At 43.7% G+C, this 288,358-nt stretch overlaps 3 protein-coding genes and 1 long non-coding RNA gene across 16 annotated transcripts in view; 1 reads left to right on the forward strand and 3 right to left on the reverse strand.

The window, feature by feature from the left end:
- Positions 1-11,087: 11,087 nt before the first annotated feature.
- TUB (TUB bipartite transcription factor) lies at positions 11,088-183,129 on the forward strand. Of its 6 annotated transcripts, XM_075427259.1 has the most exons (14): positions 11,088-11,544; positions 124,003-124,054; positions 125,475-125,637; positions 138,193-138,327; positions 150,855-151,022; positions 154,622-154,693; positions 155,613-155,734; positions 156,607-156,798; positions 157,366-157,478; positions 158,595-158,709; positions 164,949-165,047; positions 165,441-165,612; positions 166,994-167,119; positions 169,003-183,129. In XM_075427259.1, exons 1-14 carry the CDS (start codon positions 11,489-11,491, stop codon positions 169,113-169,115), a joined length of 1,698 nt encoding a protein of 565 aa, XP_075283374.1. In that variant the 5' UTR covers positions 11,088-11,488; the 3' UTR covers positions 169,116-183,129. The 6 variants fall into 6 exon arrangements, with proteins under 6 accessions (XP_075283374.1, XP_075283370.1, XP_075283372.1 ...); XM_075427255.1 differs by having other exon boundaries at positions 11,091-11,544; positions 166,994-183,127; XM_075427256.1 differs by lacking the exon at positions 11,088-11,544 and adding an exon at positions 93,079-93,526 and having other exon boundaries at positions 166,994-183,127.
- Positions 85,686-92,881, reverse strand: LOC142361953 (uncharacterized). Its single transcript, XR_012764547.1, has 3 exons — positions 91,624-92,881; positions 89,184-89,309; positions 85,686-87,114 (listed from the first exon to the last, which is right to left on the reverse strand). It is a non-coding gene; the product is annotated as an uncharacterized LOC142361953 (long non-coding RNA).
- A 5,292-nt stretch (positions 183,130-188,421) lies between the features above and the next one.
- Positions 188,422-213,566, reverse strand: RIC3 (RIC3 acetylcholine receptor chaperone). Of its 2 annotated transcripts, none has more exons than XM_075426577.1 (6): positions 213,383-213,566; positions 205,580-205,803; positions 204,216-204,294; positions 200,393-200,486; positions 194,332-194,477; positions 188,422-193,238 (listed from the first exon to the last, which is right to left on the reverse strand). In XM_075426577.1, exons 1-6 carry the CDS (start codon positions 213,528-213,530, stop codon positions 192,748-192,750), a joined length of 1,182 nt encoding a protein of 393 aa, XP_075282692.1. In that variant the 5' UTR covers positions 213,531-213,566; the 3' UTR covers positions 188,422-192,747. The 2 variants fall into 2 exon arrangements, with proteins under 2 accessions (XP_075282692.1, XP_075282691.1); XM_075426576.1 differs by having other exon boundaries at positions 188,423-193,238; positions 194,332-194,480.
- Positions 213,567-258,076: 44,510 nt separating this feature from the next.
- Positions 258,077-288,358, reverse strand: part of LMO1 (LIM domain only 1) — a 71,501-nt gene continuing 41,219 nt past the window's right edge. For 5 of the 7 annotated variants that reach the window (XM_075425829.1, XM_075425828.1, XM_075425830.1 and 2 more), the window contains 3 exons: positions 274,571-274,784; positions 263,246-263,371; positions 258,077-258,518 (listed from right to left, as the gene is read on the reverse strand). In XM_075425829.1, the coding sequence (XP_075281944.1) occupies positions 258,413-258,518; positions 263,246-263,371; positions 274,571-274,784 (446 nt within the window). In that variant the 3' untranslated portion in view covers positions 258,077-258,412. Of the gene's footprint in view, positions 258,519-263,245; positions 263,372-274,570; positions 274,785-278,269; positions 278,375-278,443; positions 278,553-288,358 lie in introns of those variants that run through there. The other 2 variants (XM_075425827.1, XM_075425831.1) reach the window with 2 other exon arrangements.

Raw genomic sequence — 288,358 nt, forward strand, 5'->3', positions numbered from 1 at the left:
GGGCTCAGGGGGTGATGGGCTGGAGCCCAGGTACAGTACAGTACAGTGACAAGAAGGTGCTACAAGGGTTTAGCCTGGCACCTGTCATGTTAAACGTTTTGCCAGTAACCTGAAGGAGACAACGAAGTGCACTCTTACTATGGTTGGAGGTGACACCAAGTTGGGGGGAACCAGTTGGTAAGCTTGGTGGAGCTGCCATCCAGAGGGACAGTGGCAGGCTGGAGGAATAGTCAACAGGAGACTTACGGAATTTAACAAGGAAAAATGCAAAGCCCTGCGCCTGTGAAGGAAGACCCCTCTGCAAAGGTACAGGCTGGGGACCGCCTGGGCCAACAGGACCTGAGTTCCTGGTGGACAGCGAGCTGGAGACGAGCCAGCAGTGTGCTCTGGCAGCACAGGCAGCCAACAGCACCCTGGGCTGTGCTGACAGGAGCGTGGCCATGAGGTCAAGGGAAGCGGTTAACAAACATCCTTGCTCTGCGCTTGTGAGACCTCATATAGAAAACTGCCTCCAGTTATGAGTGCCCGGTACAGTTCCAAAGAACAATGTTGATCAACTGGAGCAAGCCTAAAGGAGGGTCACTAAGGAGGTCTGGGAACCGGAGCGTTTGTCCTGTGAGGTGAGGTTGAGGGAGCTGGTCTTGTTCAGCCTGGAAAGGGGAAAACTTGCAGGGGGGAGAGGGAAACGGCAGCCTTCCTGTACGTGCAAGGAAGTCTGTGAGAAGACAGAGCCAGGACCTTCAGTGGTGCATGGTGAGAGACAAAGGACATGAGTCGAAAGGAGAGGTTCATACTGAATATAAAGAAGAACTGTTTCACCATGGAGACAGGCTGCCTGGAGAGGCTGTGCAGTCTCCATGCTTGGAGGTTTTTACCACCTTACTGGATAAAGCTCTGAGCAACCTCAGCTGACCTCATAGCTGACCCCAGTTTGAACAGAAGGTTGTATAACAGACCACCAGACACGATTTTCAACTTCACTTGTTCTATGATTTTTACAGAAGTCTAGCATTTGAAAAAGGTAGGTACTATGGATCAAGAACTCACTTCGAAACGGGGAAAAAAGTTCTCCCATCTAATCTGATGATAGAAGAGTGATAACGTCTAACGTGCACTCAATTCTGTTATTGCTGGTGGTTCTCATTTTGATACTTCTGGGAGAGGAGGAAAGAATATCACTGTAGCTGATGTCCTGGAGATGTGCCTGTGGGATGAAGGATGCTGGCTGTAATGAATAATGCAGCTGCTCTGAACTCAAACTGGAGTAACCCTAGATGCATAGCAGCGTCTAACCTATTAAACCATTTCTACCTGGGCTGTGACAGGCACCCATCACCTGTTACCTTTGGTTCTGTACGTGTGATCACACACCCAACCCGTTGTAACTGAACCTGACCTGCCGCCTGAGCTCTGAGGTGCACGCTTCCTTCAACCAACTGGAGGCATGGGCTGGAGTGCTCTCAGGACCTCAGTGGGACGTCTGCCTGCTCTCTAAAGAATGTTCTTGAGAGAACGTTTAAAACCAGAGTCTGCAGTTAAAGCATCTTACGACTTCAGCTGAGCGGGGCGCCTGCGCCAGATCCTGCTGTCGGCTTTGCACCCGTGTGCATTGGGAAGGATCTTGTTGCACCAGACTGTGGTGGCTGCCCAGGGCACGCCAGGCTTCCATGGCAGGTTCGAACTCATCAGAGTAACTAGGGCTGATGGCTTGTGCAACCACCGTGTTTCAGGGGGATAATTGGGTACCTTCATTATATTTTTGAGTCTGTTAAATGTTACTTTCCCCTACAGAAAAGTCAGTTGTTTACTGGCAAGAAGCAGCTTGTGGAGCGGGATGACAAGGAGATGAACAGTGGTGGTTTGCAGCTCAGGTTCAGATTTTGCAGGTGAACAAGGAAATGGGCGTTGTAACTTGTGTGTGGAAGGAGAAGGTGCTTTGGTCTTTAATTGTGAGCTGCTGCTTATGAATGGGAAATGAATACGTTATGAGGCTTTCAGTTTAGTTTCCAAGTGATCACCCACCAAAAGTTTCTCCTACTTTAATACCCAGATATGGGTCCTCTGAAATCGACTCCCTGTGCAAGAGCAAAGCTCTGCTGTGGTTTTATGGCCTGATGAAGGATTTTGCAAAGCAAAGCTCTTTGCAGCCGGAGCAGTGGCTTTTTTCCATATCTGGAAATCATATTATCCTTGTCAGAATGACATTAAAAAGCTGGAAAGTATAACTGAGGTGTGTGTGTTCTCCAGCGCGACGTCTGTCATGGTTTTATACACCCCCCCCCACCCCCCCCCGAGATGGAGCAGGGCTGACAGCTGCGTGAGGCGTTACTGGTATATTTGTCAGCTCTCCTGAAGACCGGCATTTGTTTGAGGTGTGGGGACCACCTCATCTCTGGCTTGTGTGGCTGCGCTGGGGTGACAAAGCTCCCACTCGCCGGCAGAGGGGGCAGCCTGAAGCGTGTGGGCGTGTGTCTGTACTGCACTGTAAAATCTGAAATTACCTTTTTGCTATGTTTAGGTACTTCATGTTCTCTTGTCCTAAAGTAATCCTGATTTCTCATGACATTTAAATAACATTAACTTATTTTGTAAGCTTTAAAATTAATTTTTAAAAGGGTAAATTCACTGATTTGCTTTTTATCCCCCACCCCCCACCCCCCACCCCCCCCGATGCTGATCTGAAAAACCTGAGGAGCCCTGTTTTAATGCACCTGGTACTGAGCTGCTTCTCTAGCAAGACGTACAGGTGCTTAAAAATCCCCGTGCTAGAAGCCAGACAGTGATGGTCCTTATTACTGCGCTGCTTTGGGGATGGGGCTGCCAGGAGAGCTCGTTTATCCCCTGTCTCTAGTACAGAATCACAGAACCACAGAATGTTCGGGTTTGGAAGGGACCTCTGTGGGTCATCTAGTCCAACCCTCCTGCCCAAGAAGGGTCACCTACAGTAGGCTGCAGAGGACCTTGTCCAGGTGGGTCTTGAATATCTCCAGAGAAGGAGACTCCACCACCTCCCTGGGCAGCCTGTTCCAGTGCTCCGTCACCCTCAGAGGGAAGAAGTTCTTCCTCATGTTCAGACAGAACTTCCTCTGCTTCAGTTTGTGCCCATTGCCCCTTGTCCTGTCATTGGGCACCAGTGAAAAGAGCTTGGCCCCATCCTCCTGACACCCACCCTTCAGGTATTTGTAAGCATTTATAAGGTCCCCCTTCGCAGCCTTCTCTTCTTCAGGCTGAACAAGCCCAGCTCCCTCAGCCTCTCCTCATAGGAGAGATGTTCCAGTCCCCTCATCATCCTCGTAGCCCCTGTAGTAGTTACAGCAGTCTGTAGGGGCATTGGCAGTTGCATTCGTGGACACAACCAAAGGAAACATTAACAGTTTGCTGCTGAATCCTGAAGCCGACAGGATGCTGTTGCGACAGGGCATCCTAGATGCTAGTTTGCCTCCCCACCTGGAGCTTGGTCCTAGCAGCGAGGACATCATGATCTGGTTTAATGACTCTGGAGGACGGTGTGCACAAGGCAAGCGCTGGCTGCGAGCTTGCTGGGGAGCGCTGGGCACCCGCGGGGGCTCTGGGGGTTGGGGAACAGAGCAGGGGACAGCACGGGCGCTGCGCTTGGCAGGGCCAGCTGGGAGCGACTCCTCTCCGTGCCTACGCTGCGTTACAGGTAGGTTCAGCTGCTGGGTGCACGCGTGTTGGGCTGTGTGCCGCAGCCTAGGCACGGTGAAGTCATTAAGCTTTTCTGATGCGTGGATTTTTACTTCTGTTCCTTGCAGATGACGTGGGTTACTGTAGGCACAGTCACTGTTTTATCCAGGCTTCTTAAAAATATAGATATTTTAAAAAGCTGCACTGGTTTTGTTGAACATGAACGTCTCCAGGTAAAGCTAGGAACTTCTTTCACAGATACAAGGATGCCAGTCGAGAGGGATGAATGTAATATAAAAATCCCCCAGCAGATGGGGACTGGAATCAAAGTAATCTTTCTTCTTTTTTTCTTTGTGTTGTGTTTTTTTTTCTTCCTCTTTCTGTTTTTTTTTTTTTTTAAATGAAGAATGAAGATAACTTCAACCCTCTCTATCTTCTAAAACTCAAGAATGATTTTTCACCATCTGTCTCCGGAGCTGAAGCACCTGAGATGGCTGGTGGACTGGAGTGCTGTTTTGGGGTCATGTATTACCGACCGGCTTCTTTCTGTGTAGCTCCCTACAGCAGTTATGCACCTTTCCTCTCTGCTTCTCCCAAGCCCTATCTTACGCCACTTTTTGCTCTCTCCTCCCTGCCTTTTTCCACTTTTTATCTAGTTTTTCTCTGTTGTTAGCTGGTCCATGAGAAATGTAAGATCTACCCGAGCAGACTGCTGCCTTCTCGGATCGCACACCCAGGAGAGCCTCTTCGCTAACAGACATAAAACTTTCTGAAACGCAAGGCCTGGATGCAGCGAGCACCAGACTGGATGGATGCGCTGTGTCGAATTTTCTGTGCTTTTTCCCAAAGAGTAGAGCTGCAAGCTGGCTCCTGGGGGACCTCAGGGCTGATGCAAGCTGCTGGGGCCCAAGGTAAACATCGAGGGGGATGCAGTTGGCTGTAGCTTCAGCATCCAGAGCGGCTTTGCACATTCTTTAAGCCAAGGGAAATTCTGAATGGTCAAAACAACGTTAATATTTCATTTTTTACTCCGATTAACAGAACAATGCTTCACTAAAGGCCACTATAACCATCCATAAGCACAATCTTGAGTTTGAAGTAAAATAATTTCTGTACGTGTAGGAAATTAGCAAATAATACAGAGATGAGCAGAGGATGAAAAGAGCTAACGAGCACTAAGAGATTGCCTTAGCAATTAGAACTGTACAAATGGATGAAAGCAGCATGCAGTCCTTTCAGTAACACGCTCCGTGAGGAAGGCAGAGTCTGCTGAAAAATGCAGATCAGCACCCATGCTACTGTGGACTTTCTCTGGTTTAGTAATTATCTTATTTTCTATAGACTAAATACAGCATACATGTAGTATATCTAGTAAATATGGTATTTTTCTAATCATTCAAAAGGAAGAAGAAAGTCGAGCTCTCATGAGGCAGCACCAGCTCCTTGTATTTGTACAGAGAGGGACTTTGAAACAAGCATGGATCGCACGGCTGCCAGGAAGGACGACAGGTTTCTAAACACTTCCAGGCAAGAGATTATCAGAGGGTCGGTGTCGTCCCATGCGTGTAGGACCTGGGGGCACAGCAGCGCGCGGGGTGCTGGAGTGGGACTCAGGTGACTACGAGCAGTATGGGCGTCTGCCCTGCTTTCTTGGTTTTCTTTTGGGAAAGCTGTGCTGCTTCAGTTTCCTTTCTGTAAGATGTAAATAGGGATGCTGACTTCTTTGCAAAGTGCTTGGACACTGATGGATGAAATTGTTTATTATATCAGGAGCAGAGTAAAATTATAACAACTCTTGGATGGAATTTTTAGAAGCTGCGTTACCCTTTGAAAGGAAGATAAAATACAGAAATATGCCAGATGCTCTTAAGGATGTAAATATCCTCTTTTCAGACAAAATTGTTAAGCCTAACTTTCATGAGCTTTATTTTGGCAGGGTAATATGAGGGTGTGGGGAAAAAAACCAGCATCGTTCCTCTTTCTCTAGTTCCCCAGTACAAAACATTACATTATTCAAGGCACTGGCTTAGTCCCTGGCACAGATGTTAGGTGGCCTGGAGTCTCCACTGCTCATCCCGTTGGTTTGGATTCCTCCTCACTATGGCTAGCCGCCCTCGAGCCGTACAGATGCTTTTACACTGTTTTCTTCAGCTGCAGTAGGACACAATGTACCTTGCAGCCTGCCTTTGCTTTGCTTTCTTCATTTTTTAAAAATTATGTAGTGTTTTTTCACAGGAATCTCGTGCTTCTCTTAAGGCAGCAAAGCCCTGCGTGAGGAGGCAGGCTCTGTGGGGCCGTTCCTGCAGCCGTCCCCGTGGACACGCGTAGCGTCTTGCATTGCTACTGGCCAAGTACCTTTAGCTGCAGGAACAGCAAGCGGTGCCAAGAAATGACTGAGGCTCTTAATTCATAAATCTGTCTGGAGAGGGTGTGAGTAGCTTTGAGACTCTGCTGACTTGCTTCATGGACCTCGCTGAGGGGTGTGCTTAAACCCCCAGGGGTCGTTGTGGATGGGCTTAGGTACAAACCCAAGTCTCTCACTAAGTGAGGCCCAGATATTTATTCTGCAGGAAGATGCAAGGATGTCTGCCCAGGTGTCACAGGGTTTATAACTGATTTTTCTTGAGGTTTTTCCTGCTGCTGTCCTGAAAGCTGTCTGATTGTTGAATGAGAATGTGTTTAGTTCAAGTCAGCCTGACTCCTCTGGAGCTGCCACGCACCCTGGGCTGCCGCAGCGCACTGCTGCTGTCTCATCACTGTCACCCTGGCGCTCTCCCCCAGCAGCGTGCTGGAGGCAGCAGGTGTCTTGAAAGCACGCCACGGTGGTTTTCTGAAAAAGCCTCTGCTTATGAAGGTGCATGAGAGACCAGGACTCCTCTGCCTGTGGTCTGGAGCCCTCTGCCCTCACTCTCCCCTCTCCTCATCTCCTCAGCACCTGGCAAGTGGCTGACCGCAGCATTGAACAGGGGCAGCTCCTCAGGAGAAGGAGGAGAGGAACTTTTTCGTCGAAATAGCAGGGATGGGGCAGTTGGTACCCTGCTGCTCCTGGCACAGGTCCTCGTTGCAGGGCACTGCTGGCAGACTGAGGAGCATCGTCCCTTCCAGGCAGCAGTCCCGAGGGCTTGGAGAAATCCTTGCTTGTGTAAGCACTAATTAGCAGTACTGAACGAGTCATAATCTCATTGAGGAACTTGTGGCCATGGGTAGAGAACAACCTGAGCAGTGCTGATAGGTGCAGCTTTGAACCCTGTCTGATACACAGGGAGATCCCAGCGACTCACTGCGTGTGCCCGTGCTAGCAGTGGGTTTCTCTGTCTGTCCCTCTCCAGAGCTCACCTCTGGACTTGGGCCAGGCTGTAATGACAGGGTGGCTTCTGTGGCTGCAGGCACCTGATGATGGGACAGACTGGTCACAAATATGATGTTTTTCTGCAAAATCTGCTACCTGGGGATGCCCAGAATGTATGCTTAAATCTCATATTTTTTCAAGAGTACTTGATCTGGAGGTGTTCTATGTTGGGTTTTTTGACTTTCCACTGTTAAAAATGTTAGGCACCATCCAGTGACGCAGCAGGTGCCTTGTCACTTGTTTGCAGCAAGGTATGTGCTGGCATGAAAATGTGGGCACAGCCTGTTTGCTTCGGCACTGCTGTCAGTTTAGTTTCTGTGGTATTTCAACAGCTCAAGCCAATATTCCAGATAATGTTTATTTGGGTAGTAAGGTCACTTGCCATATACTAAACATCTGGGAAAAGGAAGGTTTTGTGCTTTCTTGGTGCTCGGTTCCAACCTTTCCCCCAGCTGGTGCTGGAATGGTTGCTCTGTGGTGCTGCTCTCCAACGCTTGTAATGAAGAACTGAAATTTTATTACTGCTCTAGCAGTAAAAAGTTGTAGTCCAGAAGCCTAGCCCCGTGCTCCCCCTGGATGGAACCCGCCCGCTCTGAGATGCCCCCGTGTCTGCAGTGGTCCGAGGAATCTCTCGGAACAGGGAGCAGAGGTGACTCATTTCGGATGTGCGCAGAAGTGCCCAAGCACAAACCCATGGCGACACACACCCTGCGGCACTGGTAGCAGAGCAGAGCAAATGGCAAGAAAAACATTGCTCTTTCTGACTGAATTCCAGCGTGGATATGGTTTGTGTCTCTTCGCCTTGCACAAGTTCACGAGTGCCCTGGCTTCCCCATCAAAGCTTTTTTGAAAATGTCAAGTTTGAAGTAATATGGTTAGCAATGCAAGCTGTGGGGTCAGATGGCAGAAGCAGAGCTGGGAGGCTTGCAGAAGAAACCTGCAGCCCAGCAGGAGCTGTACATACAATTAATCCCAGGCAAAGGCTTCACTGTCAAAGTCGTGAGCGTTTGTTTGGAATTAGTGACACAAGAGCTGAGAAACTCCCGAGAGGAAGAGCTGGGAGATTTCTGCGTTAGGGAGCTTGCCATCCAGGTGCAGGAAGCAGGGACACACTTGTGTCCTAGGAGGCTAAATCTGCCACCCACAGTATTTTTCTGAGGAGTCTAACACCGTTGTTACCTGCAGCAGAGCAGGGGAGGAGCTGCACTTGTCTTCACTCTCGAGCACCTCAACTCTGAGGATGAGTGTGGAGGGGTCTTCCGAAGCAGGCACAGGCAAGTTCTCAAAGCACTGGTTTGCCGAAACCACGCTCTGTTTGTATATGGAGCTTGGATGTGGGGGATTTTTTTGGTGCATTACCCATGCGAGGAGGCTGTATTTGCTGTGAGGTTCAGCAGGGACAACCTGAAATCTTCGCAACCCGCCTGGCTCAGCGTACCAGGACAGTTTTCACTTCCAACAACAGTGTAAGGAAACGAGGCTGCAGGGACAAGGCCACTCTGGCCATACAGCTGCGTTTCCCCATGTCTCAGCATGAGCTGCTGCGCTTGACATTCTGCGGCTTAACGTTCTGGCCCAGGGTGAGTGAGAAGAAGCACAAGGTGCCAGCAAGCTACGTTTTGGGTGAGGCATGTGGAGAAGGGAGCCCGTGCTCCAGCAGCCAACCTGTGCTCCTTGCTCTTATTGATGTGCCTTGAAGCGTTGCAGGGACATGTCAGGGTGATTTCCAGCTGCTCCGATGTGGAAGATTGTTGGCTTGAGTAATCCAACAGCCAAGTAGATGGTCCAGTTTCAGTTTGCCCATTGACAATTTTCTTAGCAGGAGCACAACAGTGAGCAGATGCAGACAGGTGAAGGAGACAGGCTGTCACTAACTCTCTGCTTTCCGGATGGTTCGTTTCGTCCAGGTCGCGCAATATGGGTTATAAATGAGATAAATGGGAAGGCGCTGCCTATACGTAACATCAACAACAGCATCTGCAACAGGAGTCAGGGTGATAAACTCACGGGCTATACACAGTTACAAGGAATGAGCCTCGGGGCTGGCCTTGTTAATTGCCATTTTGAGGAAACCTGGATGATCTTTTCCCTGTCTGAAAGAGGTGTAGCTAAATATCACCCAAATTCGGAGAAGGTTTGATTTGGATTAAAACTAGGACATGTAAAAAGCTCTTCGGCTGGTTCTGCCTATCCTGATGTGAAGGGATTAAGGGTTTGGCCCATTCAGCCTCACAAAATAAAGACTTAGAAATGAAATGATAGATGGTAGGTATTCAACAGAAAGAGGATTTAGCTTGAACTAAAGGTACTGAACAGTAAAAGACCAAATGGATCTCAGGTATCCATGAATACCTTTGAGCTAGAAGGAGGAAGGTCTCTGTCTGTCTGTAGGGCGGAGCTCCAGGAGCTTCACCTGCCTTCTGGAGATCTAGGAGCTTCTAGGAGCTCTTCGCTACCAGCCCCTGGAGCTTCAGCCTGAGACTCCTCATCAGATACAATTGTGTATGAGATGAGGGACTAGGCCTGATTAACCCAAGTCCCTTCAAGTCCCTATTTATGTATGTTAGGGATTTTAAATTATTTTTACTGGGAGCTGTTGCCCTTAGGAGCTGGGAGTGGGTTGTACAGCTTAAGAGTGAGGCTGGGCACCTGGGTGGCCTTGCAGCAAAGGAAGGGGCCAGGAGATGCTAACAGGGGCCAAAGAGCCAAGGCTGTCCGGGAATGGCTTGAAAGCAGTCCCCTCATCCTCTATGCATGCACATAGAGATCCCGGGTCATGCCAGGGACTGACTGTGCTGACACCACTTCTGGTAGCACCTCTTTTGGTCAAGGTAGAGTCAGGTCTTCTCAGCAGCCCCCTGCGCCCATGGTGTTACAGGCTATCAGGAAGCTGTTAGCTCCTTAAATGAGAAGTGAAGTGTAGGGCAGACTGTGGTGCTTGGGGCTGTGATGCCTTGAGCACAGCTGTGCAGGGTGAGGTCTAAGCAGCTTTGAACTGGCTTCTGGAGAGACAAACCTGATGTGCTTCTTGTCCTCAGAGCATCTACGAAGCATCACCAGTAAGGCCTGCTTTTGAGATCTGCTGTGCCAGCCAAACTCTTTGGTGGGAGCTAGGAAGGGTGCCCCATCCAGAGGGTCACAATCCAGCTGTCTCTGTGTGCCTGTCATTGCACCTCAGCAATAAAACTTCACAAATGCGTGACACTGGGAAGCTGATGGCAAGCAAATATTTTAAGAGATGCAAGAAACCACTGCACAATGTGAAGATGGATGTGTAATAAAGCATCTTGAAAATGCAGAGATGCTGTGCAAGTTCTGCCGAACTTTATTATTTCTGCAAGGAAAACCGCAAGTGAATGTGAAGGAAGATTTTCTTGATTGTTTTTTTTTAAATTATTTTTGTGTAAAGTAGTTCAGTTTGAACTATTATCGCACAGTCCCTCTCGTATTGAGGTTGTCAGAACCGATTCTGATTCCCGCCAGCGGGCAGGCGCGGGCACCTGGGAGCAGAGGAGACCCTGTGCTGCCTGCAGCTGGCGGAGGTGAGAAATGCCTCTGCAAGCGACCCGCAGGTCCTTGGCACAGGCCTTGACACTGAATATTGCTGGTACCCACTGGGGAGAAGCAGGTGGGAGCCACAAAGCGTGGCTTGGGTCTCGGTCCTGTGCCTGAGACCCGTGCTTGGAAAGAGTCACGTCCAGCCTGGGTGGATGTCAGACTGACACCCCGGCTCTGGGGCAAACTGGGGCTGTGCGCTGTGCAAAACCAGTGATTGAAGTGGGGAATGCAAAGCATTTTTGCTGTGCTCCGAGTGACCCCTGGAGAAGCCTGTCCACCGACCTGTCAGAGGCGGGTGGTGTGATGGATGAGCGGCGGGGCCGTGTCCGCGGCGAGGAGGTGATCCTGCGGAGCTGCCCGACTGCGGCCGGCTCCCAGCGCTGCCCTTGCACGCAGGGGATGTGATCGTGGTCTGCCTGCCTGAAAGATCGCGTTGGTGAGACCCAGGGACCCGTGGCAGGGTGGGAGACGGCTGATGTCACAGCGACGGACCCGTATCTGTGGCAACAAGAATAAATAAATAAATAAAGCGTGCCTGCTGGAGCAGGAGGCGTGCAAGCCGCCGCTCCCGAGCAGGCTTCGCTGAATATCTCTTAAGCAGCTTAGCACCCTTGCTTCAGTTTATTACCTGAGCGCCTTTGTGCCTGCCAGGCGGCTGAGAGCATCCTGCCGCCGGTCCCTGGGCAGGCACCCTGGGAGCCTCCCCCTGCCCTCATCCCTCCCTCCGCCGTGCGGGCAGTGGTTTGCTCCGTGCATCCAGCGCTCGATGCGAAGCTGCCGCTCGGCGGTGAATTTTGGCCGCACCGTAGAAGGCCAGAGGTGTCCAGCAGCATCCCCGCAGTGGGCCCGTCTCCTGGCAGGTGGCTGATTTCCAAGGCCGGCAGCCGGTGCCTGCGGGAGGCGAGCGATGCTGGAAGTGCCGTAGCCGAGCCAGAGATGGATGGTGTCGGCAGCAACAGGACCATGTCTTACAGTAGATGGAGTTACAACAGGTATTGTCTATCTTGTTTTGGTTTGTTGGGGGTTTTTTCTTTTTTCCTCCCTGATATTGTAAAACTAGCAAGCTGCTTATATAAATTGAGACATTTATATAAAACTCTTTCCTCTGAGCAGGGCAACTGGGATGCAGTGATTGCCTGAACAGTTGCATAGACATCTGAAAGGTGATCTTTGGCAACTGCTGTTGAAAGCCGGCACCTAGACATTTTCTACAAATATAAACTAAAGCCTGGGAAAAGAAGGGGCCGGGGAGCCGGCATGTGGCTAAGGAGCGATATTTTCAAGCAAAGGCTGGGAGGAATGCTGTGTGCAGCTCAGGTACCACACAGCTGAGGGGGCTGAATTAGGTGTGTCACAGAGACAGCTGAAACATTCACACCGTGTTTCATAGCAAGATGCAACTGTGTATGCGTGTTTTTCCTCTTCTGGGGAATGCAAAATTATCGTAGCCTTAGTTTTGCTTTTATGTGATTCATGGTTGTGATTGACAGGTTCTTTGAGCCAGGATAAAAAAAGGTACAAACTTCACACTGTTTTTGTTTTTGGGTTTTTGTTTTTTTTTGGTTTTGTTGTTTTTTTGTTTTTTTTTTTACTTTTTATCTGTGTAAATGTTACACCTGAAATGGGGCCAGATGCTAAGCATTATTAGCATCTCACTGGCTCACTACTGCAAGCCACCACAATATTCTGAAGAAAGAGCCTTTGGAAGTGGTTTTCAGTGCTTAAGCACGTATTCAGTGTCGCCCACGCTCACTGGGTGTGTGGGTTTGTATGGTTTATACGTGCATGTAGAGAGTTTCACTCATTTTCAGTACATTCATACTGCCTCAGCAGAAAATACATACAGGTGCATACAGCAGTGGCAATGGCAACAGTGTCTTCTTAAAAAAAAGTGTATGTGTTTGTGTACATGCAAAGCTGAGTTACACAACAAGCTGTGTTTTTATGCGTATGTTCTCCCACACAGAGGATGCTGTCTATCTGATGCCATGTCCTCAGAAACAGCAGCATTGAGACCCTGTAGTGCTCCGGTCTGTCCCATGCACTCCAAGTTGGCAGCAGTTTTGATATGCTAACCCTAGAGTAAACAATCCAGACATTTCACAAAAACTCCTCTTGGATGATTTCTTCCAGTGTTACTGCCTTTTGATTTAACCTTATGTATGGCTTGCAACCTACTTCTCCTTTTGAGTCTTCCTTACCATGACAGAGAAGTCTCTGATTACTGTTCATTAGCCTTGGGCCCCAGAGGTGTGCTGCACTTGTGTGTTTACTCTGCTTGGCTTTTGTACTGCATCTGGTGTGCGACATGCGGTATTTCAGTGCCCAGGCTTGGCTTCTGGTGGCCAGTTTCCAGATTTTGAGATTTTTCCTGACAAATCCAAGCTCCATGAGCCGATGTCTGCATACTATATATATTTTTCAGTGCTGGGAGGCTGAGGAGTGAATCGCTGCTTTTACTCACAGTCTTTCCTTTCTGAAAAATGTTGCAGCGTTGTTCTCGCACACTGAGCCTGTCCTCCCACACCCCTCTTGTGCCCAGGCTCATGACAGGAGGAGGAGCTAACTCTTTTGTACCCAGAACCCCGGTGGCTGCCATTTGCAGTTGGAGCATCTTCACTGCCCTTTGGTCTTTGGTCTCACTGAGCAATGACAGAAAACAGATTTGGGAGAACTTTCTGCCAGGGAGGGAAGGAAGCAGGACATGCTCATTTTGAGCATCTTTGAGCATCTGCAGTGCATGCCAAAGCCTGGGGACATCGGATCTCGCCCCTGGGCTCTGCTCCGGCGGGGCGCAGGGGGCCTTTCTGACTGCAGGCTCATGCGAAGCCCCCACGGGCTGAGATTGTCCCGTGACTACTTATGTGACTGCTGGGACTTGGAAGAGAGCATGAATTCATTGCAAGATTTCATGACAGTTGCGCTCCAGTGTAGTGGGTTGTAGGAGCTTTGCCAGGCAACTTATCTGACATAATTTGCTCCTCCCTCAAGGAGCAGTTGTAACCTTGGGCCAGAAATGCTGCTGCTTGTAAAGCAGGGTTAATGACGCTTACCTCATTTACAAGAGTCTTGTGAGACCGAGTGGTAACGCTTGGGTGGTTCCTGTTCACCACTGGCCACAAAACATCACAGCTGCTCTTGGGGTAGCTGCTCTGTGGCAGAGTGTTTCGGGTTAGGGTTCCTCCAACATTGGCTGGCAGCAAGGAGAGCATAAGTGATATTTTTTTGCCGAGTAAAAGCAGAATATTTAAAACTCCTAGCTCTGTTACTCATTACTGTGTGACCTGCAGAAGTCACTGTGCTTTTTTGCTTTCCTTCCCCTCTATTTCCCTGGATTAAGAGGGGTTTAGGCACATAGCTGTCTGCACGGACACGTGGGGCAGCGCTGTGGACAGTCAAGCACTGTGCAAAAGCCGACGACTGCTCCTCCAGATGTACACCCAGGTTTCTGCTCTTGGTGTTGGCCTCCATGAATCAGCACTGCAGTTCTAGAGGGACAGGGCTGATGGAGCAGGTGCCGACTCCCATAAACGTAATTGAGTCTATAATTTGAAAAAATGCTTGTCATCAATTAAATCAGATGAAGGGAATTAAACAGAGGTTTTGGCCTCTGAACTCCACAAGATGCATGCTGGTAGAAACTCATGGAAAAGAGGGGAGTTGCTATGTCCCTTCTAAATGGCCAAGCGTGTGCCTTGCAGATGAAGGCACTTGTGTGCAGCACACACATGTTTTTCTGGTGGGTTTTGTCCAGCATTTGATGTGTGTCTCAGCATTTGGCTCTGTGATAGTGGTCTTTCCTTAGACTTGCTGCACAGGATTTCTCGTTAGGAAAACCACTGCTCACTCCGGCAGGTAGTTTGAGCAATGAAGAGCAAGCTCAAACACTGGCTCTGAAACTTGAGGTGACGGAGCCCCGTGCAATGAGAAGATACTGTTCATCAGAGGTCACCTCAGTTGCTGTCCTAACCAAAGGAAAACTCACCCCCCCTCCCCCAACCTGGACCCGTGTGTATGCGAGAAAGAAACTGGTACATTGTGAAAAGGCTCTTAATGCTTGCATGTGGCATTTCCACACCTGAATCGGCCTTCCTAAAAGGCCAGCCTTGTCTCGGGCTTGTCTTTGCTTTCCTTCTGTTTGGGTGCTGTGATAATTTCCTTGTCACTCTGAATGTTGCCAGTGAAAAGCAGAGGATAGGCAGCAATTTAAAGAAAAACTGGGGATATTTTGAAGGTCCTAGAAACAGCTGGGACTTCTGAAGTCAGGTGGCTAATTCCTAGAAGAAGATAATTGCCACTCTTTCACCCTCTGCCCTCGGTGGTAGCGCTGTTTTCTTGACAGTTACGACTCATTTCTATTTGGTTTCTTTTCCTCCTGGGCAATGCACTACCTGCTCACCATGCCTATGGCCCCCACAAGTGCAGAAATGTGTCTGCTGGAGCTAAGCCATACCAGTGTGTGAACAAAGATGTACGTGTTGCTTTTTTAAAAAATAAAAAACCAACCAAACAACAACAAAATGCCAGCTGTGGAGGCAGTAAAAGCCGCAGTTGTTTCTCTGCTTCCTCATTATTCTTCCCAAGACCAATATTTTCAGAGTCTCCCTGCCCCACCCTCTTTGCTTCATTTCCATACTTATTCTCTACTTTTTTTCATGCAGGGCTTTAGGGCAGCCATACCGGGCTCGCGAACTACCACGTTGTGATTAATGTAGGTTTTATCCACTGCCATTTGGAAGCATAATTTGGGGAACTTACTCCCAGGATGTTTCAACTGTTGAAGGCAGCTGAAAACTTTTTTCTATTGATCCGTCTCTTTGGTCTATTCTGGATATCAGAGTTGTTTGTGGCTTCCTTTTGAAGCTGCTATTTCTGTTCTGCCTTTTTTATCCTGTGTTGAAAAGCTATGACTGTGTATTTGGGTCACGGTGTTGGAGGGTTTCGATCTTGGATCTCATTTTTGGAGGTTTTTAAACTCATCTACCTTGATCTTTTTTGGGCCATGCTGTCGTCAATGAGTAAATAGGGGTTGTCCTCCAAAATTCATCCAAAAGGGATTTCTTAGGCGAACTGTAATTTCCTCTTCCCTCTTTTCTTGGAAGCAGCAGCTGTGAAATCCCAAAGCATGTACACTTCTTACCTTCCTAGGCTTGTTGCAGCAAGCGCCCTTTGACTATACCAAAGAGCAGGTTCTCCCTCCGTTCTCAGCAGAGCTGTCTCAACCCCTGTGTGTGGATCTGCCAGCAGGAGATGGATGGCATGTGATGCCCTGAACCCCTCCTGACAGTGATTATGAAGTCTGCTCTTAAGGGGAGGTAACACGCTGAGGAAGCAGGTTGAGGAGGGAGTCCCTTAGCCGCCACCACCCTTCTCTCCTCTGCTGTCTTGTGTCCTTAGGCATTTCCTCCTGGAGTAGATGCCTTTACAGCTGTAGTCACTGGGCAAAGAAACTGGTGGGACAAGAAGCAGAAACTGTTCTGTGGGGCAAAAGGAGTGGCTAGAATCAGCCAATCTTCAGGCGAAGCCAGAAGAAACATTCATGTAAAGATAAACTTATGAGGATTTATGTATCAACACTGCACATTTAGTTTGCTGGAAATCTGTTCTTTACTTTGTTTCTCTTTCACAATAAAATATCATAATATTGATTACCTAGGAGAACCTAGAGTTTGGGAATCATGTGTACCCTCCTGTGCTCAGGATGAATGTTTAGTGTTGGCTGGCGGCACATCCTCGAGGTGTGTGAATTCTCCAGAGGCTGTGTGGTGGCTTGTGACAGCATGGCAAAGAGGTGCGAGAGAGGAAATGTTAGCTCCCACTTCGCTGAAGAAGAAATGTTAAAGCTTCTTAGACAGAAGTAGCCTGACAAAATATTTTAAACCTACTTGCCGCACGTACAGCATTACAATCTCAACAAACTTAAGAATGGTGTATGGAACAGTAAATATCACCACCAGCATCTCAGTGATGGGAGCAAAGGGCAAGTTTTTTGGTGAAACCAATATTACAGCTGATCTCCAGTTATGTGTAGTACGTAACATATTGGTTAAGAATTTACAGTAAGAAAGAGACAATCACTTAAGAGACTTCACTCAGTTTGGAAGATGCCACTTGTGTGCTGTCAGTCATTTCATTCTCTACTTTTTATGTATAACTGTACAAGCCAGGCCATAGTAACTCCTGGCCCTCACTGGTATGTAAAACTTGATAGCCCATCTGAAGTTTTCAGAGGGCCCGCTCACGGGAATGGTAGTATGAGACTCTGCGATCTCTACTGAGAATCGGCCTGTGATCCCCGAAATCCACATCAACAAACCTCAGACAGAGAATTCCCCTGTTTAGTGGCTGCCTCCCCATCAACCTTAGATTTCCTCCATGTCTCCCTGCAATTTAGCTCTGGGTGTTTCTGGTTTTACCTCAGTACCAATGATATTACTTCTCTCAAATACCAGTGAAAGGAAGCAGAGAACTTTGGTGTTTAAAGGCATTATCACACAATACAGACCTGCTTCTGTGCATCACACCTGCTCTGGGGTAGATGGCTATTCAAGTCAACTGTGGAACAAATGCTGTTGCCATCTACTTTTACCCCCTACATGTTTAGCTATATTTCTAGTATCAAGACAGGTGTGTGTTTTTGCATTTTTTGGGTGGGGAGCAGCCTAGCAGGAGCTGTGAGGTTTAAACTAGTTTTAAAAGTCATGCTATTAAAATTGTAAATTTTTCTTTGTGAGCAGTACTGTCTCTAAATATGAAGAGTGAAGGGCAATATAGCAAATTATCTCATCATTGTGTGGATGGTCATCTTTCTTCATGGTCGGAGAGCTCATTAACAAATTCCCTTTAACAAATTCTGTGACAAGACTTCTTTTACAAGATGATGGAGAGAAAAATATAAACAAAATACACATATCTTTTTGTCAGTACATTTGTAGGCCTCTATAAAATTTCCAAGGCCTCTGTAAAGCTTTATACTTAAAACCTTCATTCAGGGTTTCTCTTGAACCATGAAGACAACTCAAACATTTCTTCTGGGTGGAGGGGGCAATAGGAAATCAGCATAAATGGCCATAAAGAGAACGGTGTTTGAGATGCCATAAGAAATGCTGCTCTGGTATCTCTTACTAGCACTTTTCTGTTTCCTTGTTCTTTGGTCTTTTCGCATGCTCTGTGTGAGTGCCTTTTGTTAGCACGTCCAAAATACAAACTGAGTGCCTCATCTTCGGTGCTGGAGCACAAAATTGACAGTCTCTTCTGTGCCTGAATATGTGCACCATACAAGGAAGAGCAAATATCACAGCTCTGAGCTATCACACTCTTTGTGCTCTCACTGCAGCTTTCAGACTTAGACTGTATCTTAAAGAAAAATCAACCATGTCTCTCATGATCTGCATTATCATAAACAGAAAGACTTTTCTCTCTCCAATACATAATTTGTATAAATGTCACTGCTAACAGAAGTCTGAGAAATAATGTTCGTGGGCTGAAAACCAACAGAGAGGGTTTTCCCCCCTTCAGAAATGAATCAGGACAGAAGAGCAATCCTGGCTGTCAACATGGCAGCGCACATGGCTGTAGCAGGTTGATGGCGTCTAGGGAAGCTTGTTCCTTGCTGATTTTAGGGGATGCTTCTGCAAGCAGAGAAAAAAATGATGTTCAGTTCATTCTGGTCTTTGCAAACACCAAAGCTGATCTTTATTTCGCTGTATCCAAGTAGACAGGGTCTGTTAGTCCACTTCAAATGTCATACTACTGGGCTAAAACCATAGCCTCACACGGTCACATTCATCAAGTTAACAAGCACTTCTCCATTTCAGTATACCCATAACCATCACTTCCTACAGAAGGGTGAAACAGAGGTAGCAGCTGGTTTATCTTTACAGCATCCTGAAAGCCTGTTGCTTTTGGCTTTGTGCTCCTGGCTAGTGGTAAGTGCAGCGATTCTAGCAGGCACTGCCCATCTTGGAGACATGCCAGCAAGCAAAGCCCATGGTCCACAGGAAGGAGAACTTGCTGCTCACACAGGAAAGCATTCCGGTGCCCTGGCTAACCCAGGTGCCCCAGGCCAGCAAGTAATGTCAATTTATACCTGCTGGGTTTTGTTTATTCTTTGTGTCTCTGAAAAACGAGTATATCATGAGCCTTTGAGATGACCAGACTGAGGTCTGCCAGCAGTCACCTGAATTTGTAAGAGAGAGGGATGACAGTCAACAGTTGGATATATCTGAAAGGCTTGAACATGGAGGTCAAGAACGGGGGAAGACTTCAGCAGCTGGTATGAAAACAAAGATGCTCCCAGAGGAGTGCAGGTCTTTCTTTGAAGTGTAAAATGGCAACCAATTAGCTCAAAATATATTTCAAAATTATTTTTCAAATTGTGTTTTGTCTCTATGAGTCTACTACATGGACGATCAGCCAGGTAAGTTACCATGCTTAAAAAAAAATGAATTCCTGGTTTTCATAAACTTGCTGTGATATGTGTTTGATTCTTTTTATCCTAGTGGTGCTATGTCATGTTATGGTCATGTTAGTCTGACAAACTGCCATGCTGTGTCAAACATCCAATTAATTGCTGCTCAGGTATATGCGACAGTTCAAATTCCTGCACCAATCTGTGGCTCCTTAGAGAGAAAAGAAGTTTGGTAATAGTCTTCTAGTCATACTTAGAAGTTGTTACTCCAGAGATAGCTCTCTTCTGTTTAGGAAAGTCACGTTTATTTTGAAATCTCACTGTTTCATGCACCACCACCAGCAGCATCCTTCCTGCTGTGCATTTCTGCTGTCTGTGAACACGAACAGCTATGTTTTCCAAGATGGAATAATTCCTTATAGGCCTTGCGGCACTGATGACATCGATATCAATGTTAAACTATTGATCTGTTCTTGGTTAATTGTGCAAGCTTACCTAGATTCACTCCTGTCTTTGCAGCTTGCTGGCAATCCTTCAGAACGTGTTTCTTGAAGTTAAAATTTTCCAACTTTCAAATCATATTCAAAAATCCTGTTCAAACATATTCTGCTGGGACCCGTGAAGTATCAAAGCCAATTCCTTAATGCTTAATGTCGGTTTTCTATGTATGTTTCTGAAGGTGATTTCGCAGAGCTGTAACCTAAAATCCTACCAAAACACAAGGAATTTGCCTGGCGAGTTGCAGGTGCTCCCGGAGAGCTGGGGGAGCTCTGCTTCTCTGTGAGTCTTTGGGCTGTGGAAGGAAGCTGTCCAGAGGGACTGGCAGGGGATGTTAATCAGACAGTCATTTCAGGAGAGACCGACTCCACACAAACCATTTTGCCTGTCTGCAGGATGCTCCATTTCCTAAAAACAGAACTGCATTTGTACTTTATTCCTCTATTGATTCCCCCCCTGCCTCCCTCCATAGTACTAATGAAGTGAACCTTATGGACTTTGTCAAGCTGAAGTTGCCTGTTAAAGTTAATTACTCACCCCATCATATTTTTTAACATGTTTGGTGGAACAAAGCAAGTGTTCTGCTTTTTAATATATCTTGGCTAGCTTTAGGAAGAAGTAATGAAACTTGGGCTTCATAGCAGGATCTAATAGTTTTGAACCAGTTTTCAGAATGAAGTTGTTGTCTCTATCGTGAAACAGTGCATTCAGACCTGAACAGACTTCTTGGTTTGAAAGTGCAGATAAATTCGATGGAGGAAATAAGGAGAAGGGCCAGTAGAGAAATTGGTAGCTGCTCGTTATTAAACAGCTGCTGTGTCTCACCATAGAGCAGGTGAGTTGATTTTTGTGTTCATGTGAATCGTTGTTGTCTAGCAAGAATGACGTGTGTGATCAGTGGATTTAGTGGGTTTTAATTAGATGCAACTAAATGAGTCTCAGAAGAGATAACTTGCACAACGCAGCTTTCTGAAGATGAAACCTTCTAAATAATGAATAGTTTATAGTCTCCTCTTACTAGTGACGAGTGAGTAATAGGTAAATACTGAGAGGGAACTGGGAAGCAATGGGACTGGAGCTGGGCTCCAACATACTGTGTGAACAGAAGTTTTTAAGGTATTTGCAGTAACTCCTCTTGCATGACAGACTGTGCTTGAAACAAGCCTAACATCTAGATGCTGACAGATAAGTGTCACCTTCTCTAGGAGGCTTTGATTTTCCCCTGGATGCCAATGGCGGCAGTGGTTTGCTTCCCAGGTGGGTTCTTTGGTATGCACAGACACACTGCCACATTTTTCCAGTAAGTGCATCACCCACACCACCTTCAGCACCTAAACTTTCACACCTTTCACCCCGAGTACACACCATATAAACTTCTTTTTCTCTCTGGCATGCTTTATTTGTCTCCTCTCCTTCCTAGCAATTCCTTGAATGTATTTAATTAGTGGGGATTTTGAGATTCATTTTGGGCTACTCACACAAGAAGCATAGGAGCCAGTCTGGGTGATGAACCCAGGTTGAGGCCAAAGCCCATTTAAGTCCCTCCTTACAATCCTTCTGTTCTTCTGCTAAGCACAGTAAGAGGATTAGCTTGAGGAGCACGGGATGTTGAATACTACAGTCAAAGATGTTCATATCAGACTCTGGGCTATTTTCATTTATCCTTTTGCAAATGTGAAATGATTCCTGAAGCAATGGGTGAACGGAGATCCAAGGCAATTTACTCTGGCTTGGAATATATGTGTATTTACAGCAAGAAAAGTAACTTTGGACTGAAAAATAACAACTTGCCTTAAATTAAAGCTGAAATTTAATGTTCCAGACTTCTTAAAAGCCAGAGCTTTTGCTCCCACTAGTCACTTGTGTTTGGGAAGAGTTGTATCACACAGAAGTTATTTGCTTTCTCTTATGAAAATAATAAGCAACCATATAATATTACAATGCTTTTGTTGTTGTCTGAGTTGTACCTTCTGTGAAGGTGTGCTCCTCCCACCAGCTCCTGGTGCAGGTGGGCTGCTCTTTGCAAGGAGCTGAGGCTAAGCCACAGCTACTTCTGTTCATGATTTTTTGGAGCTCCTACAGTTGAGCTTCAGTCTGACTGTGGAGATTATTAAATATATCATCTTAAAAACGGTATCATTAAATGCAAATTACATTGCCTTTTGCTTGGGAGGCTGGGAGGGAAGGCAGTGCTATTTTCCTGATGCTTATTGTGCCCCCTGGGCATCAGCTCTTGGCTGCCATTAAGGCAAAGGGAAACACTAGGCTTGCTGCGTGCAGCCACTCTTGTGCTCCTGAGCAAGCGAAACCAAAATTTGTCCAAGAGGCCTCCTTCTAGGCAGGCTGGGACTGCAGGCATCCCAAACGAACATATCTGTGTGGACAACTGAAGCTCAAATGTGGTGACCAAACTCTGTTTTGTTCACTGTAGTGTCCTTACCATACGTTATGTACGTTTGATTCATTCAATGGAAAATCTACACGGACTAATAGGTTGTTTAAAATGTAATTGAGGTAAAATGTCTGCAAAAGCAGAAGCATTTGTTTTTCTTATCCATTGCAGGGAGGCTTTTCTATTGTTTTGATTGTGCTATAGATTTGCTAACGTAATCCAGTGAGGTGCTGAACCAAGAGTCAAACGTAAGGATGCTGTATGTGTGGGAGACAAGTTGTGTCTGTTCCAGTCTCAGTAGACAAAAATTCAGTTGCTTAGGTAAGGTCTCAGCTTTGATTAACAAGAATGGGTGCTCTGCCAATGTGTTCTCTGCCAATCCTGTGTGAAGCGTTCCTACTGACCCTGAAGGAGCTGTGCTGTGGGAAAAACGCCGCATCGTGGGTGCAGAGTGATGCTGAGTGCTATTCCTGCTGTGATAATCCTGCTTTTTAGAGGAAGCTGTACATTTATCTCTGACTCAGCTTGATTATTTTTTTTTTTTGGCATTGACAATTATCTTTCTGCTAAAAATCTCTCTTCACTTTCACTTTGCCACCATTAAACTGGGATTGACTGCATGATTTGAAATATGTGTTTAAGTCCCTTTTCCGTGGATCTTATGAATCTTCCTGAGAACAACATTGCAAAGAATATTAATTTGCATCTTATCTGTTATGTTCCTGGCTGGTTGTTTGGTCCAGACTCTGCCACAAACTTCAGCTGCTAGTATTTTTGTGCATTTATTATTCCTATGTAGTGAGCAGCGTAAAAGTGCTTGTGCCTCCAGTAGTGGTATGATGCTCCATACTGGCATGAGGCTCTCAGTGCATTTGCAGGTCTCTGGCTGCTTTATTATAGGATTGCTCTTTTACTACAGCTTTAACAGCTGAGTTTACCTTTCTGATGTTGTCTCAGTCATTGTGCAGTTGAACACAAATTCTGAATTCTGTTACAGTAAATGAAATAACGTATGTCAGTGTTGAAAATACAGTGAATTGATTTTTTTATAAAGTTTCTCTTCACCACTCTTGTGTAGGTAGTTGGAAAGTCAGGGTAGCTGACTTTGATAAGAATAGGCGAGGAGAGAGAGAGGGAGTGATAAAACAGATTATTTAGCAGAGAACAATTACTAGAGCCCTTTAATGAGCCTTTTCTGAAGTATCTAAGATTCAGGCTTTTAATATGGTGCAGAAATTTGGCAAAACATTTTCTAACTTTAGTTGGATTCTGTCCATGTGTACTGTCAAATTTTTCCATGCATAAGTTACAGGAGGTCTATAAGTTATAACTTACGTACTGTTATAATTTATGCACCGTCAAATTTTTCTGTGCAGAATTTACAGCAGGTCTGAGTCATAACTTATTTTTTGTTTGGGACAACTGAAAAACCCATCCCTACGCAATGTACTATTCAAATATGTACTCAGATCCCACTAACTGTGATAAGGCGAGACTGTTCTTAACTGCTTGTTAGACTAACCTGACATTCACCTTCTCCTGAATGTTATGCACAAGGGTGGCCTCGCTGCCTGGCTCTGCCAGAAAAAGTGAGAAGAGCAAAGGTACTGGGGGAACAACTCTCTGTGGCAGTACTGATTTGTTTAAATCTGAGTTCAGCTTTGTTTTAGTTACAGCCTTGTGGGCTGACATTTAACTGCAGCTTTGTGCTCTCCATCCTGGCCCCTGATGGGCTTATGACTGCTTTGATCTATGTGTTTAAAAAGAAAAATAATCTCATAATATAAGACACAGAACATTACTGAGGAAGCAAGAAGTGTCATCCAGTATGTTTTAGGGAATTTGGTTGCTGAAGACAACCGGCTGTTCTCCCTCTTTTGCTCTCCCAGGCACAGGAGGGATGCTTCTTACCAGATATTGGAAGACTCGAAGTCTCTAGAATTAGATGTTTATGGCGAAGTTCACTCTGTGATGCTCTCTGAAAGCTGCCACTGTGCTCTGTGTTATTTCTGCATCCAGCCTGTCCTGTAACTGTGAACTTTACCTTTCCTTCAATGCTTTTTGGACATCCTCTGGGTATTGCAGCAGACTTCTAGGGACACTAGATGAGGCTTTCTTTAGCCAGAATCATATTTTCATCCCCCAGTCTAGAAAGGTGTTGGTACAGGAAATGCCCCTTTAAAAACTCATGAAGATTAGGAAGGTGGTTTGTTTTCTCCCATCTCTTTCAAGTCCTCTCCTTTGTATTTCTTTTTTTCTGCTACTTTACTGTCTTGTCTTTTCTTTCCAGTTTTACTGCAGTTACATCCCTAGTGATGGACCACCAGAAAAAAAATCAGGTATTATTTTGGTTGCACCTTAGCAGCGGACAAAGCTAGAGCAAGCGAGGGTGGATCTTCACAGCTGTTCACTGGTTTAGCTCTTGCCTGAGCTGTCACGTGGATGATTCAATTGCCTTCTGAATTACATGTGTGCTGCCTTACTAGCCTGTTCTCTGACAGCTGGCCAGAGCAATATGAGCTGTTATGCTGAGATACTAATCATGTTCTGAAACAGTATTACCTTGTGGTGGTTGTGCAGCGAGCACAGCTTTGCAGTGCTGAACGAAACCTCGCATGTGCAATGGTAGGGTTGCAGCCAGGCATCTCTGCAGCAGGGAAGATTTACATCATGACTGACCTTTTTTTGTGGGGTTTTTAAAATTAGAAATACTTCTTGATTACTCAGTAAGAAAAAGTAATTATTTCATTCTTTTAATTAAAAATATTTTAAAATATATGGTAAGCTTCTTTTCTTTAAAAGGGCAAATTAAATTAGTTTCATTTCAGAAATAAGCCCTAGATCACAAGGATAGAGATGCCGTTGTATTGCAGTTTGTAAAGCCATGCTCTCTCACTTGCCTTGGCCTGCGTAAGATGAGGAGGAAGAGCGTTCCCTGTGCCAGCAGCTCAACTCTGTAGGTGGTAGTAACTGGAAACGCTCAGTGGGGGCTCAGGGAGTGCCAGCAGCTGCTCCAGGTGAGCACCACGAAGCACCTACCCAGCACAAGACACTGTATGCCAGAGTGCATGGGCAGGAGGATCCCTCAATGTCTCCCCAAAATACCCAGGACTGGGCACTGCTGGAAATGGCAACCTGGCATGCCTTATTTTTTAAGTTTAATCTGAAATAATATGATTTCGTAGTGATGAGTAACTGACAGCATGCTGCTAATAACATGTGATGGTGTTGATGGGTTGCACAGACTCTCCCAGGACGGCCTTCTTTTGGTGGAAATGCCTCTTAGGTCTTGGGACCATGCTGGCCTCAAGTCTTTGCTGCCTATCACAGTGCATGTACTGTTGCTGCAGGGGAAGTTTGTTTTTAAATGGACTTTTTTTCAGAAAAGGGAGGACACTATGTATATTGGGACTCTTTCTTTGCAGTACTACTCTTTAAACAGTTCCTCCATTCCTGGGGCACACGGTTTCTGTCAATACAGAAGGGTTTAGGCTCAGACAAAAGAAATATGAGCTGTAAGGTGGGCAGGAGGTGAGTTTGTCACTTTGTTGTTGTTGTTGTTTTGTTTTGTTTCTTTTAACCAGGCTATCTAAAATAGAGCATGAGCAGGAAAAGGCTCTATCAAACAGTGACTGCCATGTGAAGGCAAGTAGCAGTGTAGATGTTGCCAGCAAAGCCGTCTCCTGAGGACCTGGCTTCAGAAGCTGGAACAGGCTCAGTTTGTTCCAAATTTCCTCCTGTGCTTCTGTGCAGAGGTGCATACTGGTCTCTGGTCTCAGGCACTGTCCTTTGCTGTGAAATCTGTCTGCATGGGAGTGCTGACTGCATCCTGAGCGCTGCTTTCAAAGGAAAGACAAAGGAAAGACCAGAACCTTATTTAGGAATTCAGTTGGGGAGAGGTGTTGATGGCATTTTCCCACCTTTCCTCTCCCCGACTCTCAAAATACCTGTTACCAAAGGGCAGAGGGAATGGAGGACTCTCCTCCCAATCATGCAACGAAATCCTACTTGTGTATTCAGCTGTTGTAAGCTTAGGTAGTTCCCTTGCCTCAAACCCCACATGTTCATTCTCTTCTTTCCCCACTACCTGCCAATATAGATCGCATTCAGCTGCCTTGCCAGGTGTTGCAAGGCATAATTCCTTCACATTTTTTGATTAAATCAATTTCAAAGTTCTATTTAATTGAATCAATACACCTTATTTCTATTTCCTGACTTAAGGCGCTCATCAGAAAACTTTACTTTCATCTGGAAATTAGATCTCATCCCCTGGAGGTTGCATCGTGAAGAATATGGTCCATATCTTCAGTAGCCCCACAGACTAGAAGACAGGCAGCCCAACTCTTCAGTGCATGTCATGGCTGTTGCTGAAACTGCTCACCACTCTTTGTAGCAAAGTTGCCTGGAAAGTTAGGAAATAAGTTTACAGAAAATGGACTATCCTTTGCTCTCCAGCTATTGTGAAGCTTTGGGAAGCCAGTCCTGGGCAGTTTTCCTGCACATATGCCCCCATTTTGGGCCTGTTTTAAGAGCAAGCCCCCAAGTGGCCGTTTGGTTGCCAAGTGTTACCAAGAAGTGTTACTCCAGAGCAGTCAGTCACACAGCACAGAGTGCCTGTAGCAAAAAATAGCTTTATGTAGATTGCATGAGTTACTGAGAGAAGCTGAATTCCCTGAGGCTCTTGTAGGAGGGAGGAAAAAATGGCTTTTTTGTCCAACTATGTTGTACTCATGCAGTCGTGCCAAAGCACAATGGTGTGCTGCTCCTGCTTTTCTGAACCCTCTAGATTAATTATTTTTCTTCTGAGAACAAGATATCTGAAAGATATGGTGATTGATGACATATAGCAAGCTTTCCCCCCCTCCCTACAGGTCAAGCCTTCATGAGCAAGAACAAGGATGCTGCTAGCATGGGGCTGGGATTTCTTCTGAGACCTGCCAGATCCAGAAGCTTTTTTTTTTTTTTTTCGCACTCTGTGCTTTTTTTCCCTTAGTAGAAACTGTCATCTGTAATTGAGACTATCACATTGCAATGTGAGGATAGTGCAAAAGTGTCTGTAATTTAATGCTGAGCCTGCTCATCCCCCTTGCTAAAACAGACAATACTTTTAGCAGCCCTATCCAGTGCTCTCTAGCCAGCAACATTTTGCTATAAAAACAAGGCAAGCCTCCATCACTTCCTGTGACTGCATATCCCTTGGCTGGTGACAAAGGGCATCCGAAACACTTTGTGAAAACTAGAGCCTCATTGCTCTAGATCCTGGTCCAAGACCTTTGCTGGGTTAGTCTATCCAGAGAAAATATATAGAAGTAGAGACTGCTTTCTACGAGTGCTGGGTGAAAGTAAATGTGGCTGGGGAACATGAGTAAATAGTTTGCATGAGGTTGCACATGCACAGGACCAGGAGTTGAAACTGCCTTCCAATTTCTGAACACCCACTGAGCGGGGTTTCCAGCTGGGTGAATTAAACCACAAGGTAGAGGAAGGATGGTGGAGACTGGGTTACCTCCTTCAGCTTGAACGGTGTCTGTTGTCCTCAGTGGTGTTGTCCTGACGTGGCACACTGCCCCCAGCACAAACTTTGTGATTTTTACAATGTTGTTGTATAGGGTGGGGTTTGCATCCTGTGAACTGGACATGTAGGATTTGGATAAGCAGTTTAATATACCTGTTGCTGTAGGTAATTGGATCTGATTTGGCTGACTGATGTTGGTAAAACAGCAGGCGTTTCCTACACCATTACAAAACAACAAGACAGATGAAGTAGCTGAACCAACGATTTTTTGTGGACTTACTACCACTCTGGTATTTATGACCCAGCAGTTTTTTCTTTATGAGCCTGCAGGGTGCAGATTTCCCAAAGGACTATTCCCATGGTCAAGGTTTCACTATACTTTAGATTTCAAAGAAGCTGTATTCTAACTCTAGGTCTGCACTGGCTGCATAAATATTGTTTGTTACTAAGTCATCAGCAAGAGGTTGAAGTTAACTCACATATATTAACCTTGAAATACTGTGTAATTTTTTGAATGCAAAAGGCAGAAGTCTTGGGGCAGGTAGAAGGAGCATGGCATTGTCTTCAAGACTTGATGACATTAAAGATTGCTCGTTTTAGCTGTCATAAAATAATTGAGATGCTTTTGAAATATTTTTTCACCTTTTACTTTCTCATATGTTGAATGTGAAATAGCTCTTGTTATTAGCAGTTATCTTTTGTCATAGATATATCTCTCAACTCACCGAGACCTGTTTGCCAGCTATACACGATAATCCCTTGTTTGCAGTTTAAAGAGCCAACTGATGAGCTGCTAGTTACTTTACTGTCACTAATTAAGTAATTACTTCATCTGGGAGATATGTTGTTTATTTTCTCTGACTTGATTTTTTAAATGAGTTAAGTTTAAACCAAAGACACTTGAATTTACTTTTTTAAACCATGGTTGAGTCAACAACTTTGCAATTATTGGCTGTTTTTTACATAATAAATTTCCGGTGTTGTTCAGGTTAAGCTGTGATTTAAGCAGAGCATCAGTCTGCTAAACAAATCCAGGCATGTTTTTCAAATGGTAACTCTGGCATATTGTAAGTGGGCTTAGCTGATCAGTCTTCAGAATACTTGATAAAAGAGGACCATTTAGAGAGAAAATAAAACAAAAAGGACAAGTGGAATAGGAAATCTAGCATTTCAGAAGTGTAAGGAATTGGTATCATTTTGGCTGAATGCTGAAAAAGTCCCAATGTGTTTAGAGAAGCGCTGAAATTCCTTGGCCTCCTTGAAATACTGCATGCAGCTTTTCATTCCTGTGTCATTCCAGATCCTCTAAGCAAGAAAACCTAGGCCTGATATTTGCACACACAAGTGGGGAAGGAGAAATACAAAAATAGCCATGGGTCCTCATGGAGAATTAAAAGCATAACGGTTCCTCTGACCTATGGCATGCAGGAGAGGTGTGGCTGATGCTGTGCTTGGTTGCCTGTGGCTCCTCAGGCTGGTTGGTAGGACATCATGCTATAGCTGATTCTTGCACTCCACTGGGCAACAAAACATTGACTAGAAAATGATCATATTAAGTAGGCATATGTTTTCCTGAGACACTCAGGCTGCTTGACATTGGGCAGAAACCTTTCTTTTGAGCAAGAATCACTGCTTCCGAAGCAGAGTGTCCCAATCCCCCAGGTTGTTCCCAAGAGCTGGGGTGCACAGGAAGGACAGAAGCAAAGCTGCAGCCACACTGAGCTGGCCTGAGGCTCAGAGATTCAAAGGGGCTTCAGCAGGTATGTTTTTATTATGAAACATTTATTTGTGTTATGCAGTCATTTTCCAGCATTGACAAAGGCTGGCAGAGAACAGGAAAGACTGAGTGTCCAACAGAGTGTGATTAGCAGTTTCAGAGCTGGGCTTGCAGATGCCTGGGTTTCAAGCAGGGGGCAATCAGAAACCATAGAGTAACAGTCATATGTACCCTTTGATCAGATGGCCCCGTTGGAGGCCGACTTGCAAGCATCACCCTGTGTTGAAGAGTGAATGGTTGAGCCCTGACACAGCCCTGCTGGTCTTCCTGTAATGGACTTTAGAGCAATTGCAAGTGACTTAAAATGGACCCTGACACCCAAATAATGATAAGCAATAAGAAAAATTGTGGCAAGTGAAGCTAGTTTAGAATGTGACAATATTCCCTAACTCTGTAGCAAAATTTTTCACAAAGCAGCCTCTCTCTCACGTTAAAAATACAGACTTTAATACCAAAAATTTCAATGAGTTTGTGCAGTCCCTGATAAAGTGACTCCAAATTCTCCATTATAGCAGAATAGGATCTATATGAAAGAACAAAATATCTCTCTATAGATGTTTCTTTAGGCGACTTGGAAGCAGGGGCTGACTAGGAGGGGGTTTTTCTGATGTACATTAGTTTGTGGAGATAAAATCAAACTCATAGCTATAATTTTCTTCTTTCTTAATCAACTTCTCAGAGAGATGAGATATGAGAATGGGCAGCATGCAGAGTGCAGGTGAGGGACCCAAAGAGCCCTGCCAGTATTCTGATTTGTTGTATGTGATTTCTTCATTGGTTGAGAGACTTGGTCAAATAGAGTAAGTGGGTATTTTATTCAATTATGATTGTACTGTTTGAAATACATTGGGAAAATGAATAAATGATATCTCATAAGACTGGCTGAATTTGGAGAAAAAAAGAATTCAAATATTTTCATGACCCTATACAGTAGTTTACATAATAGATTACTACATGTTACTGTGATTTCCCCCCCACCTCCAAAATACATTTGGGATATGTATTAATTTTTTTAAAATGCAAATATTCTAAAAGAAAACATGGTGGAAGAAATATTTAAATTTGGAAACCAGCGCAGGTGCCTTGCTGTAGGCCAATGAGAAATGGAGAACAAACGCTCCATGAAACAACACAGTGAACTTCCTCCCACGTTACATCAGTGACATCCCCCCAAAAGACAGTGATAGTGTAAACAAAGGATGCTGCATACAAACCATTAAAGGGCTGTACTTAGTCGTGTTATGTGGATACATAGTATGGTGAGCTAGGAATATTTACTTCTCCAAAACATTTTTCTTTTCTCTTGAGCAGTAGCTGTACTCAGTTTTTTGATGTGAACAAGCGCAAAGTATCTGGCTTAACAGATACCCCAGTGGAAGCTTTCACCTTTTTAACTTGCAATGGTTTTGGGGTGGCCTTCCCTGTCTGACAGCTGTTTCTGCCATGCAACTGTGCTGTTCAGTGCATCCCAGGTATGGCCAGAGACGGTTGCCCTGATGATTCACTGCTGATGAATCAGACTTGTTGTCTAGGCAACTGCCTTCAGCTCTAACTGGAAAACTGTGAGTGAAGACCATAGTCTTAAAACCGCGAGGCCTCCAAGGGTGGTCTCATCACGCTTAAGGCTCTTCTAAACCTTCATCTTTACAGACATGTGCTGTAAAGACGCAGCCTGAGGACGTAAGGGGGAATATGGCATCAACAAGAAATGGCAGACAATTTGCTGCAGTGGAGAGCTGCTCCCTCCTCCACAGTGCAGGGATGGGAGGTGGAGGGCGGGTCTGATGCCTGGGCATGGACTCCAAATCCTCATGAGAGGATGCAAAAGGTGGAATGGGAATGCCGAGTGCCCTCTCATGCCCTGCAGATGTCTGGCATTTCACTAAATGATGCAAAATGTCAAACTCTCTCCCTGCTGCAAGAATTTCTGTGCTGGGCGGAGCAACCTTTTCTAAGGTTCAGCACAGAGAGTGCTTGGTAACTTCATGGAGAGGAAACTCTTTAGGAACAGCTGTGCCTAACTGATGGTGGTGCTGTCACCTACTCTTGAGAATTGCCAGCATGTTTCTCAAAATGAAAGCAAAAATAAATGCTGTTTCTGGCTTTTCAATATAGATGAATGCAGCGCCCTACTTATGTACGGTGCTTTATGGCAGGTTTGAGTCTCAGTCTTGGGGCCATCCTGGTGTAAAGGAAGATGATAGAGAGCACAAATAGATTTCTTTTTTCTTCTTGGATACACATAACTTCAAAACAGTTTCAAATGCGTTAGCTGCTTCTAACACAGTGGTGGCAAGTTTGCTCATTCAGAATTACAGGAAATCAGCTCTGACAAGAGAACCTCATTGAGCACATTAGAGCGCGCGTGCGGGCGCGTGTATGTGTGTGTATGTCGACCTTTGATAACTCTGGTTGGCTTTAAGCTATAGACCAGTGTGCTGAACTAGCAAAGTAATCATTTCAGGAATTTGCAAAAGTGATGGGAAATTTTACTTCTCTTTCCTGAAACTGTGGCTGTGGTGAGGGTGTCTTTTCTAGACCTGTGCTTTACCTGTGAGGATGCAACTGTGGGGTCTGCAGGTGGTTTATACGAGGGAATTTAGGGATGATGGTGTCAGAGGTACTGGGGCAGAGAAGCTGAATGAAGTCAGCAGGCTAAGCAATGAAATACAGGAAGGCTGGTAAGTGAGAGCAAAAAAAAACCCATACCCAGCATCATCTGGTAAAGGTTTAAAACCAGCTTCCTCCCTGGGGTTGCTCTGTGCATAGCTCATCTCCAGGGACTCAGCTATTCACTTCTGCCCATTGGAATTGTAGCTAGAAATAAAGGAAGTGCTATGTTTTAAGAAGCTAATCTGGCTATTGAGTGGAATTTATAAGTTTTCATTATGTTCTGTCCCAGTAAGTATGAAGTATCTGTCTATATTTAAGACAGCTGCCAAATGTCTGTCTTCCACATTTGTGTTGAAAATGTGTGTGGCCAGAGAGACACTGTAGTACAAGCCTGAAAAAAAGAGTAATAAAAATTTGGAAAAGGATAGTCTTTGGCCATAGAATATAATAAAAATATTTTGGTTTTATTTTCTAGTAGAGCGAAGACCATTGCTTCTGTCTAGTTTTCCTTGGAAGTCTGTGAAGTCTACATATATGAGGGTTGCAGAAGTTAACGTAACTACTGAAATTATACAAAGCTTCTTCCCTTAAAATGTTGAATTTTACAGTTTGGTATATAGAGTATAAAATCTATCCCCTGCTAACCACAGTAAGCACTTAGGTGCATCAATACAGACAGATGAAGTACATCTTGTGTAAATACATAGAAATGGTCACCTGAGACCTCTGAGGCAGAATAGCTTTCTGTTGCAGTGCTTCTACCAGAGCCATCAACAATTTAGACAGCTCTAGTTTTATGCTGAAATTGAAACTTTTTGTGGGAACAGATTAATTACTGCAAATAATCTTGACACAATGCTGACAAAACACCTTGTTTTGATTTATATGGAATATAGAACACAAGTCAAAATGAATCACTGGTACTTGAACCAACATACTTTGGAGTCTTAAATTAATGTTCTCCATTCTACAATAAATTAGTTCTTAGCAAAAACCCTGTAATTTCTGACATGGAAAATTGTTCCCAACTGAGTCTAGCTTATAATTTTCTTTCCTCTTTAACTTATATTTTGAACAAATATATCCAAGGTATATAAAAGAAAGGTTATTCTTAAAATGGTGATGACTGATCTTTGTGAAATATATGAATGTCTAATTGGCTCTGGATTTAAAGCCTTAAAATTTATTGTGTATTTTAATCGATGCTGAGGATCAATATAATATGTTTATCGGATTTAAGGGAAAAAAAACTTCATGCTTTTCTTCACCACATCTACTGAACTTTTGGAGGCCCTACCAAAGAATGTGCTGTGCCTACCTAAGATGATGCTGAGAAAGACTTTCATTCTGCCAACCAAATCAAAGAAATTCTAACCCCATCATTTTTTCTGTAGCAAAAGATGCTATGGCAGACCTTCTTAAATGTGTTGCTGACTACTTTATCAGGCAAATATAGCCTGTTATGGCACAGGATTGCAGCACAGCTGTAGCTCCCTGCTGTATTGCAAGAGGTTCATGGGATCTGAAAGCAAAACAAACGAGGTCCCCGTTTTTGTACAGTGCCATGTTTATTTCATAATGAAATAGGTGCAGAGGGGTGGTGCAGCTAATGGAAGAGGAGAGGAAGAACAGCAAAGTCTAACAGTGGATGGGAATGTGTGTGTAACGTTCTGCGAAACAGCTCAAGAGCTGCGTCCGCAGTCACACTGTGTCTAGGTCTTTCCAGGCAAATACTGGCAGTGAGATGCACAGGTGTCTGGGCAGCACTGGCCTGCAAATCCAGCTTTTAAAAGCTTGGTTGAAGTGAAATGCTGACGAATGCTGGTTCAGGCTCCCTTTGCTGTTTTAGAAATATCCTCTCCTGCTGGACTCATGCGTGATAACTATTCCCCTGGCTTGAGTAGCCCCGCTCAGTGCTAAATTTCAGTAAAAACCTAGAAGTGTGACAAAGGGGTCTGTCTGTTGGAATCTCCTGTGTTTAAAAGATATTTCACATTTTGAAACAGTGCATGTGCTACACAGACATGAACAAATACTGGATTCTTAAAAAAGAGAAGGTGAAAAACAAATGCTTTGGCTCATTGAATTGAGTCAAAGTCAATAGAAGAGTATTGTTTGTTTCACTGGGCTGAAGGATGAGGCATTTTGTGATGATTTGCTTTAGGCTTCTGAACAAAAACTGTAGAAACACCTGGCTGTTACTTTTTTTTTTAATCTCCCTGAGAAATAAGAATTATTTATGGCAGCATTTAACTGTAACTATAAACAAGATTTATTCAGCACCTTTACAGACATTTGCCTTTTTTAAACTTGCTTTATATGGTATATTTGCATCTGTAAATATCCCAGTCTGTTTCTGTGAATCTCACATAGCACTTCAAGAATTCGCACAAGGGCAGCTGAAGAAGCCAAGCTAGTAGCTGTGCAAATATATTTAAAATATCACTGTGGCTCATACAGGAAATTGGCAAGCATGACAGAGCAGGTACTTTATCAACACATTGCCTGATATTTAGCATGTAGGCAAATGCATCCAAACTTGCTTCCCTGTTTGGCATTAAATGGCTGAGGGTGCTATTTTGGACCAGTTTTACAAATGCTCTGAAACTCTACATGCTGTACTAAGGCTTAGTAGAGCTAGTTGTTGTAATCATAGAAGCTATTATTATTCACATTGATTTTCCCAGTTTTATTTCATTGCTTTACAGTTTTATTAGTCTCTACTTTTCTGTGTTGTTTTCTATAGATGTAATGAGCATTGTGGTTTTCTTGGTTAGTGTCAGTTTAAATTATTCTAGCAGAAAACTTCGTGTGTAAAGAAAAGTTAGATGTAGAAGCAGAATTTGTTGGATGTAGTAACCTATCAACTAACTCAAATTACAAGATGTGATGTAAGGAATTTGCCATATCTAAAATTGAAGGAGGAAATATTCTAAAATCCAGTCTACACTTCAAGACTACCATCGTTTGTGTTTTCTGCACATAAGCATCGCAAGACAGTGTTTTAGTGACTAACGTAACAATTAAGATGTTAACGTGTCTATTAACGGAGGAGAAAATGTGGTGCCAATTTTCTGTTTGAGGACTAGAGATGCCATATTGAGATATATAAAATAATCAATATCCATATTTTGAAACTTCTGATGTCTCCAAGTCCTCCCATAGCACTCCAACTTAAAGCAGGAAAACTCATGAATTTTTCTAAATGAAATAAACAGCACTTGCCAGTATAGACAGAAAGTGGCGCCAGAAAGTTTTTAGCTGGAGCATTTGCCACTCTTTCCAGCAACCTTTGGTTTCATGATGCAATCTAGAGGTAGCTGAAAGTGCCAGCAAGTAAACAATCGGGCAGCTTAGTGCTTACAATTTCATGGCAGACCTATCTGTAAAGCCCATTGAACTGAAACCCATACTTCTGGTAGGGAGGGACAAGCGGAGGGAGGAAGGAAGGAAGGAAAAAAAAAAGCTGCTGTGGGGTCAAGAAGTGGCATTCTTCTTGTCAGCTGCAGTGAATCCCTGTACTGGCATTTGGAAGCAGTTGTAAGAGGCTACTTGTTTTATTTGGGATTCTGGGCAATTATTCTGAATATAAAAAAAACCCTATCTGTGTGTGGGGCTGCTAAAAGCAACTTTTTGTGCAAACTTCAGCCTGAGTAATTGAAGGGGGATTTTCCCCCCTCATTCTTTTCCCTTGGTATTTTAAGAAAGCATAATGTTCGTATATATACACTTGCTCTCAAAGGATTTGAGGGGTTTGCCAAGGTCTATTTTCCTGTCTTGTTTGGTTAAAAAAAAGAGAGAACCCTACATATGATGAGCTTTTCTCTTTCCTACTGTTTTCAGTGTGTCCTTAAGCCAAAAAATTATTTTCTAGTACAAGAACTAGGAGTCAACAAATGAAGCTAGTGGGAGACACGATCAAAACAAGGAAAAGGAAGTAGTTTTCTTCCACAGCAGGTGACAGACATGTAGCTGCTTGCCAAAGCAAGATGTGGATGCAAAAGTTTTTTATATGGATTCAAAGAGATTTGACTTAGGAAATTCCTTGAACTGAAAATACTTGAAGGCTGGGAGAGGAAGTATCCTTTTTTCTAAGGCATGTACTTGCTGTATTCATTCTTTTCTCTGGGTGTCCACGTATCACTTTGCTGCAGACAGGACACTGAGCTAGGCAACCCCTTGGCCTGCGCCTGCACAGCTCTGCTGTTCTCACTGTATTTCACACTTCACACTGTTGGTGTTTCCATGGCTTTTATGGAAACAGAATAACACCCTAGAGGTAGCTGCATGGCAGTATTTGCTGATGATTACATCCCTTTGAGATGAAAGGAGCTCTATAAGTAAATATAAAGTCATGTTCTAACCTAGCACTTATGATGAGACAGTGAAATGATTTAGAAACCAATAAGTGTGAGAAACTCTCAGTTAGCAGTTTTCTTGTAGCTATCCACACTTCAAGCAAAGAAGTGTTGTTCTCTATAGCTCATAAAATTGCTACTGAAAGAATAATTGAAACTGATAAGACTCTTACCTGGAACCTCTATGTAAACAATAAAAGATGCCTATTCTCCAGACACAAATAAAGAGCCACTGAACCTGTCAGAGCTGGGGAAGAAACCTGAAAGGCACAGAGAAGGATTCTGCAGTGCTGGGAAATGTGTCACCTTTCCAGCTCCTTGGGGTGTTTTTTTAAACCCCTCCATGTGTTCCTTCACTCCCAGCTGATTATTCCAGTGTCAGCAAGTAATGGGCACAAGGTGGAGGCAGAACTTGCTATCTCAGAGAAGGAAAGACACCTTTCCTTCTCTGCCCCTTTGACTTGCAGCCTGGCTTTAGACCAGGAAGGCACTCACTTTGTTGTTCAGGGCAATTCCCAAGGAATTTGATAGCCCTGGGTGTGGAGGGAAGGGAATTACAGCACTGCTCATAGTCCAGCATGACCAAGTCTCCAAGACTATGCTCCCATCTGTGGTTATTTCCCACTCACCCAAACAGGTGTCAAAGAAGTATTTTTGTCTTAAATTTCTTTGATTCACTGCAGATGCCATATATAGAGAAAATGAGTTAATAATACATGTAGCCTGGCCTCGCTTTCCTTTCTGTTGCATAAATAGAGGTGAATGCAAGCACACAAAAATAGGAGTTGTTCCATGAAAGAACTAGCAAACTTTCTGCATAAACTACTTTCCCATTAAACAGCATATATATTATCTTGCCCCTGTCAGTGGAAGCTACATAGAGCATAATAGAAAAAAACCCAGGGGAATAAATCATGGTGTGGGTGTCTAGGCAGGCTGGGGGGAGGGTTGTTTGTTTAGGGCTTTTTCAGATTCATCTCCTGAAGCACTGGACATGGAGGGAGGACCAAATCCTGCTCTTCAAAGGAGCAGGTGGGATTGATGGCCTGTCACTGTTGCTTCCCTATCATGGAAGGATGCAACCTGAGGAGATACTGGGATCTCCAATGTCAATGACTAGCTGAAAGGCTGAATACTGTGCATTAAAATACAAAGCAAAATAGAGATATGTTTAAAAAAGTGTACAGCAAGAATATGAGTGCTGGAAAAGAGGAAGCTTGGAAAGGAAATAATACTTGGCAGATCTTCTGGAGACTGACGTGTGGGCATTGTGTCACTTAATCCATCACAGGAGAGCTCTAATAACAGGGGGAGAGGTGGGAACCAAGCCCTAACCCAGCAAAAAGTTGAATTGTCTCGCTCTGTGTTTAAACACCAAGAGGGAATCAGTATAATGTTTCCCCATCTGTTGCTCTGGGATTGGAGTTCTTCAAAATGCTTCTCTTGCTTAGTGGGTAGGAAAATGCCAGGAAACATCTACTATTAACAAGTCTGCTATAGCAAACTCTTCCTAGCTTAGACTTAGATATGTTAGTTTTAACAGTGCTCTTATCTATGCTTGTGTTATTTAACACTTTAACTCTTGTAGGGGCAAGAAATCTCAGCTGTTGGATTGGTTTCTGTTGCCCTCCACACTGTAAGAACAGCCCCACAAAAAGATTTCTGTAACGGATCCATGCTCTGGAGAGAGGGACAGAAAATACGAAGTGCGAAGTCATATGAGCACAGACTGTGTATTGGCACGTTCTGATGACTTTATGGGAATACGAGAAAAATACCTGCACTTACTTCTTTTGTCAGGGTCATGGCACAGCCCTTTTATCAGATACCAGCAAATTAATGAACCGCTGAATCTTGTCCTGTACGTCTTTAATTTCTTGTCTCTGACACAAGCAGGCAGAAAGCTTGATCCAGCAGTGTGAATATGCTCTTTGGTGCTTGCTACAGCTGTGGTAGCAGAGGTTACTTCCTACAGGGGGGCAGTGGTGGGTCCTTGTGTTGCTGCAGAATCTCAGCCAGCTATTAGCTCATGTGCTTCTGAGGAAACAAAAAGCTGTGGGGCCAGTAGGACTGTGGGTCAAGAAATCCTTCCTCCTTTAGTACGTGAGGGCATTTTCCTACTTGCTGTTATACTGACTAAATGCAAAAGGCTTGTTTTTGGAAGGCCATCCCATCATTTAGAGTTGCCTGATTTTGCTTTTATGTTTCAAAACTAATTTTTATTTCGTAAGGGTTCATTTGCTGTTTTCAGGCAATACCTATACTCCAAATGCATCACTGATTTGAGTAACTTACTTGAAAAATACCATAACATTTATCAAATTAATGATACATTAGTGTTGCAATTTGGTGCATTCATTTATGGCTGGAAAGAAATTGAATACCTCCTACGTTATTAGTTGTAATAGCCTAGTCCCTTGTCCTGAAAAGAAATCTAATTTCTAAGTTGTCTTTATATGCTTCGTCAGCCAGTCCTCCTCTAATGCTGTTATTGATCTTGTTTCTAGAGACTAGATTGTATTTTCCTTAAGACTGGGGGAGGGGAATTTGTTATCCAAAAATGCTTTTGAAATTAAAATGTTGGACAAACCTCACTACATCAGCAGAGACAGTTAAGAGTTATTTTAAAGGATACACCAAAAATTATGCTCTTTTTATCTAGTAATGTAGATATGATGTATGTTCTCACAGAAGTAATCTTCCACTGCCTTGATGCCATATGATGAATCTTGATGTAAAATTTAGGCTCGGTTCTCAGCCAGCTTAGAGCAAAACTCTGATTCTCATGTGTTTTCAGTCCTGCCTAGGCCATACAGCAACTTGCGTGTGCCATTTATTTTGTATTAAGCGTTGTAGACAACCATTGAAATGACCTTTTTTAATTGAAAAGGAACCATTTGCTAGTCAAGTTCAGTAAACCTAAGATGGCAAAAACATCTGCTCTGATTTGATAGTAATGAGAATTTTACAAATTCAACAGTAAAGTTACCCCATTGCTTTTTTCCCTTCGTTATAAAACACATGCATTTAGGCATTTGCTAGTAGAAGGAAGTATGAGGAGCTGAAGTGTATCTGTTCATGCTCAAATTAGGGCATCAAAACACAGACAACAATTTCTCAAATACAGCTGGTGTCACCAGGCAAGTGATTGAAATAAGCTTCAATGTCATAGCAAGTAAAGCTGTAGGACTTGGTAGACCTTGAAGCACGTGGTTTAAGGTGTTCCTAAATTAGGATCAAAAGAGATAAAATGCCCAAGTGTTAGTGATCTTGATTCAGAAAACAACAATTAGATTTCCAGTATGTTGCAGCTCTGATTTCAATGTTTTCTAGACAAATGGCAATGTATAACAGCTGAGTGTCTGTCTCTTCACATGGTTCCGCAGTGACATGGATGTTTATTACAGGGCTATTCTGCAATCCAGTGCTCATAGAGTTAACCATGCTTTATGATGCTCCTTACATCAATCACAGCTGAACTGGTCAAGGCCAATACTGTTTCTTGGGAAGTAGCCAAGTGATTTAGTCTTTTGTGCAGATGAAGAGGAGGAAGAAAATACAAATCTGCTCTGCAAGTAAGCAATTATTTGAGCTTGACCTTCTCTGGGATATAACTCATCTGTCTGGGTTACAGCTTGAACTCAGTCACTTTGTATCACTGATCAGATAGGCCTGGGTACTTAACAAGTAAAATTTCTGTAGTTGAGAAATGTGCATGCGAAATTATGGAAAGGAAACTTTTACAAGAAAACAGAACTAGGTAACCCTTTTATCTTGTGTCCTGTGGGGGTACCATGAGAGGAGGATTTGCTGTATGGGTGAATGGCTTGTATGTGAAAGCTCGGACTTTCAGACTGGCTGGACTGTTCAGCTGTATCCTACTTCAGAAATTGTGTGCAGTCTCTTGGGCATACAGACTCAAGAAATACTGTCCTATACCATTCTTTGGAAAAATACTTTAGCAGCAAAAACTGTTGGAGAAAACAGATGATTTTGCCAGAGAAGGTATTTCTGTACTGAGATGTTCTAGGTTTTCATGGACTTGCTGCTTATGCCTTTTAGGAATATATTTCTCTAAAGAAGCTCTCCCCCCTCTACCTTGACTTAATTACATGATATCAACTCAGTGAAGAAAAGCTATCTGTTTTCCCATCAAGCAAACTTACTCAGTTCAGCTTTGTATTTTTATTAAAGACTGGAATTGGTAAACAAATGCAGGCAGCTTCCAAGCATTTTCTATTTCTGGTCATCTAATGTGTATTAATTAACTGAGGTAGAAAAACACTGCTGAGAGGGAGCTACTTCAAGCCATGAAGGTATGTCCTTATAACACATGGTATTGGCACAGATGTAAAAGAGTGTTTGGGGCTTATATTGAAGATTTGGTCATTTCTGCTGCATGTGTTTTGGTACTTTCTGTTTGTTGAAGCTGCACAAAGTATAGAAAAATACTCCAGCTGTTTGTTATTACAATGTTGATGCTTATGAATCAGCAGTACATATTTGTGCTGTGAGCTCACATGGCAAAAAGACTGACTGTATTGAGCTCCGCAAGAGCTGATTTTCTAATTAATGGCTCTTGCAAATTGATCAGGAATGTGGATGAAATTACAAAAGCATGGTAATGCTGCACACAGATGCTTCCATGTGGAGATCTGGTGTTAGAAGCCAGCATAAGAAACAGTATTTTCTTTTTCAATATTGGCTGGAAGCACTGGAAAAGGAGCCCTTACCAGGAGGGTGGAAGGATATGAACACATCCTATAGTCTGGTGCTTTGCATCCCTGAGGCAGGAGAGAATTTTCAGGAAAAGCTGGCATGTCTTGATTTTTTTAAAGATGTACTTTCTTAATTTTTTTGACTTGGAAAACTGCTATTATGAATATATGCAACACTTCAATGTGGTTTTATAATTGCTCGTCAGAGAAACATCTGTCTTTTAAGACATTCTCATTTTCTAGCTGTGGACGTTATTAAGTGGCACTTAGTGTGACTGTGGGAGGATCAAGAAGGTTCTGTCCCTTCTGCACCTGGTGGGGCAGAAGGAAAGACTGGAGGTGGCTGCTACCCTGTGCAGGTTGCTAGTTGAATAGAAAGAATAGATGCAGGACAACAAGATGCAGGAGAATGTATAGCCAGCTGATGAGAAAAGGAGAATGGGTACTTTGAGCTTTTTCTGGCATTAGAATTCCAGTGGGCTACACAGAAGGACAGGACAGGAGTGGGAGTAATGAGAATGGGAAGAAGAGGATGGTAAATAGCTGAAGACAAGCAAGAAGGCTGAGCTGAGGGAGACTGAAACAAATTTGGAGAGGCTAGAGCAAACAGGGAGAGGTTCAGTCAAAACTGCATTCTTACAGGTATTCTCTGATATCTTTCTGGTTAAATTTTTTTCTGTAGAAGCTGAGCTGGCTTTGCTCCCTGTCTGGTCTGTGGTGTCTCATGCTCCCATGTATCCCCAGGTACAGACCCTGTCCTGCCTCTTCTCCAGTGTAACAGCACTTGTTTAACTGCCTGTTGTAGTGACACCACTGGTTACACTTCCTGGCTACAAAATTGTAACTGGGAATTAGGGTCCCGTTTAAAAAAAAAAAAAGAAAAAAGTATATGGGAGTCTGTCATTTTAATACATTTGAATACATTTAAATGTTACTTATAAGTCTCATAACAAACTAATCCATTTCAAGAGATGTTCAAACTGGCCTTCAGCTCTGTATTTCTTCTGTAGGATGATTTATTATTTTTTAATAGTCAGTCTACAGTGAAAATACCTGCCCAATCCAGATAGCCATTCTTTGCTATCATCTTAGAGACAGACTCTTATAAACAGGATATTTTTGCTGAAGTTTTCTAATTTCTTCTCTTAAAAATCCAAATTCACTAATTATTTCCTCTGCTATCAGAGCCAAATTTCAGCATTAGAGATTGACTCTGTTGGAGCTTAGCCCAATATTACTAGCTCAAGAAAGAAGTTATTATTTTTATCTTTGTCATTTCATTTGGGATATAAATGTAACATAGGTTGTCAGGTTTTTTTCAGATTGTAAAATCTTTGGCTCCGACGACTCAAAAATACACCTTTATAATATTGTACCTACCTCCAAGGATTTGAAATTATATATTGTGGTCAGATTTCAGTACTGAGCAAGACTTCCATTTTATATTCTCAAAACATCAGTGGTGTTTCTCTTTGAGTAGAGCTGTAACTTAAACGTACTTACAGTAATTTTCCTTCTAGTCATTTTATGCCAAATAGGGTAATGGAAATTCTTCCTTCCTTCTTTAGTCTGAAAATGTTTTCATTTAAACAAGTGTCTGCTCTGGTGAGATTTGTTATCACAAACGTGTTCAGAGGTACTGATTTGATCAGGATAAGCATCACCAATTACAATCTTAATCTCACAATCTAGTGTCCTTCATAAATATAAGTGGTGTTATCTGTATTGCTCTTTAGGAGATTTATTTCCTCCCTGTGACAGGAGAATTTTTTTTCAAATTCGGATGTAATTGGAGTGAGAATGTGAGCATGGAGCTATGTGGGGCACTACAAGTACATACGTAGTATCCTTGTCCCTGACTCATGCCTTTTTCTTTTTGGTATAGTTGCCTTATACTTTGTGTCAATCTAAATCTAAATGCTATTTAGATTCTGATCTGTTACTCAGGGACTTCACAATGATCTAAGTCATTGAAGAAGGTACGAAACCATACAAATAACATCTTACGGTTCACAATCATTTTCTGCATAAAGTTTCTGTGTGAACTACTCGGTCAACAGGAAGGAGGATGCTCTACCAAACAGACAGGGAAGCCGTTTAATCCAAAGTACACGAGCACATGCACAAAGAAAGCCAAGCATACATGGGGGAGGAAAACAAACTTTATGCCTGGTGGAAACACCAGATGAAATGTTTTTGTAGGCAAAGGGGACTTAGGGTGGCTATGTACTTTTTAACTACCTCTGAGGGACCTTGGGAGCTTTAATGTCTGGAAAGAAACTGAAGGTGTAATATGTTAATGATAAAAGGGGAGCAGGTGTTTTTCCTTTCTTGATAATTAATGTTTTCAAGGCTGGAGGAGGTAGTTTTTTTTGTTTGTTGTCTTCTCTCTGTATAACTCAGGGAATTTTAGAACACGGTAAACAACGGTTTTCCATTCCAGTGAACAAGCTGTGCTGGGCTCTCAAGCTGTAGCTTTTAGCTCATTAGACTGAATCCTGCTGGAGTGATGGATGCTGCAGCCACCATTCAGTGTTGGTAGTCTGGTGTGTCTCCATGCTTAATTAGTCAGTGAAATCAGCTTGAAAGGCAGCAGTCGCCTTGACAGAAGCACTGAGAGTTGTTAGTTGTCATGTGTTGGGTTTTTATGCAATAAATGTTTGGCTCCCAGGGGACGACAGTTGGCTGGAGCCTGAAGCAAAGGAGGTGGAAGAAAGAGTGAGCATTTAGTCAAGAGGTGTGGGAAATGCCTCGCAGTAAAGAGCAAACAGGATTTGGTTCTGCTGGCACAAGCCTACTAACCATAGGGAGATATTTCAACAGCATATAGGAGCTGGGTGAACTGAACTCTGGCCCTGCTTTCTGAGCAGCTGAGTGCCTGCCTTCCCTCAGCATGCGAAGTAGCTAGGAGATAGCACTGCAATTACATAAGATGATGATGATTTTAAGCATTCTCAGTACAGCTCCAGGGCCAGACACCAGCTGGTGTTGGAGGCTGGGCTACATGGGGAATGGATTAAAATCATACATCATTTAGAGTAGGCTGTATCCTATGCCCACCTACTCCTTGGCTGTTTTTCAGGAAACATTGGTCTGTCCCAGTCTCTGGAAGCCGACTATCAGCTCTGATGACAAGAAGCAATGATAACAGTTTGCTCTTGTTGCAGATGAGACAAATTGTGTTCTGGGCTGCATTAAAAGGAATGTACCGAAGCAGACCAGGCAAGGTGTTTATTCCCACCTACTCAGCACTGGTGAGACAGCACCCAGAGTGCTGGATCCTGTTCTAAAGGCAGTGATTCCTCATTTAGCTGCCTCTCGCTGTGACTGCAGGCTCTCTGCTTTTACACGCTTTGCAGTGGGCACTGTTTCTTGCTGGGCTGGTGAAGCATGAGATTGTTTTCCAGGTTATGTAAACAGCTCTGTTGCCCAGCTAGCTGTTGTTTTCTGATCTTCATTCCTCATCTGTCTCTATTTCGAGTGTTCCATAGGAACTTTCAGCTAGCCCCCCAGGGCTCAAACTCAGATGGTGCAAACTGTTGCACCTTTGTAAACCTCCCTGGGTCCAGTCCCTGTGTGGAGTCCTTGCTGTTAGCTGCTACATGGCAAAAAGCACACTTGCAGTATAAGCATGGCAATAGATATAACAAACACACTAATTAAGGCAACTCTTCCAGTGATTTCTCTCCAAATGGCACTCTTGGATAAGTGACTTTTTTTTCTTATTATACTTTCTCCATAGCATTTCCTTAAATAGAGGACTTCTGTTTATGTTTTTCAAGAATGGCTCTTTTGTGGATTGGCAGACATTAAATTAGAAACAGGTTTTGTCTGTGTTCTAATAGAAAGCTACCTGTTACTAATAAGGTCTGCTAATGTGCCTGGAATTTCTAAGGCCACCAGGCAGGGAGAAACATTTGGGAAACAGCAAAGCAGAAGGAAGGCAGTTAGTTTCCTAAGTTAAAGGATTTAAGAGATGCCCGCAAGAAGAGTGGGAGAAGCGCTGGGTGATGCAAGGAGACCAGCAGTGTGCCCTGGCTGCCAAGAAGGTCAATGGCATTCTGGGGTGCATTAGGAGGAGTGTGGCCAGCAGGTCGAGGGAGGTTCTCCTTCCCCTCTACACTGCCCTAGTGAGGCCTCATCTGGAGTACTCTGTCCAGTTCTGGGCTCCCCAGTTCAAGAAAGATGAGGAGCTACTGGAGAAAATCCAGTGGAGGGCTACAAGGATGGTGAGGGGACTGGAACATCTCTCCTACGAGGAGAGGTTGAGGGAGCTGGGTTTGTTCAGCCTGGAGAAGGCTGCGAGGAGACCTTACAAACGCTTACAAATACCTGAAGGGTGGGTGTCAGGAGGATGGGGCCAAGCTCTTTTCAGTAGTGCCCAGCGACAGGACAAGGGGCAACAGGCACAAACTGAAGCAGAGGAAGTTCTGTCTGAACATGAGGAAGAACTTCTTCCCTCTGAGGGTGACGGAGCACTGGAACAGGCTGCCTAGGGAGGTTGTGGAGTCTCCTTCTCTGGAGATATTCAAGACTCGCCTGGACAAGGTCCTCTACAGCCTACTGTAGGTGACCCTGCTTCGGCAGGAGGGTTTGACTAGATGACCCACAGAGGTCCCTTCCAACCCCTACCATTCTGTGATTCTGCGAGACAAGTGTTACTAACCAGACGCCCTCTACCCAGGAGAAATGCCTGCTATCCACGTCCGAACAACATCGCTCCTTTTCTGTCATTCTCCATTGTCCTAGATATGCATTTTGTTCTGTTGAATATGAAAACACTGTATCCAATGGTTTTTTGTTGCTGTATTTTGTTTTTTGCTGTCTTGGTTTGGGTTTGTTTAACTTAATGCCATCTGAAGACGTTTAAACTGGGTTTCTCTTCACATGAGTCTGAATTGGTAGCAGTAACAATCTAATCAGGAGTATAAAGCTAAGGAACCAGAAAACTCAGGAGTTATTTTGGTAAAGTTCAGGTGCAATTGTAGTGATTCAGGTGATCTAATTACCTCCAGTACTGTGATCTGTTCCATAGTTGAACATCTAAGAAGTAGTACTGAGTACCTGTAGACTAAATGACTGCTCAGCTTTGGAATGTTTTCCTTCTCGTAAAGACTTTTGTCTCTTATTTTCAATGGGCTTATGCTGGTGAGGTGAGGAGCATCCTCAGTCTTCATTGAACTCACCGGGAGTTTGGGATGCTTAGCAGCTGTTGGACTAGTCTCAGCTGTGATACAGTATCTTCATACACCAGAGTATGACTACTTTGTACAATAATTTTGGAGCAGTCAGTAACTTACACTACAGTAGGCTTGAGAACCTTTGGAGAGTGAGGAATACATAAGCTCAATCCCAGGTCTGTCCTCATCCAAGTGAGAAAAGTAGTTGCTTTCAGCTTCGTGTGTAGTTATGAGAGATGTATAGCTCAAGTGCCAGTTCAGGCCACCTGAGAACTATCCCCCAACTCAGATCCCTTGAGCTGCTTAAACATAGGTAGGATGAATCCAGGTTGTTGTTAATAATTCTGAAGCAGCCTTTGATCCTTACCTTGCTTAATTTTCTGAATCAGCCTGTTGTGTTTATTGACCTGTCTTTTGTATCTACCTACTTCTATTCTAAAAATATCAACAGAGAGGATTACTGTTCTTCCTGTTTGCCCATGGCCTAACACAATGGCAACATCACCTGAGCAAAACTCACTGGTGTGCTGTTGTGAGTGGCTCTGAAAAGACACGTGCATTATGATTGAACTAAAGAAGCTTCTGTCTTTTGACTTCTTTGTCTTGATCCTGCCAAGTATTTTATCAGGTCCTTAAACAAGCTAAGTGTTCCTGACATGGGGCTAGGCACAAGTGTCCTTTTCCAACAGGGCTCTGATACATTGCAAGCATAGTTCAGCTGCTTGCTTTCTTCAAACAGTTCACAGTCATGTTATTGAGAGCAAGATGCTGAAACCTTAAGCAAAAACCTCTTTAGCTAAGGCAAGCTCCTAAATCTCTTCAGGACTTGAAGGCAATTTTACTAATTTGTAGTAGAAACACTCAAGTGAACATGGAGAACATAACACCTGATACCAGAAAGCATGTGAATTACTCCACATACATGAAAGCACCTGAACGTCAGTATAGTATAGCTCACTGGTTTAAAATGAGAAAAATGGCTTGTGGCGATGCTACACTTGAGCAAAGAAAAGCTGCGAAACTGTTGCAGACAACAAAAGATGATCAAGCAATAGAATTCCTTGAATGCATGACTCATAAGAGCAACTGGAAATGACAGCTATAAAGCCATACTGTTCTGTGGCAGGCTTGAGTAAATTTTGTTTTGCTTCTAATGCAAAAGATGGCCTTCTCATGGTTATAAAGGTTAACGCAGGGAGTTCACACTGAATCAACAAGACAACTGCTAACAGAAACAGCAAAAATATCCAGAAGAGCAGCGGGAGATGACAATTCATTTAGAGGATGTTTGATAGGGTAAGCCCTTGTACAGGGAACAGGGACAACCTTCAGACAGACACCAGGTTTGCAAACAGACCTTGGAAACTCCAAAAAAGTAAGTTTCCAGCACCTGAGTTCTAGCTGAATCAGCTCCTGGAGAAAACTAGTCTGCATCTCATATGCCTGAAACTAGCTGTGTAACGTTCATTGCTCACAGCAGGAGCTGTCTGAAGGTAAGGCTTTGAATTAAAACTAGCTCTTTCATATCTGTCTTGCACAAATTTGACTCATCTTATGGCTTGTACATGGATGTTACAGACCACAGCTTGTCAATGCTGTCACTCTTTGTCAGCGCAAAGCTTTTAAACCCAAATAAAAACCCTCAGTGTAAAGAACTTTTCTTCCCTACAAAACTTTTCAGGCCTGGTTTGCCTGTGGCTTGGAGGGGTTCACAGGAACAGTTGTCTTCTCCCTCAGATCTAATAATAATCTTTTTTGCCTCAATATCCAAAGATTTTTTCAACCCTGTGTGTTACAGTGGTTTGGGGTTTTTTTAGTTTTGTTCTGTGAATCATTTTCAGTATGATAAACAAATGCTATGGATAAAATTACAAAAAAAAAAAAAAGGATTGGCTTTTGGACTTCAGATTATGAAGAGAAAACAAACACTTCAGAAAGCTCTCAATAATTGGAAATAGTACGACCTTCTAGTTGAAGTTCACTTTTCGTTTACTGTAAGGTGGAAGGCTTGATAAAGGCAGTTAAGAACATTAAGAATGTTTAACAGAGCGGAATGCAGAAATTTCTGAGGGGCAGCTACACCTTAATGTGCTCAAAGATAAAGAAATACCTCGCTGTCGCCTTCAGAACCACGGCCGATGCTCCAGCACTACCAGCTGTCAGCCCAGCCTCTAAAAAGGGAGAAATATCGCCATCGTGAGGTTGCTATTCTGTATGGTGACCGAGATAAAGTAACGCGGGAAGCATTCAGCTACAGCTAACTAAGAATAACACATCTTAAATTCTGCTTGAAAGGCTCTGATAGGACACAAAAATAAAGTTACTGCAATAGCGAAAACTTGATTTTTCGTTAGCTGTAGCCTTTTCTTCTAAAGAAAAAATCCTTGGTGAATAGCATTTGTCAGGCTGTTGGAATCCTATTAAAGTAGTAAATGTTCTCTTGTTAAATATAAGGAAAAAAATCCAAGTGATATTTTAAACGTATTTCCTAAAATTAAGGCAGCCTAACTATTACTTGCACTTTCATATAAAAAATCTTAATTCATTTTTACGGGTATAACACCACAGTAGATTCAGGTTCTTAGTAATTGTTAACGTGTCATTTTGTGTGTTTTGACTGCACAAGTTGATTCTCTTTTGAGAATTCTGTGTGTAAATTCCACTATGGCAAGAGACACAAACAAAAAACCTTGTTATGATTCTACTTTTTATCACCCTGACACTGATCTATTATTTATGTAGGGATTGTTTTCTGAAGGTCTAAATTGGGGGGATTGAGGAACATAATCTGAAACATATGCCTATTCCTAGTTCTTAAGGTTATATAATTAAACGATCTGAGATCTAGGTGGACAAACTGAATCAGTATCAGTCACACACGGAGTATAAACAAATGTTGACTTTTAGCCCTTAAAATGCCTGTAATTTCAGCTCAATGTATGTGGGGTGGAAGTCCATCAGAATTTCACAATACTTCAAAGGCAAGTTTTTAGTGCTTGCTTCCAGACGAAACTAACAGACTATCTGTGAGCAATTTTATAACTCTTTCTTATGTTCTTGACCTGGTCACTGGCTTTCTGATTAACTTTGAACCTGTTACCGAGTGCCTGTGTTCTAGCATTTTTGCCCATAAAAGAGATGGTTAGCTACCTGAAATGCATGAATGAGATCCATGATTAATGCTGAATACTGTCAGAAAATGGCTTTGCTTCGTAGATGCCAATAACAGTAATTGGCAGGATGTTCAGAACAGTTGGGGAGGGCAGGGGGTATTAGCATTGCTTTGTGCTGGTTCTTTAAGAGCCTTCACTGCAGGTCTCTGAATGCTGAGTGTTGACTGCACTCATCTCAAAACCACCTCTGCTGTGCTAGTGAGCGCTGCTTATGTTACTTACATACTGATATCTTATCTGTAGATGAATTCTGTATTTCTGCAGTTATGGTCGTGTGCATGCTTTGTACTATGCTTACAGTTTTCTTTTTTGTGGGCTAAACTACAGAAACAGTACCTTGGCTTTGAGTCTATGGGAAAGAATTTGTGGAAATACAGAAACTGTAGTGGATTTTACAATGGAACAGCTTTTCTCCTTCCCTCTGTTCTGCATCCCTCACTTGTACACATTAACTACAGTGATTTTATTTATTTTTTTAATGGGGAATGGATTTCTTCAATATCCTATTGAGTATCTCAATTTCTTTTTTTTTTTTTTTAATATAGGGCAAAGATAGTGCTCAAACCAGAAGCTTTAGGAGTCCTGATTTCTGAGGGTTTAGGGTTGTTTCAGGTCAGGGTAGAGATCTGACTAGGCCACTAATTTTTCTGACAGCAGCCAGTAGGAGATGCAAAGGGAACAGTGTGAGAAGCAGAGAAGAATATTTCAGCATCCAGTCTTCCACTCAGATTATCAAGTCTAATAATAAAAAAAGCAACGTGGACATACTCATGTATTTATCAATACTCACATACAGAAGACTTTGTTGTTGGGTTAAAGGAATAACTGGGTCATGCCAAGCATCAACCTCCCGGCACGTAATTCAAAGAAAAACATTTTTTACTGGATGGAGGCATTAGCACAAAAAGCACATATCAGATGTGCTAGTGAAGGGTAGAAAATACTCATCCTTATTACTGGAATAGTACAAGCCAAGGAGAGGAGGTAATAACCCTTTAAAATGGGATCAAGCCTAACACGAGAAAAAGGCAAACCATTTCTCTGACGCCTTTCCTCTGCCATTGTTTGTCATGTGCTAGCCCAGGCCCCTGGAACGTACTGAATGGCGGGTGACCGTAAATGTGAATATCCATCTTCCAAAACAGCAGTGCTGGCTGGGCTGCGGCACTTGGTGTTTCTGGGGTGCACTGGAAATTGCCCATGGTCCGTGGTGGAGCTGTCGTGATTTCAAAGCGTGTGATGTGAGTGCCTGGAATCAGAACAGAGCCACTTCTGAGGGAGAGCTGTCTTTCGAGCTTGTCGCCCCAGACATGACAAAGACTCTGTGACTATCGTCTTAGGAGATACACCGCTAAGATTAGAGCCACGCTTGTGCAGATGGGACTCAGTTTTCCCTTCTAGTCCCCCCTTTTGCTCCTAGAAATCAGAGTGAAGCAGAACTGGCTCATGGGAATGAAATAATCGAAATCTCTTGTCATTTGTAAGAAAATAAACTAAATGGATCCAGCCCTTTGGTTACTCCCATGTTCTCTCTTTCCTGTCAGGGGAAATTGTGAGCCTGTAACTGTTCTTGGCTGTGTCCTCTAGGTGGCAAATATTGTGATTTAGTGCTAAACTGCAGTATTGGTGAATTTGAGAATTTATACATGAACAGTAAGGATTTTTTAAAAAAATGAGTTGAAAAATTAGTTTAGATACTTTATTCTATTCCAAGACTTTTGAACATTTCAGAGGTCATGGTTTTCAAGCTTTCCTCTATGAACTTGGCAGCAGAATGTCTTTATAGGAAAGCGGATCTTCTCAACCAGAAGCCCTTCTTTAAGAGAAAAGGTTAAGTATGCTGAGAATCTGGATAAACATGTTGTCCATGCTTGTGACTCTCATGAGCTTCCCCTTTATCATTTAAAGGAAACAACACATACTCCTTATGTACCAGACATACTCTGCTCTAGTTAAAATTGACTCTGCTCTTAGACGTGTTTCCATGTTCTTAGTTCTCCTGCTCAGCATGAAGACTGCGGGATCTTACGGGACTGCATGGAGGATCAGAGGTCTGGCTTAAGTCCGAGTGCTGTTTCAGACTTCCCTGCTGCCTTGCCCAAGTCCTTCAAATGCTTTGTCTGGGGTCAGAGGAGAACAACAATGATTCACTGACCATGCCCTGAGCAAACTTAATGGGTAATGAGGGCTTTTATGTTAGGGTGACAGAAGATATTCTGGTAATACAGCTGCTTGCGTCTTTGTCTGAGACTGCTGTCCCTTATGTCTGGTAACCCAGGCAGTTCTAAGCTCTGCTTTTGTATCTGAAAAGGTTTCTAGTGTAGAGGTGTTTTCCTCCTGACAGAAAACAGGTGGAAATACAGCCGGCTTACAAAGGCTGGAAACAGGCCTCGTGAGAGCATCGGCTGTGCAACAAAGGTAGGGGGGGAGGAGGAGAGCCAAGTGTGCAGTGCTGTTGATACTCATTCCAAGCCACTCGTTTTGCATTTTTTCTTTTGCTTGCCAAATTATAGATCAAAGCACAGGCCTGAATATGCATGTTAGGAAAAGTACTCAGATAACTTCTACTCAATTATGTTACAGCCCGTTATTGCATTAAGACATAATTGTTGATTTCATTAGAGTTAATTGTTGCAATTTTAATGTCAGTATCAAAGTGAAGTATCCTAGCTGTAAGAAGCAGCACATCATCTTCTATTGTGTAATGGCCCACGTGTTACTACACGCCGGAGATCAAGACTTGGCTGTCTTTCTGAAAGACAGATTTGATTTTAACAACAAATGATTGGGTTTGGCGCAGCAGTTACGGGGTGATACTCGAAGGCTCTTTATGCAGGAGATCAGAAAAGCTCTCCAGGGCTAACATGTCTAATCATGGTAAAGCTTAGATACCTGTGTTTCTTTTTTTACTGTGTTTTTTAAGGGAAGCCGCTTAGCTGCACTGATGTGGTATTAAGCAGTTAGGCAAGCAACTCCCAAATCTTTTCATGGATATTGAATTGCCTTGATTTTGTGTTCCCAGAGGATATGCTGGGGCCACTTTGCTTTTGTACCTCATGTGAGCAGGAGAAAGACTCTCTGAATTAGTGTCTTACACCAAAAGCTGTCTCTGGCTCATCGTGTGGAATACACAGTGGTTTGCTTCTTTGGATCAGCATGGGTTTTTGAATTGTTAAAAACATCAACATAGTAGAAATGAATGCATGTGTAATTTAGGCAGGTCAGTTTATTATATTATATAATTAAATCATTATTTTTCGCGTTGCTGACTCTCCACAAAAGATAGAGTAACCTAGATGCTATCTTTGTTAGATTCTAATGTACTACTACTTCAGCTTCTTTACTGGGAAGGGAAAAGATGCTAAATATGATTTAGGAGGTACTTAAAATTATATAGCAGAGCTGCTGTTAGGGAAGGCTGTGATAAGGCAGTCACTTAAGGCTAAAATTAACTGGTTTACCTCAATAAAGTCCAGGATTTTCTCTTCCAATGGCTTTTAGTGTCCATTTCCTTCTTAACGAGGCAGAGACGCAACAGAGAGCAACTGGAAAATACTTTTCTGAACTGAAAGAATTAGCAGATGTTACTGGGAAGACGTAACTTATTTTGTGACTGATATATATATATATATATATATTTTTTTTTTTCCCTTGTTGACTTCTTTGGGCACTTACTGCCAAGGTGTCCGCGCTTCAGTGAGGTCCCCGTCAGGATGGCAGCGGGCAGAGCCTGTGAGAGCGAGCAGGCACACTGCGCGCTGGCACCCCGTAACGCTCCTAGGCTTTAGCGGGCACCAAGCCAGCCGGGTCTCCCGCAGCGCGCTTTGTTTCACCAGGAATGTCGGTTTTCGCTTACGGGCTTTAGCAGAGTGTCTCTTTAAAGGGCCCGTGGGTGGCCCTGAACGGTGCTCGCTGCTTGGGGAACGTTTGCGCCGACGCTTCGGTGAAGCGGCGGCCACTGCGGGCGGGCCCGGGGCTGGCCCGGCTGGAAGGCACCGCCGCGGGGCTCGGCTCCAGCGCCAGCCGCGGCCCGTTCCCCGCAGCCCCGGCAGGGTTACGGCGGGTACCCGCCCGCTCCGGCCACCGGCGGCAGCGCCTCGCCCGCCCGCCCCTCGCCGCCCGGCGCCCGTTAGCCGGGGAGCGGCCGTCAGCCGGGAACGGCCGCCCGCGCGCCGCGTTGCCGCCATGGGAGCGGGAGCTGCGGCGCCCCCGGGCGGCGCGGCCCGGCCTCGTCGCGCGGGCCCGGGGTGCCCCCGCGGGCCGGCGGCGGCCGGGGCTCGGCGGGAATGCGATCGGGGTGGGGCGTGGCCGGGCGGCCCGGGGGGGCCCTGCCGGCTCCCCGCGGGGCCGTGGCAGGCGCGGCCGCTCTCCTCCTGCCCCGCGGGTCGCCGTGCGGCACCGGCTGGCTCCTTCACCGAGGGGGAGGAGCAGCCGGTAAAACATGAAGTGAGCTCTGGGGCTTTGCTTCCTCCGCTCAGCCGCGCCGGGAGGAGGAAGAAAGCGCGGTGTAGCGAGGCGGCTTCGAAGGCAGGTGGGCACCGGCTGTGCCATGGTGCGGCCGCCCCGCAACGCTCGAGACGGGCCGTGGGCGCCAGGGGTTCGAGTCCCAGTCCAGGCTGAGCCGCCGCCGCCAGTGCCTCACACGGGTTCGAGTCCCTCCTCAGGCTGAGCCGCCGCCGCCAGTTAGTGATGGCTCCGTTCTCCTACTGCTTACAGCAGTGGGTAACCGGGAGCAAAACCTTGTTATACTGGGCACAGTCTTTCCTTGAAACACCTAGTCTAAAGACAAGAGGGAGAGAAATACCACGCTGCTGGCAAAAGGCAGCACCAGCCTGTGGGCCAGGACCCCACCAGCTAACTGGCGAGCCTCGCAGGTCCTGCTGCAGGCCTGGGTGCTTGCTGCATTGCTCGCTTCAGATGAAACTAAGCACCAGCCTGAGGTGTTTTTTTGTGCCATTCCGTTGTCAGCAGGGTGAATGAAGACCGCAGGGTCTGGCAGAGGCAGGGAGGGGGCCTTTCAGGTGGAGTCCTGCAGCCAGCCGAGCTCCGGGTGCCTGTGCAGGACCCTGGGCCTCAGCCTGGCGCAGCGGGGAGGCTGCTCCGGGAGCCCTGGCGGGGTGTCCCAGCAGGTCGGCGCTGGTCGCAGGCAGGCGAAGCTGGCTCCTCTGGGGACGTTGGGGGGTCTGTCAGTGCCCGCCAGCCCGGGAAGCGGGGCAACAAATCACTTCTGCAGTCGGTAGCAATTGACATCATCCCTGTCAGCCCTGACCTAAGCAGCCGTACGTTTTGCAGCATCTATTCGCATTTTGCGATTTCCTTCAGTCGAGGTGTCGTTCACTACTGAGACCGTTCTGCCAGCAGCGTGACGCCCGGGGATGCCAGCATGTGAAGGAAAATGCCATTTTGAGAAGGACGTAATTTCTTTTTCAACACTGCAAAACATCCACCCATCTGTCACAAGCGCATGTCTTCTTTCCCGGCACTCCAGCATCTCCGTATCAGTCACGCACGGAGTACAGCTCAGCACAGGGGAATTGATCAAGTTCATATTATCAATCGTATGCCAGTTCTCATTACTTACAAGTGCCAGAACCACCTTCTCTTCAGTGCTTACCATCAGGTCTGGGCTTTTATTTTAAGCTTATCCCAGAGAAAAGAACTGGAGAAGACACAAGTGGGGAGACAGCACTGAAGCGTCTCTGGAAGACCAAGCTGGCTTGCAGACACTATTCTGAAGGAAAGATGCTGTCAAATTGCAGAATCAGAGGTGGCACACTTAAAGCCACACATAGCTGATTGTTCCCCAGATGCTCCCGTCGCTCCTTTCTGTTTGAAACTCAGCTCCATGCCTTTTGTCTGTCTTAGAAGATGCTGGTCCCTTACAGGAGAAGAGGCCACGTGACTTGCCTCATGAGCTGTCATGCTAATAGCAAACCAAATAATCTTCATGCTGTTGATTCTGGAAATCATATTCAGCCTAGTAAAACACTATTTGCAGTGTTACTTAACATCCTGGGATCTGATCTATGTTTTTCAGTGTCACTCTGTGCCATTTAGAAACGGTACTTTGAAAAGCATTCAGTTAACTGTTGGTGAAATATGCTCTGTGGCTGTAATGAAGTGTCAGGTGCATGGCAATTAATAACATGCTGCGAAGTTCTTGCTGTGTGAAAATACAGTATTAGGTATGTCAATATTACTAGAAATACTTTCAGTCCAGATTGACTTGAAATTTTGGTTCATCAAGCTGTCAGTAACTCTCAACAACTGTAATAAGGAGAAAACATTGATTAGTAGCCTCAGAAATTGCAGGCATGTTTACAAGAAGCTCTGATTTGCTCTCTGAACAGGAGCTGGCTGTAAGTTTCAGGTTTGTTTTTAAATGTTTTTTTTCTCATTACTGCCATATTGATCTTTTATAAAACTCAGAGAAATCCAAGTCATACTTGCATCAAGCTACCTCAGAAAAGGAACATTAGAGCATCATTAAATACACAGGAGTCTGAAACAGAGCAAAGTCCAGAGAAAAGCCAACCTAATTTAATGTGGAATGTTACATATTTTGTATATAAATTAATATTTGTGAAATTACAGGAGCAATTCCATTCTTACGCTCTTTAACTTTATTTAAAAACGTATAAAGAGTAGATGGTGTACATACTCTTACTGTAAACAAGATCAGACAATTTGCTGTTTTGTCTGTGGATTATTTAATTTGCTCAGATGTTTCTACCGATGTCTTCCGTCCAACCGCTTATTTCTGAAGGTGGCAATATCTCATTCGTTGAGTCAAGAATTCTATTTCCTTTATCGGGCGTTATATATGTGTCTTGGGTATCTGTGTGTCACGGCTGAGGTAGAAATCAGCCATAACAATACTGGAGAAAATTAATTCTCCTTGTGTCTCACTCAGTCACCTTGAATGCTGACTTCTAGAAGTGAGATAGCATTTGTCGTTTTGAAAGTGCTGCTGTTTTGTGGCGAGATAAGATGAAAACTGGGATTAGTAAAGCGTGCACATGGCTTATCAGGCAGTTTGGTGGATGCATTTTAGGTTTGGAGGACTATGAAAGATGGGACCAAATCAGGAACTTTTATGCTTAAGCCTTTGCAAACTTGAAATTTTTTGAAGCATCTGTATTTATCTGTAAAAAAGGTACCTGGACTTTATCTGTCTTCTCCCTGAGAAGAGACAAAACTGAAACACTACCCCTTAATGGAGAAGTGACTGGCACAGGCAGCACTTTCCAAGTCACTGGTGGCAAAAATGCTTGAAATTTAATAATTAAGCTATGTATTTATTTGACTACAGAAGATGGAGGCCCCTGCTGTAGGCTGCTGGCCGGAAGGTGTGCTCATAGGAAGGAATGCAGAACATAAAAGTTATAGTAGCAAATACTGAATGGAGAAGTAAACCTGCATGTATTGCTCCATGCACTGATGACTGTGTCAAGGGTGATGTGTGCTTACTAAGCAGGCCTGTATGGTGTAAGGTGGCTCCAAAGGCCCTAGGGAATTACTGTTTCCACCCAATCAGTTTTTTGTGACCTTCTCACACGGAGGGACCCAGTTCCTGCTACTACAGCCCCTGAGGCTGAAGGCTCCCTTCCACAGGGCAAGGAAGAGGCAATGCTACCCCAAGGGTATGTCCGTATTATACAGGGCTGAGACTCTCACTGAGCACCAAAAGAACTAAGCTATGAGCGTACAAGCTAGTAGTATTCATGGCTTTGCTGCCTGGATTCGTTTGTCCTGATGAGCAACAGAGTGTGTAAGTCTGCAGGACCCTGTGGTACAGGACTGATACTGCTTTGGCAGCTCACATGCCTAAGTATCCTGGAATTGTACTGGGCTTGCCTATGATTTGTGACTAAGGAAGTCTTGCAGATGAGTAAAGAAAAAATAGAGATGGGTCTAAATTTGTTTTGTTCCTAGTTTGTCGATGTGAAAATTTTGAAAAGGGGAAGCTTTCTTGCCTTTCTCTGTAATCAATGTTACAACTGCCAAGGAATTCTGCAACTCTTGCTCCTTTCCATGAGGCACCACCACCACCTCTTCTGTGACTCTTAGGATACAACAGGCTTACCCCTGTCTTCCTTTTTGCAGCCTGCTAGTTCAGTGACCCATGTGTATGACTACGTCTGATTGCTTCTAATGATCAGGCTTCTCTAGCTATCACACAGCTGAAAGCTTTGCTTCTCCTTCAGGGCTCTGCCTTTCTTCTTGTCACCCATTAGGCCTCCACATTGGAAGAGAGGGCAAAAAAGAGATTCAGCCCTGTTCTTCGAAGAAGAGGGGATTTTCCCCATGCCTCAAAGACATAAGGAAGATACATAAACAGAAGACAGATTTTTCTTGCTTCTGTAGAATAAATTCTGCCGGCTGAAAAAAATAATTGCTTTTATCTTTGAAAACCTCTTTCAGCCTAAACAGCAGGGGACACGGAGACTGGCCAGAAAATTCAGACTGGATTGCCTAGAGGTTTATTGTTGGGAAAATAGTCCAGCTGGACTGAAGAGACAGGCAGGCTGGGTTGGGGCTAAGCAATATGTGGGATCAGTGGGAGTGCTCTGTGGTTCATGTAGTGCTACCTCCAGATGTGTGGTCAGCTAAGGTGTGATGAATGTTGAACTATTTCAACCCATAAGCCCAGTTTCTTCTTAGTCATAACTGCAGATTTAAAACTAAGTGAATTATCTGACCATGCTGTAGCCAGAGAACAATTATCAGCTGTTGGTAGTTCAAAGCCTGTCTCTGCCTTAAATTGTCATCTTAGAGAAAAACAACAAAAGTAAACAAAAAGCCCCCACCTCAAAACCCCCTGATAATTTTATCTCCAATATTGTAATCAGCATAGCTTGAGTTATGGCCAGAATGTGAAAACAGCATACTCAGAATCTGCTGCTACTTCTGTAGTAATAGGTCTGTTACCAACCTGTCAATCAAATACTATTGGTTTCAAAGAAAAGTGTGATGACAGCTTTTCTGCAATGGAAACTCCATCACCTGAACGTGCCACCTAAATAAACAATGCAACATCCTTAAAATGTCCTGAATCCTTTTATATGTCTTGTCTGGTTTTAGCTGCTTTGAAAATATTTTACTTTTATGTAAATCATTACAAAAATTTTCTAGTCATCTCTGCTGGAAAAACATACTTAGTTTTAACTTGGAGAATGGGATGTAGCACTCATACTGCCTGATAATATCTTTAAAGATACAGCAAATGCTTTATGTCAGGTTATTGAGTGCACCTTTTAAAGAACTGTCTGAGTGAGAAACAGAAAGATTGATTGTGGGGGTTGCTGTTAGGTAAGAAAGTACCTGTCAGGTGGAAAGCTGATTGTCTGGGGGGAGTGATTACTTGTCTGGAACGGTTGCAGGGGTCTAGAGTGAAAATATGTAAAAAATGCTGGTTGTTACAAAAACCAGCAGCAAAGGCAGGAGGAGGCTGGCACAGGGAAAGGACGTAGTGAAAGGAGGTAACGCTGTGTGAGTTCACATGCCCTTGTCTCTGAGCCTGCACTCCAGGCAGGAGCAGGCGCGTAGCAGGGCATTGGGGACACTGGACCATCTGGCCTTTCTCAGCCATTAAGCCACTTTATTTTTGGTACTGGAGTGGTGGTAGTGGCTCTCCTACCTTCTCTTAGGCTAGATGGACTATCATGGCTGCCTCAGTGGCAAGGTTCAGGAATATGGTTTTGAACCTTTTTCTAGCATCGTCAGAAAGGAGCTGGTGCTGTGGTGCGTGCTGCGAGAGGGCACGTGCTAGCAGGCAGGATCCCTGCAACGGGGTGTGCCAGGACCATCCACAAATGTTACACTAGCAAACTTTTAGATCTCAAGCCAGGGCCAAAGGACAGTCCACAGAAGAACATACTGGGTTAGACAGTTGTGGGTCTTGACTTCTTGGGAAGGCAAGTGCAGAAGTCAGTCTCTCATCTCCTTGTCCTGCAGTGTTCAAATGGATCAAGTCATTTTGGTATTCTGAAACCATGACAGAGAAGGAAATGGTCCTCTGTTCATGACCCAGACACAATTAATGCCTAGCTATGGATGAACAGTTGTTACAAATCTGAATCCTGATGTCTGGTCCCATTTGATAAAAATAAGCTTGGAGTTTTAGGATTTAAATAACTCTGAAGGCTGGTCACACAGACTTCCTCCGACTTCCCCTTCTAGTTAGTCTGGAAGTAAAATGCAAATCACCTTTCAAACAAGCTGTGTGTTTTAGTTCCCTCATGTTTATGCAAAAGCACTTAAAGAATGTTTTTTAATAGAAATAAGTTTTTAATTTGGATTTTGGAGGAAGGACAGACTTGCTTTGAGAACTTTCATTTACTCCTGCTTAAGCAACTTGCTGCTACTCCAAATGCGAAATGTACAACTTAATTCAATAATGACACCTCTCAGATAAGTCCTGAAGGAATGTTTTCAAAGTCCCAATCTGCTTTTCTAGTTCAACAATGAACAATCGACGATTAAGGGTTAAAAGAAATTAATCTGAAGCTTCAAATGAGACAAGCCAGTGAGAGTATGTGAGACGGGAAAGCTGTCACAGACAGAAGGATCCTCATGGGTAAAAGAGGAGTGTGTGAAAAGAGATTCAGCCAGGCTAGAAAGGGGGAAGGTGTGTCATGGGAATAAAAAGCTTTACATGTCAGTTCCAAAAGCACTATGTGAGAAGGAAGGCAGAACCTCTCTACAGACAGTCCGGAACTGGAAGATCTGTGCCAGAGAGATAAGCAAGTCGCAGGGATCAAGTTGAGTGCAGTTATTAAGAAGTATCAGTAAAGAAGTTGATTTGGCTAATGTCAGTTCCAATGTGGTGATTAAAGTTAATGGGAAGGATAATACGACCAGGAAAGAGAAAGGAGGTGAATGATGGGAAATTTATAGAGCCCTATTTCTGTTCAGGTTCAAACTGTGTTATTGAATCTCTTACCCATTTTGCATACACTGGAAAACAGTGGAAATTAATGATTCTCTCAGTTATTTAGTTTTGTTACCAGTGACTTGAAAACACTTTAGAAGTCCGAAAAGACATATAAAACTAATTTATTCAATCTTGTCTGGATTCAAAAGATCTATTCCCCTTCAGTTTCTGTACATATCTCCCAAGTTGTCTCTATTTTTTCAAGCAGATAAAAATTGTTTTCTATAAATACTTTTCATTGGTTCTGGTGACAGCTATTAGCATTTTCTCAAGCATGACCTTAACTAAGTGTTCCCAAAGCAATATTAAATATAAATACACCAGGTGGGAATATTTTTATTAAACACGGTAAATGCAGTAGCCTCCCATGAAATACCATGCTTCAGGTTCTTCTTTTGAATCTTCTACTGGAAATGTCTCATTTAAATTTCTGCTCCTGCTGCCTGTATTTTTATTTAACCTAGTTATTTGATATTAACCACAGCAAGCAGTTGTGCTGGTGCCAAGAAGGCGGAACTGAGTGGGCCAGGGGTGTGAATATGCGACTGCTTGTGCTGAGCCTCGGCACCTGGCCTCCAGCTCCGCTCTGCTCCCGCCGTGCTCCGCCAGCCAGCCCAGCTCCCAGCCCAGCTCCCAGCCCAGCGCAGCCAGCGTGTACGGTGCTAAGGGACGCTCTGAGGCTTAGCTGCGTCCCGGGTGTTTTGTGCCATATCCTTTGCCCTTGCCCATCAGGGTCAGTGGCCCGAGGTGGTGGGGCAGGCAAGGCTGTCCTCTGATGGAGTCAGGCTGTCTCCACAGCGTCTGAGGTTTCTGAGTAGAAACCAGCTGTAAGTACTGGTCTAGGCGCAGATGCTGCAGTGATGGATAACGTGATGGATAGATGGTGAAAATCTAAATGTGATAATTTAGGTTTAAACACTGTAGTCTATTTGAGTAGAGCTGTGTTAAGAGTTCCTTTAGTCTGTTCTAACAATGCAGAAAATTTGGAGGGACTTGATTGCACTGATTTAGAAATGCAAAGTGGTTAAAAGCAGTTAGTGAAATAGCTGAATTTTTGTATGCTAGTTTGCAAACTGTGTAGGCTACCTGCACTGAAATGTTGGAAAGGAAATTCCTTATCTGGGTCATTCTAATACAGTGTACTTGAAAAAATCAGCTGTGTAGTTTCTATAATTTTCTGTGTCTAAGAACGTGGCATAAAATGGTGCTGCACTGCAGATCAGAAAAAAAGGTAATTTTTTTACTTAATTTATAACTTCAAGCAACATCTGATAATGTAGCATCTAGATGTTTGGGTCATAGGACAACAATAGGAATTTAGAGCAGAAGTTATTCTTTCTGATTTGATTTTTTTTCCCCCCTGTTGATTACAGAAAGAGATGTGCAATACGTATTAATTGGTTATTCTTTGCTTTTATTTTTGAGTTTCATTCTTCATGTAATTGTTCGAACAGACAAACTATAATCCTCCTGCTGAAAACTGTAACTGTGCAGAGAATTACAGCACTTAGTTTATCTTAAAGAATATCCAGAATTACAGACCAGTGTCAACTGAATTGAAACCAAAGGATGTAGACACTTATTTTCACTGTTGTAAATTGGGAAAATTAGCATCCTGAAAAAATTTTTAATTACTTAATCTGTGGAGAAATGTTTAAAAGAAAGTACATGAGGAAAATCCCAGAAGGTTTCTGATGAGACACAAATCAGAAATAGTCGTTATTATAAACCAGTAATAGCTAGTAGCACTATGTAGGAATGAAAGCAAAAATCACTTACAAAAGCCTGTGTCTGGTTTTTCAAGATACCTCACGTTGTTTATTTTCTGTTAGTATGCTATTTCCAAAATCATCTAAGCTTTTGGAGTTAAAAGCCATACTTTGGTTGATATCGAGGCTTTTCAAAAGATTATGTTTATGAAAACATTCAGTATTATCTGTGGCCAGTAACACTTACTGTAATATTGTCTAGATTCTCTTGCTACTTTAAACTGAAAGAGCAAGAGAACAGCTTGGCAAAGTGATTCCTGATTTATGTATGCATATCAGCATTTCACAAGTACTAAAATATAGCATTTGCTTATTTGCATGATGATGCCCAAGCTGAAAGATATCAATTTAACTGCCACTGGTTTATTGGCTCTTGGATCGTGCTTCCTCATATATTTTATAAATGTGAAATAGTTTTATCAGTCTGATGCTTTTTTTTATTCACAGACACCAGTATATGGAAATTAATGTGAATGTTTTCTTCAGCATAGTATATTATTGTGTGCATGAACATTGCCTGAAATATCATACACTTTAATTTTGCAGTTGTCCTCGGCAAATGGAAAACAACATGGCTCATCCTTGTGTCTAAATCTGTGCCCTTAACTACCAGCCCTGCTGTTCACAGCCAGGACTGCAGAGGCCATTAGGGCCAGCTGTGTCGATACCTTGTCACAGGCGACGAAGAAATGTGGGGTGAGGTTTTGTTGCTTGTTTGCTTGTTACAAAACCTCTGAATATTTCTGATAAGGAGGTGCTCTGGCTAAAGAAAGCAGAGCCCTCTGCAGCAGCTGTGTAGCACGGACGTTGGGCACGTCACGCAAGGGTGTTCCTGTTTGCTGCTTTTCCAGAATAAGCCTCAAGATTGGAAGGACTGTGTTGATTTCATTCGGGCACCAAAAAAGCTTTCGTCTATTTGGCATTTGGCCTGTTTCTTTTTTCTGCTGTGCCACCTGATGGTGCTTCATCAGGCGGAGGGCTGAGCTGAAAGGATGTGAAGGATAAGCAATTAAAACATGACACAGAAGTATTTATTAATTGGACTTAAACCAAGATAGAGATTTAAAAAGAAACATCATCCAGGAGCTGGAGTTTTGCAAGAGCTGGTACGCCTTTCCATCTGAGCGAAAGGGCAGTAGCGTGGTCACCAAAACAGTCTGAATTTCCAACTCCAGAGTTCAGCTGAGAGAATCACATGTTCAAAGGCTTTAAAAATTGTATGATAGAACAAACTCTTCTGAGTGTTCCTTGTTTAGAGCTAATTAGGCTACCTTGACCTGCAAGGAAATTAGACCAAGTGTTGCTGGGAACAGAGAAAGTATTTTTATTTCAGTTTTTGTCTGGAGGGACAGTTTTTGCATGGCACCTTTCTATAACATTGATCTTGTCACATATATTATTTTTATCATGCGTGTATCATTTTGATTTACTAATTAGATTACTCTAGCTCTAGAAGGTAATCAGGCCACTTGATTATTCCCTTTTTCTAACTGCAGTAGAGTTTGGGAGGAGGAAACAAAACCCACAAGCAATCCTTAAATCTGCTGTGCAATACACTTTTTCGCTCCCGTTCCTCTTTGCAGTCTGGCAGTGATAAATAGGGAGCACAGAAATTAATGAAATGGACGTTTTCGAAAGCTTGTTAGTCTCTAAACCACCCATCTGGATTGCTTAGTGTAGCAAAACCAGAAAATACAGAGCTTAAACTAGACAGGTTTGAAAACGGAAATCTTTGTACAGGCCAATGAAAAACATTACAGTGCATGCAAAGGAGAAATGTTTGCTGATACATTTGCGAAAAACGATTCTAACATTAATGCACTACCAACAATGTTGATGATTTTGTAAACATACATTTGTAGTGATTAATTCCCATAATTAATTGACCCATTTTTAAAATATGAAATCAATAACCTTTTTTTTTCTTGGGGTAACAAGTGAAAGTATTTGGGGTTTTGTTTTGGGTGGTGTTTGGTTTTTTCCATTTGTTTTTCACAAGTGACAGTGATGTAGGAGAAATTCTCCACTTTGCTTTGCTATGTCTTATTCTGAGAAGTTAAGGGGATGAATTTGCCCTTAAATACATGTATTTTTCAGAGCTGCCTTTCACCATTTTCAAGGGCAAGTGAAGTCTTCATTACAAATATTGAAGTCTTTTTTCTTAGTTTTTTTAGAGATCAGAAACAAACTCTAGCATTTTTCAACTCAAACGTTTTTCTTTTGTTGTGAGGGGGAAAACATAATTTGATGTGGCTCTTTGGAGGGTAGGTGAGCATCTTGGCGTGAAAGGCCAAAACAATCTCTTCTTACCGCACGGTGAACATGCTGGTTGCTGAGTGTGTACCTGCCTGCTGCTCTCAGGGCGTGTCCAAGGCGGGAGACTGTATGTGTGTGCACATGGGAATGAAATACTGACTTTGGAAAGTCAGTGCGAGTTTGACTCGTGGTCAATAATGTGCTTTTGAGGTCCTTCAGGAATTACAAAATACACTTCTTCGCCTGAATCACTAGTGGGAAATGGTCACAAGGAGGCTGTGCAGGGTCTGCCCGGGGATGCACCAAGTCCCCTGCTCTGTCACCAGCAGCGCCTGCAGCCGATGCATAGGAAAGGTGCAAGCTGTGCTGCTCATGTACACTGTACCGACCACGTATGCTGTACTGCCAGTGATTTGCCCCTTAGGCACTTCTGAAGCAGAGGCAGCAGCATAGTGGATTTTCCTGCCGTTTCTCTAACCAGTTTTTGAACATGTGCAAGCTTTAGCAGTGCTGGTACCCCATGACAAGAAATGCCACCAGTTAGCTGCTTCTAATGCCAGGGACAGAAAATGCATCCTTCCCCATGCATCTTCTTCACAGCAATGACAGTTAGTAAACCTTGTTCCTGTTCCCGCCTCAGTGTGCCTTTTTCCATGCTATAGAAGCCAGGGCGTATGGATTTTTTCCTTAGGAAATGTTGTATACTTTTCAGAGAATCATAGAATAGTTTGGGTTGGAAGGGACCTTTAAAGGTCATCTAGTCCAACCCCCCTGCAATAAGCAGGGACATCTTCATCTAGAGCAGGTTGCTCAGAGCCCCATCCAACATGACCTGGAATGTTTCCAGGGATGGGGCATCTACAACCTCTCTGAGCAATATGTTCCAGTGTTTCACCATCCTCATCATAAAACATTTCTTCCTTATATCTACTCTGAATCTACCCTCTTTCAGTTTAAAATCACTACCCCTTGTCCTATCACTACAGGCCCTGCTAAAAAGAATGTCCCCATCTTTCTTATAAGCCCCCTTTAAGTACTGGAAGACTGCTATAAGGTCTCCCTGGAGCCTTCTCTTCTCCAGGCTGAACAGCCGCAACTCTTTCAGCCTGTCCTCGTAGCAGAGGTGTTCCAGCCCTCTGATCATTTTTGTGGCCTCCTCTGGACTCACTCCAACAGGTCCATGTCTTTCCTGTGCTGAGGGCTCCAGAGCTGGACACAGGACTCCTGGTGCGCTCTCGCCAGAGCAGAGCAGAGGGGCAGAATCACCTCCCTCCTTCTGCTGGCCACACTGCTTTTGATGCTGCCCAGGATACGGCTGGCTTTCTGGGCTGCGAGTGCACACTGCTGGCTCATGCCCAGCTTTTCACCCAGCAGTACCCCAGAGTCCTTCCCTGCAGGGCTATTCTCAATCCCTTCATCCCCCAGCCTTTATTGATACCAGGGGTTGCCCTCACCCATGTGCAGAGCCCTGCATTTGGCTTTGTTGAACCTCTTGAGGTTCACATGGGCCCACTTCTTAAGCTTGTCCAGGTCCATCTGGATGGCATCCCGTCCCTCAGGCGTGTCAACTACACCACTCAACTTGCAACCTTGCTGAGGATGCACTCAATCCCACTGTCTATGTTGTTCATGAAGATCTGAAACAGCACTGGTCCCAATATGGACCGCTGAGGGACACCACTTGTCACTGATTTCCATCCAGACATTGAGCCATTGACCACTATTCTCTGGATGTGACCATCGAGCCAATTCCTCATCCACCTAACAGTCCACTCATCAAATCTATACCTCTCCAATTTAGAGAGAGAGATGTTGTGGGGGACTGCGACAAAGGCCTTGCAGATGCCCAGACAGATGACATCCATAGCTCTTCCCTTGTCCACTGATGTAGTCACTCCACCACAGCAGGTCACTAGGTTGGTCAGGCAGGACTTGCCCTTGGTGAAGCCATACTGGCTGTCTCGAATGACCTCTGTGTCCTCCATGTGCTTTAGCATAGCTTCTAGGAGGATCTGTTCCATGATCTTCCCAGGAATAGGCTGATGGGTATCTTCCTTTAGATCAGGTTGCTCAAAGCTCCAGCCAGCCTGACCTTGAACACTTCCAGGGATGGAGCATCCACACCTTCTCTGGCCAACCTGCCCCAGTGTCTCAGCACCCTCGTGACCAGAGGCAGTTCCCTCACCCTGCCCTTCTGTGCTCTGTGCCCCGGCCCCTCACCATCTCGACGGCCCTGGGCTGGGCCCACACATCAATGTCCTTCCTGGCCTGGGGAGACCTGGAAGGGACAGAGGAGTCCAGATGCAGCTGCCAAAGTGCCAAACAAGAGAGGAGGAAAGCATTTTTACTGTTACTTTTTTGGTTTATCTGTGTGGGGTTGTTTTCAAATGGGGAGGGGCATGGGGCATGAGAAAGAAGGGCTCACACCACCCGTGTCAATCAACACAATAATTGTTGATGCTGGGAGATGGAGCGGGTGAGCCCGCAGGACAGCCAGGCGTGGAGACCGGGCCTTCCAGCTAATGGCAGGTGCGGCAGCCGGGCCAGGCACTTCTGCAACGTCGCTGCCGTGGTGTCATGGAAGAGAGCCCTGGCACAGCGTAGTGGTGCCAAAGCAGCCATGCTGGAGGCAGATCCACTTCGATCACTTCTTCTCGATCTGTGCGCAGACCCACTGCCATGGGCTCCACACTGTGAGCCACATGGTACATGGGACGTGTGGCTCATGGTGCCCTCATCTGACACCACCTCCTCCTACTCTGTGGTTCCTGTAGCCATGCGTCTTCTTTTCCCCCATGCAAAGACAGGCAACCACACGCTTTGCTCTTGGAGTTCTTGCTTCCAGGCATCCTTGGAATCTGCGGGCCCTGAAAACCAATGAAGCTCTCCCTGCAAGTGTTGCAGCCCCCCGGTGCCCACAGCTTCTGAGAGGGGGCGAAGCATCCAGACATCCCACCGGTGCGAAAGGGAGGCGCAGCCCGCCTGCTCGAGGTCTCCATCACTCCATAAAAGAATTGCTGACTCGTTTTGTTTCCCTTTCAGTATGTTTTCTGGTTTGCTGTGTCCTTCTGGGAATGGGAGGACTGGGACTATGCACAGTATTTGAAATATGGGTGCAATATGTATTGAATTGTTGAGGTAAAATTGTTTGTATTTTGTGTTCTATTTCTCTCCTTTTAAATTCAAACCATCTTTTGGCTCCCTCCTCCACAAAGTTTCTCTGAAACTTCACTAACTTATACTCATAAAAATCTAATTGTTAGTTGTAAGTAATGGAGTTATTTCTCAAAAATGAATTTCCACTAGGGCTCAGATTTGTGGCCTGAACAGGCTTTTCTGACACTGAAGAGGCTGCTAGATCTTATTTTGTGTTGACGTAGATTTTTATTCTATGTCAAATTGATTTAAAAGCATGGCTATGAACTTTTTTATTTCTGAAAATGTTTAGTCCATAAAATTTGTGTTCCTGTGCTTGATTTACATGAAGTGACTGGTTTTAAGCAAAAACAATTTTTTTCTAATGCTAATGCAGGCAGCAGAAACTCATAATGACTTTTTCACAGGAAATCAACAGGCCAGGAATGAAATTCTTGGCTCTGTGAAATAAGCAGTAATACTTCCATGGGTTTCAGGGGGGTACTCCCTGTGAGCTGCTGAGTCATTTCAAAACACTGAATAGGTTTCAGAACATTGTGGCTGGCAATGTTCAAGGCCAGGCTGGATGGGGCTTTGAGCAACTCGGTCTAGTGGAAGGTGTCCCTGTCCATGGCAGGGGGGTTGGAACTAGGTGATCTTTAAGGTCCCTCTCAACCCAAACCATTCTAGGATTCTATCTTCGACTGCAACTTTTGAACAAAGAAATGTCTAATAGTTTGACTAAATACGCAGATTTATCTTTCTTCTCCAGAGGCCTACAGTGAGCAGACTGACAAAACCAAGCAGAGGCCTGGTGAGTACGACAGGTAACTGTCTAAGCACAATCGACAGCTTGTCACACTGCTGCCTTCCTCTCTGTGAGCTCCGTACCCAGAAGCCTAACAGCTCAGCTTTGTCAGACTGAGTCAAATTCACTGCCGATGACAGGGTGATATTTATTTAGGGTAACTCTTCGCATACTGTTAATTTACATGTTCTACTACTAAAGGATTTGCTCTTCAGTGGAAAGCATTAGAACACTAAGGGAAGATTTTGTATTCTTTCTTGAAACATGTTGCACATTTTGAATAAAAGAGTAATTATAGTTGTTATAGTCAGCAGAACAATGTAAAGTAGTTTTACTTAGAATGATATGCAAGCACTTGTCAGCTTGCAATTCACAGGAACCTTTTAAAATTCCACAGTACTTACTTTCTAAATGCGTAAATATTAAGTCACTGGAACACAATTAAAACAATGATGTTCAGGCAAAGATTCTTGCATTTGGATTTTGATCACACAATCTATGGCAGAAAGTCTATGTGTTTCTATAAAAGTACTGAAATAATATTCCATGCAAGTTAGATGTCTTGCTTAAATGAAACTGATATTAAAAAAGGTATCACACACCGATCACCCCCTCCAGTCTTGGTATAATATTTACTGTCCATAGTATTTAACAATAATGCATTTTAAAACATCAGTAAAGGAGAAAAGAAAATTCTTATGGTAATACATCAGTTACAGCCATTACCACAATGTGTAGGAAAAGCTGTGTTTTGGTCTAGTGATTTAGGGGTTCTCTGTTTGCAGGAGCTTACTACCTTGCAAAGGATCTCTGCACCATACTGAGTCTGCACTGGTAAGCACCAGGACACTGAGTCATTTTGAATGCAATGTGCTGAATAGTTACCCTGCTTCTAAAATACTTAAATACCAAAATCACGTACCTGGCCTTGCTGAACCACATTTTAACAAGTTAGGTATTTGTATATGACACTATCCACCTGGTCGTTGCCGAAAATTTATACTATGGGAGGCCAAATTTTTAATCCCTGTTATCTCTGTGTAAATCTCACAAAAGTTTATTGATTTCAGTAGGACTCCTGGTGAGATTTTTTTTCTTGTATAACAGGGTAGAATTTGGGTTATGTTCTTGTTGCCAAGACCAGTGCTCCTGTGGACTTCTGTGCGCAGATCGGATAACTGCATCCTGAAAGCAGAAGTGCTCCTTGACATTTGAGCTCCATCTCATAGGGTTTTTACTGCCTTTCTTCTTTCCAGCTTCTGCAGGCTGGCTACAAACATCCATTAGGCTGCTGTATTATAAAAATAGACTGGTTACTAAGACATCAATAGGTCACTTAATTTAGAAACAATACATGGGGCTTTTCAATGGCATTTTTGAGGGACTGCATGATGAAGACCCTGGGGCTGATTTGGTAGACAATTAGCTGGGCTTTCAGCTCAGTCCCTTATGAAACTGGGCATGTAAGAAAAGCTGCTATGCTCCTTTTTCTGTGAAACGTGTTCAGGGTCTTCGACTCTTAGAAGATCTTTGCCAAAATTCACCACCTTTGGATGTAACCTTGCCAAAACCACCCTGTTCTTAAACACCTACCTGACATCATACATATTCTTCACCCCAGTGAAAAAGGAAAATATGTAGTCCAGACATCCAGACACCTTTGAGCAGACTGTAAAGGCATTGCTGTCAGCAAAGGTTAAAACACTTCTGTGTCCAGAAGGAGTATACCCTGAAAATAGCTTGCAACTGATTTTCCTTCAGTGGCTGGCACTATTATTGTAGGTAGTATGATATTTTTGTATCTTGAATGGCAGTGCAAACTTGATGGTATATATTTGTGTACAGATGTGAGAGCACTTTCTGAGGGACAGTATAGTCCATGGATCACTGTGTGTAGCTTGGATAGGATTGCCTGCAGGGGTTAAAAATAATTTCTTAAATCATATAAAAGCTAATAAATGGTGACTGCAGGAATAAGGAGGTTCTTTGTGAAAACATATTGGAAAACTGAAGAGGGTCTTCACACTAGAGAGCCAACAGCAAATTACCTGACACTTAGGCTGTTACTTAAGAGTCCGAAGCAAGGCACTGTTTTTAAAAATGTTAGTCATGGTATTAGGGACTGTTGTGGTTTAACACCAGCTGGGAACTAGGACCAGGCAGCTGCTCGCTGACTTTTCCCCCCACTCAGTGGGATGGGGAGAAGAATCGGGAAAAAAAAGAAACTCATGGGTTGAGATAAAGACAGTTTAATAGAACAACAATGGAAGAGGATAATAATAATAGAATTTATAAAATGAGTGATGCACAATGCAATTGCTTACCACCTGGTAATCGATGCCCAGCCTAGCCCCAAGCAGCGATCGCTGCCCCCCTGGCCAACTCCCCTCAGCTTATCTACTGAGCGTGATGTCATGGTATGGAATATCCCTTTGGCCAGGCTGGGCCAGCTGTCCTGGCTATGCCCCCTCCCAGCTTCCTGTGTACCTCCCCACTGGCAAAGCATGGGAAGCTGAAAAGTTCTTGACTATAAGCATTATTTAGCAACAACTGAAAACATCAGTGTGTTATCAACATTATTCTCATGCTAAATCCAAAATGCAGCAGTATACCAGGTACTAGGAGGACAATTAACTTCATCCCAGCTGAAACCAGAACAAGGACCTCATCTTTTACACAAAAAGCCAAGGAGCTTTGCTATTGACTGAATAGGTGAATGACAAACCATGCTGTTTGAAGTCTATGCTCACGGTTTTTCTCTGATTAGAAAGCCACTTCACACTTTCTGATAATTTTCATAAAATTGCCTGAAATCCAGCCTTTAATGATTTAAATGAACATTGCTTAGTTTTAGTTTGTGCCTTTTTCGTTTGTGCGGAAATGGTGGGACTGATGGGAAAGGGTAGGAGAGCTCATTCACTGAAAGAAATGGAAAAATTGGCTGTGCAAGCAAGAAAATAGTATATTGAAGAACAAAGCAAGGTCAGCTTCTCACAAGGTCAGAAAGGTTCTCTTTGGGGTATTTGTTTGACAATGACGTAAAGAACAAACACTTGTAAAGAATACTGAAAAATAAGTGTAGACGGCATGTACAACACAGCAATTTCTTACATCCAGACCGAAACTTGTGTTGTTTTTATCTTGGATGAGGGTTTCTTGGTTCACTGAATTTTTTTTGTTTGTTTCACTGGGACGGTATCTTTCGACATGGGAAAATCTGATTGCGTTACACAAAGCAGCAGATGTGGCAGGGCATTGGGAGTAATTAACTGTAGAAAAGGAAGGAAGATCTATACTTCTAAACTGCATTTTTACATTGTAAGGGACAGCTATATGGAGGCCAAAGTGTAGCAAATGTTTCTGGCTCTGAAAAGTATGTGAGAGAACTCTGCACCCCACCATTTCTATTTTTTTTTAAGTGGAGAATGAAATGGACAAGGGATTAGAAATGTATCCTCCCACTTCGTATTCACTCAGAGGTAGACTTATGCAGTGACATCCTCCAGATCATAGTAATTGCTTTGAAAAATATGTTGTATTTAATGCATTGCTTTCTTTGTCTCAGGGGCCAGAATATAATAAAACTCAAGATTTAAAAAGAATATGCCTTAGTATTTAGACCACAGGTAACCCCTTAAGCCTCTGCTGAAGCTAGACCTCTCGGCAGCTGGAACCTCAGTCAGGGCAGGAATGAATGCAGAGCAGAACATAAGGAAATGGGGACTATCTGAAATATTCAGGGTGTAGTCGAGAAAACAGTATCAATGCTGAAGTCTGTGGCATTGGTATCTCCTCTGTGCCCCCCCTGCTTTTTGCTACTATGCTTCCAGTTTGGGACACGGCATTCTTAAAAAAAATTTAAAAACTCAACCAAGTGTATTAAAGCTTCTTTTGAATTACTCCTTTTAACAAAATGTTGCACTTGAATTTCTTTGTTATTATTAAGCATGGTAATTCTTTCTTCTCTAGCCTGTGAAAAGTTGTGCTACTCCTGTAAACCTGTCTGAAAGTGGTGTTAGCTCTTTAGGACAATGACAAGTAAATTCGTAAGGTCCTGAATAAAGCAGAAATAGTCTGGTTTTGAGCGTGACCTTTCACACTGTATCTTTGCCACCAAGCTCCTTTTCCACTTGTTCTAAAGTGATAATACTGTAATTTGGCCAGAATGCAGCTGGTGAATTGATTACCTGTCCTAGCTGTGGATGTGAGGCACAGCATCGCAGGGGGCTCTCGAGCTGCTGAATTGCAGCAGCAGCAGCTTGTGAAGGAGGTACAAATTCTTGCCCCTGGGCTTGTATGGGCATTCCTCTCTGTTTGTAATGTGTGTAGTATTGTTCTTCCTGCATATTTACAGGTTGTCTTAATGTGTTACATAAAGGCTGGGTTACATAAAGCGCTGGGCACCGCATTAATAGCAGCAGAGACCAGCCTGGTCCTGAATGGAGAAAATGGACAAAATCTGGGCTAGAAACTTGTTGAAGGTCAGTGTCAGCCAGTAGCTGAGCCAAGAGGAGAATCCAGGTGTCCTGATGCATGGTATGGTGGCTTTCCACTAGGCTGTGACATTGCTGTTGTGCAGATAATGCAGTAAAAAAAAATGAAAGTGAAAAAAATGATGACACATCATCTGGACTGTGAGTCACCTCCTTTTCAGCATTAAATGAATAGCAAAATCCTATAACAGTGCAGTGAGACGGTGTCCCATGATGTAGGTGTTTGTGTTATGGCTGATACTTCTAAAATACACCATAGAAAAGGCCATGCAGAATAATTTTGAAGCTTATGTTAATTTTTAATGTCAAGTGCATTTTTTGATCTGTTACAATTCAATGTCTATTTATTGATCTTGTTTGTCGTACTTTCTCAAATATGCAAGACTTATCAGAATAGCTGCTGTTGCTCTACAGCTTTTACCGCAATTTTGCAATGAGCTCACAATACCACAACATTTCTGAATGATATTCTAGAATCTAAGAACATAGTTTTCCTTCCACGTCTTTAAAGAACACCAAAATAAACAAAAGAGACTTTATAGCAGTGGTGACATTTAGCCTTCACTTTCTAGGGTTATATTCCTATCAATCAGGCACTCATCAATTTGAGCAGAAATATGACTTCTGCTTTGCTTTACATTGAGACTATTTGTTTGGTATTAAGCAAGTCAGACAAAGGTGTCTATAAATGATACTGCGGCAGCTGAGTCATCTGAGGATGCCTCTCTCTTTGATCATGTGTTTGCCACAAAGAGACATGTGAGGCCACATTGTAGGTGTCCCTTCTAGTTGTGAGGTTCAAAAACATGTGTCCTGAAATTGTCTATGACTCACCTGTATCTGCAATGCTTGCCCTTGTAACCACAGGATTTTTTTATTTTAATGTCCTTCTAACACAGCTGCCAGCAATTCTTCTTCAGAGCTTCTCATTTGTTCAAAATGCAGCTGTCTGCTTCCTCGTTGAAGTCAGCAACTGTGCCTGTTTTGCTATTACACTGACAGATTGCCTGTAAGTTGTCCCTATGTTTTTTGCAGACTTTAATGGATATGCTACTTGTCTATGGTACTTTGAGATTTGCACTACAGCAATGTCAGAACAGTGAAGATCTTAAAGCTGTATTTTAGCATGGAAAAAACTCTATTTCGTCTTCTGTTGCTTCTAGGAAATTAATTTCATTCCAACACTGATCCTGGTGTAATCTCTACTCTCTGCCTTACACTCTCTTTTCCATCTTTTGACATTGAGGATTGCTGCATAATGTTCTGCTGAATGCACATAAAGTTTAAATGTAAAACTTGTGTTTTTGTTCACACCCTAAGCATTTGTCAGAAAGGACTTTTAAAAATGCAGTCATTACATTTCATAATGTCAGTGTAAGCTGGAACAGTCCTTCAGGACAAGAGCCAGGGGTAACCAGTACTGTTGGTTTAGAAGATGGGCCGTGAGAGTCAGCCTTGACTCAAATTTCCAAGAAGCGAAGTCCAAACGTGATAACAGATGCAGCATTAACCTGGGAACTCGGTGAATTCTGGAAGTGTTTTGTTGTCAGAAAGATTTGAGATAATTTCAGAACATGTACCTCTTCAGGAGGAACAAAGTACGTCTGTAGTATTTTGACTGATTTGTTGGGCAACAGTCTGAGGCCTGGTTTAAAGAGGAATCCAAAATTTCTTATCTTATATAGTGCAGGAAAGAATTCTGATTCAATGACTGTTATACTTGAATGTTCAGTAGACGAACAGATGACAGGCACAGTCACTGCGGCCTTTTAAGTTTTCACACCATGTAAAGTGAATACCGAAAGTGCCCACTGCCTTTCATGCTTCCTTTGTTTCCTGCATTCAGTTCAGTTCCTGCAGGCTTTTACTGAAGCTTGGAAGTGTCTCAGGCTCCTTAGTACCTAGAGTGTGTTAGCATGAAAAGCATAAGAATGCAGTAAAGCATTTGAATAGGCTTGAATTCCAAGTTTAAAACAGGAAAGCTGAATGGCAAATTTGGCAACCTTTGGGAATTTGGAGGTAAAGCCCTGAACTGAAATGCCTTTGGGGAGGCTGGCATCACCATATGGGTTTGGACTAAAACTCATCTGTCTAATGGCTGCTAGATGCCGATGTCCTGCAGAGCAGGAGCCTCGTTCACTCCTAATTAAAATTCTGGCTTTAATCTGAGTGAAGATGGGCCAGAACAATTTTTTTAGGTCCTTTCTGCTCTTTCTTAGTGTCTGTGCTACATTTCTGTTTCACTTATTCTCATTGGGTCTGTTCAGAAATGGAGCAGGTGGGTGGCAATCTTGGGAATCCAGACATGCATTTTGTTTGTAAACATTTCCAAGTGAGCAGACTTATTTCTTGCTTCATAGTTCTACTGCAGGAGTCCCTACTACCCAATTTTCTCTTTAGGAAGAGGAGAAAGACACTGCTTGATGCATAACTAAAAGATACTTTCTTTGGTGGTGAAACCATGCTCATTGAGAGGACCAGAGTAGATTGAGAGAGTGACCATACTTGGAACACATTACCTATTTCTTAAAGCTGTGAGTAACCTCCTGAGAGGTGGCATATTTACAAAAGTAGCTCTCCGTCTTTTTGCCACAAGCACAGACTTGCTGAAAATAGAATCCTCAGAGAGGAAAAGTGAGAGACAGTGATTGTGACTGCTCAGAGCCACCTCGTGCTGCACATGAAAAGTATAAATCCGAAACGTATGCTCAGCTGCTGGTACCAGCTGTTACATTCATTATAGTAATTGCTACCATTAGTGTGCTATTAATATTTCTCTTACAAACTTGTAAGAGAAATCAAATGAAAATGCAAAGTCTGCTCCATCTGCAACCATCTGGGTTCTTTGCGGGTCAAGTCAGACAAGCAACAATTTCTAGCAATGCCATTGTCCTCTATGGAAACAGTTCCTAGGAAAAGCTTAGTTTCTCGGAGTTACTTGTGAAATTTCCATTTTGTGCTGGAGGAGAAAGACAGCACATCAATTTGGGAGGGCATAGGTATAGTTGCTATAGGATCTGCCTGGCTATTGCAGCATAAGTCTAACACCTTGCAACGAGCAGCAGGCAGCTTTCCGGGCCTGTTCAGCCTTTGGTGCAGCTTTATACAACCTGGAGACCCTGGAGTTCACAGCGAATTAACCCTTTTACCAAACGGGCCACACATGAATATGTCTGGATAGGTGAATTAGCCAACAGATTGGAGGCAGGATGTGAAACCACCCTCAGATGCTGGCATTGGTGTGAATCTGAGGTAATATCACTCTGACAATTGCGAGGTGCTCCTATATCAGCTCTTCATCACCGACATTTTCCTAGAACAGCTTTATTGTGGGCCAGGATTTAGCCCTATGATGTGTTCTTTTTCTTCCTCATCCCTTATTTTTCTTTATTTCTTTGGGAAAATTCTCATCTATGAAAGTGCTGTTGAGTCAGCATCTTTCAGCTCAAGAGTGCCAACACTGTTCACAACAAGTAACTTGAAAAAAAATGTGTTAATTTCAATTTTCTTTTTCACATAAACTATTAGAGTGGAGAATGTTGATCTAAATGACACTTATTCATCTGAATAATGAAAACTGTAGCTGAGAAAAGACTAGTTAATCTATCTAGTTCATCTCACAAGAAAATGTGAAGTACTGGAAAAAATGCTATATTGATGGCTTGTGGGCTGATCCACTTTCAACTGTTATGGGAAAAATGATTAACCAAAAGTATATTGGTAGTAAAAGTTAATGATTTAGTGATTAGTAAATGACTGAAGACCATATTAGGACTGTTGTCTGCAATAGAATTAATATGCGAATGCTGCATGCACATGGCTACAATGTCTACTATTTCATGGTGACCCGTGCACACAGTCACTGCTGCGTACTGAACACATTCACTGTATTCACTGAAATCAGCCGGACTTCTTCTATGCGGGCTCCACATTACTCCTTCCTTTTGCAGCTCTTTGAGACTCTAATGACATGAAAGCCGAAAGTCTCAGCACTTGTGATTTCTTAAGCCTCTCCCTTTACATAGAAATACTTCCAGCGCTCCCTGTTGTAAAGAAAATAAGAAAACCAGAATCCTAAGGCTGAAATCCAAGAGGCAGCTCAAATTAGCCTCAAGTTATTTGGGAACAGTATGATTTTTTTAAAGCCAGTTCTGCTGCACTGGAGTAGTGTGGCAGCGTGGCGTGATTTCTGGATGCACGAGATCCTCGGTGCAGGTGCCATTTTCACAGGGCCTTCCAACCTCCTCTGAGAAAGGTAACCACTTCTGCATGATAACCCATTTAGCCATCTGCAGGCCCAAAGTCTTGAAAAGGCTGTGGCTAAGCACAGCAGCGAGATGGGATGGGCTTCTGCCCCAAGAGGCTGGCAGGCAGGCTAAATATTCTCTTGCTTCCCCCCACGTGCCTTTATGTAAATGCACGGAAAGTTGCAGGTCTGCCCCAAAGGACAGTTTCACCACAAGTCCTCCAAATGCCCTGTCTGACTTCATGGAGAGCGGTAGAAGGAGACACATTCGCCATGTCTGAGGCGATGTGCTGCAGTTCTACTTCAAAGCATTAAGAAGCAGTTAGTGTATTTTTTTTTTTACTTCCTAAGATGGTTGCCCCTACTTAAAGAGTGGCTCCTTGCAAAAGCAGGTGCTGTGTTTCTTCCTGCACTGATGGGTGTCCATCCTTTATTCAGCAGTACTGTGGGCAGAGCTACTGTCTTGCAGAAGCATGTGAAAGCACCATTCTCACATGCTCTGCATACCCTTCTCCTTGCTGCCTGGAGGGCCAAGGACAGAAAAGCTGGTTCTGGGAGTTACCTTCTTCATTATTCTGGGTTTCCCCTTCATCCTCATCTAGTATCAGCTTGTTCACCCTCTGGGCACAGTGCGAGGGAACTACTTTGCCCATCAGATTACTTGACTCTCACACAAATCTCACACACCTTCAGAAGCAAAGGAAGGCTGTCCTCTCAAAATGAACTTTAGCCTAGGACCAGAAAAGACTGACTATAATGTTTGTCCCAGCCAAAAGTCCATCACTTCAAGGAGAGGTAAAATATAAAATTTGATGGATTTGAAATGAAAGAGCACTTTATTCCAGACGTGTCATATATAGCACTGACTGAAGCAGCAAGGTTTGAGGGAGACCCTGGTTAAGTTTTAGCAGCTCATCATTAATACTGCATCTGTCATGTTTTATGATGATTTACGTAGTATTACAGAAATAATGGACCAGCCTCTCAGCTGACATAAATCTTCATTGCTCACTCCAACTCAGCAAAGATCTGCTAGTTCCTTTGGAAATCTGGGGGTTTGATTTGCAGTTCTTATAGTTACATAGAATATTTTCTCTGCTTCCACAGGATTTGCAGTATATATTTCAAGTAACATAGACAATGTTAATAAATCCATCTGAATGCAGGGTTTTCTCTGCAGTTTAATAACATGAAGTTGATCTCACAAAAGGACAAGTACCTGACCTCACATTGCTAATGCAATTAAAACCCCTGAAGAGGTAGTGCTATGGTATTTGCTTTTAGCATTGCAGCTCTTCCAGCAAACATGTAATTTGATGTTTATACTGCCACAGCAAATTCAATTCTATCAAGTCCCAAGTTGCATCCCTTGCATGTGTGAATATCCATCAGTTTGTCTTCATGAGTTCTGTTTCCTCCTAATATCTGTGCACAGTGTCTTTTGATCTGAGAGACGTTGAACCAGTCTGTTCATTTGCAAAATGCTATTTGATGTGACCTCTGTTTCACTTCTGTCATTATCTTTTCATCCAACTTCTTCCTACAGTTCACTGACCTGAGCCAGGAATGTGGAACTTGATTTTCAGAGCTCTCTGCTTCTGCAATGTGTGGGGACAGAAACACAGCCAGAGAGCCACCGCTCGGTCTCCACGCGGGGCAGGAGCCTGCCTTGGCAGAGGGCCAGGGCAGCAAACCACCTTCCTGGAGGGATCTGCAGAAAAAATGGCTATGGGCTGCTGTGCTGGCCGGGCTATGGAAACTGAAGTTTAGCATATCATTTTGACTGGGAGTAAAAGGGGGAAAAATTCAGTACCTTTCACAAATTTGGCCTAAAGGAGAGACCTGAACATGTAACGGTGTGACCTGGCAGCCATTCTATCAAACAGATCACCCAGGTCTTAAATCCAAGCCTGTGTGCCGGCAATCTTAGACAAAGAAATTTAAAAGCTTTGGGCTTGAAATCTGATTTAAATTTAAATCATAATTGATTTTTTTTTCCCATTTTGATTTTTTATGAACAAATGGACTATACTTAGCCATTGCCCTTAAGGAGTCTTTAAAAATGTAGTTCTGTGAACTGTTTCCCTGAAGATTGATACAGCTGCTATTTCTTCGGCTATCTCTGAATCATCCTCAATTACTATATGTCTTTATAAAATAATTATAGGTTTTATCCAGGAACTGAGCCCGGCTCTGTATTTTTCATAAAACAGTTATGCAGGGTTGGTTAGCAAAAAAGATGATTTTACCCAACCAAGTTTTCAATTATTTAGCTTCGAATTTTTATTGTCTCATTCAATGTTTTGCTACCATGCAGCAGCTATATTCCCTTGGAACTGAAATGGACAAGATTTTGGCTGCTCTATCCATCTCTTTACACTTACTAATTTGTCTGTCAGAGTAAATCACACGCAGAATGAACTGAGGAGAGTTATTAGTTCAGATAAAGCTATTCAGACTTAAACCAATAAATAAATTATGATCTTGCCCTGGAACATCTCTGCTTGTGCAAAAGTCAGTCCGCTCTTTCTCTTTCCCTGTGCACGTGTAATGGGGAACTACTTTGTAGAAAAAAATCAATTTAAAATGCAAGATGCAAATGGACTGAATGAAAGTATGTGACATTAACTCTGCGTGACATGGTGATGGAGGTTGGGTGGTAGCTACATGGAATTATCATCCGATGATGCAAAAAAAATTTACAAGAGTTCAAGTTTATTCCTTGCCCCTCTGTACCTCCAGATACATCTTTGACAATGTCTTGGCCAATGACAGATGTGTTGTAATAAGGAGGGCAGTTGTGAAACCACTGAGACAGCCAACTGTCCAGGCAAGACAGCTCCTCACATATTAAGGCTGGCAGGTCTCTTCCTTCAGGTACCCAAAGACATTTGGGGTAGTAAACAATTTGTAAAGGAAAGGTTTTCTTCTCTCTGCACCTTCCATTTTTGCCACCATTAAGGACACCTTTTACTCATGGCAGAGATCAGGCTAAAGTATGAATCTTTTTCTGGAGAAACATGAGGAATCGAGGAGCCATATAGCTTCCATGTGCCTTTATATAAAGGCACAGGAGGGGATTGTTCTTCTTTCAAGATGAGTTAGCAAAGTTATAGATTATCAGAAGTGTGGTCAGTAAAATAGATTTTCAGCTCTGTAGAAGTTATATCTCCATTTTTGTTTTCTGTATTATTTTGATGCACATAACCTGCAATTTATATGCACTGCTGTGGAGGATTGCATGCATTAATCTTTTGACTGGAGGGATTTTCAGCATGTATGTCACTGAAATGAAGTATGGAAGGAATCTAAACCCTAGCTTGTCTCTAATTGAAGTTGTCACTTCCAACTGGATGTGTTCTGGAATAATCTCTGAACTCTAGTATTACCAGTGCTGGTAAACTACATAACAGTCAGCAGCCTGGCTGTTCTTTGGGTATATGAGTAAAACCACTGCATTCCCTTTGGTTTAATGAAATAAGCTTCATTCTTCCACTTCAGAGTGCACAGTGTATTGTAAATTAATGTAACTGACCCTCATTTAGGGCATAAAACGTTGGATTAGACCTCTGTGCTCTGTTTTCTTCTACTTCTCTGCTGAAGATTCTTATTATGAGGCAGTGAGAGAAATTCCTCATGCCCATGACGACTGACTGGTTAAGTGAGATACGTCCCTGTTTAGTACCTCAAGAATGAACACTCAGTAGGCACTTCAGTGACCTGTCCTTCTTAAAAACCGTACAGATTTTAAATTACTTAAACTATGATGGCTTACAAGTTCATCTTTGTGTAAACTGATTTAGATTTTTTTTCTGTGTTTGCTTTTTGTTTTTTTCAGCAGAGCTCCTCATCCAGATAATGACACTGCTAGGGCAGACAAATACATCTAGGGGCTGTCCTGCATCACACTTTGACTGCCTTGCGTGTTTACACTGTAAACATTGCACAAGGAAAGAGAGACCTAAGGGCAAAGTGACTTGTTCAAAATCAGGTTATCAGGCCCTGGACTGAGAATCTCCTTCAACTGAAATTCAATATCATGTGCTTTTGTTAAATTGCAGCTTCCCAGTTTGCTGCCTCTTTTGATGCTTTGCTTTGATGCCCAGAGTTCTCTTGTTCTTCAGGGGCTACAGGTGTTCATAACACTACCTTTGTTCGTGAATATTTTCTTTTAAATAAAGGGGTGATAGATTGCTTCAGGGATGCAGCTGATCATGAGATAGGAAGCTCGAGCATCTCTGGAAATAAATTTGTGATGCTGAAAACCTGACATTTTTCAAGATAAATATAGTTAATAAATTCTGCTACTTGAGACTGCAACTGGGACAGAGGCGCATCTCCCTTTGTAGCTACTTAGAATTCATTTCATGTCAGTGGGGAATGAAAATAGTTTATGTGCAGTGACACAAATCATTGATTGGTAGGTGTTAAAAGAGCCCAGAGTCTCCATTTAATGTTTTGTCGATGTGTCCCTGTGTCATGTAAGCAGGCAGGACTACTCACGTTACTTGATATTTTTTACAACTGCTGTACTGAAGGAGAAAAGTAGACTTATCTCAGGGTAGGAGCAATATGCACAGAGGCAGCCTCTGGTTTACTGCCACCCTAAAGTCTCTCCGGTGGACAGCAAAGTTTTGTTAAGCAGGATGCCAATATGAAAACCTAAAAATTTTCAAGTATTCTTTTCTGATTTACAGTTAAGCCAAAGGTTTCATTTTAAAGGAAATTATTGTCACTGATTCTTCCAAATATTTGAATCAATGAACAATTTTCTCTAAATATTCAGAGCTAGACTTAATTGCAAATAATTACAAATTGTACCAAGGAAAGCTGGCTCTTATTGACATTAGGAGAGCATGGTATAATACATCTTGAGGCTGGCTAGTATAATTTTATTTTCCTCCTCTCAGAATCCCTACCTTGATCATATTAGGCTGACCATAGAATAAATGTGCATAAATACTTCCACCAATTCCAGTGGACTTCTGGAAATGTCTATTTATTGCCAATTATTTCCTTCCAGAACACAATTTGCATCTGAGCCACAGACTGAGCTACAATATCTTATCTCAAGGTAATAATACATTTAGGTCTGTTGAAGTGTCTGTGTACAAAGTCAGCAGCAAAAGGAAAAACAAGAACTCTTCAACTAGTATTTGACAGCTAGGGCAAACAGCAGGGAAACACATAATCTCCAAGAACAGCATTCCGTGGGGCTGGGTACTTTCAGTAGAAGTTTGCAACACAATACATTTCTCCAGCGACCAATTTGTTTTTAAAAGACAATTTGAAGTCAAATCTGTTATTCAGAAAAATATGCAGTATGTTTCCTTTCAAGGGTTGCTCATTTACTGTGTGGCTGGCATGTTTTGTGCAACAAAATTCATTGCCATCAAGCAGTAAGATGTTGGCAAATGGAAAAAAAGTATCAATACCTGCCATCTGCTTCTGTACCACTTCAGGTGCTGCATACCTTTGCGTATTTCATCTGTGACTCATTTCTAATTGACTGACTTACTTGAATATCCTCTTACAATATGTGGCATTTTTGAGGCTTTTCATCATTGTAGGGTTGTTTGTTTCCCAGCCTGCTGATATATGGACCTTTTGTGTGCAGTTTCTCTGGCTGTATTTAGTCTATTAACCCCAATTCTGTCTTCTAGACCTGAGTCTTCTACACCTCAGTCTCCTGTTGTCGGGGTTTATTTTTTCACATATTTTTTCCTCTCTGTCTTGCTCTCTCCTTTTCCACATGAATTTGCCTCTTACCCCTTAGTGAACTTTTTCAATGTTTTCTGGATTGGCTGTGCTTCTTCTGTTTCTCCTTGACTTAATTTCCTTCACTGAGTCTTGGTCTTGCTTTGACGTTTCTATACAAAGGAAGGGTCTTATTGTTAACTGGGTCTGCTTGAGATTTAAATTGGAAAACATGCCGAAAGGCACAGAAAGGAATTTCTCCTGGTCTCTGAGTCAGTGTGTCTCAACACATCTCTTTGATACTACAGTACAATGCAGCACTGGTTGTAAATGGGCTGTTGCATTACCACCTTCCCAACGTAAGGGAAGGCAGTGCAGACAGGGATCAATAAATTGCACATGTCAGAGTGAGGAAACTGCTCAGTAGTTCCTGAGGAAAAGGCAGTGCTTTTTGCAGAGTGAATTCGCAAAGGCATTGTTACGATTAAGGCTCCATGAGAGGAAGCAGAGTCGCACAGCAGGTATAGCAGCAAAAAGTCTGTGCCAAATATCCAGCATGAACAATATGGCTACCAGAGGTACAACATGTGTGTATATTATACGTATATAGAACATATCTAAACATACCAGTATTCTCTGGGAAAAGGGCCATCAGTGGTTTTGGAACAGACTTTTACTAAATGCAGAAAATGTGGCTAGTTTTTTTTTTTAATCTCTACTCTCATTTTGTAATACTCTCTCACCCCCCAGCTCTTTACTACTTCTTCCTTGTCTCAGGTTTCCTTCTTGTTTATCTTCCAGTCAAAGTGTGCTGACCCTCAGAGATTAACTGTGCTGTCCAGTGGGGCAATACTGCAGAGACGGCAAAACTGGCAGGTGGGGCAATACTGCAGAGACAGTAAAAATCCCTTCCCGAAGACCTGGACCTTGATCTTTCCTGAAGAATCTTAATAGAGTCTTTAAATTCAGGAAAAGAGACAGCTGTGAAAGGAAGAAAGGTAAACTGAGACACTGCCACATCATTCATGCAGGAATGGGCACGCTGGGTAGTACCTTCACTGAAGGAATGCTGTGTTGATCTCACAGTTATCTTCTGATTTAGTCATAAATAATACACTTTGTGTGAATCTGGAATTATCCTTTCTCCGGTCAGTCTGGCTTTATAGCTTGCTGATCCTGAAAGGGGGGGTTGAAGGACATGGTTAAAATTGTATTACCTATGTTATTTATGATCCAGACCTGAATAACTGCATTTGGCACGCGAATGAATTAGGCACATAAAGCCAGCTGACCATGCAGCTGGAAGGACAGAGGGGAAAATGTGCTATCAGTGCAAGGAAGGTGCAGCAGGATTTGGCTTCGAAGAAGAGTATGGAACTGTCATTGATAAGGTGGTGTGAAGAAATCCCAAGGAGTCAAAGTAGCAACTCCCGAGTTGGGTATTCGAGAGAACATCCAGATATACTCACCTACAGTAATTTAGCAGAAAGTAGATGTTGGCTGAAAAGGGTCTGAGATGCCAAAAAAGAAGATTGGTTTATGCAAAGCAAAGTGAAGGAAAAGAAGATAGATTTCATACAGTCATCTCCCTGTATGAAAATCTGCACAGCCTCAGAGAATTTTGTATCCATGTAATTTTTATACAATATTTACCACAGAGATGTAAACTACTTTATTTTCCTTTGTTTTTAATTCTTATCCCCAAATTACATAAGAAATGTTGCTTTAACTTCTCTTCTGCCATGCAAGAAAAGTGTCTTTGCAGAATTTAATTTTTTAAAGTGGTAGTCTTATTTTAATGCATCCTTTGTGTTTTCTTTATACTGCTCTTTAAAGGTAGGAGTATATTTTTTGCTTAGAAATTAATTAGTGCTTAAATAGTTGTCATTTTATATCTAGAAGGGAAATTTTAAAAGTTTCTCTTCCTGCCTGGCTTCCAGGAAATCTATTTTGCAAACTATAGTTCCTACAACTTTTTTTACAGAAAAATAACAAACAAAACTGCTTTGATTTGTAGTTGCTGGCAAGGTGACTCTGCTCAAACCACTGACGAAGTTAATGAGAATGTGCTCACGGTCTGCCAGATGCAGCTGATACAGTTCTCACAGAAGAACTGTTAATAATTCAGCGTTGAGTTCTCCCCCTATGAACGAAAAGTGTTGTGCTGAGGGCTGCAGCATCTGCCCTGATGCAGGTGCCCTCCCCTCCGAGGCGGTGGGACCTCGCCTGTCTCCTGCCAGACCCTTCAGCTGCTGCCTTTCAGAGGGGCTGGCAAACTGCAGGCAGACAGGACCATCTGGAGTGCCTGCGGGGCTCTGCAGGTGAGCGCAGGAGGGCCCTGCCAAGGGCCAGCGTGAAGAGCTGCTGGGAAGGTGTGCTGGAGGTGGGTGCTGGGCTGCACGATGAGCCCACAGGGACCCCCCGGCTGCAGGCAGGGAGTGCCCGGGTGCCCACATGAGGAGCTACCTCTTCACCAGTCAAAAAGAAACTGCCCTGGCATTCTCCAGTGGAAGCTGGGAGCTGCCCAGCAAGTACCTGTCAAACTGACAGCCAAATCACTGAGAACCTGGTAAACACTGAACCAAAACATTTCATAAGAATAGGCTAAAACACAACAAAAAAGGTCTCCCTAGGCTGGACCAGGTTGTTGAACACAGTGCCTTACATTTAGCTTCTGTTGAACTATCTGGCCACAGGTTCAGTCATCTGTTGAGGTACAGTGAAAAAATGGTGAGGTGAAATCAGTAACATCAGCAGCTCTTGCAAACAGAAATTCTCAGCCACCTGTTTAAGTTAATTTAGTGTATCTGTATATTCAAAATTATTACTGGTCACACTAGATTGTAATTCGGGGAAACACTGAGTAAGCAATGCACTCCCAGCCTGTCCTTGTACTGGCAAATACGGACGACTCGGGTAGTGCTTGGCACACGATACCCAGAATATAATTTGTATGCAGTGCGGATGGATGTTTCAGTGAAGATCCAACTGATCAATTCCTAGCTTATTCAGAGACTTTCTATATAGCTGTAGGCAAACTAAATAATCCAGCTTTTGCCTCAGTTTATCATCTCTAATGTGAATGCAGCATTTTATTGCATTACAAAGAAGATGTAAAGCAGTCATATTACAAATAGTGTCATATATTAGCCAGAAGCGCAGATGATTGCTGTAAGTCAAGCTAATAAGTTGCATAAATTCTGAACGAAATTCAAGTGTTTCCATTGCAAGCTCAAATATATTTAACCCATTCTATTGGAAAGAGAGCAGAAAAACAATAATTTAAATAACTATTCCTGCCCCTTCTGAAAAGTTTTACTAGCTCGACCATTTTAAAGCAAGTGAAAATAATAACTTGGTACTACTTAATCTTAAATATTATCTGAAGACTTTGAAGACTGTAGAATGTTTTCTAGTTATAAAAATGCTCAGCTATTCTAAAGCTAGTTTGCTACTTTTCTAGCTGCTTTGACTCTAGACAAAACCATTCAAATCTTACTTTTCTTGCACATTGAACTCAGTCTCATTTTAATTTGATTGCAACTCTGTGCTAAACTGTAATGGAATGTTAATTCTTTCAAAACCTGTGGCTTTTTTTTTAATAAACTGACTTCTTTGAGTAATCATGATTGATGGAAGAAGAAATCTAGAGGGTATAAAATGAGAAGATCATTATCATTATGTTCTCCAAATGAACATCTATGGCAAAGGAATTCTGGTTCTGCTTACAAGTTCTGCTGGGAACATTTCAATTTTATTGCTCGCTGTCAGGTGAAGTTAACAGCTTTTAAGGGCAGGTAAGTCACGTCTGAGTTTGAAACATCCATAAATTGGAAACACCTCTGAGATTAGACAGGGTTTTGTTTGTTTTTTTATTTAGCTCTCCAATAGCTAAGCACGAACATTTAAAAATATATCCTCAGCTGGGGCAGACAGCTTTAGATCTGTAATTTCAATGGCACTGTTTTATTTACATTAACTGGAAGCAATGTCTATGCATGCTTTTACAGTACAGTTATGAAGGAGGTGCTTAGCTTCAGATTAATCCTGAAGTTTTACAGTATTAAGTACAGTTGCCTACTCACCATGCTGCAAAGGAAAGACTACTTAATACCAAGAAACAGTATGGGGCTTATCCTTTCAGCAGTCTAAGGCATGCTACTGTTTGCTAACAGATTATGCGAATTTCAGCGTGGCTCCCCTAGTCTGACCTGGAAAAGCCTGCTTTTGTCCTGAAGGGACACCTCAGGGTCCTCTGGACTTGCCATGAGGACAAAGGGAGATATAATAAGTTCCCCTCTTGCTGGCTGAGTGCAAAGTGATGCCTCTTAGCTCAGAGGAACAAAATGAGTAACGGGTACAAATTGAAATCAAGGAAATTCCATTTAGACATAAGACAACACCTTCTGACTGTCAGGCTGCTCAAACAGCAGCAAGGGCTGCCCAGAGAAGTTGCAGAGTCTCCATTCTTGTAGATAATCATAACTTGCCTGAACACAGCTCTGAGAAACCTGCTGTAGTTGGTGTGGCTCTGGGCAGAGAGGCTGGACAAGATGATCTCCAGAGATGCTTTCCATTGCCATCCATCCTGTGATTCCATGAAAAAAAAGAACAGGAGTCAGAACTGAAAACTACCCTCGATTTTTAGAAGATAAAAACAAACAAAGTGTCACAGTTTTCACAGGCAGTAAACTGGCATTTGGCTTGCTATGAATTTAGACCTGTCTTACAGGAGAGAGACATGTACTTTGGTAGGGGGACTCTTTTTGAAAGTATGTATTTTTTGATTTGGTATTCTAACTGCCTTGAGTGACATGTAAATAGTGTGAATGGTTCAGAAAAGTTCAAAAAGCATCAGTGCAAGATATGAGAGCAAAATTACTGTGCAAAATCTGGTTTAATAATAACCTTCAAAGGGAAAGGAAACCTTTAAAAGCAAAACCTATGTGAAATAGTATGCTGAAATGGGAGAAGAGTATCCAATTTTGTATTTAAACACTATTATAGGAAAATTCATCCTTCCTGAACAATCATTTTAGGTACCAGGATGTAGGAATAATGTTAGAGGACAGTTAAAAGGGGAGTCTGAAGGGAATGTATAGCAGAATCCACTTCTACAAGTCCCACCGGATTTAGATGAGTGTTCAATGGGACAGCAATTCCAAAGATGACAGGAGCTCTAATTATGATTATACTAGTTTCTTACTCAAGTTTCAGTGGCTTCAGGTACAGCAGTCACATAGGTTAGTCTGTCTCTGTGCAAGAGACTTTGTTTTCACCTGAGTAACAGGATTTATTACTCACAGCGGAGAGTCAGAGCATTGGATAAATCCAGTGAAAGATTTTGGGAGAGATGCTCAGTGTTGTTACAGGATCTGCTATCAGACTGAACGAAAAACTTCTTTAGCAGGTGTTGAAAGCTGGCCACCAGTGGCAAACACCAGGACAGTGGTATACTAGGTTTGATTTCTAGTGCTGGCAAACTGAGCTTAACAACTTTAACTCCTCAAAAGTGAACGTTTTCTCACACTTCTTTTATAGGAGTATGTAGATGTAGGCATCAGCTTGATATTAACCGTAAAAACCTGGTATTAGACAGGATCTCAGCGGAGGTAGGCAAGTTCAAACTGAAGTGACTAAAGTGAAAAATCACTCTGGGTGGCGAGGGAACTCTATTCTGTTATTGCAGAATAGATTTTATTTCAGCATGTTAGCGACTGGTATTTATGCTTCACAGCCTCACAATAAAGAAACAGAAATGTACTTATCGGAATGAGAATAGACAAAATACAGAAAGGAAAAGTGAGCTTTCCTGGAGAGATGGAGAAGATCAACCATGTAAAGGCTGCAATAAATCTTTTATATACCAATTTGTCTCCTTTCCAGAGTTTCATCTTCAAATTGTTCACATTTACCACAAAATTTTATTGTTATACTTGAAATTGAGACATCAAAAATAAGGCCTTTTTTTCTTACTAGAGAAACAAGATTTAACCAGGGTTTCTTTCTGTTCAAGGCACATGGACAGTGAACTTGGCATAAGCCTGATCCAAAGTCCACAACAATGAGCAGAATTATCTCTGTTGTGTTTTTGGTATAACTGAAGTGTTTGTGGCTAAAATTACGATTCCGGGCTTCAATTTTATTTGCTTTCTGTGAGCATTTTCATCTTTTTTTGATTTGTGAAAGTTTTAATGCCCTTGCTATCATCCCTGGAGTTTATTCTGCATTTGTTTCAACACATGCCAGAACTCACTGTTTGGGAAGAAATACACTGAATTTGCTGAATTTCAGCTCATTACACAAAGCCTCCGCTTTTGCATCTGGTCCTGCAGATCCTGGTTAGTTGCACAGTTTGATTTTCAAACAAACAAACAAACAAAATATCCTAGATACACTCACAACTGATGTGAGCTTTATACAGAAAAGTTCACGAACTTTGTTAGGAACTCTAGCTTTGTAATGAATGCAGATAAGATTTATGTGGCGTGGTTTTACTTCAAATATGATAGCTTGATTTTAGATACATTGGAATGGAAAAATCTAAACACAACCACTTCTGTAGTTATGCCAGCACAAACACATCCCTGTTCCTTGTCATTTGCAGCTTAAAATTAGAAATGTTCAAGCCAATAAAGGAAAACCCAGAATTCTTACACGTTTATGCCGTCTGTCCTGTTTGTGTTATTATAAAATTTAAAATGCCAGATAGAAGTGTTTTCTGCACTATGCTTGAGCTGATGCCAAGGCAACAAACGGTCAGCTTTTGTCCTTTAAAAAGACCTGAAAAATAAAGATCGAATTAGTCTCTCAGATGTCTTATGAATGAGTTAGGAACTGTGAATTACACCACAGCATAAAACGAGGATGGGCCCACAAATAAGACAATCTATGGTTCATTAATTTACCTTTCCTTTTTCTAAAACCAACGTTCTTTCAGGTCAGCTAGAAAGGCCAGTGAGACAGCAATTTAATTCAATACATATCCCAAGCCTACTATAGCTCCTATGAGGTATAGGAAATGTTCTAGGCCACAAAACATGCAGACCTTTCTGTCTGTAGCACACGAGCTCTGAAGAGTGCTGTGCTCACTAGTGCAGAAGAAACAGTGGCTCTAGAAAGAGGAACAACAGGAATGTAGATAGATAAATACCTCCCTATAAAAGATACCATGTGCACTCTTTCAAACCGGTATATACAATTACTATTTGATTTCTTTTTACATGGGCTAAATTATAAGAACTTAATTCCCCCATCATGGCAAAATCAGATTTTTAAAAGTTATTATTCTGGACATTTAGGAAAGAGCTTACAGCAGTTTCTTATTTTACTGCTTGCTTAGGTTCTCCTGACTCCCTTTCAACAGAGTCCTCCTGCTTTGATGTCTTGCTCTCTATCGAGATTGCCAGAAGGCTTTCAGTTGCAAATGCAAATGTTTTCAACTGTTAGATACACTTGTGCTGTATTATTCATCATCTCCATCAAAAAAAATGTATTAGTAGGACACTCATTTTACATAGAGGACAAAATGGGAATAATTGGAAAGGCGGCACACTGTACACAGAGGAAGATGGTACTCAGTGAGACACGTTTGGTGGTGGAGGAGCTAGGTTTGCGTCTACGTTGCTGCTTTCCATCCATTTCATACATCCATTGTTAAACCTTTAAAGCACTATCTTTGTAACAGACTATCTTGCCCATCAGGCTGGTATCTGAAACTAATTAGGCATGGCTTTTGAGAATTACAATTCTCTTCATAGATAGCACCTAGAAATCATAATTGCATGTAAGGGTTATTTGCTAAATGCTGGTATTTTTTCCCATTTTTTGTTGTAGTAGTACTTGGGGAAACTGGCACCTGCAAAAGCCAGGTCTTCCCTGAGCTGCTGAAAATCATTAGAAATGTCAGTGAGTGGATCTGTACCTGAAGGGCAATCTTGAGGCTTGTTACACAGCAAAATGAACACCTTAGTCATCCTTGCGGCAAGGATTTCTCTTTAACTCCTGCCCTGTCATTCAGAATTAGCCCTGTGCACCATGTAGACAAAGCAGAGTGACACCCGTAGGAGACTGGTGAGTCGGGACCTGGCTGAGTTACAGATGCGTAGTAACCCTGCTCTTAGTGCTGCCCGCTGCAGAGGGCTGGTGTTCACCTTTCTGCTCAGCTCACCTGCTTCAGGAACGGGGCCAGAGCATAGCCAGCGAGGAAGAATCGGAGCTGGAGAGTAAGGCAGTACAAAAGCAAGTGACCCAAGATGGGAAAGGGATGAGGGAGAATTGGGATGGGGGAGAATCGGGGTGGGGAAGGATGAGGAAGAGGGTTGGGGGCATAAGTAAAGGTACAGAAGCAAAGTATCAGAGAATTGTTTTTCTCTTCTCCCCATACAATTTTCCCGATCTTTCTCCTCCTCTGTCAGCTGTCCCTAGATGGGCATTGCGCTCTGTACACACCCATCTTCCAGGACATCCTGCTGGTCTCCCATTTTGAACATCTAGTAACCCTGTATGCTTTGTATTTGTTAACACAAACATGGTCTTGGGCTGTTTAAATGACAGTAAAGCACTTCCACATTTCGTACCGCTAAAAGGTTCAGAGGGATCTTTTTGATGTGTGTGCATTAGCTCATCTACCAGACTTCACGCTTACAGCTTTTTGAAAATAGACATTCTAATCATCAGTCTTGAGAGCTTTTGACTCTGCAGACATGAAACTCTTCTAGTTTTCGTCTTTCCTTTCTTCTTTTCTACAGCAGCCTCAGTAAATGGGCATGTTTAAAAAGCATGCAGCTTCTTACTGGGAGACAGGCTCTCCTGCAGCCGCCCGCTCAGCTAATAACGCTGCCAGGTGGTGGTGAAGCCCGTAGTTCCACAGCTCCAGATGGTGCCCCTCTGGAACTGAGGTCTGTGAAGTCCAGTGCTGGATGCTGGTCAAAAGAGCAGCAAACTGTCTTACCCACATGGATGTGAGATAATTCTTCCTTAAAGGCAGATCTCATTTTGACTTCTGGAAAACGTTTAAATGTTGGTTTCTGGCTTTAAAACAAAATGGTCTTTCACAAGTTTATGACAGTGAAGGATACGTTAACATTTCTGTTACCTGTTAAGTGTGACATCTTCTGTTGACTCTTGCTGGCTTCCTGGCCCCATCCACGTTCTTTGGTAATGAACTCTACCGTACAGTTACGTTGCGTGAAAAAGTATCTCACTCAATCTGTTTTTAATTTGCTAGATTATATTATTGTCTCCTTGTTTATGCTAAAAACCAGGAGAACAAAAGTTATTTTCCTACTGTTCTGCTCTACTATTTCCAGACACTTACTTACAAACTCCCTGTCTCTGTTTTCTTAGGTGAACGCTATTTTTTCAGTCTCTGCTCAGATCTGCACCTTTCCAAAGCCTTTATCACTCATCCTTCCTTCAATTCTGCACTGCCTTGCAACGGGATAACCTATACCGTACCCCTCTTCCACAGGAGTTCACACCATCAAGCAGGAGGCCAACACTGCAGTCTGGGGATGGCTCAGCAGGTCAGAGTGTCACGTCTTTGTCACTCAGGTGCCACTCTCCTTCGCAGCCTCTCCAAGGTGCAGTGGGTGCCACACTTCACTCTGATGGTTTCTTCCACAGTGCCTGTTCTGTGCGAAAAGGTGACTTCAGCTAACTTTTAACAGTCTTTTCTTTAAAACTCCTCTTCATACACAGCACAACTGTTACCTACAAAGTTCCTGAGATACTAGGGGCCAGACTGCCATTGTTCAAAGCGAACAGACGGAGACTGTAGTTTTCATTAATCTCTTCCACTGATTTCTTCTTTCTTCAGATCACGTTTTTTTCCACGAAGCCAGGAACTGTTTCTGACCAAGAGGGGGAGGGATTTACACGGTCAGTAGTGTGAACAGGCTTCACTCTGCTGTGGCTGCGACCTGCTCTTGCCAGGATGAGCGGTCGGTGCCCTGTAGCACGCTTGGGTAGCAAAAGCCGGGCTCCTCAGGGAGCCGTGGCCGCGCGCTGCTCCCAGCCAGCCTCAGCCTCCCGCCATGGTTTCCCTGGGAGAGCTGCTGGTGCTCCCGGCCGGACCAGGGCCAGCCGAGGTGGGCTGCAGCCACCATGTCCCAGCGGCCCGCACCACCGCCAGCCGCCAGTCCTTTCACTATCCGACCCCAGGCCGCGGCTCCTCAGCCATTTTGGGTCGAGCTGCTGAGATCTGTCGATGTGGCCGGCAGGGCCGGACCGAGATGAGCCTCAGCTCAGGCTGCGCTCCCCTCGCACCTCTCCCCCGCCCCAGCCGGCTGCGAGCGCAGCCCGGCCGCAACTCGCCTCAGGGCTCGGCCGCCGCCGGCCGCGGGGGCGATGCGATCCGAGCCGAGCCGGGCCGAGCCGAGCCGAGCTCAGCCGAGCCGGGCCGAGGCTGCCCGGGCCGAGCCCCTGCCGGCCGCGGCGCCCCGCACATGCCCAGTGGTGGGGCGGGCGCCGGTCGTGAGTCAGTGGCGGCGCGGCTGACGGGGCAGGGGCGGGCCCGGCGCGGAGGGCGGCTCGGCCCGGTCCGGCTCGCCCGGGCGATGGCTCAGCGCGGCGGCAGCAGCGGGGGGACGGGCGGGTAGCGGCAGCGGAGACGCGGCGCCGCTGCCCTGCCATTCCCTGCCCGCCGCTGGCCCTTCCTCCGCCCCCTCCCGCGGCCCCCTCCCCCGCGCTCCGGTGCCCGGCTCAGCCGCTGCTCCGGGCAGGGAGGAAGGGCCGGGAGCCACCTCCCGCTGCCCCCCGGCCGCCCCCCTCCCCATGCAGCCCGGCCCGCCGCCGGGAGCCCTCCCCGGGGGGATGTTTCTGCGGCCGCTGCCGGGATAACCGGCGCGCCGCCCGCCCCCGCCCCGGACGGAGGATGCTGCCCGCGCCGTGGCGGGCTCCGACTCGGGCAGCAGCGGCCGCGTCCCCGTCCTCGGCTCCCGGCAGCGCCGCCGGGGAGAGATGACTTCGAGGCACCAGGCGGACTGGATCCCTTACAGGTAGGGGGGACCCCCGCCGGCGGGGCGGCCGGAGGGACCGGGACTGCCCCGCGGCGGAGTCGCGGCCGGAACCCGTGCCTCGGCGGCGGGCCGGGGCGGCCGGACTCTGCCCGGGGTGGCGGCGGGTCCCTCCGGGGAGAACGGGTGACGGCCGGCCCCGTGCCCGCCCCGGCCGCTCTCGGAGCGGGGCCCCGGTGCCGCCTCCCAACTTGGGGCCGGCCCGGCTCCGCGAAGTTCGGGCGCTGGTCTCTGGGGAGAGCCGCGCTCGCCCCGCAGCACCAGAGCCTCCCTCCCTGCCTCCCCCCCCGGCGGCGGCGGGCCGGGCGGCGGCAGGCGGAGCGCTGCGCCCTCGGTGGCGGCCGTCGCCCCGCGGCCGCCGGGACCCCGGCCCCCGGCCCCGCGGGCGCTGCCGGCCGCCCGTCGCCCCTTCCGCTGGGCGCCGGCGGGAGCGGGGCGGGCGCGGGCACGGCCGGAGGTGCCGCCATGGCGGGGAGCGGGATCGCCATGGCAGCGCCCGGCGGGCGGCAGCCATTGGCTCCGCCGTTGCCAGCAGCTACGGGAGCCGCGGCGCGGCGGCTGCTGCCCGGGAGCCGCCGGCGGCCCCGGTCCCGGTGGGGTCGGCCCGGCCCCCGCCTGCCCCGAGCGTTCGGTGTCGGAGCGGGGACGCGGGGGTGGTTTGCGGCTGCCTGGGCGGTGCGAGGAGGGAGGGAGGGGGCGAGCCGGGCGGGACGGGCTGCCGGGCCGGACGGCGGTGAAGCCGCTCCCCGGTGGCGGAGGCGTTACGGGCTGTTCAGCTCTCGTTAAAGCGTCTTTTTCAGACCGAGTTACTGCGGAGGGAGGCCGCGGGCGTGCGGAGAGGTGTCCTGGGTTAGGCGGCAGCGCGTGTTTCTTTCGCTTGTTTGGCTGTGAATCAAACAAGGTAGATACAGTAACGTGCACCTTTTTTTAGACGATCGTGAAACTCAAAATGTTTGCAGAGCGCATTTTACAACAGAGATAGCTGTTGGAGCAGGTCAGTTGTGGTTTGCCCCCTTCTGAATGACAATATTTGCAGCGACCGTATGCCGCAAGGAGTGCAACAGGAACACAAATAAATCGCTCCCTGATACAGAGGAAAAACCCCAACCGATAGCTGCAGAAGTGGAAGTCTGCGGTTTTAATCTGTGCGTGTTAGTTCGAATCAACAGAAGGATCAGAAAGAAAGAGATCTGATTGCAGTGAACCCGAGAATATCGGCACTTTCTCTCCAGTAGCCCTTTCAGACCGTGTGTTTTGAAAAGATGTAAGGAATTGGCAGTAAGGCTTCAGAAATGACTGGCAGATGCATTCTGATGCAATTTGGAGCCTTGTCATGAAGGCAGAAATACCAGCAGAACAGCTGTGCATGGCTCTTCCCAGCAGCAGAGGAACTGTTTCTCCGTTGTCTCTGTGCACGCAAGGCTCTGCCGGGGCCAGTGCCACAAGTTTGCTGAGGGATTTTGTAGCAGTGGCCTTGAAGTGGGAAATAAAACATCTCTTCTGTTTCTGCACAGTGCGGTTCAGAGAAACAAAGGGAGACAAAGCCGTAGATCTTCAGAGAAACGCAGATCTGATGATGCTCGTGTCTTTTCTAATGTAGTACTATTCTTGAACATTAATCGTGTGGTTATGGCCAGAAACTGCTGAGGACTGCCCCAAACCAAAAGGCAAACAAACCAGGCTTCTGCTCTGAAGTGTCTTCGTTTAGGCTGCTAACGTTGAACTCCCTCAAGAAGTTGACTTATTTTTCAGTCTTCAGAGCAAATTCCTGACTTGGAAGGATGCCATTGCAAATCGCGTTGAACTTGCTCGTTTAAAGCACCCTCCAGGATCCCCTAAACATACTCACTCAGGAAACAGTAGTTTCTGAATGCGTGTGTGACTGAGATTACACATAAAAACACTGTATTAGTAAATTAGGTTAAAGTGCCAGTTTGTAGGGGTGAAATACACAGGGAGAGGAAGAGGCCTGATGTGCACCCCTTGGAATAGTTCATCTTCACTCTGAGAGCAAAACGCCCCACGCGTATCTGCTCCGTTGCTTCACATTCCTGTTTGCCGTAGCGAGCTCAGTGGCTGCTGACTCTCAAAGCTCAGAGGCCTGTTCCCCACCTTCTTTATGGCCTGGGTGCCATCTGACAGCCAGCAGTGTCACCGGTGCTGGCGTGGGGGACGCAGCACAGGCCATTGGGCATGCTGAAGTCTGTAAAGACGTACGTGACACAGCCTGAGCCTTGCTGATGCACGCTGTGCTGGAAAATGCTGTGAGTGCTTCTCTGAGCTCGGCAAACTTTCACCTTTGGCACGGACTTTAAAATGGTAGCATGGCTCCTAAATCTGCATTGTTCCTCCTAGCAATCGAACGTACATGCAGCTATACACCTGAAGTAATCCAAGCAGAGAGGTGCTTTTTTCTTTCGTAAAAGGTCATATTTTTGCTTGCAAGTGAGACAGAGGTAATCAGTTCTTCAGTGTGTCATGTACAACTCGTTAAGCAATCCACTGGCATGTCCAAAACTCACAAAAACAGATTATACTTCCACTTTTAAGATGCTGAGAACATTTTGGATGAGTTAATGAAAAATAGTAGGCAATTCTTTCAGTGTCAGTACTAGCTTTTTCATGCTGAGGTGGATAAAAGATTCATATTGTTTTGTTTGTGAGTTTGCAATTTCAGCATTTTGCCCTTAATGTCTTTTCTTCTTTTCTTATGTGTTCTGCTTTTGAAACACTAATAGTCGCAGGATGAGAGGGTTTGAATTCACTAATGTTATGAAATATAATTGAGAAATTACTTTTTAAAAGTAAATATACTGCATTTATTGTCATGAAACTGTTTCATAGATAGAAATTCAAGTATACGATTAAGCACTGATATGAAGCTACATACCAGGTACAATGAGCTAGGAATTGTCCTTTAAATTGACCCATTTTTAGCAATGTTTCCATCTTTTATTATAAAGGATCAAAATAGTTCAGACTCAAGTGAAAAATCAGTTGCAGTTCATATAGCTGCCCCCAGCCGCAAAGGTGGTTTGTGATGGCAGTTAAGGGTAAGATATAGCTGCTTGAGGAATTGTGTTCTCAAATCACAGTGGTGTTTTCCTTTGGTATCCTTCAGCAGTTTCCAGTAGAAAATACAAGGCAGAAGGATCTGGGAATCGCTACAGATTCACAGGAGTTCTTTTTTTATTGTTCAGAAATATGTTTTGGTTTCATGTCTTTTTCCTGAACTCATTTTTAATTTACAGAATTTCTGAAATTAACATACTCACTTTTATTTTATGCTGGTGTGTCTTGAATAAGCACACACGTTCCTCATACCATATAACTACAGTTAAGTGAAACTGTTGCTAGCTCAGATATGAGTATCGATACACTCAGTCACAGTAGGTCCCAGTCCCTATTAGTAGTATTATTATCTGTTCTTATATTTTCACTTGCTTCTTTAACAATAAATCTTAATAGTGCAACTTAAAAAGCTGCATTCATGAGAAATATATAAACACTGTCAGCTGAAAAGCGCAGTCCACATAGGAATAAATTCGCTGCAAGTCCCCAGAGCTCTCTATAAAGCATCTGTGTCGTTCTCCTGAGACTTGGTTTGCGCGGATGAACCTGCCGTCGCCCAAGGGGAACCCCTGAACTGTGCCGCAGGGGGTCTGGCACTTTGCGCGGAGGGTGCTGTCTGAAGCAGACTGCACAGCGCGCGCTTGCAGTGGCATAATACGTGTTGTAATCATATGCGTTATTTTATTTGTGACATTTTTTATTGTGCTCAGTTTTTTGTAGATTTTGGGAATTTGCTCTGAAGTTTTAAGGCTGTGCTTAGATATTGCAGCTATAAACAGTCACTGGTTATTTATTTGCAAAGTGAAGGATTACAGTTGGATGAAAATTGTGGAGCAGAGCTGTGTTGTAAGTTCATGAATCACAGCAATTAGAGCAGATAAGGAGATATCTGAAAGTGTGATGTGTAAACAAGTCCTGGAACAGGAACGGGCTTGAAGACCACGAGTGTCCCACGCTCATTTCTATGCGTTTATTTGAGGTGTTGGGATATTACCTGCCCTTAAGGCTTTGACATTCTTAAGACAGCAGTGCAGGTAGAGTGCTCGCCCCGCTGCAAGGTGCAGTTTGACCGAGTGCATCGCAATGCAGGCAAGCTCGCTCTTGGCTGCCTGCTGTGGGGAATGGCATTGATAATTGATGAGAGCACTGCTTTTGCTAAAGAAAAGGGTACAAAGAGCCTGTCTCCTTTGCTCTAACTTAGTCTGTCTTGTCTCAGGTTATTGTGAAGTATAACATTAGCCTAGTCGTGTGCTTTTAAAACGTTTAAGTTGGAGCTCTCCCTTAATGGGAGTCTGTGCTCTTACATAGGGTGTTCCTGCTGTAGTGCATAGAGATTCCATCTGAGATCAAAGTCCTGTTCTGCCCAGCATCAGTGCTGGGGAGCTGTACAAGCACATCGTCAGAGGCAGTTGCTACCCTGAAGCTGATAGCCTAAATCAACCAGGCAGAAAAGAGAGGCAAGGAAAATGAAGTATCACTTCAGTTTTACCAGTGAGGGAAATAGAGAGACCTGTGGAAGCTGCGGGGAATTGGCTTAAATGGAAGTGGGACAAGGCTCAAGGGAGATGAGCAGCAGAGCTGGGAGTGGAACCCAGTCCTGTGCTTTGCAGTGTGCTGAAGGTGAATGTAAGTAAGGGGCTCAAGGGGCTTTGCCACCTCTTGCAGGGTGTGCTTCAGGCTGAATGACAGAGAAGCAGCTGCCGTGTCCTGTAGGACTGCGACCTCCAACCACCTTTGCAGTATCCACACCCAGATCGAGACTAAAACTCATTTCATAATAGGCCATCGGGTTTCTGGTAGCGACAGTCATTTGCAGGTTTCTGGCAGTGACAGTCACTTACAAGCCATCTGTGCCAGATACGGATCGCAGCTGGAAAGTGGAAATGAAGTGTTAGGTCTCCTCTTGCACTTCCCCGAGTCGGACAGTTTTGACTCTTATGCCTGAGGGGTTTTGGACTTTCCTTAAAGCGGCATCCATTTAGACATGCAAACAGCGCCTTTTCTGGAAGGTGGTACTTTTTATTACTAACTAAAAATTGCCATTCTAGAGAGCAGGATTATTTTCACACTTTCTCCTCGTTCCTCTTCCCTCTCATACTAATAACTTATTTTCTAATTCATGCTTTTCTGTTCTTACTCTTGAAGAACAGATTTCTTTTTGCCATTTTTCCCTACATCTTGCTCTCCTTGCCTTTTTTTTTTTTTGCTTTCTTCTCTCTTTCCCACTTTGATATTATTCATGAAAACAGGATTCTGTCTTGCCAGCTATATGGTATCCTTCTGTGTAAATGTTTTCTCTTTAATTTGTATTTTGTTGCTTGTAACTAAATCCATCCTAACTTCTCACTGTATTAAGTAGTTAGTACGGTTTGCAGTTTTTTTAAAAGCTGAAATTATATATTTTTTTTGCAGATTATTGAGAATTAGGTTTAGTATTTGCAGCAGATTATTCAAAGATTATTGCTTTAAGCATGAATGTTAAAATCAGTGTTTATTTTGTATCTCACTTACTGCTGAAGCTTTTGTTACTGCAGTATTTGAAGGCCAGTAACTGGGATTAGCAGATGCCCTTCTCTGTGATCATGCGAAAGGGTGCTGGTGGGGAACTGTTCTCTCGCAGTTTTGCAGTCTCTTGTATCATGACGTAGTGGCAGGACAATACCAGCAAGTTCTGAGGACACTTGGCCGAGATGATGACGCCTCTCTGGGCTCTGTTATCATTTGTATAATGCTAATAGTATGCAGGTATACAGCAAGACCAGTCTGAAGAATTTTCAGTTTAGAAGATAGGTACAAAAGGGCACAAAATAAAAGCAAGAAGATGAGGGTGATTGTTGGCGTACTTCTTGTTGCTTTCATTTTTGTTACAGGCATGTGATTGGCAACTTCTTTTGAATGTCCTGTTCTTAAGGAAATAGGAAGGGAAGGGATAGTGACTGGACCAGATCAGGAAATGTACTCCCAGAGAAGGGCGTGTAGGGCGTGCAAAGGTAACTATGGGAGAAGGTGGAAAGATCGGAATAATGATTTTGGAACAGGATGAGTACATATGATAAAAGATGAAACCTTTTTTCTTTTTTTTTTTTTTTTGCTTAGTTGTTTGACACTAGCTTATTTTATCTAATACTTGGTGGTAACGTAGCTTTTTTTGCTTTATACACATTCAGTAACCATGGATGTATTGCAGGTCATCTACTGAATGATTTTAGTTTGTGTCTACATTGTGCAGATTTGTGATATTTAGGAAGGTCTTCAAATGCTCAGTTTGCTCTGTATTTAAATTATTTACTAGAGGTGTTTGTATTTTCTTCTTTTACATTAATAAGAAGCTAAAATATATCTTTACTTTCCCTTTCAGTGATGACAGCAGAAGTAGCTTTCATACTTTTGGATTGCTAAGAAGTCAGAGATTACAGATTTATTTATTATTTATCCTTAAAGGGAAACAGTGACTCAATTTAAAACACTTCCTTTGGGGAAATACAGGAGGGCTTTATACAGCAGAGGATAGTAACTGCTTCTGCCAGTACAAGAACTTTGCACATCTTGGATCCTGATCCTGTGCAATCAGGCTACTGTTCTTACACCGTGAGGTAGGGATGCTGGAGAGTCTACCACCACTCTCTGCCTTACATGTAGTTGTGTGGTTGCTTGCAGGAAGCAGTCACAAAGAGGTGCCACAAGAGTCTTTCTATTGACTTACAAGGGAATTGGATTGATGTTTTAGCTAGGGAAATAATGGCAAGCAGTCTATAATACATGAATATGAATGTACGAGCACACTTTGTTTGCGAGTGACATGTTTATCTTGCTCTGTGAAAACACAAGTGCCCGAGTCATTCTTTCATGAACTGAAGTTTTAGCTTGACTACTTGGATGTTTACCAAAATTAAGTTTGAATTGTAGATTTTGGTGGAAACCTCATGGTTCCTGTTGAGATGCATGTTAACACAAGTCTGTGAATATCATAATTTGTAATTAATATAAGTCATTTGACACAGGTAGTGAAACCACAGCATGAAGTTTTTAATGTTAATTTTAATTGTAATCACAGTTCTAACTACCTGCAGGTGAGACATTACAAGATGAAGAAATTCCTTGATTAACTTCAAATTATGAGTAAGTTGGAAATTGTATCTGCAAGTGAAATACAGATATGTCAGTATTTGACCATGTTTAGGGAAGGGATCAAGACAGGTCTGTCTTTCAAATTTGGTTCAGTTTGAAAGCAAAATGAGTGAAGTTAAAGGCTACAACTTTCCATTAACGGTACCCATGTCACAGCAAGAAGCGTAAGGAAAATTGGTCTCTGTTTTTTTCCAGAGCAGGTTGTTGCTAATCGATACTACTACAGCAGCTTTTTCAGTTGTCTGCAGTAAAAAAAAAACCAACCCCCCCCCCCCCAAAAAAAAAACAAACCCATTGCATCATGTTGCAATTCTTACTGCTGAAAATTTGAGGAAATTATTTGATGTATTGTAGAAATTAAAGAATAGATAATTTGTCTGGACAATAACTCAGACTGACTGCTCAGATCAGGTTGAGTGGCAACTGAAAGACTAAGACACTTACTGTACCTTGGAATGCATCCCACTATTTTTGGCAAGTACAAATCCCAAGACTCAAGCCAGAAGTGTAAATTTCCATTAAACAATCTTTTGCACACCTAGAGATTGCATGAGCTCATATATGGCTTCCTAAAGCTTCAGGTTAGTTATATGGGTAAATAATGTATCTTTTGGGACAATGCATCTGTAGAGCTACGTTAAATAATGTTAAAGATGTCTTGCACACCAATGAGTCAGACCTTGATAACTGATCCTTCCAGTTTACTGAATTTTAAATCATGTCACTGACTGTTGCTGCAGATTTAAAAAGTGTGGTCCAAGGTTTTAGAGAAAGTTTTTGTGCTTGCGCTAGAATAACACTAGCGTTGTTGTATTGCCTGTCCTTAAGGCAGAGCTCAGGTGCCTCTGCATATTGCACTGCGTTAAATCTGTGCAGTGATGGAGACACAGAGAACTTTGTAGCTTTGCTTGTGTCAGATTGGTTAAGTTCCTTCCTTCTGTATTTGATCTCCGTGGTATGTCCACACTGCATACTGCAGTGCAGTAGAGAGACACTTGAGCGAGCTGCGTATGAGCTACAGAGATGTGGAAAGCTGTACAACAACATCAAAAAAATCGAAGTAATTTGCTCCTTAGAGGAGCAATGCAGTTCAGTCTGTGAGGAGCTAGGGACTGCCGATAGTTACATTCTTTCCAGTATATGCTTCAGTGGTTTACAGCTAGCTGGGTATCTATCATAGCATAGTTCACAACGTGAATGTAACTTTTAGTTTAAAATTCGTTATTTTGTCTAAACTAAGGATGTTAATTTTGGGCTCTTAAGGGCACTTGCCACCTATGAGTGACCTAATCTGGGCTTTGGCTTTTCAGAATACTCAGATAATTCTTCTTGGATATATGAAAGATATTAATTATAGAATACTGTATTAATACCCAGGGAAACTGGGCCATCGTATGAGTGCAAAAAGATCATGACATTGCTAGAAGTTTGAGGCATCCTGGAAGACGCCTTTTAAATGTTAACTACTTCAAATAATGATACAGTGTAGTTTTCTGGCATTATTGATGCAGCTTCAATTACTTCCTTGGGGCTTGAACATCACTCACGGATTTTAAAGATCAAGAAAAACCAGCACAGGATAAATTTAAATGAAATGAAAGATTCCCGCTTCCACCTTCCCCCTTCCCTTCTTCTGTTCCTTCCCTTTTTCCTGCCTGTTTTGATACTTGGGCATCTTCTGTTATTTATTCATTTCATGCTATATGCTTGAGGCTTTGCCAGGTAGTGGTTGTTCTGAGTAGTATTGAAAGGAAAAAAAATTTCCAATCCCGTGCACCGTGTCAGAATGATTTCCAGATTATCTGATTGGAAAAAATGTGAAATTATGATTGCATGGCATGGAAAGTGGGATATGCAAGCTCAAGTGTTGAAGTCTGCCCTGTGTGTTGTATTCCTTAGGAAGGTATTTCCAGTAACTCAGATGAGTGCCTGGACTTTCAGATTATTTGTTTGTGTGAGCTGGGCCTGTGCTCCTCCCCGAAATTTTATCCTGAAACTCTTGATGTCACTGAGTTTACAAGATCTGGATCTGATAAATTGGTATTCTTTTACAAAGACTTCTGGCAAAAGAATCCAGTGAACTCTGTACTTGGTAAGAAAGATTTTAGGGCTCAGGAAATGAATTTTTCTTACAACAAGTTATAATTTCTGAGAGCCATCATTTCATTGAATTGGTACCAAATAATGTAAGCCATAACAAAAAGTGAAGGCAATTGGGAGCTCGTTGGAAATGACTGTTGAATTGCTGGACTTGCAGTTTATTGATTGTTGCATTCCATTAAAGTATAAAGATTTTGAAACAGAAGATTTAACAACACATGCAGAATAGCTGCATTTTAGCGTTAGGCTGGTATAGGCCTTTCAAAGAATGGAATGTAATGCTACACAGCCTGGAAGAGCCTATGGCTTGATTTTTCAGGAGTGCTTAGGGTCACTCAGATTCTCTGCTCGCATTATTTCCTAACCGTGAGCCTCTCTGAAAATCTGGCGCTTCTGTTGAAAATACTGAATGTGGTGGAGAGAGAAGGGAGGAGAATGACTATTGTGCTGCGCGGTCAAAATGACAAACAGCATATACCACGTTGCGGTTTTTATGTATTCTTTGGCAAGAACAACTCATTCTCATCTGAAAAAGCTTATTCTGGAGAATAACGTAAGATACAGAAGAGGCACAGAAGTTGTCACTGCATTGCATGATGAATTGTAAATACGCCCGATTGACAGTGCAAGGAGTCCTCAAAGTAACTCTCTGCGTTGGGATGAAAATTCAGCCCAAGGGGTTTTACTTTACAGCCAGCTCTGCAATATTGCATTTACTATGGACTTGGATTAATAATGCCAAAGATGACTGCTGATTGCAATAAATGGCAAATAGAAAGATGGTGTCTGCATGATTTTGCTTTTCACTTTGCACGTGATGACTTCTGTCTTGTTGGTAGTTTTTCATCAAAATGGCTACAACAGTGTTTCTGTATTTTTTATTTTCACTCCATTAGAATAGGTCTGTAACTGACAATGATTGATTCACTATTAATAATTTCCAAAGTTATTTACTTTGTGAAATGAAAGATATTTGTTTTCTTTTTACATCACAACATGCCTTCCTCTGTATTCTAATGATACTCAACACTTAAGGGAACCTACTCAGCTTGTTTCTGTGTTTCTTTCTGTTTTCATGTGAGTCCTGCATATCTGGAAGTTTGATCTGTAGTGCTCTGTCCAGTGCACTGTCAAATGGCTGATGCTGGTTTTGGGGAGAATAGTGCATCGGCTGCTGGGAGAGTGCCTGGACATAATACAAGTTGAGTTAAATTTGTCAGTAAGTCAATGGCAATATTTCTTTATAATCTTCCAGCTCTTCTTAAATCTTTTAATAATCTTAAAGCAGATAAATATTTGATCAGGATTTCAGGTCTGCGCTACCATCCAGGAACTATCATCAGAAGTCTTTCTAAAGTAGACTTGAGGTTCAAGCCGAGGTCCTGCTGTCAGCACTTGGGAGCAGATGTGTTCCCTGGGGAGCAGGATGCTTTGCAAGCATGCACAGCTTCAGTGATGTGGGCGAGAAGTCTCTGATCGCCGCTGTGGGCACTGTTGTGAGGCCGGCAGTCCAGAGGAGCACGCTGCATGCTCCCAGTTTGCTGCAGGTGAAGATAAGGACACGTGAACTGGTAGCCGTACAAAGCTACCCCAGAATGGTAAATACTTTTGAATGGTCGCATAGAGGAGGCTGTTGCTGTCTTATGCATTTCTAGCTTGCTTGTGCCAGATGGCTTTCTTTCCATGATTCCTGGTCTGAACTCTTTCCAGTCCTGTTCCACTTTTGGCTAGGTCCTGGCAGAGCAAGGGAATGGAGCCCTCTGAATCTGACAGAAGGAAGCTCAGTGACGTTGCAGGGATGATCCCGCAGACTGAAACGGCTCATCTTGTAACCTTGTGTCCTACAATAAACACAAACTCACAGGTTATGTGTTGAAACACTAGAGCTATGAAAAATGTGCAAATAACAGTGATCACATGCTACATCAATTAGACATTTAGCGCAGTGGGCAATTAGTGTTCAGTAAAGAAACCAAAAGATACACAGTCATATACATTTATCTGAGAGGAGTACAAAAACATCTGCTGGTGTGTGAGTGTTGATTAGACCCAGAGGGGGATCTTATTTTCACTCTTTTGTTTTAATGGTCGAATAGCTAAAATGATACTTTCTACTCTACTCAGATGCATTTGGAAATGTGTTCCCACAGTGCTTGAAGTGGTTTAATTACGTCTGATATGGTTAAAAGGGGTCTCCAGCTTTGTCTGATACAGCTTCCTCTGTCTGAGGGTGCGAGTGCTTGCTTATTATTCCCACTGTTGTCTCCTTTTCCTGGCATGCACCTGGTGGTGTGTGGTGTGGCCGTGGCTCGAGAGCTCGGCGTGACAGGTCCCTCGGTGGTCTGGATGCACCTTGGCGTGGTGCTGCAGTGCACGGCCTGTCTTGCTTCTCACCCTCCCATTTTGTGCTTCAAGGGGAGCTCTGGGAGCCGTTGCAAAGGCAGAGGCATATTACCCCTGCATTACAGATGGGGACACTGCATGTGCAGCCGAAGTGCGGCTTTTCCAGGATAAAAACTCGGTAGTGAGGTCAGGGAAGGAGTTATATTTGCTTTATCTTCCACTTCCATCCTTATTGCCTCTAAAACAGATTCTCTTTTTTTTTATTTCTTTTGTATTTCTGTTTTTTTATAAGAAATCTAAATTAAGGTAGTAAGAACTATGCATATTGATAACTGTAAATGTAACAAATGTATCATGTAGGGGATGTTATCACTTCAGGTGGTCAGAATCATTGCACAACCAAAACAAGTCTTGGTTCTTTGTGAATAATTGGGACAGGATGGTTGCAAGATAAGGGACTCCTGAATAATCCCTTTAGGCACCTGGGCCTTGGGAGAACAGGTATGCAAACTACAGAGATAAGGAGGCTGCAGGATAATCTGAAAACCCCACCGATGATAAGCATTTATTTGGAATGTAATTAATATGTATGTTAACATAGCATAAATAACTAGTAACTGTGTCTCTTCGGTGCACACGTTTGGAGGAGAAATCACTCATGTGCCCGGCGCCACAATAAAGAATACCTGCTTAATAGTCTGCCGACTATGGAGTCTTCAATTCTGGCTTTTCACGGCATCAATATGTAGACAAGAAAAAGTGAACCCAGTAAACTTTCTTCACGGTGTATTGGGGTTGGAAGGGATCTTCTGCAAGAAGTGATCCTAGAAACAGTACAGCTTTTGAAGCCAGAATTCCTATGGCGGCTGTTCATAATGTTTCCCTGTGTGAAACCTTATTATTAATAATAATAATAATAATAATTTAAATAATAATTTACAATGAGGGTGGTGAAACACTGGAACGGGTTGCCCAGAGAGGTAGTGGAGGCCCCATCACTGGAAACATTCAAGACCAGGTTGGACAGGGCTCTGAGCCACCTGATCTAGTTAGCGGTGTCCCTGCTCGCTGCGGGGGGGTTGGACTAGATGACCTCTAGGGGTCCCTTCCGACCCAAAACTTTCTATGGTTCTATGATTCTATAATAATGTTAGTGAGCTGAGCCCAAAACCTTCCTCTCCACAGAGAGGCTTTTTAAGGTCTTTGTCTCTACCCAGCCACCACCTTCAGCATGAAATCTGTTTGACTTAGGAAGATGTACCACTCTTTAATTTTACTTGAAATTAATCACTGAAGGAAAAAAAATTATAGATGTTATGAATGCGTAAGTCTTTCTTCCTTAAGAAACCTGGCAAAACACCCTCATTATATGGATACTGAATTGTCAGTGAAGGAATTTGAAGTTTGAGTGCTCTGGGCAATTTTTGTTACAGAACCCATGTGAATGAGAATTCTTCTTGAAATTTCCAGAGATACACCTGTTCACTGCTTTCTGTCTACCATTCTTACGCAGAAATGTAGCATTAACATACATGTTTCGTATGAGAAAGAGAATAAAACTTAAATACTTCTCTGACAAAGACCTAAATATTTTGAATTTAATTTTACCTGCATGGTATGATTTGCTTCCTGTTCTAGAAAATCAGCAACCAGTCTGATGATCACGTATTTCTATTCACATTTTCCACACATTTTAATGGAAAATGTTTCATAGGAGGGAACTAGCAGGCTTAGAAGTGTGTCTACTGACAAGGCTGTATGTGGCGCTTCAGTCCCCAGTGGAGGTTGCTTTTGCTGCAATTGTTGCTCACAGGCATTCTAGAAGATGAAGTGGAAGAATTAAAATGGCAACTTCAGCCACGTATTTAAAAAATATGAAAAAGATGGTGAAAAGCCCTTTCCTGTAATGATTTGCTACTGTCAGTGAGCTACTTTGCTAATGTCACAGCACTTGAACAGCTCTTCGTTCAATAAAAACCCTTTACATCTTATTCTTCCAGCTTTCGCTTTGCAACAAGTTAAACACAAGCTTAAAGCAGCCTTCTGGCAAATAGGTTTATGTGTTTTACTGTGCTTTCTGTATCCACAAAAAGTGCTGATAAACTTTTCTGTACTGTTTGCCAACACAATCTTTCTTTAGCAGTTGATCTGATCTACTTCAGCTGTGATCTGTTTAGTTACACAAAACCAGAGATGGTTTATCTCTAGACTTTTGAAAAAGACACACTGGAGCAAATGAAATTATACTTGTTTTCTTTGTTGAAAAATGGAAAGCACAAAATCCAAGACCTATAGTATCTTGAATTACCTCAGGACCTGTTCCTGTTATGCTTAAACAGATCTGCTATGAAGAGAGTGGCTCTCATCAGTGTTACCTCTCTAAAGCTTGGCTGGTTTTGAAATTAGAAATGGAGATGGTTTGATACAGACTTCTAAAATTTTATTAGTAAAACATTTGGGATCGGAAACAATTTGCACTTTTTCTGAATACAGAAGTGACATTTGCAAAAATCTAGATTCTGGTTATTCTTTCTATCTTGAAGCTATTTTTGGCAAGTTCTAAACGGGTAGGAAACACTACTTCTCACAATATAATTGAGTGTTGAAGGTTCCCTTAAGCTCCATAGGTTGAATCCACCAATTGAAATTCAGTGTAAGACTATCACTCGTCTTTCCTGTAGAAAACAAAAAAAGGAATAAGAAATTAAAAACCCAAATGCACTGTTACCCAATCTTCTGTATATCTGAATTATGTTTTTAAAAAGAGAGTTTGCCTATTCTATGCAGTAAGTAAAGAGTCAGTAGATTTTTCATATGCTGCTTCTGGCCAGTGAACTTGTCTTTGTCTTTCTGTGGCTTCACAATGTGCCTGAATCTTAAGAGAAAAGAGAAGAAAAAGACAAGGGAAACAATTTTTGTCTTAATTGGTAAATGAACTACAGTTGTTCTCAGTTTCTGTATTTAGCATGAAAACAGCCATTAGAATTGCAGATTTTGCTATCCATTTTGTTTTGAGGAACTGACAAACATACAATTTACAATCCTATATAATTGTAATCTGATTCTAGAGAACAGTAATTTCTACCAATATTAAGAAATATATCATTTGAGTGTAAATTTTCAGTACACTTTGTGCAGGGATTGATGGCACAACCTTAATGAGAATTACACTGCTGAATTCCTTGGATATCACAGTGGTATTGTATTGTCAATCTATTTTGAGAAGTCAAATTATACTGAAAATCTGTAGTAGTATAGGGCTGGCAAAGAATGCTTGTGGGTTTGTATTGTAACTCTTCTTTGGTTTATAAAACGTGGTACCCTATTCACTTAGCAATTGTCACATGGTGAAAGAGAAAAATAATTCTTAACTCGGGTAAGAAGAGTTTAAAAACAGTAGATTGGATAAATACTAAAATCTTCCTTTTTGATCAAATGCGTTTGGATATTTTGTTACAGTTAGGGATGACAGCTGCCTGTCAATTTAAGAAAAAAAAAAACCTAGTCAATACACCTTTTGAAATCTAATTATCTTATGCCTGCTTTATTTTAAAGAAAAGTGTATTTTTTTGCATGTAAAATGTTTGTGCAAATCAACGGTTTACAAAACAATCAGAAAAATCATCTTAGTCTTTTTTTTTTCCCCTTCTTCTTGATTACTGTTTGATGGAACTGGGGAATATTTGACAAGCAGTTTAGAAAACAAAGATAAAAATTAATGATTTGTTATCAGCCCTTTCTTTCGGTGTTCACCGTTTCACACGCTATAAGCTTTTATTTCGCAAATACTTTGCAATTTGAGTGATCCGCTGGCTGAAATGGCAATATTTATCTCCAGCAATAACAAATTTTATTAGTCTTTTCAGGATCAGAACCCTAAAAATTCGGTGGTGTGTGTGTATCAGACCCTATTTTCAGTCTTCTTCAAACGTAGTGGAAATGGTGTTCGAGAGTCTGAAATGTCTTGTATGGGGGACTGATGGAGGCTCTTACACAGTACCACGTGGGCTGCTTACGTGAAGAAGATGTTTTCAAGCCTAGAACAGTAATTTGGAAAAGGTAGGTGCAGTTAGAAATATGAATTAGTTGGGTCATGATAATTAGCTCTTAATTTTCCAGTGATTTGATGGCTGTGTCAACTATAAGCTGTATACTGCAGAGGAGATTTTCAGCGAGAAATCCAAAGCTTTTTGGGGACCTCAGTTCCCAGTTCTCTGAAACCACGAGTCTGGATGCTGACTCCTCTGCCACAGCCTTTCCCACAATTCTCATTTCTTGCGGGCAGCACACATGCTTGCATGTCTCGTACGTGTTTTAGAGCAAAATTTTATGTCTTGAAATGAAGGACAGCTATATCAATATACTGCCCAGTGCTGAAAGTATCCAACATTTGAGTCATATCAGTTAATGACAATAGTTTTCCCAACCGTATTTAAAAAAGTAGTATTTTTCCAGATTTTATCTCCCAGTTGTTTTTTTTTATATACATATCTCTGTTAAATATGAGGAAATAATGTTGTGTCCAGTTATCTGTTGAGAGGTCAAGCTAGGCAGAGCAGATAATGTATTACTTTTACCAAGTCATCACACTTCTTAGTAATGAAATGGTTTTTTGTATTTTTCCACTGATATATCACTACAGCAAGGCATTTCATGTAGCTCTTTGTATCTCCACACAATATATTCTAAAGTGTTGAGAGAACAATTCAGAGTAATTATTAGACTAAATGATAACTTCATTGGGGGCAGTTTGAGAGAACCAGGTGAAGACAACCTGATAATCAGTTAGAGGTCACATTGCCGGGGTATTTTGGGTTTCTTATTTGCTGAAATATTAATGGCATATACTGTATCTGGAACAACACTGGGGAACATCCTGAGGTGTAACCCCCTCTCTGTGTTGTATATGCTCTGCCTTCTGTAGTTTCCCGTCATTTTCCATTTGTGCTGTACATGTGCTTTCCAGTACTGCCCTTGTGAACTAAGCATTTTTGAAGTGTGCTGCATTGCCATGAGATTCTGATTGAAGATTTGATTAAAGACTTCCTGGCTGAACATATTAGCGTGATAGTTGATCTGAGCTTAAAACTTTACGGATCAGGTGGATTTGTGCATTTTCACTATTCGTGTCAGGACAGATCACTCTGGTGGCTGGAATCTTCCTCAGATCAAGAAATACTGCCGCAACCCTGGTAACAAAAGCTTTGTGTGAGGAAGTACCAGAAATGGAGACAAAAGATCACAGGGCAGACTTCCATTAACTGCTGGAATTTTCTGAGGGGACAGGTATTGTTTTGGATTGTGTTTTTGTGATGGAATTTTGATAATAGAAGTAGGGGACTTTAATAACTGAAATCTTCCTGTTGTGTGGCACAAGAAGAGCCCAGGCTTGTTTGTACTTCCTAACATCATTTCCTTCATTACACTTACTTAGGTAAAAGGAGCCTCATGATTGTCAGATGTAACAAAAATGGTCACGGAGTAGTCCGGGAGTAGTATAGTTGTGACTCTTATGATTCATAATGAAGATAGAAATAAAAATACTTAAATAACAAATATTTGATCTGTTTTAAATTTGACAAATTTATATGAAATACTTAAAGCTGATATGCTAAACTAGGTATGTAAATTCAATCTGGTGAGTGCAGTTAATATTTATGAAAACTGAAGATGAGTAAAATTTGTGCAATGTACATGTATTACTGTGCAGTAAAAAGAGGTATGTTGCATAGCAATGTTGAGACTGCTGCTTGATGTGACACTTCCAAGTACTTATAAATGTAACGAATGCATCTTACTGTTAAGAAGACTGGGTTTTGCCAATCTGAAATATGAAAATGCATGCCAGCATATCTGGGGTTAAATAAAGTATGGCACAAGTTAGGGTTTTCCTAACGTGTCAAAAAGTAGTATTTGTTCCTTGCTTGTTATGCTTTTCCCTTCTCCTTTTTATTTTCTTTCTACAATTACTATTACTAGAGAAGGTTGGAAGCTGACACAGGCTGAAATTTGCATGTGGCAGTTCAGTTTCCTTGGCTGGGAATTCCGAACAGATGTGGAGAAAATCACTTAACGTAACAAAAAGAAAAAAAAGCTGATATGCCTTATAATAATTCATACTTTTCTCCTCCACCTGTAGAGGACAATTGATAACGGAGATAATTTTACCAGCTGTGTGCTAGAGTTGTTGCACTTTGCCCGACTTCTGTTGTCTCCTTTCCAACACTGCCTTCTTCCAGCACAGTGCCTGGACTTCATAATATCTTTCAAAGGGTGTTACTTGCCATGGAGAAAGGTGAAAAGTATATCGTAGAATCATAGAATAGTTTGGATTGGAAGAGACCTTTAAATTTCACCTAGTCCAATCCCCCTGCAATGAGCAGGGACATCTTCAACTAGATCAGGTTGCTTGGAGCCACGTCCAACCTGACTTTGAATGTTTCCAGGGATGGGGCATCTACCACCTCTCTGGGCAACCTGCTCCAGTGTTTCACCACCCTCATTGTAAAAAAATTCTTCCTTACATCCAGTCAAAATCTACCCTCTTTTAGTTTAAAACCATTACCCCTTGTCCTATCGCTACAGGCCCTGCTAAAAAGTTTGTCCCCATCTTGCTTATAAGACTCCTTCAGGTACCAAAAGACCACAATGAGGTCTTCCTGCAGCCTTCTCTTCTCCAGGCTGAACAACCCCAACTCTCTCAGCCTTTCCTCACAGGAGAGGTGTTCCATCCCTCTCATCATTTTTGTGGCCTCCTCTGGACCCGCTCCAAAAGCTCCATGTCTTTCCTATGCTGAGGACTCCAGAGCTGGATGCAGGACCCCACGTGGGCTCTCACCAGAGCGGAGCAGAGGGGCAGAATGACCTCCCTCGACCTTCTGGCCACACTGCTTTTGGTGCAGCCCAGGATACGGTTGGCTGCCTGGGCTGATGGCTGAAGTCGTGGAACACGATTTCTTGATCTTAAACACCCAGCAAATCTAATGAGCGACAGAAACTTTGTTGGCTGTACTGTAGTTTCAACAGTTTTCAACACTTTCCTATAATAATATGTAATAATACAATATTAATATAAAAATAATGTTATAGTGTCAACTGATTATTTTGTGTTGTAATATGTGCTGTGAAGGGGAGAGCTTTCATCAGAATTTGCTGATTTTTTTTCCCTAAAATGATTCCTCAAGAAAGCCTGATCCTGGATAAGTTTTACTGGGCAAAATTTTTTTTGGAATTTCTGTGGTTGCTTGCCCTCCTACCCCCTCAGCAGCCTCTGTGATACATGACCCATCTCTTGTGCTTCTCACTCAGTACTCTGTAGCTTCTGCAGCCTTCGTGTCGCTTGTTTTGGGAGTCAGGCAGGTGGACAGGCGTAGAATTAGGGATCCCAGGGCTGCCAAGGACTCAGTTCTGTGGCTGTTTAGTCTGTGGAAATTTTGAATGCTTTTGGTTTTCTTTCTGATTTAGAGCAGATGTGAATTTCAGGATGTCAGATTTCAAAAATCTGGAGCTGATCAATGTGGTGGAATGATTTTTCTCTGACCAGCCCTGCCATTGGCAGGAGCCTGTTGTGGTGGTCCACCATAGCCTTGTAGGGTAGAGGCCCCTCCAGTTCTCCAAGGAGCAGAATTCTTGACTGGAGACCAAGAACATGGGAACATAGTCTCACTGATGTCTGCTGCACTGGGAAGCCTTTGTATATGACTGTCAGTCCTTAAGTGGTTTCTTACATACCGGATAATGTACCCTAAAGGAATCATTTGCTGTATGACACCATCCAGGTGGCCACCATGTCTGCCTTTGCTGTAAACTCCCAGAAGAATGACTGACTTAGATAATTGGAGGGACCAGCTTTCACAGGACGGTGATTAATACTCTCGTTGTGAGTAAAACTCCCATGCTGGTGATCTGCCACTCTTCTCCATAGTTGTGTGCTTCACGGCTGTAGAAAACGCCCTGACCATGTTAAAAGTTTTCCTGCCACTTCCCAAGTCTTGAGAGTGGATTCCACTTACGGACCTGTGGTTGCACACAGAAGCAAAGGAGAGAGATTGGGTTAGTTGCTGAAATGGAGAATAATGCTCTTCAGGTGGTTTACTCACGAGATCATCTTTTTTTTTTTTTTTGTGTAGGTTTTTTTGAAATTATCTGTGAATACTGTAGACATTACTATGTTTTAGAAAGGAATGAATACCTCTGTCTCAATTTAAGAAAAAAAAAAAGGGAAAAAAGTCACAATCCCAACCTTATTACTGCTATGCTTTTCTAAGATTGTCTTAGTACCTGGAGGACTCCATCAGAAAAAGAGTCTCTTTTGTGCAGGCACTGCGTATGCACATTGCGAAAACAATTCTCGGTCTCCAGGAGGTTAGCATTAAAAATCCCAACCTGAAAGGGTTTATACACGTGCATCTTTTTATGCCGTGTGAAATTAGTGGGAACATTTTCATGAGATTGAATTAACATTGTTTGGGATCACGGCCCAAATATGCAGATCAGGCGTTATGAAATACCTCATCTGCATAGAGTGCTGTTAGAAATAATGACATAGTATTCGTTATTGGGTACAAAATGTAGGCCAAATGATGTTTGTTACTTTTGCTACCCATCAACATTTTACCAGTCTTGAAATCTGTGTCAAATACTCAGGCACCAGGATCTGCCAAACTAATTTTTCCACTGAAAATGTTGTCCAGGACTGTCAGAATTTGCTACTTGGATAGAAGGCGACTACAGAGAATGAACTCAAACCAAAATGAAAAATCTGCTTTCTTCAGTTCCAGCAGAAGAGTACTAGAGTGGATTATAAAGATAGTCTGTGCGTGGGGGGAAAGTGACAAAATATTGTGTTCCAGGGATAGTATTTATCGTGAAATGACACGTCTTCCCTTAAACGGTATTCCATACAAACTGTAAAACCACCTGTAAGAAGGAAAAAAAGGAGCTTGGCTGTTTCACTTCACTGACATCTCCTATCAGAGTTGTAATTCTTGCTGTATTTTTCTTCAGTGTTGGTTGTTAAAGCAGCTAAGGGAGACCAGGTAGTCTCTTTTGCCTTTACATTTTCAATGAATTGATAGCTTAATTTTACTATTCCTTTAAAAATCCAGTAAATACAACTGTATTTTCTTCCTGTCCTAAACACATAGGTAGGCAGTAGGATTTGTTGGCAAGTCGGTGCATTAGTGGATTACCTCAGCTATCATCTCTTGCAGCAGCAGCGTACTTGATCCACATATATGTGCCTGTATTTACATGCCTGCTGCAGGCAGAAGCCTCGCTGAACACCTGCAGCATTGACCCCATCCTTGGGATCAGTGTTTTGTTTGTTGAACACATTATGATTGTACTATTATTTTAAAGGCCAGGGTTGTCTTTAGGTTACTGTTCCTGTAGTGCTTCATTCTCGCATCACGAAGACGTTTCCAAGAGGAGTTAAGACATGTTTGTTATTCTCATTTTACAGGTGTCTTGGAAGGTTATACTGTTTGATCTAAAGTAGGACCAGTATGTTGCCAACTGGACAAAACTGTGTTTCATAGAACAGGTAGAAGAGAGGGAGGGAAAGGAGCCAGCAGTCATCTAACGCCGGTTTTCTCTTGATTGCAGTGGTTCTCGCTCTTTTCCGTGTCAGAATCACACAGGTCTGCTCTAGGTGACTTCTTTTGCTGGTGAGGCAGCAGTGGAATGGGAGAGTTGTCATGGTCCTCTGAGGTCCAGGTGGAGAACTCTTGTTCTGCAGCGTGTGCGTAAGTGCAGTCTGCCTATCCGGACAATACTTTTCCCCAGTTTCTGCTCATTCAATTTACTGTTTGTTGTGGTTGGATGCATTGTACATTAATGGGTTGGTTTTTTTTGTGCATGTATTTTCCTGTTTTAATGATTGAGATTGGTTGAAGTTTAGTACTAAAAGAGAAATCAGGCAGACTGTAAAGGCTGGATCTTTCCTGTGGCTGGCAGCAATGTGTTTTCAAGAAAGTCATGTCATCTGTCATCTGGATCCATCTGCACTGCAGGTAGTGTATCTCCAGGTCAGAGGTTTTTTTTTTTTCCTTCCCAATTCACTCCTATTTAGGCACTTCTTACTGATCGACTTTTAATATAATTTTAGTGTAGCTCACATGATACCCGAAGGCTATTGTGTGTTTGTACTCCATCATTCATGTTTATTAAATTCACCTCTTTGAGACATAGATTTTCTTTCTAACATCACGTTCAGAGTTTGTGTGTGTTGTGGGAGGGCAAGAAACAGCCCAGCCATCCACTCTTCCCTTCGGTGTTATTTTCATTACATGCAATTTGCTGCTGTGTGCTATCTTACTCACTTCTGTGTAATTGCAGAGAATGAATCTGTACAAATATTAGTTCAACTGATCTTTCCAGGGCAATAGTGGCAGTCTTGTAGTTTGGGTTATTTAAAACTTACGATGTGGTTTAGGGAATGGTTTTGCTTTTCCTGTCATTAAATCATTTGCTGGCTTCTTACCATCCTCACTGAAAGCTGTTAGCCTGGACATTTCAGATCATAAATTGTAGTTTCTTTTTCCCAGTGACTTCAGTTTTGTTCTTGGAAGGTGAATAGCAGCAGTTTTCAGATTGAACTCAAAAGCTGGATCTCATAAATACAAAGCATATCTGCAGGATCTGTGGAGCTCCTTGTAGTCCCCCTCAGCACTGAGAGTCTGTTGGGCTGTTTGCCCTTGGCCAGTGCTTGGTTATATATATCCTGTAATACACCCATCTTCCAATATATTTTTACCTGACTCTGATGATTTATTTTTTAAAAAACGTATTCTGAGTAAAACATTTAGAAGACTTGATTTCTACAGTTTTTGTTGGTTTCAAATACCCCTGAAGTCATAGTAATTGGAGATCCCTTTTGATGAACTGTGCTAATTAAACCAGAACAAAAATACAATTGTGTGGTCATGCTGAGGATTTGGCTGGAGTTTAGTTTAACAATTATCTATGTGGAATTAAGCAAAAAACTATGAATGTGTGTTCCTGTTATTACATTTTCTTTCAGTTAGTCTGCTTGTAGAATCTGCCATGTAGCTCAGTTAGGAAACTGATGTTTTAGTTTTGTGTGACATCAAAAAGGAGGACACTATTCGCAGAATCTGGAAGGGACTTCTGGAGGCTGGAAGGGACCTCTGCCGTTCTCCAGTCCAATGTCTGCTCACAGCATGGTCAGCTGTGAGGTCAGACCAGGTTGCCTAGGGCTTTAGTCATTTGGGTCTTGAAAATGCCAAGGATGGACGCTGCACAACCTTTCCAGACTGCCTGGTAATAGAAAGCTGTGATTAGGTCTCTCCAAAGCTGTCCCTTTTCCAGGCTGCGCAAGACTGTTCCCTTAACCTCTCCTCACAGGACAAGTGTTCCAGCTCCCAGACCTCCTTAATTACCCTCCTCTGGGCTTGCTCACCATGATCAACATCTTGCTTGTACCAGGGGGCTTAAAACTGGATGCAGTTTACTGTGTGAGGTCTCACAAGTGCAGAGAAAGGAAGGATGTTTGCTAATCACCTCCCTTGACCTCATGGCCACGCTCCTGTCAGCACAGTCCAGGGTGCTGCTGTCTGCCTGTGCTGCCAGGGCGCTTCTGGCTCGTCTCCAACTCGCTGTCCACCAGGAACTCAGGTCCCCTGTTTAGCCAGACGGTCCTCAGCCTGTACCTTTGCAGAGGAGTCTTTCTTCCCAGGCGCAGGGCTTTGTCCTTGTCAAATTCCACAAGGATGCTATGTCCAGTGATCCTGTTGACGATTCCTCCATATATTCAGGTTCTCTCTGGATGGCAGCTCCACCCCCAAGTATATTGACTGGTGCCCCCAACTTGTTGTCATCCCTGCAAATGTGACAAGGGTGCACTCGGTTGTCTCCTCCAGGTCGCTGATAAAGATGTTCTCTCTTGCCCAGGTGCAAATACTTGTTATATGACTGAGGAGGGATGGAGGAGAAAAATATTAAGAAATGTGTGTTCTGCATTGACTTACCGGAAAAAATACACAGTGCTAAAATTTTTTTGTTGTTCTTTGTAAATCCATGAAACAGAACTGTTGGATGGACATAATGAGTGTCATAGATCTTAATGTACAATAGACATTTAGATAAAACTTCACTGAAGCAAATAGAACCAACAATTCAGGAAGGTGTCATTCATTTACTGATTTTTTTTAAGCTAGTTTTCCAACCAGGATTTGAAAAGAAAATAAAGCACTTGGTTCTGTAATTATTTGTGCAACTACAAATTCAGTCTCTGCTTTCAGCCATCTGCCCTGCAGGCATTACGTTTTGTACCATTTGGACCATTGGCACAGTGTATGATCCTCTGCATCTTGTGTTTTGTGGCTGACTTGGTGCTGATAATTCTGATACAAATATCTGTGTTTATATTCCTGCCTTTTTTTCCCCCCTATCCTTTTGCTTTATCTCTTTTAGTCTTTTTAAGGGTTGCCCGAACAGCTGCATGGGCAGGGGAAGCAATGGTGTATTCCTGGACAGGCATACTTCTGTTTGCTGTGTGAGATTCACAGTGAAACAGTTTTACTCCTCCGAAGCTTCCCATGAAGAAATGCAATCTTCATTTCTGCAGCAGTTGCAGTGTCTGTACTTTACTGGTCAGATCAGTGGTAACTGGTAGGTGTACCAGTAACGGTAGACTTGTGCCCTCCCTGCCATGTGAGTATGGCATGGGAGAAATCCAAGAGCTTCTGCTGTTGGCAGTAGAACGGCAAATTAAGATTGGATGTCCTTGGGCTGCTCCTCAGTGAGGAAGATGGCCAGACTTTTGCTTGCTTAGATGGCCCAGGAAAGAAGTTACTCATTTTACCATAAAGATAGTGACTGCAGGTTTTACTCTAAATCGCTGAGCAGCTGCTTTGGGGTCAGAAAACCTTGATGATCCCTAGCATGAAGGGAGCCCTCACAGCCTTTCAGAGTTCTTTGTTTCATTTAAAAGTCTTTGATTAGAGTGTGTGTCTGGTATAATAATGTTCCACCAAGAGGTTTCTGGTGAACTCAGCACGTGGCATACATGGGGGAGCCGACCTTATTTATGTGGGGACTTGCAGGTGTTTATCGAGATTTCTGGCTTTGCTGGTTAGGAATTCATTGAATTTCACTTGTTTGGAGAAGCTAACTGTGCACCATTCCCTCTGGAGCGTGACTTCAGCCTGCAGGTCCCTGACCCTGTTATTGGGCTTTTACTGTACCAGTTCATCAGTGCTGCTGGGAAGCTTGTTCCTAAAGGCTTGACAGTAGCATTATCCAGAGCACTTTGGTTTTGTGGGACTACAGAGATTTTATGGAGGTATAGAGATTATAGAGAAGTGTAATTGGGTGAATATGACATGTGGTATCCAATAAGCAAAGTGCTATCTCTTTGTAGGAATTTTATTTCATGTATTTTTAGAGACTTTGTCATGTTCATATGGCACGTTACACTCATTCTTGCCCTTTCGAGTCAGCATTGTTCGAAAAGATCCTGTAAACCACTTCTCTTGAAACAGCAACATACTGGCTTTCTTCACAGCAAGAGAGCATGGAAAAGTTCTGAGTGATTTTACAGATTAGTCTGGTATGGTGTATTTTTTTTTTTCCTGTCTGGCTTGATCATCCATTGTTTCTGAATTGCAGCTGGCAAAATGGCAGAAGAAACTCGAGGTGAAAATATCTCCCTGAATTTTCCATTGCTTCTGGTTTAGTGTTTTAAATGGAAGTAATGTTTTCTTATCTAATTCCTCATCTTTTCATAATGTGAACTATTTGTTTCAGGAATTTTCCCTAAGTATGTACATTCATTTTATTTGTGCAAAGGTTCCTGATTTCACGTAGGGTTTTTGGGTGCAGCTGTAAGTAATGGATTATCATGAAGCAGCAGAAAGGAAAATGCGAGGGTGACACTTTAAACAGTGTATGGAAGTTTAGTGGCAGTGTATGTCTTTGCTTGTTTGAGCAGGAATACTTCTCACTGCACTCAGTGCTGGGGTGCAGAGATGTGATAGATGTGATTTTGGACCTTTATCCTGGTAAAAAATTGCTGTCATGGAAAACGTTCCTTTATGAAGCAGTGTCAGGAAGGAACACAAACATTGCCTCATTTATCAGGCAGAGACAGTAGAGCTGCCTTACTATGTCAGAGTTTTTCTTTTGAAAAAGTAAATAAAATCAGTGGCTACCTGCATCTTGCACATTTTAATTGAAAACGTTTCTTCTTAATTCTTTTTTCTTGCAGTGGCTTACTGAAATATGAGCAGTTTGCATGTTCAAAGCATAAAGGTGAAGTACTTGCTGTGAAATGTGTTATTTGAATTAAGGCTTTTCCGATTTTACTTAAATTGAAATTGGTCCATGTGGAATTACAGAGAAATGTAGCATGGTGTTGATTTACAGAAGCTTTGGCCTTCATCTCTGGGGTGAATTGTGGAACTTCACATAATCACGAGGCTTCATCTTTAAAACCTGTTTGGCCTTGGGTTTCTCTCTAAATGATTTTTGAGGAATACAGATTATGAAGAGCTTAGAATACTAAAATCGTTGCTTATGGTTTTGTCTTCATTATGACATGCAGCACTGTAGAAAGCGTGGCTGTTTTTGTGTAAATTGAATTTAGTGTTGAAACTGTCTCTGTAAAATAGATTTGTGTCTTAAAAAGGTGGTATGAAAAGTAATGCTTTGACAAAAAGGTGATTGTTCATTTAATGTATTTCCCTTTAGAAAATAGGAGGTGGGGATATTGAATCAAATGCCATGTATAAAATGTGAAAATAATGCCATCTAAATTTAATACTTAAGTCTCAATGGGCCTTGGTCCCGGCTGCTAATATGAATCTTTAAGATATATAGCTATAGACGTGACTTCTTACGCCCAACATCCAGTAAGCTCTAATGGGTGGGTTGCTCGAGTTATGCATAGAAGGATGAGTCTTCCCTGGATAATTATCTGCAAGGAAATACATACAAGCTCTGATTTGGTAACTGAATTTGGACTAGACTATTACTGCAGACCTGAAGTGTTGTTTACGTTATTATATATGGTGTAAAATTGCTTTTTGTTTTAAATGGGGTCAAAGCCATAGCCAAGATGCCAGGTGAATACATGATACTTGATCAAATAGGAGTAAAATGAACCTTGCTGGATCTTCAGGATGCATCAGCAGACTGCTAATATGTATGCATTCTCTTCACTAATACAATGAATTATAAAGTTATATTTCTCTATTAAGACTGACTGAGTTTTATGTTGCTGCTGGGATTTTCTAGCATCACATCAAACATGTAGGCAGAATTGTTCGAACAGCCTTACTCTCTCTGAGATTATTTCCTGTAGTGGTCCTGCCATGTTACAGTCACAGCTTTTCCACTGTACTGTGCCTTCAGTCCCAGTTATTGGGACCACCGAGCAACAAAACCATGGCCACTTCTGAAACTGGGCAGGACAGGCTGGGTCGTCTCCACGTGCGCAACTCTTCCAGAGGAAAGAGCAGTTGGTTTCCCTTTTCAAAGACCAGGAATTGCAAAGGCTGTGCTTCTGCTCCTAGGCTTCTGTGTGTTCCAAAGAAAGAAAAGGGGCGATTCCCTGTATTTCAGCTCTTGGACCCTGGAGCGTCTGCCAGAGTGCATGGACTGCCAGATGCTGTGGCAAGATCGTCTGCTAAAGCCTTCTGTAAGGCTTCACTTGTGTTTGTGAGGAAGGGTCAGAAGGGTCAGTGGTAGTAACACAGTTAGAATTTGCTGTAGATGTTTTTTAAGGCAGCAAGAGTGAAGGCCTGATGGAATTGCTATGGGAACAAAGCTTATTATTTTTATTTATTTATCAATAACCTGATGGCAGATCTTGGGAGGCACCCAGTGTCAGGAGACTTCTTCAGTTGAAAACCAGGGAATGTTGGCTGCTAATGAGTGACTCCAAGGTCCACTAGTCCTGTAGAAAATATTAACAAGGTACAGTCTTGAATTAAAGTGCTCTGCTATTCTAACAGAAGAATATATAGACTAAACCAGATCTTTTTTTTATTTGGACTTGCATAGCAGTTATTTGGGCATCAAGAAAGGACAGAACTGCAGCTTTTCACTCATAAAGGCATTAAGTAACTGTTAAAATAGACAGAGTTGGTGGTCATGAGATTACTTTTAAGGCCTTTTTACACTGTGAAGGATTTGGAAGAGTGGTGTGTCTGTCTGGTGGGAGTAAGGCATTCTAGTACAAGTCCAGTAACCTGGAGAGGGTGAGAATTGTTGAAATAACTGTGTTCTACTGAACCTTGGTATCGGTGAAGAAAGCTGGAGTTCAGTTGTAGTTGTTGAATGTTATGGCTTAAATAATGCAAGGTTTGTGATTCATGTATATTTACAAAAGGATTATGGAAAACAACCCAGAACTTTATGAAATATGAAGGACTTGGAAGTTCCAGACGAGCTTGTCAGATGGTTTTCAAGACATGCTGCTTTTGACATCAGCTTTGATTGCAGATATTCAGAGGCTTTAAAAACAACGTCTTGCAGTAGAAGGGCAATATGGAGAGGTGTTTTAGCATTACAGCATCCACAGCTTTTGGATGGAGGTTCATTTTTTTTTTTTGGCAGTCCTTTGGTGTGTCTGATAGTTGCTTTGCATTCGTGGGATGCTGAATCAGTGCAAATGACACCCTTTCTCTGACTGGTGTTTGCTATGGTGTTACTTAAACGGCCGTGTTTACTGTGGTAAGGTTGGGCATAAAGAGACCTGAGGGAGCTGTGCTTGTTTACCTGAACCTGAATTTAGCTTGTTGTGGCTTCCCAGGGAGTCCCAGGTAAGGTTTAGAACCCGACTGAAGACATTTGCCTGCTCCCTGGTGCTGTGCACTGTGTTACACCAGGATACAGTGTGATGGGAAAGCAGAGGAAGCTAGAGTCATCCAGAGCTCTTAGACACCTCATCTGAGGGACACAATTTAGAATTCTAGCCAATGCAGCATAATACTGAAAACCATCATATTCACATAAAGATAATTACTGAACTGGTGGTTTATGGGAATGTCTGAGAAGTGCTTATATAGCTCAAGTAACATATCTGAAGGAGTCAGCATAGTCTGATTTATAAAGCAGAAGATGAGAGAAGAGACCAGAGTTTTCTCCTCAGCTCTGCAAGTGACTAGTGGAGTGGAGCAATGTTGGCTCTTGACCTCTCTGGGTATTACGGCTGTATGTGCATTGCTGCTTCTGCAGTTCTTATGGTCTGTATTAGCATCAGTACATGGTTTTGTTTTTTTTCAAGCATTGTCTTAAATAAGGAGGATTTGTTGAGGCCACTAAGCCTGAATCTTTATACTTAGGCCTCTCTCACTGAATTGTTTGGCCAAAGGTATCCATACAGGTAGTTTTACTTGCTAGCAGTGCAGCTAATATGCATTGCAGTTGCAGTGAAGCTTTCTTGAAAAAACCCCAATATTGTATTTCATGGAGGAATGTGTGTCGTCTTATGACTTGTGTCTGTAGTTTATCAAATGCAGAATGCTTGGTATAAAGCACAGCATTTTTGTGAGTGTGAAAGGTTTTTTTCTTTAATATTTTGGTGGACTGAGTAATGCATTACCTCTGCAAGAGACTGTAATTTCATACCTGAGGTACGTGTACAGCATAGCTTCGTTCTGTGGAACATCAGCCTTTCGTAACACGTAACCTGAGAATGAATTGTAAAAGGCTGATGCTACCAGTAATGCCTAATTAGGTCTTTAATAATGCTGGCATTGGAAAGGTGGCATTCTGCATGCCTTTAATAGCTGTCCTGTGTAACTCTACTATAATGTTACTGTCTCCTGAAGAGTATATGTTAGTACATGGGAAGTCACAAGTTTTATGATGTTTCCATTGCAATACAGTTTGGTTGTGTGTAGGTTAGAATTCAGGTTCGTTTATCTTGGATTTTTTCTTTTTTTTCTTTTTAATTGTTAAGGGTGATTATAAAAAAGGGGCTAATCTTTTATAAAAATATGTTGTAAGAGAAAATGAATTCTACTTGCAAGAGATTATTTTTTTTTGTTCTATAACACTATTTTCCTTGTAGATGATATATTACAGTTTAACAGATTTAATTACCTATGTTCAGCATTTAACCGTACTATTCTTATGAGACCTTTGGTCTCCAGAAAAATGTAGTGCAGTCAGTAGTTTCATAAAATACTTCACAAAAATAATGTTCTGAATTCAGTGCCATTAGTTTTTAACGTCTAATTAATGAAAATGATTGAATGTGCAGGAGCTAATCTCCCAGCTAGCAACAATTAGCAGAAAAACATATAGCCGTCTGCAATACTGTTTGTCTTGCCAGTCTCTAAAAGCTGAAGTGCATGGTAATCGGTGTGACTTTTCAGATATTCAGGAATAAATTATGGTTTTCAGTGTGCAAAACATTAGACAGTTAATTTTCCTAAGGTAATTTTAAATACTGTCTAGTTGCTAAGCAGCTCTCTCACACTCCTCCCTTTTTCTATGCTTTATATGCAAATTTTCAAACGAACCCCATAGCTGTATACATCAGTGTTTTGCATTAGAAGACAGTGGAGAAGGAACAAGCTGTAGACTGAGGATTTTGCATTTCTTCATGAACTGGCTGAATATATATTATTTTGAGATTATGTGAAACAGAGTTTTTCATTTTTTTATGGACTGCATTTAAATTCTCTTGAGCCAACTTTTGCAGTTTAGGCCAGGCAAACTTCCGTGGAACATAGTGGGAGTTTTATATGAATAACTCCTGCAAGACTTTGCTCCAGTGATTGCTCTTAGGTGTTGTTTTCAGTGATAAATTTGTTCCAATTGCATACTCTTTGTCTTTGCAGTGTTCTGGATGATGAGGGGAGCAGCTTGCGTCAGCAGAAGCTTGACAGGCAGGTAAGATTTTGGAGGGGGACCTTCTTGCTCTCTGAAGTCTAGATCTCGGAGTAATGAAGTCACTGACATATATCTGGTAATTGATAGAAAATTACATCCTCTGATGCGGGAATGCAAAAGAGAGATCTGTGGAGGTTAAAGCTTACTTAGAAGTCTAGTTTCCACTGAAATTTTTCTTATGACTGTGGTTTGAGTGATTCTCATTTCCATTGCCTTGGACTTGTTTTAAGCTGACTTTTGTAATGTATTTGTTACACCTCTGTTGGACCAGAAAGGACAAGAGATTCTGGCAGACCTGCCAGCCAACAGAGGTTTACCACAAAGTTTTTACATCTTTTAATTCCATGGATTTAACCCTTGTGGCTGTAAACTAGTGGCACTATGTGCTATGTTGCCTATTTTGCTACTGTATTCCTACATGACTTGTACAAGAAAATGATTCAGAATCTCTTCCATGACATCTCAGGGAATTTTGCCATCACGTTTGAATGGGGTTTGAGGTTTCCACTTTTCCTTTGATTTTTCTCTGGTCCCATTTTCACTTGTCATAACCTGGTCATAACTTTTATAGTTAAACCTTGTGAGTCTGTGTTGTTCTATACATTTTTCTCGCATTGTTTTACCAGCTTGCATATCTACCAGTATGTCATTTTCAAATTCAAATACTTTTGATTTATGCCATAATCCTGTACTAAATTGTGATCGTTTTGAAGTCATATTGAGGTGTTCCACACAACTTATGGAGCTGAAAGAGTCCACTCTCCATTCTTGTTCTTCAGTTTTAGTGCATCTCCTTTCTAAAGCAAAGTAATCACCATATAGGAGCAGGAAATGGTAAGGTAATGGATAAGTAAAATGAACACTTCATTTCTCTGAGGTTGTGGAAGAGGGCTAGAAGAGAGGGGTGCCTATGGTGTCATCAGATGCTGAAGGTTTTGGTTTTCAGCAGGTCTAGGTGAGAAATTCAAGTGTTTAATTAAAGTTCATCTTGTGTAGTTGTTACATTAGGCTCATGTCCAGCATTATCACTTGACTGTAGTTTGCAGATTACCTGTTTTTAATTTACAGCAACTTAAATTGGTATCTCTGCCTCATGCCCTTGCTTACCCTCCCATTGCTTCATGGCCACTACTGTCACAATGTTGTTTTCCTGAGGGTTATTTCCAAGCAAGCTCTGACAGCTGGTAGACTGCTCAGAAAGATCTATTTTAATTATTTCCTGTTTTCAGCAGAAGGTATTTTAGCAGTGGGTTGGTTGGAGGTTTTTTGGAATGATTTCCTATAACCGTATATCCCAATATCCCACTTGCCAGGTGCTGCCACTGGAAAACTGAAGGTGTAAAGATATCCATTGTTTTTCATCAGAGATTGCTACTGTTTGGACTCCGGTAACAGATGCTTTTCTTTGTATTTTCCTCAGCGAGCATTGCTAGAACAGAAGCAGAAGAAAAAGCGCCAGGAGCCGTTAATGGTTCAGTCCAATGTGGACAGTCGCACAAGGACACGCAGGACGAAACATTCAGAAGAACAGGCGCCATTGGTTGAATCGTATCTTAACAGCAACAGCAGCACCATATATCATGGTATATGAATATGATCTATTGCATCTATAGTTACTGCAAGTCACAGTATGATGCTCTCCATGTTAAATTTATGCTAATGAGAACAAAGGTTGTTGGGTTTGGTGTGGGTTTTTTTTTGGTAAATAATTGATATCCTTCACTTGTGTTTGGGGGACAAAAACATCTGAACTTGCAATGCTAGCCTAGCAGGAGGGAGCGAGGTGACTAGCGGCCATTTCAGTGCTGTGGGGAAGAGAGAGTGGCTTGTCCCTTCTACCATGAATATTTAAGTGTCTTCAGCCTTGGTTCCTACTGAAGTAAAGCTTATGTTGTTCCACTCTACATATTCTTCTGTGCATAATTTTGCTTAAGCCTGACAGTGTTAATGATACCTTTGAAACCTGTTAACTAATTTCAGCTAAGTTTGAATATAGTAGTTTCAAAGATACTGTGTTTCTGTAACGTTCAATAAAATAGGTGAGTAGGTAGAGAAGAACATTTCAAGCTTGTACAATGTGGTCTACACTTTCTTATTAAAGATTTCAGAATCCAGAAGGGACAGAGACGTTTCAGGTATCACAGCCATAGGGGAAAAATTGTAATGCCATTTATGTATTGTTAGACTTAAAATAATTTAATAATCAGAAATAAAACCTAAGGAAACCCGTTGTTGTTTAGTTCTGTGCTCATATGGCCCATGCTTGTTGACCCCCTAATGAGAGCAGGTGCATACTTTTCCTCAGGATTTCCTAGAGGGAAGCTTGGGTAACCCTTGTTCAATACTGTGTCTCTTGTAGATCTCATTCCAGGTTGCTAACACCTCCAAGAGTTATAGAGAACACTAATTTTCAAACTTTCTTGTTTTGAAGATCATTAAGTCAAATTGGATTCATAAGGCTCAAAATCAAATGGCTTCCTTCCCTGAGTATTGATGGGTGTGTGCTACACAGAATTAGTACAAGGGAAGAAAGAGTAGAGGACGTGAGCTGAAACCTGCAGGTACTGGCAATGCAGCTGACTGTTTTCAGGTTGACAATACTACTAGATGGCAGAGTACTTAAGGTTTAATGCCTAAAACCCAAAAGCTAAGATGCTTCTGTGAATCATCCTCTGGAAAAAAACCCAAACCAACCAGTATCCTAATCTTAAACAAACAAAACTTAATCCATCGTTCAGTTTAGATCCCTATCAAGGATACTGCATTTGCTATACTTTTCGTCTGCCCTGTCATTTCATTTTCAGTTGGTGGTCACATCTGTCAGCAAGGTGTTGGCAGGTATTTACTGGACTAACGAATCATGCTGTAAGAGGTGCAGGTTTCAGAGTCTCTACACCCAGTTTGCAATTGATGGAATTTTTTTGTGTGGTTACAGCTACAGAATTTATTGTTAGAAATTGGAAATTGCATTGATTAAATGTTAAGGCTTCAGTAATAATGGACCTTTTTTATCTTGCCTCTACAAGCAGATAGGCTACCATAAGTGATTTCACATGGAGAATTATTTTTTCTCTTAATATTATTTGAATTATGTTTTTCTAATAACTACTAAAAGCACTAGTAATATTTATTTCTCTTTACTGCCTTTTTCTGAGGATCTGGGAAGAAAAAATTTAAGATGAAAATAAATTTCTTTCCAGTCTAACCTGAGAATTTGATTTAGCGTAGAATTTTAATCTGGGAATTTTTTTTATTCTTTAATCAGAGAAACTAGAATTTTTCTTTTTCCTCTTTCACTCAATAGCTTATCAAAGGTACAGAACTGTTCTAAGAAACAGTATCTTAGAGTGCAGCGGTGCCGTTGTATACTAAACCTCCTGTACTATCAGTTGAAGGTTTTAATTTTCACAGATCATAAAAACAGCCATTATCATCCCATAAATGGTAGCAAATTTCATATCTGCACTAACTGAGCTAAATTTTGCAACAGTGTGCACTGGAGTGGACTTTCTGGCTTAAGTGAGATTAACTGTGCTCTGAAGATAAAAGCAACTCTCCCTGTAATGTTATACCACACCATTTACTGGAATACTTACTAATTTATACTCCTTAAATCAGTTTGTTCCGGATTTGTCTCTCAAATCCTTTCAATATTTCACAAGGTTTCAGAGAAGCAAAAAAATACAGTAACGTTTCTCATATTCAACGCAGAGTTTGTTAATCCCTGGGGACAGCTGTCCTTGTAATAAACCGGGCAGTTAGCAAAAGCCAATTTAGGATAATTTAATTATCTAGTAAAGTGTTTTATTGCCTTGTAAAATCCTTTGTCAGGAACATTGCTTTTGAAAATACTGTAAGAACTCCAGAAGTGTCCTTTTTTGGTTTGGTCTTCTCTGGGGATGTGCTTAGTGTCTTGGGTTACACTCTTTGCATGGTGTACGTAGCTAGGTTTTGATGGCCATTTTAAATTATGATATTCAGCTTCAGGGCTGGCACTTTTTTCCCCTTCAATGAAAACATTTGTATGTTGGAGTGTCGGATGCATGAGGCAGCTGGGCTGTTTCTAAAGAACTGTTCTGCTCTTTTCCGTTCATTTGTTTCTGTTATGGGCATGCTGATTTGAAGTTAAGAATGACTCTTTGATGGGAGTTGGCGGTCTGCTGAATGAACTACATTGCTTGGATGAGCGTGTTTGTGAAATCAATTCCTGTACTGCAAATGCTACAAAAAGAACACTTCTTTCCACCTATCATCCTCCTCTACTCTTCTTTTTTTCCCCTTGTACTAATTCTGTGTAGCACAAAAGTACTTGTTGATTTCAACAAATAATTGAATGCCTATGTGGAGATATCTCTATGGTACTTTGCGCAAAGTAGGTCAGAGATAACATCTCAGGAATTCTGAGATATTAGGCTTTCTGCGCTGGGAAATTTTCTTTCATACACTGCCATACCTTATTCTGATGCAGTTATCTTTGCTGCAGCGGTTCCCTGATGGGCTGCTCTACTCTGCAATAAAAAGTTGTTTCATTCCAGATAATTATCAGAATGTGGATTAAAAAGTCAAAGTCACTTTTGTTCTGGAACAGAACACCAGCCTGGTGAGCTCTTTGTAGGTAGATAGAGTGGAACAGCGTATTTTGCTAGTTAGGCTGATCATAAGTTTTTCCATATAAAGGACCCCTTGGCTGCTTTTGAACCTCTGCAGGAAGCTGCAGGGTGATTGATGCTAGTCCTCTGGCTGCACTTGTATTTTGCCTCATCTAGCTTGGGGCTGAAGGGAAGTGCAAATAAATTGAAGATGCAATAGGATGGAGGGGTATTAAGGGCTGTGACTGAGCTCAAGCTGGGGCAGCTCACCAAGGGGATAATACAGATGTGCCTTTCCTACACATGTGTTGCTCAGGATTGAAGATGCTGGGACCAGTTTAATTCAGCATGAAACTGAGCAGGTACAGGACTCTCCTGAGCTGCTTTTCTGTTAGCTTAGTAAATAACAAAATGTCTCTGCTGAGAGCCTGTCTCCACAGGGTAAGGAAGAGTATTGCTAGGATCCCCATACTTTTTGCTAGGTCCCTTCAAAGCAGCGAGGTGACATGTTGGTAGGATGAAACGGTGTCTCTGTTCCCTGCCAAGTGTTACTAGCAATTCCTCTGGGTGCCGAGAGACTTTTAAGGAGATGGGTGCCCTTCCAGCGAGGAGGTGGCTCTGCAGAATTCATCACGCATGAGCCTCCAGACAGATCATTTCTTAGTTCCTGACCATGTTTCACCTTGTCATGGTTTAACCTGGCAGCTGGCAACTAGGGCCATGCAGCCGCTCACCCGCAGCTAGGATCACGCAGCTGCTCGCTCACTTCTCCCACCGAGTGGGGAGGAGAGTGGGAAAAAGTAAAATTTGCGGGTTGAGATACAGACAGGTTAATAAGACAACAAAGGAAAAGAACTCGCTGAACTCGAGGAACAGATCGAACTCACAGAAAAAGAGTTCCTGCCCCACCCCGGCCCACCCCCATTGATAAACTTAGCTGGACATCCATGGTGTGGAACATTTCCGTTGGGCAGCTTGGGCTGTCTGGCTGGCTGTGCTCTCTCCCAGCTCCTGCACACCTGCTCATTAGCTGAACATGGGAGACTGGAAAAAAGTCCTTGATTTCTTAGCAATAACGGAAAACATCAGTGTATTGTCAACATTCTTCTCATACTAAATCTAAAACACAGCAGCCACTGGGAAGAAAATTAACCCTATCCCAGCCGAAACCAGGACATACCTACAGGTAAAAGTTTTCAGATCCTGTAGTTTGTAAAGGACTTGCGCATAATATAGGTTTTAAAAATGTTTTGGCTGTTAGCATAATGCGTAATTAACTAATAAAAACAAAAGTCTGTGGGAACTGACGTGAATTAGGTTGAACAGGCCAACCTGAGGTAAAACGAATCCTTTGCACTCTGGTCCACGAGTGGTTGATTTGAGCTGGAGTTTTAGCCAGCGGTAACTCAGTGCTTGCCTGTCAGCGTTGGTAGATCAGGTAGGACCAAGCATGCAGGAATTGCTTTTGTTACTTGAAAATGATTGTAAAGATATATTTCGTGGAATCAGAACCTCTTGTTCTATAAGCTGTGCATCTAGGAACACAAGCACAGTAGTAGAAGTAGTTTCATGGCAGCATTTCTAGATAAGTCTGGGACAAAGCTGAGTGTATGGAGGTAACAGAAAGTGTTCATGTAAAATGATGAATGCAGTGTCCTTCCCTGTCCTTGCCCCCCCCACCGAAGTGGAGGTATAAATATAGTTTTGGGACCACACTTGTAGGTTAGACCCTAAATCTTCTGCCTGCCACTTCAAGCAATAGGTATCCTTCCATTAACTTCCATAATGTTTGGCTCCAGTTGTTACTATTACAAGTAATGCCTCTCTCTTGCAGTACGAAATACAACTTCATTGCTATTTCATTATTATAAATAGCAAAATAAGAACCAATAACAGTATTTTGTATTGCTATTAAGTTTACATTGTATACAAAAGACAACAAAGTCATTTATTCACTGGAATAAATTTAATCCTTCTGTGTAGGAGAGATCACTTACAGATTGCTTTGTCTTCTCTTTCTTGTGTTCTTGTTTATTTTCGATTTGGTGTCCTTCATAAGGACATACTGCTACCTGTTTGTTTAAAATTTATTAAATTTTGCTTGCCATTCTGTAATGACACACAGTCACATCTGATGGTTTGTTTTCATGTATCTCTGCACCACTTATGTTTGTGAAGTTTGCTGAAAACCTGAGCAAACGTTTTAGCCTGATATGACATTGCAAAATTCTGCTGTGAGTAGAGTTCTTTTCAGTCTGGGTTGTAAATACATACTGAGCATTCCTGGAGCCAAGTAGCATGCAGAGATACCCTAGTTACTGCAACAATTTAATTACATTATTTAATTACATTTAATGCAAATGATGAAAGCCCATTTTTACAGAGAAGAGTAATTTTACTTCTGTGGACATGGTGAATTTCCATCGGGGAGCGATTTTTCTTTGCACAGCACTGAGGAAGGCAGTGATTTGAATGAGTGCCAGATACGCTTTCATTAGTATTACCATACTTTGTCGCAGCTGTGCCTTGCCTTTTTTTTTTATTATTATTTTCTTGAAATTAAAAATGTTTTCAATTAGATACTCCCAGAGTAATTTTCATGGCAACTTCCAATTTAGAGATTTAGATTAACCATGTGTAAAAAGCCAAAATTACTTTCTTACTTTTCCTTCTTTGACATTTGGAAGTACATCTAGATGTAATGGTTGTGTGGGGTGTTGAAGCGATGTCTGATGAGAAGTCATAGCTCTGGATTGTTAAATTTGAGGTGTCGTTCTGCTCCTTTACCGTGAATGATGAGAGAGAGTTTTCTGATGAGTATCAAGCTGTCAACTATGTAAGATGACATCAGTTAACCGTTTATTTAAAAAACTGTATTTTTGTGTTCGTCAAAACAGTGTCTCACCATCCCTGTTTTCCACTGACCTTGAAATGATAAGCTATTAGGTTATTTTTTGAAGATAGCAAGGAATGTTCTGTGCACAAGACTATTAATACTGAGAGATCAGGCAGCACTCCAAGTATCAAGTGGGCAAAATACTTAACTCTCAATAAGCATATACTCTGAAATCTCCCTTTCAGCCGCAGTCTCCTCACCTTCATCCTTTAAAGCATCTTTTTGATTTATCAGCAGTCCTCGCTGCGCTAGTACATTTCCAAAATAAACTAACTCGGCAGCAATGATCAGAGAGCAGCGGGTAGCAAGTGGTTTAGAGGTCTTTTTGTGGTTCTTGGTACTGAAAAATTTGAGAAGGAAGGTTAGAGGCAACTGCTCACAATTGCTTGAAAAGCTCCCGTCTCTTTGCTCTAAAGTTCCACTTGCTGTTACCACTTCCCAACCTAGCCGTTATGGTCTGTCCTCTGACAGTCCCGGTGCTGGGGAGTAGCAGGGGCCAGGAGGTGATGGTGACCCCAGCACGGGCAGTGCCCCCCTGACAGGGCACCATCCCGCAGGCTCCCAAGGCGGCGGGCAGAGCCGGCCGCTGCTGAGGGGATCCTCAGCAGTCCCAGACACGGCAAGGGGTGAACGGGGGCCGGGGCGCCCATCGGGGCGGAAGGGAGTTGAGGCTGCAACGTCCATACGAGGGGTCTGTCGAGCTACCCACAGCGCAGTGCCGGGGTCCTCCCCGGAGCCACAGCTGGGAAGCAGCACAGCCCCGGCTGCGCTGGAATGGGACCCGTGGCCCGTGGTCAGCCGGTGGGTGGAAGTCCCCAGGGAGGCTTGTCAGGACAGTTAAAGCCTGCTCGTGCCCTCAGAGCCTCGATACACAGAAGAATTGTGTCATTTCTTACTGTCCTTAATCTTCCTGGCATAGGTCTTTCACAGATATTTTTAGCTTCCTCTATTAGTTGTCTGCTTTCCCAAAGAGTCTAATTGATTGCTATTAACTCTCCATTTCCCATGCTCCCTTTTCTTCCCCCCTCCCCAGAGGCAGAGAGCAGATATCTGGGCGTTAAGAAGAATATTTTGTTTAATTCCTTCCTTTGCTCTTTCTGAGGAAATCCCCTTATAGCAATGAGCTTTTGGTAGCGTCCTTAGGCAGCACCAGGTGCTCATGTATGCTGCTTCTTTTTTCTCAGCCCGTCCACATTCAGTTTCACTTATGAGTATTTCCACCTTGTAAGATCGGTCTGATCGACAGACCAGTGCTAGAGATGTAAACTGCAGGGAGCCATAGGGAATTTATGGGCAATATAATTTTTTGAGAATCTGGAATCCGACTGCAAGTTACTAGTTGCAGGAGTAGTGCCTTTGATTGTAAATATTTTGAAGCAGAAATCAAATCTGTCTATGTGATTAAAGAGTACCTAACATACCAGAGTCCTTGCCCTAATTCAGGCCCTTGTATTTGACTAATTTTATTGACTATATAAAACTACTAAAAATATTTCATTGCATTGCAAAATAGACCAGGTTTGCCCATCTTCAGAATGTTTCTGATAGAATCCAGTGTCTTTTAGATGATTGTAGAAATGCTAGACCAGTTCAGAATCTAAGCTGATTAATTCATTAAAGTAATAATGAATGACAGCCCAAATAAGCAGCAGGATGCACTAAGCTAAAACTACAAAGTAAAATAGCCAGCCGTTCTTATAGCGAAACACGAGAGCATCTTGGGCAACAGTAAGAAAAGGACAACCAATCTGCATTGATTAGTTAAGGTACACCCTGACTGAACTGTAGTTCAGCTTTCTTTGCGTGATACTCATTTTGTGTTTCACTTTTACTGTTGAGAGGATGTTGGTAAATGGAATTAATACTTGCCTGATACAGCTGAGCTAATGATTTGCATCACATACCTCATTGTCTGGTTCAGCCTCTTTCTACTTAAGATGTTTTCCAGACAGGCTGCACAATTTTTTAATGCATCCATTTAAAAAAAAAAAAAAAACCACGGGTTTTTTAGTGATTTTTCGCTCACTTCATTCTTAGCATAATGTACTGATCAAAACACCTTTTTTTTTTTTTTTAGCACATGGCATTTTTGTGTGATAGGGATTGCTAAGTTATGATTCATAGATTTTTTTGTTGTTGTTTCTTTAAGATCATAAGAGTGTGCAAGCACTCGTATAGGGAAAAATGGTCATGCAAATGGAAAAAAAATATCTGCATTTTCACTGCGTGCTTCTTGGAAACTAATTTCCTGTGTCAACGTCTCATCACAAAGGCCAGGTGGAAAAACATACTTTTCATTTTCATTCACTGAAATATGCGTGGATAACTATCTTTCAATATTTTTTTCAATACTGTGTTGTCCGCATCGGAGATTATTCACTCACTTACAAATTGCATCCCCTTGTTTGATTGTGCCATCTAGCTTTATCCCTGTAACATGCAATGTTGTCCGACGCAGAACTGGTTCATGGGAGAGGCTGCTTTTTCCCCACTTCCAGTGGTGAGACCATTGGTGATGCGAGGCAAAGCCAGGAGACTGCACTTCTCTGCTTTGATGCTAGTCCTTCTACACTCACCTTGTACTATGTTAGTAGACTGTTTGTTTGTTGCTCCTCTTTTCAGCTCAGATCCTGAATTAATATCGTAATTTGTGCTCTTTTCTGTCTCCCCAAAAGTATTTTTTTATAATACTGTATTGAGGTTAGTAGTCAGTACTAGATTTAATGAACATGGATGAATAACACTAAAATTAAAATCATATCATTGTTTTATTTGAAAGCTTCCAGTTTATCTGAAAACTATTTCTTACAATTTATGAATCCAAATGAGGATGAAACACCAGATCTCAGAGTCCAGCGTTATCTGCTGTTTGGATTTCTGTCTTGCCACAACCCATGCTCCTCCATTTTTGTCTTGTCTAAATGCAAATTCTAGTACAAACAAACAATTTTAATTAAAAAGGAAAATTTATTGTTTTTTTTTAAGTGAATATTTTAATGATTTGGCGTGGGGCACATGCAGTATTGGGCTAGATTTTCAAATGTAGCCTCCTGTTGGTTAAGATAACTGTCAACAGGGATTTTTAAAATTGCCTAGATTCCTTTTTTGTGTTGAAGTGAATGCATTTTTGAGTGACAGACTTTGGAACTCCATCCCTGTGTACCTGCATTTAAGGTTCTCGATTTGTTTGTCCTATGGTACTGCTATCGTTTTTAACTTTTTAACATCCAGCTAAAGTCGTAATCATACTGTCGTAGCAGTGAATATTACCTAGGGAGGCCAGTTTACAGGCTTTCTTGCAGGGAGCCGTGAATTGTTTTATGAGGCTGTCTACAGTCTGTGGAAAAAACAGGTTAGAGTTTGCCTCAAGGTTCCTATCCTGCTGAGAAGGGAAATTCTTGTCAGAAAGTTACTGACTGATCCGGAGATGTAGTAGAGGGGAGAGCAGAGGGGAGGACACTTGATCCCCTGACAACGTGCTTGAGGTTAACCATTGCCTTTACGAATTGCAAAGTTATCCCCTCATCTCCACAAAGACAGACTAGGAGGAGTGCTGGTTCAGTAAGTTCAAAAGCTGCACATGCTAATGACCAGCTGCAGAGCGAGTACGGAGCGTGTTAGAAATGGTTGTTCTTACAACTCTTCAGGGCAGGAGAAAGCACTGGAAAGAGAACACATTTTTTATTTGCTTTCTTCCACGTGTAAATCTGTTGGACCCACTGAGCAAGGTAGGTCCACCGACATCTCCCTGTAGGTCGGCAGGCTTCAGAGGACAGCCCGTTGCCCACTCCTCTGCCAGGCTCCACGACTTGCCCTGCCCCGTCGGCAGGAACGGCTGTGCTGCGTCAGCTGCAATCCCTGCCACACTGCAGTGGGCAGCGCCCACACGTCAGTTGTTCGGGGAGGTGGGCGCTTACTGGCAGGGGAAGACCCCTGCTTACGCGGTGTGTAACTACACGTACGTAGCCAAGTCCCCTGGAACTCAGTGCTGTCCCGAACTCAGTTTGTACGGTCAGTAGAAAAAGTAATTTCTTTGATGGCTGCAGTCACAAGAGAAAACATTAGTGAGCAGATGAGCTGTAGCCGAGGACTGCTATTGCCTGATAGTTAATAGCTTAGTTAATAGTTGGGATTTTGTGGTAGAGATGGTATTTTGGGATGTGATTTGGATTTATTTTAGAGGTAGTGCTTTGCATGTAACGTTAAAGCACAGAAAAGCATCCTTTAGAAACAGGAAATTTTGTGCCAATTCCTTTCATGAATCCAGCTGCAATATCTGCAGATTTATGGTTTAAATCTCATTTTGCAACCTCCATTGCTTATGTCTGAAAGTCCTGTTTACCGCAGACAGCAGCGATGGCAGATGCCCAGAATGGCTGCTAGACTGAAATCTTGTTCTCTGCCTTACAGAGTAAAGCAATGGCAGTTATTTCTTTCTGTGTCCTTCGGAGCTCCATCACTGTACGTATAATCAGATATCTCTTGCTGAAAGTTATGAGACAGAAGTAATTCAAAAAGCTTCAGGCTTTTACTTGTTAGATCAAAGGGTGGCTGACAAGATAGCGAAGATAAGTCTTTAACTTTTCAATTAATGATGTCAGAATGCTTCATCCTTTGCTGATTAATCATTGCTTTGGACCAAGTAAATGATGCTTCATCTGAGTGAATGAATATGGCCGTATTGAAAGGGATTTGGAGAACTGTCAGATCATTTAATATAGGTCATTTGTAAAGTACTGAATTTAATTATAACATGGATTATCATCTTTAAAACAATGAAAAGAACACACCCTAGTTTTTAAAGAGAGACTGAACTACAAATATAGGACAGATTGCTGGCTTGGCAAATCACAGGTATTTAAAGACTGTGGAGCAGGGATTCTCTGGTTCCCTGCTTCATCCGAGGCTGCTATGCCTGTGGAAACAGGACCCAGTGTACTGCCTTTTGTGTGCCATTTTCCCTGGTGTCCTGTCCGCTCACTCCTTTGGTTATGCCTTATTTATTTCCAGCACTCCCTTTACACTCAGCAAAAGGACTGCAGTCCTGCGGTTAGTGTCTGATAAAGACGGGAATGAGGAGCTGGACAGTGACGAGCAGTTTCTTAGGGCTTTTAGTCACTCCTCTGCTAATATAATGTATATTCCTTATAAAACTTGAACTCTTCCTCTGCGTAAGGAGAAAAGAAGTGTGTGTTTATGGAGTGCCTCAGATGCTCATTGTGTTGTGAATGTAATGCTATTTATAACAGATTGCTGTGCTGGGGAGGGTAGCTGTGCGCTTGTAAGCTACAATCTACACAGACATGGCTAAATCCATTTCATCTTACTCCTCTGAGAATCTCCTTGGTGTTTCTGCTGCTGTTTATGCACGTGAAGGATTTGGTGAAAAGGAAAGCTGCCTCACAGACCAGAAGCCTAGGGAGAATTTCCCTCTTCAGAGAGAGCTTGCTGGCAGTCCACACGTCGTTGAGCATCATTGGGTCTTTGGAGGGTTTATGGAGTTTGTCGGGCTACTTTTAAAAGTCATTTTATGGGCAACCAGTTCTTTCCAGGAAGGTTCCTTGATGGACTTTTTTTATCCTTTTAAAGAAGGCACTTTAGTTTTGGGAAAAAGAAAGGGACAGTGGGAGGCTCCAAGGGCCCCAGGGTGTTACTGCTCTGAGGTAATCCACACTCACCAGGTGAAGCCAGTGGGGCTTAGCAATGACCAGTGACCAGCAGCTGCCACCAAAATCTCTCAGTGCCCGTCTATGGGCTGTTTTGTTTTCGGGTGTGAAGTTTGATGATTCCTTTATGTATTTCACAAAGGTAATTGCTTTTAGGCCTTTGTAAACTCAGTATTATTTCACTTCAAGACTTGGCCTGGCCAGAAGAAAGAGTTACTGTGTGTGGTGTTTTCACAGATTCAAATATTGACCTCAAAATGCGTTATGCTTTTAGGAAATTATAAAGCCTCTTTTTACTTTGAAAACAGCTAGCATTGCATGAATTATGCTGACATTCACGGTTTGTGCCATACGCATTATGGTGAGACTTCTAAGGAATTAATTGATTTGTGTATGTTACAAAGTAGGACGAGTTTTTAATTTCAGCTTGGGTATAGTTTCATCATAAAATGCATGACCATTCTACTCATCATACTGTGATATATACAGTTGTGCAAGATGTGTTTTGAGAATAACTTTCTGAAGATTCCTTGTTTATGGGGTTGAGATACAGCTTTAAGCATAGGCACTGCAAAGTCTAAATAAATTTTTTCTGCCTTCATGCTGCCACTGTTGATGATCAGTCTGACAGAGCTTTATTATGAGGAAAAGTGGTTCCTGCAATATCTCAGCAGTGCATTAATATTCTGATGTCACTTTTGGCCTGAAAGTGAGGAGCTGATATATTACTGGAAGGAGGAAAAAAAGCTAGGAAATACACCCCAGCTAACCTAACACTTTTAGGTTTTTACTGTAGCTTTGCAAATTCTGGTTTATTTGGCTCTCCTCTCTGCATGAATTGTCTGAAATATCAAACTCTGCTGTGCCTGCTTATTCTTTTATGCCTTCACAGAGTTCTCAATTCGTTCTCTCTTGTCTCTCTCTCTGTTTCTTTCCTCTCTCTCTGTGTTTTTCTTTTTGCTGGGGTACCCCGAATCTCCCAAGCAGTGCAGGAGGCCGAACAGGAAGATGTAAAGGTGGTAGTGGATGCCCAAGCTCCGAAACCAACTAAAAAAACCAAGGCAGCAGCTGCGAGCTGTCAGACTGGCAGCACCAGAAAGGAGAAAAAAGGGAAACACAAAGGTTAGCTGCATGCGGCTCCATGTCAGAATTTGAAGTGACTGCAAAATACTTCTGTTTTTTATTTCTTTGCATTTCTGAAAATTGCCTAAAAGTAATTTGTTGGCATTTATATGAGATTGGAAAATGTGAGTGACTTCGTCTTGTCTCAGCATGTACAACCTGGGAGTGAAGGAGGGCTGAAATTTGTAAACACAGTCTTTTCCAAAGGAGACTGTGTGTTCAAATTGCAGAGGAGGAAGAAAGTATTGATGGAAAGATGCTGGTGTTTTCCTGCAGTGTTAAAGAAAATGAGAACCATCTTACACCAATGTGTTTTTTTTAGACTGTTTGCATATCATGTAATTTGAAGAAACAGCCTGAAACTGCAGTCATTTCTGTCCAGACTCTTACCGAGGTTTAAACTATACAAATTAGAGGTTAAACAGGCATTTTGAAAACGAACAGAACTGAGATAACATCCTCGAAGGGGTTCTTGAAGTTGTTAGTTACTTCAGTGTTACTCTGTCCCACCTGGTCGACATACAGGAGGTGTTTGTATGAAAAATTTTCTGCAGTGGCTTTGGGTAACATTAGGTAAACAAAAAAAATACACTATTGCTAATGACAAAAGGGTAGGTAGAAATTACATTGCAATTATTAGATTTAGTATCTGAGCTATGTAGACTAGATGGAAGAAGTAACATGAGCTGTTTTAGAGGTATTCAAATTCTATAGATATATGCACACTCAGAAAAAGAGAGGTTTTTGTACCACATACAGTTGCTTTTTATTTGACAGTGAATGACTAATGAAATTAATAAAAACCTTTCCAATAATTTACAGTTCTTGGGTAGGGCCACTGTAACACTGTCCCACCTGGACTGTACTCTATTCCTATCTTGTGTATGTCCGACATTATTGCTTAAGTAAGAAAAAAGTGTATATCCTTGATGACTCTGTTTAAAGATAGCAATGACTAATAAAGGTAGTTATTGGGATCAGAATGTTGGGGCTTATCTATAGGGATTTTGCAGGACTTGAGCCTACCTCATCAAAATGCCTTACACATCCTTTACATATTGCAGCTTAATTCTTGAGATTGGAATCTACGGCATCTCTGGGTGCAAAGGAAGCCCCAGGTTAGATAAACTTTAGAGTCTGGCCCTGAGGTAAAGACTTTATTCATATATTTGGAAAAAAGATGGTGTGTGTCAATACCTAGGCTTAAAATGAGAAGTAAAAGTCAAAAGTAAAATTAACTGAATGTAAAAGCTGTTGGCAAAATAAGTGAACAGAAAGCTAATGTTTCTCAATTTAATGTAAAAAGTAATGCCACTCCAGCACAGTAATACAGACGCCAAATATTATTTTGAAGTGCATCTTGCTGAAGAGTAAAATTCGTTTACTAGTTTAAACGAAAACCTGTCTTAGGCTGTAACTGAGCATTATGCGGGGTAGTGCTTAAACCATGGTTACTGCCTAACCTTGAGGCTCTGTTTCATCTCATATGATGCCTGTTCTGCCTGTATGGCATGTCTGTGTCTGAGCGATGTTCGGAACTGAAGACATTGGGCTGGTCAGTTACGGTAGGTTTGATGTGACACATGTGCGTTATGTAACACCAACGTGTGTATGCATTCGCACCTTTTCTAGGCAGTTTTCTGGTGAGCTCTTGGCTGAAATGTTCCATGGACAAAGTCCTAGCCGCAGGCCTAGTGAGGCACGTGGCGAGAAGCCGGGATCGTTAGAATGGGTGGTTTCCAGGGCTGCTCTGCAGACGCCGGTCACATGCGTGGTGGGGCTCGCTCGCTGGCTAGCGTGCTCCCAACTCCACTGCTGGGTGTGGGCAAGTGACTCCATGAGCAGTGTGTGCTTGCTGTGAAGGAGTTGCATGGTTTCTTATTATCTCACAGCAGGTAACACCTGGTATTCTTCTCATATGCCAATAATATTTTGATTCATTTTCTGAAAAATTCCCCAAATGGGCAAATGTTGGCATATTTTAATAGGAGCAAGTTGTGTCAGTAAAAGTAATGTCACTTCGTGCAGTCTGAGAACTTTTGCATACTGATACTGCTCTGTGTGTGGGAAACTCATATTGTTAGCTATGGAAACTTCTGCTTCTGCTGTAATTCTTATTGCTCATCCTGCTACGCTATGCGTGGTCTTCCCTGCCCTTCAGGATTTGCCCATCAATTGCATTTTATGTGTATGTTTCCATAGAGTGGAGGTGTTACTCATCAGTTATACTGAAGAAAATGTTGAGTACCTCCTCTCCTAGAGTTTATGCTGACGGTTAGTAACAAATCTGAATTAGCAAATATCTCTGTCAGTTAACTAAGTATGTTTAGAGCATACACATACCACCTTCTCCAGCTCATCTAATTTTTCCATGCAGTGGTATTTAACTGTTCATTCATGTATAGTTTCACCCTTGGATTCCCATCTAGTTTACTTTTGATAGCGTTGTAAACTTGGAGTGTTTGCAGGGGATTGTAATTGGATTTCCAGTCTTGCATCCTTATCAAAGGTGCAGAATATTTTGTTATTGGATGAACAAGTAAAACTGAATGTGACTTTAAAATATGAGAGGGATTTTACTCATCAATCCACTATAGACATAGTTAATCTGTGTTACCTGGGAATGAAGAAAATGCACATGGCAGCAGAACCCCGTAGTGCATCTTGTATCATTTTTTCAGTTACTTTTAAGAGTAAGTGTGAGTCTTCAAGAAAACATTTTTCTAATAATGTTGAAGGATCCTTCAGATCCCCCTAATGGAAGTAGATTAAGGTTAAATGGTTTTATACCATTTTGTGGCACAAGAGATTTTGTTGGAGGAAGTTCATTGGTAAGTAGACCAAATGTTGGAAGTTTTAGGTTGTTCTTTTAGCTTTGCAGTTGCTTCAGGTTTTGCCTCCACTCTGACTACTACGACTGTAGCCTTTGTATATCCTGTAAATGAGCAGGATGGAGGCTGAGGGGTGAATGCACTTTACAGGCTAAAATAGCATTTTAAAGGCTTCTGTTAGTATTTAGCTATAGTGAGCATTACCTTTCTAAGCACAGCCGAGCTCTTTGTGCTTGAAGAAAAAAAGAACCTTTAGACCAGATCCTATGAATAATAATCTAATTCAGAGCAAAAATTGTTGAATTATACATGAATAGCTCTTGAAGCTGTAGTGTAATGATTGTACTCTGGCCTTAGATGTGATGCTTTTTTAAGTGGCTCAAAGAATGATGCAGCTATGATCAGAACAATGTGCTAAAGACAAAAGCGAGGGAAGTATTAGGTTTAATGAGGTTACAAAGACATGAGGCAAGAAGAGGATGTGGCTAATTGCTCACGTAGAGCTGATTGTGCCTCCTGAGTTAGGGGTCAGTGCGTTTTGTAATTCTGTACAGTGTTTAGCGGTTTTTTCTAAATCTGTGATTATTACTGGTATTTCATTCTTAATGATGGTATCCAGTATACACTGTGCATATTTTTAAAGACAGACATCATTTTTATGGGACAGAGCGTGCAAATGTGGTAAATTGATGATGTCTTGTAGTAGCTTAGCTCATTAACCTGATATTTCTGAAAGCTCTGGTCTCCCAGTTTATTGTTTGACATAATATGCAATATTGGAAAAAAACCCCAAATGTAACAAATAAATATGTAAGATGGTTGTCTTTCCAGTGGAGATAGTGGATCAATTTCTGGTTTGATTTGTGAGGCTACTAAGGGGTGATTAAAGATATTAGTGAACCTGGTGTACAGTATTGCTAGATGGTTCAACAGAAGAATAATGCAAACAAGTGAGAAAAGTTGCAGCAGGAACCTGTGAAAAGTATGCACCCTGCGTAGTATTAAAAATTCAAAACCAGAGCATCTTAAATATCAAATAACTTGATGATTCTTTAAAAACTGAGATTCCTGAAAGTGTTACAGGTACATAGTGGTGTGGGGGATTTTGCTTGGTTGAGTTTTTTCCCCCAATAGAGACGTGGAAGAAATGAGTAAATATGCTGGATAAAGTGCTGTTTTGGCTATGTGCAATGAATGGGGCAAAAACAAATCAGGAAGATAAAATGGAACCTTTAAAAAAACCCAGAAAACCAGGCAAAGCCAGGAGTTAATTCAAAGTGAAATCTAATATGAAAGTTCAGGAATCATTCAGGAATGCATTAAGAAGAGTGTGGCCAGCAGGTTGAGGGAGGTTCTCCTCCCCCTCTACACTGCCCTGGTGAGGCCACATCTGGAGTACTGTGTCCAGTTCTGGTCTCCCCAGTTCAAGAAAGATGAGGAGCTACTGGAGAGAGTCCAGCGGAGGGCTACAAAGATGATGAGGGCGATGGGGCTACAAAGATGATGAGGGGACTGGAGCATCTCTCCTATGAGGAAAGGCTGAGGGAGCTGGGCTTGTTCAGCCTGAAGAAGAGAAGGCTGAGAGGGGACCTTATAAATGCTTATAAATATCTCAAGGGTGGGTGTCAGGAGGATAGGGCCAGACTCTTTTCAGTGGAGCTCAGCGATAGGACAAGGGGCAATGGGCACAAACTGAAGCACAGGAAGTTCCATCTGAACATGAGGAAGAACTTCTTCCCTCTGAGGGTGACGGAGCCCTGGAACAGGCTGCCCAGGGAGGTTGTGGAGTCTCCTCCTCTGGAGATATCCAAGACCCACCTGGATGCAGTCCTGTGCAGCCTGCTGTAGGTGACCCTGCTTCAGTAGGGGGTTGGACGAGATGACCCACAGAGATCCCTTCCAACCCCGAACATTCTGTTACTCTGTGATTCCATGAAAAGTTATGGATATGTTTGGTTTTTTTTTTTTAGGCTTGATTTGTGGTTTTTTTTGTTCTTGTTTGTTTGTTTGTTTTTTCCGTAGCAGTCTTGTTATAGCATGTAAGTACATTCTAGGAAAACTCTGCTCTGAACTGGCCTGGTTCACTCACTGCCATGGTCAATATAAATGAAGATTTTTGCCACTGAAATCAGGAATCTGGCTGTGTTTAAAATGTTCAAATAGACAATGCCTTCCCAGCAATTTTTCTCTTATGTTGTACATTAAAGTATATAGTATGTTGGGTATTCCCTGCTGTCTTTGTGAGAGTCAGAAAGGAAACGAGCTGCTCTGACACACAGCACTTTTTCTGCCAGGATGGCTATTTCATATTTTGATTTGGTTTGATTCTCCCATGTTTCTTTTCTGTCTTTCATGCCTGTCTGTCTGTTTGGATTTGTGCCTCCTGTCCTATTTTCATATGTAACAAGCGACCACATTAACACTGGCTGACTGAGAAAGCGGCACCATTTGCTGGAGAAGAGGCATCATTTCTCACTGTAACACTTCCTTTCTGACGGGAGGAGGGAAGTTCATGTAGGGTAGATTTAGCTTGGCTCCCTGTGCATTAAAGAGAAAGGGTAGGAAGAGCACTAAGTGAGTTTCCATCACAAAAAGTCCTGTTATTTCCAGATCTGCCAACCATGTCGGGCTATGCTTTGGCAACACGTGAACTTGATAGTGAAGAAGTCATTTTGTTCTCCTCAAGACAGAGATCTGTGGAAGTACAGTTCCTGCTAGGGTTTTCTAGATTTTGTCAAGGTGATGTAGAGCTTGGTGCTCAAGCGCTTACTTTTAGTGACCTGATCTGGTGTTAGCAATAGTCCTTCTTCTGATGGAAGTTTGGACTAAATCACTTCCAGAGGTCCTGTCTTAAGAAAAAATTTGTATTTGCCCCTTTGCCTATACAAACAAATCCCTTTGTGATTTTGCAGTTGGCTGAACCCGTATCAGTGAATGCGCAGCCTTTATGAGAACAGGCATGTACTGGGAAATGGCTTACAAAATGTTGACAGCTACAATATGCTTAAGGTTATTCGATCTTAAAAAATAGACCAAAAAAAAGCGCTTTTGCCCCCCTTTAAACATTCTGCTTTTTCAATAAATTCCTACTGAGGAGAGTTTCACCCAACAGTGAGATATATACGTAGATATAGATAAGCAAGAGTTCTGAATTTCTGTAAGGTGTAATTTAATGATATTTCATTCTAACCATTTATTAGAACTTCCTAAGCAACTGTTCTGAGAAAGTACCTTTTTCACTTGCTGATTTGTGCAATACTACTTTCTTATAACACTGTTCTGGAAGTAAACGTTATTATACTCAATGGTCATACTTCTTGATAAATGCAGATTTAAAAAATATAATCAACTGTTGTTTTGTCTTTTTAATATAAAATGTAGATCACTTCAGACAATAAAAGCAGAAGCAGGGTTTGCTTTAAGCCAAGCTCTTTAAAGTATGGAAACTATTTTTTCTGGCATCAGTCTAATAGGAACAGACTTCTCTCAGGATGGACTCCCTGTCTTTGACCTCGGCGTGGGCCAGCCAGCCTTTGAAGGGCTATGCTGCCATCCCCAAGTTGGAGGAAGGGCTGCTCTGCAGAGTTCTTGAAGAGCAAATGCAATTGCAGTGTTGCTGCTGGCTGCAGCCTTGCGAGTGTTATCCACGTGGATAGGACTTCTGTGTCAGTCCAGTGGCTTAGCTAACCTGGTGTCTTGCCGTTGAAGGCACATTTAAAAAACAAAACAAAAAAAGGAGATAATTTTCTAGTGTGTCTGCATTTGCCATCAGCATGTTTGTAGAGGAAGGACATACTTGTTGTAGAACCCGTGTTGTGGGTATTGAGGACACAAAATGCGGCTTGACCTATTGTCTTCTGGAGACCACCTGCCTGACCTTGGTCAATTCTTCAGATCTGGTTTGCAAAGGGCTTCAGCGTTTTCTTAAAACTCAGTCTGTGAGCAATATGCCAGACTTCGTATATTGAATTTGTGTCTTAAATGCTTTATAAAATGAGAACAGGAATTTTTGTGTCCTGCAGTTCCTCATTTGTAAAGTAGGGATAGAAATACTTGTTCTCTGTGCTATGTTCCTTTCCTGATATGTAGTCTCGTTTGCCATTCACTGAGCTTAATTAGTTTTCTCTGATGTATGATACTTATCTTTTTAGTTTCTTTCTTAGTTTGCAAATGTCCTGTGAAGAAATTCTTCATTTATTATAACAGTTATGTTTAAATAATTTAGAAATCTGTCTTTTCATGGTGTCCTAGGTGCAGTAAAGATTCTCTGTAAATAATCCGTTAATTATTCTTTCGTGTACTTACAAATTGATGTAAAGGAACCAAGAGGAAATAACATTTTCTTAAAGTCTTCTTGCAGCAAAATGTTTGCATGTATAAGTACATGCGGAGGGGAACATGTTGTATATAAATACAATCAGGTTCTTTTCCTGCAAGATCCAATTACTGGAGATTTGTGTAGTGTATAGTCAAATAGTTAAACAATGTTTTGGAGAGCTGACTCACTATCCTTATGCCTGCACTCTGCTGCTGAGTTGTTTGTCACATATTTAACCTGTAACTATTTTTTTCAAGACTACCACTGTGCATCAGGCACTATTGTCAGATAGCAAAATCTTTCCTCATGTTTGGTCCCGTGCTAATCTGTAAGCAGTGGCCACATATATCAGCTGCCTCTCTGAACTTTCCCTGGTCATATGTAGCTTGGTAGTATGTAGTCTTTTGCTCCCATTTGACCTTCTCCCACCCTACTCCCTAAAAATTTTAAATACTCTTTCTTGATTATCTCTTGAGCAATGAAATAATAAAAATTGCAGTTCTGCCCTATCCTCTTTTATTTTCTTATTATACTGTAGTATTATAGTGTTATTAGACTGTGATGACTTTGAGACTTGCTCTGATCGGGTGTCTAGACGTGCTTCGTGTCTGTCCAGTTTGAGAAGAAGTTCCACTTGGACCTATTCTGTTACAGATTCTGGCTTTAGCCCGGACTATTCAACAGACTGATCTAAGTCTTGTGTTCAGCGTGACTATACCCTTCATTTCCCGCTTGCAGAGAAGGTTAGGAAGTGTGTTTCTTTTCTGCAAAATCATTTTGAAGGTTGTGAAGCTGAAATAAAAATGCATGAGGCTCAAATGGATACCCGCAACTGCGCTTGCAATGCTCTAGTAGTGCTATTGTGGGGAAAAAGCCCCCAGCCAAGCCAACCTCTAGATCTTTAGGGAGGGATACAGTTCAGGATCTGTAGCCTCCATCTCATCTAGTCTGTACTTGCTTAGTTTGTCAGAAAAAAATTTGCTAACTACATCTAGTAGAACTGAGATGGCTCATCTGTATTCATTTTACCATCTCTCTATAGGACATATCAAAATGGTTGGAAACTGTTCAGCAGAAAGCTGCTGGGGATGTAGGATAGAGAAATGTGTGCCTGGTGACCCTCCCATAAAGAGATTTCCTTAAGTTGCTGGATTGGAACAATAAAACAAGGTCTCAACTTCCTATCTTCAAAATGTATTGTCGTTACTACATCCAGTGAGACTGAATGGACGTTTTGGGTTGCTGGTCCGTCCTTTAGAAGCCGGAGTTTCAAACAGGCACAACGTGGTCTCATCAAATGCACAAAAGCTTAGATTTGGTTCTCGTATGTCATAAACACTAGGTAAAATTTTGCGGCTTTATTCCTTTCCTAGGGCTTTCCATGGAAGTTCTCTGCTTTATTTATTCCATGCCTTTTAATTTCTCCCTGCATTCCATGTGATTTTTTTTTTTTGTGTGTAGATAGTTAACATTTTGTGTATTTAAAGCAAAAGCAAAAACAAAAAAAATCCTATCTAAAAATCCCATACCTGAGATCAAAGTTAAGTGCATGTCTACCTAATGTATTTTGAATTTCTTAGAATTTAGATGGATTCAGGTTATAAAAACATTGTACGAGGTAGTTTAGGCTAGCAGCTTGTAAGAGCATGGTACTGTCTATATATGTTGTCTGGAAGATTTTAGGTGCCAACAGAATACAGGCATTGATAAATAATAGTTTATAGGATGTGTGCATTTTTTTCTTTATCTCTTTGTTTTCATTTCTGGTACCTCTGGGTTTCACCTGAGACATGACTATGTCAAAGTTTACCAGAAGCCTTTATTGAAGCAACTGGTATTCTGGGGGTTGTTTCAGTCTTCCTCTTTCCCCTGTGCCCTCCTTCACAGTAAAACTCCTTTTGCTTCCTAGCAGCTGTTCAAGGGCATCTCCATATTTTTTTTTTCTACCTGATTTTTGGGAAAAGCTGTAGGAAACGCTGACCGTAGCAGTAAAGACTTTCTTTTTGGCACAGCCCGCTCAGCTTCTTCGCCTCTTTTGACCCTGCCCTTAAACTGGGAAACTTACAGTTACAGACATGAATGGTTTGGTTTATTGCACAGTGGCTGCCAAGAAGGCCAATGGGATCCTGGGGTGCATCAAGAAGAGTGTGGCCAGCAGGACAAGGGAGGTTCTCCTTCCCCTCTACACTGCCCTGGTGAGGCCTCATCTGGAGTACTGTGTCCAGTTCTGGGCTCCCCAGTTCAAGAAGGATGAAGAGCTACTGGAGAGAGTCCAGCGGAGGGCTACAAGGATGGTGAGGGGACTGGAGAATCTCCACTACGAGGAGAGGTTGAGGGAACTGGGCTTGTTCAGCCTGAAGAAGAGAAGGCTGCGAGGGGACCTTATAAATGCCTACAAATATCTGAAGGGTGGGTGTCAGGAGGATGGGGCCAAGCTCTTTTCAGTGGTGCCCAGTGACAGGACAAGGGGTAATGGGCACAAACTGAGGCACAGGAAGTTCTGTCTGAACATGAGGAGGAACTTCTTCTCTCTGAGGGTGACGGAGCACTGGAACAGGCTGCCCAGGGAGGTTGTGGAGTCTCCTTCTCTGGAGATCTTCAAGACCCGCCTGGACAAGGTCCTGTGCAGCCTGCTGTAGGTGACCCTGCTTGGGCAGGGGGGTTGGACTAGATGACCCACAGAGGTCCCTTCCAACCCCTACTATTCTGTGATTCTGTGATTCTGTGAACCACCCTTCCAGTGAGTGGGTGGAAAGGAGTCAGCGAGGCAAAGAAAGTGAGAACACAGGGAGAGAGCCACCTTGAGTATCACGCTTATGCAAGCTTGGAACTGTGTTCAGACATTAGGTAGGTGATGGTAAAGCTGCCTTTTGAACTATGACTTACGAAGATACGCTTTTATCTCATGACATAGAAAAAAGAAATGTATATGTATGCTTGTATTGAATGCCATTTAACACATGCATAGATAACTACAAAGATGCATGCACACACACACAAATATTAAACCATTAATGCTGCATTTGCTGTGAGCCATCTACAGTATTCTAATGCAGGAGAGGTTCTTTATTGTCTCCTCTCTGTCTGGCTGCATCTTCCATTCCCTTAAATGGGGTCACCAGTGGAACCATTCATAATGCTTAATAACACACTCTACCACTAACGCACTCTTCTGAATACCGAAATTGATTTTTCTTCTCTAAAAGTGCGACCTGCCAGTGTAGCCTTTGTCCTGCCGCCTAATAATACGTGATGTTCCTCACAGCACAGGATGCTAGTGCAGATGTTCATCAGAAACAAGCAGCCTCAGTGCAATGTCTAATGCTGTCGAAGGCATTTCATTTGCTGCAGATCAATGTCTGCTTTGAAGTAGAATAATTAAGGTGTTTTGTTCCTTTTGAAATGGGTCCTCAAAATTAGGTTTGTACCATCCAAAGCTTAATAAGAGGCTAGATGGATAGGCATGAGGGATGAGCATCTTGTTAAATTCATGAATACTTAACACTTTTGAAATTCAGAGTGTTAAGGTAAGAACCTAACTTTATGCAGCCACTTTAATGATGATGGTTAATATAGTTAAAGCTGTTAAAAATACCACAGTGGATCTGAGAAACTACCTGTCTGTTCCAGAGCACCTTTGCTGCAGCACTTATCCTGAGATAACTGTTAAGAAAACCGTTATTCTGTTCACTGCCATATTGTACCTTCAGCCTAGGAAATTACACTGTTTATTTTGCAGAGCTCCTATCTGAAATTGTCGTCCAGTCAAGATGAGAGAAACATTTCCATGGACTTTCAGTCCTTCAAGGCTGGATGGACAGATTGGTTGTTTGTTGTCAGGTGTTGTTACTTTTACTATAAGTAAATCAGAATTTACAGGGTTGGTGCAGAAATTTCCAGATAAGGGTCTGTGTGATGCAGGTGAGTCAATAATTCCTTGTGGTCTCGAACTCTGTGAATTTAATACTTCTGCAGTGTCGGACCGCATCTTGCTTGGTGTTTGCACAGCCAGGGCTGTTCCTGTTCCTGAGGCTGCAGACCACTCTCTTTTCCGCTTAGGCTTGCTATCCCAGTGGCAGTGACAGCAAGTATGGCAAAGTACAGTTAAGCATGCTAAATGTATAAGCCTGTTGTCTTTTAATGCAAGGTGACAGCTGCTGGCAAAGTGGGTTGAAATGGTATTCGTGGAGACTTCTGCTACAGGTCACTCTCTGAAAAAAACCCAGTCACTGCAGCTCCTTCTTACAGGATTTATTCACCTCTTTTTGGTTGAGAAGCACCATATTCTTTTACTGAACTAGTTTGTTGTTATGCTTGCTAACTGTCCACAGTGTTGCTTGCTTAGCAACAACAATTTCAGAAGACCAATAGTATACAGGCTTATGTTATTTATTGTAACTGTACATGATAATATTACAATTTTTATTTGTGCGAAAGGGCAATTTTATATAGCTAATTTAGTAATATACACCAGCACTAAGTCTTAACTAAGAGCTGAAGTACATTTGGAATCTGATGTTTTAACTTGCTGTCCTGACAAAAAAAACAAAGTTAGCTTGTGTCAAGAACACTCCCCGCCCCATATTTTTGTTTTTCTGTCTTCGGAGGCGATTTACAGCCGTAAGGAGGTAGTTTCTTTCTGGCTGTTGTCAGAAGCCGGAAGAATCACAGGCCGGCTGAGGCCGGACAGCGCCTCTGGGGACTGTCGAGTCCCACGTCCCTGCTCTCTGAGCAGGTTGCCCAGGACCATACCCGGTCGGGGTTTGAGCATCTCAGAGGATGGAGGTTCCAGAATATGTGTATTATCTTCTTTATAATTTCACTCTGATGTTTCAACTGAATAGCAATTTACTAACTCAGTAGGCATATTTAGGCTTGTTAACCTGCTGCTTTTCCTGTTGTATACAGTGCTAGATCTACCTGTGAATTTTCCAGGTTTCTGAAACTTTGAAGCACCGTTTCATAATAGCAGTCTTGTTTATTAGGGGATATGGCATAATCTGGGACTCAGGCTTATCTGTTTCTGCGCCAGTTGTGTGTCTTTATGAAAGCTGCATCTGTTTTCTTTGTCGGTCCTCCTCAGTGAATTTCTTTTCTGCTTAGTTTTCGGTGTTTCTGGTGCATGAAGGGGTGTGTTTTGGGGGTGAGGAGGGCAACAGTGAAATCCTGATCACTTCTTGGAGATTCTCTCGTGCAGCATGTGGGAAGTAAGAGGTTGCCTCAGAGGCTGGTTTAGTCTTGTTTAAGTCTAGAAATATTATGGAATGTGAACCTCTGATCTTTCATTCTTAGAAAAGATGCTTTTTGTGAGAGAGCAATTGTCTTTTCAGTAACTTCTCGGCACAAAGACAACTAAGGCTTTTGCTGTTGTCTGACAGGCATTGATGGTCCGGCTGCTTTTCAAGATGATGTTCAGAAGATAGGAAGTCAGGTGCAGATTCTCACGGTTGGACAGTCCAGCCATGATGAAGATGATGGAGAGAAAATGGCTAGTGGCCAACAACAGCAAAGCAAACAAGATCTTAGAACAGCAATGCAGAAGAAAGGTAAGTAGACAAAGCTGCCTTCATGTTCTCATTGCTTACTTTATGTATGCTGACTCCTTTTCCTATTCTCTCTCTCAGCCCTAGCCTAAGCAGAGATTGTTACTCTGTGTTTCTTCTCCTCAGAGCCTGTTAGGCTCTGTTCTGTTATTTCCAAAAAAATAATGAAGTGCTCTGTCATCCCAAGGAACAAGAGTCCTGCAGGCTCTCAGGGATGTGGCTTTCCCATCTGCAGTGCAGTGCTGCTATTAAGGTACCAGGCAGATGCTAATGCTCATATCCATCTGCTCACATTTTTGTATTCTACAACTCTGAAATCACTTACTTGTAGGTTAAAAAAAAGAGTGTGGAATAACAACATTCAAACTAGAATATTAATTTTAGTTGCGTTGTCAGCTAAACATTGTTCACATTCTCACAATGTGTGCTCATGCTTGCAGAGGCAAAAATTACATCACGGTGTGTTTTGCCGCATTTCCCATGCATAGTCCTCAAATGTTCCAGAATTTTTTTCTTTCTCTGGAGGCACGCATGATTTGGGAGATTGTGTGTGTACACATTCCTGCATCCGTCTCTTCCTTCCTGCGCTGTTGTTATCTCTCATTAGAGGTTAACTGTAGGAAGGAAAAAAAATCCTAAAATCCTCACAAAGCTTTTTCTGAAAGCATTTGCTTTGGAGTTGTTCTTCTTCAGTGTACAGCTTTTGAAGCAAAGATGGCTCAAGCCAAGAGTGCTCTGATGCTTTGAGAATAAACTCTTTGTGTATAAAGAGCAAAATGTAAGTGCAAACGTGACTCATCTAGAATAAACTATTCATACCTAAATGCCCGCCTCTTGTCTGCAGAGCAATTCTCAATAAGATTCTTTTTTTCGGGGATGTTACTCTGCAGATGTGAGCAACTTCGACTGAAATGGGCAGATTTTCTCAAAGTGTGGTGCTTCCTGGGTGTTTGAGTCAGAGGGATGCTGGCATGACTAACAACTTCTGATCTGTGTGGCGATTGTGTTGCCTTAGACGGTGGCTCAGAATATTTAATCATCAGGCACACTATTTACTGAAGCAGATTGACTTAAGAACTATCAACAGAATTCTCAAATTAGGTCAGAGCACTCAGATTTTTACTCTGGGGAACATTTCTATTTTTGATGTTCTTTCCAGACTAAGATATGTTTTTATTCTCCCCGATTTTTTGTTTAATTTTAATAGAAGCAATGGGTGGTGGTTTTTTGTTTGATTTGGTTTGGGTTTGCTTTGTTGCTTCGTATTCTTAAATATGTGATATGACCTTGTTTTTGTGCAGGTCTGAGTATACTCCTGATCAGAACAGACACTGCTAAGAGTGGACCACTAGTATGCTTCAAGTCTGGGGGATGGTGGGGCTTTTTGTTAATGGGAATGCTGAGGTTTACTTTTATTAACAACCGAGCTATGCTCTGTGAGATACAAAGAAAGGTAACAAGACAAGACTGAAACTAGTAGCATCTCCATAAACTATTTTTACTCTGTATCTACTTGATACCAGCAGAGGAGGCTTGTTAGAAAGTTCTGAGTATCCCAGTGTTAATGGGATGTAGACTTTATGTAGAGCTAGGGCTTTCCATGTGGATTCCCACTGCCCCTTCACTGCTTGTGGCATGGCCTTACTGGTGTGTCCCCGTTGGTCTGAAAAGCATTTAGAATTGCTGTCTCCCATCAGTCCTTCTCTTGCACGGAATAGGAGCAAAAGGAGAAGAACAGAGAGATCAGTGCTAACCGGCCTGGTGGGAAAGGCTGAGTCCCATCAGATTTGCGTAGCCCTGATTTGTGCCCATTCTGCTCTTCGACATTAACCTTGTGGAGAGAAGCCTCTCTCAGCATGTGTCTCTGCTTCCCCAACGAGCCAAGTTCTATTACAAGGCAAGAGGTTATAGGCTACCTGAGTGTGGAAAGAATATGCTGCCTGCAAGAAAATGCCGAATGTTTTATCTGATTTCTCCATCTGTTGGAAACTGCCGTACCAGAATAATTTTATTCCTGCAGAAAATATTTGTCCTTTTGATTTCAGAAGCCTTAATATGTCGAGTTCCTGTCTGGCAAATGAGTCATTAGGACAGAGCCAGACTTCCATAGGTTTTAACACTGAATAACTAACATTTAGTCTCCACATTTGTCAGTTTCCTACATTTCTTTGTAAAGACTTGGAATGAGCAATTTGGCCTTAGTTCTTCTGTGCCACCTGAAGTTACAACTGTTTTGATATTTAGGAAAGGAATAGATTTGATTTCTGGGTTCAAAAACCAAACAGAAGCTCACTGAAGCATTCTTCCCCACAGGTCCTGAGTGCAGACTCTGCTAAGGTTGGGACAGAATTTTGATGACCAGAATATTGGTGGCGAAATAGTGAGCACAGATGGAGAAATAAACTGATTATGTGTGTGCATATGGAGTATGGCTTTACTGCACAGCCTGTCAGCTGAGGAGATGGGCTGTCTCTATTACCCATACATAGTTCACTAGAACATGGTTGTCATTATTAAGAAATAATGTTTATGATTAATGAGCATGTGATTAATAATGACCAAGTTCTACACGCTTTGAAAGTATCTGTTGACCTGTGAACTCAGGCCTCCTTTGCATAACCAGATCCTATTGAAACTTTTTGTTGTTGTGCTGTGTGGTGTATCTCCATATTGGGGGCATGGAAGAAGTGGATAACGAGACCATTCATGGTGCGGCTGAATGGAATACAAGCATTGCATATGCTTCTATTTTACTTTTATACACTTGCTCGTACTGCTCTGGTGTTGTTTTGTTATCCAGTGTGCATCTGGTGTCAAAAGCTATTTTAAAGGGATATCCATTGAAGTTATTGGAAGCGGCACTAACATAAAAAGTATTTAAATGCCTTTTTTTGGTGTCTTTTTTTTCTCATTCCAATTCAAAATTTCAACTGAAGAAAACTATTACTGACACTGTCTCTAATCTTTATATTTCTGTACATTAGTTTGGTTCAGTCTCTGCTTGGTGCAGACTAAGCTCATATTCCAAAAGACAGCTACTTGAAAGTCTCTGTCCATATCGCTGGAAGTCCCGGAAGAACAGTTTAGAGAGCCTGAGAAGCCTGATGAGGACACACTGGGCACAGGGATTTAGGTAGAATTTAGGCCATCTGCATAGGAGTCTGAATACTTTTTTCAATGTCACCGAATGAATTTTGGTGTAGAATCTGTGTGTATCACTTGTGTCCATCAGTTTTATTTTTGTGTCTGTTAGAATTCAAAAGTAGGCCAAAAACCTGTCGTGCAGGGCACGTGGTGCACAGAAGGGTTTGTGGCACAGCCGTTTAGCGTGGATGATCGTTTCTGAAGCTTCAGCTCTGTGATCCAGGGCTTTTTACTTTATTCAAAGTACTGAAAAAGAAGGTGACAGCAGGTATAAGTAGGAAGAAGGTGCATTTGATTGTGCAGAAAGATAAAATGTCCATAACTGAGAATTCTGGCAGCAACGTTATGGCCCCATCCAGTAAGCCTTTAGCCCCGTGCGGAGTCCTGTTCACGAGTTAGGCTTATTCACTCAATTAAGGGTTTGCAGAATCAAGCCCATGGATTTTTTCCTTTCCCAGATCCCCATGCAAATACATCCTGGTCCTCTTCCACCTCCCAATCCAGTCTTGTCGGCCTGGATCATGTTCCTGGTAAGTACAGAAGGAAAAAGTTAATTATGCCTATGCTGCTTGGCTCTGGAAGTCTTTGCGTTTCATTTATCCTTCTGCATTGGACTTACCAATAGTGGAAACTCTGGACCAAGTGTTTCTTTTTTTTTTTTTAATAAGGAAAAAATATTGCCTAGTTAGCCTCTAATATGTGGAACTTAGAGTTTGAACCTGAGTACAGGGTGGCTTCATCTGCATGATAGTCCTTGAAAATCTAGGCCTGGCAAATGTCCCAACATTGACGCTTTCTGCTGCTAGGTCCTATTTGATGTTCAGAGTTGTGTTACCCTTTGAAATGTCTGAGGTTTTGAGTTCTTATAAAGGCAAATTTTTAAGTGCTGTAAGGCAGTTCCTTTGGCTGGGGCTGATACTGTTTTTTTTTTTACATGAAATAAATATGCATGAGAACGTTTCCTTGATGTGAATGTTGCTTCTCAGTCTAAGATCTGCTCTTCGTCGGATCACATAGGAATGGTTAAAAGTGTGCTGTAGAAGGGCTCATATTTTACTGGTTAAGGTTTCCAAATGACTGTCATAGGTTGTCCATTCCGCTCCAATTTCAGGTCTAAGATTTTGAGTTGTGTTTGAAGTACTTCATTGGATTAAGAAGATCTGAATTTAATTCATAACTGGATATTGCTCCTGTATTACTTGGTAACTCGATCCTCTCTGTGGAATAGGAACCATGGTATTTCCTTTCTCATTTGCTGAAATGTTTTGGCTTCTCAGGGCAGGTCCTGTCTCACCCATGTGTTTGTACGCTGCCTCTCACAGTGAACCCCCCTCACACTCACACTTTCACCTGTGAGCCTGAGGGTGCAACAGTAAAATAAGTGATACTACAATTACGGACAGCTTTGATGTATTAGTATTTCATACAAGCGCACTGCTTTCTCCTCAGGCATTTCAAGCAGCATGAATTTTGATGAGGAAGAGGATGAGGAAGATGAAGACAGCTCCAGTTCTTCGCAGTTGAACAGTAACACCCGGCCCGGTTCTGCCACGAGCAAGAAATCCAATAAGGTAAGGGGTGAGTGGCGAAGGAGGAGCGGGCAGGCTGCTGCGTGCTGCGGGGTTTCCGAGGGCAGTCGGGATGGGCCTGGCTTTCTTGTTTTGTTTGTGATATGCACTGGAGTATCTCCAAGGTGATTTACTGTGATAGCTCTCGGGGTTCACAGGGGCAAGCAATGAAAATAATGACTTGGAGAAAAAAATAGCAAGTATTGTCTGAACTTGAGAGAAAAGTAAACAGTAAATATTTACTTCTCTGCCTCTTGCAGGTGCTTGGAAGGGTCTTTTGTTTCTGTTGCCTTTTTCTGAGCATTTTCCCACCCTGTTCTCACTGCTACCATCCAAACATAAAATGAGATTTTGGCTTGTTCAAATATTCTAAATCACAAGCTCTTACTAAACCAGTTGACAGTGCCCCGCTCTCTGATATACTGCACTGACTTCTCATCTCTGTTACATCTCTATCTAGCTTAATCTGTCTCCCCCCATCCCATTTTATCCTTTCATTAAAGGCCGTCAGTGTCCTTGGGTATGATTCTGAAAAGAGAGGTGAGAAGGCAAGGTGTGAGCCAGGATTTGCTTTGTAACATTGCAGCGCTCTGCTTGTGCGACTGCCCTGTTCTGCTTTGCCAGCTGTGTCTGTACGCTGAGCATCAGCGGCGCAGACAGCGGCTCCCTGGGCCGTTGGTAGCCAGGAGCTTGATTGACCGATTGGATGGGGAGAGACCTTAGCTTGATAAGCTGCCTTCAAGGCTACTGAGGGATCAGAATGGGGAAGACAATATGTCCCTTGTATTTATTTTTATAAAGTGCAGCTTCCATCAAACGTCATTCCTTTGTACTTACAACCTTATAAATCAAACTTGTTTTGCTTACTGTTTTAGGAAGCGGCCTCAGCTCCCAGTCCTTCCACAAACGAGCCTCTCATAGATGTTGATGACCTGGAGGAATTTGCCGTAAGACCTGCTCCACAGGGTGTCACCGTCAAATGCAGAATCACAAGAGACAAAAAGGGAATGGACCGAGGGATGTACCCCACTTATTACCTCCACTTGGAAAGGGAGCATGGTAAAAAGGTCATAAAATAACTTGAATGGCATACCAGTTGCATCCAAATAATAATTAAAAAAAAAAAAAGTCTGAAGAAGTCTTGCAAAGAAAATATAATCTTACTTTTTAAATATATTTTCACTTTCACTGAGATCTGTTCTACGGTCTTCCAAAAGCAAAACAGTAGTATCACTTTGTGGTACTGCCTTTCTTCATATGTCTGATCTTTGGCCTGGAATAATCCATGCTTGGCACCTTTATGTGGCAGTAAGCAGTTGGGGCTCACTGCATTCTGTATCTTGAAAGGCATCTATTTTCAATTCAACTAGAAGCGCCAGAGCAACTCATAATGAAACATTTAACAAAATAGATCTAATTTAATTATTTAAAGCATAAATAATGGACTGAGTGATTGAGAATTCACTTTCCCTTTCCAGATTATTATCTGGTTTTGCTAAGTCCAGGAGACCTCGTTACTTTGCTAATGATGCTGGAAGACAGAAAAATTGCCTATGGCTTCCTTATATCAAAGCAGGAGGTGGTGTGTGCTAACCCCTTTGGAATTCTAGAATATGTTTTTTTGCACTGCCTAGGTGTTTCTGTTAGCTGGAAGGAAACGAAAGAAGAGTAAAACCTCTAATTACCTCATCTCCATAGACCCAACTGACCTGTCTCGGGGTGGAGAGAGTTTTATTGGAAAACTGAGGTAAACACTGATACATCTAAGAATTTTCTTTATAGAATATGAAGTTCATTTGAAATTAAGAAGCCTGCAAGCCACTATGACTTCTTAATTAGAGGCTTGATTACATCATGTGGTAATGGTCTTAAAGTTCACCGGTATCCAAGGCATATTTTCAAAACATCTCAAGTACTTACAAGATCACGTTTTATTAAAAGTCAGCAGGACTGAAGCTCTTAAATGCTCAAAGGTCAGATTCTCAAGGGTGTACAAGCACAACTTACCTTAATGGGATTTTTGGAAGTACATGAGTAGATTGTGTCAAGCCCCCATTGATACAAATATTTTGGAACAAAGTTCTGTCTGTTAGACAATCTGAAAATCTCTTTGGTTTTGCCCGTTTCTCAAGATCCTAATTAGAGTTATTTACAAGTAGTGGAATTCTTTCAGAACCACTTGTTTCTTTTCTGTTTGTTACCCCATCATACATCAGTCTGGTGTTCATACCTATGTGGAGCCTCTCAAAGTATGTGTAGATCGCCTTTGCCTGAGGAGGGGGACTGTGCTGCTAATTGTCATTTGCCTGTGTGGATCTCGGAACCACATGCGCTTTTTATTGCAGTGCAAACACAGAATGAGGATAATGTGGTTTGAGTATGTTCCAAGTTGTATTTTGTGCTCCTTGGTGTGATCTCCATTCAAATAGGAAAGACTGATCTTATTTATAACTTTATGAAAATCACTCTCTGTATTCTAGTAGAGGTGGTAGTCAGGTAAGAAAGCAGACAGTTTTGTAGAGAGTAAGCATATTTTAAAAACCAATCAAGCAAACAAACAAAATAACCCCACCTGAGCGTCTCCCTGAGTGTTGCTTTCTTGAATTTACTAGTTTGCAACATGTCATGAGAAGTCTCCAGTGTAATGATAAGGGACCTTTAGTATAGTCTTCTGTACTGTACCTTAATATTTTTGTTATGGCCTTTAATCTAGGAGTTGCCATTTAGTTAGGATTAGAATTAGAAACTATTTGTGCTCAATATTATCTGTCTTTCCTTTGAGGCTACAATGCCGTAAAGGGTAGATGTAACAGGCAGCATTACTGACCAATGGTGATTGGATTTTCCTTTTTTTTTTCCGTAGATCAAATCTTATGGGAACTAAGTTTACAGTTTATGACAATGGAGTAAATCCAATGAAAACAACGTCAAGCCTGGAGGCGAGCACCCTGCGTCAGGAGCTAGCTGCTATTTGTTATGTAAGTACAGCTCACAGGCAAACTGCGCCAGAAAGGGCACTTTGGTTTCTGAAATAGCACACTGAATTTCCTTCTCACTTATGATTATGTAAATCAGTGGTCATACTTTGATGCAGTCAAACAGCTGACCTTCACTAGACAAACCAGGAGATTCAGTGGAAAGTAGAGGTGAAAAACGCTGTGCACGGAACCAGGTTGCCCAGTTCTCACTTTTGGTCAGAAGGTGTTGGAGCTTTTACATAACCCTCTGCAAGGGGTAGGATGATGCTTCGTAGCCTGCAGGCACCATCCAGGGGAGCGTCCTGAACTGGAAGGAGCTGGGCAAATGGAAGTATGATCATTTTTAATGGCATTTCGGAGAAGGCCTCTCTGATCCAAAGGTCTGCAGCAGTGGCTGGGAGACTGGGATAAAAACTGCAAAACTCCTTTCTACCAGGAAAACAACCAAACCAACCCCAAACAAAATCCGAAACTCAGTTCAATGAGAGGAACTGGCCTCTTATAGGACAGCAAATAGCATTTGTCAGGGGCAATGCGGACAATCAAGGCTTGAAGCACAGTTGCTGTTATTTCATTACTGGATGACTAACTGTTTTGGTGAGAGTATTCTTTCTGTCCAGAAATCTCTGGGCCCAGGAAACATTTCCAGTCAGAATTGCTACATACACTGCTACAGAAACACTGCTACTGTTTTCACAAATCAACAACTTCTGACAAAACTAACTAAGAACCATTTTTATGAAAAGTTCCTGCCCAGCTCTACTCCAGGGTGCCCGGAGCTCTGTCGGATCAAGGTGAGGCCATCTCAGCATACACCCTGCGCGCGCACCCATTGCGTTCCTGTGAAGGTCAGCGGCAGGGTGCGGGGAGCGGTGTGTCTGGAAGATTTCGGCACATGGAAAGGAAAGCCATGCAAAGTGTTGAGAGCACTAAGAGGTGGCAGTATTAGCTGCTGATGTCTTCTCTTCCTGCTGCTTAGGAGGCAGTTTTTCTGTGAATATAGTATAAATAGCGCGTTTGTTCACGTGTGCTGTTACTCAGGCACATGGCATATGGTTGCAGACAGGCAGATACACACACATTCCCTCCATTCCTGTTGGATTTCATAGAATCATAGCATCACAGGTTGGAAAAGACCTCTAAGATCATCAGGTCCAACCATCTGCCCAACAACACTATGCCTACTAAACCATATCCCAAAGTGCCACATCTACACATTTTTTAAACGCGTCCAGGAATGGTGACTCAACCACCTCCCTGGGCAGCCTATTCCAATGTCTGACCACTAAAACTCAATTTGAAACAATTTGAAACTCTCTGAGAATTTCAGAAAATCCAGATAACAGGATTTAACAAGAAAGTCCAGGATCTGATGTCAGTTTAGAGTTTGACTGAAGCTTCAGTAGGAACCTAGGAGAACTTACATGTTTACTAAAAGGTGATTTTAGTGGTTTGTATAGGAGGGCATTCTTTGGAGCTAGGCAACTAGTCTTCTGGTGCAAACTGGAAATACAAGGAGAAAACAAAAAATAGTTTTTTAAAAAGTTATATATTTAAAAATTTAGGAAATTGTTTGTAGACAACAATGGCATTTGAACCATTAACATTAGCAAGTAAAAAACTCAGTTGTGGTCAGCAGAGGTAATTAGAAGTGTGAGTGTTGGAAAGAACAGAACCGTGGCCACTGTTTGGAGAATGTGGCTACCACAAACTGCTTTTGTATGTCTGGTTTGAGACCAGCAGTTTAAAACTTGTACATCTGTAAAAGAAAATGACCCATTCAACTAATATTTTGATACTCGTGGAGAAAGGCAGCAAGTTTGCAGGTGTGCAAAGGACAAAAGGAAATTAGAATGATATTTCATTACTAGCCAGGTTTCCGAAAGTGAGATTGTTCCTGGCTGCAACAGAACCACAGCAAAGAATGCCAGAAGGAGCGCTCCTGAAACACCGTTGGCCTACGATAACCTTTTAATTCCTGCCTTGAGATTTTTCCTGCAGCAAAAACTATAATAAACAATACTTTGAGCTGTCCCTCAGCTCACCTGATCAGGTACCCACCTGAAGAGCAAGCTGTACCCGCTTCCACCAGCTTGCTGAGCCTGACCTGCTGAACCATCTCAGCGGGGCAGAAGCTGGGGATGCGTCTGTTGTTAACTGCGGGATAGACGTGTTGAGAACTCTCACTGCGGAGCTCACCTTAGGCCATGGTTCAAGCAGCAGGAATAAAGTTGGTGCAAGGACCGAGTTGTACCAGGTGCCGTTACCCGTTTTCACTCTCCCGGCTGATGACAGGCTGGCATATTAATAAACCTGCAGCAGCACCTAATGGCTGATTTCAGAATCGCTTGGCAAAATTTATCGAGAAGCAGGGAGGTGTCACTGTACTGTTTGTACTGGGATTTTCTGTGCTGGCTTCCTTTGTATCCATAGTATCTCTCGTGTCGCTTTGCATCAGGTTCTGCAGGCAGGGAGCTCAGCCTCAATCACTCACACTGTGCTCCAGCGTTGGGGGTTCTGTGCTTTGGGCTCCCTGTGGAATGTTAGCTTCCACAGGTTATGTTAAGGACAGGGCACAGCTGTGTGAATCAAGTCCAGAAAGGGAAGTGGCGGAAAGGAAAGTTGGGGGTAATTAAATCGTGAATCTCCTGGGAGCTGTTGGGATATACACCTTGCAGCTTTTGTCATGGCAGCTCTTACCACCGCAGCAAAATGCTTGCATGATTTTGTGGAAGTGTGTAAGATGTTAAAAGCAACACTGGGGAGAGGCTGTGCGCTTTTTCAGGCCAGTTTATTGTGACACGTCCTCGCAGAGCAGCTTACTGGTTGGGCTGCGGCCGAGGGCGCAGCTTCTGAGCAGTACTGGCCAAGTCCTTCGCTGGGCGAAGCCGTTGGCATGCTGGTTGAGTTGACGGGGCTCTGCCAGCTAACAGCCCTTACTCTCAGCCGTAAATCAAGACTGGCAGCAGCATTAAAGTGGTGTGAGATCAGAAATTGGCCTCTGTTGTCCGAATAATGCCATTTGTAGTCTTGGATTTACACACATAAAATAGTGAAGGAGGGAAATGAAAGAGAAGCAGGGAATGAGACAGGAGATAAGGGGAATGAATTTTATTTGTATGCAGGTAGATTGGAAGGGCCTGCTCTTAATTAAAGCTCCTCTTTTGTCCCTTCTGTTTTCCTCATATATTTAGTGTTTGTACAATTTAAATTCTGTACCGTGATACTAGCAAAAGGTTAGCATTTGCCAATAAAACATGTGATACAATTGGCGATTGAGGTAAGGTGCAACTAGAAATCATTCCCTTATCATTTGACAGAAGTGTTGATTTCAGTGTTTCTGAGTAAATCCAAAGGACATAGCCCTGTATTTTCAGTGACAATACTGCTTGTCAGGAGGGAAGTGATTCAGCACTATTATTTAATTTTACCTTGAACAATGTCTTCAACCAGTCAGCATCTAAATTAATTGTATCTAGCATAACTGCGGCTTGATGAGAGAAAGAGCTTGTGAGGCATTGCAGAGAAGACCAAAATTGGCAGTACTTAGTGGAAAATAAGCATAAGCATGAATCTTTTCTTAGAAATTGTCCTCTGCTGTGCTGAGTCTCTCCTGCTTATAAAATCTGCTGGCAGTCATTTTAGTTTGAGTCTCGCCGTGATGCAGAACCAAGTATGCTCCTCCAACTGAACTGATAACACTGGTTTACTCTGCCAAAGGCGGTGAGATAAATGATTCAGAAAAGAGGTAGGAATCTTCCCATTTATGTGTATAGTATGAAGATATATGAATATACCTGGATTCACAGAATCACAGAATGGTAGGGGTTGGAAGGGACCTCTGTGGGTCATCTAGTCCAACCCCCCTGCCAAAGCAGGGTCGCCTACAGCAGGCTGCACAGGACCTTGTCCAGGTGGGTCTTGAAGATCTCCAGAGAAGACGACTCCACAACCTCCCTGGGCAGCCTGTTCCAGTGCTCCGTCACCCTCAGAGGGAAGAAGTTCTTCCTCATGTTCAGCTGGAACTTCCTGTGCTTCAGTTTGTGCCCATTGCCCCTTGTCCTGTCGCTGGGCACCACTGAAAAGAGCTTGGCCCCATCCTGCTGACACCCACCCTTGAGATATTTATAAGCATTTATAAGGTCCCCTCTCAGCCTTCTCTTCTTCAGGCTGAACAAGCCCAGCTCCCTCAGCCTCTCCTCGTAGAAGAGATGCTCCATCCCCCTCATCATCCTCGTAGCCCTCCTCTGGACTCTCTCCAGTAGCTCCTCATCTTTCTTGAACTGGGGAGCCCAGAATTGGACACAGTACTCCACACGGGGCCTCACCAGGGCAGTGTAGAGGGGGAGGAGAACCTCCCTTGGCCTGCTGGCCACACTCCTCCTAATGCACCCCAGGATCCCATTGGCCTTCTTGGCAGCCAGGGCACACTGCTGGCTCATGGTCAACCTGTCGTCCACCAGCACTCCCAGGTCCTTCTCCGCAGAGCTGTTCTGCAGCAGGTCCGCCCCAAGCCTGTACTGATGCATGGGGTTGTTCCTCCCCAGGTGCAGGACCCTGCACTTGCCCTTGTTGAACCTCATCAGGTTGCTCTCTGCCCAACTTTCCAGCCTGTCCAGGTCATGCTGAATGGCAGCACAGCCTTCTGGTGTATCCACCACTCCTCCCAGTTTGGTGTCATCAGCAAACTTGCTGAGGGTACACTCTTAACTTTTCGTCCAGGTCATTGATGAAGTTAAATAAGACTGGGCCTAGTACTGACCCCTGGGGGACACCACTAGTTTGCTTCAAGATTGCTTCACGATTCAAGGATTACTTCAAGAGTGTTCAGTAAAATAACTCAGTGTAACTTTTCGTCTGCGCATGAAAATCTTTCAGGAGTTGTGTAAAAATCTCCAGATGGTTTTGCTGAAATAACTGAAGTTATTTCAAAGGTCTGATGGATGACAAAACTTCTGCACAAGTAAATTTAGGCCGGTATTTTCAGATGTTTCCAATGAATTAAGACGTGTAGATTTTTGCTTATAAAAGTAGAGATGTTTTTGAAAGTTTAGTGTTCCTAAAAAATCAGGACAGTTTTATTGAATATATGAAGGCAGAGACTTCTGAATGTCCCAGTGGTAGAGCCACACCAGCTGGAGCCTTGGGGTGTCCAGTTCTTGGCATCTTGTGGTACATTGCTGGCAATAGTGCCAATGGGAATTTCCTTCCTGAGATTCCTTAGTGTGTGTCCACAGCCCTTCCCTTGGGAAAGGTACAGGAGAAAAAATGCTTGCGACTGGAGAAAAAAAAAAAAGAAAAAAAAAGTAGCACAAAACATGAGGAGGTGGACTTTCAGAGGTGTCACTGTTTTTTGTACTGGAGTTAATGCTAAAATAGGCAATCGGGTTTTACTTAGTGGATCGGAAAATACCGCCCTTTTTCAAATGTAGACGATGAGTTACTGAAATACGTGGCCCTAGTTGCTCCTGTGGGGGAAAAAAAAAAGCCTGAGATAAAAATAAGACTTTAGGCCTATTTAGATTTTAGTGGTTGTGTTTTGAGACAATAGTGCAATACTGGAATGCTTCTGTGAAAAGTTGGTCAGAAAATCATCAAGTCATGTTTAATGGAAGAACTTGTATTTTCCACAGATTTGTTTTTGCTGCCCATGTTATTTCTTCACTTTCCCTGCCTTCATAGCTCAAAAATTTGCATTCATGCTAATGTGTTTGTTTTTTACCATGCTCATCTCTAAGCGTAACATATCTGAAGGCTTTGAAAACCACAGCGCTCCTAACAGATGCTCTTACTGGCAGCTTCTTGTTTGCTTTTGTGCTGGCTCTGGAATAAATGGAGTTGGTCACATATACTTGATTTCATCTCTCATCAAAATGTGTGACTGCATTTTATGATTTTTAAATTACAACAACTTTATTTTGGGATCTAGCAGTAGCCAAGCAATCTGGTTAGTTCATATCCTTTTTTAACAAAGGGAGTTTTTTTTTCAAATTGCATTAAGTTTGCTGGCAGCCAATGCTAGGAGTGTTTTGGAAACCTCTCTATTTCTATTTTTCCTGTTGTCGGAGCTTCTAAGACAAAGCTAGAATATTTGGCAGTGCCAGTGAAGGTAGGAGTTTCAAGATGTTTTTTGAGTTGACTAATACGTAAAGTTCCCTGGGCTGCCACTGTGTCTCTCTGTTGAAGAAATTAACTTTAAGAATACAGAACATGATGAAGTATTTTCTAAACATTTTTAGGAAACAAACGTCTTGGGGTTTAAAGGACCACGTAAAATGAGTGTGATCGTACCAGGAATGAATATGGACCACGAAAGAGTTTCCATCAGACCACGAAATGTAAGTCATACCGTCAGTGAACGATAAAAATGACTTGAATTCTTTTTCAGGTAGAGTTGTTTTTCTAAAGGTTTATAGGTTAAAAAAACCAGTATTTGAACAATTGCAAAACAATGGGATGTGTGACTAGTTCTGTGACTCACAAAAGCACTACAAATAAGAATGTATTTTGATAACAAAAGGTACAACTAACCTTTTCCAAGCTGTGGGAAGGACTCGAATGCACATTCACATTAAGATATCAGAGTTCTCCGTTTCATTCGATGACGCTGGTTTGAGGGTTGAAGGTGACAGTTTAATCTTTGGGCTAGGATTTATGAACTTTTTTTATGTGAATTTATTTTTTGTCTTGTGAGAGTGTTAAACTGAAGTGTGTGTCTGTGGTGTGTGCAGGAACATGAGACCCTTCTTGCTAGATGGCAGAACAAAAATACAGAGAGTATCATTGAGCTGCATAACAAAACGCCAGTCTGGAATGATGACACCCAGTCCTACGTTTTAAATTTCCATGGTCGAGTCACACAGGCCTCAGTGAAAAACTTCCAAATTATTCATGATAACGATCGTAAGTATAGCTCTCTGTCTGTAAGTGTAGAAACAGTACTGCATACGCAGCCTGACGGTGATTCTGCCCTTACTGTTGTTACCTGAGTGAGTTTAATTTAGTTGTGTGGGTCCAACTTAATGCTGCTCTGCCTTGTGGCTGTGACATTGATGCAAGCTTGGTGTTCAGATGCTCAGGCTTGAGAAAGGTGGCTCTGCCGCGTGCTGTCTTGGTTTTCTCCCTTGGCTGCCCGATGTGTGAACCGAGCGGCAGTTCAGAGTCGTTCCTGCTCTCAGAGCTGCGGTACCTCCGCGGGACCGCGGGGCTGTATCGCTCCACTTGAGCGCTTGCATCACACAGTCTTTCCATGGGCTTTTTGTTCCCTCTGCCCCCCACACACCGCCCAGCTGGAGGTGCTGCAGTCAGACCGGTCCCACCGCACACCCACTTTGCCATTACTGGTCTTTGTAGCATTAGCCTTACAGAACACCCTAAAAATGTCGGGACTGCCTTTGACACCATCACTGCGGCCTTACCAGTTGCTGCTTTCTGCCAGCAGCGCACAACCCCCTTTCTTCTCCAGCTTGGGTACAGTTGTTAGAGCAGGGGTAGAGGCAAGTACTCGAGAGGAGTGATGCTGCCCCACATACCCTCGCTTCAGGCAGGCATAGCCACGAGGTGCTGGAGCGCACTGGGCCATGCCAGTGCCATGCTTCGGCTGCAGGCGAACGCTGGAAACTGGTGAGAGCGGCTGTGCCAGTCTCCAAGAGCAACACTGGGTTTGAAACATTGGTGTATGTGTTTGCTGCATTTTATAAGGTGAAGGAGGTACACCTGCTTCTGCGATGAAACATTTTCATCTGTGCATGAGGCTGAGATTTCCTCTTGCTGACAAAGAGTCCAAAAGGGAAAAAAGTTGAGGAAGAATTTCTCAATACAGTATAACAGAGACACGTGATTAGGTCTAGATCACAATCATGCTTTCTCTTCCCCTGTTATCCTTGCTTGTCCACGTGCCTGAATTTAAGTGGGACGAGAGCTAATTGGTTCTTGGTGCATGTGGAACTTGGCGCTAGGTCTGTGTAAGAGGTCTGAGCATTCTATACAGAAGCAATTTTCTCTCTGTGCTTGAAAAAAACACTTTTCTCTCTGTATAATTTTTTTGAAGACAGTAACAAAGTCTTGCAGTCCTTTATCCTTCAACTGTTCCTCGCTCAAGCTATCCTTGCCTCTCCCTCTGATATCAGCACACCCACATGCATGACCAAGTGTTGCAAAGTCTGACTGAGCGAGCACATTATTTTGTTGAGCGGGGCCAGAGCATGAAGTTGAATGCATACTTATTTAGTAAGGGCTGCAAATAAAAAGTGAGAAAGCATTATTTTTGTGACCTTTCTTGCAGCTGACTACATTGTGATGCAGTTTGGCCGCGTGGCTGAGGACGTGTTCACCATGGACTACAACTACCCAATGTGCGCGCTGCAAGCCTTTGCTATTGCCCTTTCAAGTTTTGACAGCAAGCTGGCTTGTGAGTAAAGGGGCATGGGTGAGCATCCTCTGAAAGGAAGCCGTTTGCCATATGATTCCCAGTTCCTGCTGGTGTCACTTACGGTCTGTACTAAACAGGTCAGGGAAAACACAGTCGTGGAGGACAGCCCTGTTGCTGAAGAGAGAGTAAAAGGAATCTTCTAAAAATTCAGGACATTCAGGAAATAATATTTTCCCTTTTTTTCTGTCATATTTTTCTGGAAGTGGCATCAAGTTTGTGTAAATAGAAGTTCTGTCTCATGCCCTTGATGATGTTATGGAGATGTGCCATGATGTACTGTACCGTGGCTCTAGTAGCACCATTATAACGGTGGCTTTTTTAAATCCAGAAAGGGCGTGCACGCTCAAAAAATTTCTTTTTACATTTAAGAATTATTCTGAGGCTGCAATCGTACCTCAAGGTTGCATTCCTACATCGACTAATCAGAGCTTCACATCATCCAACGTAAAAGAAAGATCACAAAAAAGATGCACTTTTTTGAATTTGCAAGGATCTCGCGTAGTATGAAGCCAACTCTGAGGGTTGCAAACCCATACAGGACTGAACTTGATGTGTTGCTATTGTATATGTAGAAGGGCATGATGAATTTTAATTGCAGTAGGAGGAAATGGAGAAGTAGAAAGCACAAAATAATGTTGCACAAGTCACTTGAATTCTAAGCTGTCATTATGTTTTAACATCTACATGCTTTTTGATTTGTTTCAAATGAAAATGTATTTGGAGTACAGAAAAGGAAAAGGAAAACATCTAGATGCCAAGAAAGCATAACTTATGTTGAATTTGGCATGTCGCGTGTTGGGAATTTATATCCTTGTATTGCTGTGGTAATTCAAACACGTATTTTGTATGAAGTGGTATAAACAGTTGGATAAAAGCTCTCTGCAGAGAATCTTACTATTCTGAACAGGCTGTGTAAGGCTGAGGAAGGTAAATGGAAATATTTTATTAAATTTGTCTGGCCTTTTGCGATTTTACAGTTTGTTGATTGCATTTTTTTAAACTTTCAGCAACAACCACTTTTCATCTTTATTTCCCATTGTAAGAACACTTGAAATCGATTGAAACTGTGTATGTTGTTCTCTAATGTAGACGTGCCAGCTACTGAGCTAAATCCTTCTAGGCAAATCTAGTGTATGGTGCATACAAATGTGACACTGGCAGGACCAAGAATAGCTTAAAAGTGTGGATTTTTTATTTCTTTTTTTCTGATTTATCTGGAATATATAAACAAACACCATTTCAAAGAACAAGCCATTCTCTGCTCTTCTCTTTTGAACAAAAGCCAAGAGCTGCAACTGAAAGCACACTGTAAAACACCTTTAAAAATACCGAGTCTTTCTGCCATTGGTCTGTACAATGTTATGCTAAATCGCACACAAAGTAATAGAATGTACATGTAGCTCACCAGAAGGGTATTGAAATGTGAGCCAAGTGAAGGAAGTAGTTGCATTTTATACTGTGTGCATTCAGATCCTCCTTTTTACTCTTTATAGACTGATGCATTGCACAACCAAAGATTATATAATGAGAAAATGAGATCAAACCCGCTTGTCTCATAGCTGTCACTCCCTTTTTGACTATAGAGGACAGGCCATAAGGAGAGCCTGTGCTATTTGGACTGTATAATTATAGCTAATGAAAGAAATATGCTCTCTTCTTCCATTTGCCTTCAGATCTCCTTCCCAGTATACAGACAAGGAAATTTCAGATGACAGGTAGAAATAAGTAATTGCTAGCATTTTTTACAACCTTTTTAAAAATCTATGGAAAAAAGTCTGCTGGCTTTGAACAGTGTTCTGTTGATGGACTCAGCCTGTCAGATGTCATCTTTAAATAACAGGAGGCTCTGCCATATTTTTCAAATCTTTTTGCAAGAAGCCTTTCCACACAGTGGTATAAAATGGAAAGAGACCTTTTGTTTGAGAGAAGTGAGCAGTCAGCTCCCTCAATGAATGATCAAAATGATGAGTCGTGAGCTGCAGTGTGATACTTGGGCTTTGCACGTGGATGCTGTGTCTTCCCCTGTGGTCGGTGGTCCTACCACTTCACATCCCCATCTGTGATCTCACTTTGGATTTTAGGAGAAGGCTCTTAGACCTTTGGTTACCTCATGTCAGTCTTTAAAAACTAGTTCCAGTGATAACCAGAGTTTTTTGTTTGGACTAGTGCAAAACCAGCCAGGAATTCCCACTGCTGGTATTTAGGTATGATGTGGATTTCAAGAACTCTGCAGCATGGGAACGGGTGAATCTGCACAGCTTTAACTCTGTGGCTCACCTCTCGTACGTTTTCTTTAAAGCCTGAGAAAGTGGCATCTGACAGAGTTTTCTGTCTCTCCCTGCGCACAATGCTGTGTCAGAGGAACAAAGGGTCTTACGGTGCAAGCACACGATCCGTTGGCTTTAGCAGGGGAGTTGGTTTAGGAAGGGTTATTTTTAATGCGGCTCGTAACAATGGTCTGACTTAGATCATGGCCCCCAGGGAACTGGCACGAAAAGGAAGCTCACGGACGGTGAACTCCCGCACAAAGGTGGCGAGAGCGAGGGGCTGAGGAAAGGTGGCGAGTTCAGCTTCTGGGGACAGTTTTGCTGCCAGCACATTGTGTAACTTCACTCTCACTGCATGTTCTTCCCAGGCCAGGTATTTTTTTTAACCTGTAAGCATGCCAGGAGGAAAGTGGTGACTTAAATTCTCATCATCTTAACAGAATCATACAGGGACGTCAGCCAACGAGCTGCTGAGGAAAAAATTCCCCACCATAAACTGAGGTCACTAGAGGGGGACGTTAACCTGGGACTAAGAGGAATGAGGAGCTCTCATTAAATCTGGTTCAGTTACACTAGGATTTGCCAAAACCCTAATTCCTCGCTGTTGTTGATCAAGGTACTGCGTTCTTTTGATTCACTTGACCATTGCCATCTGCTAAGAAAGCAGTTTCTTTTAATTTAGCGTCTGTATAATTTCTGATGGACACTTTCTGGTGAAGGGCACTGCTGCGTATCGATGCAGGGTGATATCACAAGTTTTCCAGCACATCTCCAAATCTTGTTTTCCTAATTTGGTCAAGTTGCAGCAGGTTCTGTCATAACATACAGTTATTCCTGAGATTACACAGTTCTCACAAAGTTTCATTTTTCCTCCAAACCAGCAATAAAACCTTGGCACCACTATATATTTTCAGAGGTGTATGTATACTAAAGTAACTGAGGAGTAGTTAGTGGCACGCTGATATTAGTCGTAGCTTCTGCAGGGCCTGCATGGGCAACGGGGCATAACCTTGTTTACTTAGTGTGACAAGGAGTACAATGGCACGGATCTGTGCATTTCCTTCACATAGTCCTTGTGCATGTTTGGATACAGCAGATTTAATATTATTTAAAATCCCAGTATTGATGATTTTTTGCATCTGCTGTTGATTTTGGCAGAGTTGTAAACAAATTCCTTGCCTGAATTGCTTATAGGCAAATACTGCATGCTTTAATGAGAGTTCTTAATCTAACTTGCCACTCTGTTTACATCAAACAGTTTCTTCCTGGCCCTTTATCTAATTTTCTTCATCTCTGATGTTCTGTTCCTTCTCATTCTCTTCGCAGTCCCTTTATCTTTTCTTCAAGGATGCGCAACTCAGAAGTGTTTATTTTGACAATATTACTCAGTGATCTCTCCACAGATGAATAATGCCCTCGGTGCACATCTCAGTGATGCTCCTACAATAGGAGCCTTATCAGAGGGCTGAATTTGGCCCTTTGGCTTTTCAGCAGAGTAAATTAACACATTAGAAGGTAGCAGATAAAAAAGCTTGCCTAAAATATAATCAGAATTTTTCTCGGTAAACATTCGGTAAGCAGAGTTTCCAAACCATTGGTCGCAAATGAATGAGCAGAACTGTCCGCAAGCCTGGAGGCGGACTGTTAGACAGATTCCCTCTGTAGTGCTGCTTTATTTTTCCTTTTTCAAAAGGCTGAGAGTGATTTTGTGAGCTGAAGCGTGTTGGTGCCCTAAAATAGAGTTTATTTTTTAGAAGCTAGACATCACTCTGCTGCTTTTGTAGGATAATATATGGCACATAAAATAGTAATATCGCAGGCCACTGTTACACATTCTGATGCTAGGAAGTCTGTACGAATGGTTTTGTAATAATTGCTGGGCAAATCTCTCGCTATTCAAGTTGCCTTACAGTCGTGCTGGACTTCCCAGCTGGCTGTCCGTGTGAGGTACCAGAACTGAAGGAGCCTTAGTGAAAGGGGCTCTGTAATAAAATCTGGTAGCTGCGCAACCGAAAAACATTATTGTGGCGTCAGGTGACACCACTGAGTTTTATCGGTGGTGGTGAATCGATGCAACCCGTTCGAACTTGGTCATGGTGAATCAGTGCAACCCATTCAAACTTTCTGGCTTTTTGCTCGCTTTTGATGAACAAAAGCAAGGACTGTCAACAAGCACAGGCATCAGTGAGGTCTCTAGAAGTACTAAGCATTAGACCTACTTTTTTACCTATAAAAATCTTACCCCTACCTGAATGCTGCCTATTAAAAAAGAAGGAGATCAATCCAGTCCTTAGTATAGAAAATCACTCCCAGTTCTTGTATCTTTGCTTTTTACAAATTTTAGTACTAGTTTAGTAGTGATTTCACTGGGCGTCACACAGCAAACAAGAGTTCTTGCTCTGAAGAGAGGATGACTTTAGACCAGTATCAGAGTATTTTGTCTTTGGTTGTTTCAGTCAGATAGGACAGGGGGTTTCTCGCTCTTTTTGGCAGAGAGAGTTTCTCCTGATGTGTGGCAGGTGTCAGAGGGAAGATTTTGGGGTTGATCCTGTGGCATTCTAATTAGTTCCCCCATACTATCCCGTTGCTCTCCTAAATTGTCATTTGCAAGATTTTTCCTGGTTTTAGAGAACCATGTGCTCACCAATAAAATACCTTTGCTTGGCAAATAAGGACAGCTCATGTGATAAAACAGCAATCACCTTTATTAGAATTATGGGCTGATGTCGCTCGGATTTGTCAAAAGGCCTCATTCTGATTACTAGAAGAAAGTAGTTTTATACATATAAATCTTGCACTAGAATTAATCTAACTAGATGCAGGCTTCTCTTGCGTGTGCTACTTAATGAAAATGGATTTCTCTTGATCTTCATGTACAAAAGGTACCTTCCGGGGTTCTCCTCTGCGAGTGTTTGAAATTAATGACGTAGATATTTTTCAGTTCTTTTTGTTGCTTGCCGAGGAACTAAGAAAAGGATTTGCACAACTATCTTGATGTCTTAGTATTTTGCTGTGAACTATAGCTCAGTAGCTGATACTCACAAATGCCTGTATATTGGATGAAAATGCATCAAAACTTATTTTATTTGTTGTATTTTACTTAACTACCTAGAAATTTTAGATTCCTCATTTTCAGTAAGGGTATGTGTATCGATAAGTTCACTGAGAAGGCTTGAATTAACTGGCTGTCTTGAATCTGTTTAATGGAACCAGTACACTGATTTGCTAAATTGCTTTAGGAAGAGGACACAGTTCAGAAAAATTATGCTTCCGTTGAGAAAAAAAAAAAGCAAAACAAAATTCCTATTCACTTTATAATTGGATTATTCAATAGCACTGAAAGCTTATCATGGTTTTTTTTAAGTCTACAATGGCAGTTTGAAAATTACTCTGACAAATGCTTGCTAGCACGCGAACTGGAATGGAGTCCTACTTGAGCGTCAGAACCTAGCAGGTAGCAGTGAACACTCCTGTACCTATTCTGTGCTTATGTACTGCTTGTGTGCAAAAAGAGTCCGGAAGAGTCACAAATCTGTGTTAAAGATCAACCTGATCTTTTAGGCTGGCCACCAACTGTTAGAACACAGGCCTGGAGATCAGGTCACCTGGGTTTTAATCTCAGCTGACTGTGTGACTTTGTGCAAATCTTGTAACCTCTTTGTGCCTCAATTCCAACGAGCTGGATGGAAATAATAGTTTTTGGACCTGCCTATGTCCCCGTTCTGCTGAGAGGCTTCTCAGGAGTGTTTTGAGGCTGGTGGATGGCAGGTGGTGTTGGTGTGCGAAGTACCCAATTTGATTCTTACTGAAGGAACCACAGGAATATATGAACAGTTTTCTGCCACTTAGGTAGAAACTGAGTAGCTAACCAATCTCTTGGAATAAAATCTTAGCACTATTCATTTCTGTGGAAATCTTGTCAATGATTTCAGTGAGGCTTGAATTTTTTACCTTGTGTCATTTTTGGTCACGAAATGTGCAGAAAGAACAGTAAGGACAAACCATCTGATACACTTCTTCTCACAGAGATGCGTTGTTGGTTGTGTTTTAGTTTGCACCATCAGTTGTTTTAAAACTATTATTCCTGAACATGTTGCAGTAGTTTAGTTTATGCCTGTTTCTGCTTTTACGTGGCAAACTGCTGGGACACTTGGCGATTGTGCTGCAAATTGCCTCTTTGTACTTTCGGGGTTTTTTGTTTTTTTTTTTTTTTCTTTCTTGGATGTGACTCAGCTGTTCAAACTGTTGTTACTGCGGACTTTGACTCTGTCACGCACATCTGATTTAAAAACAATGAGTCTCATGGTTTATGACTACCTTTATACTCACATGGGATGTTTACAGCACAGTCTGTTTCTCACATTTGACCCTGTGTCTGTGGCCCCTTACTGAGGTTATCCCAGTTAGCACAGCACCATTGGAAGTATTAGCAATTTATAAAGTGAACTCTCTCAAAGTAACAGTATGTAATTTATAAACATTTTTATAGATGTTACCATTAAACTCTATCTGGTTTTAATGCTGACAGATTGGGTGAAATGACAAGGAAATTACTTGCTCAAAATTTTCTTTCCTTAAGCTTGTCATGAAGTTTGAACTCATTTAAGCAGAAATTTTCTGATCCTGCAGCTCCATCTGTGCAGGCGGAATACAGTTTGGCCTATGCAGACTGCCAGACTTTGGCTGCAGGAATCTTGTCAGTGTGATCAGGACACAGTAAGTGATGGGATTTCCACAGTCCTAACAAGAGTGCTCTTCTTAATTCTCTTAAGCACTCCTGAACATCGTGTAAGAAATCACATACCTTTCCTATGCTGACTTACCAAATAACAGCAGGAATATTTTCACTGCCTTTGAAATTTTTTTAATTGTTTTTTTTTTTTTTTTTTTTTTTTTTTTTAAAGGCTATGCTTACTGTCTAGGTAAGTGTAATTTTATCAGACATTTAGTCTTGATGTCTTGGAAAATTGTGTCGTGAGATCGCTTCTCTTGCCAGCACAGAAAATTCTCACAGGTACACACAAGCAGAGTATGCTTTGTGATAGCGGGCTGCTTCATGCTATGAAGTTCAGTGTTCAAACAAGTTTGTGAGCTCTGGCACCTCGTAGCAGGAGGTTTTCATTCCAGACTGGGGACTTCAGAAGATAATCCAATTATTACCATCCTGTTCTCTTCCTTAGGGAGCATCTTCTGTCCTCGGTGGCTAGTAGAACTGTGTTGATCCTCATGTGTCTTTAAAAATTAGGGTATTTTTTAGCTATTTCAAAAACGTTTTCAAAGATGTAGTTTGAGCTCAGAAAATAGTCTTTGATGTAGCAATAGGTGTACCAAGTTGGTCTGGTTGAGAGGCAGCTGCCTTTTCCAGCAATTTTCTCAGTTGACATATGAGCAGTGCTTGATAGTCTTGCTGGAAAAACATAACATAGCTGTAATACACTTTTCTTGGGTTTTGCCTTACAATACTGCTTTTTTCTGCACCACTACGTGTATTTCTGAAGGTCAGTACTTACTTCCAGTACTAAACACAAATAGAGCCGTGTTTGCTACTAAAGTCTCTGCCTCATTTTCTGCTGCCTTACATCTGGAAATTTGATATTTGATACTAAAAATAGAAGATTTTTCATCTAGGAAAAAAACCTGATTTCTAGGCAAAATCATTAACTTCTAGAGCTGTGTGCCTGGACTGACAGAGGGCTTTTTTTCCAACCGGGAATCTTATTACTGCCAGAGTAGTGTGTGCTCTGAAACGTCCTATGATATACCCTGTTGCGTACTGCACCTGGGACACAGTGTGAGGACCAGGTCCAAAGATACCGCCCTCTCTCACCAAACTGGCACTGCTTTCCTTTGGGGGGTAGGGGTCTGCTGATACTTCTATGCTTATTGCAGTATCTTCCATCTTGGGGCCAATCTGTGATTAGGTTAGTAAATATCAGCCTTAACGAACGTCCACAAGCGCAAAATAACGCTTCACAAAGACGCTACACGTCAGCTAGTAAAGCCTTACAGCACTCCCGGAGCAGCAGCTAGGTATTATTATCCTTTTAATGGCAGTGAAGCAGTGATTTGCAGTTTCTAAAAGCAAACAGACAACCAAATAAAGAGTTCTTTTTAGAGCTGGCACTAGAACCAAGTTCTTGGTCTCTAAGCCTGTGTTCCAGCTATTGCCATGGGCAACCAACTAGTAGACAGAAGGTCTCTGTTTTGAACTTCACTGTGAAGACTAAACTGTTTCACTTCAGTTCGAAATACTGGAAAACCAAACCGCATTACTACAGAGAGTTCTTATTAGGCAATTGAAATCACACTGAAATCACGTTTCATGCATATTAATTTATGAGGATGGCCCAGAACAAACACGAGGATGCTCTGCTAGTGTCAGGAACTGGAAAGTTTCTCAGTAAATAACTTAAATCAGGCCCACTGAGTTTTCCTATGTAAAAAAACAGTGAGGCTATATATCATTCCTAACCGTATTTATTTGGAGATTCAGTGTTTTATAATGCAGGCTGAAAATATAAAAATGCTGTGTACTGTTAATTCTAACTTCTGGTTTAAAGTAGGGCTACAGCAGTGATGCTTACTCTTACAAGATTTGTAACAATGTCATCTTAAAAAGCTGATTGTGGAATATGGCTCTTTATGGCGGATTCTCAAGAGTTACTGAATTCAGTGACACTATGGCAACTGTTTTTATTGCTGTTTTTCTTTTTTTTTTTTTTTTTAAAAAAACAACTTTTCAAAAGCACTGATTATTCTGTCTTTTGGACTACATAGCACAAGTCCATGAGGATGAATTCCTATTTGGTATCACTTCCAATAACTTCTTGCAGGTGGTAGATGCTTTTCAGCTTCCTATTAATCTGTGTTACTACAATTTCCTTGTTTTGTTTTAAGCTGGTTTTTTTTTTTTCCATCTATAACTTTTTCTTGTTTCAAACATGTACAGGTTTTTCCATATGGGGACGCTCCAGAAAGCTTAAGTCAGTGAAACCTATAAAGTTAACGTCTGTGAATTAAAGTGTGTTAAATCCCTGTGTATACGTTCTCATTTCAAAGTAGGGTGGCCTTCAATTCCGCTTGCGTAATCCTCAGGGGGGTATTCATCACATGGCGCAGTTCAAGGTTGTTGGTGAATTTTAAAGCGCAGAATAGGTTTCTGACCAAGATACTGGAGAACATACGTAAAGGGATTCACCCTTCTGTATTCTCAGGGTGGCAACTGTGACAGAGTACACCGTTTCTGACAGTTGGCTCCTTGAATTGTAGTTGCAAAGCTCAGCACCTGCACACTGGAGGTCACGTTCCTGAAGTCCCCTTTCTTTGCTGCAGTGGTTTTCAGCCGTCTCTCTGATTTATTGCCACCTGTATGATGAATTTAAGCTTCCTGACAACAGTGTGCTTTCTTCTTTGGATTTTGTGGATGCCAGGGATCTAGGGACTGTATGCTAAAAGCAACTGGTTTACGAGTATTGCAGAGCTTGATGCTAGGAGCACGGTGTAAATGATGCCGGTATAACGAGGTTTGTTTTTACAGTATGCAGCAGAGAGATGCTTGTTTCTCAGAAAATAATCCTTTCTCTTTTTCTTCTTCATTTATATCTGCCTGGATCTGGAGGATGAGAGCCCCTCTTAGCATTCACGCAAGCAGCCACCATATAAGAAAACCACACACAGCAGGTTTATTATGGACAGGTCTGTCACTAAGCAATGCAACTATTTATTACATGCTTACTGTCATCCTGCTATGTATCAGTGCATGTTTTTCCCCGTGTGCTGTCCCCCCCCGCCACGTGCTTGTCACCAGTCAGAGGACATGGCTGCAAAGACATGCATGGAAGCTTAGCAAAGAAACTGCAGAACCGAAGCCCTTAAGATACAGCTCTCCTAATACTGAAGAAAGAGCTCCTCCTGAAGGCAAAAACTGGGACCTGGGGCTTTAAAATTATTTGAACTTTTCATGTGTTTGCATTCCATATAAGAAGGTAACGCTTTTCTGTTGCACTTGCACTATATTGAGCCCTAAGCCCAGAAAAAGGAATATACAATCCAAAGAGTGCAGTTACAGAGAAGCAAACAAAAGTGGAAGCAAGCTCCATTTACAGATGTGGAGGAACTCCAGCGTGCAGGCAAGGCAGTAGTGTGTGCTGGGGAATGACAGCAGGGCGACTTCTTGCTGGGGAAGTGGCACGCTGCTAGGCATCGCTTAGAGCGGGTAACGGATTTCAGTATTCATTGATAGACTCTGATGGCCACTGCTTGTGTTGTGTTGTACTGGCAAGAACTCTGCCCGTATCATTTGTTTCTCCCCTAAAGAGCTCTATTTTTGTGCAGGTATCTTCAGGGTGACATTTTTACCCCTTATTTCTGTTAAGGGCCTAATCCAAAGCCTGCTGGTGTAACTGAAAGTTCCTTTCTAACTTCTGTTGTGTCTCCATAATGCCCCACTTGTGTGTCCCTACAAGAGTCCTAATGTCTCCTTGTCTGTCTTTGCTTAAAAGTGGGCTTATCTGGATCTCAGAAATGGGGCAGTGTTGGCATGAACACTTCAGAAAGGCGATTTGGAAGGGAAGCCAAATATTGCTCTTACATACATCCCATGAAGCTTTGTTCACACTGCAAGGGGGATCTGAAATGTCTATGCGTGAAGAGGTTGACCTTTTCTATTAAATGTGCTGTCAAATTCTATTACATTATTACTGCAACGAGACAGGGTGTTTAGAAAAGCAAAATGTTGCTAAGGGGTAATACTGGATAACTGGCCCTGCAGAAGAATTAGCAAATCACACAAGGAGTTTCCCTAAGCAACAAGACAAACATTGGAGCCTTGTAAATTTTGTTAGTATCTTAAGAGTGTAACATTATCTTCTTGTGATTGAAACTAACAGTTTATTTCAAATAAAAGGTCTTGTACTTGGTGACAGGAAAATAAGGTTCTATGGTGGTTATATTCAAAGTACAGAGGGAGCACACAGCCATGTCCAGTATGGCAGGGTTCTTAGTATTAGGAGCAGGTTGGATTTTTGACTTTCCCAGCATTTTCCAATGCTAGATGTGCAAATATCTGTGCTGTGCACACACACACATACATACATATGTAGTCTTTCAAAATTTCCATTGGTGGTATCTGGGGAGTACTCTGTTTTCTTTCCCACTGTTCATACCAACAGCTTAAACCGTGGTATTAATTTGTCTTGACGTTAATTATGACAAAATATCTCTAAAAGATGCTGTTATTTGAAACCCCTTTTAAAATAATTTTGAACATGTGAAATCTTTATGTGGAAAAGGTTAAAAAAAAACCCTCTTAAATGCTCTCCATGTAAGTGTCTCTATTTATTACAAATCGCCATCTGCTTTTTCCTTTGAGCTGACTCTTCAGTGGGACTGATCCATGCGGCGAGTCAATCCGTACCCCGTGATTACAAGACTGGGGCTTTTGTTTCTCCTTTTTGAACAGTTTCTTAAGAGTAGGGGAACAAGGGAAAAAAATATCTGTGGGGGATGTTTTGTAATTTGATACACCTTTACAAGTACCTCCGAAAGTAAATGCTTTCGAGGTAGTTAATTTCTGAGAATTCCTAGTAGGCACTGAACGGTTTCTGTATATCCAAACACTGTCTTCATCCAGCTAATGACAGTCTGCAAGATCCAGTGTTTGGGAGCAGCCATAGAAATACCCATTTTAGAGTGTGGTGGGTCTCTATCTGCCTGTAAAGAAAAAGAACCCTTTGTTTCTGACTTGTAAACTTTGAGAAGTAGAAAATGTAGGTGCTACATGAATGTTTCTGTCCCCATAAAATGAAAAAGTAGGTTAGTTAGGGGTTGGGTTTTTGTTTTTTTAATTCCCAAAGTAAACATCTTCTAATTCATCTCTTTGCCTTTCTTAAATAAACTAATGATATACAGTAGAATTTGAGTATGTTATGGTCTGGATTTTGTTTACATTATATGGGGTTTAAAGAATGGAAAATGTCAAAATTGACAAAAAAGTCTTCATCTTGAGAACGAATACTTAGCTGGTCATGTTTTTTCATAACGTCTGTAATACTTTACGCTTGTTTGCACACAAGACTGTCTTGACCTGTTTCGAGGAGTCATTTTTGTTCAGGCCTATATGAAGTTTTAGATAAACCTGCAAGAATGTCCTTTTACAAAGTAAATTTTTTTAAAGAAACTCTTTGGTATTCTGGAGTAAATGTATTTATTTACCACTATGTGCAACGACTGATTTTTGTATTTTCACATAATTTACCTTGTGTATGTCATAGAGGTTCCGGTGTTTGTCAATTCAGAACACTGTGCTGAAATATTAAACTTAATTTTTTTGGAAACAACTATGTCTTTCCCTACCCCATATCAGAAGTACCTTGATAAATTACCTACACAGAGTATGGAGGTTATTTGACATAAGGAGTTTCCAGTGCTGTTTAAACTGTATTTTTACCTTTAATGCTACTATGAATTCAAAACAAAACACATAGCCGTAGAAAGTTGTACTATCAGTCCTGACTTTGCCAGATCTGTAGTCATTTTCAGCCTGTGAGTTTTCTCAAACTGTGAGCTCAAAGACTTTAAACTGGTACATGCTGTAGGAAGGCTCCTCTGACCCATTTTCTTGAAGAGGACAGTGGGCTTCCTCAGGACCGCTGGCCGAGCAGAGGTGCGGCTGTTTGCTGCCTGCGGTCCCTACTGCCAGAGCATCACATCCCCCTCCTGCCACCTCACTGCTGCTTGCCACGAGCTAAACCAGCTTGGTTTCCAAGTCCAGATGTTGTTAAGCACTAGATTTTTGGCCTGCCTGTTTCTACCAAAATTAGTCTGGAAAATGGTCGGAAAAACCTGGGATGTAGCTCAGTAAGGACAAGAGCAAAGAGCTATACTTAAGCAGGAATGATCAACTGCACGACTACCAAAAACCCCATCTGTCCTCCGTATCTCTGATAGACAGAACTGATTCAAACTGCGGTCAGGTTAGACATCAGAAAATTTTCTGACTGCAAGGCTAGTGAACAGAGCTTTTTCTCTGAGAAACTGTCGGTGACGGGAGACTTGCAGTTTGCTCTGTCGGGAACACTATGGGTTTGGGTAATGTTGCATTTTGACAGGTGGCTGATCGCCACAGTGGTTACCAGCAGAGAGGAGCAGGGGTCTCCGGGCACTATCAAACCCATCCTGGGAAGACCACTGAGAAAAATAAGCGTATTGTCAGGTGTCTATTGGCTCTCTTGGAATCTGTGCCCTCCTGAAAACTGGCGAAGCTCCAAAGCTGAGAAAAAATCACTTGACTAGGCCAACCTTTCCAGGTGTATTTGTACACAAGATGCTCAGTCTGTCTGAGCTGATGTTGCATTTGCTTATTTTGAAACGTGGTTGGTAAAAAACCATTGAAAAATAGATAATTTTCTTACTCTTACCTGGGTTCTCTTGTCCACTGCTTGTGATACATGAGGTTAGAAACAATATTTTTATGAGGATGTGCAAGTAAAATAATTTTTTAGAGGATTATTGCTCTAGATAATTGCTCAAAGTTAATCATAATTTTCTTATTCTTAGTCAGCTGGGAAAGGAGAGAATCCAACATCTGAACACTAATTGCTAATGCAGTGAGTTAGGCCATAAACTTCTTACATGTTTATCTGTTTTCCAAACACTATTTGATAACTAATGCTCTTTTTTGGTATATTTGGGACCAGCACTGATCTTAAACTTTGTACTTTTTTCTGATCCCAAGGAATGTCTGAAATGATCTGTAACCATTAACAAATACCCAGGAAGAATTAAGCACTTTTGTGGGTTATTAAATCTAGTTTTATCAGCATATTTAATTTGAACAACGAATGTGCTGTTTGTTTTAGCTTTAATAAAAAATATAGCCATCTAATTTGCTAGGTGGGAAACATTACAAGTAAAGGAGCATGTGCTTTTAATAAGCCTTGCTGCTTCCACTGAGTGGCCACCTGTGCATCTCCAGTTTTTTGCCAAAGCCCCAGGTTTGCTGATGTTCTGACCTATGATTTTGATTTACTTATTTAGAAGAAGTTAGTTTGTTTGAGAAGCCTGATTTTATTCAGTGATATTCTTCTTCAAGTTATGAATGCTCTCTGCTAAAAGTGAACAATTAATAATTCAGAATGCTGGACACACCTGTGAGAGGATCTTTTTCTAAAGCTCACCAGACTAACTCACAGGACACAGCTGAATTCTCTAGTTAACTGTGCCAAGGGGCCTGAAAAGAAGTTCTGGACTTCTACTTGCCTGCCAGAAATGACCTTTCAGGAAGGACCATGGGAGGGTCGAATACAGCAAGGTTGAAAACCAGACTGGACTTAGGAATTAAACTTTTATTATTAACTGGGAAGCTTAGTGTGTTACACATGAATGAATTCCTTGATATTTCTCTCACTGATACAAGGAGAATTTAACTCCCAATGCCAAGTGGAACAGCTCCAAAGGACATGCGGATTGCCACCAGCTGATAGCCTGCTGGTTAGGCCACCCTCAGGGGACGAGTGAGGTTGGTGGTCCTCGTTCCAAACCACAGTGTGACGACTTACAAATGCCTCCCACTCCTGCAGTAAGGGTCCTTTATCGAACAATAAATTAAAGGCAGGCTGCCTTTATCAAACAACAGAATTTGTGTGTATGTGTCTTCATACTGAGTGCTGTATCAGGGCCTGGTCAAGCTACTCAGTACAGAAACGCTGACCATCGAAAGGACAACAGAAACGTTCACCTGTATCCCATGTCTGTGGGTGGAAGAGTACAACACGCACAAAGCGTCGCTCGCTGGGTATTGCCCTGAGCGGGCTGGCCTGCAGCAGCCAGACTCTTTGGATGCAGTCTGTAGCAGTCTTAAGATTATCACACTTTGGAGCGTGGACTTTGTTATTCGCAACCATTTACTATGTTTTAGTTTCTTAATGTACAGAAGTAGCTGTTTAAAACCTCTACTTTGTACTTTAGAAAGAACACCACTTTTTCATGCTTTTACAATGTCTTGCACAAAATTAAATGCACAGATTTGCCCAAATGCAAACAGTGAACCTTTCAAATTTCACGTACCTGTACAAGCAGCAGGAATTCGAAGTACATCATAAGCACCCATTTTTATAGACAGGTAAAATCCTGGGAGTCCATGTTTCTGTCGGCTGCAGTAGACCTGAGATGGCAGTGGGCTGGACTACTGCTGTGTCTGCAGCAGCCGTGGTATAGGGCTATCGTATGCCACTGGCAAGTAAGAAGTAATGGCTGCACGCTTGGCAAGTCAGGCAGCTGTCTGTCCAGTCTGTCTAGTCTGTCCAGCCAGACTGTTTCTGCAGAAGAACCAGAACTGTCCATCGTCCCATCCTTTGCAGTCAGTCTCTCCACTCACATGGCTTTCAGGAGTGCGTAAACAGTGAGAGCGTTGTTCCGGGGCCAGAGGGATGGACAGATGATGTTACTCGCAGTGGAATGAAGGCAGTCTTTGTAACAGCCACCTTCGCTATTAATGTATTCCCTGAATAAAGTGTGATACGCAGATACGCTGCGTATCAGCTCCTAGGTAGAGGTGCACCTTGTAGAGGTGCAGCGGGGATTCCCGGTGAAGAGAACATTAGCTCTGCTCACAGAGAGAGGTCAAACTACTGACGCGGTTAAAAGAGAAAGACTGTGTTGAGAGAGTCCAGAGCGTGTTGAAACAAAAAAAAAACCACAAATGTTGGCTTACAAAATGATTCAAAAATAAATACACTCCTAATAAAGCAGATTTAGTATTCAATATGTTTTCTCTGTTTTTTGCAGTAGAATTTTTTTATAAATAACATAAGCAATGTAAACATCAGACTACAGTTATAGCCTGGAAAAACAGGCAGCCGAAACAAAACGCAAAGAGATATCTCAGACACCCATTGAACAACCAACCTGATCTGAGTGTGCAGGGCGCACTTTTTTTTTTTTTTTTTTTTCAAAAACACTCAAGATGCACCCTGGTGATCTAGGAAGACAGCTGGTCCAGAGTGGTTGTACACAGATGTTGTCAAACAGAAGATATGCATAGATTCAAATGAGCTCTTCAATGCACTTACAGTACTTCCCAAGTCCCAGGCCTAATCACACAATCACAGAATGCTTTGGGTTGGAAGGGGCCTTTAGAGGTCATCTAGCCCAACGCCCTGCAGTGAGCAGGGACACCAACTAGATCAGGTTGCTCAGAGCCCTGTCCAGGCTGGTTTTGAATGTTTCTGGGGATGGGGCAATGACCACCTCTCTGGGCCACCTGCACCAGTGTTTCACCACCCTCATTGTAAAACATTTCTTTCTTATATCCAGCCTCTACCTCCTCCCCCTGGGCGGTGCAGAGGGACAGGGAACGGGGGTGGGGTCAGTCCATCACACATTGTCTCTGCCACTCCTTCCTCCTCAGGGGGAGGACTCCTCCTGCTCTTCCCCTGCTCCAGCATGGGGGTCCCTTCCACGGGAGACTGTCCTCTACCAACTGCACCAGCATGGGTCCCTCCCACGAGGTGCAGGCCTTCAGGAACAGACTGCTCCAGCATGGATCCCCTGTGGGATCACAAGTCCTGCCAGCAGACCTGCTCCAGCATGGACTTCCCACGGGGCCACAGCCTCCTTTGGGCACATCCACCTGCTTCAGCATGGGGTCCTCCCCAGGTCATCTCCACTGGCTGCAGGGGAATCTGCTCCTGCATCCGGAGCACCTCCTCCCTTCTCCTTCTTCACTGACCTTGGTGTCTGCAAAGTTGTTTCTCTCATAGTCTCACTCCTCTCTCTCGATTGCTGTCCCACAGCAGGTTCTTCCCCTTCTTAAATACGTTGTCCCAGAGGCATTACTACCCTTGCTGATGGGCTCATCCTTGGCCAGTAGTGGGTCTATCTTGGAGCCGGCTGGCACTGGCTCTACAAGACACAGGAGGAGCTTCCAGCAGCTTCTCACAGAAGCCAGGCCTGCAGCCTCCCTGCTACCAAAACCTTGCCACACAAACCCAACACACTGTGCCTGGTGTTCCTCCACCCTAGGCCTGTTCAACTTATTAAATTTCATCCCTTTAATCATAGCTCAACGCTCCAGTCTAGCTAGATCCCGCTGCAAGGACTCTTGTCCATCAAGAGCATCAACAGCACCTCTCTGGTATCATCAGCAAACTTGCTAATGGTGCATTCAACTCTTGCAACCAGATCACTGAGAAATATATTGAACAGAACTGAACCCTGAGGAACACTGCTTGTGACTGGTCGCCGGCCAGATGTAGCCCCATTCACTACAATCCTTTGAGCTTTGATTGTCTTCCGTAACTCTCATTGCAACATTGATGGCTGTGTGCTAAAATTAACCCCCGTGTAAATGAATGAAATACTAACAGTCATGATTACAATTATTGCTTTTTTTTTAAAAAAAAAACATGGAATGAGAAATACGAAATTGGGACACGGGCAGACATGGGGTTGAGGTTTCTATTTTATTTGACATTTAATTCTGTAATAGAAATTTGCTACTTCATTTCTGTGCATAATTTATTTAATGTACTGTATAAAGGAACCCAGACTGTTACAGATGTATTTAGTTGGTTCTACTCAAAGTAGTCAATAAAAAGACTATATTAAAAAAAAACCCCCAAAAAAACTAACAGCCCATCTGGAGTACTGTGTCCAGTTCTGGGCTCCCCAGTTCAAGAAAGATGAGGAGCTGCTGGAGAGTGTCCAGCGGACGGCTATGAGGATGGTGAGGGGACTGGAGCATCTCTTCTATGAGGAAAGGCTGAGGGAGCTGGGCTTGTTCAGCCTGAAGAAGAGAAGGCTGAGAGGGGACCTTATAAATGCTTATAAATATCTCAAGGGTAGGTGTCAGCAGGATGGGGCCAAACTCTTTTCAGTGGTGCCCAGCAACAGGACAAGGGGCAATGGGCACAAACCGAATCACAGGAAGTTCCATCTGAACATGAGGAAGAACTTCTTCACTCTGAGGGTGACGGAGCCCTGGAACAGGCTGCCCAGGGATGTTGTGGATTCTCCTTCTCGGGAGACATTCAAGACCCGCCTGGACAAGGTCCTGTGCAGCCTGCTGTAGGTGACCCTGCTTCAGCAGGGGGGTTGGACTAGATGACCCACAGAGGTCCCCTCCAACCCCTACCATGCTGTGATTCTAAGCTCTGCCCTTAGGCCACTTCTTGACCCAGCACACTGTGAATCCACTCATGCCACAGCTGGACAACTTGTCCAGAAGGATGCTGTAAGGGACAGTATCAAAAGCCCTACTAATATCCAGAAAAACTACACCCATCACCTTCCCTTCATCCACTAGGTAGATGACCTTATCATAGAAGGTTATTAAATTAGTTAAACCAGCCTTTCCTTTTGTGAACCCACATTGACTGTGCCTGATGACTGCATTATTCTTTAAATGTCTTTCAATAGTACTCAGTATAATCTTCTCCATAATTTTTCCAGGATCTGAGTTTAGACTAACAGGTCTGTAGTTCCCTGAGTCTTCCCTCATGCCCTTTTTGTGGATTGGAATAACACTGGCTAGCTTCCAGTCAGCGGGGACCTCCCCAGGCTCCCAAGACCTGTGGTAGATGATCGAGGGGGTCCTGCCATAATATGTTGGCTCCTTCAGTCTTCTACGATGAATCCCATCAGGCCCTATGGACTTGTGAACATTGTGATACGGCTGGTCCCTTACAGTTGCAGTGTCCACAAATAGCAAGTCACTGTTCCCACACTCGTGCTCCTCTCAGTCAGGGGACAGGGCAGACCAAGGGCTACCAATACTATTAAAGACTGAGGCAAAAAACGCATTGAATGCCTCTGGGTCTTCTTCATTGAGAATGGAATGCATTGAGCTTGGCCTGGGGGCAAGTGAAGAAGGAGTTGAAAGCTTGTGGGTTAGAATTAAGGGACAGGCTCACACGGGTGACATTACGGTGGGTGTATACTACAGGCCACCTGACCAGGAGGAGGAGGTTGATGAAGCCTTCTACAGGCAGCTGCAAGCAGCCTCACAGTCACAGGCTCTGGTTCTCATGGGGGACTTCAACCACCCTGACATCAGCTGGGAAGACCATACAGCTAGGCAGGCGCAATCCAGGAGGTTCCTACAGAGCATCGATGATAACTTTCTGATGCAAGTGGTGAAGGAACCAGCAAGGAAAGGCGCGCTGCTGGACCTCGTGTTAACAAACAAGGAGGGACTGGTGGAGGACGTGAAGGTTGGAGGTAGACTCGGCTGCAGTGACCATGAAATGGTCGAGTTCAGGATCCTGCATGGAGGAAGCAGGGCGATAAGCAGGATCAAAACCCTGGACCTCAGGAGGGCTGACTTTGCCCTCTTCAAGGAGCTACTGGGAGGAATCCCGTGGGCCAGGGCTCTCGAAGGCAGGGGGGTCCATGAGTGCTGGTCGCTTTTTAAACAACACTTCTTCCATGCACAGGAGCAATGCATCCCCCTGAGAAAGAAATTTAGCAAAGGAGGCAGGAGACCTGCATGGTTAAACAAGGAGCTTCTAGCGGAGATCAGGCAGAAGAGAAAGGTGCATGGCATGTGGAAAGAGGGACAGGCCACTTGGGAAGAGTACAGAAACGTAGTGAGAGCATGCAGGGATGCGACGAGGAAGGCCAAGGCTCACCTGGAATTGAAGCTGGCAAGGGATGTCAAAAACAACAAGAAGGGCTTCTTCAACTACATCAGCAGCAAAAGGAAGGCTAGGGACAACGTGGGGCCGCTGCTGAATGAGGCGGGTGTCCTGGTGACGGAGGATGCGGAGAAGGCAGAGCTACTGAATGCCTTCTTTGCTTCAGTCTTCAGTGCTAAGACTGGCCCTCAGGAATCCCAGGCCCCGGAGGTAAGAGAAGAAGCCTACAGAGAGGACGACTTTCCCTTGGTCGAGGAGGACTGTGTGAGGGATCGCTTAAGCGATCTGGATGTCCACAAATCCATGGGCCCCGACGGAATGCACCCACGAGTGCTGAGGGAGCTGGCGGATGTCATTGCTGAGCCACTCTCCATCATCTTTGAGAGGTCCTGGAGGACTGGAGAGGTGCCCGAGGACTGGAGAAAGGCCAATGTCACTCCAATCTTCAAAAAGGGCAAGAAGGAGGACCCAGGGAACTACAGGCCGGTCAGCCTCACCTCCATCCCGGGAAAGGTGATGGAGCAGCTTATCCTGGAGGCCATCATCAAGCAAGTGGAAGAAAAGAAGGTTATCAGGAGTAGTCAGCATGGATTCACCAAGGGGAAATCATGCCTGACCAATCTGATAGCTTTCTACGATGACATGACTGGCTGGGTAGACGAAGGGAGAGCTGTGGATGTTATCTACCTTGACTTCAGCAAGGCTTTCGACACAGTCTCCCATGATATCCTCCTGGGGAAGCTGAGGAAGTGTGGGCTGGATGAGTGGTCGGTGAAGTGGATAGAGAACTGGCTGAATGGCAGAACTCAGAGGGTTGTCATCAGCGGCGCTGAGTCTAGTTGGAGGCTGGTGACAAGTGGTGTCCCTCAGGGGTCAGTACTGGGCCCAGTCTTGTTTAACTTCTTCATCAACGACCTGGATGAAGAGTTAGAATGTACCCTCAGCAAGTTTGCTGACGACACCAAACTGGGAGGTGTGGTAGATACACCGGAAGGCTGTGCTGCCATTCAGCGTGACCTGGATAGGCTGGAGAGCTGGGCAGAGAGGAACCTGATGAGGTTCAACAAGGGCAAGTGCAGGGTCCTGCACCTGGGGAGGAACAACCTCATGCACCAGTACAGGCTTGGGGTGGACCTGCTGGAGAGCAGCTCTGCGGAGAGGGACCTGGGTGTCCTGGTGGACGACAGGTTAACTATGAGCCAGCAGTGTGCCCTGGCTGCCAAGAAGGCCAATGGGATCCTGGGGTGCATCAAGAAGAGTGTGGCCAGCAGGACAAGGGAGGTTCTCCTTCCCCTCTACACTACCCTGGTGAGGCCTCATCTGGAGTACTGTGTCCAGTTCTGGGCTCCCCAGTTCAAGAAGGATGAAGAGCTACTGGAGAGAGTCCAGCGGAGGGCTACAAGGATGGTGAGGGGACTGGAGCATCTCCACTATGAGGAGAGGTTGAGGGAACTGGGCTTGTTCAGCCTGAAGAAGAGAAGGCTGCGAGGGGACCTTATAAATGCCTACAAATATCTGAAGGGTGGGTGTCAGGAGGATGGGGCCAAGCTCTTTTCAGTGGTGCCCAGTGACAGGACAAGGGGTAATGGGCACAAACTGAGGCACAGGAAGTTCCGTCTGAACATGAGGAGGAACTTCTTCTCTCTGAGGGTGACGGAGCACTGGAACAGGCTGCCCAGGGAGGTTGTGGAGTCTCCTTCTCTGGAGATATTCAAGACCCGCCTGGACGCAGCCCTGTGCAGCCTGCTGTAGGTGACCCTGCTTCGGCGGGGGGGTTGGACTAGATGACCCACAGAGGTCCCTTCCAACCCCTACTATTCTGTGATTCTGTGATTCTGTGATTCATCCCTATTAGTCAGATGACCATCTTCAACAAGTATCTATCCAATGTTTTCTTTAGACCTCCTCTTGCTATGAACATACTTAAAAAAGCCCTTATTGTTATCTGAAATAACACTGACCAGTTTCAACTCTAATTAAGCTTTGGTCTTCTGTGTCTTCTCCCTGCATATATGAACCACGGCTCTGTAATCTTCCTGCGAAGTCTGACCTTGCTTCCAGAGATCATACAATTTCTTTCTCCTCTTGAGCTCCAGTTTTCTGTTCAGCCAAGCTGGTCTTCTGCCCTCCTTGCTTGACTTACTTATAACACATAGGAATTGACTGCTCCTGTGCTTCTAAAAGGTAGTTCATAAAGACTGACCAGCAATCTTAGACTCCCAAGCCCTCAAAAGCAGATTCCCAGGGCACTCTGCTAAATAGCTCTCTGAATAGCTTAAAGTTTGCTCTCCTGATGTCCAGGGTAGCAACTCTGCTGTCCTTTTTTCTCATTACACTGACAGTTTTAAACTCAATCATGTCGTGATCACTGTGGCCAAGACAGCCACTTACCATCACATCCCTCACAAGTCCTTCTCTATTCACAAACAGCAAGTCTAGGAGGGCATCTTTCCTAGTTGGCTCACTGAGTACCTGTGACAATACGTTGTCTCCTACAAACTTCAAGAATTTTCAAGACCTGCTCGTCACAGCACTATGATATTCCCAGTTGCTGTCTTGGAAGCTGAAATCTCCCATAAGGACAAGGGCTACCGATCCTGAAATTTCTCCTAATTGCCTACAGAATAATTCATCAGTGCTTACATCCTGGCTGGGTGATCAGTAGTAGACACCCACTGCAACATCTCCTTTGTTTTCCAGCCCCCTAGTTCTCACCCAGAGTCCTTCAACCACGTCATCACTACCTGTAGGGGCTGCACAAACTTCTCCCTTGTGACACTTTCACCTGGCTTGCCCTGCATGTCCCTCTGGAGCAGGCTGTAGCCCTCCATCCCAGCACTCCAGCCATAGGAATCATTCCACCAAGTCTCACTAATACCAAGGATGTCATAGCTCTGGGAGGTCACCAATGCTTCCAGTTCATCCTGTCTGTTTCTCATACTGTGTGCATTGGTGTACAAGCATTTCAGATATGCTCCTCAGCCCTCTGTGCTCCCAGGAGCAGTGTAAATGTTCCCATTAGCATTGTCACCCTCAGGCGATGCCGTGCTAACCCTTGGCTTACCTACTGCAATCCTGTTGGTATCCCCTCCTCTCACCAATTCTAGTTTAAAGCTCTCTCGATCAGCTCTACCAGTTTATGCACAAAGACACGTTTTCCCGATCAGGACAGGCGGATCCCATCAGGCACCAGCACACCTTGTCTTGCGAAGGCTCTTCTATGGTTTAAAAACTGAAAATTCTCAGGTAGGCACCAGTCCTGGAGCAAGGTATTGCTATCATGGGCTCACCCCTAGCTTCTAGGAGGATCTGTTCCATGATCTTCTCAGCCACAAGCTGACAGGTATCTTCCTTTAGACCAGGTTGCTCAAAGCCCCAGCCAGTCTGACCTTGAACACTTCCAGGGATGGAGCATCCACACCTTCTCTGGCCAACCTGCCCCAGTGTCTCAGCACCCTCGTGACCAGAGGCAGTTCCCTCACCCTGCCCTTCTGTGCTCTGTGCCCCGGCCCCTCACCATCTCGACGGCCCTGGGCTGGGCCCACACATCAATGTCCTTCCTGGCCTGGGGAGACCTGGAAGGGACAGAGGAGTCCAGATGCAGCTGCCAAAGTGCCAAACAAGAGAGGAGGAAAGCGTTTGTACTGTTACTTTTTTGGTTTATCTGTGTGGGGTTGTTTTCAAATGGGGAGGGGCATGGGGCATGAGAAAGAAGGGCTCACACCACCCGTGTCAATCAACACAATAATTGTTGATGCTGGGAGATGGAGCGGGTGAGCCCGCAGGACAGCCAGGCGTGGAGACCGGGCCTTCCAGCTAATGGCAGGTGCGGCAGCCGGGCCGCACACTCCTGGGATGCCGCTGCCATGGTGTCATGGAGGAGAGCCCTAGCACAGTGTAGTGGTGCCAGAGGAGCCATGCTGGAGGTGGATCCAATTCCATCGGTTCTTCTTGATCTGCAGGTGGACCCACCTCCACAGGCTCTCCTCATCCTTGCATCGTTCCTGCAGCTATGCATCTTCTTTCACCCCACGCAAAGATGGGCTTTGCTCTTGGAGCTCGTTTCCAGGCATCCTTGGAACCCAATGGCCTTGAAGCTCAGCGAACTGTGGGCCAGCTGCTGGGGTCCCTATATTTACAGGGCCCGGAACAAATGGCAGTGAGGTGGCTTGTGACAGCAGGAGGCCACTGCAATGGGGATGCCCATGGCCAAATGTGGCTGTTCTGGGAGCTGGGGGGCCTGCGGCCTGAAAGATGGCCTCGTGTGGCAGAAGGAGGAGGCTTGGGGGGCTGGGGGCCCCTTTCCAGGGGATCGCTCCCCTGTGCACTTCTGCTGTCCCTTGGGTGCAGGGACTGCCCTCCACCTCCCCTCGTGTGCCTGGGCTCCAACCCCCCCTCATTCCCTGCCTGAGCTCCCCTGGACGAGATGGCAGGAAGGGTGTTGCAGGAGGGTCGGGGGTCCTCGGTGACCCCCCCCAACCCGCTCCCTGCAGGTGGCACAGCCCCCGGTGCCCGACAGCAGCTGAGAGTAGGTGAAGCACCCAGACATCCCCCGGCGGGAAAGCGAGGCACAGCCAGCCTGCTCCAGGTCTCCAGCACTCCAAAAAAGAATTGCTGATTGCCAGGTGTTGTGTGGGCCCTTCTTCCATGCCACTTGGCCCTGCCCCTGGAGAGTGGGGAGGTGCCATCTCCTCTACACGGAGATGCCACGGAGCGGAAAGGAGAGGGCCTGGTGTCCTTGGGGCCGCTGTGCCGGCGCCACACAAGCAGTCTGTCGGAGGCCACCAAGGGAGCTCCTTGGGGCCGGAGGAGGCAGGGTTGCTTTCCAGTCTGAGGTTCACCCTCACTCTCTTCTCTACTTTTAGGGACAAACCTTCTCACTGCTCTTCTTTTCTAATCCCTGTGGATATTTTTAGTGTTCTTCTCTAACACAATGTAAGGTCCGATTCCTGCACTCATCTGGGAGTTTCACCAAGGCATTTCACCATGGCTATGGAAAAGAAAGAACAACTCATAACGCTCCAGTCTTGCTCGTGCTCTTCCTGGAACACAACACTGATTAGGCTACTGGCCCTGCACCATGCAATAAGATGGGAAATGGGCTGTGGGTGGGGGCAGCGTATGAATTTGGTGGATTGGAGTGAGAACAGTTTCATGGGTGTAGAGCAGCAATGACACAGTTGAGAAAGAGTCACATGTGTGACTATGGTCTGTTCTGCTGATCAGTTAACATTCAGGTAAGAGAAAGAAGGCAAACTTTCTCCTCCAGCTTCCTGACAATCACATAAATATATATATGGATTTGATTAATTGTCATAACTGGTAACACACAGACAAATATTTTTGAGAAAGTCAGAAGAGACATTTGGTTAACTCTGGGATGACAAAGGGCAAAACCAAGGACTGTTTGTTCAGAATCGGAAAGAATCACAAATCTCTGAATGGCATAATCTGCTCCAATATACCAGTCTCCAAAAAGCAAGCACAAAGCTCTGACATTGGCAACGTCAAGGTAAGCCATGACAAGACTGCATGGAAGAGGGCATTGGCTTCCAGCTCAGGTAGATGATGTGACTTATTGTTATCACAGGAATGAAACCGGTACAAGGAGATGAACACAGAGAAGTCTATTGGGAAGAGAAAACACACAAATCACAGTTTATGACCTCTACCTTCATCATCTAGACAACATCCTCTATTGTCCCTGTTACTCAAGTCCTTTCATGTTGCGCTTTCTCAGCGTGCCTCTTTCATCTGAATCACTGCCTTTTTGCTTTTTCAGTGTCGCATTTTCATTTTCTGACTCCACAGACAGGTCCTCTTGGGTTGAATCTTCTGCTTCACTGCAGCTCTCAGAGTGGAATCCAGCATTCTCTGCTATGACAGCAGGATCGTCATCCTCGCAACAACAGCAGCACTCCTCAGTGCTTTGGCTGTGATGAAGGTCCCTCTCCTCTTCACTGATGCCAGTTACCTCGTCCTTTTTCTGCATTAAACCATGACCGCCCCTTCCCATGGCGAGATCAGACAGCAGGGTTTCATTGCAGAGAAGCTCCTCATCTTCCATGCCCTCCATTCTTTCTGCCAGCTCTTCTGCAGAGGGCTGGCTCAGATCAGGGTAATCTACAAGGATTGTGTCCTGTTTGCGCTTGAGGCAATCAGAGTTATCATAGACAGGATAGGTCTCTTCTGGATAACCTTAGGAATAAAGTGATATGCAGCTTGAAGAGTTACCAGCATTTAAAAGTAGTACTGACTTCAATGATGGATGCACCAGTTTGTCAGAACAGTTGGTTTTAGCACTGCCAGTATAAGTGTCATCTATTTAATGCCATGTATGTGTCACAGTATTAAATCCATGGCAAGAATGTGCAAAACATGACTTCTTGGGAGATGATGAGAAAACTCCACTTACTGTTAAGGAGCCAGGATGTCAGCCTTGACTTTCAGGAGTGAATATCAGCTTTGCTGAAAGCTATGGCAGCTAACAGGTGAAAATTGCATGTCTTAGATCTTTAAATATATCAAGTTTTTTTTTGTTTCTGTCTACAGATTGATGGATTCAAGTTTTGAAGACTTTTGCTATAAACAGCATTATTTCTAAAGCTGAAAAACCAGGTATGTCAATGACTTTGTGCCTTTCATTTTAGAAAATGCATCACGACCTTGACTTAAGAAAACAGAGCTCAAGGCCACTGTTTATGCTTTATGTTTTGGATCATTTTTAAAGCGTATTGAAGAGCAAGGAATTAAGTCTGCATTTAAAATTATGACAGTGAGCAGCTCAACGAGGATATCTTGTAAACACATTTATGTAACAAGTAAACACCAAGGAATGGAAAGGACATTAAAAAAAAGCATTTTTAAAAGACAGACTTCCTGAGGCTGACTTTTAGAAGATGGGAGCAAACAAGGAACGACCAATCAAAAGTAAAAATTGCAAGATATCTGCAACATATTGATTTCCAAGTGTTTTATGATTTTGCATTAAATCTAGCCCAGCAGAGAAATATATAAACCTACAGCAGCAGATGGAGCATATCTGAACATTTGTATGCCACTTTTGGCAGCAGATAGTGTAGTGTTTACATTAAAGAAAATGCTGGATGCCTCAAAATCTATTTTCTTTCTATGATGGTTAGGAAAACAAACCACCTCTTGCAAAGTCTGGACACTGACCTCTGAAAAGGAAGGCTAAAGTTAACAAAAAATTTTGAAAGTATCTGGGACTATAAGTAATCCGTATTCAATTTTTCTTGTCAGAGTAATGGTGAGAAAGGCACTTGCTTACCTTCCCAGTCCTCCATGTAAGGAGCTTCTTCGGCTTCCTTCTCAGGAGAGATGCCATCTATAAATTTTCCTTCTTTCATAACTCTAGTAATTTCTCGGAGTTGCTGAAGTAACCTTTTTTCCTGGTCTGTTGTAACATTTTGAGTCCTGCTAGAAAATATTAGACACCAGAATTCAGTCCACTGTTAACAGAGTTTGAACCAAGGTGTTTGGTCTGTCCCAGCAGCACAGTCTGAAGAAACCTGGCTGCGGTATGCTCACTATTCAGCGTCTCCATGTGGTCTGCACTTCAGCTCAGTATAAAGGTTTATCCGTTTATCCAGAAAGCCCGCAAAGTTAACCAGGTAAAGGAAGGCAGGTACCGCCAACGTGAGAGCTTGATGAAGCTGACACATAAGCAAGAGTTATGGTACAAAAGACACTACAGAAATTTCTAAAAGAGTTTTAGGTGAGAATTAGAAGGCCATACCTTGTTTGAAGTGTTATAAGAAAATGTAATTCAGAACCTATGCTACATTTTAAACAACTTGTGCGGCTGATCAAAATGTCTCACACAGACATCAAAATGTCTCACACAGACATTAGTCTCAGGAGTCTATTGATCCCTAATTACAACCACTAAAGGTAATAAATCTGCAAGGCCTCATTAAGAAATGTCAGTTGGACAGGTGTTATTATGCAGAGTCAACAATGCTGCCTGGCAGGGAAGTGGGGGCAAGAAGCAGGAAGATTTTAAAATGAAAAGAAGGTGTTACATTTAACTTTAACGTGCCCTTTAGAATTGGAGGGAGTGGGAGATGACTGAGATTTTTTATCAGGTTAAAAGTAAACTATAATTTTGACTAGTTCTATACTGCTGATTCTAGTAATTACTACTGCTCAGGTAATACAATTACTTACTGTTGTAACAAAAATGCTTCCAACAGATAAGATCATGTAGTCACTACATGTTAGTTTCTCTGGAAAAAAAACAGTCTCCTAAAAATCTTATGGACAAAAAAGAAGTATCTGGAGGGTAGTGATCTGAGCTCTGCTAACGAACTCAGTAGGTCAGAGTAAGATAGACACTGGCTGTACCTAGGGGTGAAAATGGTTCTGACTGTTGTGCTTCTTTCACCTTGAGTTTCAGGCATTTGATCTCTGTGTAAGTGCCAGTGCAAGCTCTCAGGGGACTGAGGCACTACTCTGGCTCTCTTTCGAATCTCGCTGTGTTTAGGCAGGATCTATCGCACCCAGTTACTCAGAGAGGGTGGCCCTTGGCATGCACGGAATGCTGAACTGCAGGCAGTATGTGAGGTCAGACAGATGATCTCTGGTGATCTCCAGACCATCAGATAGACAGATAATCGCCAAGATTAGACAGCTGCTCAGCGAATCTCTGGGGTGAGATGGGAAGAGGAGAGCTGGAAATAGATTAATGATTTTGGATTTAGGTGATGAGTATCTATCTAAACCTCGATTCAGGTACCTGAATGCTCATAAACTTGAAAACTCGCAGCGTCCATCTTCAGTTTTTCTCTTACTAACTGTTGTGAATAGACCAGCACTCTAATAGGTACTTTGTGCTACTCTACATATACGGGAATGATGGTAACACAATAGTTACTCCACTAAAGGCAGCAGAGTCATACCAGTTTAAAGCCAAAGAGATTAGCATGATACTGCTGGTTTGTTTGATGGTGATCAAAGTGCTGACCCTGGGCTAGATTTTTTGCACAGCTGCACACACTGTTGTCTGTAACTGAACTTAGCTCAGGAGCAGGCCCGCTGGTTTCATTAATCTGTTCATAAACAGATTAAACTGTTTGACTGAGATCACAAGGCTAACCACTTCTCTGTGCTTCCCCTGAGGGGCACTTTGCCCCACAGTTTGAAAAGCTGATGCGGCCCCAATGCTACACAGAGGTTGTACTAAGTCACCTCAAGCTGCAGTTGCAGTTTGTTCCACAGAACAAGCGAAGGTGTGAGATGGCATCTTCTCAAAAGCCTGGGTTATGCAGATGTAGAATTTGAGATGTGAATTACGAGGCACACAAAAAGAAATGGTTTCATCAGCTAGCTGTCTTTGACAGAAGCTGTAATAGAACTGCCAAACTACTCCTCCTTTTACAGACAAAAATGTCTGTAATTTGAATATATATCACCTGGATAAAGACAGAGAGGCCTGTCTGTTTAGCACAACGGGGAGATATGCTAGCTCAGATAACAGGATCAATCAATGCAGCTGCATCACTGTGACAGTTCATATAGCAAAATTCCTAAGACACTGGATGCTGTCTTCTTGCAACAGAAGGTCTCTGACTATTTCAGATTATCCCTCCTCCAGATACCTTGCTTAAAAGACAAATTTCCCTGTAGAGAGGAAGAAACCAAAGCCCATGCACCATTTCTACTTCATTTAAGGCCTTTAGGAAGACTTGCTGCAGGGTGCTGGCAATGCACAAGACATCTGGCTGCCTGCGTACAGGAGATTTACCAGGGATTAATGCACTTACGAACACTAAGAGGACAACAGATGCGAAAGGTTTACAGTGTAAGAAAAGGCAATTATTTTTGCCCTGTGTGTTCGTAGCTCCAGCACAGCTATTACTTTTCATAGTGGCAATGCTTACGTTATGTAGAGTCCCAAAGTGCTCACTAATAGGTAAAGTAAAGGTTTCTTATACTGAAATCAGAACATTTCCTGAAGAGCTCTCATGACTGCAGTGAAAATCCATAATCTAACATGGTATCTCAGACATGTCAACTGGTATTTTTTTGCTTCATGTTCTTAAGATAAGCACTATTAAAATGCAGCTATAGCCCAAAATTGGCACCCCACAGAGTACAGCCTCTCTCTCTTCTATATCACATTTGCTTCATTTATGTTAAAACAATAAGTTTTCTCAGTTGATGGCCTGGTAAACAGGATTTTAAAAACAGGTAACGGAGCTGCATTATTTCTACCTCCACCTAATTACCAGAAATTGAGATTTTTTTTTACAAGAGAGTACTGTACAATGCTCCCACTGAGAAAAATATTTACACGTATTCTTTAAAGTGGTTTCAAGATACCATCTTTTACAGACAGTGGTGAAAAGAATATGGGTAAGACATCTGTGAGAATGGATATGGAAATCTTTTTGTACCCATTATATCGCTGTCCCAACATTGAAACACTCTGTTAAAAGCATGAAATAAAACAATATGCATGCTTTTAATGCAGAATGCCTTATATAGCCATCAATCAAGCCTTTATTTATGAGTCATCAAAATCCCATCAAGGCTCCTCATCTCTGCTGAGAGATACTGAGATTCCACATTTAGAAACTGGAGATACTGAGATCCTCTTAGTGACAGGATATGACGATAAATTACAAAACTGCATAATTTAAATTCATAACCTGTTGAAAAAAAAGAGGTGGGAAGAGTGCTAGATTTTCTCAGAGCTGTGAACCATTATATACTTAGGTACTACGTACTGCCCATTTAAGTGTGCGCATTTGGTAACAATCATCTTTGTCCGCCTCTCAGTTTAGGTTTGGTTATGTTGCTGAGGACCCAGCCAGGTAGTTCTTCCTTCCTCTTGCTTCTAGCCCTTGCTAATACATGCTAGGCCTTATTAAAAGTATCTGTACTTGTACTTTTTTAAAGTTTTGCATTTCTGCAAGGGAGTTTCTGTACTTTGGGCTGTAGCAATTCCAGCTGGTATGCTGGTTTGGAAGGAGGTCCCCTTGGTTGGTTTGGAGGTTGGTCTTCAAGCCTCATTAAAAAAAACAAACAAAAATTGAGTTCCTGCCTGCCTACCTTCTACAACACGGGGCTGGTAATACTAGCTATCCCATCTGAGAAAACCAGATACTAGTATTGAGAGGCCTTCCAGCCTCACTTCACTCAAATGCTTTTAAAAGAAATGAGCAGGACAAGCCACAGCAAGAAAACACCACATACACTTGCTACAGAAGTAAGCAGAATAAATTCACAAGGCACAGTAGATATTATTCCTTTGAAACAGGATTTCTTTCTATGGTACAGCATTATCTCAGAATAAACTGTCCTTCCAAACTCATCTGGGTTTCAACTGCAATGTTTTTTTGAGAAAACATACAAAATTAGAATGTCTTTGGATTCTAACAATCTGCACCAGAAGGAAAAAGCCAAGATGAATACTGGAGCAGTTCAGCCAGGAGGAGAACACTCCTAAGTATAGTGAGAGGACACTGAAGCACGAGCTCAGACCTCAGCACTATTACAGACACCGTGTGTTATGGTGATACACTGGGTTTTGTGACAATGCAAAATACGGCCTTTGGTTTGGTTACTAACACTTCACTTGGCAGGCTGGGAGTATCTCTGCCATACCCAGTATAGTGGACTATGGTCTCACTTGGGGTCTTTCAGCACTAGTTCACGTTTGATACAAGTTATTTCTTTCTCTGGCTTTTCTGTTGGAAGTATTTCTGTTTACTGCGTGTTAATAAATGGAGCTCAAGTAATTTTTGCTCTCTTCCTCTTTCCTTTTTATTTAAATCTATCAACATCCAGACTGAATAAGCCTAGCACTGTACTCTGTGCTCTAATTACACTTTCTAACCACACGCTTGATTTTAAGACATTCATCCAGTACGACTTCATGAGTATCACAGCGTAGACTAAGATAGCTTCAAAGTCTGGGTGTATTTGAAAAACAGCTATTTGCTCCACCTAGAGGTGTTTCTTCCCCTCTCTTTAAAGAGGCTACATACAAAATTCTTCATTAGATTCGGATTCTGTTTTCCCCTCAGGCTTTTTGATCCACCTATATAAATAGTTTGGCTGAACAAAGAAGGGAAGTTCTACTAAATAAAGGCTCTGAGCCAATAACACAGTGTGGAACAAACACTGGATCAGACCCTAAACCCATTTTCTCAGTAAAAAATATCCTATCCTGAGAGTCAGCACAGTACCTGGGCAGCTCATAAGTCTGCTTCTGGCAGCTTAAAGGTACGTGTAGAGCATTGTGATAGCTCTTCAAAACACAGATGTGTAACAGTCAAAATAGTATGCTTCTGTTTCACTAACAAAACCAGGGAAGCTTAGGGGTTCTCCTGGCCTAACACAGGCAAGTCTGGCACCTCGCCTTGCCGAGACGGGTGCAGCCACAATACAAGGCACGGTGCAAAGTGGGCTAAACTACACGCTTAAAGAGAATGCAGTTTGAAGTGTAAATGGACATAACGTGCAAGTTCAGCCCAGAACTCCTCCTACAGAATGGGTTAAAACAGGCATTGACTGATACAGAGAAAGTTAGCACGCATTACAACCTGAACAGCTATCATTTTTTCCTTGCAAACATCATCTTAACATTCATGGTATTTAAATTGTCAAACATTGCAGTTATGTATTGTCCTACTGATGTGCTGTTACACTCCTAATGAAAAACATATCTATTCTACATTATAGAGAAACACTAGAAACAAGTCTATCTCAGATTTATAGCAAACATTAATAAACAGAATAAAATTTTAAATCCTGCTTTTAAATTTTTTTTTCTTTTATATTTAGAAGCAACTGTATGGATTTACTGGTTACACAGTGGAACTAAGTTATGGAATCAGATTAGTATACAATTCTGCCCTTAAAGAAATATTTGGCAGACATTTGAGCAAGCATTTACATAGATCATAACAGTATTTCTATTTAGAAAAATAATCCACAGCACTGGAAAATAACAGAAAACAATTGGGTCTCTTAGGAATCATTCAGAACATTACTTTGATCACATAAGACAGGTTCGTTTATATACTTTAAATGAAGAAGTTTTATTTTCTGTTTATATATACACCTGTCATTATCTTCCAAATATAAAGGGGGAGGGTAGGGATAATTGCTTTCCTGTTTAAGGAAAATGTAGGTAGAAAAAATTATTTATTTTAAACATAGACACTGAAAAAAAATGCAGAACAAAGTGTGTGACGTGCAAAATCAAATTTCTACAGTTTGAAGTAGTAATAAAAATGCTATTTTAATATAGCCAGTGTAAGAAAGTTTAATTTCTAATTAGAGCAGAATCCCTCCTTAAAATGCTGTAAGTTGAAACATACCTGTCATAGTTAGGTCCTACTCTGTTGATTAATTTTTCCATAGCTTCTTCTGTCTCTCTCAGTTTTTCCTGGAGTTGAGCAAGCTCATAGTCAGCTGTATACAAACAAAATCCCAAGATCTGTCAGTAGGAGCTTTGAAATGTATCCCTGTCCCATTATTACACGTAGCATATGCTGTACCAAAGTGTGCCGGTTTTGGCTGGGATAGAGTTAATTTTCTTCCCAGTAGCTGCTGTGTTTTGGATTTAGTATGAGAATAATGTTAATAATACACTGATGTTTTTAGTTTCACATGTTCAGCTAATGTGCAGGTGTGCAGGAGCTGGGAGAGAGCACAACCAGGCAGCTAACCCAAGCTGGTCAATGGAAATACTCCATACCATAGACATCATGCTCAGTATATAAATGGCAGTTGGCCAGGGAACAGGAATTTTTCCATGAGTTCGGCAAATTCTTTGAGTTTGGTGAGCTCTGTGAAATCCACGAGTTCCATTAAATCCGCGAGTTCCGTAGTCAATGCTTGGGGACTCGCTGTGCAACTGGTTGTCAGGCGGTGAGAAACACTGTATTGTGTATCGATTGTTTTGCATATTTATCATTATTATTATTATGATAATGATATAATGATTATTATTATAAATTATTATTATGATAATGATTATAATAACCTGGATGAAGAGTTAGAATGTACCCTCAGCAAGTTTGCTGATGACACCAAACTGAGAGGTGTGGTAGACACACCAGAAGGCTGTGCTGCCATTCAGCGTGACCTGGATAGGCTGGAAAGCTGGGCAGAGAGGAACCTGATGAGGTTCAACAAAGGCAAATGCAGGGTCCTGCACCTGGGGAGGAACAACCTCATGCATCAGTACAGGCTTGGGATGGACCTGCTGGAGAGCAGCTCTGCGGAGAGGGACCTGGGTGTCCTGGTGGACGACAGGTTAACCATGAGCCAGCAGTGTGCCCTGGCTGCCAAGAAAGCCAATGGAATCCTGGGGTGCATCAAGAAGAGTGTGGCCAGCAGGACGAGGGAGGTTCTCCTTTCCCTCTACACTGCCCTGGTGAGGCCCCATCTGGAGTACTGTGTCCAGTTCTGGGCTCCCCAGTTCAAGAAAGATGAGGAGCTACTGGAGAGAGTCCAGCGGAGGGCTACAAGGATGGTGAGGGTACTGGAACATCTCTCCTACAAGGAGAGGTTGAGGGAGCTGGGCTTGTTCAGCCTGAAGAAGAGAAGGCTGAGAGGGGACCTTATAAATGCTTATAAATATCTCAAGAGTGGGTGTCAGGAGGATGGGGCCAAGCTCTTTTCAGTGGTGCCCAGCGACAGCACAACGGGCAATGGGCACAAACCGAAGCACAGGAAGTTCCGTCTGAACATGAGGAAGAACTTCTTCCCTCTGAGGGTGACGGAGCACTGGAACAGGCTGCCCAGGGAGGTTGTGGAGTCTCCTTCTCTGGAGATATTCAAGACCCGCCTGGACAAGGTCCTGTGCAGCCTGCTGTAGGTGACCCTGCTTCAGCAGGAGGGTTGGACTAGATGACCCACAGAGGTCCCTTCCAACCCCTACTATTCTGTGATTCTGTGATTCTGTGATCATTATTCCTTCCTTTGTTGTCTTATTAAACTGCCTTTATCTCAACCCACAAGTTTTACTTTTTGTCCATTCTCCTCCCTGCTCGGTGGGGAAGCGAGGAGTGAGCAAGCGGCTGTCTCATCCTAACTGGCTGCCAGGTTAAACCCTGACACAAACCACACTGGCTGTGAGGAAACGAAAACATGCAGCTTAAAAGCGTTCTACCTACTCTTGCCAGTATAAGAAGGTGAAGACTATTGCCATTGATAATAGGACACACAGAAAGAACCTTCTTTCAAAGTATCCCGAGCAACCTTCCAATAAGCAGAGTGAGTGGGCCACTGTAAATGCCCTAGAGATTAAAGTCAGGGAAAAGAAAATGACTTTTTTTTTTTTTTTTTTTTTTTTTTTCCCCCTGAGGAAACTACAGTGTTTTACTGTCTACTGCAGAATTAATAGTTCTCATGAAATTTCCCTGTTAAACCCTTGGGAACAGAGATGAAAGGTAACTTGAGCATTTTCTAACAAGTCTAAGGTTTGAGAAACCACATCTTTATCAAAGAGAATATAGGTTCGTGGACTTGATAGCAACCAACCCTGCTCAGGGGCACCAGGGCAGGCAGTGAGTGCTAATGGTCTGCTAGGCTTACTGAGATGCACGACAGCTAGCTACATGGTGTTTGCCCAGTGAACAAAGCATGGTGTTTCCATGGTTGCACATTTTTCAAAAAATGTACAACAGTAGACACACATGTGTACAGGCAGGAACACACATACTGGCTTTATTTTGGCTGAAAACATTAACAGTAAAGATGCAACAGCGTGGATGTCAACAAAAATGCCCGAGCCCCTTGCTGGAGCTACAAATCAAAATCCTATAGCTGAGACCTCATTGTTCCCCACTGCAGAACAAAACGAAACCAGCCTGGATTAAATATTCGGCTGCTGCAGGCACACCTGTTTAAGCAGCTCAAAGGCACAGTGGAACTCCAACATAGGAGGAACGGAGAGAATCATCCACAAACATCTTGCTTTTGGGAAGATCTCTATTCTGCAAAGAATGGCATTACTTAATGTATCACTGATGTCATCATTTTGCATGTCTGAGACTTGAAGAACAGGGGAAGGGGAACTGGCAAAGATCAGTGAAGTTACTCGCTCCAAGCCACTATGTAAGTGGTGACTCTGTCTTCAGGTTCCTAGTCCAGTGACTCATCCCCTGCTCTGCTACAGCTTGCCATGAATGCTTTAGGAACATAAATGAAGAGCTCTAGAAAGAGGCAGAATAATTTTCATCACTAGTTCTTTCGGTTATAATGACTGCAAATATTTAGCTTCCTGCAAAGTTAAGTTTCTTTTACCAAGCATGAGAGAAAAAATACAATTATCGTTGCTAATAAATTGCACAAAATTGCCAGGCACAATGCAGTACAAGTGCACTGAAAATACAATCTACAGCACTAAGTACATTAGGTACTCCTAATATACACATTAATGTCAAGATAATTACAGCTATGTTAAGAGAATTACCTTCCTGCCAGCACCTTCTCTAGAGCCCTAAGTACTTTTCTTTCCTATTACAATTTAGCCAGCCAAACACAACACATTTAAATACTGTTATGGTTACTAGTCATCCAATCTTCAATAGTAAGCTTATTAATTTATCCAATAAATGTCTGCAGATAGTTGAATCTATCCCACTGATGTTTAGGTAAAATCACAATAACATTTCAGAATACTGTTTGCTTTCTTTATTGCGCTCATCAAAACTTTGAGTGTTGCAAAAAGGAAAAGGAAAAAGTAGGGAAGTGCCTGGTGATGGTTAAGAATTCACAAATCCAAAAAAATGAAGGTAGCTTTTAATAATATCTTTATATACTATTACTAGAATATTACGGATTACAGAATAATTATAGATGGACATCCTATAATCCATTTTTAATCATTAGCTACATAGCTTTTCCCCAAATCCGTACAGTTAATTCCGTGAACCTCACAAAGAGCCACTGCTTCCAGAGGGGCTTGGGATCAGGCTACTATCGCACAGTGTCATTATGCGAATGAGATTAGAAAGTGACGGTGCGGTAATTCAATTTAACTCTTGCTCATTCCAGCACAGAAGCTTCTGGCTTGTTCTTTAGGGGAGGGAACAGCAGCCGTACAGTGCACCCAGAACTCGAAGAACCCGGTTGGACCGTGCCTCTACAGAGTCAAGAACTACACAGATACAACTCAGAAGCCATACTCACTGATTTTCCTCTTCATGTTTCCAGGTGCAGCAGTAGGGCATTTCCGCTCTCCAACAGTAGTTTTTCCCTTGGAAGCCAGCTGATAAGTGAAAAAAGACAACCATTCTATGAGTTACAGGAATAGTAAGATATAAGCCCCAAAGGCAACAGAAAAAAGGACAGAAAACTAAAATATGCCCGAAAGTAACCAAAGAAAAGCGTGCACAGCAGCAAAAACAGACAACCATGAAAGATGCGTGAGAGATCTTGCCAGCTGAAAACTCCTACAATGCACTCAGAACAACTGATGTTTTCAAGCATAGTGAAATCATAACTCATCAAAACCAACTTTTTCATTTTAGAATAGTTATCTGTTCCAGCCTGATCCTGTAATTCCTCTGCATATAGATGGGAAAAAAACAGTGCATTGGGCAATTATTGATGAAATAAAGGACAGATTCTGAAGGAATTATATGTGACCCACTAGTCCTTCTTGCAACTTTTTCTGCCATTATTCTTTACCAACTTCATACCTGCAGCAAAGATACTGACTGGCTCTATACAGAAGCTGCAGGCTACCGTCTATTTCTTTGTCTTCTCCGTGTTTGATCAGCTCACCCAATTCACCTCGTTCGTACCTCTGTCTGTCCAGAGCAGGCTGAACTGTTGAGACACTGCTCAGTCTGCATTCAGCCCCCACTCAAAGGAAAAAAAAAAACCACAAGTGCACTTCTCCCTCCTCCCACACATCTGACTGTCATTACTCACATGCAAGTCACCAGTGTGTAACAAAAACTATGAGAAGTTCAAATCAAGTGTGAAACATCTGAGGGGAATTTGGGCTGTGCTTCTTTAAACTAGCTGTCGACCAGTTCCTCAGCTAGGGTAGTTCCAGTGTGGCCAATACAATCTTACAAACTCCCATTCTCCAACAATGTAGCATTTTTGTTCCAGAAGGTATGCCATAATTGTACTCCCTCTTTCCCATTTTAAATGCTTAACACAATATGTGACATATACAGCATATATAATATGTAGTCATACATAATAGAAAGGAATACTGTGTATATATTCAAAATTAATCTAATGTTCTAGACATACACATTTTCCAGGTGAAAAAAAAAATCCTTAAAAAAATTGTAAGAGGTCAGAGGCCAATACAGGATTTCAGCAACCCATCCCTGCATTCTTAGCTACAATCTTTACAACAGCAAAAACCACAGGATGCACCAATCTTTCAACCACCAGTCAAAGGTCCAGCATAAGCCTTTTATCTTTTTGAGCAAGGCTGAAATGGAATCAGGTACAGAAATGGGACTATTACTTCTGTTGTGAGGTTTTTTTAGCTGTTATTCCCCCAACTTTTCAATTTATGTTGGTCTTACCTTAAATAAAATGTACAGGATATATAAGAAGATGCCAAATCCATATATAGGAATAATTTGCCCCACCAGACCTCTCCCAGTTCCACCAGTGCTTCCACCACCACCTCCACCTGCCTTGGCTTTGGCAACTGCTTCAGCAAGGTGAGACCTTGGAAAATGAGGAGCAGCTCGGCTGTCGGGAGTGGCCTGGTAATGCATCCTTGGTGGAAAGCGACCAAGCTTCCCTGCAAAAGACCAAACAACGATTATTTTTCTTCTACTACTTTTCACCCTTTTACATGCAGCCTAAAACTGCAGCAGGTGTGGCAGACATTTTCTCTCATTTTAAATGCACCACCACTGATGAATACAGTAACTTGTTGGACTATAAGTAGGAAGTCTGTAAACTCAGTCCTCAGTCACTTACTATATGCAGAGCTAGGAGTTAGGTATGCACAATTACTCTCTTGATTTTAAGAAGAGAAAAAGTTGGCAACTTAGAAAACCCGGAGTTTAACAGCTATATACTTGTCCAAAGACCCTATGAATCAGCATCTCTAGCAGGATGAAAACCCAAACTCTTTCTTCTGGTTCTCTGCTCAAAAAAACCCTAAAAACGTATCGGTTTTCTGCTAAGCCGGATCTTTCAATATTAAGCAAAGGCATGTTAATGTATAAACCACTACACATCTAGCGTCCTGGTACACTACTCCACTGTTTGCCCAGATTAGATTTTCAGCTATTGCCATAAGAAGTAGTATTTTACCTCATTTTACCAAATGAGTAATGAAAGATAAAGTGGTGGCACCTCAAACTGTTCTCCTTAAAAAGTTATTGGGCAAAGCAATGTAAGAGAGGAGACTGAATACAGCTTGGGACATTGGGTCTTCGGTATTTTAGAGGGAAAAAAAATAGTTTCTAGCCTTGAGAGGGGCAGAGATAATTTAAAGCAAGAAAGGGGAGTGAGCATAAATGCAAGCATGGATGTGAGACTAAGACTGCAGTGGGCATGAAATGCTGCTGTGGATGATTTCATTCAACTGAAAGGCACTGGAACCTCAGTAAATCTAAGCTCATGCATTAATTTTCTTGCTGCCATCAATTCAACAATTTTGCCATGAAATTCACTATTTTTACTCCTCCACGTACATGACATCCTGCTTTCTACGTCCATATCCAGTCTGAACTCGCCCCTGCACTCCCCTCCACTCTTTGGGACTGAACTGAATCGCTCAGCTACCTCGCCCGCGAGTCTGGTGGCGGGAGGCACTGGGTAGGAGCACCAGAGACTGGGACTGCCAGGCTGGGCTGCAGCTCACCCCCTGACGCCAGCTGCAAAACCCCCCTCTCTGGCACATGCAGCAGGACAGCCAGGCAGCGTGGACACTGGTCACTGGCACTTGAGCAGGCTGCATGAACTTGCATAAAGAAAATGAAAAACAGGTTTGAAATAGCACTGAAAAGAATAACTTTACTTCTGCAAGTACCCAGCTGCAAATATTTTTATGAGAAGCAAGACGAGAAAATTAGATCAAATTAGCATTTGGTTTTGCTAGGAAACACCATCAAAGGCAGCTAAATTCCCGAGCACAGAAAATTGCAGTAAATATGTATTAGGAAGCGATATCAATAATTTGTGAAATTCTACTATTAAAACCACATTTTTCTTCTAGGTGATGGCATACGTTCTTGGAGTGCTTTACGCTTTAGTGAAACTACCCAGGTTTACCACCACTGACCAAAACCGCTCTCAATTAGCTCAGGCTTAACTCTGAGGAAGCTGTTACCATGCACTTCAATTTTAGTGAATTATTCAAAGTCTGTGATGGAAAGCATAGCATCTTATTTACAAGAAAGTCCCACTGCTCCAGCAGGAATGCCTTGTAGCAGTAGGTTGCTAGGAAACAAGGGTGACATCGTGTAGCAGAGCAATATCACTGAGGTGGGGATGAAACAGCAGGATAGATAAACATTTGTAAAACATCTTTTACTCATGCAAGTATTATTTATTTTAAAAAAAAGAGATGAAGAAAGCAGAAAATAATTTACAAACAAGAAACTGTATTTAAAGGGAGTAGTTTTCTAAATTACACACAAGACCTCATTTGTGCTTTAAAAGATTCAATTCAATTAAAGATAATCAGGCCATGGGGACACACACTACTCATTTTATTATCAAAATAATTTTAAAGGGGAATTTCATGGCTCCTAGTTCTAAATATTCCCTGTTGATTTTTAAACTTCTATAATGATTTCCTTATTAAAAAAAATTTCTATAGCTTTTTATGGCAAAGAACCCCTGCAAATTATAGAGGAAATTGATGGCACAGGCAACTTAAAAGCAACATATGCAACAATGTCATCGAATACACAGTATATTAACGGAAATGCATAGCCATTTGGATGCCACTGCCAATCCAACAAGACAGCTTGTGCTATTAAAAAACCCAACACCGTAGCACACACACCAGTAGGTGATGTGACTGGATTCCGCATTTCCAGGGATGAAACAAACCACTTTCAAATGGAGACAACGACACACTCTCCATCAATAAAATCAAGGGACACTTCCACGTGACCGCAGAAGGGCACGTGTCAGGTCCTTGTTTGTTGCACCATCCAGTTGGGAGTGCTGCGGGTGAGTCCTTGAATGGGACAACTTCCATGCTGTGGGAAGGGAAGACCACTAACCTCCATTTAGCTTTGAAGGGTGCCACAGAGCTGCTCTGCTTTTGAAACATTTCTCAGCTTCCCTGCGACAGCCTGAGAGCTTCACACAGACCTGATTGCTGCGTGTGGAAACTCCACCGAGTACACCCTACCTGGCTTTGCAGTCCTTTTAACTAAGGTTTACCCAACACGATTAGTAATTTGTCAGTTTAATGCTTCAAATCAACTTTGCAAACCAGCTACAGGGCAAGCAGAGTATGTTTTGTCTAATCCGGTCCCTTCAATAGCTTTAAGTCCAGAAATCAAATTATGCCCTGCCTAACGTTTGTGTTGTTTAAGAGACCGTAGGTTTCTGAATGTAGATGAAGTCCTTAATAGCAGTATCATGTTAGAATTACTGTGGGTTTTTTAAGCTTCTAACAATATTGACACTCAGCTGAAAAAAGCAAATCTTAAAAAGCATATTTATAAGACAGCTAATACAACAGTGAACCAGCTGATAATATTCAGACCATCCAAGTATGTTTTTCCAATGAAGTTGCTACGTGTTCTACCTAATAGGGTTTAGGAATTGCTACTGAGCCCAATTTGACTATTTAACAGTATTTAGACTTCAGTTATTCCACAACTCGGCAACTCTTAGTCTAGATAATATGTCTTTCCGCAACATCTGACCAGCTGTAAAATGCTGGGCTACATACATACATGTAGTTCAGCGTACAGGAAGTACACATGGGCTGGTGCTACAAGAAGTTTGCACTCCATTCATCAGGAGATTTACGATACATGACTTCATTTATAAAACATGCATGTTCTTCAGACCCCAGGAAGCGTAGGAGGAGGGTTAGAGCTGGGAACTGGCAGTCTGGGAAGCACATGCAACTTGTCCAAGCTGACAGCAAAGCAAAGGATGCTGTTCTTCTAGCTCGTCAATTCTCAACCAAGCTGGTCCTTAGAAGAACAGCATCCACAGTGCTGCTCATGCTTTGCGGTAGACACTTCGTCCTTTTTCTTCATTTCCATCCCAAAACCATGGTTACACTACTTTGGTTTGAAACGCTAAGATTAAGTGTGGTTTTTCCAAGACATTTACTATTCCTTACTGTGCATGCAAAACGAACCAAACAAAAAAACACAGACCAAGAACAAACCAGGTAGATGTTTTGCAAAAGCTTTAACTGAAAAAAACAGGTGTCAGTGGGACACAGAACTATCCTCCAGCCTCAGCAATGCAAATTCCAGTCCTCAGACCTATCTTCAGACTGTACTCTGACTCCCACATTTAGGGATGCTTAGGTGCTATTTACATTTTCCTGGTAAAATGCTCATCCTGGTGACTGAAAAAGAAAACCACTGCTTTTTCAGTCACAGGGATCAGAAATGAAATACGCTTCTCTGAGAACCAGAACTCAGAGTTTTGTACATGTTTTTCCCCTGCTCTGTTGGACTTGATATTTAAAGATGTGTGCTCTAAGCATCATATGCAAGACCCTCTCTAGTAGATGCCAATAAAGACACATTCATACTGAAGCCTTCACCTCAGGACACTTGAATCAATCTTTAGCCGCTCCCAGCAGTGTATTTTCATAAAACATTTATTTTCTCTGTCTGTCCAACGAGATGAATTGGCCGAGTTCTACAGCTGCAAATGGGAACACACAAAAAGACATAGGGACTCCACGATAAAATAACTTCATCTTCACTAGACTGAAAGTGTCCTCCTAAGTTTCTTTGCATAGCCTCCATGTTTAGTGTAATAGTTTAGAATAACCTATAAAGAAACTGTTTTCTTGACATTTAATCTAAATTTTCTTCCAAGTCACTGTATCATTTCTGCTGCTATTCTTTAACTCTCTAATTTCTCCAGCACCTCTGCCCACAGAAAGCCCAAGTAATTAATCCTTTTTATAACACTACAAGTGCACATTCAGTTCATTGTTGAAGCCACTCTGTATTTCAGTATTATACACTATCACAAGACCCATGTTTCAGATTATTTACATGTGCAGTCATTTGTATTTTTCCCTTCTAAATCTTTTTATAACTACTTCTGATTCTGGCAGACAGCGTAGCATTAAGATGAACTGGACAAACAGTATGCATTCATTTCATTCTTGCTCTTTTACTGACATTTACAGAGCAGCTCTAGCTGTGTTCCCAACAAAACAACTTTAGAAACCTACCCCAAAAATTAGAAGGAATGACAATTTTTAAATCCTTATTTTAAACCATCATACAAGTGTTTTTAATGGACACAGTCAAATGCTTGAACGTTTTTTGTTAAATATTGCAGGTGGAGGTTAAAAAGGAAAACAGAAAAACTACAAAAAATGGTAACATCTTGATGTTATTAAGTAAGGACACTTGAAGGCAACTGAAGCTTGCATTGCACATATCCAAGCTGGGCAGAGGCATTACCTGAACAGTCACGTATTTTCCTTGTAAAGCTGGTGCCACTTGATTGTTCGTAAGAATGCAGACAGACCATACACCTATTGCCGTGGAGCTGTAAGGTTTTTCTCGAACTACCAACTTAGAGAGTAGCTTTACAAGATGCATGGCGTGTATTTACGAACACTAGACTTAAAAGTACTTTTTAAACTGCTAGTAGCTCTTTTTTCCCTCTAACAGATTTTTAAAAAAATTCTAATGCCTTTCCATGAAGTAAACTAGAAATGTTACACATTTGCAGCAAGTTCTTTAAGTAAGGTTTTTCATATACATGAAACTATTACTGTGAAAAAGAACAGCTTTCCTGTCTGAAATATAATAGTAACTTCTGTAGTACTATGCTCACCATTTTCCTAGAAGAGACCTCAGAAAATGACTTTATTAGAGAAAATGCCATTCCCATGCTTAAAGCCTGTTTCAACAAAAAACCGCCTGGTAACATTGAGTTCTGACAAATCATAGTAAACTTTAAGAATGTTTTATGCAGAGGCATTTCGCCCCCAAGACTACAATAAGCACTTTATTAACTTCAGGAATGACATGATTACTTCAACTCCCCGAAACTTCTGTCAGGCAACTGCAGTTATCAGTTCACTGAAGAGGACAACTAATGACAGGGATATGAATTGAACTGTTCAATCAAGATTTATTTTTCCAATAAAAAAATAACTTCAGGTGAAATAAAGTTTGGTCTACAGAGCAGGTGTAATGAAATCCTTGCCATCAAATTGAAAATATGGACTATAAATTCTCATCTGAAACGGATCAGCTGATGTGAGTTATTACATTCTTGGCCAAAGACAGTTGCTGGGGTGCAACAGAAGGAGTGTGCCGAGCGCTGGCCCTGCACCACGCACACGCTAACCCGAGCTGCACTGTCATCTTCTGCAGGATGATGGGCAGAGTATTTATGCTACCTATTGATGATGGAAAGAGTATTTGTGTTATCTATTTTAAGCCTTTAACTGTGGCTGTGATCAGTCAGCTTACGACAGCACTGCTTAAAGTAGGCTGTATTAGAACTGGTGTGCACATCGTCCATCAGACAGATGTCACCAAAAAGAATTTGGGGGCAAGTATTTTGTTGTTTCTTTTTTTAAAAGCTAAATTTTCCGTTACATCAATTCAGTCCATCCTGCAGCCAAAGACAGAAGCACCAGAACATTAACTGACAACTGCCTAAGACTGCACTGCTGTGGGAAAATGGTTTGTCAAACTCCATCGTCTTGCATCATTCCAGGATCAGAGTTGGGAGCTGCACAGGGGCAGAAGTTAGCAGAGAGACAGGTACCACCTCCCAGAGCGCCTGCTCCCATCCCTGCTTCAGGCAGGCGACTCCACAGTCCCCACCGCGCCCCTGTGCTGTCTGCTGGGCCTCTGCGGGCCTACACTGTGCCCTCACAGTACTACTCTCGAGGCGCTATCAAAAACGTCAGCTACTGTTCAAGTTTTCAGTGTTAGAGATTATGGAACAAAACTATAAACCTGTACACCTACAGTGCTGATGAACCTATATTCAAGTTCTTGAAGAATGCACACAGCAACAATTCAAGGGTAGCCACAGTCTGTCACATATTTTGGTTCAACTTAATGTCATTTCAGCAGTAACTTCAGCCTGAATGGCCTTAAAAACCCCTGGTCACACGAGATCAATGTCACTGAAGCATATGGTCACGTAAGAACCAGGCTGTTGGAAGGATGCAGAAGATAAAGGTCACTGAACACAAATCCCTGTGGGACAGCATCCAGCACAACCCAGAAGTTCTCTGTACTTCCATCAGCCTCCCGTCTGGCTTGCGGGCAGCCCTGGGCAAAATTCTTCTGCCAAGAACTGGGGCTATGATACTGGCTACTTCTGTGAAGTGCCTTAGGGAGAAAAACCCGCAGTGAAAGGCAAAGGGCATAAAAAGGATGGGAGACACTTGTATGAACCCATTCCTCCAGAACTTAAGAGGACACATGCACAGTGGGAGGGCAGGGAAGAAGGACGTAGCTCGAGGGACTGCAAGGACAGGATCTGAGTCTAAATGAGCCATCATGGGGCATGTTTGTTATGAGAACCTGGTGCATGAAAGCCGAGTTTAAAATGCTGGAGTAGGAAACTAAACAATGAAGATGATTCAAACGAACTTTTATTTCATACGCAACAACAAAACCATTCTGTACAGAAAATAACAAAATAATGAAGCTTTCAAAGAAAGAGTGATGTATCAAAAAAAAAAAAGGTGCTGTGTTTCTTTTCAGCAGCCTTAGTACCCCCCTTACATAAATAAAATGAAATTTGGAAGATCTTAAACTATCTTTCTCCGAAGGGAAAAGAAAAAGGTAAATCTCAGCGAGAACAGTACGTTCAGTTGTGACCACTCCACACCCACGCAGCAGAGGGCACGAGAGTGAGGGGGGCAGCACTGCCGGGGAGGCCTGCCCGCACCACGCTCCCGCACCAGGCGGCGGAGCGCCGTCCAGACGGGAGGGCCGCGCACCCACGGCCCGCCCGGCAGCAAAGGCCCGGCCCGGGGCTGGGGGGCCCGGCTCACCGCTGAGCCACTCCCCGCATTTTACGCTCGGCCCCCGAGCAGCGGCCGACACGCGGACCTCGGCGTACCGAGACAGGGGTAGGAGGGGGGGGGGAGTGCCGGCCAGGAGCGACCCGCCCTCGCCTCAGCGGACCCGGCGCCGGCGGGGCCCGCGGCGGCCTCTTACCCTTGGGCGGCGCGGGCGCTGCGAGCGGCGCGGCCCCGGGCTCCTGCCTCCCGCCGCGCCGAGACAAGAAGGTCCGCGGCAGGAGGAGGGAGACGCAGAGCACCAGGCAGGAGACCACGGCCACCCTGCAACACGTCGAGTACGCCATGGCGGGCGGCCCGGCGGCGCGGCCCTCACCCCACCGGCAGCCTCTGCACAGGCGCGGGCAGCGTGCGCATGCGCCCTGCGCCGGCGCGGTCGGGCGGGGGCCTGAGGGAGGTGCAGGGCGGCTGAGGAGGGGGAGGAGGATGGAGGGGCTCGGCAGCCGAGGAGGGCCGCGCCGGTGCGGGGTGGGCCTCTGCGCAGGGGGAGCGTGGAGGGGTGAGGACCCGAGGCCGCGGTGTGCATTGGGTCGCTGTGGAAAAGGCCCTGAGCCTCAGAAACGCAGCTCGGGGCGGGAGCAGACATGTGGGGCCCCTCTTCCTGATCCCACCATAAGTGTGTCACAGACTCTCTGTCCGCCCTCCCACTGCAAACCTGTTGGGGGAGGAAGATAAAAACTAGTCTACACAGGGGCATTTTTTCTCCCTTGTGAAGGGTTTCGGTGGTAGCACAGCCGGTCTGTGCTGGGGGCGGTGATGGCGGGATGGAGCAGGTGGGCCCAAAGCTGCGCGGTGCCCCGCCATGCGGAGAGCCGACGGCGGCAGTGGCAGTGCGGTTACCGGTGCTCTCCCGGGCCGGGGAAGGGGCCGGGGCCTTACCTGCGGCAGGGCCGCCGCTGTGGGGGCAGTCGGGCTTGCAGCGGCAGGGAAGAAGTGTCCTGGCTAAAACTGCTGTTTGAGGCTATGGCTCACCTGGGTTCTCCGTGTGGAAGCAGTTTACCCCTTTGAGCACACGGGGTGGAGGTAGAAGAGTCCAGAGTATATTTAAAATTAATTCAATTTACTGCAATTATCTAAGAAATTTAAAAATTATAAACGTGCACATATTTTTCAAGAAGGAGTTTGGAATTTGCATGTTGTCAATGGATTTGTTTACGTTGCTGCCGTGCAAAGTTGTCCTGAAACCACCTTCCCACTATACTGACAATAAAAGATTGAAGTAAAGAGGGAAGTTCATTGTTTGTACTCGATCATTTTCACCGACTTAAGCAAAAAGCTGCCAGTCATGTCAAATTAAATTATATGGTTTTGTATTTCCGTTCTATTTATATTACACTGTATTACTGTAGTTGAATTAGACTATTTTCCATGGGGTCTGGGCTGTGACAACTGAATTTAACTCCCTTTATGCTAGAGCTACCCTTACCTAGACTTCAGCTGAGAGCAGAATTGCTTTGACTTTCACTGCAGACCACTACAGCAGCAGGATACCACAGGCTCTTAAATTACTACAAAAGAGATACCTGCAGTCTGAACAGCTGGCGCTGGGTGGACAATTCTAGAAATGGTTCTTATCAAGCACCTCCTCCCTAGGGATATGGCAGCCCTTGGCCAGGTCCCACTACCCGTTACTGAACTGACCTGGCTGGACTGTCTCCTTCCACAGCTCCTTCACCCACCACTCATTCACCAGTTCTCAGGCACCTCACGGCAGGACTTGGGGGAATTTCTGTTCTTCTCCTGGAAATCAGAATTGTGGGAACTATCGGTTCAATGCCTATGCCTCTTCTCTAAGTGTGCCAGCAGCTCTTGTCGCCTGCGGTGGCAAAGTTAGCAGGTAGGGGCATCGAAAGGAGCATCTCCCTGGTCAGAAATGTGTCGGCAGTCCACCAACAAGAAACACTTCGCTAAATCTGTCATGAAGAAGACATTGTTGTTCTCAGGCAATGATGTACTGCCATGAGCAGCAGCTTTGGTCTCTTCAATGAAGAAGAGAAAAAGCTTTTTAGCATAGTACAGTGGTGAGATTTTGCAGTTCCTTAGGACAGCCGTCTTCAGCACCGGAGGATGCTGAAGTTACCCAAAGCATCGGTCCTTAACGCCGAAAGCAAAACAAGCTTCCATGACCACAGGGAGACCACTGCCAGCCTGACACACCACTCCTGGGGGTCACTTCTCTTTCCATTGTGACTCTTGGGATGCACAGGAAGGACAAACAGCAACTGGGGAAGCAGCACCACCACCTGAGCCTTCCAGGCATTAGCTGCAGCGGTCACAGGGTGGTTTCACCTGTATAAATGCCCTGGGTGTCGTCAAGGCCGTCAGTTCAGAACACTGATATGCAGGGCCTTCATTGGTGATTAGGTTTTGATGAAGGTGGTTGCCTTTCCACTCTTACATAAGACCTAAGAAGGTCACTGGAAGAAATAAATAAATAGTTACAGCAGTTTTCTCAGTATTTTTCCCCGTACTGTTCAATGCCAAGGAGGAATGGGGAGACTGATGCTCCACAACTAGGATTTCACATGGAATCACTGGCTTTCTGATCCCAGCATGGCCCTTGGTCCATGGCCACTCAAGAAGCCTACAGCAGCTCAAAGCCAAAGCAAGGAATTTAATACTGGGCTTATACGCAGAGACTGTGTAGATATCATCACTCTTTGTGAAGTCTTCAATCATCAAGAGTTATGTTTAAAAAATGAGGAGGACTTGATAAAACCCATTTTTCTTCTACAGCCAAATAGAAAACTTCTGCAGAGGAAGCCTAGGGTACGAGTCTTCAGCTTCACGAAAAGGACGGCTCCAGTCCTTTGTCCATGGAAGTTGCAGCTGGTTCAACTTGCTGTAGAACCTGTTTCTAATTGTACAAAACAACCATAAAAACAGCATCCTAACAAAGAAGATGAAGAGGATGTTTTTGATGATATTGCCTTCTGGAAAGGGAAAATACCATAAATATATTCTGATCTGAATATGTGTTTTTCAGACCACAGTCTGAGTACCACAAATGCACTGACTGCTCACATTGCCTCACAAAGTTCAGCCTCGTGAAGTGGGCTTTGCCGTATTTAGATTGCTGTGAGTTGTGCTTGCTATCATGTGGGAAGAGTAGCTTTCACAGAATGATGTCCCCATAAGTGCTAATATTCATAAATACCTTGTTTGATTTATGTTTCCAAACTGATATAAGTACAGCCTTCATAGTATTCAGAAACAACACTTAAATAGCAAAATATCTTCTGTGTAGTATAAGAGATATTCAGCAGGTATTGATAGCGATCTCCAACAAATGGTTTATTTTTAATTTCTGGAAAGGAACATTAGAAATGAATTTAATTTTCTTCTATTTATTTAATGCTGATATTCTCCCACTTACGTTCCTCTCTGTTATCCCATGCTTGCCAACCTTCTCAGTTTCTCTTTGTCATGGGACAAATGCTGAAAAAGTTTTAAAAGACAATTTATCCAGCATGAATCAGATGGTTTTTTCTCTGTTTTTTTATGCTTTTTTTCCTATGGGTGTTCTTGAACTACTTATTTTGCAAAGAAGCTCAAAAACCAGAAAATGACAGTGTGAGCTGCGGAAATCATGCGCATGATGCTACTATCCATGTTGGCAGTATCAGTATCGAAGCAGCCATCCATTTTTACAAATATTTGGAGCTTATTGTAACTTTTTCCTTTCATAAGGGAAGGGTCATCTTCAGATGCTAGAACGTTTTTCACATGTGTAGGTAAAGATTTGCGCGAGTCACAGTCTACGGCTTAATGAATGCCTAACTATGGATTATGTAAAACAATATTCAGCAGTTCTGAAAAACAGGAAAGGCATGAATGCTGGAGTACGATTGCTGATAATTCAGTGAAGAGAAAATTAATGGGAAAGAACGTGAATGAATCATTTTAAGCCTGTCTTTTTTTTAGTCTGCTCGTTCTTGACTGGCCACATATAAATTGCTATAAAAATGAACAATCTTTGATATAAATGTAAATTAGGAACAAATTTCTTAACTTAATCAAACTAACAAATGACTCCAGAGCCTCCTCATACATCTAGGTCTTGCCAAAAGCTGTGCCATCGCAGCTTCTCTCACCTAACTTAGGAAGGTGTCTATGTGCATGCTGCAAGCATACTTGTCATTGCAGAGTATCTTAGTAGCAAAGGACCAAATGCTGCAGTATTAGGAAAATGCAAACACCAGTAGGAAGCCTGAGAGCATGTTTCTGAGGAAGAATGTAATGCCTGGTGATTCCCAAATCTGTTGATTAGCTGCAGAGTAGATGACAATCAATGGTTAGGCTGCACTGGCAGTACTTGATGGGAAGACCTCTGTGGTATGTTGTGCTCGTTAGTCTGCAGCGAGGAGTTTGTGCACAGCAAAAGAGCTTGCACAGCTAGCGTCCTCGCAGGACGCTAAGCCAGTGCCGGACCTAAGTGGTAGAAATGGGTCACGTCCTCTGTGCCTTCTGCGGGTCACCTGGAACAAGGATGTGGTTTCTCATCTTCTGTGCGTGAGCAAACCTATTTGGCATAACTTGAAGTCTTCCCTGTACTGAGAATTGGAGGATTTGCCCCTAAATGAGCAGTATGGAATAGAGGCTGCCTGTGTGTTTTCCAACTCTGTGGTGAGTTGGTAAGGTAATGTTAGGTAACAGATGGGATTGCTTACATAATGCGATCAGGAATACATGAAAGGGGATGGTTTAACTTATGGACAAGGTGATGCCTTGCAGAGGGAAGACCCTTTCCCTACATCTTTCTTGCTGTCATTGATCAGCAAAAAGAAAGCTCAGACTTGAATTCTGTGGGACCTTCTGTCATTAAAAAAAACAAGGGAAGTAGTATTCTGCTGCAATTAATTAAACAAACTGATATAAATTCCCCGCTTAAATTGTACTTTGCATATCCATAATCTCTGCACTACATTTTATGTATACTTTACCCTTGGGTAAAAATTTGTGAGCGTATAAATGCTTTCTCATATAATCTTGCTAAAGCGTGCTCTTCCCTATAAATATTCATACCACTGCCAAAACATTTGCAAGCTTTCCCCAAAGGTGAAATATGTGTAATGTACTTTGCCTTCTGGGTATAAATATTATCCAATACATTTTGGTTAATATGAATACACTAATTATTCTTGTAACCCTTTTTAAAAGGGTCATCCTCATGATGTGAATTTTTTAAAAATGTAATTACAGTAATTGGATACTTAATCTAATTAAAATTGGCTTTATCTTTAATAGGAATTTTTCTAAAGAGGCAGAATGACAATTGACTTTCTGATAATCACTGTTTTCTTTCAGCTAGAGGATGCATTTAGTATGGTAGGAACCAGAGAACATATCCTCTTTACTACATGCCAGCCACCTTTAGGGCCAGTTAAACTATAATTTTATCCATTACCAGGCAAAACTTTTACTTTGCTTAGAAATACAAGTTGTTCATCCTGAATTGATTTCAATGTGGCTCAGGTACAGATAATTTAGGGAGCGTTTATTGTGCTGACTACGATGCAAAGCCTCCCTTAGAGAAGATGCTGTATGGGGAAGGTGCCAGCCTCACAAAGCCTGCCTCTTTTGGTGGCCGTAGGCACAGTCATGTCTACGATGAGCTCCGCTGTCTCCCAGAGGTGCATCTGGATGGGCCCCAGCATGCTTGGGGTGCGTGTAAATTCTCACTGAAGTCAACAGAACTCCAGTACAGAGATAATTTGGGTTATCTCCTGGGTGTATAATCGGGTACAGTGTTTCTGGTGTTCTCTCTAAAGGCATGTTCCTTGCACAGTGTGGCTCCAGGACTGTCACTGTTCAAAAGGTGACAATTATTATGAGTCCACGTTGCCAGTCACAGGGAGCATCCTTTACTGTGGGAAGCCAAGGAGAACAAGGCAATGGAAGAGCTGGGGGTTGTGAGAATGAGACTGGAGAAGCGGATTCATGTCACTAGCTTCAGATACCTGTGGCATACACATTTATGTCTGAGACATATTTGTATTGATCAGTGGGAAATGGGTACTTTTAAGGTGTAATTCACCTGATCATAGGTGGAGGTCTACTTTCAGATGTGATAGATCACACTGTATTTTCCTTCTTTGACAACAAAGGATGCAGGGGGTACCTTGCCCAGAGATTGATGGGCACCCTGTAGATCTGAATAGTGAGCCAGATGAATGCCGCAACTGAGAAGCAACACAAACCCCTGTCTGTGGAGCGTATCAGTTCACTCAGGAAATGCAAAAGAGAATACCAAAACTAGAAGCCAGGTGAGGTTCCTGAAGTTTTGCTTTCTGGATCTCTGAAGATTCACAAACCCAGATGAAAGCTGGATTGAATGAAGTAGAAAAAAAAAAAATTGCCTCGAGAAAGAAATTAAAATGGAAATTCCCTGGTAATATGGATGATTTTGAATTGTTGTAGTGAAATAGTTCAAAATTGGGGACAAACTTCCCTGATAAATTAAAAAAATTATAATCTGGCAAAACAAAGAGAAAAGGCAATTCCTGTGAGCAAATCTGACTGATCCATGTCTGGAGATGTGGCAGACATGGCATTGTCAGCAAAGACACTTATTAATTGGATTGGTGCAAGTCCTAGACATATGGTTTGATTCAGCCATGAGGCTGAACTAACTCCAGCACAACTAATTCCATGACCTGGAGAACACAGCTTCAGGCTGAAATATCTGGAAGCAGGTCTGCTATAAAGCTGCTGCAGCTTGCAGGGTCTTTGCTTCTATCAAAAGGCATTACTGGAAGCCAAGCAAGAGAGAAGGAACTTCTAAGAAAATCAATCAACTGTTTCTTAGCCTCAGCTTGCCAACCCGCGTGTCCCTCATAGACTGACGTGTTTTCACATGACTAAAGACAAAAGAGAGATATTTAATAGAGAAACTAGTCATTGTTTATTAAGAAGGATAATCATCTACACAGTGTTTTCTAAAAAAAAAAAAAAAGATTACGTAGACTGGGCCAAGTCATCACCTAGTGCAAAGAGGCCCCACTGTTTTTTGAGGTACCTGTGTTCAGCTGATACCAGTATCAGTTTGAGGAATTATGCAATTGCTGAAAGATTCTTTTGGGTTTCAGCCCTGCAGCGTGGTGCCTGCTACAGCAAGAACCAGTTCCAGGATGGCTGTGGCAGTGTCCAATAGACAATCTCTGCCTCTGTCTCTGTAAACGCTCTCTGTGTCTCTCACATCTGCCCAACTGCTGCGCCTGGGCAGTCTCTCTGAGCTGAGAGACCAGAAGCACCAGCCCTACAGTTTCCACAGGCAGCTATGTTTTGTGCCCAGAGAGTTTCTGCTGAGCTCAGCCCTCTTGCAGTCTCCTCCAGCAGGCGATCAGCTAATAAACGAAAAGAACAGGTTGTATGACTGTGTGAGTTTTTGGGTCAAGGTGAAGAAGTATGTATCTAGTTCTGTTGAGCATGATGGGAGGTCGCAATGACTGCAGAGGAGCTGACGAAAAGGAGGATGGAGATGATGCTGTAGTTGAAATGCTATGTTTCAGTACCAACCTGTACACAACACACGTGATAGAAAAGAGGCTTCTAGGAGAACCATTCGTGTATTGAGAAAAAATCATTAATTTTGGAGTGGAATTGGCACTGATGAGAAGAAGCGTTTTAATTAAAAATAGGTACTGAGAAAGGTTGATCATAAAATCAGTGCATAAGTTCAAAATAGCGGCAGAAGTACCGAGAAAGGCCTCAAGCTTCATTTGAGAACTGCTGACAGTCTCAAACAGTAGCTTTCTGCTTGTTAAAAACATTTGCCATATGACACAATTTGATGCTGAGAATATTGAAGAGCATGCCATTTTGTTTTACTGAAGTGATATCTTTGTGTAAGCTGAACCATTGCATCAAGAAATTATGACATCATCTTGTAGCCTTCACTAAGATTAAAGCTTCCAGACTAATATAAAACGTGGAGGCAACGCTGACCCGTTCAATGAGGGGCACTGTTAGTGGCAAAAAACCAGTGCATTGGTAGGTAGGCGGTCTCAGACCTGAGACGCACAGAAGTGTGAATGTGATGAGGTTCTGTTGTTCTTACAGAAAATGTGTTTGTAGGTTTGGCAGTACTTCAGAAATGTTGTGGGAGGTGAGAAAAGGGAGTGTTGGAATGGTCAGAAGCGAGAACCGTCATATTTTCAGAGCTGAAGATCATTCTAGTTAGCGATTTTGCGTTGGGGCCACTATTGTCTACTCAATGCAGAGGAGCTGGAAGGATAATGGCTTGCTAGAAAAATCTGAGCTCTTCGGAAATAAATCTCTGGAGTGTCATAGGAATTCCTCTGCCTATTTACAAGGCCAGTTCAAACTATGCTTCTTGCAGTAGCTCGTGACTGAGGAATCTTGGCACGTGCCTGTCTGAATGCCTAGAAAAACAGAAGCAATTTGGTTCGGCAGTCAGTCCTGGGTAAAAGCTCTGCATTGCTGATGTTGCCTCCAGATAGGCTTATTGGGAAACTAATATCAAACATTGCCCTGAGCATGAGAGAATAGTATCGGCGGCTGAAGGGAATAAATGTGTTCAGGGAGGGAAAAAAGTCTATTGCTTCTCTTCTCTTTGCCAATGTACAAATGTTCCTCATCCTTCAGAGGTACAGTTACAGGAAGAGACTGCAGAGTAACCAACTTGGCATGTACATGTTCTACAATATCATAGGAAAAGTTTTCTTGTCTAAGAGAAAACTTGAAACTTTAAGGATTTCTTGTAGGTTGGGGAAAAAGTCCTCACAAGTATTGGTACCAGTATTGAATGGTTATACTGAATTTATTTAAAAGAAGATGAAATCTGGATGCTATTCCATAATTTTGAAAAAGAAAGAGAGTCTGAAGGTTCAGAAATTTTAGCAAGTTTATGATGGTGTGATATAAAAATCTTGCAGAGGAAATTAGGTGTTTCTAATAAAAGGAAAATCCTCAACAGACCAGACGTGACTTTTTCTTGGACCACAGTCAAAAAAGCGGGTGCCACTTTCCACAATCCTACTATCCACAGGATCGTTTCAGAGAGCTGTTTGACACTGTGCACAGCAAGAAATGAACGGGCTGGGCAACCGAGCGCTAGCAACTTGCTTTGTAGCAGCCTTGATACCTTGCATGCATCACAGGCAGAAAAAAAGCTATTTGAATCCAAAGCATTAGTGAAAGGCTGTGCGATTTCTGGATGTCTCTGAGGCCAGCATCCCTGCAGCATACGGAGCGTGCTGGGAGGCGGAACCGTTCAGCTGGAGCTGTGTGCGGCTGGCTGACTGAGCAGCCAACGTGCCCGTATTCCAGCACTGCGGAGACGGGGATGGGACCAGCTGAGAGAGATGTGGGAGTAATGGGTCACCATTACAGCGGAGTGTGGGTAATAAAGCACGCGTAATTCAGACATAGCTTCTCCCCAGCAGAGAAACAGTAATTGTAAGAGGAATTTGAGTAAGTACCCCTTGGTTTTGACTGTAAATATGAAAATACCCTGAAAACAAGGCCTGGAAAATTGGAAAGTAATTAGAAATGTATTCTCACTTGGGTTTGGAGTGTGTAAAATGCATGTTCTCACAGGTTACCTGAGAATTGCAAGTGAGGAAGGATTTGGTCTTTTGTAGTTGAATGTAATTCCATCATCTGAGGGATAAGTAAGAGACTGTTTCTCCGAAACACGAGCAGCCTTCCCCCAGCTCCCTTGCTATGCAAACAGAAAAGGCATGCGTGAGGCAGCTGGGTCTGCAGGGGGATTTCGACCCTGCTTGCGAGATAACTGTGCTGAGCAGCTACATGCTTCACCTGTCTGTCTACTGCGGAAGGGCGGCCTTGTGTGAGACGTGGGTGCCCATCTCCCACTCCTTTTAGCAAGAAGGAGCTGAGGCAGGGAGGAGAGGCCCTCTCCTCTCCGCTGCGGGCAGAGCCACAGGTTCATCCTCCAGCTGGTCCTGGACTCAGTCCGAGAAACTGAGCCTGGGAAGAGTGTGAGAGGCTCTTAGTACAGACCCTCTTCAGGCAGAAGGTCACACATAGCAGCCACTGGTGCAAGTTAATTGATGGAAAAGCTGGTGTTGGGGCAGAGAACAACTGGGGATATGGACAAACATAAAATCTGAGTAACAATACTAATGCAACGCCTAGAGACATGGGAGGTGTGTTTGGAGTTGGGGTATTCTTCAGCAGCAGTGAAAATGACTGCTTAGTAAGTTGATAGGATGGTCCATGCTAAATATCACAGGGCAACTCAGGAAAGGCCAAGAAAGCAGACAAAAACCATAGAATACCATCTCCTTTCAGGTGAAAACTGCAATACAAACCTCTTTACTGCTATACTCCCATAATCTTAAAGTATCTGTTTCTGGGTTACTGACTTCTGGGGGCATTAGGTAAAGTAATACTGCACTATTTCTTGGGCAATTTGTGATGTGTTTAGGGAACTTACATTTTGTAAAGAAACACCAAACCACTGGAGCACCTAGCTGTTCTTACTATCTTCTTTTCACAGGAGTAGCCCATAACACTCCAAACATCACATCCATTCTTGTTCCTCAGCAAAATCCTGTGGTAGCAAAAAGCCATGTAGCCGTTTCTAACATTGAAACCAGGTATCTCAGCAACTCCTAACCCCTGAAATGTAAGAGGCTGTTGGCTTTTGTACTTAACCTCTTGCTCTTGAAAAGTTTCTTTCATCTGAAAGATTTGGAAGCACAACATCCGTTTTTCCAGGAGATGGCAGTGCCACTACAGAAAATAGCTGAGCGGTTGAGCTCCTAAGGTGACTGTTCTGTAATTTCCAGCTCAGAACTCATATATAACAAGTTTTGATTTTTTTTTTTTTAAATAGATGATCAGATAATTATACTTCAATGACTGTCAAAAGCAATAATGATAGCACTCATTACAACTTTAAAGTGTGCCTGGTTTCCCAAGGGCTCACAACAAACGTTAATTCATCTGAATGGAAACAGGAGACATAATTAGGCAGTAACTCATTTCTATCACATACAGTATATGCTATAATTAATTTTTGCTTCGCGTGTTCACACTGGATGTTGAACTGCCCTCCTAACGCCCATCTCCTGTGCCTCTACCTGGGGTAAGCGTAGGTGTTGCAAGAGTTGCAGTAGCAGGCAAGTAGACAGTAAACCCTGATTCGATCCGAGGAAATGGCATAGCACATCTGGCAGCACCCGGCAGATCTGAAGTATACAGCAAGCGAATAAATGTATTGAAAATTAATAAGGAACACAGCACTGCACCAGATGCAGTGGTATGCTAACTACATTGCCAAATAGATTGCAATATGCTAACTAGACCGTTTAAAATATATTCTTGCTTTCACGAACTGCGTGAGCCGATGCCTTTTATTTTCAGGTTGAGCTTGATTTCTGATTATTTTTGTCACATCATATTTCAAGGATTTTGTGTTATGATTACATGTGATTTACTAAAAATCACAGATCAATGAAAAGATGCAGAACTTACTGTGCTTCTCTTTCCATTCATTTATTATATTTTCGTCTTTCATTACAGAAAAAGGGCTCTATTCACACTAGAAAGGCTGCCTACCAGTTCAGTGAGAAGAAGGCAAGCAAAGAGTTATTCTACACCCTGCTAACATATTCATGTAAAACTCATCCAATTTTGTTAAGACCTTTTGTAGAGAATCAAAAGTTAGCAAAGATTGTATTGTAATTCCTCTTCCTGACCTGAAAGTCACACAGCTGGATTCAAGTAGGCCAGAAGTATGTGCTTTATAGAAACACCTTGTGGTTGGGTTTTGGTTTTTTTTTTGAAGCTCTGAAAGTTTATACCACTGACCCTGCCCTCCGTACCAACAACCGAGTCTCTAGTAGGAGCTCACTGCAGAAGACAATTTGTTGCAACTGTCAAATAGCTGGTGGAAGGAGAGATCCACCTTGTTTCATCAATGTCAGCCTCTACGTTTTCCGTGTAACGGGGTGAGAGTTACGCACTGCTTATTAGAGCTGAGACACTCTAGTTTTGTGGGGGACAAGCAAAATTTAAATACCCTGCAGGAAAATAATTTCCTGCTTGATCCAACAGCACCTTTTGAAGTCAGTGTAAACATGTTGATTAGCATCAATGAGATTCACATTAGACCCTTGTTTCATAGTCAGCGGTAATACAACATAATTGGCTGGTCAGCATCATCTTTTGCAAGTCAGAGGAATTCATGGAAAGCCATGCCAACAGCAATCTCATTTATTGTAACAGCAGCAGCGTCACCCCCCCAATGCTCTTTACAGCCTTAAGAGCATGCACGTTATATCATTTGCATCCATCCTAGCGGGTGCTAAACCCTGTCCCTTACTACGACGGAACGTGGCGCGAAACACTCACTGCACATTTCACTGGTGGGTGCTGGTAGAAAGGAGTGCAGTATTTGTGATAATGGAGATAACTAAGATATGAGAAGGAAATGCAGGTATTGCATAATAACGTTTTATGTATCAGTTACTTGTAATTCTCAGTGTTAATGAAGATAGTGAAGTAACTGGTAATGGTACTTTGCATTACATATGTGATAAAAACATCAGGAAATTAATGTGTGTTGTGGAGAATCTCCCCATTATTATGCATTTCAATTTACTGCATAGACTTTATGGAAAAAACACATAAATAAGGTATTTAAATAATAACTTTTCAAATACAACATTGCATATATTAAGCTGTGCATTGGATGAGTAGGACATACTAAGCACTAATCAGCAAGGAGCTCAGGTCCTATGACTGATACCCATCAAGTTAGGAGAAACAAAAATATGTCATACTGATTTCTGACTAAGCAGCGCTCCAGCCAGCCTCTTGAAGTCTGTGGTATGACTCTGCACTGGTGGGTAAGAAGACAGCTAAGCAAGGCTTGAAAACTGCAAGTCAGTAGACCACCCTGTTGTATATCCACTCAGGATTTAATTGAGTGCTTGTATGCAATGCTGTCATTTAATGCAGGCAATGACCGTATCGTTCAGAGGTGTTACTCTGTACATGTGAACAATGAGCTAACACTGGACCACGTTTCAGTGTGATACTGAACAGGCCAGGTGCGTGTGGAGTGTGAGGCATCAGAACTAGCAAAAAGAGCACAGCAGGTTTCTGTCATATGTGAGAAATGGATAACACACTTCTCATGCACACGCCTAACATCACACAAATGCACAGACCATAAAACTCCAACCAGATCCTGGAGGAACCCTCCCCACAAAAATCATGGAGCTGGACGCAAACTAGAAGAATAAGACTGATAGGATGTTTGTAGTTATCACCAAGATAATTTTCAGAAGTGAAGCCCTGCACCTTTGAAGGCACGTGCACCTCCCACACAAGCTCAAGTGTGATTCAAATGCCATTCTTCTCATGCAAGAAATGCATGGACAGCCCAGCTCTGTACAGGCCGTCCATCCCTCTGCACTCTGCAGTGCCAGGGAGGACTAGGCACCAGAAGACAGCCAGATCAAAGAGCAGAATATTAACCAAGGTCACAGGGGACTTACCTACTTTTCATGTGTCTTTACTGAAGTTGTTCAACCTCTCTGTGCCTTTTGTTTCTGCTTGGTTGGGCTCTTACAGTTTCTACCAGGACTTCAGCCATGGTCCCCATGTTGTATGTTTAGAGCTTGTTTGAAGCTTCTGGGCGCAACAGTAATGCTATTGCTGACAGATGAATCCCACAAATGAGAAAAGGAGGGATGACACGAGTGCATCTTGCTGCAGAAAAGTCCCACTCTCGGAAGCTGTAAGAGGAGGAGACAGCCTTAGAGAGGCACTGCAGCTGCAACAGCATAGGGGTGAAGGAAGAATCAAGGGCTTGGTGAAAACGATAGAAATTGTAGCTTATGATTTTCGATGATAAAGACTGAGAAGACATTCATGTTTAAATAATCTTTAGATGTGCAGCTGTAGGGACAGTTAATGTGGAGTTCCCATTAAAAATCTCTCAAGAGATCTTGTAAGATTAAGTAAAATTAGCCCAAAGGCCCAAATTCTACCTGCAAATCAGGCATCATCGACTGAAATTAAAAAGCCCCTAAAGAGCACAAGATCAGACCAGGCGCATGGTCTGGCAGTCACCCCGTGCTTGTCTTACCCACTCCCTTTGTCTCTGGTCCCGGCCGCCGTGACAGACGCCTCTCCAGCTTGCAGTTCTGCTCACACAGGCAGGTACGCTTTGAGAAATGCACGGAGAAAAGGCAGTTAGCTGATCCCGTGAGGACGAAGGCTTGCACTGTCATGGCATGGGTGTGCCTTATACAACTGCTCTTGGAAACCTGAAAAGGCCGGACACCTACCTTTCGGCTAGGTATGGCTGTGAGGGCTGGGCTTATAGGCTCACACATCAGTGACAAATCACTACGGTGCATACATCTCAGGTTTCCTAACTTCTCATGACTGAAAACTGATGTAGCTGCAAAAATCGGTGTTCTCATTTTCACGTTAAGTGATAGGAAAAAAAAAAAGAAATCGAAAGAAAAATAAAAAAGAAGAAAAAAGAAAAAAAATGAAAAGAAAGAAAACGAAAAGAAAGGGACCCCTCCTGAAGAGTTATTAATGAGTATGAGCTGATACTGGAGGTTGTGCTTGCTTTCCCCAGTCGTCCCCGTTGCGTCGCCAGGCAGTGCAGCAGGCCATCGCTGTCTGCAGACAGACAAATCTGGTGGAACCGCTGCCGGGCCGGGGGCAGGAGATCTGCCAGCCGTGGCTTTGCGGCATGCCCAGCTCATCTAACGTGCTGGCCAAACTTTTTACGCCAGTCATTACTGCCTGCATTTGGCAAGCCCCGGGTGTTGCCAAGTACCTGCACCTGCGAGTAATTCCCCGGGAGTGGCTGGCGTTGCTGGTGCGGCTTGGAGCTCAGCAGCCTCCCTGCTGGTCCATTAACTCTGAGAGATGTTTATTATGAAACTAAAATTTATTCAACCGAATCTCACAATGAATAGAAAGTGTGAGAGAAATGTTAGGGCTGCGCTTGGTAGAAACAGTAAAGAATATGCAGTTTACCAGGGTAGACACGAATGCTGTTTAATTCACAGAATCACAGAATGTTCGGGGTTGGAAGGGACCTCTGTGGGTCACCTAGTCCAACCCTCCTGCTGAAGCAGGGTCACCTACAGCAGGCTGCACAGCACCTTGTCCAGGTGGGTCTTGAATATCTCCAGAGAAGGAGACTCCACAACCTCCTTGGGCAGTCTGTTCCAGTGCTCCGTCACCCTCAGAAGGAAGAAGTTCTTCCTCATGTTCAGATGGAACTTCCTGTGCTTAAGTCTGTGCCCATTGCCCGTTGTGCTGTCGCTGGGCACCACTGAAAAGAGTCTGGCCTCATCCTCTTGACATCCACCCTTGAGATATTTGTAAGCATTTATTAGGTCCCCTCTCAGCCTTCTCTTCTTCAGGCTGAACAAGCCCAGCTCCCTCAGCCTTTCCTCGTAGGAGAGATGCTCCATGCCCCTCATCATCCTTGTAGCCCTCCTCTGGACTCTCTCCAGCAGCTCCTCATCTTTCTTGAACTGGGGAGCCCAGAACTGGACAGAGTACTCCAGATGGGGCCTCACTAGGGCAGTGTAGAGGGGGAGGAGAACCTCCCTCGACCTGCTGGCCACAGACCTCACTGCATTGCTGCAAAACACAGCTTTTAGGCAGATTTTTCCTCTCTGATACTTAAGAATATTTCTGTGTGGAACTTACTGGGTTGGTTTTTTTGCTTAGAAGGACTAAAAATTAGTACCTTTTCCTTTTAGTAACAGATTAGTCTCCTGATAGTCTGTAGGGCAGATGAGTCGCTGAAAATACTCACATACTTTCAGACAGTAACTTGAGCCAGTCCTTTGGTGCTGATCCTTAAAGCTAGGTAATATCCAATTCCCAATATAAAATTCCCCAGTGGGACTTCCGCACCCATGCTCCAGCGATTGGAAATGCTGTAACCATTTAAAGATAGGTGCCAGAACTCTTTGGAGACCAAAGCCTGAAGGCCAGATTTTAAAAGCTGTGGATGTGCCCAGCTAATTTACAGAGCGCCCTGGGCTGGTCCCATGCTGGCTGTTTCAGGCCACCTCGGTGGGGCCATCCCACTTGGGGATGTCAGAAGTACTCAGATCCTGCTCCACATCTGCTCATTTTGGGAGCGCATCCTCGCATTTTTGGCCATGGACACTGGCAGTAACCAGATGTGCCAGCGCTCACAAAGCTGCAGTGATCAAAGTATGAAGCTGGGGCTCTTAAATCTTACCAAAAATCAGTGGGATTTAGGCTACAGAGGCTTGTGTGTTTGAAGACATCCAGGTGCCTAAGTCTGGATGACCAGCTGGTTGGGGCTCGGGACATAGTGACTGTGCACGGGTCCATCCCACTGCACTGGCAGATAGTCCAAGATGTGGTGTAGCTTCTCCAGGACTGCATCTGTACACATCCGCCTTCAGTAAGGAACAGTTTATAGATCGAAACGGAGGATAATGGGAGGACGGTAGTTTAAATGGTAGTACTTAATTGGAGGTAAGGATTCGTTACATCCTCTTACTTTCCTAATTGCGAATATACTTAACAGTGATTTTATCAATAGTCTATGATATATAAAATTACTTCATATCAGCTCATTAGTTAATTAATTAGGAAGAGGGAGGGGAACAACAAAGCCAAAAGTAGATTGAGGGCCCAAACTTTTCCTTGAGTGAAAGGAGCAGCTCTGCCTCAGGTGCAGTGGTGCTAATTCCCACTGGCTTGCCTGTTTTTCAAGTTACATATACAGCAATGCAACTTTGCAAAGTACAAGTAAGAAGGGGATGAGGCCACCATGCCAGGACCAGCCCTTCTCTTCAGCTTTTTGGAACTTTAGGGGTAAAGACGTTCCCGGGTGAACTGAAGCTCAGAGCTACAGCAGGCAGAACTGTGGCTGAATAAGAGAAACTACAGAATTAAAAATAATATTTATACCATTTTTTAAAAAAACCCTCTAAATAGCTGAATGAGTATACTAAGAAATGAGATATAAAGTTAGTTTTTCTATGGATTATAGAAACTGGGTAGTTATAACTGCCTAGACAAGCACTCTAAGCTGTGTTTAGTGAATGCCTTCCATAGGACTGTGTTTGGTGAGAATGAAATATATACAATTTTTCCTACATTATGCAAGAATTGGGTGACCTGCATGTTTCTGATTAACCAGTCCAACAACATTGGATTGGTGGCATTTCAAGCTACCACACTTTGCTTCTAACATAAGCTTAGAAAGGAACACAAAGCTGTTGAATTGTTGAATGCAGGTCAACTGATGTGCAGTAACCCTCGAAGCCTGTCCATACCTGGAGGACATCTCATTTATCTCATGTATTTACAAATAAATGTAGGTAGGACTAATCCCTAATTTGGCTTTTAGTTTTTGGTTTTGGGTGTTGGTTTTTTTTTGGGGGTGGTGGTTTTTTTTTTCTTTTGCCTTTTTTTGCTGGTTGAAGTGGGGCAGGAAAGGGAAGAAAGCTCCTGCTCCAATCCAGGGTTTTCATCACACAACAATCTTCCTTTTTACTATCCAGTGAGCCAAAATGTGATCTATTCTCTATTAATAACATAATCTCCTAAGCAAAATGGTCACACTTTCTTCCCAACGCTGGCAAATGGATGGTTTCATTTTCCTCATCTAGGATCTCCACATATGTGCCTTGTACTTGGCTGGAGACCCCTCTGCCCAGCCTGTTCTCAGTCTTTTTCCCTTCAGCTTCTGAGCGTGATATATATAAAAGTATCTTTACCACTGAAGAAAATGTGATCACCCCACTAAAGTGAACAATGTGAATTTTAGCTTTGCAGCCTTTCGATTTATTATCTACAGAGAAACCAAAACTCCAGTGTTTGCTTCATGCTGATTATCCTTCTGGGGATATAAAAATACCCATCAATTTTTCTTTCACTCTCATTTCCCCACCACTTCTACGCAGCCCGACTATAGACACTGTTACATGACTTCTTCCTCCTGTTGAAGACAAAAGTGAGGATTTTTTGCAGCCACAAACTGTTACAACCGCCACTGTTAGTCCCATTTCTCCCCCCAGCCTATACTCACCCCTCTGGTTTCATATGATGATTTATTGCTAAAGAGCATATTTTCCATTAGAGGAGAAGGGGGGGAGTACCAAACAAACTCCAGTGGATGTATTCAAAGTGTAATGCTTCTTATCACAAATAATTTAAAAAATGCAAGAACCCCAATTTGCAGCTAGGAGGCCCACTTGAGGGATCAGTTAAAATTTGCTCCTTTATACGCATGCCAACTTTGACTTCAAAAAGACTTTATTCCCAAGGATAAACAACCCAATATTTGTGTAATATAATTAAGTGAAGGCATCTTTAAATGTCATACCAGCTTGTGCCATGCTTTAAATTGTTATGCATCAACAGAATTTAACGAGATGGCCAAGGATCCTGCTTCCTGCATGAATGCGATAAGCCACAAATACTGTATAGCTCTTTAATAGATTGCCAAAATAAAGCATTTTGTATGCAAATTATTCATGGAGTGGCAAAGCTAATGTAGTGCCAAAATTACGCCCACTGGTCCTCTGCAATTAGTAGTTAAGTTGAAGTATCTTCAAACTGCAGAATTTCTTTCAGTGTCTCCCAATACTTGAAACATCTTTTCATTTATGAAAATAGGAAATAGCAGCTTTTATTTTCCTTTTAAGGTTTAGGGTATGTGTGCACTATAGCAGAGAGGTGGCAAGCAGGATCTAATCAGAATAATTGCACATAGGCTACCCAGAAAATAAATATAAAAGTCCAGTGACTTGCAAGAAAGTTGAAGGAGAAAGAAAAGAAAACAACTATTTTCCCCTCCCCAGGCCGTGCCCCAAAAATAAAGTATGTGAGCCCTGTGAAGTTGGGCTGAAAAAGATAACTAATAAACCACAGCAAGACTGAAGCATAGAAGCATATGGCTGATAGCTTGGAAGGGCTGACGGTGCCCACCCTGTACAGCACCTTCTCATCTCCTCCAGAAATCTCCCTGTCCGACGGATACCCACATCCTCCTCTCCTGACAGCTCCAGCAGAAAAATTCCTTGGGGTGCACCAGGCAGAGGAGCCACCACCATGGAAGGCCAACACCTGTAAATCATTTAACCTGTAGCTTCGCTGGCAAGAAATCACCTGAAGAGTTCTTTTCCAGCAGAGTCGGGGATAAGCTGTCCATAACCAGGAGTCTCTCATTTCAAGTTAAGTACACGAATAACCCACAGGCACGTCACCTGAGAAATACTTGCAAAATTCTCAAATTTTCTTTTCAAGTAATTATATTCTCCCCTGAATACCAGCAACAGGGATCCTTTGCAAGAAAGGGAAAGGGAGAAAGAAGGAAAGAAAAAGGATTTCCCAGTCTCCAAATTTCCCATGAAAAAACCTCTTTCCCTCTTTTTCAGCTCTCCAAGATCATCTCCCAGACAAACATAGGGCCGGTGAGGGAGCCGTGCAAAGGGTGGGAAAGAAGAGCTGCTCCTTGATGGAGAAGTTTTTGGAGAAACTTTAAACACTTGAATTAGGCAACTGCAAAGTATTCAGGTAACTTGTATCCTCTTTGGTGTGACTTACAGTAGCGTGTGGAGATGAAGCACGGTGAAGAAGTGGAGGAGCAGATATGTCGTGTAGATCATGTCCCCATTCTGTAGAGTTAATGCCAACCATATTTTTCATTTACAACCTAATCATCAGAAGAGTATGGTAGATGTCAGGGGCCTGGGGCAGTGATTTGAGGAGTCTGTGTCAAACCGCTTGGACCTAGATAGCCTTTCTAAGCTAACCTGGAGGATTTACTACCAGCTAAACAACAAATGTAATTTTGGTCGCAAACTGTTTTATGAAATGTTGTGGAATACCATAAACAACCGTATTCAGTCCAGTGAATTCCAAAAGCTGTAATCTATGGCTTTCTCTTAACCTGGAGGGCAGCGGGGGGACCCAAACCCAACAACCCTCTCTTCCATACTTTGACATCAATGGAAGAAACAGGTAGCAGGCCTTACAGCAGAAAACAGCAGTCCCTTAGAAGAACAAATAAAAGCTACCACCATCAATAAAAGAGATCTTGCATTTTGTCCTTTTTAATAGTGACACCTGTTTAAATGTGTCCCTTTTTATAGTGATGCGGGTTTCAATGTCCACCCCGCAGAGGCGAGGGTCACCGCGGCGTCTTTGCCGGACAAGGTCCAACGGAAGGCACGGGGAGCACATTGCCCTGGCACCTCCACATGCGCCCGGCCAGCTGGCCAGTGGCAGCCCTGGATGCTATTGGTCCGGGTCCCACACTGACAACTTGTCATCGATCTCGTTAGAAAAAAATAAAAAATGGCAGCCAATGAAAATCAATCTTCTGATGCTCGGCTGCCTTAAATACCAGTAGAGCAAACAAACAGCCCTAAACAATACAGCAGAGCCCATATATCAATTACCCTAAATGCTCAAGCATTTTTACTTCACAGCCTGCAACATCCGACGGTGGTACCCGCACCCGCTGCGCTGCGATGATAATGGTGCTGCATTGTTCCCGGGCGCCTGGCCGCCAGATAAGGGCTGCCTGCGCTTAGATGATAATGAAAGTGGGCAGACTTAACATTGCGATTGGAAAATTTCTTGGGTCTCAGAAAAAGGTTCTATTAAGCCCACTGACCCCAATTGAATATTAATTAGCTAATTAACAGATTTATTGTTCCACGCAATTTCTGGAGAGGCAATTTTTTTTCAAGTGCCATTATTTTTTTAAATTATTTTTTGCATTGTGTATAATTGAATCTTTGCAGCTGCCAGCATCTTCTGCATGATTTGGCAAAAAAAAGAAAGAAAAAGCACTTATAGCTTTCTCTTTTTTTTCCAGACCCAAATGTTTCCAATCGCTTTAGCGAGTGTTTGGGGGTGAGGGAGGAAAAGAGGGGGAAAGAGGCAGCTGATTTATGTCACATTCTACAGATTTATTTATTCTTAAAAGCTTAACTTTAAAATGTCCACAGTTTTTTTTCCTATTATGATTCACTGGTCTATCTTTTAGCCTGAGGTTACTACACAGTGCACTGTTATTCCCAGGAAAGACACCAAAGTCTGTGCCCTGCCGCTCTTTGTACATCCTTTCAAGCACTGCACATCTTTCCTCTTGTCTTACCTGTTTGCTCCTGCTCTTTTCTGCCACACAACTACTTTCTGCCCAGCTGGGGAGGGCAGGGGACTTGGGCGAACCTGTCTCTGCCCTTCCTGCTGAAGGGCCCCTTGCACGAACGAACATGGTTCACATTTTTTTCCCGAAGTGTTTTTCTGAATACTGAATAATTGGTAAAGAGAGATGATATGATATGATATTTTACCATATGGATGATTTCTAGCCATTTCAAAGAGGTGTATTTGGCACAGACCACTCCAAGAGCTTCACACTTAAGTGAGCAAGGGCCCATAGCTGTCTGTCACATGATGGTATTACTGGGGTGGGGGGTTTGTTGCAGATTTGTTACAAATCAGTTACTGCATAGCTTTTCCTAAAGAAGCAGGCTGTCTCTTAAATAAACTGTGGTATTTTTGAGAGTGCTGTCCAAAGACACTGATGTGAGCACTATTTAAAGTTCCAGAATTAAAAATCAAGATATTCTTATAGTGTTACAAGCTGTAGTGGAAAATGTCAACAGAGAACATCATTATCCTGTTAAATGTAGAAAAGACAGGAATAATCTTGCATTAAAGAACAGAAAACATGCAATTTATATGGTGCAAGAGAGCGTGCAGATCTCTGAAGTCCATACACCTGGGCTCACGGCTACTTCTTGTGTCCAAATCCAGGATTTGCATAATCTGCTGTAGCAAGTGTGGCTCAGAAATGAGACCTGGTTCTTCTAACGATGTATTGTTTTAAAGCATATATCTTCCTTCTCTGACCATTGTGTAAATGCACCAAGACAACTATGTATTAAAAGTATGGTTAAAAATTACAAAAAGACATCTCCTGCAGAAGCCCTTGAAAAACTCTTGGGCACCTATAGAAGTGAAACCTCATTTGCCTCGTCCCCCAAGGACGGAAGAGACTACAAGAGGGACAGGCTTGTACGTGCCACAGCTACAGGTGGGTCCAAGGATGGTGAATGCTCACAGTTCCTCCTTGGTTTGCTCCTCAGACTGATGATTTTTCTGTTTTTTATTGGGTTTTTTTGGGTTTTTTTTTTTATTTTTTTTAATAAATCTGCCAATGTTCCACGAAATGAGGGTAGATTTAAATTAGATAGAAGAAAGAAATTCTTTCCGATGAGGGCGGTGAGGCACTGCATCAGGTTGCCCAGAGAAGCTGTGGATGCCCCCTCCCTGGCAGTGTTCAAGCCCCTTGGATGGGGCTTTGAGCACCCTGGTCTAGTGGAAGGTGTCCCTGCCTATGGCAGGGGAGTTGGAACTGGATGGTCTATAAGGTCCCTTGCAACCCAAACCGTTCCATGATTCTGTGAAATAATTCACTTGTAGCTTCTGAGCAATTACTATTTCTACAGCTCGCAGTTATGGTTGGAAACCTGTGAAACAGGTCTTCGATGACTCAAGACACTTTTTGGATCCACAGAAATGCTCACCTGCCAGATTAAACAAGTCAAGATACATCCACCAGGTATCTCTTCTGACTGCTACAGGTGACACTTGCACAGATTATGGACTATACTTGCACAATTATGTAAAAAAACAGCATGTCACTCCCTTTCTGAGGGGCAGACAGACACTTTCACTCAATGTCTAGAACTAAGCTCTGTGACCCAGAAGAAGACAAGGCACCAGAGGCAACTCTGAGCCCTGGCTAAATTTCGATCCAGCCAACAGTTTTTCCAGCCTTGTGGAGCAGAAGTGTTGGTATCTGGATGCTCTTGTCCATCACAGAGATATAACTGAACTGAAATACTGAAATCTGGGTACAGGGCCCATGTTCACGACATTTTGCTCAGGACCTCAGGTCCCATGCAGTGTTCTTCATGAGACTGGCCTAGGTGAATTAAGACATTTTAATGAAGTGCTGCTGTTGTAAGCTTCTTTTTATTTTGATTTTACTGCCTTTTTTTACAGCTACATGCTAGCCTGAAATACGCTAGTCAGGGAGGTAGTGTTTAAACCACATGATCATTCACTTAAAAATATTAGATTAAATACTGCTGCGTCTCCAATTGAAAGCAAATGAAAACACCAAGAAATGTGATTTCTATTTAAGTATGAAAACATAAGGAATAGGGAAGAAGAAACACAACACCTGCACTAGAATTATAGAGATATGTGAACTGTGCCAGTAAAGAGCCTGGACTAGACTCATCAAAAGGTTGGTGGGTATTATTTCATATTGACTTTGACCTTCTACTCTAATGTAATTACTAGGAACAATTTAAATAACTTTCTTTTTTTTTTCCCAGAAAAAAAAAAAGAAAGCATTTTCCATTGCTTAAAACTGGAAAACAAAATGTTTGATTGAGGTCATCTTGACATCCATTAGTGTGATAAATGAAGTGGAATTCAAGGCTGCTCCATTATCAAGGTTCATTTTCGTTGTTCAGATCTGGTTTCCCCCCTCTCTCTCCCTCTCCCTTCTTTTTTTTTTTTTTTAAAAACAACATGGCCTCAGACTCAAGGCTGATTACAATAATTACATTTTCTACCCATAATAGTACAAATGATTCAAAGAGTTATTCAGAATGTTTCAATGTCAGCACTTAGATAAATGCTCCTTCTTTCCCAGGGATTGCATTTTTTATGCAGAAGGTTAGTTAGCAGCGGCAATAACGGTATAGCTGTCAGAAAGCCGTGAATTTACATGCCCAGTAACTACATTCACAATTGTTTGGTACTCGGCGTGGCAACGAGACTGAATGGGATACCAGATAATTTATAACTGCTCCCCAATACAAGAAGAACAATTATATTGTGTGCAGTATAAAACGGCCATTATTTAGCTCAATTTTTTAAAATTATTTGAACAAAATGCCTATCCTTTGCAGGGCTATTTTCTTCTTGGGTCTAATTAGATACCCGAGGAATACAGGATATATAAATTTTAGCCAGCAAATATATTTATGGAATTTTAATTCGCTTCTTGTATACCTCTGCCATAAACCTTGTAGGACTTCTTCGGGAGGTTTTTAATCTTAAAGCTAAAAAAAGTGAAAGAAAGCAATAGTCGTACTAAAGGTAGTTGCCATTTTTCTGATGAGCGGCAAGACCCTGGCTGTACGTCTCTCCTCTCGTACCATGAAATTACTGCTGCGTGTTTTACGAGAACAAGTTTGTTTCTGCAGGCTTGACAGATTGCAGTTCCTCATAGGGAAGAGCAGGGCCAGCGTTGGGCAGAGCTTCAGGGGGGCCTCAAGTGGGCTGGGGTCGATGGGACCCCCTAGCGCTTGGGCTGAAGCCTCCATCCCCAGCCTCCATCCGCTGCCCCCAGCCTCCCCTCAGCTTTTGTAACAAGCAGATCAGATTGCTGTGGAGGAGACCTTTTTGTAAAAATCCTCCATGCGGCAATTTTAGCATCTCACGGAAAACAAAACAAACCCCAAAAGAGTTAATAAGCTCACGACTGCCTGCCTTCCTTTGGGGGTGATGGAGGCTGGGAGACTTCGCCGCGCTCACCACACCTGGCTGCGGCTGTGGCAGCGTGCAGTTCTTTGCAAAACACAGAAAGTTTAATGTAGAATGCATAACTGATTTCCACTCACAAGGGGGACACTTTTCCCCACTTTCTTCCAACTTAATTCAGGGATGAACAAAACATATAAGCAGTCTGAGGAAAGGCAGGTTTCATCAGTTCCTGTGTAATTGGCACATAAACTGGCATTCAGCTAGAGAAGGGACAGACAGACAGACGGATGTCAGAAAGCTCAGGCTTGTTAGTAACTGGGCCCAGTTTAAGACATTGTCGAAATTTAAATTTTGCCAATTTTGAAAGGAAATTAGCCATGCTATTACCAAGATGGGCTTTCAATCAAAGTCTAAAATTAGGCTTTCTTCTCTTGAACAAGACCTTCAAACATCTAACACATATTAATCTAATGCAGCTGTCTAAGAGTTGGTGTCTCCCATCACCATGTAGCCAAGTCGCAAAACATCGCGTTGGCCCTTGCCTTGGGAAGGAGGTCTTTTATGTGATTGCATCTGCATCCATCTCACTAAAGTGAATCCAGTCACGTCTTTTCTAATGGAAAAAAGTTATCTAAGGACGACTGGGAGGCCGCAGGCAGGGGAAGGGCTGCAGCGGTGCCCTGCCAGCATCTCCCACCTGCCTTTTCCCTTCACAGTCCAAGGGTATGGATGCAGGAGAGAGCTGGGATGAGAGGCTGTGCTGAGTGCAATTAATTTATATCTCCATTTAAATAAAACCTTCTCGTAGTCATAGCTTGGGAGGAGGCAGCATCACTTGGCAAACAAAATTGTATTAAGTGCACTCCACTAGAAATGTTTATATTTTGTCCCTGAGAAATGTTTGTGCTGGAGTACAGTATTTAACTTATCAATTTGAAAATGAATGACGAGGAGAGGAGTACAGAGGTTTTCTTATTTCAGAAACATTTGTTAAGTGCCTTTCACATGTGACAGCTCCAAAGTCAGGGTAAATCGTGTTCGTCTAGAGGAGTCTGCAGTGACCAGAGCAATGCTGAGCATGCTGGTGGGACCCTCTAGCAATTGTGTACCCGAAAATGAATGAAGGTTTGGGGAAATTTCTTCATTTCTGATTAAATCCCTTTCTTCTCTCCCTCTCCCAGTAATGGCTTGGCCTGAGGAGCCTAAAATTACATTAGAGCAGCTGGACCAGGGCTTTAAAATGTATGAGATTGTACCTGTGAGCATGAATTTCCAAAAGACTCTCTTGATTAACATCTCCAGGTTAAACCCCACATTCCCAAGGGTCAGTGCAGCCCCTTGCATCCTTCCCCTGCATTTCCAGTGCAGGGTGCAATCGTGCATGGTTGTCTGTCCACAGGGGTGCAGGACCAACGTACGTCTGTGTCCAGCATGTGCACTGAGGGTGCTTTTTCTTGCCAAGAGTGACTGGCCTTCTGCTTTAAATATCTTTTTTTCATAGAAGAATAAAACCCCACCTATATTTACTACCTCAGTCTTTGTTCCCTGCAGACTGCGTGGGATGAGTGGAAGCTAATGGGATCCTCCCATAGGATCCTCTCTGAGACTCAGGGCTTCAGATGGTGCTGGACAGTCCATTTTGCAGCCAACGAAAAAGTAGATCCCCACTCTGACAAGCCCCACAATGTACCCAGAGGTTTTGGCAGCAAGGTCACCTCTCTCTCTCCCACTGAGTAAACCAGTGCCCCCACATTTTGGGTGTTGGGACTTGGTCAGCGGCCAGCAGCCAGCTGTGTCCATCACTAGTGTGGGTGCTGCTGCATTACTCTGCACATTTCTGTGTCAGCCTATATGGCCTGGACATGGTGCCTGTAGAGCCACTGAGACTTGTCACTTGCTTTGGAGCTCAGGTTTCCATCCATGGAAGAGTAAGGCAGCAGTTGAACCACGGTCATGGCAGGCTCGCCTTTGCCAACAGGTCATGTTCTGGGCCAAATTAACTGAGCTCCGGGATCATGTTTCTACCCGAATGCAAACCTCTCTATCCCTGCATGCGACCCCTGGATACCAAAACTGCTGAACTGGAGAACCCAAATTAAATTGCATTTGTTTCACTATAGCGTCATGCTTAAAAATAAAAAGGCCAAGTGTGGAGGTGGAAGATATTGGTACTACATTTCAAAGGGGACATGCCGCCTAACACCTGCTTGCATGAGGGGTGTGTGCCCTCTGCCTCCCCTGCTGCACACAAGTAAGTGGACGTGTGCTTGAGCTGGCGCTCCTGTTTGCTGGTAACTTATCTTCCTTGCAGGAATGCCTGTAGGCTTCCCAAGATGACCATTTTGCTGAAGTTCTCAAGGTATTGTGGAAAGGTGGTGGAGTGGTGCAGAAGACACAATTGTCCACAGATAAAACCCAAATTAAGCGTTTTGTTCTGCAGAAGTTGCCTGTGTTGGGCAGCTCCAGGAGGCTCGAAGCTGGGATTATCCTGTCCTCCCCACACAACAGCCCAGCTGGCTGCTGCTGACAAGAGTGACCCAAACCATGAGCAATCCCAGCCACCGCAAGAGCAGATTACACTGTTAGAAGCGAATCTGAGCCGGTGGTGTGCAGTAATAGTTTAACGCTCCTTCACGTGCTAGTCAGTGCTCCAGTCCCCAACTTCAGACCTGAAAATCTGCTGTACATAAACCCCAGCTGCTCCTCCCCCCGTGCTGGCGTGTGGGCACTGGGGCAGCCCCACAGCCCTCGCCGTGGCCGGGCTCCCGAAATGACCCGTGGACAGCCGTAGCCACCGATCTCTCTACCAGCACTTTAATTCTCCCGTCACACCCACAGACCACGCTGCCAGTGTCTCGGCTGCTTTTGCTTGGTATAACACAGATGGGGAAAAGGTCCACTGGAGGAGGGAAATTAAATTGAAAAAAAAGAAGGAGTAGGAGCAGGACGGGAAGGAGCATGGCTCCCTCTAATTATCATCTGCAACACCATATTTGATCTTTACATGAGGCTCCCGGAGGGACAAGGAGAGATGGTGTAGGTATGAAGCCAGGAATAACAACGTACACTTAATAGTTCTCATCGTATGAGGAGCTATGATGCTGACATTTTAGCAATGCATCTTCAGAAGTTGTTAACGAGGGAAAACCTGCCTGAAGCCAATAGCCCAGAACATGTCGAACAAGAGAAATTATTGTTTCTGTGAAGAGACCCAAAAGAGGGAAGGAACAGTCACAGAACATAACCCCTTCTGCAGCCCTATTACCTTTCGGCGCCCAACAATGAAGAGCAAAGGAAGGGTAACCCAGTGCCAGAGGGAAGGCAAAGAGGGGCGTTCAGCAGCTCCTGGAGGAGGAGAAGGAGGAAGAGGAGGAGGAAAACTGCACCTCCTTATGGCAGCCTCAGCATTGTCCATAGGATCAAACAGGCTCTTCGTTATGTCCCTAATGTATCTGTCCCTGATATTTTTTCCCTCCTCAAAAGCTTTGCTTTAGAATATACATGACCTGGGTGCATGAATCAGCTCAGGAACAGCAGCATTGTGATTAAAATAATAATAATAATAATAATAATAATAATAATAATAATAATAATAATAATAATAATAAGCATGCATGCAGAGTGTGAGAAGCATGCCCAACCTCTGAGAAACCCAGAAAACTCTGCAACTCTTGGGTACGAGCATTAAATGAAGTTGAAAAGCTTGTCACCTGCTCCAGCACACGTGTCAAGAGCAGAGGTGGTGTAAGATTGAAGGAGAATAATTTGCGAAGGAGGGGTGCAATTTATCAAATTCTGGGAAACTGATCACTTTGCTTTGGACAGGAACTTACAGCAAAAAATACCCAGTGGTGATCTGCATGTTTTAAAAGAGGCAGCTACTCAAAAAGTGCCCTGTATTACGCAGAGACAGAAAAGAATTTTAATTTAAAAATAATTTTGCTTTGGTCTCCTATCACTAAATGAACTAGACAAACAAAAAATAAAAGCTCTTTGAGAAAAGCAACATGCCTTGGCCTGCTCTTTGTGTACAGAATTGCATAGATTCGTGTGGTTGTAACACTAACTGCTTCAGCCCTCAGTCGTCTTCTCCACCTGTAGTTTCCATCACATCAAAATGTAATGATGCAAACACCGAGTAACTGAGCAGAGGGAGGGACAGCAAACATGAAATTTTTTAATGAAAACAGGATGGAAAAAAGGATTTGTTGTGGGAGATTGCTGTTTTGACATCAGACAGCAAAGAAATAGGAAGCAGTGATTGCCAGACTGAGCTGCCCCAACTCATAACGGTGTGGGCCAGCCTGTCCATACAAAGTTTATAGCCAAACGATAAATGCACAAGCTCTTGTTTCCAGGACAAGTGTCACAGAATCACAGAATAGTAGGGGTTGGAAGGGACCTCTGTGGGTCATCTAGTCCAACCCTCCTGCTGAAGCAGGGTCACCTACAGCAGGCTGCACAGGACCTTGTCCAGGCGAGTCTTGAATATCTCCAGAGAAGGAGACTCCACAACCTCCCTGGGCAGCCTGTTCCAGGGCTCCGTCACCCTCAGAGGGAAGAAGTTCTTCCTCATGTCCTGGCTGCTGCACACCCGTGTCTCCCTGCCCAGGCCAACAGAGCTGTGGTCTCTGGGAGATCTGGAGCCAAAGGTCACATTTTTTTCCTGATTTATTTTAGGAAAATTATACCTCATTGTTAAGAGTAACATCCCTCTCTGATGCTTAAAAGCATGTTTGTTAGCCTTAAACTACAGGAAAAGTTGTCTCCTTATAATGCACGTGCTCCCAGGGGTGAGACCTCATGGTCATGGCAAAGCTCAAAAGATCACGTGCCTCCATTGGCAATTATTTCTGACTCTGACACACAGGGAACCATGGACCTGGCATAAAAGCTCTTATCAGCATATGGGGGAGGGGATTTGACTGGCCATCCGCAGGGTTTTCTAAAGCAGCGAATCCCCTGTGCAGCTCAGGGGGCATCCCAGAGAGGTCCCTGTTCCTAGCTGTGGCTGCTTGCAACGTGATCTCAACCAGCCTAGTGCAGCCTAGTGAGTTATTTCAGGGTTTCTCCATCACAAGAGCAAGACGGGGAGTACCCAAGGCAGGAGGCGTGCTGCTGAGGCTGGGGCATGCAGGGCTCACTCCGACTGGTTCCCAACCACTTGGCAACCGGCCTTGCACCGGCAACCGCAGGGCTGAACAAAACCACCCTCCCCCACACAAAAAGCCCCAAATGCCAAAGACAGACTGTTCTCCAAGAGACCGGCCCATATCCCAGACAGATGGGGGCAAGACACGGGGCTCAGCAGCAAGCACGCCTTCGTGCCAACGGGGTCCCCAGCGTGCACCAGCTCCCCTGTGACGGTAGCTTGGCCGAGGGAGCGGAGACACATGGTCCAGAGAAGTACGGAGCGCTGCCTGGCCTGCCACAGAGCAGAGGAAACTCCTGCTGTATAAACGCTGCCTGCTCCCAATCTCAGAAATCGCAGGGTCCCTCCTGTTACCCAGAGCTGAGATTTATACGGCAGGAGGCAGGGGAGCACGAGCACATGGGCTTGAGCAACTGGATACCCTTGGATTTATACTCCATTTGGGATGATAATGAGGTGGTTAATACAGAAATACAAGACAGTAATAAAGCACTGACTTTTATAGATCTCGGTGTGAATCTGAATCATCATCTGGCGACCAGGAGATGGGTGATATACAGCAGCCCATCCTGCCCTCGCTCCTCTTGTGGCTCCCTGGGAGAGCAGCAGCACAAGGGAGCCTGTGAGTGCCGAGGCCGATAAATCCCACCCGGCTGCGAGGGGACAGCATCTGCTGGACAGGATTTGTTAATGGAACATGGATCAAGTGATCTCAATTAAAAGCATGTTCTTTTTACATGGAGATCCCTTTTCCTGCACACAAGTTGTGCTCATTTTTAAACCCGATAATTATATCAGAAATGCACGCTGGTGGCTGAAGGCAGATTCTGCTGCTAGCTTTAATATAAGGACTAGAAATGGCTTGTTTGCTGATGGGTGAGAAAGAGCATTAACTACCACTGGATGATCAACTTTCAGGTCACGTAAAGTCACTTAAACTTGCCTTAATCTGTTTATAACATTGAAAAACAAAAAAATCACAAAACCATGGAATAGGTGTTGCAGATGCCTGAAAGTTAATACGAGTTAAAAAAGAAAAAGGCAACTGAACAAATTAATGGCAGAAATGTTCCCTCAAGGGCTGTGATGCGACTCTCCCTTACAGCTGCCCCCCAAGCACAGACACTGGAGGCTGGAATAACGTTGCAGGGAGATGCAAAACCCTGGGTGCTCGTCTGGCTTTGCGGCAGGGCCGCTCTGGCAGACAAGCCCTCAGCCGCTGCTGCAGACCTGCTTCACCGCTGAAGTCCTGTGGTCCTGCTTGGAGTGAGCCACGGCTCTGTCAAGGCCCAGGAGAGCCGACAAACTTTATATCAATAACTTCCAAAGCGAAATAGCAACTTTAGGGTACCCAGCTTTCACAGAAAGCCTGGCTGCTGAGAGCAGACACTGTCAGCATCTCCCTGCAGCAGAGGTGCCTGTGAGCTGTTGCCAGCTGGCCTTCCCCAGCAGCAAGGCAATAAAAATCACATGCAGCTTTGGAAAGTATTCCTCTTTGTGCACAGGTGTATTTTTCTGTGAGACAGACTTAGGAGCAGAAGTGATATTTCATTAAGGTGGCTGGAGCTAATCCTTCCCGTCCCTATTCTTCTCCTCGGAGGCAGCGCGGGCAGGCAGAGCTGGGCAGCAGGGCTCCTGCTGCCTCCAGCCCCCAAACCTGCTGGTTCTTCTGGGAGCAGAATATAGGAGGATTTATATGATGGAAGAAAAGAGATAAAAAACGTTGGAGGAAATCGTCCAGGAATGCTGAAATAGAAATGAAGGACTGAAATAATCTACCCCTACTTTATTCAGTGGCATAGATATAAAAAAATACTGGGTTTTTTATTTATTTTTACTGAGAATCCTTTTTCTTCCCAAGAAAATTGTTTATGCAGAATCTCCTGAGAAGCTTCATTTTTTATTTATATAGTCATATATATGAGTGGTGGTAATTTGAAGTCCTCCAAACAATCACCTGTAAATTACAGCCTTCCTAAGCAGCAATATATACCCGCAGATCAGTCCCAGGACACTGAAGTGATATGTGAAAAGGTCTATTTATGTCACTCCAGGCAGAGAAAAACAAATTTGCTCAGTTTTATATAAAAGAAAATTTCTTATTAATGTGTATGGTTAATTGGACAATAAAAAAAAAAAAAAAAAAGAGCCCCTTAAAAGACCTGGGGTGACTAGGAAGTTAATCCACTGAACTCCTGAGCAGCGCGCCTTGCCAGGGCAGCGATACGCTGCAGGTTTACCGGCTGAGCACAGCCCCCCGGTACGGCTCGCGTACTGCACACATGCACTGGGAGAGCCACTGCGGCACTGGGAGGGAGCAGCCGCGCTGCTGAGCGCTGGTCTGCGACAGGGGAGTCACCAGGAGGGACCTTGCCAAAAAACAGTGCAAACCCCAAGACGGGGACGCCGCGAGGGGAGGCAGGCTCAGAGTAGGGTGCTGCTGAGGGGACAAGACCCCTACTCCCAAATGCCCCCCCTCTCAGCAGCTGCGGCAGGCGGGCAGCCCTGGAGCCCTGTCCTGTGTCAGCCCGTCACCAGCCATGGGACAGATCTACTGGTTTGAGCTATTGCTAAGGGGATTAAAACCTGAGTTTACTTTACTCACCTGGTGTAGTCAGCCATCACCAGATGCATAGGTAGGCGTTGCCCGTCACACCTTCCTGCTGAATAGGCACCTGCCCAAGGCACCTCCTTGGGACCCTGATTTGGGATGGGGTGGGCATCAAAGGGCAGAGTTAACTTCCCCTGTGTGCAGGGAAGACAACAACCGTTCGAAGCACAGCTTATTTGTACCTGCAGTTGTGTCAGCCTTTATCTTTCCCGTGGCCCGTATCTCCTGCTGTGAATGCAATGTTTTGGGGGGTGAGAGAGTGCTACTCGATCACGTTACCAGCAATAAGGGAGGCGAGTTTCCAGGACCTTGAGCCATGCATTTTTTAAAATAAGTTTTTCCTCCGAACAAGCTTTTGGAAGAAGCTGCTCACGAAGCCAGCAAGTGACATCAACCGAAAGTGCCATTCAACAAGCAGGCACTTAAGTGGCAGGAGTACTTTATAGAGGACAAAACATCTGATTGCTGCAGCTTTTCCTCCCATAAATTACATTCTTGGCTTCCCTCCTCTTCTCCTCCCCCCTGGCTGAGCGCCACTGAAAATTCAAAAGAAAACTACCAGTTGTAGTGGGTCAAACGTACGAAGTTAAAAATTACTGGGCAAATATATCCAGGGAATTCTCTCAACCACTCAGGTGAGTTTAAACACCAGGTTGCAGCAGCCCTGCTTAGATGGCTTTTGCCTTCGTCTTCCACCAACAATTGAGGTTTGCCTGCACCGTCTTTTCTGTTAGGTGAATATTAAGCCTCTTCACACAAGTCCTTGCATTTGATGTATTTTTGGGGAAATAGGATGTTTCTAGGGCATTTGCTGTGGCTGGCCAGGGTACTCTAACAAGGTACCAGAGTCAGGAATCAGTGTGAGCAGTCGCAGTTTGCCAGGACAGCCCAAGCACGGCTGGCGTGCTCTCACCTGGCCCAAACCAAAAGGAAAAAAGCAAAAATCCATTAATTCTGGACACCAACAGATTCAAGAAAAGCACAGCTCCTTCGCAAATGCTTAGAAATGGGAGCTGTGTTTATTGAAGAAATTATTCACTGAATTATTTGCTCTACTAATAAGCTGCCTTCTCCTCACGTCTCACGCTCACCTCTCCTCCCACATGCATGGGTATCAATCAGACCTCGCTCTGCAGGTATTACCAGAATCACCCCAAATCTACAACAGTGCCCGGATGAGAAGGCATCACCCGTACACGGGGGCTGAGGGGAAAAGCTGCCGGACCTTAATGCACGTGAGGAGCCTCTGCCACAGCCCCGGGCTTGGCGTCACGGGGCCGTCACGCCGCAGGGATGCTCTCCTGGAACAACGCCGGAGCCACCCGGTGCCGCGGTCTGTCTGCGGCAGTTTAATAGCGAGAAACCAAAGGGAGCATATGCCAGGGGACACGAGGGGACAAGGGAGCAGGCACTGGTGCTTGGAGAAGGTGATGACGCCCAGAAATAACCATAAAGCTGACTTTACAGCCAGTGTGCTTCTTCCTACAGATTTTCTGAGCCTGGGGTTGTGATTGTGAATTGTCCCCACCGTGAGCTCATTCCCTGCAGTTTGGGGCCACAGGGCAGCCCCTGGAAGGTGGCACTGTCCCTAGAGCCCTGTCACACAGTAGCGAGTCAGCGCTGAGGGGGTTCCTGCGCTCTGTGTGCTGTCTCCCAGAACTGCCCACGGAAAGTCTGTGTAAGCTTTGGGCTTGATTCTGCAGTCTCTCTCCCACACTGCTGGCCAAGATCAGCGCTAGGCCAAAATGTTCAGATCTTGGGGAAATTATGCCTAAAAACAGGACTCTCCCTGCTGTAGCGCCGGGGACAGGGAGGAGACGGCAAATGCCATCAGGGTTGAAAGGCAATAATCCCTTTGCACAGGCCCACTTAGAGCAGACTTTGGTTAAGGGATATCTTGTTAAATGATGCTTAAAGGAGGGGTTTTTTTTTGTAGTTTTTCTGCCTTTTTAAGAGGGGTTTAGTGCTCGCGCTGCCCTCACACTGCCAGAGCGCTGCGACACAGCTGGGCATTGCAGCAGCCTGGCGAGCACCAAGCTCCTGGCCATTAATTGCCCAGTGCCTCAATGTCCTCCAGCTCCTTCCCCCCTTCAAGCTCCAGACAGTGATGAATTTTAAGCTGAAAGGCCAGCCGAATTTATTGTCTTCCATTAGTCTCATACAATACAATTTATTTTTAAGCAGCTTCTCTCATGCAAAAGCATCCCAAAATGATTCACAGCAGATGACAGACTCTGCATGCAAATCGGGGCAGTTTATACCCTCCTGCACAACGTGGCGTGGGTCGTCCCACTAGCTGGACCACAACCAGGCAGATTTAATTATCCACAAAACGGCATCGTTGCGCTTTGTCCCAGAGAATGCGCAATCAAGACGAGGTAAATACAGGCAACGACAGATACAGGCAGAGCCAAGGAAGAGACCGACGTGGACTGAAACACAAAACAAAGGTTGAGAAAAATCACACCATGACTGAAGATGCTCAAGAACTTAGGAGCAGAGGGAAAAACACAAGGAGCGAGCAAGGCAGTGGGTGGAAACCAGCGGCACAGAAAGCAGGAGCTACTGCGGAGGAACAATGAACCGACTCAGGACTCGGAAGATGAGAAAAATGCAGTGACTTCACAGGAGACGAGCCAATTTGCACCAGTTCAGGATCTACCCTGGCACATTTCCACAAAGAAACAACAAGCAATTCCCCAAAAAGCACTTACAAAGGTTTTTCAGCCAAGCCTTTGCCCTGAGTTGTGGTCAGGGGAGACTTAAATGACAAGGGGGCAACTCCCACCACAACAGCAAACTTACCGGGGCAGATGAGGAGGCTCACACCAGCTTATGGGAGCCACAGGGACACTTGCACAGCTGAGAATGCCCAGCATCATTATCTTCCACTGGCCACATTTCACAGTGATAAAAATGATAAACAGCCTGGAAATTCAGGAAAGGAGAGCTACAACACAGCAAAGATTTGTCCTTTGATCAGGGTGATTCGACTTAACCAGTGATTTAGCATTTCTTTCCTCACATACCGTTGCAGCTCTTAGCAAGAGGTCAGAATTATGCAGCACCTGCACATACCCATCACGTCCCTCCACACCAGGCTCACCCCATTCCCCAGGCACACTACAGACACCTCCCGCACTTTCTCCAGCCCAAACAAGCCCAGAACATCCCCCTACCATACCTGTTCCCACCAAGCTCTCCCAGCATCTCTCCTTAAGCCAGGACCCCCACCACCTGCAGAAGATGTAGCCCTGAGCATCTTGCTGCAAACAACCCGCAGCTGTTCCAGCGCAACCCCCTGGGACAATTAAAGAGACAGGATAACGACTTGTGGGAAGCAGCGTGTCAGAAACCTGCCTTTCCCCCCCATCGGCGAGGAAGATTTCCATTACATTTCCCCAGACTGCCTGCCTCTCTACAAATAAATGAATAGCTACAGTTTAAGGATCACCAGGGTAAGCTATGCTGCTGATAACTCTTATTTTTATAAAACCTCATCAACAAGACCCACCAGGAACTGGAAGCATGCAAGCTGTCACAGTGATAGAGCCGGTCACTTGCTGGGAGCGATGATTGGGGGCCAGGAGGTGACAGTCCCCGCAGCATCTCGCCTTCGTGCTGTGGCCACGTGGTCCCCGAGCGTGCCCCAGCGAGCATTGAGCACGTACCCAAGTGCGCTGGGGAGGCTCTCTGCCCTCGCTGGTGTTTCAGTGAGGCTCGCAGAGGGGTAGCCAGGGTTTTGATCAAGCTCAAGGAAGGTGCTTAGTAGTTTTTTGGGATTTTGTACTTCGCGATTTTATCCAGCAATGTAATAATCACGGTGCTGCAGCTGTTTCCGAAAAGAACAGTGACTCTGCAAGAAAAGGACTTATTAGAAAGCTCATTCTTTATTTAAATGCTAGAATAAAGTTCTTTGGGGAGAAATTAAATTGTGGAAGTAAAGAGCCATGAAAGGATAAAAGTGTGGGGTTAAGCAGTATGTGGCTCAGAGCTTGGCTTTCCCAGGCCCTGGCTAAACTCGACGAAGCAGGGCCTCCGGAAGGCGAGGGCAGCGGCCCCAGGGAGCAGCGTCGCCTGCCAGCACATAGAGCATCTGTGAAAGAAAAAGAAATCCTCATTTGTGCACGAGCGCGTGCTTTAGCAACACCACAGCAATAGGGGAGTCTGTACGACCCAGCAGCTCATGGTGAAGTGACGTTATACCACCACAAGCCCAAATAAGCCCTGCCCATGGTGGGTGCCCTTCCCTGCTGTGCCTTGTCCGGCTGCCGATCCTCCCACCTGCCGGGCACGCCGATGCTGCCTGCTCCACACCGCAGCCCCTCACAAAACCGGGGCCGTCCTCAGCCCTGGCTGCGGGTTTGGGGGCACCACTTGGCACACGCTCATGGATTTCACATGTTTTGTCTGGAAAATGACTCCCTAGGCTTTATTTCAAGTTAGACACCCCAAAAATCAAAGCATCCCACATGATTAATTGCATCCCACAATATTAACAGCATAAAAGCTGTCTTGAATGCCTTGATTCTTTTTTTTTTTCCCCCATAAAGACACAGCTCATGCCGTGTGAGAAATAAATTTTTCGTTCTTTCTCCTTGTCTGTAGAACACTTATAAAGTCAAAAAGCCAGCGGCAAAGTATGTCAGAATTGTCTTTTAAGGGGTTAACATTTGTAAGATGAATGCTGCGAGAACTTTAGGGGTTTTTTTTAATTAAAAAATATATTTCTGGAGCAAAAACACAAGCAATAAAGAGTGTTTGCCTGTTGGGAGGCTTGTTTTGTAATGCGGTATGAATAACCAGCTGACAATCCATTTTTTTGTTTTCTCTTCGTATGGGCAATGGCCACGAGCCAGCCAACTTTATTGTCCTTGAAATGTCATGATTTTGAGTATGCACAGAATTCCTAACTGCCCAAATTACTGCATAACATCCCTTTTTATTATATGGCAACAATGTGATCCTAGGCTCAAAGACTTACTAGTTAAGAAGATTATGTGTTTTCCTTTTTCTGTTTTGTTAAAGTGCCAAGTCTTGCATTTTTGGCATCTTCTAAAGAATAAAATGTCTTCTGAAATATTCTCTCCAAGCACAGAAGTTACCTCAGAGGAGCTCGCCAATGCAGGGCTTTTCAATACTTTCTCGTTTGCTCAAAAGTTCAGACGCATTGCTTTTCCTCAAAAGCTTCCAATTTTTGCCTCTTTGTGTGTATTGACAGCAAAAAAAATTGTCCTTCATAAGTTTGTGTTGCTTTACTTTACTGATAATTTATTTCTCTCTCTCTCTCTTTTTTTTCTTTTCTTTTCTTTTCCCAAGTGTTGAATGTTTGCGCTAGTGAGCATGAGCGGGCAGGCAGCGGGCAGGCAGCGGGCAGGCAGCAGGCAGGCAGCAGCCAGGCAATGGGCAGGCACTCCCACCTTGCCCTGCCTGCATCCTTGGCTGCATCCCCGCATCCACCGTCACAGCAGCTCCGTCCTGCGAAATGCCGGCTGCCCCATAGCCCGTGCTGGGCTGCACGCACCCCCCAGCCTGCCCCGCCGTGTCCCCGTGGTTCAGCCACGTTGGTCGAACAAGCGTACCAGGAGAACCGGCACGGTTTTGGCCAAATTTATCCCTGGAACAAGTGCGAAACCCTCCGACAGTGGGAGATGGACCTGCTGAGAGTGGGACAGTGCTGGCAGCTGCAGCTCTGGCCCCCAGCGAGTGGGGAGACCACGCAGCCGGAGGGTGCGGGGGTCCATCACCCCAGGTCTGGGCTTCCATGGGGAAAGAACTGGTGTGACTTTTCGGAGCTGCCTTTGCAGCCTGTCTCCTCCGGCGCTTTGTGCCTCCCCGGGAAGAGAGCCTTTTAAATATGTTTTCACCAGCTGACATTTAAGTATGAATAAACAACTATTATGCATGCACTAAATATTCATGTTTTACAACATTGCCATTACACTGAGAAATTATTTATGAGGCTGCTGCTCTGCACCGGGGTGAGGGGACACAGCGCGGCGTGGCCAGCAGTGGCCCCTGGGCCTGCCGGTGCAGCCACGGTGAAGCAGGAACGTTGATATTTCTTTCATGCCAAAGGCTGGGGTTTCCCAGAGCCTCCTTGGGTGCAGAGGCAAGATGTCCTGTTCTGGAGGATGTTGTGTCCTGAACCTTTGTGTTCCCACTGGAACTTTTGGGACACCCTTCCCCCAGCTCTGTGGCAGGCAGAAGAGAGGGCATCGCCTCAGCCTCCCAGGGCTCCTGCTGCTGCACTGTGTGTGCTACCGAGGCAAAGCGCTTCACTGCATCGCTGGACTGAGTTTGGCAAGAATAAATAATAATTAAAAAAAAAAAAACGATGACAAAGATATGCTTTTTTCAGAAAACCGAGCCACAAATGGAAGTCCCCCCTTCTGCCTTCTGTTAAACTTCAATACTGTAGTGCAATTACTAGAGTGAGAACCTGAGCGTTGAACATTAAAGGGGTTACTTACTTATGTTAAATAATGGCTTATTGAAAAGCCATTCTTAAAAACTGGTGGCAATGGCAGCATGGTCTCTGCAACTGGCACGGCTTGCCTTCGTGCCGGAGTGCACCGGGGTGCTGCAGCACGGCCGCGTGCCTGTCCTCGGCCCCAGCAGCCCACTCTGGGCAGGGTCAGACCCCCCACGTTGGGATAGATGCTGATGGCAAAGTGCACAGCGAAGCGTTTTAAGGGTGAGCTGCAGAGGGAGAGGCAGACCGGAGGGAATTGATGCTTTCCTTGCCTCGGGGCTCGCACTGCGTGCAGGCACCTGCTGCCGGGGTGGACCCATGCAGGGCCGCAGGGCAAGCCCCGCAGTGAAGCACTGGTTTTCAGCAATGAGGTTTTCATTAAACAAAACCGCCATTTTCTATGATTCCTACAGGGATGTCAGGACCTTTTAAGTAAACACCTGATTCTATTTAATAATAATAAAGCTATTCTCAAGGTCATTTTCTTGGTAAAATTGACCATAAAATCTCAGGTTGCATTAGCAACATCTCTTCCCAGCAGCATTACTGGGGAGGGCTAAAAGGAGCTGGCAGCCCCGTCCGTCCGTCTGTCTGTCTGTCCGTACACCTGCCCGCAGACAGCCAGCGGCAGCAAAGCCTGCGAAGTTTGGGAGAGCCCCTCTGCAGCACCTGGAGTCACCACCCGCTCCTCCTGCCACCCCTGCCCGGGCAGAAAGGGATCGTGGGGCTCTGCCGTGGCCCAGGGGGGCAACTCCGATGGCCTGCAGATTTCCACAAGCCCAACCGTTCCACGTGTGCACGCTCCTTTTCCTGCAACCGACCCGTTTGCCTGCTCAGCAGTGTTTGTCCTGACATGTTGAGCTACCGGTGCTCCAGGCAGAGGTGGGAACAGATCTGGCACTGGGCACCGGGCACTGACGAGGGAGACCCCAGCTTTGGTGCTCAGCTGCTCGCCTAGGCAAACACCCTGGGGAGAGCTCGTTTTCAGGCCTGAGGCAGAGGGAGGGCTGGGAATCGGGAGGGACATCAGACAAGCGATGCAGCAGCAGCTCAGATCTGCCCTGCTGCCTGAATCCTTGGCCAGGGAGGTTTTGCTGGAGTGGCCGCGGGAGCCCACTCTGGCCTCAAAGCTGTGGGGCTGTTGTCAATGGGATACATTTGTATTAATATTACTTATATTTATATGTGCTAATATTTATATTACTTCTGAGATGTTTCAGAGTGCCTTTGTGGCAAAATTGACCTCAGTTTAGGGCACTTGCCCTCCAGTTGCTCACAATAATCTAACAATATTCTGTACTTTCGTCCGCAGCTGATCCCCCACTTCACAGAATGACAGAACGACAGAATCACAGAATGTTCGGGGTTGGAAGGGACCTCTGTGGGTCATCTAGTCCAACCCCCCTGCCGAAGCAGGGTCGCCTACAGCAGGCTGCCGCTTGCCGGCCGGTACAACGGAAGGCTGCGATCGCCAGAGCAGCTGGAAAGCCAGTGTCCCATAAACAGGGACGGGCACGTAGTGAGCTAATCAAGAATTAAGCCAGAAACTAACACTGGCAAAAGCCATCTCTATCTCCAGCAGCACCACATCCCTTAACCTAGGGGGGACCAGCCCCGGGCAGCAAGTCACCCGTGTCAGCCACTGCCACCATGGGGCATCCCCAGCCCTGTCCCACCACCCCTCCCAGCCCCGCAGCCGGCCGGCTCCGTGTCGCTGCTGGAGAAAAGCCTTCCCGGCTGTGAGCGGCCCAGGGCGGGCAGCTGGGTCGGTCAGGGAAGCAGCTTTTGAGGAAGTGCTCAGAGGGCTTTGCTCGCAGTTCCCTCCTCCACACCCCAGCAATGTGGAAGTGAGGTGGCGGAGAGACCTTGGCGAGCCCTGAAACGGGAGCACCCCCTAAAAGCCTGAGGAACCTGTTGGTGTTGCAAACGTCTGCCGCTGTGCCCATATGTCTGCTGATTTCCATGCTAAAGACATTTACTGTATGTGTTTGCCACCAGGGAGAACTACTGTCTACGACTCAGCTATATTACTGGAAGAGGAGTGGTGGTGTTTGTGCTGTTGTGAATATTGCATTTCCAGGACCTGCTCTACAGCTTTCGAAATCCTCCGTCCAACTCCCCGCATCCCCCCCGGGCAATGTGCAGAAATGCCGGGTTGGGGTGACGGCCCCCTCCTCCGCGCGGCCACCCCGCACCCAGAGACTCACGCCAAAGAGCGTGAGCCGTCCCTTCTGGCACTGGGAAGGACGGTTCGCAAGCCAATGACAGAGGGATGCAAATATAGCATTTCTTGTAAAGTAAATTAAGCTAACAGCGAGGTAACAAACCGCTGTTAATATTAGATTAACTTGTTTGGCAGGATCTGAAATCGGGCGAGCCGGATTGTCGATGGCGGAGTGCTCAGTAGCGCTAATGCTGCTCAGGGAAGTACAACATCCCTCGGAAAGGCGGAGGCACGCACCGAGGAAAAAAGAAAAAATTAAGAGTGGAGGAAGAGCCAGAATCTGTGCAGCAATTACACCAGCATTAAAGACGAATGGAGAAGAAGCTTGAGATTTTGATTGCCTTTAAATACTGGCTTGTTTTTAATATCAAAATCAGAGTGCGCTGTGATCAGCCATTAGCCCTGACTACAAAAAAAAAAAAAAGGAGAAAAGATCCTAGATTTTAACATTTGTAGTATGAACTTAAAATACCACTTTGATCTAAGATAAGAGGCAAATGGCAGAAAATTCAGAAGTTAAAACCAGTTGTGTGCATTTGGCATCTGCTGGTGGCGGTTGGGCTGACTGTGGGAACGACGGAGACTTGGGCAGAGGGGTCAGCCGTGTCCTCGACACGAGGACTGAGGCACAGGCTTAAATGTCACACTGTATACCAGTGGTCACTAAACTGATTAAGCAGTGGTGATCTTCAGCAGTAAAAAGGCTATCTGCTAATACTAAATGATTACAGTCTAAAATGCCATTTACTCTGCTCCGATTCCTTGAATGAATATTTATGCCAAGTGATGACTCTAGCACCATCAAAAGGTTTCTGTGCTCTGCTCTGCAGAGTGCAAGTGATTATTCAACAGCAGGTCTGCACTCCAGCACTTGTTTCTATTAAGCAAATTTGCAGTGTTCAGACAAAAAAATTCATGATTGCATTGTCCTCCTGGGATTTCTATTTTTAAAGAAATCTCATTTCCAACGCTCCCCGGAGCATGGGCTGTGGTAGGTGGGCCTTGTCCACTGTACGGACATGGAAAAGAGAGATATAGATGCTGCACAATTTCTCCCTTGTATAATCTGTTTTTAAATATAAGGCAACTGGACATATGCCACACCCCATTCAACAGCAAGAAGCCATGCCCTGTCCCAGGCTTTCCTCTCACCCACCCAGGCACCAGCCGGGGCTTTTGCATGAAACAGCGTTGTGAAATTCCTCTTAGGAGTCAGGAATCGGACCTATAGCCATGGTGACAAATCAAGAGGGTTCCCAATCAGACATGAAGCCCCTGCACTCCGCCGGGGACGCACTGCCTGTGCTTCGCAGGAAGGGCAAGCACAGGGAGGCAAGGAGATGCCATCGCACGTGAGTCACGGCCCGGGGTCTAACTGAACCCCCTGCCCTGCTCTTCACAGGGGTTCAGTCTCTTGTAACACACCACCCTGGTGTTTACCCCTCCCCAGGACGAGAGACCCATGTTGTTCTGGTAGCATCCCCTGTGACTGCTGCAGCTCTGCCTGCTCCCACGCGTGCTACCTGCTCTCAGCTGACGTTGCGAACCGTGCTTCATCCTCGGCTCCAGGCTTCCTCCACACCACAGCCGTGCTGCCAGTACCAGATAGATGGCAGCTACCGAGACTAGGCCTTACCACAGCTGTTCCAACTTACTGGTTATTTTGTCCAATTTACCAGTTCATCACCCATTTTTTTCCTCCAAGTTCCTGGGCTATCTTCTGCTCCATCATTCTGCTGGGTTTGCCAACTTATCCTGCTGCATTGCCACCAACCCCCCCCCCCCATCTGCAGACACATCCAGACGGGCCCAGCTCGGATGCGGCTTCCCTGCAGAGCCAGCGTGGGAACTCAGGTACGCAGCAAGACACGGCTCACACCAGCCAAGCACCATTTTTACTCATCCAACAGCAGAGTGGGATTTCCTGGACAAGTAACCCTCTTGCATGCTTCTGCCTCCGAGGTGACAGTTCTGTGGCTTTTCCGATGATGCGTGAGAGATCTGGCAGCCGCAGAGCCATGAGCTACCATTAGCCAAGCAGCTCTGAAAAGTTACACTTTTCACCCCCCCTTCCTTCTGAAGTAAGGAGACCCCCTAAGCCAAGAAAAAAATGCTTTCTCGTTGGTTTAAGTACTATTCTCCAAGGGGCCTCATTTTTAAACTTGTACCAAAACTCTCCTCCAGAATCTGCACTAAATCTGAATAATCCCCCCAGCTTGTTTAGTGAGGAGTTTTGGGTTTTGTTTGGCTTTACTGCTCCCACCCTCCCCGTGGGACAGCGCCTGCGTGCCGCATTGTGCGGCTGACTTGCAGCAAACCGACGGCCAGGCGGCAGCCATCGCTCTCGAGCACAGGCAGGGGCAGCGACTGTCCGGCAGCCCATTTCACAGCCAGGAATAAAAACGTTTGGGCAACAAGCTGCTCCTTCAGTAGCCCCACTGTGGCCACCTCCAATAGCCTCTACAGAAAGAGCATCAACTCTACAGTTTCTCAAAAGACAAACCCCCCTGCAGCCCCAAAAGGCACTAAAATGGAATAGCAATTAAAACACCACCTATCTGTAGGTGGCTATAGGCGGCATTTTAATTGCTATTCCATTTTTACAGGAATAAAAGGGGGATGGGGCCACACATTTTATAACGGGTCTCCCAACCCAAAACATCTGTTTATGAAGAAAAATCACTCAATCAATCCTCGTCTGAGGTAGCTTCAGCTGACAGGTAACATTTTGAAGCATACAAAGTGTCTGGTGGTTTCTGTTTAGCCGTTATTCGATATAGATGCACATAAAAGCATCTCATACGCCACGGGCAGAGCAGCACCAAGCTGCACTGCATGCGGCGTTTGCAATTCAGAGAACACCCACGCAGCCCAGGACCAGTAACCGATGAAGTCCCAATGGAAAAAAAAGCACTCGGAGTCTGTTTATTAGAGGAAAGGGGGATAAATCTAAGAAAAAGCAAGACAACAAAATAAACAGAATTGCAGCCATCCTTTACAGCTGCTGGAGCACGGTATCAAAGTGACGCTCACCATACAAAGAAATGTGTTTGGTGCGGTCCAGTGGGTCACGCGTGAATTGCGTAACCTGGAAAATCATCGCACAAAGCGCCGCCGCGGGAACACAGCTCAGAGCTTTTCTGTGGGAGATGCTTCCAACACGATCGCTTTCGTTACGTGGGAGGTCAAAGCACCTGGCAAAGAGTAAGCAAAAAGGGCTGCGAGAAGGGATGCTGCATCAGCGCCCGGTCGTGTTCGAAACCTGCCATCAGCTCTCGCAGCAGCTGGGACCTGGACAAGAGACCCCTCACAGGAAAGCCCCGCTGCCTGTCGTAGCCTTGAAAGGAATATTCTGATCAATGCCTGGGCACCTGCTGGCAGGGCTGGAGGGAGCCTGTTCCTCGCAGCCCAGACCGGAGACACCGTATCAGCCAGCCAACAAGCACTCCGGCCCGTGGAAATGCCCTGTCTAAACGCACAGAGGTGACAAGTCAGACACCTCTCAGTGCTGCGCCGCAGCCTTGGTGAGACCCGGCCAGCAAGACCGACGGCTCCCGGCCATCACCCGCCCACAGCTCCTTGCTCCCCACCGTACAGCGCAGCAGGGCTGTGGGCACAAGTCTCCGCACGGTTCAAGCCGAGAGGTCTAACTCCGTGGCAGCGTTTCTTCCCCTGGTTTGTGTCCGTGGACTCCCGCCTCTGCTTTTATTCCTGCATTTTCCAGGGATCTGCGTACTTATTTCCAACACTCTGCTCAGCCTCAAGCACAGGTAATACAGGCTTCTGCCACTTGGGGAACAAACCACAGCGAGGATGACCAGGAAACATTCATAATTTTTAATTCACACCAGTAATAAAATTGCATTACATTTTTCATAAAATAAATGTTCCAGTTTATATACAGAAAACAGACTGTACAGAGCCCTCCCCCAGACCCCAAAAACTCACAAACATACAGGCAATGCAGTGCTCAGCTAAGCAGGCACAACTGTACATCTAAAATTGTAACTGCTTTGTGTTGGGGGGGAAAAGTACTACAATGTATATAGTCCTCTCTGGACCAAGAATTAAAAAAATATTGCAGGCAAGCTGACAGGCACCCTCGCTGCTCGCGCGGCCGAGCGCCCATCCCACAGTGCTTCAGCGAAGCAGGGTTTGTTATTGAACCTGGGACTCGAAGCTCCCGTTCAGCTGCCCTTCCTCATAGTCCATCTGACACAAGATCATGTTGTTCTTCAGGAAAAACTTGTCTCCCACACAGAACCTGGAAGATAAGAAGAATGGATGGGTGTAAGTATCAACAGAGGTTAGCACAGGCGGAATCTGAGGTCATTTGGGTCCGACGGCGACTCTGGGGACCCGAGAGGGATCCGCAGCTCTGCCAGCGGAGTGGGACCCCGGGGAAAGCCCGCGTGCTTCTCCCCCTGCTCCCCGTGCCCGCACACGCCCCGGGGTTGGCTGTCCCTTTGCCCGGCACGGCGGTGCCCAGCGTCCAGGCCATGTTGTTCGGAGCGGCTCGGGGAGCCGGCCCCAGTCTCTGCCGGGTCCCATGCCAGCGGCGGGAGGAGGCCAGGAGCAGTGGAGGGATTCATCCCCGCAGACGGGAGACGTCGGCCCTACAACCGGGAAATCAAGCAGGCGATATTGCACGGAGACTATTTGAAGTTTTTGCTGGTATCCACATTTCCACGGTTCCCTTGGGCGAGGCACTATTTACACTAATTTCCAGGCAAGGACTGGCTATTAAGTCCTTCCTCACCCCCTTGTGTACAGTGCGGAACAATAAATAGAAATTTCCTGGTGGCTGGACTCCTAACCTTTATCTTCATTGAGCGAAGGGCACTGCTCTCTATATACCATGTAAATTGTTCTGTTTGTATTGAAGTTGACAGAGAGGCTTGTGATATTTAACAATTTTATTTGACCATTAAGGTCAAAAAAGTTCCACATATAAGATCCGAGAAGTGTGAATTGACAGCCAATAGCTTTTTTGCCGTGCCTGCTTGCTCAAGACTCAGAAGCTAATCTTTAGTTCTTAAGATAACAAATAATGCTCTTTGCACCCAATTCAGGGGCTGTTTTTTGCCCATCACAGTAGCAGGGCAACGACAGACCAGAGCACAGACCCTAAAGCAGAGAGGCACCCTGGCCCCTGTGCTGAAAGGGGCTCTGATCCGAGGAGGAACGGGTAGGTACCCGCCTCTGGCAAGGCCAAATATGTACTGGGCTTTGAAGGAAGATCGATGGAGATGACACCATCCTCAGGAGACTCAGCAGACATTGCATGCCCATTTCCTCGGCTCCCAGGCAGGAGCTTTGGCAGGGACATTGCATAGTCCTTGTCTAAAATGCTTTCTAGATTTGTAACACGGGCAGCTTTGGGTACAGCATCTCCATAAAACCGAACATTTTCTGCTACAAGAACAGGACTGATCATTTTAGAATTCCTTTATAGGTCCAACATGGGCACAAGTTTTCTCCAACTGGACACCTGCTAACAAGCTGACTAATTTGCCAAGTCAGTAAAGAGAGAACTGGGCACTGGTTTTCACTTTATATGATTTCACTGGAGAACTTCCATCTTCTCCCCTCTGTAGCACATGCTTTACTGGTTCTGAAATTCAACCTTTTTTGTGTATTAAAAAGCTAAAAATTAATCTCAATTTAAATTAACAGCTTTTATGCTAAAAACTGTACTGCACACATTCTCCTTAACACCACCTTCCCCATCAGTAGGTTTACTCGCTATGAATAACAGGCACAGCTGCTTGCATTTTGCTATTCCTCCTTACCTTCACTACAATGTAAGTCTCCAGGAACAGAAACGCAAAAATTACCCTTGCCACCAGCATCACTAACAGCTGTCTCCTGCCAAACCTGCCTTGGGTCTAGAGGAGCCAAAGGAGGAGTCGGAGGACTCGGGAGCTGGGGGTGGGGTGTGTGCATATGAGTGCATAGGAACTAAAATGCACAGCAGGGTTACCCTGAGACCCTGTGAAGTTCTCGGTGAAGGGCTTGAATCACTGGAAAGGCGACTATTTCTGCCTGCCAGTCCTGCAAACCCAGCAGTAAACTGGGATCTCTCCAGCTGATGCATCGCAACTAGAGACTGAGGATTTAACGGGGCAGCTTCAGACCCAGTTTCACGCGTCCCAGCCCGCAGCTCCCTTCAGAGCAGGACGTGGGGCCGCGCTGCCAGCCCCCACGCCCAGAGCAGACCCCATCTGGCTGATCGAGCCCCAGCTGGGAGCGGCGAGAAACAGGCGCTGAACCTACCCTGCCATTTCTACAGAGGGATTTGCTTCTGAGCGAAACCACGTTTTAGATAATGGCCACACAAGCAGCTGGATTTCCTGCAACCCTTGTAACACCGATCTATTAGCCAGTTCCAGCGGTGACCAACTTTTATTCAGTACTGTGAGAAGCGATCTCGACCTTGTAACAGTTTAAAGCACAGCAGGCTGAGTAGCAGTGTAGGACTTGCTGCAAACTTGGTGTTTTGGACACAAAGCTAGTGAAAACACTGCACGCTCGGCAAAAATATTAAGAGATTTTGCTCTGATGGATTTAACACTCAGCACATAGATACAGTCTAGCTATAGAAAGGCAAGTAAGCTGGAAGAGAACTGGAGAAAGGTCTTTGTAATCAAATCTTTTCACAGCTGGAGAATGAGGTAGGGCTTCAGGTGGGGTTTCCAATTCAGAACTAGTTTTGAGCCCCACCTCCGCAATTTTGACTTTAGGGTTACTTAAGCTCACTGTTTTCGGTTCAGCTTCCAACGCTGTTTGTTACAGGAGCACTTCCACTGTGCCCTTTCGGGCCAAAATCTCTAGAGGCTAAGTCATAAAAGTTTGCAGCCTTCTGATCTCAGCCAAAAATAACGGTCTACACGTAGCTCTACCCTATCTACTCAGCCCGTCTTCCAGAAGAACTCAGCTCCCCCCAAACTGGGCAAACCCCTTATGCATCAAAGCGCAGCTTCGCCAGAGCGGGAGGGATTACCTGTGCCTTCCTGCCAGGCACTGACAGTGCGTGGAGGTTAGTTTAAGGGCAGAGCAGGACCACACTTTGCACTGAGTGCAGTAACAGTGTTGGCAATTGCAGACGGAAGAGAGAAAGAGAGAGAGAGGTGCTTTGAAGCCTTTGTAATAAAGGGTGCAATTTAAAATAAATTCCTGAAAACAAAAGCTAGGCGGTACTAGGCTTTTCCGTGAAAGCTGCTAGGGTAAAGTAGGGTTTTGATGACAAATACTCATCCTGCAGGCTCCAAGGCCAAGCCTGCACTCCTGCGTGCACAGCCCAGAGCCACGGCCTGCCTCTGCCCGGAGGGACGTTTGAGATGCTCCAGCCCTAGCAGCAGCGTGGCATCTGGGAGCAGCCCTCTCTCATCAGCAGGCCGAGGGCTGAGCCCGGCAGCACCCTGCAACGCTTCTGAGCCTGGAGCCGAACCCCACAACCAGCCAGCAATTTCAGCTCTGTGAAGAGAGACCACCTCGGGGAGGGAACGAGTTAACGTGGCAAACGGTCACACGCCGCCGACAGGGAATCATGGCTGCTGCGGGAGCACATTTGAGAGCGGCAAAACAAGACTGGGCAAACGAAAGATTTAGCGTGGCTTCTGGAAGGGATCCCAAGGCCGGGAGCCACTAGATGTCACTGCCGCCTCGGCCCTGCCACCACCAATATTAATACGAGTTTTCTACCTCCAACAAACACCGCCGCCGCCTTCAGTAACCTGGTTGAGTAGAGCCTCCTGAGCTACAAACCACTCGCCCCATTCTCCTCTTCCATGCTCTGGCACCAACCACCCGCAACCTCACTCATCGCTACGAGCTAAGCTGCTGTCAGAGGGCATGGAAGGAGAATCAGACCCCAGTTTGCACGGTGTCCTTAGTGGGAACGGTGGCAAGGGCTGGCATCCACATACACACACTGTGTACGGCTACTTCATTACAGATCCCACTGTGACTTCTGTTCTAGGGCGAGTGATGAATTTTTAAGTCAGGCTTTTAGCTTGACTTTTACAGAATTTGATTCTCCATCTTCCCACGAGTTTTGTCATCTCTCTCACACCTTCACCCAGGATGAAGTATTGCCTCCTAGTTTCATCTTCGGGAAACACAGCCCCAAGTCCAGAACAGGAACCCCAGCACAGCCCTTGGGCTCTGGACAGTCACTGCAGCCTGACTAAACCAGGAGTAATAACAAGCACTTTCAGGCCTGTCTTGGACAAGGATAGATGGATGCATCAGAAGGCGACACTGTATCATGTCTGGTTCTGTGGGCCTCCATTCTGCCTACAATGACCAACAAACAGGGTACTGGGAACATTTTTCATAGCCGTCTCAAATTCAGCTGGCTACAGGTAGCCCAAGTGGAAACTTTGTGCATGACCCTTTATTATACTCCTTGATGTGCATTTTCCGCTGGGTAAAACCCAGTAGAAATACGCAAGCTCCACTCAAAATTACACTAACAAGATCCCCTATTAAATACACAACTACTAAAGAGATTTGTTCCTAGTGTTAGAAAGGGCTTATCTAGAGTATTTTTCTGCCTCCTGTCCCTTCTTTATCTCCTTCTTCTTTGCTATCTCAAATTTTGAGAAACCCAATTTAAAGCAAAATAACATTAGTTTGCCAGAGGATGTCCATTCTCCATCGTCTGTGCTCTGCGAAGAGGGTAGATCCTGAAAGGACGCTGAAGCGGTTTGTTTTATTCAGCAGCAGCTGTGCTGCGTACAACCGTGGCCAGATCTGCAGTCTGTGTGCCCCCCCTGGCCCCCCCAACTCCCACCAGCTCCAAGGGGATTTGCGGCAAAGGGGCTACAGGTACGTACGGGCATAACCCAGGTCAGCCTAACAGACCAGCCCGAGCCACGCCAGCAGGCTGTGAGCCCAGACTGGTAGCATGGATCAAACATTTCACTGATTTTGCGGGCAAAAGTATGAACTAGTTTGTGTTTGTGTGTATAATAACTGTGTCCTCACCGCTGGTTGCAGAGCTGACAGGCAAAGCAGTCCAAATGGTAAACATTATCTCTGGCCCTCATCACCATCTCAAAGGCAGGGATCAGTTTACTGCAGGCAGCACAATTCCCGGTGGTACCAAAGAGCCTGCCAAAGAAGCACAATCATTAGAAGCCATTTTAATTAAATGGTGGAAGGACTAATTAAGTGTAATTAGCAGTATCAAATACTGTATTGCACCAATAAATAGAAGTTGCAGTCTCCATTTTGCTGACCAACCAGTGTGCGGGAACTTGGGATAAAACTGCCTGGTGAGCAGGCTCCGATTGTCGAGATGAAACTTCATTTGGTTTGTGAGCCTAGGGCTAATTTGCTGTCTAATGAAGAAAAGCATTAAACACTTAGAGCACTATTTTGGGGCTCACAAAATTTCAGTCAAAAGCTATCTGCCTCTCAGCAGCACTGGGGTAGGTGCTGGGAGCCGCCCGTCCTCCTCCGCACATGCTTGCCCCCCATCCTCCTCCGCTTGGCCGCAGCCTAATGGAGGGACAGGCTGGCAGCCTCTCGCAGCAAGACACAGAAGACCTGCAAACTTTGCCAGCCTGGCAGGCAACGCTATAGCGTAGCTCAGGAAGAACCTCACTTACCCACTGTTTAAAGCGAAAAAAGCACAATTTCCCTGGCGATGAGCGCAGCATCATTTTGCAAGGCATCTCAGAGAGCAAGCCCTCTTCCCTGGCTGTGCCCCCTTCCTCCCATCTCCATGTCCCCCCCAGGAGCCAGCTAAACCCTTCCACCGAGGCCCCAACGGCATGCTCAGCCGTTCCACTCCAGCTCCTCGGTCCATCAGGACAGCCCTTCAGCACTGGAAGTGGTGCCATTTTCATCTTGGCTTTCACTATCTGTCTCCCCAGATGTCTGCTGCTGTTACAGCTCCCACCAGGGGACTCAACTATGGCCGCAGCATCCTTCCCCTGACCCCTTCTCCAAGATGTCCCCGTAGACCCCTGCGCATGACGTTGAAGCTGCACCAACCAGCTGGGGCACAAATCAACAGGCCGACAAAACCAAATTTCACCCGAGACTGTGGTCAACACGCATGTGGTTAGTCACTTTGCTTAGGGGACGATAAGGATCGTGTTCTTGGGGCGACGAGCCTCCAGGCGTACGGTTCCTGCTGACCGTTAGCTCTGCGCGTGCAACGCGTCACTGCCCGCAGATGGATTTGGGCTCGCCGTTTGTTTCAAGCCATTGGTTCTGGCCGATTCCACAACAGGCAGATGAGAAGCATCAGGAAAATCTATAACCAATTTCTAAACCTGCAATTTGCCAAGCTAATCAATATTAATTATTACTGGTCAGTAATTGTGAATTAAAACACCCAGCGACGCTACAGAAACCTCCAAACAACTCTCCCACCCTCACACAGCGCTGTGCTACCACAGTCAGCTTGCTCTTCAGCTATGAAAAAAGGCTACCCTTATTTTTCGTTAGAAGTGGTATCAGTGGTCTTTCATTAAGCCCGGCTGGAAAACCCCAAGATTTCCTACGAAGCACTATGTTTTCCCTGAAAGTTAAACAACACAAACCAAACAGAAACACTTGCGCAGGACAGAAAAATTGCAAAGGGATACCAAAATTCCTTCCCCTACGACTCCAACCTACGAGGGCTGAAAGTCAGAGTAAAATCCCAGCTATATAGTTTGCACTGGCAAACTCAGACCACGTAATTGCTAACGGAGCAGCCCCTTTCTGCCTGCAAGCTGACTCCGGCTTGCTCGGGCTCAGGCAGGCAGGGGAGGCTGCCTAACGCCAGCAGACCGGACTGAAAAAATGCGGCACTGAAAAGCGCGCAGGTCTCCACCCTGCAACGCCCTGGCTCTCATTCAGCACCCGCTCGCAAATCAAGTCATTAAAACAGACATCCCCCCCTCTCCCACCCTAGCTGCGCCTTTCTGCGCTACCTCACTTGGGCACAGCAAAACCTGACAGCCTTCGCCGGGGTTTTGCCATTTTCCGTAAAACCAGGCATCCGCTTTTAGAGTACCCAAGTCACAGCAAACTCAAAAAATGAGTCCAATACATTAGGCAGGGAAACTGGGAGGTTAATCCTAGATTTGCTCTGTGCCCAGCACTGCTACATGCACAAGTATAAAATATCCATTATTCATTAGCATCACAGTTGTGTGGAGCTCAATCTAGATTAAACAAAATAAAGGGGCCCCAGACAGCACCATTTGCATTGTTAAGCAGGCGCTTTTCTTCAGCCTTCAAATGGGAGACTTTTCTAAATGGAAATGATGGGGAAATTTGGACAGATGTTCACTTAACTATTTAAACAGTTAGCTTAAGAAACATGAAAAATGTATTTGGCATCGTATTCACCTGTCTCCTTTCAGGGGTTTTGGGGGTAAACCAATTGTTAAACAGCTTTGACTGTTTGCATAAGATCTGAAGCTTATGTTCTGTCCAGCTGAAATCGTGTTGCCTTCTAATGTCTACATAAACGTAGCTTCCAGCTAGTCAGCGTGCTAATCTTTTTCCCTTCTATCAAGTTTCACAGTCCTCCATACCCTCCCTTTCCCAACAGATGAACATTTCACACTTATTCTGGCACATCCTAATTTTAATCTTCTTTTCAGGGAGTGATTTAGAGCCCTGTATATTCACCATGCTTCTAAAAATACGCTGTAACTTGTAGCTCAGCGAATATGATTATTTTTTTTTTTAATCTGCTGGAAGAAAAAGCAAAATGAACACAGACTCTTGCCTTTTTTGTTTGCTCATAAAAAACCTGCCACCTCTGACACCTACTTGAGCTGCAACTTTCTGAAGTGGAGAGCTTAACATTACTGGAGGAGGGAGAGAAGACAAGGAACAGGAGGAAAATCTTCCACCCCAAGCCCCATCTGTGGTTAAATTTAAAATAACCCCACATGAACAAATTGATCTGCATTCTGTCCCCTAGGCACTTTCATAACAGATGCAACACTCTCTCACACATACACACACACAAAGTTGAAGTGCATTAGAAAAATCTACCAGAAGATGCTCAGCATCTACTCACCAGCTTGGAGCCACTGGCATAAAAGAAGCTGGGAATACAGAAAGGTTTCAGTTTGGAGCTGTTTTGCTTCTTCCAAAAAAACCCATTTTTTATCATCTCCCTTTGAAGTTAAAAGGCAACAATTTTTAAGCACAGATTTATTCCCCCTTATGCAACAGGAAGACCTAGCCAGCTTGTAAATAAGCATAGACTATGCAGATTTAAAATTTAGCACAATTAAACTTTTACCCTGTGGTAGTAATTATGTTTAATGGCTCTTAGCCTGAACTTAACCATGTCTATTGTTGTCAGCCAGTCTAAAAGCAGGAGTTTGTCCAAGGACAATTTTCTGTAGTTTACAGGCCCACTAAAAATCCCGCTATGCGCTGTTCTCATTGGCCATTGATGTCAGTGTGTATAGTAAAAATTAAAGCTAATTGGCATACAGGAGCAGCAGTGAATGCAAATGAATTAACGGGAAAAGAAGGGAGCACTCCTGGAAGCGGTAGGCAACTGTTGATGGATGCTTTTCATATAGTCTTGTTTGGGCTAAAAAGTAGCCTTCTGCATGATGATCCAGATCTCACCAGCTCCGTGAATACACCTGAAGTTAATTCAAACTATAGCAAAGCCACAGCGCGCCCTGCACATTTTGGGGGAGAAAAGAATGGCAGAGAGTCCTTACTGTAGGGAAAACTGTAAGAAACTTCTCATATGAACACATTAAGTTTAGCACCTTTTAACAGATTTTTCCTTCTCGGACCAAAATTTGCAGGGTGGCTAAACTGAGAACCTGATTGCCTATTTCTGTCACCACTAGAAACAACAATCTGTTTTAGTCATTGTCTACAAGGACAGAGCTCCCATTTCTTCTCCTCTCTCTAGCCTGGTTCTGACTGGTACAGAAAGGATAGGTTGGGAGTGTCAGCGGGACTTTTTTTTAAACAACACAAGAACAAGTTCAAACTTAAACACTGAGTTGAGTCTGATCATTCCCCAAAACATGAGGCTTTGTCAACACTGAAAGAATTATGAGTTGAAAGAGGACTAAACACTTCTCTACAGAAAAATATCTACATTTCTAGATATTGTGTACAGCTACATATTTCTCCATATATTTGTATATCCATATTATCTGGATATAGAAGTTTTTGAAGAGCTACCAAACCCCATGCTTATAACCTCTTCAGCTAGCAGATGACATAGGTTTTCCTGTACACTTTACCTAAATGCCCGCTGCCGTCTATTTCCTAGCCCCACCAGGACCTGCTGTAGAATAAGACTTGCTTTATGTACCTGAAACTCATCATCATGAAAAGAAAAGGTTTTGCCCCTACCATTTGAAACAAACCAACAACTACTTCCAGTGAGGACAGCTCTTAACAGCTTGCAATCAATATTTTTCATATCTGTGGATATTAGAAATATGCTGAGCTACAAGTCTGAATTGACCGAAGTACTGAATATGCCAATAATTGCAGGGAAAGTCTGAACACCACTTAAGAAGATAAGAAGAATAAGCTTAAAAGCAACTTCAGACTCGAGGTTCCCAACTTCCCTGTAGTCAGCCTTTGTGTAATCTTCAGAGAAAGCCTTAGTGATAGGCATTTCAGCATGGTAAATACATACAGGCTGGTGCACCCTCCTTGCCAGGACACCGTTGTCAGTGCTGCAGTGGGAAGTCCTGTCAGCTGAAAGGAAATGCATTTTGATAGTAATGAAGTTGGTCAAGTTGTCTTCTCATGAAGCCTTCAAGTCCAATCCCAAAGAATTTACATCTTGCATGCCAAAGGGTTTGACATTCATGGACAGAATAGCAGCAGGAGTTGAACCAGTGCGGTACAAAAAAGCCCTCTGGTCAAGTGACCGTACTAGTTCAGAGATTACTGGGGATAAACTTCAAGGTTGTTCAAGGGCATCTGTTTTCAGTTGAAGAACGCATCTGAGTGTTCACTTATTTTTACTCCTTTGGCCTCTCCTTCTGTATTTTCAGTGGATATTTACAGTGGCGCTGGACTCTTAGCAGGTAGGAGAAGTCCAAGTCCTCCTTCCCCGCCCCAGCTTTTCTCACGGTATAACTGAAGCCACTGACCTTCAAACCCATCTCGGCTGTCTCTGGCACTGCTGAACACACGTGCAACAGCGTCCTCTTAGGGGAGTTTAAAAACAGCAGTCAGAAAACTGCAAGGCTGAAAGTGCTAGAGGCATGCCAGTATGCCACAGCTAGGCAGAATTATTCCCCATAAGCTTTCCTCCTCACTGGGAGGTTGTGGAGAAGGCAAAAAAAAGGCTGGAGGGGGGAGCAAATGAACAAACCAAGCATTGCTTGTTTAGCCAGAAAGGCATGGGCTATGAGAAACTTGTGGACCAGCTACTATGGAGAAAAAAAAATTGTGCTTCAACATCACAAAGCACAGCAATGTTGCCAAGACACGTTGTATATTAAGCCTAATTAATCCTCCTTAATCTGTATAGATACCAAGTGTAGAAGTGAGGGTATCCTACGTAGCATGCAAGACGCTCCCTGTTGCGATGCAAGAACAGCACTTCAATTTAGCAACATTTTTAGGCTCTGAGCACACACCATTTACACTGCATTTATACCTGTCCTCCCCACGCTAAACATGTCCCTTGAAAAGCAGACAGGGCATGCTCTCGGTGTGTCCATGCACGCAGGCTGCTGCGATCCTCTGGCAGGAAAAAAATCCCAAAGACTCCTCTTGCTGCTTCCAAGGTGTTGCAGCTTCTGCAGGCTGAAGCCACAGCCAGGGTATTAGTGATGTCTCTGGTAGATTAACTTCAATTCTGCTAGTTGCGGCATGCACTCCTCAGTTCCCGAAGACTTGTGCTTACATGTCTAACTGCCGTTTAATCGTTTGGCTCAGGGCCTTTGTTACCGACCTGGGGAAGCCCACCAGAAGGAGGGTATTTGCCTGCATCTCCCTGTGTCAGAGAGCAGGGCGCCCGTGTTTGTGCAAGACCCCTTTTCATATCCCACAGCAAAATTAAACTCCGCACATTTGCCGTACAGAACACTTCACCTAAAGTGCTCCCAAAGTGACCTGCTGACAGAACGAACCCGCCGGGGCATTCAGAGCAGAGCAAAAACCAGTATCCAGCAAGTGGAAACCCCGGCAGCGGGCAGCTGACGCGTCTGGACAAGGAGCTGCTCAGGGCAGAGGCTCATGCCTCGGTGACACCGACAGCGCTGAGGGATGGCGGTCCTGCCAGGATGGCTCGGACGGGGCTGCGTCGCCTGCCAGGGCCACCGATGCCGTGCCCAGGCTGCAGCACCAGTCGAAACACCAGCGAAACTTCCATGAAATCCACTGAGACCAGCACCAGGGCTTCCCGGAAATCCCTTTCCTCTTACCGATTCGCCATCATTTTTACATGTGGGTTTTGAGCTTTTCCTTGGAGTCTAATTAAAGCCATAATTGGTTTAAATGATGAAAAACTTTCCCAACACCAGCATATCAAACACGTAGAAGCGACAGTTCTGCTCCTGTCTAAGCGAGCCTGACTCGCCTCTGCTCGCGTGCAGTGCACCATGCCGACTCAAAAGGAAAAGTCACGTTCTTCATCAGCACTTCACAGTGAAATTTAAGTTGTCAGTTCCTCCCAGAAAATCCTGATGCAACACCCAAACCGTCCCTGTGAACTGGAGCTTGGTGAATGTTTAATTACGCCTAGGAACAAACAGAGATTGCTGTGTGGGGGCTGCGCGGAGCCATCCAAGCTGCACGCTAAGCTGCTCTGTCCTAGAAGCACTTTCTTCAATAGCGTTTGCTTATCAAAAATAATTAGAAGTAGGAATGCTGGAACTGTGATTATGAAACAAATGGTAAATCTATTTGCTCAGACGAAATGTATCGAAAGATACAGCTAGACACAGCTGGAGACTGAGGTGATACCGCAAGGATAACAGCTCGAGATCCAATTTCATCTTTCATGATTAAAAAATGAGCAAGAAAGTGTTTTATGAAATGTGAAGGTTAACAAATGTTCCTTCACAAGCAATGACGACAGTTTATCCTTTGAAACAAATGATCAGGCTATGGTCTGCTAGCAGCTCCTGAAACACCTCTGAAAGATTTCTTTTCAAACCCCGCCGAGGACCAGCGCACGCAGCCGGCAGCCCACCGCGCTGCCGACACTCGGGCAGAGCCAGCGCCGATGACACAAGTCCCGAAGTTCATCCCTGTCCCTGGTCCCCTCAGCGGCCCAACGACACCAGCCCACAGGAGGGGTGGCACAAGCAGGGGCCCAGACTGCAAACTAACCACCACTTCAGCTGAAGTCCTAAGCCACCCAGAACATTCCAGGAGTCCCTTCTGTCTGTAGGTAAGCACCTATCCACTGCTGCCTCCGCAGCGATCAGGCAAGCGGGAGCCTGGTGCTGGGTAGTAATGGCTGGGTCCATGCGGCCCCAGGCAGGAACAAGCCTGCTGCAGGCTCGTGGATGGTGACTGCGCAAGGGGAGGGGAAAGAACATCTCTCATCAGGCAACAAACTACACACCTGGCTCTCAGGCAAATTCAAAGAAACATTGGTCTATAAAGAGATTATGAAGCACCATTTTTTTTCTCCTGGTCACTATGCAGCAACATTCCTTTTGGACTTCAGATATAAAAGATAAGCATATTTACATTCATGGGCACAAAATCAGTCTAGCTTTTAATTTTTCACATGATGGTTGACCTACTAAATATCAGTGCAATATTCACCCTGTTCTTCTTCAAAGGCATATAGAGGAAGTGGCCAAGAATAAAATCCTTTGACTGCCCTCTGGATGAAGTACTCCCTTTGTGGTGTGAGTACAGTGTGAAGTATGAAAACTTATTTTTCAGAACGTATTCTGCTAAAATTTGACTAGTAGAACAAATACTGCAAGTTGTTGAACAAGGAAAAAAAAAAAGACAGGGATAGAGGCTCTAGAACTACTAAAGGGAAGGAATCATATAATGATGAGAATGGGTAATTCTCCAAGAAGAAAAATTCAAAATATCAGGAGCGAACAGACAGTAGAGAAGACAGTGGTGGCAAATTTAGTTCCTTCTATTAATAGAACTAATAGTTAAAATTGAGAGAGAACGAATATTATGTGTAGAAGGCAACAGAAGATGTTTTGAAGTAAAAAGAATTGCTTTAAACCTCAATAAAATATGAGACTGCATAGCAATGCCCTTATTCCTGTCCTAGAACCCTGAAATGGTTCCTTAGCATCAGAAGAACAGAACACAGGAATGCGACAGAATTCCCCCCAAAAAACAGTATAAATGAGAAATAAGTGAGAACACAAAACTTCACAGCTGTAAAGCTGGCTAAATTTCGTGGGTTATGACAATTATATTGTTCTTCCCAATAAAAAAAAAGTAAGAAATATTTCTAGTGGTCAAAGCTACTGAAATGGACTGAATTCAGATAGGGAAGTAGGAGGTAGTAACCCCCTGTTGCCCCCCAAAATTAACTAGTAGCATAATGTATGCATACATAGCCGAGGAGGTCAAGCCTAGCCAGAGACCTAGAGGAGACGGTGCAGCCAAAGTGTTCGGTACCCTACTGCAATACAGGCAGATGCCCCCCATTTTTACTCAAAATACCTACAATTTCTTTAGCATGGAGATTGTCTGGCCCTGTTTTACTGGGCCATGTAAGACTTCTCTTCACAACTGAACCATGCTGCAGAGATAGCAAGACTCCCCCCTTGGTGGGCCGGGGGTTATTCTAACCCAGCAAATGGAGGCAGAGGGGCTACGAGACCCCTCTCAGGCACAGAACAAGTTTGCTTCAGTGACCATGCTGAACTGCTGCTGTGACAGCGGCTGCGCGGACACGGTCAAACACTGGCCCCAACTGTTGCCTTCCATGTTTCATGTCACAAATTGTCCTTTCTTCTCAAAGACGGGACGTGGGCTGTTTCCTGGGGTTTGCAACTCGTGGCTTCTTTCCCATCTCTAGCACACACCTCTGGTGTGCTCCAGAAAGTCGTGCCATCGGGGGGCCAACGAGAAGACCACAGAGTAAACTTTTGCACTTCAAAGAAGCATTCTTAGGATAAACCAAGGAAAGAAAGAAATGCTCTACAACTGCAGCGATAAAAACGTTCTTGTAAGTTTAACAGCATCAATACTGCTCTCCTTCGGCACTTTAACTTGTCTGATTTGATGCCACACGTTATTTTTGTTATGAAACTAGAACAAACCAAAATCAATACAGTGCTCATTAAATGGACAAAACATGGGGTAGCTCACAGGTCTCAAACAGCAAATGTAATGAGAATCACTGCCCAGCTAAGTATTTCTAGTATGGTTCTGCAACACGTAGAGTAACACTGAACAGCTATCTTTCAGGTCAGATTAAAAAAAAACACAAAAAATAACAACAAACACACACAACACTTTATCAAGTGCACAAACCACAAAGTCTAGAGAAGTGATAAATAACGAAGAGGAGAATGACTGATGTAGAGACCTGGGCCAGCAAGCTGGATGCAAACAAGATACGTGTTTTAATACAACCAAGTATAAAGAAACACTCCAGAAACTAATGCAGCCTACACTTTCTGGAAGGAAGACTATTCCTGGAAGAAGCTCTCCTGAAAGGTTTTGGGGTCCTTGTGATTAGCACAACCCAACTGTGATACTACAATCAAAAGAAATGATGCAATACTTGACAAGGGAAGATCAAGAGATGTTATATTCTTCACTGACACATCAGAATTATGTCCACAACACAGAAAGAGTACAGCTGAAGTGAAGGAGGGTCAGTGAAGAATGAAAATGCTAATTTGGTGTTAGAAATCTGGGTGTTAAAGAACGTTCTGGATCTCAGTTTGTTCAGCTTAGCAGAACAGGGTTAAGGATACTTTTAGAGCAAGTGACTTGTGACATTAGTAAATACTCAGACTTAAGACAAAGTACAAAAATTATTTCATGATAGTGAAGACAGTTAACTCTTTTCTCATCACACCCCTTCCACCTTTCCAAAGGCTGCTTGTCCTGTCTTTCCCCCTTCAGATGTGTTCCACCCTTACCCAGGGTCCTCCTCACTCATGTTTTGGGGACGCACGCCACCCAACCCAGTGTGACCTGCAGCTGCTGCCTGTGTGGCAGAATTTCAGCTGAGACATTTCATGTGTGCCGTGGAGAGTTTCAGCTCAAACAGGAGCAAAAATCCTCACATGGGCTCTTGTACGCTGCCTGCCTGAAAGGCAAGGTGGCAGCTCCCATATGGCAGCTTTTCTTCTATTCGGCTCAGTGCTTAAGTTCTTATCTTTACAAGGAGAAACTTGTTTAAGTTTACCAAGAAAATATTTACTAAAGATTTTCAGGAATATGTTTTACATTGAAACACATGAAGCATCTGATTATTGAGACTAATCTAGCCAGCCTCTGGACACCACAGGGTTAGATGGCATTTTACCTCCCTGTCTTAAAACAGCATGTTGGTTTTGTTTTGTTTCAGATGTGTTTGCAGGTTGAGGTTGCATAGGAAATGCTATCAGTGCTTTAGGAAAAAAAAGGAAACACATACATTAGCTGGAGTACATTCTTCCAAAGGAAAAACAAAGCAAAACTTGGGGTGTTTTGCAGTGTGACCCTCGTAAGAATGTTTGCATTAGGCCTGCTGTCATATTAAAATTAACTTGTGTTTATATAAAGTATTTTGTACAAAACCCACATACACACCAGACAAAAAAATCCCACATGTTGTTATGTATTGCAAACACACAATGACAGGGTAGTCCTAACTCAGAGTTAGTGATGGTCTCTGCAGGCTTCCTCATGAAGAGAAATTTTTTAAAGTTGATCTGTAATTTTGGAGTGTTTTGCTCTGTTTACTTAGGGAAGAGACAAGAGCCCCTTGGGAGGAACCTTACTCAATAAAAGCACTAGAAGTATATCTAACAGCTATCACTGAAAAAGAAAAGGTAAAGGTTTGGTTGGGTCTCAGTCAATACGCAGGAGTGTAACATCAAAGATATGCAAGAAGAATCAACCATCTTTTCATAATTTTCTCTGCAAGCACTCTTCTTGCTCATTCATAATAATAAAGAGTTAAGTCATGCTGCCCTCCTTCTACCTTGACCTAAAAACAGGATGCCACCTCCCTGACTACAAAATATGTTAAGTGCAAATAAAAAGCCGTGCTTAGACAGAGGAAGAAACTCCAACCTCTTCTGGCCAGGGCTGACCATGCACAAGTACATGTTTTCATAGCAGAGGTTTAGAAAGACAAACAGCTGACAGCACAGCGAGAGGCTTTGGGAAGAGCCCACAGTACGTTCCTCTGTTTACCTCAGGTAATCTCTGCGGCAAAGAATGAGATTTGCTTTTGTGTAAAGAGTTGATCCAACCTCTCCAAGACGACAGTCACAGCAGGCGCACTTCAGACAGTCTTCATGCCAGTACTTATCCAGAGCCTTCAGCAGGTACCGGTCCTTGATCTTGCGGTTGCAGCCAGCACAGCCCTTCTGCTTCCCTTTGGGTTGTACAGATAGCATCGGCACACCTGCAACGCAAGCACAGCATTTCGTTTAGAAGGTATCTAACAGCTTGCATAGGCTTCCTGCATTCGGAGTAGCGCTGGGAGCTACAGGTGGATCTGTGAGCAAATACTGCTGCTGGTTTCATTACAAGCAGCTCACATGGCAAGAAGCCGATGGTCAAAGGAACTTCAACTCCATCTGCTGTCACAGGGTAAGTGGGAGTGCGACACTTGCAGGAGCACAGTCCTTTTTTCTTAAGGGCAGGGCTGACACAAAGCAGCAGACTTTTTCTTAATTAACAACTTGCAGCAGAATAAACTGGCTGTAATGTCAACATTTATTTTTTCCCTCATTACCAGTACCCTTGTGTTGTTAATTACCTGCCACGGGCAATTACGAGGATCAGAAGGGCCACCACTCTATGCACCCCCAGTCCAACACCTTGGCTGGATCAAGCTTGATGGGGAAAGGAGAGGATATAAGGAGGGTGTAAAAAGAAGTGGCACACCACTGTTTTTCCTCTTTTGTGAACCCCGCTGGTCACAGAGGCCTCAGCGAAAGCTAGAGGAGCCCAGGGGCTGCTCCAAAACGTTACTGAAAAGCCCTTGAGCACTGCTGAGAATAACCCAACCAGTGCTCCTCTACCACCAGTGAAGCCACACTCCTTCAGCAAAGCAGAGCTTTCCTTCTCCTCCCGTACCGCGGGAGACGGTAGGATAAAGCCAGGCGTCCCTTCCTCCCTGCAAACCCCTGCTGGGACTACAAAGCAAGGACTAGCTGGCGGGGTAGGAGGTGGTGACAGGACTCGCACGTCACCAGGCTGGTGGAGACCTGCTGTGGCCACCTTCCTCACGCTGCCGTCTCCAGCTTTTTCCTCTCCTCCGAGCAGCTAGTGCCGAGTATGGTGAGCACGGACACGGGTGCGAGACCTGTTGCCCTTCTCAAGTTGAAGAGGGAGGCAGGGAAGGATTTTACGGAATCAACAGGCAAGATGGAAAAATAAACAAGGATTGTACTGGGGGGAGGAGGGGGAGACGAGATGATGAAAGAAGAAACAAACTCACTGAGACGCTACAATCCCATTTTCTCTAGAGCCTTGATTTTACTTTGTTGCTGATTTTTATTTTTACTAGTGTCAATCACTAAAAATGACAATACCGGGCCTGTAACGAGCATGCCGTGGGCTTAACTGATGCAGAGAAGATGAGAGGGGACACTCTGGCTACAGTGGCAGGTGTCACTAGCTATATACTCTTACAGAAAGTTAAGCCACTGTTTCTGTAGGAAGCACCAGATGTCCCAGAAAGTAGCAGCTTGATAATGGAATTATTAACAGTCCCTTAACTGGAGAGGACCGAGTCAGTGCCACTGTAATAAGTGACATTTGCTGCTTTCCTTAAAAGCCAGGGTGACCTGACGGTGGCTAATGCTCAGCACATGTAAAACCCACCACTCCTGCAGTAATAATTGCTTTGTCAGAGCTGCCAGCAGACGACAGTAGCACTTAAGACACCTCTACACAAACAGGGAGGTATTGATCCATTTGTTATCAAGGCGGTCTCGGCAGCACGGAGACAGGTCAAGTAACATTCGAAAACTCTCCAGGCTGGAAGAGCCCTCCGGCTCTTTGCTGCAGCGCACTCGACACCCGCCCGCGAAGTCGGTGCAAGCAAACTTTTGACGCCAGTGACAAACACGCCGTAATGAAGTCAAAACCTGACCCTGTGCCTGACTGCCACACACGCAGCCCATAACGCTCGCGGGAGAAATTCTACGTACACCGCCACAGAGCACCACCCGCACGGCTGGAGAGGGGGAGAAGGCAGGGAAGCACAGCCCTGCGGGGGGAGGTCAGCCCGCACAAGTCCCATGCTCCGGGTGGGAGTTTCTGACGAGGACAGCGAAGTGGCCCCGTGGTTCTGGGCACAGCACTTTTTTTTTTTTTTTTTCAGAGTACATTTCAGGAGCAAAGAGAAGCTTCCCTTTTTGAGTAATTTCTTTTTCAGAAAACTTCAAGCCTTCATCCCATGCTCTGCCCAACTCCACGCCAGGCAGACAGCACATCGTGAGAAGAGACGGCCTTATTCTGAGGCAGAGCAGGGTGCACACATGAATTTGCATTTGCAAACACTGTAAGATCAGCGCCAGCGATGAAAGAAAACAGTTCGCACCTATGAAAACCCAGACCTAGACGCGCGAATTATATTTTAAGACAGGAGCCCTAGACACCAGTGAGTCACTGCCCACCCCCGGACCGGCTCTCTAAACGTGAGCTGCGTACCCTTAGAGGCAGAAGAGGATTTCTCACAAGGGGGGGGTCATCATACAATTCTTTTGCAAGGTTCATCTAGGTAACTTGAGGATCCTGCGTCTGGAGGTGCTGCAGATTTCAAAACGCGGATTCTAGATAACCAGAGCCCCTTGAACCCCCTCGCAAAAGAACTGCTGCATGGCTGGCCTTTGAGCTCATCTCTGCGATTCAGAAGTACAAGATCTTCAGCCAGACGGGACCTCCCAAGGCCCCTGAGCGCTTTCGAAACCAGTGCCTTTTTGGAGTTACAGCCCCTCTCACCCAGAGGGAGGGGTCTGCCGTAACAGCAGCATGGTCAAGCGCAGGGACAGAACCCCAGCTGGACCACTGGGAGAGGCTGGTTCCATCAGTAAGGGCAGGCTGGCAGGTCAGGAGCGTCTGCTGAGGCGGCACACAGGCGTGGACGGCTGCGGTGGCAGTTCTGGTTCCCTCTGTGGCCCTGGCAGCCATCGCTCACCGCAGCCACCTCGGTTCCCCACTATGGCGAGCACACCGTTGTCTTAGGAGAGGCTTCTGCGAATAAGGGGAATGTAGCACTTTGACTTTCTTCTAATAACTAGCAAAGGAACAGATATATATATTTTTAAACAGTATCTTAAGCAAGGAAAAAAGCCATGTATTTGGTCAGTGTTCAGCAGGGGGCTTTCTAATGAAAAAAGGTACCATTTCAGAGATCATATGATGTTCAAAGCTGCTATTCCCACTCAGATAATAACGAGCAAGGTCAGCCTCTGCTGGTCAGGTTCAGTGTTTTGAAATTACATTTTGGTCTGTGAGGCTTCACTCCAACATCCCGGCCAGCCCGTCTGCACGGAGCGCACACGCCGCCACAGAAAGTTGCGGCTGCAATTAGCTGGCGAGTTGACACAGCAGGCAAGGCGTGAAACAAAATTTCAAAAACTGCCAAACTTGATCAGCAAGGGCTCCTCGAATGCTTGCCATGTCATTTCCAAGCAACAAGAGAGCAGCATCTCAGAAGCTTAACCCCTTTCACGGTCGGAGGCTTGCAGAGAGAGGACACTGCCAGCGCCAAACCCCACTTTCCTCCTCCTGCCTCCCTTCTGGCAAAGCCCAAGCAGTCTGGGCTTTGCAGGCAGAAACCACCTGGAGAGCCGCTCTTTCTTTTTGGAAACTTCCCCACTGCAAGACTGTGATGCTGCTTCATTTCTTCGTGTGTTTTTTTTCCCCAGTACTTACCAAAAAATGTCAAGATACCTAGTTCAGTTTGATCAGGGGCAAGCGGTGTCTCACCGGGGCTGTCAAGAAACAAAGGGCTCACCTTCGATAAACTCCACACGTGTTCTGTGGGCAAGGATTAAAAAATGAGAAGTAGTGTTGCAGAAGCAGAAAAATTAACAGCTGGACACTTACCCTTTTAAATATACGATCACAAAGGGAATGCTGATTGATTACCAAATTCTGAAAGTACCGTCGAGTTGCTCTCTCCTCTCCTGTTGCTAGCCATCCATCGCTATCTTTTCTTAGAAACAGTAGATGAAGCCTTTCTATTTTTGGCTACCTACACTCCCTTCTTTGCCCTTTACAACTTAATAGACTTGCTGCTGGTAAATACAAAACAAAACCTGTTCTGAGTGCTCGGAGCTCCAATGCACATTAAAAAATTATAGACACCACCTCTGGACATACTGAAATTTATGGCTGTGTCTAAAGAGGCTGTTATTGCAGTGAGTAATCTAAACTTTACCTCTATTCACAGTCGGACAAACTAGCTTTAATCAGCCCGTATCTTCTCAGTCGGGGTCTTTCTGTAAAATTATTCAGCTGGCTTTATAACACAAGTGTCCACTAAGTACACCTCTAAATTTTTCTAAGCCATTTTACCAATATTTCTATTCACACAGCAATCAGCTGCAGCTCCTCTAAGGGCACTGTTCATAAAGGCTCGTTTCCAAGAGAGCCTGGGAACTTTTTATAAATGGTAGACCTTTTAAATAACAGTTATCTGCAACAGTCCTATGGCGTACAGCTCCGCAGTGCTCTGGTCTGCAAGAGAGCTACTGGTCCCCTCTGAAAGCATGGAAGTTCACCACCTAATTTCTTTAATGCAACTCTAAAGGTTAATTGGTCTGAAAGAGTAATGCGGGACTGCTGGCTAATGATATACGCCTCAAGGCTTTGCGGCTTGCCTGTATTTTATACAGTCAAGTCCAGAGCATGAAACACAGGTGATATCACTGGGACTTTTCAGACCCCCCTCCGACTTCCCGCGGCCCCCCTCGGCTCCCCGTCTCCTGGCCGAGCCCTCCGCGACGCCCACGTGTGCCCAGGGAAAGCGGCAGGAGCCGAGGGCGGCTCTCCTCCACCCGCGTTTCATGCCTTGTTAGAGGGGGCTCCGAGAAGTGCCGCCACTGCACTCCTCATTACCGCTGCAGAGAACTAAAAACAGCCCTAATGAGGAGAGCCAGAGCGTACAGTACGGGGTGGGAGGAGGGACGTCCTCCCACACTCCCCAAGGAATCTGGCCAAAATCTTCAATTTGCCATTTATGACAGCTAATTAGTTATTCTATTCAAAATCTTTGCTTTAAATAAAAGAACTAATTATACACAAAGGTCAGTCCCCCACCTCCTGTGAAGCACACATAATTGGCTTATTTCCCCAACACTGTGTGTATGTTTTACACAATGCTTTCAGGCAGATGGCTTTAACTCTTTCCCTCTGCAAGTTTTTTGGTGGTGGGTTGTTTTTTTTTTAAAAAAAAACACAAAAACTTTTCTGCAGATTAGCTACTTCTACCATAAAAGCTTGCTCAACAGCAAAGCAGACAACTACACACACACAGAGAGAAAATACATCTCTTCTCTGAAAGGTTTGTGACAACCCTCTATCGCAGCGCTTCCCATGCCGTTGTACAGCACCTTGCACCCCACAAAACTGGAATTATGTTTTTGTTCTCCACCACAAATTCTTACTTGAGCAGTGCCTTCCAGACACAGTCGCCACACTTCTGAACAACGCCGCTGCCAAAGACCTCAGTTATGGCAGGTTTATGTTACACTTCTTCTTTCCTCTCTTTTTTGTCTACGTGGGGTTTGTTTGGTGGTTTTGGTTTTTGGTGGGGTTTTTTTTGTAATTTATGTAAGTGGTTGTTATAGGGATGCAGCTTTCCAGTGTTAAAAGCAATTCCAATTTAAAGACTGGAGTTCTGGCAGTTGGGCAATTGAGCCTAGGTTTCAGAGTTCCACTTGAGGGAAAAAAATGTTTGTTTCTAGCATCAAGACTCTTTAAATGAGCTGACCTCCTTTTGCCTGCTAACAAAAACCCCAGCATTTGGCTGCAAAAGATGAAAAAGTAACTGAAGAGTAGGACTAATCTTATTAACTCCTGTCTCATCACAATAAATAAGCTGCAGTCTTATGTCTTTTATCAGAGGATCTGATATCATTTAAAAGCATTAGAGCCCTGCATCACCCATTTAAGTAAATGCAGACAGTCATTGCCAAAAAGACGCAGTGAATTTCATTCCCTTAAAAAGAAACTCACTTTGTGTTCCCAGTATTGTATTACTCACCTTCTATGAATATTACACCCTGCGAAACAAGTTAAACCGCGCACTTCCACTGAACTGAGAGTACGCCGTCTCGGGCATCTTCACCAAGAATTTCATTTGCAGAATTATGGCCAGCACGGTGAAACTCATCATGTCGTCTGTATACCCAATTAAAACGTTACATTTGGAACACCGAGTACTTGCAACTAAATGCTTGTGAACAAGCCTCCAACCATTCATCAGAATTATTCAATGAGTAACCACAATCTTTTTCCATTTCCAGTTTCATGCTGCAATATACAGCACGTGAGTTTTACAGTGGCTTTAGCAATTCATTTGCGGTATTCCTTCTTCTGAATCACTGCCGAACAAACTTCCCAAGCATGGCAAAAAATGTAGTTGGACAGGGCAGTTAACAGGAGAAACAACATTTTGATTAGTACTTCTATTTTAAGTATGCTATAGTCCTCCTCCCAATAACACAGCAATTGTTTTGGCCCTACAATTCAGAACAAGCTTTGGAGAAACATATTTTGGTGTCTAGTGTCCTCCAGCAGTTTCAGCTGCCTAAAAGCGACCGGAAGCTTCATGAGCAGCTTAACCACCTTCCAGTCTCCCACGCAGAGACCCTGCTCTCATTTTTTGCTCAGATAGGCCAAGGTATCCAAAATAATCACTCGCATCATTTGAACCTGTACCAAGGTGCGTCCTGATTCAGGACACAAGGTTTAGGGTTAGAATCTAGATTTTCCTCGTCCCCGGAAGTTTTGAGATTTCCAATACCTGCTTTAAGACTCTCTGTTATGGAGTTGCTCTTACCAGAGGACAACCTGTAGCTATAGAGGAACACACAGCAGCGGGACTAAACGCAAATCATAATAATTGTTCCTGCAAAACAGTTTCTATAAATCATTCCGGTAAGCAACACCTTCTCTATGCTCCTAAATTACACTTGTTTGAGCTTTAATTTTTCATAACTGGCATATGTCCAAAGCTTATTCTTAGTACATGTAGTGTTTCATTAAAATCCATTTTCACTGTTTGAAGAAGACATGCAGGCTTCTTCCACCTTCAACCTAGTCTGAGATCATTCTGATCAAGTTTTCTTGTAGTCTTAGTTAGTCACAACTGCCGTCCTACAGTCCGGCAAAGGTCCTGATTTTAGGTGGCCAGTTCCCTCCTCCAGTGTCTGTAGCAGAAAAGAGTCTGGCAATGTAGAGACTACCCTCAAACCACCTTTCCAGCAGTATAAGAACATCACACATGAGAAAACTATTATTAGGGATGACTAGCCTGAAATTTGTCCCATATTCCTCGATATTCCATCAATTTGCAGATGACCACTGAAGACACTAAGCCCAAAAGTTTTCTGTTCAGGGGATTGGGATGTCAAAGCAAACCAACAGAAGAAGGGTCTCCAAGTCAAATGGTCACAAAGATAAGAGCTCATCCCTCACATTTCAGTTCATTTAAGAATAACCTATGTACCAATGTTAAATACAGGGATTTTTTTTGCTCCTTTCCTTTCCAAAAAGGAAAGAAAATCAAATAGAAAAACCCTGTATCAAGTTAAAAATCCCAAAGAGTGCTTGAGAAGTAAAAACTCCAGTCAATTATTTCCAGGCACATGTGTAATACTACACAATTCTCATCTTCCAGTTAAAATACACTGTTTAACATATTACTACTGAGGTTTGAAGACATAAGCAAAGACACGTGATGTAGCCGAGCTCAGGTTTAGCAGTGAAACATTAACATCACCCTGACAGATTTGGTACGCTATATAAGTGAATATTTTAAGAAGAACAGAACTATATCATTGCACGATCATCATCATCATCATAATCTTTTCTTCTGCCTCTTTGCAGACATATACAATGTCAACCTAAGCTTTCGGCAACCTTAATAGAATTTCAGTGCCCACTGCCAAATGGCCATTTGATGTTCTGCTCTGTGTACACTGATGAAGCAATCTGTTACAGGCCTTAATGCAGGCAATGATGACTATCCAATCTAAAGCTTCCACAGGTTTATAGAAATTTCTCAAGACTTTTGGAGCCTCTAATAATTTGTGCAATACCACAAAAGAATTTGGAATCCTCGTGCTCTGTATTTGATGAAATATGAATATACCCTTTTAAGTGTTTCTAGAAGAAATCCCACTCAGGCCAAAAGCATATTTTACACCATCAATCACCAGAAAGTTGTGCTGACAATTCTGAAATAGCAAACGCTATAGTGATTACAAGTTACTGTAGTATGAAAACAACAGCCCCTCCTGCCCCTATCCAAACTTATTGCAAAGCCAAGCCATGATGCTCATGCCCTGCACAATATTAGTACAATAAATATACAATGACTATAATTTATTTGCACATTTTCTCGATTTCCAAGAGATGAGTAAAGATTCACCTATAGAGAATGCAGAGGGAGTCTACTTAATGCAACCCACGTAAGAGATACAATTGCTGCTGACCTTCTAGAAGTCGTGAAACACATCTCCCTAGTGATTCAGAAAGATGCAGTTATTCCCCAAATTTAGCCTCTTCTCCCTTTCCTAGGAAAACCAGACCAGCCCATCTGCTGCTGAAAGTTGAAAGGAGGGCTATTTCCTTCTCTTCTTGTTGAAAGCAAAAAACACAGCAGACAGTCTTTCGCAGGACCATTTGCATGCTGAGCTGTCAGACCATGCACTTTCCATTAAAGAGATAGCATCCCTTTTCATAAGTCCATTTGGGATCCATTTTAGTGTTATCTAAAAATCAAATCTACATGGTAATCCTCTTAATGTACTCTTGACTTTTAAAAACAGCTTTATGTTCCTTCAGGAAATGCTTTAAGCCATTACTCAGTAATTACTACTCACCCATGAAAACACCGATCTTTTACAATATATAATCAGTTTGCTGACTTAAAAAATAAAGCAGACTGGAATTTTGTCTCGTGAAAGTAGCAAAGAAAAACCAAGGTTAAGGGAGCATCCTGTCTCCCCCACCCAATCTTTCAAAGCGGTATGGCTTTCCTGTTCTGTAAGACAGGGACTGCGGCGGTCACAGTTCCGAGTTTCTGTGTTGTCTCTGGGTGTGGAGACTCTCGGTCTCAGCTTTGTATTGGTGATCACTGGGCAAGTAACCAGTAAATAATTACTGATTTAGGAAGCGGAATTTGTATCATTGTGGATATAAACAACATCCTAACGTTTTGCAAGCCCTGAAATCTTGAATGACACCAACCTCCCGAAAGGCTGGCAACATAGGAGAGCCATGGAATTTGTGCAGTTGCTTTGGTAAGCTTCAACTCTACATGAACAAGTCTCAGAAGAGGTGCCAATTTTACTGCATTTCTCTGGACCACAGCCACAGTCAACACAGCAATACCTAGTCAAACTTCAGGGGGCTGAAATTACCTGGAAAGTCCTACAACCAGCTCCTAAAGGTTTTGCCTCGCTCCCCTCTGAACTCCTCTGCCCACCCAGAGGTGGCTGGGAGGCAGAGGACAATCTGAGCAGGACGGTAACCAGCACTGTCTTGCGCTTTCTAGCAGGAGCCAGAAAGAAGACAAGAGTGCATTTTGCTTAGTGGCAGCTCCTATCTGAGGATGACCAGACAAAAGCCCGTGACTTCAGCAACCAGATGCTCAGGCTACAGGAGGTCCCTGGACATCCTGGCCGTGTGTGCAGTTTAACACAGAGCCTAGGTGTTTATATGGAGTGTAGCCCACCAATAACTGGAGTGATCCTTCCCACCCCACTGCTGACCCCAGAAAGCACAGCACCCTTCTTACTCAACTTCTCTGGCAAAGGCAGTTTAATATTTCACGACTAGGAAAAGTGCAGGGCGAAGTTTGTCAGAAAGAACTTGCTGCACCTTGCATATAATATCAACTAAAGCTGTTGTTCTCTCAACGCCACGAAGACAGAGAAGACAGAGAAAGCAGAGGCTAAATTCTTTCATTGCTTCTGTTCTTCCATTTACTGAGGGCTGGCTTAAGCCTTCCTTAGCCACAGTTTGCTTCCACAGACAGACTTCAGCCCATTCCGTTACTACAATTAGGACGGAGAAAGTCCTGCTCTTGGCCACTTCCCCTTTCATTCACAGGGAAAGGTATGCAGACCCCACTGCAACACTGTTCATTAAACATTTGTTATAGCTGCAGTTGGCTAGTAACTATATGCCTCAAACTAATTTTTGTTATTCACAACTGATTAAGCATGGCTCACAAGCCACAGCTGGCCATTAAAGCTACCTTTCTTTACAAGAAATTATACTGATAAGAATTAAAAGTGGTTTCTTGGCATTAGCTGTTGTATACTCATTCTATAATGAGTTCCTTTGAGCTGACGTATAGAGACAGGATTTGAGCACTATTACTCTGGACAACAGGAAAGACTCAAGTAAAATTGCATGACTTTTTTTTTTTTTTACTTTCTTCTTTTGTTTCTTTTTTTTGTGAAATGCCCCAGAAAGGCTTTGAAAACTCTGCTGCAATTCACCATATATTCCAGAATAAAGTGAGCACTAAGGGTTCAGGGCAAGTTAGCATGACATATAGTTTGCATTAAAGCATCTTAGAAGTCATATGAAATATACCATAACAGAGCATATTCTACTCTATTAAGCATTCAGGAGCACTGCAGTATTCAGAATATGGATGAGAAGTTGGAATTGCACAAGACATTCCTCTTCTTACGGTTGACCACTGAGTTGAATTCAAGCTGATCCTAAGGGAGCCGTTTTCATTAACCTACAGTAGTTCTCTAATCCTATTCCTTGAATTTCAGACCACCACCACTACAAGAATTTATGACCTGCTGCCTGCACTTTGGATGGTACTCACACTTTACTCTTTTCCTCAATGCATCCTGCTCCTCTGGATCATTACCACTACTTCGTGCAGTAACTGATCCCCTTAAAGTGGAAGTCTGCTCTTCAATTCAGTTATTTATGCTCCATTTAATTCTCACCAACATACGTGAAGATGCCGATGGTTACACTTGGTTAAAAACAATGAAAAAAAAAATATCGTATGACCTCGCCCAGTGTGCAGAAATGAAAGCCTCCTGAAATGCACCTCCCGAAGTCTGGCCCGGGTATGTACCTACTAATGCTTTGCCTGAAACCTCAGACTAAAAAGAAATTCTAAACCCCTAACCTTCAGCTCCAAAACTGCTAGACTTCCGGGCCAAAAAACTTACTGAGCAGCTTTTCCTCTGCTCCATTTCCATGGGAGTCTCTAATGCTTGATCTGCTCAGTTTTCATTCACCTCATCATGAGATTCCTGACTGCTGAAAAGAACTCCTTCGCTGAACTAATGAAATAAGGAGTCTTAAGTGCCCTGCAATCCTTTTTAGAAAAGTCTGTATCTCCAGATGAGTCTCAGTTTCACAGCATCAGGGAACTGTGTGCCAACACGCTGAACCGGAGCGCCGGGGCTAGCAGGAGTTGCAGACAACAATGCTAACATCAGGGTTATTTTAGATTAGACTACTTCCAAATCAATTTTGGATTCAAACTTTTAAATGCACTCTCCAGAAGGAATCTGCACTGACTGAGTATTTTCAAGGCTGATTTTCCAAGCTTGAATGAAACTCACTCTTACCTAAGAAAAAGATGCAACTAACCTTTGCCACAAAGGCTGGGTCATAGCTAGAAAAGTAGGCAGACAACAGTTCTAAAAAGGAATAAACTGTTCTTAAGAAAACATCCGTAAAACTGCAGACAAAACCCACTACGGATGCTGTTGGGAAGAACCTTTCACCGAGATCCGAAGCCATCACGACATCTGGGATCCAAGGTGCTTCTCCTACAGCTGAGATGCCCCGATCTCCCCAAGCAGCCCTGCTCTAGCAGGGGTAAGGGGATGCTCCGGGCCCCCAGAGCAGCAGGGCCGCGCTCCGTCACGCGGTGGTGGGATGAAGGAGGAGCTCAATAGCCACAGCCTGGTGGCAGTTCTTTGCCCAACTGAAAATCCTGCAGAATTAAGACAGATCCTCAGCACTCTGCAGAAGGAGAGTGGTTGTGACGATAGAAGGGAATGTGTAAGACAGATGGGAGAGTTAAGGTTAAAGTTCAGACGAGAAGCAATTAAGACGGGTAAGAGTGCTCTGCAACTTGACACAGGTTTGCTTTGTATTCAGAACTTTTCACTAGCATTAAGCATCTTAACTTGTGTATAGAGAGATTATAATTAAAACCTGACAAGCTTAAATTAGCCATTTATAAAAGGTTCTCCAGAAAGCTTTTAAAGTAGACTAAACATATCTATTAAAATGGAAGAAGGGAAAAAAAATCAGAGCCATTTTCAGTTACAATAGTGTTCCCTACCTAGATATCTCAAGAGATTAGACAAATTTAAAATCAAAGTTCTGCAACTGTCCAAAGCCACTTAAAAGCGGGGAGGGGGAGGAAGTGTGGCAATTAGAAAAACCTTTAAAAACCCCTCCATTTAATAGCCCACAGTCCTTTTGAAGAACATAGGCACTCCAGAAACCCCATAAAAAAAAAAAAAGTTCCTTATTTCCCTTCAGGATTGTGAGCACTTCAGGGAGTGCTCTATTACGGTTCCTCAGAGACAGGGGAGTTATGCCAACCTGCCACGAGGCTGGCAGTTAGCAAGGGAGGCAGCCCAAGAGCCAGCTTGCACCTGGCCACGCCAATTAGAGAGTTTTTGCCTCACGCTGGCTATTCAGATTAATTCCCAGCGTTTCAATGCTATACCATTTTCCTGTGAGTTCAAGAAACTGAATCTAAAGAAAATCTGATCTTTATCAAAGAAAGAAACATATCCACCAGTGTCAAAAGACACCAGGTAATTTATTCCCCCTCAAAAGAAAAAAAATTAAAATGCTACAAATATTTTGATATTTCAGAAAAAGTTCACAGACTATAAATATCTGGAAACTAGATTTGTGAGAATAAAAGTCATCAAGGGCAAGGCTGCTGCAAAGTCCACCTCATTACTTCCAAATTGTATTAATTTCCTTCTTTCCCTGCCTCGCTTTTTCATGAAGCAAACGCAGTACTCGCGAAACACGGTTGGACATCTAGCTGGGACACAAGGAGCAAGCTGTGGTTTCCCACACCTCCAGCCCTGTCATGTCCTCCTCTTCTCTGCTGCGCAGGCCAAGGGAACAACCCCAGCTCACTCTCAGGACACCTTCCAGCGAGGAAAACACCTACAAACATTTGCTTATTAACCTAAATAGCTCCTGAACAAGCCTACATTATTGCTAGCTCTGATTGCTCCCAAGACCACGTCAGCCTCTCTGCAACCCTCATTTTTAAAGCTCTGGAACAGATGCTTTGACCTGCATGAAGTACATGACCTGGGTATCTTCACAGGCCATGGGGTGCCCCTGTCATCGCCTGCTGCCACTGCTGAGCACTCACAAGTTACACGATGGCAGCATCCTACTTTTGGGTGAGCAAGGGAGGCAGACAGGCAGTGGAAGAACAGAAGTCAGCACAAATGCTACGTGAAATACCCTTCAGACATGAGTACAGTAGTTCTTGAAAGGAAGGAGAGAGCCAGCGCCTGTCCCTGAGAAAAATAATCAAGCTGTTAGCAGCAACGATCTCTCCAAACACACATCGTTTATCTACAGCCTACATTCCTTGCTTCCACATGCAAAATGTCATCCTTTTCTCCAATCTACCTCAACTCTACCACACTCCGTGTGGTATCTCTTTTCAGAGGAGTGTCTAAATTATCTCAGCGCAGGAAAAAAGAATGTTACTTTAAAGCAAGCCGTGATCTGCCACAGCAAAGTGTAAGA

Source organism: Opisthocomus hoazin, chromosome 7, assembly GCF_030867145.1.
Source record: "Opisthocomus hoazin isolate bOpiHoa1 chromosome 7, bOpiHoa1.hap1, whole genome shotgun sequence".
Taxonomy (NCBI): Eukaryota; Metazoa; Chordata; class Aves; order Opisthocomiformes; family Opisthocomidae; genus Opisthocomus; species Opisthocomus hoazin.

Coding starts and splice junctions, on each gene's coding strand:
- RIC3 (XM_075426576.1), bottom strand. CDS start 213,530: ATGGCGTACTCGACGTGTTGCAGGGTGGCCGTGGTCTCCTGCCTGGTG. Junction 205,804..213,382: donor AGCGCCCGCGCCGCCCAAGG/GTAAGAGGCCGC, acceptor GGTCTTTTGCAG/GGAAGCTTGGTCGCTTTCCA. Junction 200,487..204,215: donor AAACATGAAGAGGAAAATCA/GTGAGTATGGCT, acceptor GTTTGTATACAG/CTGACTATGAGCTTGCTCAA.
- TUB (XM_075427259.1), top strand. CDS start 11,489: ATGGATGGTGTCGGCAGCAACAGGACCATGTCTTACAGTAGATGGAGT. Junction 156,799..157,365: donor AAAGGGAGCATGGTAAAAAG/GTCATAAAATAA, acceptor TGCACTGCCTAG/GTGTTTCTGTTAGCTGGAAG. Junction 157,479..158,594: donor AGTTTTATTGGAAAACTGAG/GTAAACACTGAT, acceptor TTTTTTCCGTAG/ATCAAATCTTATGGGAACTA.